At 46.2% G+C, this 288,358-nt stretch overlaps 1 protein-coding gene and 2 pseudogenes across 2 annotated transcripts; 1 reads left to right on the forward strand and 2 right to left on the reverse strand.

Moving 5' to 3' along the window:
- Nucleotides 1-41,576: 41,576 nt before the first annotated feature.
- ABTB1 (ankyrin repeat and BTB domain containing 1) lies at nt 41,577-231,727 on the reverse strand. Its single transcript, XM_085624404.1, has 12 exons — nt 231,386-231,727; nt 207,167-207,229; nt 203,404-203,459; nt 184,753-184,897; nt 175,199-175,358; nt 169,071-169,116; nt 167,258-167,374; nt 158,989-159,104; nt 152,439-152,537; nt 143,318-143,485; nt 94,992-95,192; nt 41,577-42,293 (listed from the first exon to the last, which is right to left on the reverse strand). The coding sequence occupies exons 1-12, from the start codon at nt 231,439-231,441 to the stop codon at nt 42,087-42,089; spliced, it is 1,434 nt and encodes a 477-aa protein (XP_085480530.1). The 5' UTR covers nt 231,442-231,727; the 3' UTR covers nt 41,577-42,086.
- Nucleotides 231,728-231,856: 129 nt separating this feature from the next.
- On the reverse strand, nt 231,857-236,850 carry LOC146797397 (nck-associated protein 1 pseudogene; annotated as a pseudogene). The gene has a single exon (XR_014968483.1). The product of XR_014968483.1 is annotated as a nck-associated protein 1 pseudogene (transcript).
- Nucleotides 236,851-286,205: 49,355 nt separating this feature from the next.
- On the forward strand, nt 286,206-287,490 carry LOC146797398 (COP9 signalosome complex subunit 4 pseudogene; annotated as a pseudogene).
- Nucleotides 287,491-288,358: the final 868 nt, after the last annotated feature.

The raw sequence follows: 288,358 nt of genomic DNA on the forward strand, positions 1-288,358 counted from the left end.
TACAAAACACAGAAACAACACACCAGAAACAAGCCAAAGCACGTAGCAACATGGATGCAACCTGACCCAGCGCAGAGGCCAACGCAAACCCCACAACCCCCACAGACCACCAGCAAAGAACAACGGGGTTGGGGAAGGCCAAGGAGAAGAGGGAGAGGAAGACGGGGTGCAGACCGCAGGAAAACAAGACCAGCATCACGGAGGCGACAGAACACTACCAGCAACTGACCCACAAGCAGACCACCTGGAATGCAGTCGGAGTGCCGAGGAGGCCAATCCAGGAGGCCAAGAGGCACCGGCATGACGTGACAACCGAAACCAGGCACAAACCCGCTGCCAACAGGAAGGCAGCAACGGCGACAGGAGGTGGCAGTCCTGCGCCACAGGAGGAGCTGGATGAAACTGAGGCCACAGTCATCAGTGTGGAGACGGTGCAAGGAGAAGGGAGTATGGACACAGCTCGAGAGGACCTGACACAACATCAACAGGGAGAGTAACCAACAGGGACTGGGGAGATGGGGGAGATGGGCACAATGGCACACATGCATAACGAGATGTAGCACACTGCACACCCCCAATTACCCAGGATCATGTCCCTGATCCCCTTGGCACACTTCAGCACACACACATAGCAAGAACAGCACACCCACATTGACGACAACGTGGTACAATGCGCATAGCCGACACTGCAGAACAGAGGACACAACTGGCTCCGCACAAGCACAGAAACATGCCTACTAAATCTGACAGAGCAGGAAACTGTGAAATGGAAATGTACCCGTACAACCTCACATCCGTCATGTAGTCCAAATGTACACTGTCCCGCAGCAGAATTCAGCACCTCATGAACAGTCACAATGTACATTGTCATACAGTCTGCATGAAGACCAGAACAATTCTCAAACATACATGTCAACACAATGTCAACATGCATCTCCCCTTCACATTGCAGAGGGGCACACAACATCCCCAGCAGAGCACACAAGACAACACATCTGTGATGCCGGAGAGGACCACCACACCTTCGACAACGACGCCCTACAACAGACCATGGACATCCCACGCAACTCACCACCAGGACCCGGGCAGCCAAGCTACTCAGAGGAGGACACATAGCCTACAACAGACCACGCAGCAGGAAGCACTCGCAAGCACAGCTGGCTCACGACACTTCACCCACCCACACATGGCACCCCGTTGCCATGTGTCAGCACACCAAAAGGAGGTGGCCGAACAGGCGTGGTTGGGGTCCAAACCAATGGAAGGCAAACTAGATCACACGCGTTGGTGTCCATTACACTTCAGGTACCACCCACACCCCACAAAGGAGACCCACACAGCCATAGAGATACATGCAGATGCACATTCACAGTACAGATCCACGCCCAGGGGTACGCAAATAGCAGTCACACACCCACGTCGGCTCTGCCTACGAAGGCCCAGCCCACTCCCCTTACAAATTGAGTGGGTGACGACAAAACTACATGTCCAAGCTCCAAACCGCTGCCTGCGGTGACATGTCTGCATCCGCTATACACAGCACAATGTAATGTCGTAGGGCTCAGGGCCCTCATGCATACAACAAGACCACAGGGACACATGCAGATATCATGTTGAACTGGCTACGGGCACGTGCACCCGGCCCCTTTATTGGCAGGGCCACATGTACAGTAACGCCTGTTCTGGATGTGTGTGGGGTGAGTGTAAGCCAGCACGCATGGAGTGCTTGGTGCTGGCAACCACTTGAACAGTGGACACCAGTGCAACGGGAACTGAAAACACCTGCATAACAGAGTCAACTGCTGAGCAACATGGAGGGATACAGAGAAAGTCCAAAGGGCACACAACATGCAAACAGAAGTATCCGTGAGTTTCAGCGCACTGCAGTTGGGGCACTAGAGATGAGCGCGCTCATGTGAAGAAAACGTCTTGGATTGTGTCCCTTCGAGATATTCCTGATGCAGATGCAGTGTGGTGTGTTAGACCTGCATCAGCTTCCTCGACAACATCCCAGGTCTCCCACATTGCTTGAGATGACATTGCTGCGCAGCCTCTCCACAGCACAAAACACAATCAGTAACGTATGATGGCTTGCGGGGCACTGATTCAGTGGCACCTGGAGTGCTGAGCAGGGTATCAGTCTGATGATGGCATCCACGACAGGTGTTTTGCAACTCCGTAGGTTTGTCAGGACCACCGTTGGAGGTTGTCCTGGCGGAGGTGGCGTGTGCCTCCTGCGGTGATGCGACGTTCGGGCCGGTCAGGACTCGATTTCATGTCTGAGCCCTGGTGGACCGCGGATGAGGCCGGAGGCAGCGGACAGCACAGAGGCCACAGACACATGACGTTGATGACACTAAGGCCATCGCCTCAGAGGCCATCCAATACCCCAGAAGAAGGGGTCCCGGACATGTCCAGAACAGAGTTAGTGGCTCCGGATGCACAGCGGCCGGCACAGGCATCCTGCCATGGGACGTTGACTTGCGGTGCAGTCAGATGGGTCATGCAACCTGAGCGGGTCCTCATCAATGTCCGAGGTGTATGTTGCGGAGTGTTGCAGAGGACAGTGGAAGGTGTCCTCCGAGGCATGAGACGAAAGGTCTGATGTTATCCGGAAGCAGCAAACGGTAGGGTGGAATGCCACGGCCTCGTTTTCGCCACAAAGTCACTATCACCGCCATGATGGCAACGAAAACCCCAAATCCATGGACTCAGTTGGCCCCAAAGTCTAACCAGAAAGTGACCATGGGTCTCGGGGAATAGACATCTTGGCACCGGGGCTGAAAGGGGATGCAGTCTGCGATAAGGCCTGTATAAAGACATGAAGTCTTCCATAAACAAATCGAGGCTGAATTCAAAGGTGTGTGACCTATTCGACCGCAGTGTAGGCCAGGGGCAGCGGTCAGCAAGGGCCCACAGCCACCTGTCGTTGGCTCGCGATGCACAGAGTTAGTGGCAACAGGGCAGTTGTCAGTAGGGTTCCATCACCTCCGTAACGATGATCCTATTCCTTCCTGGCTGCAACGCGTCATCCTCTCACGCCTCTCCTTGCATGTGAAGATATGTAATCTTCTGTTGCAAAATCGATGTTCAGTTCCAATTCTGTGACCTACTCGTGCACAGCGTAGGCCGAGGGCAATAGACCGCATAGGCCCAGAGACACGTGTGGTTGTGATGCTATGCACAAAATTGGTGGCACCACGTCGAAGGGAGTACACTGATGTAAACTCTGCAATGAACATATGTACTCTGCCATCGTGGAATCAAGACTCAGTTCCAAATGTGTGACCTACTTGACCGTAGTGTAGGCCGGAGGCGGCAGTAGAGTACGTCAACGAGAAAGGTCTAAAGCGGGCCTGTGTCGTGGAGGCCGTGATGGTCTGACAGGCTGCCAAAGATGTGGCCCTCGAGCTTGGAGCTTGCGCAGGCACGTGGTGGGCCCTCCTTGCCATACGCCGGTGTCGGAAGGTGATCAGTGTGGCCTGACTGCGCAGGAGCAGGCCTGACGGCTTCGGGGTCCAGCGGGCAGGGGTATGGCAGGCGCACAGGATCGCAGGCAACTCCGCTCACGAGGACGGCGTCAGCCTTGTGGTGTGGTGAGGGGTGCCGCCCTGGCAGAGACGTTGGGCTTTCCGGAAAAGGACCACGCCCAGGGCTACGTGCTTTTTATTCACACCCCTACTCTGGCCTGGCCGGGCCATCCCACTCCTTTCACGCTTACGGGGGGGACGTAACTGGCAACATTTCTGCGAACTCCCCACTGGCTGGGGTGACATGGTTGCGTCCACTGTCCACTACACTCCATACACCAGTGGTGTATGTCACCATGGATATGGGTGTGTTCTGCATGCTGCAGTCTGTCCAGCACATATCCGCCACTCTTGGCATTGTGTACTTTCCCATTCATGGGTCATTTGCCTCCTCCACACATGCCTGGTTGCCACCTCTCCCCACATTCGGCTATTTTGTGGCTGGGGTGCCGTGCCGTTGATGGCTCATGTTCACGGCTTGCCCAGGTTACCGTTGTGAGTTGTGTCGTGTGCATTGCCAGTGTTGTGAGTTGCATGGTTGTGGAGTTGAGGTGGGTGGGGTGTTCATTTTGTACTTGGCAAGGGATTGTGCATTTCCCTTGGTGCCATCCTGGTAATGCTGGGTGCTGATGGACCGTCGGAGGATGAAGGTATTATGCACACTTTGGGAGGAATTTGTAGGCGACATCGGTGGAGGTTTCCACGGTGTTCGGTTGTTGCCTGCACATTGATGTGAGAAGTGTGCTTTCTGTTTCGGTGATTGTGTGCTGTGCAGGGGGCACAGGTAGGGCATGAGTGCTGTGGATTGCCCCCAACACGTGTGTGCATCCAGCTATGGTGTATGGTCATGGCTTGGTCTCCAGCGGATCCTGCGCATTATGTTGGACGTATGGGGACCGGGGTACCAGGCTGATGGTGATGTCCAGGACAGGTGTGAGGGACTTGGATGTGGCTGGCTGTGTGACTCCTCCAACTCTGGCGGGTGTTGGTTGGGGGTTACCAGGAGCCAAGAGGTGCAGCACACATGAAAGATACAAAATGGCATTTTAAGATTGTTTATGTACAGGAAGGGACACCTTCCTGCACATAAACAATCCTCCACTGCACACAGACACCCTTGCACTCCAGTGCAAGGTTGACTGCGTTGGCTCTAAGTTGCTAAACTTAGCGCTACCGCAGGGGGAAAAGCAAGGCTGCACCACATTCTTGTAAATATGGTTCAGCCTTGCATTTCAGAAGTGGTGGAGCGTGTCTTTAAGCCAAGGAGGCTAGCAACACGCTCCGCCACTGCCTTGTACATATCCCCCTTAGTGTTGGGACGGCAAAGTCCTTTGCATTGTGATGGACGTGTACCCCTGCTCTGAGTGACCCAACTGTTCTGATGCTAGGAACCCTAATGCTGATGTTTATTGTCATGGGAGAACACGGATCATGCATCAGCGCCATGACATTGGGCTGTTTAACAGATTGCAATCTTTTGGATTGGAAGTGGTGCCCAAAGTTCTACCCTCATAGTGGTGGAAGGCTACTGTCTTGGCCAGGAGTTACACAGCATGAACGCAGTGGTGGCAGCATACCGTGTAGTGATCAGTAGTGAAAAGATCTTTTTTATCTCTGTCACTGGAGGGAGGACTAAAGGAGTACTCATTTAAAGTTCAATTGCTGTGTGCCTAACTCACTCTTGGCCTACATCAGTTTGGTGTTCAGTGCTGCGCAGTGTGTGTGGTATACATGTACTGGGTGTCTGTGTGCCTGTGAATGGTATAATACAGGTATAATGCAGTGCTGTGCTGTGCGTGTACATTAAATGCATGAGATGGGTGTATGTGTGCCTGTGAATGGTACAATACCGGTATATTGCAGTGCTGTGCTGTGCGTGTACATTAAATGGATGAGCTGGGTGTATGTGTGCCTGTGAATGGAATAATACAGGTATAATGCAGTGCTGTGCAGTGCGTGTATATTCTATGCATGTGCTGGGTGTATGTGTGTGTGCGAATGGTACAATTCATGGAAGACTATAAGTTCCATTTTGGGAGATGCAGGATGACTTGAGGAACATAAGGAGAGGAGGTAGAGGAGTCACTCCTGCTGTGACAGGCTGCTCTCTGGAGTAAAGAACAGAGAAGAGAGCACTTCAAAAGGAAGCAGACTCCCACCTAAACTTCAAAACTCAGCCTCTAAATTACACTTGGTGTCTGGAAAGGGACTATACGAAATGGTCTTCAGGGCACAAAAACTGTCAACTCTCAAGCAGCCAACCGGCCTGTGCGAGGAGGAGAAGCTCTGCAAAACGTCTGCCTGTGGCCAGGACTGGGGGCTTAGGCCTGCTAGTCTCCCAGGCAGGTCAGCGGATGCCACCCAGGGAATCTAACACCACCTGCCCTTGGAGACTGGATCACTTGCGCCTGCCTGCTTCCAAACCTAGTGCATTGCGAGGGAGAGAAGAATATTGGAGAGAGCAAGCTCCAGTGGACAGATCATGGTGAGTGGATCTTCGCAGCGAGGTGTGAGGAGACGGCTGCTACACCAATGGAGTAATTGCCACCGTGAAGTGAGCCATGACTTTTGCTACAATGAAAGTCGTGCCAATCGGGCTGTAGCCCATGTGCGAGTGACCCCATATGCCAGGTTGAGCCACCGTAAACTTTGCTGCTGTGGCAATCCCAACATAGCCCGTGTGCAGAGGAGGAACAGTGACCCTGTATGCCAGGGAAGGGGGGGGCACAGGGAAAAAGTAAGAAGCATGGTCTGGTCAAGACCGTCAATGGAGAAAGGAAGCTGCCTTGGTGACCCAAGTGTGCCCAAGCTGTGAATGAGGACCAGCACAAAGATCGTCGCACAACCCTCTATCCGTGGGAATGAACCCAAGGAATTTACCAAGCATAGGAGGTGCATCAAGAATCCATCCCCCACGGCCACTGCATGAAGGCGTGTGAGGACCTCAAAGACATCCCGACACAGCCTTCTTGGGCAGCTTGTGAAAAATTAACCAGAGGCAACCGCTGCAGCTTCAGTGCCCTCGAAGGAGGCGTGCTCAGAGACTCCGGTCGCTTGGATCCAGTTGATGCAGGTAAGACTGATTTTCTGGCCAGGCAGCCCCGGGGGAACTTGCTTGTCAGATAGCACTGCAGCGCTGGAACACTTTTGCCTTTAATTGAGAGTCAGAGTGGGACTCCTGAGACTTGGCCTGCTAGTAGGCCATAACCTTAATGTCGCCTATACTGAATAGGGTATAACCACTACTGCTTGCTAGAGGGGAGTGGGACTCAGGGTCCCGCTTATTAAACACTAGAGCCCTGACCTCAGGACACAATGTGTATTGTTTTGGAATGTCGTATTTTACTTTGTGGTCGTACATAAATAGTAATTTTTCATAAGAGCAAGTACTTGACTGGACAATCATTTTTTGTGTGGCAGTCGATATTTACAAGGCCACGTAAAGCCACCATGCATGGCTTTTCATGGCCTCGTAAATATGGAGTAACTCAATGCCCTACTCTGCATGTAAGGGTCATAGCATGGGTGTTGCTGTGGTTGTTCCCACGCAACACCCATGGTTTTTGACACTGAGACATATTTACAACATAGCGTAAATATGGGGCAGTACCAAAGCTAACGCCTTCCCAAAGCAGGCGTAACGAAGACAAATGTTTAAACTTCTCCTAGTTTTAACTCTTTCCGCATGTGCAGCACACATAGAACGAGGGAAATGCCTCCTTTGATTGCTTTTGTGCAGGAAGGTGTCCCTTCCTGCACAAAACCAATCATGCCAACAACACAGACACCCTTGCACCATGGTGCAAGAGTGCCTACATTGATGCTTGGCTGCAGTTTGTGCGCCGGCAGAAAGGACAGAAATGCGCCGTATGTTGTCGATACGGTGCATTCCTGCCCTTTTCTTTTGATGTAGGGCAGCGCAGCTAGAAGGCTTGCAGCTCTGCCCTACGCCAACATATTGTAAATATGACCCTCAGGTTTCGACATACCAGTGTTGTCAGATTTATTCACAACACCGGACACTTCCACCCTTGAGTACTAGGGCTTTCCAGTTGTTTTAGCTGTAGTGTAAGTAGATGGCCGCTTTCTCTCCCTCGTCATAGTATTTCATTTTGAGATGAATACAGGCTTTCTCTGCTTTGATAGTGAAAAGGGTATTAAGGACAAGGGTCTCCAACCTTTTCAGTAATAAGAGCTACTTATGTTCAAAGAAAAGCATCCCAAGCTACTAATATTTTTGTTGTAATACTGAGCACGTCAGACAAGATTACATTAGTGGACGCAATTTGCAAGATTACCAACTCTTATCACCTCAGTGCATCCGGCATGGATGACATCAATAATTTAAAAAAGACTTTGTAATGTGGAATTTTTCTACAAGGGTAATATATAACAACCATAGCTGCAATGCCCTTCATGCCCCATAATGCATCTTCCCTGGATGGATAGTTCACTGCTTTTCATGGATCATGCATTTAGATTTCGACCGTATTACATTGCCAGTCACTCCCTTTAGTTCTCTCCAACCAGGACCACTGTGCATGTCTCCCTTGCCTGCCGCTGGATTTTATCTATGGAGTTCCCGCAGGTGTACGTCGTACGGCTGGGCACCTTAAACTTGCATAGATCACAACCTCCATGGTCGACGGGCTTCGACAGAGGCGGGTCTGGCATACCAAATTAAACTCGTTTCCACAGCTTCACCCGTAATGTCGAAATTTAATATACGTACATATATATAATGGGATTATGGAAAAATCTGCCAACAATTTTGCCTCCAATCTAAGTAGTGGACCGAGGAAAGCCTTGATATCCCTATCAAAAGATCAGAGTATCATCTCCCATATGTACTCGCTTTACCTTCTTACTGCAGAGATAGCACTGATTTCATCACCAAAATCTCAGAGATACCTTGGCAACCTAGCTACATTTTTATCACTTTAGACGTGGTCTTGCTGTAGACCTGCATAGACCATGACTCAGTGATACAGGCATGCAAACACTTTTTCAGAGATAAGCCATTACACAGGTATGATCATTCCATGATACTGCTGGAGATGTTACGTTTTTGTATAGAAAACAACTATTTTGTATTTTGAGATGTGTGGTATCGCCAATTGGTTGGGACTGCAATGGGAAGTTGTTTCGCTCCAAGCTATGCCTGCATGTTTATGGGATGGTGGGAGGAGAAACATATCTGGACAGAGGAGAATGAGAGGTGGACAATTCAGATTGTCTTCTGGACCAGATACATAGATGATCTATTTATGGTGTGGGAGGGTCCACAGGCAGAACAGCGTGCTTTTCTGAAACACATCTCCCAAAACTCTCTAAATCTTGCCTTCGCACATAAAATTGATAAAACACAGATGGATTTCTGGGATGTTTCAGTAATAAAGGGCAATATACAGACTACTCTGTACCGTAAGGAGAAAGTAGGCAATAGCATCATTCAAGCCACAAATCACCACCCACAAAAGTTAAAATGAAGCATTCCATATGGCGAGCTCCTCAGAGCCAAACGAACCTGCAGCACACCACTGAGCTTTAGTCATGAGGAAGGTAGGATGATTTTGAGATATAGAGCAAGAGGGTACCCTTATAAAGTTCTCAATGCGACCAGTAGTAAAACAGCCATGACTTCAAGGCAACACCTACTAGTCCAAAAGAATAAAGAACAGAATGACCCCGCTGGGGTCAGATTCATAACCACATTTAATAGTGAATCGAGTACTTTGAGAAAGATCCTCAATAAACATTGGCATTTAGTCAAAACAGATCCTGTTATAGGGAAAACCATGCCTGCACTTCCTCCAGTGACCTATTGGAAATCAAAATCCCATAAAGACATTTTGGTTCAAAGTTACAGTAGTGTCTCTAGCAGCAGAAGAGGTTGGCTACAAGAGCAGAGAGGTTTCCACAAATGCGACCACTGTAAAGCTTGCCGTGGAAGTAAGAACAGGAGGGATTACACACTGCCGACTGGGCAAACCAGGGTTATCAACAAATACATCTCATGTGAAATGACTTTTGAGTGTATGTACTGGAATGTCCCTGTGGTTATCAATATGTGGGGAGCACCAATCTCCCGGTAAAAAATAGGGTGTTGGAGCATTATCGAGCTATCAAGAACTGTGATACAAGTTATCGAGTAGCTAGACACTGGGAGAAATTCCATGATGCTGATTTATTGTCATATTTTGGCATTGACAGGATCCCAAAGAATGTCCGTGGTGGAGAAGAGAGATCAAATTGAGACGCCTGGAGTCAGAGTATATAATCCTGCTTGGGAGCAAATCCCTGTGAGGCCTCAATGAGGATGAGGAACTTTATGTGCATATCGGCTGATATGACTTCTGATAAATGACCATTTCTCACACTTTCGTCCCTGAACCTCACCTACTGTTTTCTTTTGTAACATGGAAACTTTTTCTTTTACTTGTCTGAACTCTGTCATTTATATGTCTTCTATTTGCTTCATATCTATATATCTCTTCTTTGTCCCTATTGCGAAATGAATAATGGAGCCATTATGTTTTTTCTTAGGTTCTCTGGCTGTCTAGTGGACTTACGCATGCTTTCCTTTCATCTGTCTTCTAATCCGTTATACTTTTATGAGATGTCCAAGTAGTGGTGGCGATTTTGCTTCTCAAGTTTGATTGCATGGTGCTAGCCTTTGTAATATTTAGAATTTTCTTTTGGGTGGACACTTTGAACAACAGTGTTAGTACTTGACTCTGGCTCTTTCCAATCATCACAAGTTAACTATCTGATGCTCAAGAATGATTTTCTGATTTTTCATCAGGCAAGCGCGGAGTGTATAAAATCATGTGGGACATTTCATGCAATGTATTATATATTTAAGCCACTTGGCGGCTCCAGTTACGCGCTCCCAGATAAATAATGATAATATTTCCACATGGCATCACGTGGGGTATCTCATAAAATGTTAACATGCACTGAAGCCACTTGGTCCAGCTATTTTCATATATGTTTATTTTATACACATATATATATATATATATATACTGTGGCGTGTTTTAAGTTGGGGGATTAAGTCCCCTTGAATCCTGAGGGTCCCTGGGGGCCAACTAGCCCACCAGGTACCTCCAGTAAGCGGCACAGAGTTGCGTTGCAGAGAGGTGTAAAAAGGGGCATGGCCTCGGACCACCTCTCTGCAATGCAGCTCTGTGGCACTTACTGGAGGTACCTGGTGGGCTAGTTGGCCCCCAGGGACCCTCAGGATTCAAGGGGAATTAATCCCCCAAATTAAAACCCGCCAGGGGGCGCGTTTGCACAGTGGTGAAGGAAGGGGGCGGGCCTGATATGACATGTTTGTACTTATGCAATCACTCCGCCAAAACCCAAACACTTATAAATTCACCATGCACTCTCCTTGCAGCACTCTAATCATCCAGTCACTACCCATGCACTCATGCAATGACTCATGCACTGCTACAATACCCTGAGCAGTACCCATGGAGTACAGCCATCGCCCTGCCACTACCCATGCACTCCTCCAATCACCCAGCGAGCACCATGTACTTATCCAATTACCCCGCCAAAACCCAGGCACTTATAAATTCACCATGCTCTGTCCTTGCAGCACTCTAATCATCCAATCAGTATCCATGTACTTATGCAATGACCCAGGAACTAACACATGCACTGCTACAATCCTCTGAGCACTACCCATGCAGTCCAGCCATCACCCTGTCAGTACCCATGCACTCTTTCAATCACCCAGCGAGCACCATGTACTTATCCAATTACTCCGCCAAAACCCAGGCACTTATAAATTTACCATGCTCGGTCCTTGCAGTACTCTAACCATCCAATCAGTACCCATGTACTTATGCAATGGCCCAGGCACTAACACATGCACTGCTACAATCCTCTGAGCACTACCCATGCAGTCCAGCCATCGCCCTGTCAGTACCTATGCACTCTTTCAATCACCCAGCCAGCACCATGTACTTATCCAATCACTCCACCAAAACCCAAGCACTTATAAATTCACCATGCACTCTACTTGTAGTACTCTAATCTTCCAGTCAGTACCCATGTACTCATGGAATGACCCAGGCACTAACACATGCACTGCAACAATCCCCTGTGCACCACCCATGCAGACCTCTAACCACCGACACAGTAGCGATTCACTCCTTCAATTATCCAGGTTGTACCCATGCACTCCAGAAATCCCTCTGTCACTACCCATGCACTCCTCAAATCAGCCATCCAGCATCATGTACGTATCCAATCACTCTGCCAAAACCCAAGCAGTTATAAAATCACCATGCAATGTCCTTGCAGCACTCTAATCATCCAGTCACTACCCATGTACTCATGCAATGACCCAGGCACTAACTCAAAGCAAATACAGAGGAGGTCATGCTAATTACAGGGGTACACCAACACATAGTGTTCCCTAGTATATGTAGGTGTTTTTACTGTATTCTAAGTGTCTTTTAGCATAGCACTGGCTCCGGTCCTGGTTAGCCAGAGTCAGTTACCACCGGTACCCGTCACTAAAATGTTGGGGGCACAGGAGGACTTTCTGCTCCTCTGTTCGTTCTTTCTGCTCATCTCTTGCCTCTTCCTGCAGTTTTCTTCGTCTTTCTGGACTTCTTTTGCCTCTTTCTGCATTTGTCTTGCTTCTTTCTGCGCTTTTCTTCCTCTTTCTTCACATGTCCTAACTTTGTAGGCATAGTTAGAAATTAGCATTTAAAAAACATTGAAATTCACTGAAAAAAAGCATAGGTTTCAGGCACGTTATAGTTAGAAATTAGCATTTAAAAAACCATTGAAATTCACTGCAAAAAACCTATGTTTCAGGCACGTTATAGTTAGAAATTAGCCTTTAAAAAACCTTAGAAATTCACTGTCATTTGAGATGTCATCAGTGATGTCATCAGTGATGTCACTGACCATGTCATGAATGATGTAATATGTGACGTCATCAGCAGTGCATTGCGGGGGCGCGAGTTATAGTTAGCTGAACTAACTATAACAGGGGAATTTCTATGGTTTTGTACGAGTGAAATGTCCAACTAACTATAACGTCTCTGAAACCTATGGTTTTTTCAGTGAATTTCTAAGGTTTTTTAAATGCTAATTTCTAACTATAACGTGCCTGAAACCTATGGTTTTTTCAGTGAATTTCTATGGTTTTTTAAATGCAGATTTCTAACTATAATGTGCCTGAAACCTATGTTTTTTTAGTGAATTTCTATGGTTTTTTAAATGCTAATTTCTAACTATAAAGTGCCTGAAACCTATGGTTTTTTCAGTGAATTTCAAAGGTTTTTTAAATGAAAATTTGTAAGTCTAATGTACCTCAATCCTATGTTTTTTTTATTTTCTATACATATATAAATATTTTAAAAAATTGTGAATAATTTTTAGTTAGGAAAACTATATTCATTTTTTTTTTTTGTAATATTATACAGAAGTCGCACATCCTACACGATGGCTGCGCGCATTCCGGTAGCCATTTTGAAAAGTCGCGCTGGGGTCTTTGGCGTAATTTGTAAAGTATGAAATATCTTTAAATTAATTATAAGTAAAAGTTTTCCTTTAAGTGTTTGTCTAAATTTATCAATAAAAGTATTTTTAAAGTATTATTTTCAATATAATTTCGACAAAAGTAAAGTTACGAAATGCGCGGTGTAGCTGCTTAATGTGCGCAACATCTCCCCACGCGTATTTCCGGGGTCGTGCAGTGATCACTCTGAGATCGAGCCAAAGTCGAGACTTCGGCGTACTTTTAAAGTTGAAAAAATTACTATAGAAAGTTTGAATATGATATTAGACTGAACAGTTTTGTTAATATACTTATTAAAAGTTTATAGAAATTTTTATTTATAGTGTCTAATGATATACATGATTTTCGTGGGTGCGTGACGAGTGCGTGCACCCTACGCGACTTCATGTCAGCAAAAGAAAAATGGAATCTGATTGGTTGAAATCAATTTCATTGTGAAAGAGGGAGGATCCATCCTTCTGATAGTTCCCTTACTTTTTGTCCTTGATAGAGAGAAGACCTGTTTCTTGCTTCTCTTTATATTGATATACCTTTTTTGTGTGTTTGTTTATTTTTAATACAACTATGGCTTCTAGTTTTGCCGAAGTTGATCCACTTGCAGTAGAGGAGGAAGAACAGATGGTGCAGCAGATGAAGAAAATTACTATGTATTTTTTTAGAAAGCATGGTCATTTACCACGCATGCCTTTGCAACAAATTTCGTTGTAAAGGTATGTATGGTAAATGACCATGCATTCTAAAAAAATGTAGACGATCCACGTCGTTGTAAGGAAACATAGGCTGTTCCGTTTCCTCACAACTACATGCATCGCAACTCAGAGACGATGTGAAGCAGGAACCATGAGGAGTGACAGGTAAGGGGGATAGGGCATGGGGTGGGGGTTACTTTTCTAGGGTTTAGGGAAGTGCGGTGGTGTTTGGGTAGTGTAGGGGTCGTGGTGGGGGTAGTGTTTTAGGGTTTAGGATAGTGCAGTGGTGTTTGTGTACTGTAGGGGGTCGTGCTGGGGGTAGTGTTTTAGGGTTTAGGGTAGTGCAATGGTGTTTAGGTAGTGTAGGAGGTCATACTGGGGCTAGTGTTTAGGGTAGTGCAGTGGTGTTTTGGTAGTGAAGGGGGTCATGCTGGGGGTAGATTTAGGGTTCAGGGTAGCGCAGTGGAGTTTGTGTAGTGTAGGGGGTCGTGCTGGGGGTAGTGTTTTAGGGTTTAGGGTAGCGCAGTGGTGTTTGGGTAGCATAAGGGGTAGTGTTTTAGGGTTTGGTGTAGTGCAGTGGTGTTTGTATAGGGGGTCGTGTTTTAGGGTTTAGGGTAGTGCAGTTGTGTTTGGGTAGTGTAGGGGGTCATGCTGGGGGTAGTGTTTTAGGGTTTAGGGTAGTGCAGTGGTGTTTGGGTAGTGTAGGGGGTCGTGCTGGTGGTACTGTTTTAGGGTTTAGGGTAGTGCAGTGGTGTTTGGGTAGTGTAGGGGGTGTTTGGGTAGTGTAGGGGGTCGTGCTGGTAGTAGTGTTTTAGGATTTAGAGTAGTGCAGTGATGTTTGTGTAGTGTAGGGGTCATGCTGGGGGTAGATTTAGGGTTTATGGTAGCACAGTGGTGTTTGTGTAGTGTAGGGGGTCGTGCTGGGGTAGTGTTTTAAGGTGTAATGTAGCACAGTGGTGTTTGTGTAGTGTAGGGGGTCGTGCTGGGGGTAGTGTTTTAGGGTTTAGGGTTGTGCAGTGGTGTCTGTGTAGCATAGGGGGCCATGCTGGGGGTAGATTTAGGGTTTATGGTAGCACTGTGGTGTTTGTGTAGTGTAGGGGGTCGCGCTGGGGTAGTGTTTTAAGGTGTAGTGTAGCGCAGTGGTGGTTGTGGTAGTGTTTTAGGGGTTAGGGTAGTGCAGTGGTGTTTGTGTAGTGTAGGGGGTAGTGTTTTAGGGTTTGGTGTAGTGCAGTGGTGTTTGTATAGGGGGTCGTGTTTTAGGGTTTAGGGTAGTGCAGTGGTGTTTGGGTAGTGTAGGGGTCGTGCTGGAGGTACTGTTTTAGGGTTTAGGGTAGTGCAGTGGTGTTTGGGTAGTGTAGGGGGTCATGCTGGTGGTAGTGTTTTAGGATTTAGAGTAGTGCAGTGATGTTTGTGTAGTGTAGGCGTCATGCTGGGGGTAGATTTAGGGTTTATGGTAGCACAGTGGTGTTTGTGTAGTGTAGGGGGTCATGCTGGGGTAGTGTTTTAAGGTGTAGTGTAGCGCAGTGGTGTTTGTGTAGTGTAGGGGGTCGTGCTGGGGGTAGTGTTTTAGGGTTTAGGGTTGTGCAGTGGTGTTTGGGTAGCGTAGGGTGTCATGCTGGGGCTAGTGTTTTAGGGTTTAGAGTAGCGCAGTGGTGTTTGGATAGTGTAGGGGGTCGTGCGGGGGGTAGATTTAAGGTTTAGGGTAGCACAGTGGTGTTTGGGTACTGTAGGGGGTCGTGCTGGGGGTAGTGTTTTAGGGTTTAGGGTAGCGCAGTGGTGTTTGGGTAGTGTAGGGGGTCGTGCTGGGGGTAGTGTTTTAGGGTTTATGGTAGCACAGTGGTGTTAGGGTAGTGTAGGGGGTAGTACTGGAGGTAGTGTTTTAGGGTTTAGGGTAGCGCAGTGGTGTTTGTGTAGTGTAGGGGTAGTGCTGGGGGTAGTGTTTTAGGGTTTAGGGTAGCGCAGTGGTGTTTGTGTAGTTTAGGGGGGTCATACTGGGGAAAGATTTAGGGTTTAGGGTAGTGCAGTGGTGTTTGTGTAGTGTAGGGGGTCGTGCTGGTTGTAGTGTTTTAGGATTTAGGGTAGTGCAGTGGTGTTTGTGTAGTGTAGGGGTCATGCTGGGGGTAGTGTTTTAGATTTTAGGGTAGTGCAGTGGTGTTTTTGTAGTGTAGGGGGTCGTGTTTTAGCGTTTAGGTTAGTGCAGTTGTGTTTGGGTAGTGTAGGGGGTCGTGTTTTAGGGTTTAGGGTAGTGCAGTGGTGTTTGGGTAGTGTACGGGGTCGTGCTGGTGTTAGTGTTTTAGGGTTTAGGGTAGTGCAGTAGTGTTTGGGTAGTGTAGGGGGTCATGCTGGGGGTAGTGTTTTAGGGTTTGATGTAGTGCAGTGGTGTTTGTGTTGTGTAGGGGGTCGTGCTGGTGATAGTGTTTTAGGGTTTTGGGTAGTGCAGTGGTGTTTGTGTAGTGTAGGGGGTCATGCTGGGGGTAGATTTAGGGTTTAGCGTAGTGCAGTTGTGTTTGGGTAGTGTAGGGGGGTCATGCTGGGGTTAGTGTGTTAGGGTTTAGGGTAGTGCAGTGGTGCTTTGTTAGTGTAGGGGGTCATGCTGGGGGTAGTGTTTTAGGGTTTAGGATAGAGCAGTGGTGTTTGGGTAGTGTAGGGGATAGTCGTGCTGGGGGTAGTGTTTTAGGGTTTAGGGTAGTGCAGTGATGTTTGGGTAGTGTAGGGGGTCGTGCTGGGGTAGTGTTTTAGGGTTTAGGGTAGTACAGTAGTGTTTGGGTAGTGTAGGGGGTCATGCTGGGGTATTGTTTTAGTGTTTAGGGTAGTGCAGTGGTGTTTGTAAAGTGCGCAGGGCATGCGCTGTGTCGCTAGGCGAGACCTCAAAAGCATTGCACCAAGATGGCTGCCAACACTTCCTGGATTGAAGTGTTGGCAGCCAATTAGAGCTTGTGCTTGTGTAGTTAGGTCCTGCCCAGATGTGTAAAGATTTTTTTCCTTTAATATCTCAAAAACTACTGAACGGATTTACACATTTTTTTTTTTTTTTTTTTTTTAAACCTTTATTCATCAAAAAACATGGACACAGCTATTCAGCCGACAACCCGGAGGTTCGGCAGCTTCAAGAGAGCAGTACAAAGAAGCGTCCACAGTGCATAAAAGGAGAAGCAAAAAGGTTCTATTTTAAATAAACACAAACACACACCAAACCCAAGCAAGGCGAAAAACACTGAATACAACTGGTGATTGCCCCTCAGGGGAGACCGGACCCCCCTCGTCTATCAGTCACAGTGCTGTGATAAGAGGAAAAAGGGGAAAAGCAGAGACCCAAGAAGTCAATTAACAATCAGATATATGTACAGAGCTGGAAAGAATGCTAAGGAGAGAGCTGCTCCTCGGGGGGATCCAGATCAGGGGCAAGGCATATGCCCCCCCTATATTGGTTCCACCGCCCCCAAATGGCATGCCACTTCCGAGGGCGCCCTCTAGCGCAATATACCGTCTTTTCCCTGAGCATACTCCAGTCCATGTTTTCCTTCCACGCAGCCAATGTGGGGGGTCCCGCGGAGCCCCACAGGCGCGCGATGTCTCGCTTAGCCACCATGTTACCCAGTGTCACCCACTGGGTCTGTGCCTCATCGTGATCAGTAGGCCCCCAAACATTCAGGAGACAACACCGCGCCTCCGGCTGTATAACAATGCCCGTCACCTCCCCCATTACCGCATGGACTCTCCTCCAAAATTCCATGATGACGCCACATTCCCAAATGATATGCAGGAAGGTACCCACCATACCACAGCCCCTCCTACATAAGCCCTCCTCAGAAAATCCCATATGAACCAGCCTTGGCCCCGTAACATAGACTCTGTGGAGTATTTTGAGCTGCACCAGCCGCAGACGCGACGGGATCGCGACCTCCTTAGGAGAGGAAACCGCAGACTGCCAGTCCTCGTCATCCAGCTCAAGTCCGTCCCTAGTCCATTGGTCCCGCAGCCCCAATAGCAGGTCCGCCCGAACATTAATCAATTTCTTATAGATAAGAGAGATCGTACTCTCTGGCATATGGCCATCGAGGATCTGTTCCTCCAATGGAGAGGACTCAGGCACCTTCTCACCTTCTACGAGGACTGACCGCAGGGCATGACGCACCTGAACATAGCGGAAAAACTCGGATTTCCCCAACTCGTACTCCTTCTGCAGCTCTTCAAAGGACTTCACCCTCCCCTTAATCAGCAAATCTCCAACCCTGGAGATACCGATTAAGTCCCATTTCTCAAAACCTTTCGTATGCCAGAGCTTCCCCAATTTTTCAGAGTCAAACAACGGGGTAGCAAGGGTGAGCCTATCCTTCCAGCCCAGCGAGTCAGTCGCCAACTTCCACACCCGCACCGCCACCCCAGTGGGCCCTGTGAGGGACGAGTCCAGCGACCGCGAGTACAACGCTCTGTGATAATTACCGCCGCGCAACAACCATCGGTCCATGGCGTAGCCGGGGCTTAGAGCCGGACCATAGAAACCATGATTAATCGCGCTCAACTGGGTGGCCCAGTAATAGCGTCGAATGTCCGGAAGCGCAATACCCCCGTCGTACCACGGAAGCGTCAACTTAGCAATCGCTATGCGCGGCCGCCCATCCCACAACAACGATCGTTGGAGGCTTTCGACCTCCCGAAAGTAACTGGCCGGTACCCAATCAAGAGTATTCTGCAAGGCGTAGAGGAACCGGGGAAGAGACATCATTTTGAACAAGGCGGCGCGCCCGAGGAGGGAGAGCGGCATCCTCCGCCAGCCCGCAACATCCCGCCGCAAACGCGCCAGGGGAGGGAGCAGGTTCCTCTCATACCGCAAAGTGGAATCAGTGGAGATCAAAATCCCCAGGTACACGAAGCCCTGCTGGGCGATCTGGATCGAACAAGTTCGCGGGACAGGTGGAACATCGCCGCTCAGAACATACAGATATGATTTACTCCAGTTGATGACGAGTCCCGAGTTCTTACCAAAAGATGTCAGAACGTCACAAACCACTATAAGCGAGTTCTTGGGCGAGGCGAGATATAACAGGATGTCATCGGCATAGAGCGAAATACGGTCCTCGTGATCGGGCGACCATCTAAGTCCACGTATATCCGGGTGCCAGCGTATCCACGCCGCCAGCGGCTCGAGGGCGAGGGCGAACAACAAAGGCGACAGGGGGCAACCCTGCCGGGTGCCCCTCCCAAGCTGGAACGGAGTCGACGCCCGCCCGTTTACCACAACACTCGCAAGAGGACCCTCATAAAGCAACCTCACCCAGCTCACAAAACCAGGGCCAAAGCCGAACTTGGCAAGCACAGCCCACAGATATGCCCATTCCACCGTATCAAAAGCCATTGTGGCATCAAGAGACGCCACAATAGCTGGTTCTCGCAGCGTGCTCGCCCTGGCAATCACTCCATGAAGACGCCTAAGGTTTAACGCAGTGTTACGGTGCGGGATAAAACCCGATTGATCCGGGTGGATCAGGTCTCCAAGCACCCTGACCAAGCGGCCCGCCAGAATTTTAGCCAGAATTTTCGGCTCAGCATTAAGGAGTGATATTGGCCGATAGGAGGCACACTTGTCCCGGGGTTTACCATCCTTATGTATCACAACAATCGTCGCCAGTCGCTGGTCCAACGGAAGGGACCCACTCCCCCGCGCCTCCACGAACATGGCGCGCAGGTGAGGGGCAACCCTATCCGGGAACAGCTTATACAAGTCAATCGGCAAACCATTTGGGCCTGAGGCCTTACCCGAGTTCAGCGCGCGGATAGCACCCGCCACCTCATCAACCGTTATATCTCCATCGAGGTCAGGATTTACACATTTAAAAAAAAAAAAGGACGCTTTCTGAACCAAGCACTACGTTTTTGCCAAATTTGGTGTACTTCCATTCAGCAGTTCGAACTGTAGCCGTGTCTAAAGTTTCCTATGGGAAATCCATTTTCGACCTCTTTTTAAAAAATGTCTCAGGAACAACCGAACGGATTTACACCATTTAACAAAAAGGTCTCTTTCTGAACCAATGGCTACCTTTTTGCCAAGTTTGGTATAATTCCGTTCAGCAGTTCGAGCTGTAGTCGTGTCTAACGTTTCCTATGGAAAATAACATGGAAAAAACACGTTTTGGGACCCCCCTTATTTCTCGGCCCCTGCTCGGCAAATCACCCCGAAACTTTCAGGATAGGACCTGACCGGGGCGGGCCATAAGTGTTGAAAATTTCGCGAAGGTTCGTCAACCGGCGCCAAAGTTATTGGGAAAACAAAAAACGCTTTTCCTATGGAAACTAGGTCCTAACTATAACTATCTACTGGCGAACGCCAGTCGATAATACTGGAGACCGCCAGTAGATAATATATATAGTGTAGGAGGTCGTGCTGGGGGTAGTGTTTTAGGGTTTAGGGCAGTGCAGTGGTGTTTGGGTAGTGTAGGGTGTCGTGGTGGGTTGGTGTTTTAGGGTTTAGGGTAGCGCAGTGGTGTTTGGGTAGTGTAGGGGGTCGTGCTGGGGATAGTGTTTTAGGGTTTAGGATACCGCAGTGGTGATTAGGTAGTGTAGGGGGTCGTGCTAGGGGTAGTGTTTTAGGGTTTAGGATAGCGCAGTGGTGTTTGGGTAGTGTAGGGGGTCGTGCTAGGGATAGTGTTTTAGGGTTTAGGGTAGCGCAGCGGTGTTTGTGTAGTGTAGGCTGTCGTGCTGGGGGTAGTGTTTTAGGGTTTAGGGTAGCGCAGTGGTGTTTGGGTAGTGTAGGGGGCGTGCTGGGGGTAGTGTTTTAGGGGTTAGGGTAGCGTAGTGGTGTTTGGGTAGTGTAGAGGGTCATGCTGGGGTAGTGTTTTAGGGTTTAGGATAGCGCAGTGGTGTTTGTGTAGTGTAGGGGGTCGTGCTGGGGGTAGTGTTTTAGGGTTTAGGGTAGTGCAGTGGTGTTTGGGTAGTGTAGAGGGTCGTGCTGGGGTAGTATTTTAGGGTTTAGGGTAGCGCAGTGGTGTTTGGGTAGTGCAGGGGGTCGTGCTGGGGGTAGTGTTTTAGTGTATGGAGTAGCGCAGTTGTGTTTGTGTTGTGTAGGGGGTCGTGCTGAGTGTAGTGTTTTATGGTTTAGGGTAGCGCAATGGTGTTTGTGCAGTGTAGGGGGTCGTGCTGGGGTTAATGTTTTAGGGCTTAGGGTAGCGCAGTGGTGTTTGGGTAGCGTAGGGGGTCGTGCTGGGGTTAGTGTTTTAGGGTAGCACAGTGGTGTTTGGGTAGCGTAGGGGGTCGTGCTGGGGGTAGTGTTTTAGGGTTTAGGGTAGCGCAGTGGTGTGTGGGTAGCTTAGGGGTCATGCTGAGGGTAGCGTTTTAGCGTTTAGGGTAGCGCAGTGGTGTTTGGGTAGTGTAGGGGGTCGTGGGGGTGGTAGATTTAGGGTTTAGGGTAGCAGAGTGGTGTTTGGGTAGTGTAGGGGGCCGTGCTGGGGTAATGTTTTAGGGTTTATGGTAGCGTTGTGGTGTTTGGGTAGTGTAGGTGGTCGTGCTGTGGGTAGTGTTTTAGGGTTTAGGATAGCGCAGTGGTGTTTGGCTAGTGTAGGAGTAGTGCTGGGGATAGTGTTTTTAGGGTTTAAGGTAGCGCAGTGGTGTTTGTGTAGTGTAGGGTGTAGTGCTGGGGTAGTGTTTTAGGGATTAGGGTAGCGCAGTGGTGTTTGTGTAGTGTAGTGGGTCATACTGGGGTAGTGTTTTAGGGTTTAGCCTAGTGCAGTGCTGTTTGGGTAGTGTAGGGGGTCGTGCTGTGGGTATTGTTTTAGTGTTTAGGGTTGTGCAGTGGTGTTTGTGTAGTGTGCAGCGCATGTGCTGCGTCGCTAGGCGAGACCTAAAAAGCATTGCACCAAGATGGCTGCCAACACTTCCTGGATTGAAGTGTTGGCAGCCAATTAGAGCCAAGCTTGTGCTTGTGTAGTTAGGTTCCGCCCAGATATATAAAGATTTTTTTCCTTTAATATCTCAAAAACTACTGAACGGATTTACACCATTTAACAAAAAGGACGCTTTCTGAACCAAGGGCTACCTTTCTGCCAAATTTGGTGAAATTCCGTTCAGCAGTTCGAGCTGTAGCCCTGTCTAAAGTTTCCTATGGAAACTAGCATGGAAAAAACACGTTTTGGGACCCCCCTTTTTTTTCGGCCCCTGCTCGGCAAATCACCCCGAAACTTTCAGGATAGGAGCTGACCGGAGCGGGCCATAAGTTTTGAAAATTTCGCGAAGATTCGTCGACCGGCACCAAAGATATTGGGAAAACAAAAAAAGCTTTTCCTATGGAAACTAGGTCCTTACTATAACTATCTACTGGCGACCGCCATTAGATTATAGATATATAGATCTATATATATTTATTTGCGAACACTTCTGGTATTGCAGCAGCAATGCACGGAACACACACTCGTCTTTTGTTCCAGTAAAGAAAACGATCATAAGTTAAATTCACAAATGTTGCTTAATCTTGGTATTTAATCCATATAGCCGGACAAACCCAATGTGTTTTTGCGTAGGGCCCGCCTCATATCTATCTATCTATATATATAAATATATATATATATATAAAATTATAATTAATTAATCCATGCAAAAGCTTCTAATTTAGCAGGCTGTGCTACACAGAGGACAGCTACTTAAAGGTAGATGGTGAGCTAACAGTATCTCATGAGCTGCTCATTGGAGAAGCCTGATTTCGGGCATATTTAGCCTGAGTGAAAGAATATTGAAATTGGTGTGGTAGGGCATTGCCTTCTAAGAGAGTTAGGGGCATTTTTACAATGATGAGGCGGAGCGTGTCGTTAGCCTCCTTGGCTTAACGCCACGCTCTGCCACTTCTGAAACGCAGGGCTGCACCATATTTACAATATGGTTGAGTCCTGCGTATACCCCTGCACTGGCGCTAAATGTAGCAGCCTAGCACCAACACAGGCACCCTTGCACCATAGTGCAAGGGTGTCTACGATGAGGGGAAAATTGTTTATGTACAGGAAGGTCTCCCTTCCTGCACATAAACAATATTTAAATGCTGTTTTGTCACTTAGTTACAAAATTTCATTTTTTTAAAAAAAGATTGTTTATGTGCAGGAAGGTTCACCTTCCTGCACATAAACAATTAATGGTCTGTTGCTGTTTCTTTGTGTGCTGCACAAAGCATCACACATGGAAACCATCACACTGGTCTTAATTTTGGCGCTGCGTCCTATTTACGCTGCAGTTGTAATTAGGGGGCAGCGTCAAAATCTAGGGATGTTGCGGTGGAACGCACACAGCAACATCCCCTCCCCTTTCACACTGAGTACAGAGTGAAAGGTGGCCTTATTTACAAGGCAGCGTTAAGCCACTTAAGTGGCTTAATGCTGCCTTGTCAATAAGGCGAAGCACATATCGCCACAGGAACGTCTGGCGATAGGGGCTTGTAGATATGCCCCTGGATTTTCAGTTCCAGATGTACCTGTTGTTTTTCAGGCTCTTTTTTGGTCTCGCCTGACCCAGCGCATGCGCTGGTCTGGCGAGACTTATTGAGAGGGCTCCAAAAAGTGCTACCAGGCCAGCCTAGAGCTACAGTGCACGTGCGCGCGCGCCGCGATTTACAGCGAATACTTTCACTTTCGCGGCCGCTTGGATGTTTGATCGTGATCACTTTCACTTTCGTGGCCGCACGGCCGCATTGCATAGCCAATAGGTCTCGCTTTTGGGACCTTATAAGTATTTAGTTATGCAACTGCTGCATAGCTAAACACTTATAAGGTCCCAAAGGCGAGACCTATTGGCTATGCCAATGCTTGTTTGTCATTGCTCCTGTGCCTCTCATCACAGAACCTCTAATGTAGGCTTTAGCAGCGGCCCCTGCTGTTTGGTCGGAGGACACAGTGTTTGTTTGGTTCTACATGTTCTTTTAGGTGCCTGCAATGTTTCCACTGTTCTTCAAGAATGTAATATCTCAGAGTTTGTTTTCCATCTCCTGCATGCTGGTCTTTACCGGACTGAATCATGGAATGGCCAGATATGTTGTCAATTATTTCGCACGTGGACACTTTTGATAAGGCGCGGAGAGATCAGAAATTAGTGTATCCTAGATGGGGTTACGTGTCAATGGCTACAAAATGTATATTCACAGGCATTTGGGTTCAACAGTCTTCAGGACTCTTTGAGGGCATCAGTAGTCATCATGTCTTGGACAACCACTATTGTTGGGTTTGCCTCATTTCATTGGCATTGCTCTGATGGCGCGCCGAGTAGAAAGCATCTGCCTGTGAGCGAGGTTGCTGCTTCACCGGACCAGAGGGTGACACCCCTTTCCCCACCCAGTCTCTTTTTAGTTTTACCAACTCTATCTGCAAAGCTGAGTCTCTTGAAATAGGACAATATCTGGAATTGTTTGAGGCTAGGTACGAAATCACTTTCTTTCTTTTAACATATCGTGAGAAGCCATTGTCATTTAAAGACCCAGGGGCATATTTATCACGGTTTTGCATTGCACTTGCGCCACGCAAGGGGACGCAAGGGCGACGTAAACCCTAAGTGAGATTTATCAAGCAACACAAGGAAGGCCGGACTGGGAACCAAAACCGGCCCTGGCAAAGTGCTCGGCCAGTCCTCCACGAGGGGTTGGGGGTGCGGCCGAGCTCTTTGCCAGGGCCGGTTTTCGGACGATTTTGTTCCAGGGCCTATTTTGCAGCTATGCTGCAAAAACGGCCCTGTAACAAAAACGGCCCCCACCCTTGCAGCCCACCGGGGATTGCCCGGTGCCCGCTATGGTCAGTCCGGCCCCGAACACAAGGCCACCTTGCACAACCCTGCATTGCTTGATAAAACTAGAGTAACACAAGGCAGTACAAATCGTTGGATTACATTACTCTGCCCCAGGTAGGCGTTCCTTAGGTGGAGCGTGGGTGTTCCCAAGCTTCCACTCATGGACGTTGATGCATTCCCAGATTTACCATGCGTGGTAGACCTGGGAATGCGTCAAAATGGTACGCCTCCCCAGGTGAGGTGTGTCAAGAGAAACATCTTTATTTCCCCTCATCTTTTCCCCTTTCTCAGTGTGCTGCATTCTGCAGCACTCGTAGAGAAAGGAAAATGCCTCTCAGGATTGTTTTTGCGCAGGAGAACAATCCTGCCTACAACGCAGGCACCCTTACAGCATGATGCAAGGGTGTCTGCATTGGCAGTAAGCAGCCAAAAGGTTGCCAGCACTAGGAAAGGACAGGAATGTGATACATGTGCCCCAAATAACGAGATCCTTCTGGCTTGCGGTCATGGTATTATGAAGTCAGGTCTGGTAGTGTACTTGATATCTGCAAGCTGCTGCTCAACCTTCATTCAGTACCAATGTTCTGGGAGTCACTGCGGATAAAGCATTTCGCAATAAAGCAAGGATCAAGGTATTGGTGTAAATGATGAAGTGCAAAACAGAGAACAAAGAAATCAGAACAGAGACTTCTGAAGGGGGGAAACAATGCAAAAAGTTGACCAACCAATCAACATTTAACAACTGGCTTTACTCAGGCATGTTTTGCTGCAGAGGAGGGCTGTTGTATAAAAGGACGTTATCCCAGCAAGGCGCGCTCCCTTGCATATCATCACTGGTGTATTTCTGGGGCAAGGTTCTTATTAAGATGTTTAGTTGGCCAACTTGAGAGGAGACCTGGATATGTCCCCAATCTTGTGATGAGCTTCGTGTTGTGTGTCCCTTCTCGGCATGGGGTGCTGATGGAACTCTACTGTGCTTTTTTTTCCCATTGATTTATCAGCTGAACTAGTAACTAAGTCACTGGCATTAGGGCATAAAGACATGTCTACTTTCATCCCTTCTTCACCTAAGGAGTATAGGAATTGCACCAGGCCATGGAGTTTGGCCTTTGACAATCTCGAAAATTGTGGCAGGTTCAAGGAGCCTAAATTTAATGTTTCTTTGTCTTAGTGCTGGACGTGTCAATTTTTTTTTTATATGATATTGGTATCATTAGAAAAATCTGCTATAAATGATACTTTTTATTTCCTCTTTGTTAAGGGTCGTGGGTGAGTCCAGCTTACCACTGGCTCCGAATCACACCCTGTGTGCCCACTGGAAATCAAGGGGTGGTGTAAAGGATACAGCTAGATGTCTGGGATACACCTGCATAGGGAAGAGATCGGTCTCCCTCTTCCTTCTCAGAGACCAAAAATGTTCAATTCCCTTGTGCAAGGTCCATGTGTTATTCGAGTCCAGGATTGTCCTTACTTTCATCCAATCACAAACAATTAGCGCTGTCATCTAGCTGCTTCTGGAAGGTATTCAGATCAGTACCAATGGACTTGACCTCTGGATAGTTTTCACCTTTGTGTATTTAATTGTTCCCATGGACGAATGTATTGCCTGAAGCTCAGAGAAGAGCGGGTCTAGTGTAACGTTTGGTTCTGCCATTGACAAGGGTGTGCCATTGGTGTTTTTACGCTTAGTGGACAAGGCTTCTGAAAGAAAAACAGCTGTCAAGATGCTTTGGAACTGGACATTAGGAATAGTCTTAAATAAGTGCTTTGACGGCACTTGGAAATCCTATGTCATGGAGGTCATTCCGTAGTGTTCTTTAAACTTGTCTTCTTGAAGGGCGATCTGGTAGGGTATGTATGTGTCAAGTCACTGGTCCACAGAAGTCATTGCCTGGGAGAAACGGGCCCTAGGTGGACCTCTATACGGGTTTGGATCCGCCCCTGGGTACTGTTGTAATCACTATACAATGAAAGTAAATATGGGATAACACAGCTTCCTCCTCAATGCTCCAAGTCGACAGCAAGCAGTGCCAATTCCAATCCAAGGGTGCAGGAGCTTGGCTTCCCTCGCCGCAGAGCACCCATTGCAGGGCATTGCGTCCCTTCTAGCACATCTGTTCCATTCTTTTTTTTCACGGGTACAGACTACTTCCACAGTTGTCAATGGGGTGGCCTTTCGCATCTGCCTGGAGGCACACGACAGCAAAAGCACTCATTGTTTCCGGTTTCAACACTAGAGCACAGGTACTAGGTCCTTTGGTTGGTTGTCTGTCACCACCTCTGGGTTGGTGGTTCGCCAAATGCACGGTCAGATCTAGGACGCTGAGGCCTACATGTGACCCCCCCCTTTCAGTCATAGACATCTATAATCCTTTCCAATATCACCCCCAATGAATGCAACAGCTCCTCAGTGGTGTGTGGCCTTCAGTTATCACGATTCCTTCAGCCGAAAACGTGCCATATATAGTTTAACAGTTCTAGACGCGACAGAAAGCTGTTCTTCTCTCCTAGCAAAGCCCCATATCCCAAGCAAATACATCTTATGATGTGGGAACCTTGCAATAGCCCAGGGAGGACAAGCTCCCCATAGTAAATCCGGGATCCGCAGGTGGGAGCCTTTGCTCATAGCATCTGCAAAGCTCCTTTCCTGGAGCATTGGTACAAGTCTGTAGGTGGGATGGGGCAGAAGAACTGGAAAGCCCACCCCTGTCAACCTTACTATGAACCTGCTCTCTATCCCCCTAGGCTCACGCTTTCACTTCTCCAGAAAGGTAGAAGCCCACTGGTACCTTGTATCATCACAGGAGCTTTGCTGAGATCCACAGAGATCCCCAATCTGCGGCTGGTTACGGCAATTTCTATGGCATAATTTCGCACACGCTCCTCTGTGGAGTAGTTTATTGGCTTGACATTTCCTCTAGTGTTTTTAACCTTCACCTATCGCCTCCCAGGCTTGTTACAACATACTTAGGCTTTAAAGTGCAAAACTAAAGTGATAAGTAAATGTGTGACCTTGAACCATCTGAAGAGTTCCAAACTCTGATGCTCCTGGCATTCTCATGGCACTGGGCAGAATGGTGCATAAAAACAAACCAACATTACACTATAAAAAAAGTAGTGATTGTAACCATCACAAATCCTCAGAGCTGAATTCCTCTTTACTGCTTTTATGGTCTGAGTCCTTACTCCACCAACGTAAAGTGGCCATCACGTGTGAATTCTCAGACTCCAGACCTTCTCTGGAAGCAACAATCTCTTTACACAGCCTACATAAAGGATCTTTGCATACCCTGGCTACTCTCAGTGTAGCCCTGCTGTTGTGCCACCTGGATCACATCAGTGTGTCCACCTAGTGGAAGTGCATTTACTTAATTATTCTTTAATCAGCGTTAACATTTTGACCAAAATTGCATCACAAAAGTACAATTTCTACTGGTAAGACAACCTGTTGTGGTGGTCAACAATCACCAGACTGACCCATGAATAGCATTTGCTGTGCCAATAACAAAGAGCGCAAAGGTCGGTGGATCCTCTCCCGATGGCCCTCAGACACAATAATCAGGGTCTCATCAGTAAACTGCAGCTTTCAGTGGCTGATGATTAAAGAAAGGGTTGAGTTGAGCTCTCTCAGCATAGCTCAGACGTGTGTGAAGACCTGCCACATATATTACAGTTTTCATTAAACTTTGCAATGGTTTGAATTACACGCAAGGGCAGTTGTAGAGAACCTTTGCGGCAGTGAGAAATACACTCCTGCGGAGAGCAGTTGGTGGACTGCTGTCACGCAGCAGAAATCTGTCATAGCTCCCCCGCCCATACATCTCCTGCTCCACCCCCCAGAGTAGCCCTCCTCCACCTCCCTCCGTACAAATGTCCCCTTGTCTGCACCTCACTTCTACGCACCAGCCAAGGGGCAGCAAGCACCGAGGCATGACCCTGGACGCGCCTACCCACTTATCAGTCCCCGGAACACCATACTTTCAGTCACCATCTTCATCATTGCTGCATGGGTTCTTGACCATGCAGCAGGCTGACGTAACGGCCTACTTGGGCGAAACGGCTGGCAAACCACGCCACATCGCAGTTCTGGAATTTTCTGCTGACCCGACAAGAACCTTTGCAGTTTTACTGTGCATTACCCAACCAAACTTAGACTTAAAAAAAAAAAAAATCATAGTAATTTCCTGTTCAACCTCTACCCAGACCTCCACTCTCTGACTCATTCCAAACCAGTCCGACTACTAGTGACTCTCTAACACCCTTTCCAAATTTTTTCCCCCTTTATGCAATTCATACAAGTAACAGGTGAACGTCCACCACTCCCAATAACAGCTAAATTCTTTGGTTTACTAATCCACTTAAATTAAGACATCTGTTACAAAACAATTACGGCAAATGCAGTAGATCTCAATGAGCACTATCCTAACACATGACAACTAATCAACAAGATAAAATCACTTTTAGTAATGTGCTACCTTCTTACCTCGAACCTTGGGTTCAAGAGTAGCGTGCTACTCACCGTAAAGCTCTTCAACACCTCGTCAGGGGTAGTAAGTGCTATGTAAATACAATTAACAATTACCTGCCATTATGGTGGTGTGCTCCAGTTGGAGTCTGCTCATGATGCAATGAGACTTTGCTTCAAATTAGAATCCGTACCGGATGTGGTGACGGTTTCTAACAATCAGAGGTGGGGGTGGTAAATGCCATTACTCATCTCATTATCATGAAAATTGGCCTCATCATGCCTTGAAAATTGATCTTGACCTTCCCATTAGGTATAATCTTTGTTGGTTCTTAGTTTAATCCCTTCTCTTTACCAAAGCTACAAGTAAATAAAGTGGATTTATCTTACCCTTGAGGACTTTGTGCAAGCCTGGAGGTTTGTGAGTTCAGCTGTCAAGTGTCCTTGGTTTGACCTCTTTTTCTGTTTACTTCATCTGTGCTGTCTGTCAGTAGCGGGCAGGAACAGCCTGCAAAGGTAATGTCCACAATGGTGTGCTCTGTGCCAGTTTAGTAATCCATGGGTTGACCTTGGCAATAACTGTGTGTAAATACCAGAGTTTGTGTTGTGCTGGAAGTTGGACCTGCCCTTCCCAACCTGCCTTTCAAAAGCTGGTAAGGCTGCGGAGCAAGCTAGTCACAAAGCTGCCGAGAGGTGAAATGCAGCCCGCCAGCTACTCCTAGCCTCCCAGACAAAAGCGCCCACCACCCTGGGACCAGGGGGCTCATATTTGCAATGACAACAGCGAACATGTTCCAGAAGGCAGGGAGCGTCTGGCACAAAAAGGTCACACTACATGGGACAACCTGGCAGAACCTAAAACGGATGTCAGGATCATCTGCTAAAGGGAGGTGGGGTAGGAAAAGAGTCAGTCACCTGCGATCATCACCTTTGGCAGGACTGAGGAACATTCAGCCTCATGCGCAAATCCTTCAGATGTCAAGCAATTGACCCTCAGTGGTTCTCAGGGCTTGGTGCATCTATCACAGATCATCGCCCATGAAACGCGGGTGGAGAAGTGTCAGTCGCCTACTGGCGCCCTATCATAACTCAATCTGCCCCAGCCCCACTGCCAAACATGCTGAATATGAAGTATGTGATCATTTACTATCATTGTCCTCGTGGATCTAGTAACTTTGTGTAGATGAATTGTGAAGGCACTTGTTTGAATGGTGTAACCAGGGTATTTCTTCCCCTGCTTTGGTCTGTATGGATTTCAAAAGATTCTTGGTATTTGTACCGCAGGTCTAACTGTATCAAATGTTGTCCTTGTAAAAGGAAAAATGGACCATGAAGTGAGTTCACGGCCACATGTTTCTTCATCCAGTCTTATACAATGTTAGTGAGCTGATTGGCTACAGATCACAGATATTTTAGTGGCTCTGGCTATGCCGCACATAGTCTGTAGGCTTCTTGTGCTTGGCTGTATCGACTGCTTCAACCTTGGCCACAGTTCTATAGGAGTTCCAAAGTGTGTGTTAGAATAAAATTACTTTACAGTAAAAGTTGGTACACTCTTTAGGTGACCTCTTCATCTGTCCAGAAAGTACTCACTTCATGACGCTCCCCATAACTATAAGCATTCAGGATTAATGTATTAGAGAAAAGCCAAGCACCTTCGTTAGCTCCACTCTTTAATGTTTTTAGTGTGCACCAACCAACCTGCTTAAAGAGCCCATCCTATTAATTGTAGAGTCAGCTGCTGCCATGATCAGATCAGTAAAGCCTGGCGCCTTGACAAACACACCCGGCAAAAACTATGCACACTGATGTCATTTCATCCCACTTGTAACCCCGCACCCTCCCCCCAAAAAAGCACTAATGACACCAATTTTCTTAGCATTATTTTGGATTTACCTGCTACTGTTCATACCATCTCCCATGAGTCTCTATGGTGCTGTACTGGGTTGACATTAGAAGTAATGGGCTTTGATAGTTGGCTTCATCCCTGTAGAAGTGAGCTCAAGCCTAGACTCTTCTTTCTTTTCAATCTTCCTCTAAGTCTCTGATTTGCAGATACCTCAAGTCTCCCGCCTCCCCAACTCTTCCTTCTTTTCAGTCATCCTCTAAGTTTCTGAATGACAGGGTCCCCTCAAGGCTCCTGCCTCAGCCCGACCTTTCCTCCTTTTTTTCAGTCTTCCTCTAAGTCTCTGATTGGCCATGTCCCTCATTTCTCCTGATTCAGCCCAACTCTTCCTTCTTTTCAATCTTCTTCTAAGTCTCTGATTGGCAGGGTCCCTCAAAGCTCCCGCCTCAGCCCGACTCTTCCTTCTTTTCAATTTTCCTCTAAGTCTCTGATTGGCAGGGTCCTTCAAGGCTCCCGTCCCAGCCCGACTCTTCCTTCTTTTCAATCTTCATCTATGTCTCTGATTGGCAGGGTCCTTCAAGGCCCCCGCCTCAGCCCGACTCTCCCTTCTTTCAAATCTTCCTCTAAGTCTCTGATTGGCAGGGTCCTTCAAGGCTCCCGCCTCAGCCCGACTCTTCCTTCTTTTCAATCTTCCTCGAAGTCTCTGATTGGCAGGGTCCTTCAAGTCTCCGGCCTCAGCCTGACTCTTCCTTCCTTTAAATCTTCCTCTAAGTCTCTGATTGGCAGTGTCCCTCATTTCTCCCGATTCAGCCCAACTCTTCCTTCTTTTCAATCTTCTTCTAAGTCTCTGATTGGCAGGGTCCCTCAAAGCTCCCACCTCAGCCTGACTCTCTTCTTTTCAATCTTCCTCTCAGTCTCCGATTGGCAGGTCCCTCAAGTTTCCGCCTCAGCCAGATTCTTCCTTCTTTTCAATTTGTCTCCAAGTCTCTGATTGGCAGGGCCTCTCAAGGCTCCCACCTCAATCCGACTCTTCCTTCTTTTCAATCTTCTTCTAAGTCTCTTGCAGGTACTTCAAGTCTCCCGCCTCAGTTAGACTCTTCCTAGTTTACTTGATATCCCTCATGCACAGTTGACTAGATCCTTCTAGCTACCTTTTAGAATTACATTGATTGCACAAATTATTCTGTTTGGGTGAAGACTAACTTAGTTTAAAAACTTCCGTCTACGTAGCAGCAGGATGTGTGAGGTGCAATTGTTTGATACTGAATTTAGACAAGAGAGAGATTCTTGTTGTAGGTGGGGTAAACATACGCCTCGTCCTCTGAAATGTGGTCTCCTATCTTAGGCCAGTACCCACCATCAGTATCTCAGTATGCAACCTCGGGTTCACCTGATATTTAATTCCTGAAACCTAAAAAGGTTTCAGCTGTTTCTTCGAATTAAAACCGATTACGAAGATCTCTCCTTATCTCCCCAAACACTTCCACTTCACGGTGATTCATGCAGTGGTGGGCTCACGGCTTGGTTATTCACTCTAGGATGCACAAACTCAGTCACCTATCTTTTGCTAGGTGTCCCACCACGAGCTCCTGAAATGATCTAAAGAAACAATATCAGTTTCCCATAGGAAAACCAGCCAGGTGTAAAACCTTTTACATTTGCCACACATTTCTGCACAATCAAGACCTAAAATGTATTTGCAAGTCACTCGTCACCTTTATTTCTTACTCTTCCCATCATAAAACAAGCATTCCCAATGCCGGACGGTCTCGCTTGTATGTAAACGTAAAGAGTGGTTTCATAAAAATGACAATAGTCACAGGTCAAGCATGGATACGTCTCCAAGAAGGATGCATTTGAGATTAAAATTCACCTGTGGCTTTTATCACTGCTATTTTCCCAAATTGCAACCTACCTTTACATACAAGTAAGACAGACTGGCACTGTCAATGATTGTTTTCATTATCACTACTTTTAAAACAAGTATGTTTTTGTCAAACTATTTGTATACTATGTCCTGTTGATTATGTGATAACTATATTGTTCTTTAAGAGTGTCTACACCCATGTTGAATGTTTATTCAGGTTAACTTCTTTCTACTGATTAAAAAAAGCTGGGTTGTCCTCATCTCCAACATTGGTTAATGTATTGATCAAATACCTGTAGGCTGGGACACTGAAAATATGTGGCAGTAGAAGACTAAATTATGAGGCAGGATTGACTCAATTATGCGTCAAGAAGACGCAAATTTAGCAGCGTAATACCGGTTTTTTTTTGCAGTGGTTCTTCATTATTTTGTAATATTTGCACATGGTAACACTGTCCAGGCAAACGTTTCACCTTATTAGTATCAGTTTAACACCGAAATAAACAATTGAAAGATGACCAGTGCACCTTTGTGAAGGGCTTTCCACTTCCCTGGAACATCTGCAAATTATGCAGCAGATGATGGACTATGTGGCAAATTTATAATTATGTGGAATACGCCGCAGAATTACACAGTTCCAGAGGCCCTGCCCGTAAGTAACTTTTGACTGTTAATATCAGATTGCAGTCCAGCGTCTCACTTCTCTCCCCTCATCAGTACATAATCACAGACCTCTAACAAGAAATCATCAAGTATATGTAGCCAGTGATCAGATTTACCAAACAGCTGCCCACCTGTCATGTGCCCGAGCTAGGCCCCGTAGGAATTAATACCATTTCCACATGCATGCAGTCCTTTCCTAAAGTTGACTTCTCTTTGCCACATCAACCTTTCGCACACATTTTTGCATTCATGACTCAAACTAGTTTCTTGGAAACGCTGGCCTGGCTGACACGGAACACTTTGTGAGCATATTATCACACTGCCGTGACATTAGGGACATGGTTCTCATGTGTGTGACACAAATGTGTTTATTATTACGTTTATGTGGCGACGCAGCTATTTCTGAAATGCAAAAAATGGCAGGCCGATCACAATCTTGGCCCGAGGCAACAATACCATTTTCTATATATAACATTTTGTTTTGTTGTGACGTAATCAGAGGAGACACTTCTGCTGACTTCAAGGGGTCACTGCAAGCCGAAGCTTTCACCTAGCAGCTGACTGACATCTCCATGAGGGGTGTCCTGTTTGTGACAAAGATGGGGTCTTACACGCATGCCCATCAGGTAATCAGGAGAGGGCTTCTTGGCAAAACATACATCTGCACCCTAGACACATAGGTTAGGATTTCATATTGTAAGAGTGCACTACACAGTTGTACTATTGCATATGTATACAATATACAAGTTGTGTCAACAAAATGGTCGAGCTGTTCATTTTGTTCACCGTTCTGACATTCAGTATAACTGCTGTCTGCTACTGTCTATTAATCATCACAGCCCATATAGTCCATGCAAGAATCACTACGGTTCAATAAATATTAAAAATGCCCCTCTGTGTATTCTTTGTATATTTCTGTGAATGAAAAAGAGCACGAGCGACTGAGCAAAAAGTTGTAAGTCTGTCACCACGGTTCCTGACGGCACAGAGTTGTCATGTTCCGTGGTTGCCAGAACTGTTCGCCCCGGTTTAGGATTGGGGAATAACGGTGGCACTTTGAGCTAGCTGGTCCTAGGAACAACATTTCCTATGGGGGTGCAAGAAATCTTTCTGGCACCATCCTATATTTATGTTGCCCCCAAACGCGCAGTTCTTATTGATAGGTGGGAACTACATGACATGTGAGAGAAGTGTCTGTCTATGCTGAGACAAAGGAAAAATCAAAATGGTGGATTAAAAACCTTAACTTCTGATCAGACCTGTGGAAAGCTGCTCAGTTTTCAGAGGCTCGGTGCTTGGCCACATAATTATGATAATGCTGCAAGTAGTGCAAGACATGTCAGTACAAAGCTGAAGAGCCACGAGTGTGACATGGGCAGACAGAGAAAAGGAGGAGTCTTTCAACACGCATCAGGTCATTCGATGGACTCCAGCTTTCACTCACACTTGGCCGTTCACTCGACCGATGTAGAGAGACAACTCAGTCACTCAAAATGACAAGCACGTTTCCAAAACAAAACATTGCACCTGGAAACGCTAACATAGTAGACTGCTGGACCTAAGCTGAAATGCCTGTGACAGAACTAGAACATTCTATTAGGAGTGACAAGCATAGTAACATGATAACTCTCTCTTTCAACAATCTCTAATAGCATGTCACCTTTACATCTGTCTGCACCCTTCCAAAGGACCAATCAAATCAAAAATCTTTGGCTGGGGTGTCAATGCACCCACAACCTTTATCCATGTTCCAAGGTCGAAATTCAGAAACAGAGCGTTCTTAGTTTCTTTTAGGCCAAAACTATAGGTGATAGCAAACAAAATAATTATGTGGGCTCGTCATACACACACTACACATCTTTCAACACTTCGCTCAACTGTGTAATTTTACACTGCGTCACTTGTGCATCATGGCCACTATTCCCTATTTAACCTACATCATATGCACAGTCATTCTTTAGCATCCAGTTTGATCTTATGCTTTAAATTCCACCAACAACCAGAAATAGACTAGTAATTCTTCTGTAGATATAGACTAGCAAAATTGAAAGATCCGCAGGCTTTCTGGGAGGCTGAACGTGACGGCCTTTCCCAAGATTCCTCCTCCAATATTGTCACCTTCCATATAAGCCCAGAGAAATGTGTACATCACTTTAGCAGGATTTACCATGCCAATGATCCTACTCCGGAGAGACATTTTGATGAGTGTACGTTGCCCCCGACCATCCAATTCTCCCATGATAAGGTTTTCGATGCCACAAATAATAGTCTATCCAAAAACCTCCAGGCCCAGATGGGATTCCGATGGAATACATACAAAGAAAACCGAGGGCTATGGGCTCCTTTGCTCGCCAAAGTCATCAATTCCACCTGCAAGGCAGGGTTTCCATTCTCCTAGCACGCCTCTATTATCGTGACAGTTTTCAAAAAGGGTAACACTCCGGACCCAAAGTGCTATCGTTCAATCTCATTATTGGATTCTACTGTGAAAATAATTGGAAGGATAGCTTTGGACAGGTTGCTCCTATGGTCCACAGAAGAGAATATCCTTTCTCGGGTCCAACACGGCTTCAAAAAAGTCCTTGGAACTATAGAGCAAGGCTTAATTCGACATCTTTTTGCTTCGAAGTATAAATTTGCCAAATCTAGCCCCATTCACCTAGCATTTATGGATCTTTCATGCGCATTCGATTGTGCTAATAGATCCAAGCTTTGGGAGACATCAGTAATTTGAGGAGGGTTTGGTGACATTCGTGCAGTACCTTCACATGGACCGTGCTGCCTCTGTGAGGTATGGGGACGGAGGTGAATGTTCTGCCCCTTTCCCAGTCAAACGTGGGGTACGTCAGGGTTGTGTGATGGAACCTATCCTGTTTTTACTTTATATAAACGGATTGAAAGCAGCTATGATGAATTCAGGGGCCAATGTTCTGATGGTTAAGAAAAAATCCATACCTGAGCTCCTATACGCAGACGATGCTGTGCAGTTAGCCAGGACTACCAATAGTCTTAAGGTATTGATTTCTTCCTTTCTGCTGTTCACGAAGGATTTAGAGCAGGAAACCAATTTAACTGAAACCTCTACTATGGTTTGTGGCCCTAAAAATGCCAAAACTTGCTACATCGGCATTGGGGAAGGGTTATTGAGAGTGACCCAGTTTCGATATCTGGTATGATGTATGATAGCGCTTGTACTTGGACCCCAATAGGAAGAACCGCTTTTTGCATACGATTGGTACAATTTTTATTCTTGCCTCTTCCATTGGTAATGAGCCCATCCTTCCCCTGCTTGAAATATATAGGAGGAAATGTCTCCCTATACTGACTTATCGAGTAGGGGCTTGGGGTTATAGTTATGAAAGTAGCGCCCAATCTGAAGACAATGGGGTGTGCCGTCATCTCCTGGAGGTCCCGTTGTCAACATTGCACTTCGCTATTCATCAGGAACTGGGTATGGAGTATATGGAGGAGCAGATAAATCTTGCTCCCCTGTTGTGGTGGTGCTCTATTTGGTACAAGGAAGCAACTAGCCTGAATAGGGAAATTAACCTGGACTGCCTCTCATGCGACTATGAGAATAGGACACCCTGGCTTAAATACATTCAGGAGACAACTCGGACTCTAGGTTGCCCGTCAATGTATGAGAAATGCTCAGACATTAGTAAAGAGGTCAGAAAATGGGTCAATTAGTGTTTTCTCTCAAATAGAATTGCCGCGACAGTGTGTAAAGAATTACTGAACCCCCCAGTCAGGTATTATGGTCTCATACAAACCACGCTCTGGGTATCACCCTACTTGAGTTTGGTATCAGGTACTTGGTAACGTTCACTATTGTCCCATTTTAGGATAGGCTCAACTAGATGGCTACTTTGTTTTCCACAAGGTCAATTTGCTGCTTCTGATGTTTGCACTTGTCCTCGTGATGAGATGTCACCTCAGGCCCTTCTACATTTTGTCTATTTATCTTACTTTGACTAACCCTTACGTGTTCCCTATTTTAAGGAAGTACACTTTTAACAAGTGTAGAGTGGCACTGCTATATTAGATGCAACTAGGAGGTCTTGATGTTTGTTTGACAGTAGGTTCTTTTCTGAAAAATGCACTTTCTTTGTGCAGTTCACTGATGTTTTAATGCTTGTTTTTAGCCTTTCTTGTAATTTTATTTTTATGTTTTATTTATTCTGTATGTGGGTTTTTATATGTATTTTGTCTCTTTTATGATCAACTCTGAAATTGATTGAATGAAGTTATTGACTAGAAATTCTTATGGAGAAACAGACCAGTAATTCTTTAGTAGAAACAGACCAGCAATTCTTCTGTAGACACAGAGCAGTTATTCTTCTGTAGAAATAGACCAGTAATTATTCTGTAGAAATTGATTGATAACTCTTATGGAGAAACAGACCAGTAATTCAGTAGAAATAGGCCAGTAATTTCATTAGGGTTCCATCTATGGTTGGAATGAGGAAATAAAGTGAGTACACCCCATGTCTCTTGTATTGCTCTGGGACTGGCTCTAAGGCCCCCTATTGAAGCAGAGCTTGACCTTCCTTTTGTATGAGTAGTAAGCGTTCCCTTGACATTGTTTTGCATGGGGTGCGATATTGGGAGGAGAGGAGGTGAGTTTTAGGCAATATCCCCTTTTTACTATTCAAAGGGCACTCAGATCTGAGGTTATCTATTCTCATTGGGTGTGGAAATCCTGAAGCCTTTCCAATACTGGTATTAAGTTTCTTTTTGGGGGGTGGGGGGCGAGGTGGACAAAGTCACTGCTTATTGGAAGTGGTTTCCTTGGTAGTGGTTCCATGACCTCGACCTCTGTTGTTATTGCCTCTGTATTGTCCTTTGTGATAGGACCATCTGGTATTTTGGGGTTGAAAGGTACCGGTCTCTATGGAAGTTGTTCCTTTGGATGTCCCTCTGCACTGACCTTACGAAAGGACCCTTTGTGCTGGTATGTCTGAAGGGCACCCATGGCTTTGGCCATGTCCTTTTTTACCTTTTCTAACATTTTGTCCACTTGAGGGCCCAAGAGGTGTTCCCCCGTTAAAAGGTAGATTGAGGAGATATTGCTAGACGTCAGGTTTAAACCCCATGGCCCTTAACCATGCGTGGCATCTGATTATAATGCTAGTGTGGACTTCCCTAGCACTGGTTTCTGCAGTGTCTAATGCACCGTGGATTGTCGTGTTAGAGATGACCTTGTCTTCCTCAACTAGCTCTGTTCCTTTCTGCTTATACTGATCAGGAATTTGCTGTAAAAAAGAATCCCTGCATCTCGTACAAATGAGCATGATTGTACCTGGACTGGAGCCACACTGAGCTTGCGATTCGAAGGTTGTTTGCCGCCTGTACTGCAAGTCATTTTCCTACAGCATCACGTCTTACTCTCCTTGTGTGTAGGAGGTGCAACATCTGTCCCTTGAGAGTTGGCTCATTTTCTTGATTTATGTACTGCAAGAGAATTTGGGAGGACGGGTCACTTAACATATGTTGGGTCAGTCGGTGAGGGTTTGTATTTTATTCATCAACCCTGAGCATTAAGAACCGTGACTTGACAGGTAGCTTAAATAGGTCAGTAGTGGGCTTGAGCATGCCCTTTAGCATGGGTTAGAATTGGAGGGTTTGCGGCGTTCTTAAGATTGTCTCCACGAGAAAATCAAATCTTCGTCTTCCACTGTATACATATCGACTTTATGATATTCAGCAGCCCTGCTCGGTGGTGTCATCAGGTGGGGAAGGCTTAGCGGGGTATATGTTGGGGTCTGTATCCCCTTGCGTTCAGCCAGTGCATCAAGATCATCCTGTGGATCTGATAAATAAGGATTGTAGTGCGGGTCTATGTTTTCTACCAGTGCTGCGCTTCCCCTTGTGATGAGGTAGTGGGTGACGACTGTGGGTGAACATGAGGGGAGTACTGTAGTGAAGTTAGTTAAGGAGGAGGTGTGGATGGCATTGCTGAAAGAGACATAGTAGTAGGAAGAAGAAGAGGTAGTACTGAAGGAATAGATGGTGGAGTGTCTGATAGAAAATGAATGGGGCGGATGCCCTTGTCCTTATGTTTTTCATGTGGGTGTTTGTGTGGTCGAGGCTCCACAATCTCCTCCTCAAATGTTTTCTTCTTTTGGTTAGGCAATGTATGTGTAGGTGGGACTGGTGGCCTGGTCACCACCCTGCCTGTATCTGGGTCTGTAACTAATGTCTTCTGCCTGGCATCAAGCTGTTCTTGAAGTTTTGTAAGAAAGGGCTCCACAGGCTGTTCTTTGGTATCTGACTCGGCTTTTGCGGCACTAGGTGTCTTCGAAGCTGGTATGGTCTTCGGCGCCGACAAGGTCATTAATGCAGAGAGTGTTTTCGATGCAGACGGCTTTTTCGGAGCTGATGGCATCTTGGAGTCTGATGTTTTTTTTTTTTCCACAGAGTCTGGCTTCAGAGCCGAGGGTGTTTTCGGTACCAACAGCGGCATATGTTCCAAATGGTGATCTGGGTTTTTTGAGCCCTGCATTAGGCTCTGAATGATTCTTTGGCATTGGTGCATCATTTTTCCTCGCAGGCTATAAAACTAGCTTCAAATTCGAAGGAGTCAGTGCCTTAGTCTTTTCGGTTGCCTTGGAGGCTTGTTTGGGCAGAGGGACGATTGTCTGCTCCTTTGCCTTACACCAGACTCCTCCATGGTCCCAGGGCAGTGAGGTTCCGTGACCCTGTGTTTGCGCTTTAACTTTTGCTTGGTATGTGTGCGTGAGGCTTTTGCCACCGTACTCATGTGCCCCATTAAGGTAATATCTTGGACTTCTTCCATTTCTTGGTCAGAGTTGGACTCCTCTTCGCTGCTAGCAAGAAGGATAGGAAGTTTCACTGGGGCACTTTGGGCCTTCGCATCTTTGTCACTGTCATGTTGGGGCTTAGCATCGAGGCCTATTTCTCCTTGGAGTTGCGCTTGTTGACCGCCAAAGATATCACGGGCGTCTTCTGCTCACTGTGCCTGCATGATGGTGCGGGCACACCACCTCTCGCATCATTGTCGCAGTCTTTTTTGGCTGAATGGCCCGGCAGGCTTCACGCAATGTTTCGTCGTGGTCAAGAGACAGACCTAGGTAGCAGACTGGATGGTGACCTGGCCTGGAGTACTTCGGGTGGCACTTGGGGCAGAAGCTGAAAGGTGTTTCTTCCATCACTCCAAATGCGTTGGGTGAGGGAACTTGATGGAGAATTGTTGAACCCGAGGCTGAGCGGGGCCGGGGCCTGGGCGGTGAACATTCGAATTTCAGCAATCCTGTGTGTTTCCGTCCATGGGTGATGTATTGAAGCCACGGAAGGGTCAGCGAAACTACGCTGAACCTTTGATTCTGGAGCTCTGAAGAATATGTCCAAACCCAATGGAGGAGATAAACAATCTAACAAAGGAACTAATGGGCATGTGCAATACAGACTATAGGAGAATCCACTATACACCTTGTGATTCGAAAGCCCTTTCAAACAAAAACAACTTGCAACGTCTGAGCTCAATATTAGATGGCAGGAGTGTGCTAAGCATTTGTATCTACGGCCAACACATGCCACGAATAAGCTGGTTACAAGCCACCATAGGAACATGGCTTGTGTGTCAATGGCTGACATGTTCCAGTTGCATGCCAGTGTGCAGTAGAAGGCAGAGACTTTTGGAGACACAAAGAGACTATCTGCAGAAGAAAAGTCAAACTTGTACTCGTTTTTCAAAATACTCACAATAAAACGATGGTTGTGGTGAGGTTCGGGTTTAGGCCCAGAATCGAAGAGCCGGCGGTGTGAGGATACCCTGAATGGGCACCTTTTGCACTAGTTGCACCACCAACTTCTTAAAACTTCTGATTGTCTTTGGCACTGCCCAGCATACCTGTATTTTTATTTTTCAGTGCTTTACCAGATGTCTTTGGATATGTCAAAATATAGTCTGAAACTAAACTATTAACGCCTTGGCTTTTTCTCCGAGTTTCATCACGGGGTGCACTGACACCCCAAAGACTTGATTGACATATTAGCCCACAGACTGAATATAGTGGGGGGAAAAGTAGACATCCATGTCAATCCCCTTGGAGTAAATCTTCCTAGCAAAATTTCTGACACTAATAAGACTACAAGGCAAACAAACATTCGGTAGTGTAAGTGTTCACGTTTTACATTTGGTGTATTTGTCTGCTCTGTTTCTATATTTTGTACAGAGACCACTTCAATAATAGCAGGTACCATAAAATTGCTTTTGTTTAATTGTCTTTCTGAAGGTCTGGGTGAGTAATCAGCAGATTTACAAAGCATAGTCCATCCATACCACAATGCAGGCCCATGTATCAAATACAGTACTAGAATCCAGTAAACAGACATTCACAGGGCATTAAAAAGTGGCATACTGTGACCTCTTTGCTTCCCAAACAGCTGCTATACACGTTGTACAATCCAGAACTGGTTCTGGCCAGATGTCCATGTGGTAGGTAACAATTCAAACAAGTGCCTTAGATGGATGCTCAGTGCCTTGAAGAGAGAAAATTGTGCAAATTCCAAACACTGTATGACAGCATGTATGTGCAGGAGACCAGGGAGGCGGAGAAGGGAGAGAAAGAAAAAAATAACACAGGAAGAGCAGAATAAAACACAACAGCAAAAGACGACGCAAAGTACAACGCTCATGTTATAGGATGGGCTTATTGCAGCCAGGCGTGAGGCTGCACAGAGCAGGAAGAGCCGTGGATGCCGCCTCTAGCACTCTAGCCCGAGCCCCGCCAGGAGGCTCTCCAGGGCGGCCAGCTTCTGGTTGGCCTCTTCGATGGCGCTGTAGGTCTGCACGTTGCTGGTGATGTGGAAGCGGATGTCATCGATGAGGGGGATTGAATCGGTCTCCTGGCGCTCTGCCACGGCCTCGGCGTCCTCCTTCACAGCCTCAGCAAATTCCTCAGAATCCGCCAGCTTAGAAGACAGAAAGGCGAGAGACATCAATATCCCACCGCCCTGTTTTTATTATTGTTTTTTTTTTTTTTACCAAAAGACGAAATAGTGCGCTTATATATTTGCAGGAAAGAAACGTCCCATTATTAGATCTGCCTGAGATATCGTCTTGAAAATATATTTAAGATGTAATTATATTAATTGCAATTACTGCATAGTCATTCTGATGAATACGTCTAGAGCCACGCCAATGCATGTTAAATCAGATTAATTTACCTATGAATTCATCATAAAAGTGTCTGCATCCAGCCAATAATAGGATCACATGCAATCTGCAATTGGTGATGAGCAGAATAAGTCTGAAATACCAACATCCCCACCCCAAAAATATCAATAACATGAGACCATCTGGAGTAGACACTGGAAGGTCGATATCCAGCCACGCTCTAGCATCAAAGCGTTTCTTATATTGCTAAGTGAAGCTACTCTGGGCTGAGTCTGCTCTCCAACACAAAACAGCTATTAGCAATAAAGGAAGTGCATATTACCCATGCCAAATACATGTAATTCAAGTATGTTTTGGTAAGTGACAACATTTGCATTTTCACAAAAACTAAATTTATTTGTCTTTTTTTAAAATGTGCAAAATCTATGTTCTAGTTTAAAACTAAAAATAATCTACCTTGCAAACATCACACCTAAAATGAGAACGCATGTATTCAGTTTAAAAATACCACCACCATGAGAACAATTAAATCACATCTATTAGACTTCAAGCCTAGAAGGAAAATTGTATTTGCCCTGTAAGTATCGGTTAGTGGTAGGTAGTGCTGTAGATTCACATGCTCTGTATACTCCTGCCATCTAGCGTTGGGTTCAGACATTTGCAAGTTGTTTTTCTTCAAAGAAAGCTCTAGAGTCACAGGATTTGCTGTGGTAATTCCCTTAGAGGACAACTTGCACTCAACATAGACTTCTGTGGAGGAGGGTGGGCATATGTGAATCTACAGCATTACATGCCACTAACAGATGCTTACAGAGTAATATTCCCTTCATAGCATATGCACCTGTAGATACATATACTCTGCATAGACTGTAAGGCAGTACCCTATGCAAGTGGTGTATAGCATGTGGATTACATAAATATCTAAAACAAAGTTCAGAAGACTGTCTGGTCAACCATATCCTGCTAACGGGTTATGATGTCCACATAGTAGTGGTTAGTAAATGTGTATGTTCTCAACTCAGTGGCAGGTTTGCAGATGTCAGCTAGCGGGGTGTCACCCAAGAAAGCCATGGTTGGCCTCTTTGTTTGGGTGGAGGCGTGCCCTGCGTGGGACAGGTAGGACTCTTTAGCTTTGTGAGAACAGTTTTGAATGCACTTGACTAGTCCTCTAGCTATACCTGCTTTAGAGGTAGGATGACCTTTGCAAGGCTGTGCAAAGGCTACAAAGAGCTCGTTAAACTTGCCAAAAGGCATAGTTCTAGTGATGTACTGCATACAAGCTCTTTTGACATCTAAAGTGTGTAAAGCTCTCTCCACTACTGAATCACGCTGCAGAAAGAAGAATAGGAGATCTATGGAGTGATTAAGGTGAAGGGACGATTCTACCCTTGGAAGAAACTTGGGATTGGTTCTGAGAACAACCCTATCATTGTGAACCTGGCTAAAAGGTTCCTATAAAAAAAGAGCTTGCAGCTCGCTAATGCATCTGAGGAAAGTAATGGCCACCAGGAAAGACACCTTCCAGGAAAGGAACTGAAGGGTGCAAGAGTAAAAAGGTTTAAAGGGTGTCTCCATGAGCCTCATGAGGACTATACTCAGATCCAACATGGGACGGCAGGTATCCTGGGTGGTATGACCTTCTTAAGGCCCTTCATGAAAACCTTAACTACCGAGATCCTAAAGAGGGAACAATGTTCCCTGTTTTGCACATAGGCTACAATGGCACCTAGGTGTAGAAGTATTGATGTGTAGGCAAGATTAGTCTTCCACAGATGTAAATGATAGCAGATGTGCTGGACGCTAAGCTGGAGGGGTCCAGGCATTTGGAAGTCTAGTCGTGTACAAACCTCTTGCACTTTGCAGCATAGCAGGCCCAAGAAGTGGCCGTACGCAGTGTCCAAAGAAAGGCCAGGCATTATTGGGGAAGGTTCAGGTAGCCAATTCTAAGACCTCAGGTGCCAGATCGCTAGGGTGAGCTGTGTGCGGTCAAGGGCTTTTATCAGATTTTGCCAGACTAATCATCTATGTGGGTACTGGGAGGCAAAGTTTGGGCATTTTGCCTTCTAGGGCTGGTGAACAGGTCCATTTGCAAGGTGTCCAAAAGCTGGAAGTATCTGTGTAGGACTTGCGTGTGGAGTTCCCAATCGTTAATGTGGTCTGCTGAGCAGGTCTGCAAAGTCGTTGTCCAACCCTAGAAGAGGTCTGCTAAGAGTTGTATGTCGAGGAGGATCGCCTAATGCCAAATCCCCAGCACTAGTGTTGGCGGCAGGGAGTGTGCCTCCATGTTTATGCATGGTGGTCATATTTGTCTTGACGACCACTACCATGCCCCAAATGATCTGAAAGAAGGTTTCGAGAGCTAGTTGTATGACCAGCAGCTCCAGTTAATTAATTTGGCAGTCCTCATTTTGAAGAGTGGACATTTCCTGTACAGTCATGTTGGTGAGATGTGCATCCAGACTTTGATAGGGGCGTCTATGGTAAAGGTCACCTACAGAATGGGGTCTGATAAAGACCTGCCCTCCAATAGTTGCTGTTGTTCCACCAATGCAGAGTGCATTGAGCGCTAGCCTTTACCAACACTGGACTTGCCCAATGACCCTCTGCCTGTGTCCACTGCAAAGCACTCTTGTAGAGTTCAGAGGCGCAACTAGAGGCACATTTCGGGGCGGGGGGGGTTAATTCTTCCACCAATAGGCAGAGTGGCGATGCAAGGGCTCTTAGAAGATTAAAGAGCAATATTTCTCAAGGAATTTGGCTTAAATATAACATGAAAATGACACATTCCTCAAAGATCTTTAAAAACACAATACACAATGATCAAATATTGGAAGCTATTAAACAGCATGTATACTTGCCCATACAGTTTCTAGCCATCTACAAAGTTTATAACAGAGCAACTTTGCCAGTTTAATTTAGTTTTAACTGGGACAACAATACAAAACGATGATACAAGTCTTTGGCCTAAAAGGGTAAGTTGCCAAGAGTTATTTAAAAGGGCTAACAATGCAGAAGCAAATCTGCAGATGAAATACAGCTATTTTGTCCTAGTTAGTCTAGAGACTTGCCACTATACACTACCCTATACATGTGTATGTGGGTTGTATATGTAGCCGTTCTAGGCACTCTATACATGTGTATGTGGGTTGTATATGTAGCCGTTCTAGGCACTCTATACATGTGTGTGTGGGTTGTATGTGTAGCTGTTAAAGGCATGCCAGAGCTTGCTAGCGCCACGCCAGTGACTCAAATCATAATGGAAGCACCACATCTAACTAGACGCTGCGAGAACCAGAGATGTACGCTCTCGGTCTTCGGCTTTACTTGTAGATGAAAGTGGGTCACATTTAATTGGGTCATATTTTATTTTAACTTACTTGGAAGGTACTTTGAATCCTATTAAGGGTGAAATGTGTAATACTTGCACTGCAGCATGAACCATCACAAACCCCTCAGAAAATAATGAGGATGTTGGGTGCTGGGAAAGACCTCTGGTTTGCGGATATTCATCTCAATCTGAAAAGGAAGACCTCTGCATTCATGAGAAATGTGGGTCAGCTCCATAGGGCCAGCAGCCACGTCTGATGCCGCAAAATCCCGCTTACACTGCGGTCTCAAAAGGAGATTAGAGAGAGGAATAGCATGTTCATCTGCAAAAGCATCTCTGCTATTGAACGCTCCCCCGGCTTGCATTTGTTGGCTTCTACCTTCTCCCAAGCAAGAATTTGAGTGAATATAAAGATAAGCCTTTGTGAAATGGTCCTGCTTGATTAAAGCATGCAGTGGCTAGAATCCAGAGGTGTCCAAGACACAGTGTGCTGCAGCCTCATGGCCATTTTAAAATACTACTATATTGAAAACGTGCAAATATGTACCTTGATGGCACCAAATACTATCTATGCCTTTGCTGGAAAACAGCTAGATCTCCCTTGTAGCAAAGTTCAAAAAACTGAATTGGGATATTTCTTAAATCATTCTATACGTTTGGTGAAGTTTAAGCTGCATGAAGTGGAGGGCTTTTGGAAAAAACACATCAGAGCCAGGTCTGACCCTCTTCTAAGCTTCCCGAAGAGCCAGGAATTTGTCCGCTCTCAGTGGACCGAATTACTCTCTGCTGAGACAGGACAGATGCAACCATTTTTAGAGGTCAACTCCACCTTTCAAGCAAGGGCCCTCACTACGAATTGAGTGGAGCAGAACCTCCGTATGTAACATCACAAATATCCTGGGGTTCTGCATCCAGTTCTCCCAGGTGCAGGAACACCAGCCCTGATTTTACTGGCCAGTGACACAGTTCAGTAAAATCGCTTTAGACTTTGTCTGCATTAGCTGCCAGGCATTGTTCTCCAGCCCTGTCGGACCCCTTCTCTGGCAAGGGGAAGTATGCAAGGACACCACTTCTTCCCTTCCCACTATTCACAGAAGCCACTTCTCCCATTTACTACCTGCTCAAATGGGCAAATAGGAGTGTTAAACCCCAAGGAATTGGGTATTGCATGCTGTTTTATACTCAGTAAAACCTGGTTCAAAGTTATTCCTCAGTTCAGGGGTTTTAATTTGCAATCACACGGTACTAGGCAGTTAGCATCCCTCTAGGGTAATGCAACTAAACTCTGAGACCTCAGGTGCCAGATTGCTAGATTCAGCTGGCTGCGATTTGGATTTCTGAGCTGACCTTGATGCTGAGTGAGGAGATCTGCTCTCAGCAGTAGCTTCTCCTGAGGATGCACCAATACTTCTAGCATCAGGGAATACAAAGGCTGTCTTGCAGAAGTTGATGCCATGAGGATGAGGTTCATCAATACTTCCCTCATTCTCATTGCACGGTATGCACTACGATGCAGCAGAGAAAAATCATAGGCAAATATTCCTCATCAGTTAATTCTCAGTTCATTGCCCATGGATTTTGGGTACCTGGAGATGAAGCATAGGCATTCTGCCCGGTGGCGACAGATTGACTGTGGCCCAGTTGTTCAAGTGCTTGAGGATTCATCTCCTATTCGTGGGCTTGATGCGTCTTGCTTAACACGTCTGTAAAAGTGTTGTCCACCACTGCCAGGTGCTCTGCTAGAAGGAATATCTTCTCTGAATGTCCCAATGCCAATGTTTTGTGCCAGTGCTGATAGCTGGGAGGAGTGAGTCTACCTCTTGCTTTTGATGTAATACATCACTATCTTGTTGGCTGTCCTCATGAGAACTGTTATGATGTGACTACGTGAGTAAAACGCTGAGTGACAATTATATTGTAGTGAGCTACAAAAAATGGAACCTTCAAAGCTAGTACGTCAAAAAACAATCTGAGGTGAAGTCTTCCTGGTGCATTGTTGGCCGAAAAAGGGGCCACAGGACCTCTTGTGACCAAAGGTTCTTCAAACAAAAAAAACTTGCACACATTCACACCCACCACTAGATAGCAGGAGTATGCAAAGCATGTGCATCTGCAGCTACAAACATTTTGTGTCAGGGACGAGTCTCATTTTCTACTAACAGCAGCAAAAATAAATAAAGAGAATACCTCATTTCCCACAAAAACAAAGAGTTTAAAAACAGTCACAATGTGTGACCTACAATACAGTCTCTTGGTCATCCTATGAAAAAGCTCCATCCTTAGGCATTACTCTCTTTCTTTGTTACTGATGACAAGATATAGGCTTTCATTTTGTTTCCTTATAATGTTGTATGGAAGTGGCTGACAATATAGTGCTTTGTTTTCATGCAATCCTTGGGGGCCCTTCTTCGAAGCCTACACCACCCATACCCTGCCAGCACTGCCAATGACAGTACCAAAATAACACCTAACCATCGCACTCTACAAGTGTGACAGTTCAGACTATTCCAGGCCACACAAAAATATAATACTAGCATGAGAGGCTGGTATTATTCATTTTCAGTGTATGCGGACTTAATAAACACAGCTGTACCCTACCATGGGATTTCATCGGTACAGGCTCGCCTTCATGCAATACGACATGCACACTGCAGTTCTTGCGGTCCTTGGAGTTGGGGGTTAACTGCTGCACTAAACTGGCTCCCGCATTGAATCCGAGCCGGAGCAGTGGAGGCTCAGGCTTCTCCCTATTCAGAGGAGTGCGTAGCAGCATGCAGAAAGGCAGTGGTGGCTAGGAGAGACTGGCGGCCGAGCGCCACCGCTGTGGATAGCCACCATTAGGGAGGTAAGTCCTACTCTGTGGCACCGGCAAACTGTGTGTAAAAATCTCTAGTTCAGATGAAAAGAGTGTCCCCAAAATTCAGTGAACAAATGACTCACTGAATTTAAGGCAGTCATTTATTAAAGAAATACACTATTTGTCTAAGCAAGTGTATTTTGTATGTGTGCGAGTATTACCAAATCAGAGGAATATGAATAGAAAGAGGAAATGTATTGGTGACATCCCCATGGCTCAGCAGATTGACAATGGGTTCTGAGAATTACATACTAAGTGAAGCAGGGTACATTCCATACTAAGAAGATGAATCGGAAGGAAGGACTCAGGTTAGTATGTGTGTGTGGGTGTGTATATATATATATATATATATGTATATATATTCACTGAAAAAACCATAGGTTTCACACACGTTATAGTTAGGAATTAGCATTTAAAAAACCTTGCAAATTCACTTAAAAAACCATAGGTTTCACACATGTTATAGTTAGCTGGGCATTTCCCTCGTAAAAAACCAATGAAATTCCCCGTTATAGTTAGTGCAGGCACCTATAACTCACGCGACCGCAATCCGCTGCTGATGACGTCAGATATTACATCACTGTATTTAGACACTTATTTACCCATGTCTTCTTCCATTCATCTTTAGCTATACATATATTTCATTTTTTTTTCTTTCAGAAAGACACATATGTCATCAGTGATGTAATATCTGACGTCATCAGCAGCGGATTGCGGTCGCGTGAGTTATAGTTGCCTGCACTAACTATAACGGGGAATTTCATTGGTTTTTTACGAGGGAAATGCCCAGCTAACTATAACATGTGTGAAACCTATGGTTTTTTAAGTGAATTTGCAAGGTTTTTTAAATGCTAATTCCTAACTATAACGTGTGTGAAACCTATGGTTTTTTCAGTGAATTTGTACGTTTTTTTAAATGCTAAGTTATGTATTTATTAATATATTTTTTTAAACAAAACTTTTTCTCGGCGCGCGCACGGTGCGCCTCGCCCGCACCGCGCGCGGTGGGCACACGGTGCGCTACACGCACCGTGCGCCCACTTTATGCAGTTCGTGCCGGGATCTCGGTGCGCTTTGCGCACCTCGCGCCCACTTTTCGCAGTTAGTGCCGTGCACGCGCGGTGGGCACGGAGCGCTTCGCCCCCAAGGGCCAAATACATTTTTTTTTTATTTTGAAAAATCATGGAGTGCGCGCACGTTGCTCGAACTTCGCAGAATTTTTTCTGTTTGGGTGGTGCGCGCAAGGTGCGCGCACTCAGCGATTTTTCGAAAAAATTTTTTACAAAATTTTGCCCTTGGGGGTCCTTCTGGGACCCCCTGACCACGGCTAGGGGGTCAGGAACAGTCCACCCTGCCCCCTTTTCACGTTCTCCACATTTGTTTTTCACTCCCTCAGAGTGCGAGAGACAAAATGGCGGCCGACACTTCCTGGTTTCGACCGATTCGAATGTTTACTAAGATCTAACAACCAATCAGAATTGCGCTCGCGCACGGCAAGGTGCGCGCACCCAGCGCTCACGCTGCGCGCGTACAGATATATATATATTGATTTAAATGCTATTTTCTCTGGAAATACTGAGCAGATTTACACCAAACCTGCAAAAGGCACTTCATGGACCTTATGGCTACCTCTCTGCCAAATTTCACGTAATTCTGTTCAGCCGTTCGGGCTGTAGCTGCGACTAAAGTCCCTATGGAAAAATCCATGAGGAAAACGCGTTTTGGGACCCCCCTTTTTCTCGGCCCCCGCTTGACTAATCACCCCGAGACTTTCAGGGTAGGAGCGGAGCGCCCCATTAGTTTTGAAAATTTTGCGAGGATTCGTCAATCGGCGCCAAAGTTATTCAAAATAGAATTTTGAGATTTCCTATGGAAACTCGGTCCTAACTATAACTATCTACTGGCGACCGCCAGTAGATAATATATATATATATATATATGTATATATATATATATATAGATATTCAACAGTCCTGGATCACTTTGCAACGCTATACAAATTACTCAGGTACAGATCACAAAGTGCGCCGTAAAGAGTTTTCGTGCTTGATTTATTCCTCCATTGTCAGCATGACGCGTTTCGGCTGTGAACACACAGCCTTGATCACATGACCCCCCGGTGAAACACATGGTTTATATATAGTGACAGATTGGATATTCAAAGTTACGTTACGTGACGGTTGAGGCAAGGAGCTAAACAAAATACTCACAATTTATACAAGTATATGTTAAATTCATAAATATATAAATAACTTAATAAATACATTATTATCACAGTTAAATATATAAAAAAATGTAAAAATACAAAATGTATAAAACAAGTTTAGTATTTAAAAACATTTTTTTTAAATAAGCAGTTTTTAAGAAAGCCTGAATCCTGAGTCTATTTATAGTCAAGTGACTAAAATAATAGCTCCTTCATATGAATTTGTCCAATTGCACATTCCCGTTCACGTTTGTAATTGAAAACTAATAAAGTGCTAGTGCTAAAATCCAATGGTGTTGTAAAAAATAAATTGCCACTCAAAATGATATTAAATTCATATCATATCCAATATGCCAATTAAAAAAAAGAGATAATGGCAAGTAAAAAAACCTTACAGATTACATGAATGTAAACATTATAATCATCGATGCTTCAAATTTCCAGATCCTCGATTAAAATATGTGTACTAACTATTAAGATCCAGATGTACGACCATAATATTCTTAATACACAAAGTCATCACATAATAGTTCATCAAAAAATTCATCAAAAACTTGCAGAAAACTGAGCCCCATAAAATCAAAATACTTTGATAGATTAGAAATGCAGTGTAGAGATGCCTAAATGCATATTATGAATAACACTCATAACACATAATTCGTAGTTAAAACAACGAAGAATAATAACTTTATAGAAAGTTATGGAGGTCCTCTCCTGTATTGAGTCCCTTCGGAATTCTAGTATCTAATAAAAGAATGTATTTAGACTCCAATTGTCTTAACTGCTTTTCTCTGTTGCCGCCTCTTAAGTTCTTTTGTACAGAGTCAATAACAAAGTAGCATAAGTCATTCAGGTTTTTGTTGTGGACCAATTTGAAATGCTGTGCTACTGGGTAGCTATCGTCTGCATTGACTATTGCTCTAAGGTGTTGAAGGATGCGATTGAAAACCTGTAATTTTGTACTTCCCACATACTTCAATTTACAGGTGCATTCCAATACATATACTGCATAGTCTGTGCGGCATGTCAGAAGTTTATGAATTTTAATAGGTTTATTCTCAAATACACTGCAATATTCTGTAGTATTATTGGCAAATTTGCAGGCCCTGCATGAAATGCATTTGTGGAAACCTGTTTTCGTGGATAACCAATTGCTAGGGTTGATTACCTCAGGGTTAGATTTAACCAGAGCATCTCTCATTAAGGGAGCTCTTCTAAAGGTGATACGTGGTTTTTCAGGCAAGAGAGGGGCTAAAGTAATGTCTGTCTTTAATAATCAATCAATCAATCAAGACATTTATAGAGCGCACTACCTACCCGTAGGGTCTCAAGGCGCTGGGGGGGGGGGGGGGGGGGTGCCGCTACTGCTCGAACAGCCAGGTCTTGAGCTTCTTCCTGAAGGAGGGGTGGTCTTGGGTCAGGCGCAGGTCGGCCGGGAGGGAGTTCCAGGTCTTGGCGGCCAGGTAGAAGAAGGACCTTCCTCCTGTAGTGGCTCTGCGGATGCGTGGGACGGCGGCGAGGGCGTGGCTGGCAGATCGGAGGTGGCGTTTGGGAGCGTAGAAGTTGATGCGGTTGTTGAGGTAGCTCGGGCCTTGATCGTGGAGAGCTTTGTGTGCGTGGGCAAGGAGGCGGAAGGTGATTCTCTTGTTGACCGGCAGCCAGTGCAGGTCTCTTAGGTGTCCGGAGATGTGGCTGTGTCGTGGGATGTCGAGGATGAGTCTGGCTGACGCGTTCTGGATGCGCTGGAGTCTCTTCTGGATCTTGGCGGTGGTTCCGGCGTAGAGTGCGTTGCCGTAGTCCAGTCGGCTGGTGACGAGGGCCTGGGTGACGGTCTTCCTGGTCTCTGTGGGGATCCACCAGAAGATCTTCCGAAGCATGCGCAGGATGTTGAAGCACGACGAGGAGACGGCGTTGACTTGCCTGGTCATGGAGAGGGAGGAGTCCAGGATGAAACCCAGGTTGCGTGCGTGGTCCGTCGGCCAATGTTTAGCTAAAATGCCCCTTATTTTCTTTTCTTCTACATTAAACGTAGTTATAAGCCTAGTTCCACTTTGATCATCTTTAAGATCATCTTCTGGGTTTTTACTTTTAGATTGTGCAGTGGTATTTAAGCACTCCTCTCTGGTATGACTATTAGCCTTAGTTTTGGCCAATTCAAACTCCTTCAAACAATATCCACGGGCAAGAAATCTTTTTAGGGACTCTAGTTGACATTTTTCTAAATCAGAATTAGAACTACAGTTTCTGCGCATACGCAAAAATTCTCCATATGGTATGCTTTTGATAAGATGGCCAGGGTGGGCACTACTTGCGTGTAGAATAACATTACCAGCTGTTTTCTTTCTGGCAATTTAGTTTGAATTACATTGTTGTCAATATAAATTTCAACGTCTAAAAATTGGACAGAAGATTTACTAATGTCGGCAGTAAATTGTAAGTTAAGACTATTGATGTTAATAGTGTTGAGAAAAGTCTTAGCGGATTCTGGGGTACCCTTCCAAATCACACATATGTCATCTATGAACCTCCAAAACCTGACTATATTGGAGTCAAAGATCAGTTTGTGGGTGCCTTTGAGGACATGCTCCTCCCACCACCCAACATGCAAACAGGCATAGGTTGGGGAAAAGCATGCCCCCATCGTAACTCCTCTCTGCTGCCGATAAATCTCTTTGTTGAAAAGAAAATAGTTATTTTCTAGACAGATTTGTATCATTCGTAATATACCACTGTGTTGACTAAAAACAATATTACGCTTGTCTAAAAAATATTTTACAGCTGTTAATCCGTCAGCATGATGAATACTAGTATATAAGGTACATATATCCATAACCACCAGTACATAGTCCTCTTCCCACTGTACTTCCTTCAATTTGGATAGGAAGTGTCCTGTGTCCTTGATGAAGGAAGGAAGGTTTTCTACTGATTCCTGCAGAAAGTGGTCCACATATTTGGACATAGGTTCCAGGAGGCTTTTTTGGGCTGAGATGATAGGCCGTCCTGGTACTGGTATAGACTGTTTGTGAATTTTCGGAATGAAATAAAGGGTGGGTGTAACCGGAAAGTCATTCTTAAGAAAGCTGAATTCTTGCTTACTCAGTAGACCTTCCCTCTTCCATTGATTTAATTCTTTAAAAACAGTCTCTTTAAGGCATTTGATGTCATTGAATGATCCTTTTCTATAGCACAAAATGTCCTCCAAATGTCGATTCGCCTCTTCCATATAGAGTGTACGAGGCCAAATAACAATATTGCCTCCTTTGTCAGCTTTATTAATGATAAGGTTAGAGATGCTCCTTAATTTTTTCATCAACTTAGCATATTGATTTTCCATGTACTTGTGTCTTTTTTGTTTTCGAGATGATACAGTCTGCAATATTTTCAGTTCTTCAATTACTATATCATTAAAGGTGTCGATAGCATCTTTTGGCATAAGAGGTATGAACGTGGAGGATGGTTTAAAGTGACTATAGCAAGGAAGGTTATTGATTATACCCATTGATGCCAATTCATCCTGAGTTGATCCAGTAACACTTTCTTCATTTGTGGATAAGGCATGTACAGTTTTGAGCATGCTGGTGTCTGCTACTTGAAATATACTAGCGGGGCGTTCCATCATAGATATGGTTGATGCTTGATCCTGTACTTTATTTAATTTGAAATATTTTTTCAGTTTCAGCTTCCGTATAAATTTAAAAACATCCATTCGGGTTTGAACATAATTGAAACTGTTGCGTGGGCAGAACGACAAGCCCAGGGATAAAAGTTGAGATTCAGCTTTAGTGAGCACCATATCAGATAGATTGACCACAGTGTTGTCAGGGGATGTAGTCATTGAATTATTGATTACCATTTCTTTCCCCTGCCTCTCTTGGCGAAGCCTCGCCCTCTTGCATTTCCGCCTCTGTTTGCGGCGTTCGTTGTTCCTCCTGCGTCTTTGTTCTGTTGTTGTTGCTGCATTCGTGGCCGCAGCGTTTGGCGCCTGTCCTCTATTAAAAAACCCAACTCTTCAGAAGGTGAATATTTTGTTAATGGATGGGTTTGTGCCGAGTTGATGGGTTCCCCATCCTCCGAGTCAATACTACTGGTTGCTGGGCTGGAATCCACATCTGACACTTTGTCATTAGCGATATTTTGTGCAGGCAGTGCAGGGGTTTTTGTAACAAGAGCTTGTCTTTTTGCTGTGTCGTATTTGCGGGCAAACGTGAAGATTCTACCTGTTTCATAGTCCCGTTTGTCACGCGCAAATTTGAATTGTTTATGTGTTCTTATCGTTTCCTCATGTTTAGCCAGTCAACAGTAATTTCATCTCTGGTCTTCTTTATAAGCTCCTTGTTATCATGTTGGTCAAGTAACTGATTAAGTTGCTCAATTTCTTTTACTATTTCCTTACGGTCTATTTCTGCATATTTAATCAAGATGCATACCATATTCATAGATGCTTCTAAATTGTTTATGGCCCATTCTTTCAGCATTAGGGGGTTAGGGTTCTCAAATGATGGTGCTATGAGAACCCTTAACCCCCGTGGCACACGCCCCACTTCCTTATATTGTTCCAATGAGCGTTTTTCCCACCACTTGGTAATTTCGGTGCGCAGTAGTTTTTCCAATTTCTTAAACGATGACTTCAAATCATTATGGGCGCTAGTTTCCGCATTGGTGGCTTGAGTAATGTCAGTTACATTAGGCAAATCGAGGAACAAAGCATCCGCTATTGCCTCACGGCTCCGGAGCGTCTCCGCTGACGTTGACATATTGTATGGCGAATGAATCACTGAAGCACTCACGTTCCGCTCACTTGTTAAGCGTGTAACGCGTAAATTATACACATATATATATATATATATTCACTGAAAAAACCATAGGTTTCACACGTTATAGTTAGCTGGACATTTCACTCGTAAAAAACCAATGAAATTCCCCCGTTATAGTTAGTGCAGGCAACTATAACTCACGCGACCGCAATCCTCTGTTGATGCTAATACTGTATTTAGACACTTAATTACCCATGTCTTCTTCCATTAATCTTTAGCTATACATATATTACAAATATTTATTTTTCATAAAGACACATATGTCATCAGTGATGTAATATCTGACATCATCAGCAGAGGATTGCGGTCGCGTGAGTTATAGTTGCCTGCACTAACTATAACGGGGGAATTTCATTGGTTTTTTACGAGTGAAATGTCCAGCTAACTATAACATGTGTGAAACCTATGGTTTTTTCAGTGAATTTGCAAGGTTTTTTAAATGCTAATTCCTAACTATAACGTGTGTGAAACCTATGGTTTTTTCAGTGAATTTGTACGGTTTTTTAAATGCAAATTTTTTTTTGAGATTTTTGGTAAACCTATGTATAAAATAATATATGTACTATATCCTGCATTATGGAATGGTTAATTTTTTTTTTTTATGCATTTTTTTCCGTGCGCGTACGGTAAGCTGACGCTACGCGCTCCGTACGTCATAAGTACGGTGCGCTTACGTGATACGATGCGCGTACGGTAAGCTGACGCTACGCGCTCCGCACGTCATAAGTACAGCGCGCTTACGTGATACGTACGTGACGTACGCGTACACGCGGAAGCAACGTCGTGGTTACGCAGGGGCGTGTAATGCGCATGCGCGAGTGCGTCTTACGTACGCGCTCCGTAGCGTCACGTTCGCGCATGCGTACTTGTTTCCGAGCGCGTACCGTAAGCTTACGGAGCGCGCACGGTAGGTCATGTGATCCACAAAGAACACTTTTCATTGGTTGAAACTACTTTCAGTTCCAGAAACTTCCCACACCACACCCATTCCCCTCATTACTGCTTGAGATCCCCTAGGAGAAGGAGCTGAATTGACATTAAGATACAATGGCAGAACAGCAGACCTCTTCTGAGAGTGAGGCTAGCAGCACCACCATCATCCAGAGAAGGAGGAAACAAAAGAATTCTTTTGTATGGGAGTATTTTACTTTTCCAGAGGGGGAGAAAAAGGTCAATGCTCCATTGGTCACTTGCACACTTTGTGACCGTGTTTTATCTAGAGGAAATCCAAGGAAGAAGTATTCCTTTGGAAATCACTCTATGATGAGACACCTTAGGGATAGACATCCCAGGACCTTTGCTCGACATACTGGAGAAAACTCTTCAGTAAGTCACCAGAGCCCAACCTCAGGAGCTCAACCGAGTACATCATCGGCAGCTCAGCTGAGCCCTTCCTCTGAGGTGGGAGCATCACCTTCTTCTGCTCCTTTGGACGTTAACCCTCGAATTGGGAGGGTTGCAATGAGGTGTACAAGGTGTTGTGGTCTTATTGTTTTTGGGGAGACCAGTGTTTCCCTTATTAATAATAAGATAGACCAGCACATTTGTAGACGCTCATAATATTCCCATTCTTTCTTTCCTCCATCCCTGTATTAACCCAACGGCTCTTTTAAGAGCCAACCTTACCTCACAATTTTTTTTATTTTTTTTTAAGCTTTCCTTTTTGAAAATTTTTTTTTGCCGTGAGCGTACGGTACGCGTAATTGCAGAATAGTTACGCGAAGTTTGCGGAATTTTTCCTTGTGGAATTTCTCCGTTTACGCCGTGCGCGTACGCTGCGCGCATTCGGCGATTTTTTGAAAAAAAAATTAAAATTAATTTTTTGCCCTTGGGGGTCCTTCTGGGACCCCCTGACAAAGGCTAGGGGGTCAGGAACTGTCCAGCCTGCCCCCTTTTCACGTTATCCACCTTTGTTTTTCACCCCCTCAGACTGCGAGAGACAAAATGGCGGCCAACACTTCCTGGTTTCGACCGATTCGAATGTTTACTGAGATCTAACAACCAATCAGAATCGCGCTCGCGCACGGCAGCGTACGGTAAGCTTACGGTACGCGCTCGGAGCGCGCCCATAGATATATATATTGATTTAAATGCTATTTTCTCAGGAAATACTGAACAGATTTACACGAGACCTTCAAAAGGCACATCCCTGACCTGAGGGCTACCTCTCTGCCAAATTTCAAGTAATTCTGTTCAGCCGTTCGGGCTGTAGCTCGGACTAAAGGTCCTATGGAAAAATGCATGGGGAAAACGCGTTTTGGGACCCCCCCTTTTTCTCAGCCCCCGCTTGACGAATCCCCCCGAGACTTTCAGGGTAGGAGCGGAGCGCCCCACCTATTTTGAGAATTTCGCGAGGATTCGTCAATCGGCGCCAAAGTTATTCCAAATAGAATGTTGCGGATTTCCTATGGAAACACGGTCCTAACTATAACTATCTACTGGCGACCGCCAGTAGAATATATATATATATATATATATATATATATATATATATATATATATATATATATATATATTCAAAACAACTCGCAATATAACTCCCTTTAGGGAATCACGGGCGCAGACCTCTTGAAGTGCCAAACAGTTTTATTTATTTATTTCCCCATCGATGTCAAGACGTGTTTCGGCCGTCCAAGCGGCCTTGATCACCTGACCACGCGCTTGGGCAGACCCATTTTTAAAGTGCAAGTGCTTGTAAATTTTCACTAAACATAGAAGACATACTTAGTGTCAGTTAAATACAATGTAAATACATTACGCTAATACATAATCATTTTAGCAAATGCAAAGACTGTGTTACATTGTAAATAGAGATTCAAAGCCCAAATGCCAATAGTTATACCGAAAAAATATTTCGCATACATCTCTTTCCTAGGTGTCAATTGACAGTATGTCATATGTTATATTATTTTTAAAGTGCTCACCATGCTATGATAAAAAACATCATGTAAATAGATTTCATACTCCCACAGTAGTCCAACTCTAAGTTCAAATAAATAATCTACTAAAGTGCATTAATGCGACAGTACTAGATGGACATAAAGTGACTGGTGCTACTTGGTGCAAAAAAGGCAATCATACTACAACAGTAGTCCCACTCTAAGTTCAGATACATAGTCTATTAAAGTGCATTAATGCGACAGTAGTTGATGGACATAAAGTGACTGGTGCTACTGGTGCAAAAAAGGCAATCATTGGTGGAGACAAATGGTAAATGATACGGGCAGTCCAAATATGGTAGTATACAAAAAGAGAATAATCCGACATATATATATATATATATATTCACTGAAAAAACCATAGGTTTCAGGGGCGCTATAGTTAGCTGGACTTTTCACTCGTACAAAACCATTGAAATTCCCCCGTTATAGTTAGTTCAGCTAACTATAACTCGCACGCCCGCAATGCACTGCTGATGACGTCACATATTACATCACTCATTACATGGTCAGTGACATCACTCATGACATCTCAAATGACATCACTGATGACATCATCCAGTGAATGTATGTTTTTCTGAAAATTACATACGTTTTATATATGTATATCTCAAGGTTGATGGAAGAATAAATGGGTATATAAGTGTCTAAATGGATGATTTGTTTTTGAAAAATTGATTGTATAACTGACTGATTAAGTGCATCTTAGTGAATACATGGCTTAGTGAGTAATGTTTAAATATGTAAATATCTGTATCAGTCTCTCACTTTGTGGCTGCATGGGTTGGTGAGTAGCTACATGAGTGTCTATATAGGTTATTAGTTGGTTTTTTGAGTATCAGTATGAGTGTCTGAGCGTCTGTATGGTTCGGTGGGGGGTATTACGTAGTGCATAGGTGCATGAATGAGTGACTCACTGTTTGTATGTGTTGAAGGCAGCATGTGTGCAGGACTGTATGGGTGGATGAGTGTGTGCATGGGTGTGTTAGTGAGTGAATGACTGTCTCAATAGTGTCTTTATGAGAAACTACATATGTTTTAAACTAGTATATGTGACTATTGGTGTATATAAGTGAGCATATGTGAGAGATTGGAAGAGTTCCTGTATGAATAAGTATGTGTTTCTATAAATGATTGTTTTAAAGACTAAGTATGTGTAAGTTTCTGTAGAAGTAAGTGTGGTGGTGTGTGTATAACTGTATATACAAGTAAATGGATGTTTGATTCTTTATTAGCATGAGTGACTATGTGTGTGAGTAAAACTCTATGGATGAGTGGCGTTGTGTAACAGGATGTATAGGTGTATGAGTACATATGATGAGTGAGTACATGTATGAGTGACTGTATAGGACTGTTGGTGGATGTGTATGTGGATCTTAGAATCACTGAATACCTTGTTGTATCTGGTATTGGTATGTCCATTGTTTTGAAAATTTTAGTTTCTATTTTTGAATGTGTGTATCAAAGGTTATATTAGGGGGAAAGGAGGTCTGCCACTCTATCACAAGGATGATGTCATCAGTGATGTCATGAGTGATGTCACTGACTGTCACGGACTCTGCTTGAACTACACTCCCCATAATGCTCAGAGGAGCACGCCCCACGTGACCCGCGGTGCGCTCGGTTGAGCACGCCCCACGTGACCCGCGTTACGCTCGGCAGAGCGGATATAGCCCAACGCGTCCAGAGAGCGGTGCCGATGATTCCTGGTTGTCCTTCGACTCTCCGCAGAACCTTCGACCCTGTACTGCTGCCTCGGCCCTCTGCTGAATCCTCGCACAGACACCTTCGCTCCGGCGCCGACGTCCATTCCAGGATTTCTGGGCTCTGGAAGACGGCGTCTGAGAATCTCCGCCCACGACACTCCAGGCTCCCGGAAGCTGCTCCAGCGCTCCTCTGCCCACGGAGTTCCGGGTTCAGAGTCGCAGCGCGAACAGGCGCGCTCCTCTGCCCACGGAGTTCCGGGTTCAGAGTCGCAGCGCGAACAGGCGCGCTCCTCTGCCCACGGAGTTCCGGGTACAGAGTCGCAGCGCCCGCCTCCGTTCACCGCTCTTCGGAACCGTGAGTACTGGGTCGCCTTTCGCCTTCAGGGAGGCATCTTCTTTTGTTTACTCATATGACCCTGCTATTTGAGTGCGCTCTGGAGCATTAAGCACTGGTTGGAAGTGCTGTCCTTTGCTCCCAGAGGTACAGTGCACTATCTCCTGAGGGACCAGTGGCTAGGTCTCGCCCTAGCTTCACGACCGTCATCCAGTGCCCCCTCTTAACTGGATTGCGGGTATTCCCCTGGCCTAGGGCCTTTCACTACAAGGTGGTGGAGGAGGAGGTGGCAGGTGAGAGAGCTACAGGAGAGAGAATTGGGTATCAGGACAGGGGTGTAATCAGTTATCGTATCTCTTATGGTGTGTTTGTGTCTTTCCAGGTCCCTCTCCCAGCTGTTCCTCCCCTACCTTCCCTCGCTCACCTATCTCCCGAGTCCGTGTGTGTAATACGTTTTCTGGACTGGGGGCAGATGAGAGGTGGACCCCTATAGAACATCAGCGCCATCCTGAGGAGAGAACATCCCGGCCACCGTGACACTGACCATGTCATGAGTGATGTAATATGTGACGTCATCAGCAGTGCATTGCGGGCGCACGAGTTATAGTTAGCTGAACTAACTATAACGGGGGAATTTCAATGGTTTTGTAAGAGTGAAAAGTCCAGCTAACTATAACGCCCCTGAAACCTATGGTTTTTTCAGTGAATTTCTAAGGTTTTTTAAATGCTAATTCCTAACTATAACGTGCCTGAAACCTATGTTTTTTTCAGTGAATTTCAAAGATTTTTTAAATGCTAATTTCTAACTATGCCTACAGAGATAGGACATGTGAAGAGAGAAGAAAAAACGCACAGAAAGAAATGCAGAAAGAAGCAACAGAAGTCCTCAAAGACGAAGAAAAGTGCAGGAAGAAGGATAACGTGCAGAAAGAACAAACAGAAGAGCGGAAAGAAGCCTTGTTGCAAAATCATCCTGTACCCTCAACTTTTTCAGACGGATACTGGTGGTAACTGAGTCGGACTAACCAGTCCTAGATTTTTTTTTTTTTTAACCAGTCCTAGAGCCAGTGCTATGTTAAAAGACACTCAGAATACAGTAAAAACACCTACATACACCAGGGAACACTATGCGTTGGTGTCCCCCTGTGATTAGCATGACCTCCTCTGCAAGCCCCAAGTATATAATAGGGCAGGGGATTAAAACTACCTCTTAAAACATGCCACAGGGCGTGTTTGCACACGTCACCTCAGGCCCCGTCCCCTCCCTTCCCCACTGTGTAAACACGCCCTGTGGGCATTTTAAGTAGGGAGATTAAGTCCCCTTGAATCCTGAGGGTCCCTAGGGTCCAACTAGACCGCTAGGTACCTCCAGTAAGCGCCACAGAGCTGCGTTGCAGAGAGATGTTAAAAGTGGCACGGCCTGGACCACCTCTCTGCAACGCAGCTCAGTGGCGCTTACTGGAAGCACCTGGTGGGCTAGTTAGCCCCCAGGGGCCCTCAGGATTGAAAGGGAATTATTTCCCCAACTTAAAACGCGCCATAGGGCGTGTTTGCACACGTCACCTCAGGCCCCGTCCCCTCCCTTCCCCACTGTGTAAACACGCCCTGTGGCCGATTTAAGTTGGGAGATTAAGTCCCCTTGAATCCTGAGGGTCCCTAGGGGCAAAATAGCCCACTAGGTACGTCCAGTAAGCGCCATTGCAGAGAGGTGTAAAAAGGGATACGGCCTGCACCACCTCTCTGCAACGCAGAGCAGTGGCGCTTACTTGAAGCACCTGGTGGGCTAGTTGGCCCCCAGGATCCCTCAGGATTGAAAGGGAATTATTTCCCAAACTTAAAACGCTCCACAGGGCGTGTTTGCACACGTCACCTCAGGCCCCGTCCCCTCCCTTCACCACTGTGTAAACGCGCCCTGTGGCCGTTCTAAGTTGAGAGATTAAGTCCCCTTGAATCCTAAGGGTCCCTAGGGTCAAACTAACCCACTAGGTACCTCCAGTAAGCGCCACAGAGCTGCGTTGCATAGAGGTGTAAAAAGGGGCATGGCCTCAGGACACCTGTCTGCAACGCAGCTCCCTGGCGCATACTGGAGATACCTGTTGGGCTAGTTGGCCCTCAGGGACCCTCAGTATTGAAGGGGAATTAATTCCCCAACTTACAACTGGCCAGGGGGCGCGTTTGCAGAGTGCTGCATGGAGGGGGCGTGGCCTCCGGTGCGATGCCGGTCTTTTATTTATTTTATTAAGAAGGAGGGCTGTGTGGCCCCCCTTCTTTTTCTAATTTATTAGCCCTGGGGACCCCATCCCCCAGGGCCTGCACCCTAATTTTTTTTGTTGAAAAAAATAAATTTGGAAGGGGGCCGCGTGGCCCCCCTCCCAAGGCCTTAATCGGCCCCAGGGACCCCAACCCCCGGGTCATGGCCTTTTTTTTTTATTATTCTTTAGGAGGGGGGCTGCGTTGCCCCCCTCCTCAGGCCACTTATGGCCCCGGGGACCCCATCTCCCGGGGCCGGCCTTTGTTTTTTATTATTTTTTTTGTTAAATATATTTATAGAAACACCTAGGACAAACCGTATGTACCTATCACCATGACGATTTGCGTGATATTCATTAAAAGGCGACTATGCATACAATGAATCCACATGGAATGTATTTACACCGCTAGTGAAGCTCTGACGTGTCTGACGCCCTACCGTGCCTAATCCCGGCGCCCCCGCCGGTGGGTACTCTCCAAGTAGACACCCTTGTCGTTTATTTATACAAACATGGGTAACTATTGATGGGCACATTTAATACACACGCACACCAAGCCATTCAAAGGGGATTCGACAAAAATTCGACCAAACTATGCAAGAAACCTCCCTCGCGGTTAATAAAACACACATCCACCGCCGGATGTGTAATACTTTTTATTTTACTCTCTGGAAAGGAGACAAACCTCACTTGAGAGTCACAGCGTGCTCCTGGCTGAGCCCAATGCTGTGTTACACCCACCAGTGCCCGCCGAGTGCCACACACCTCTGTGTTGTATTCCACCAGCTAGTGCGTATGCTATGACACTCTCTAGCCCATGTGCACTGTAACACCACCCTGTGAATATGTCATGCCACACTTGCCTTCGCACAGGTTATATTGCCCCATCTAACGTGCCTTCCTCGATGTCTATGGTATAAAGCACAGCGCTATGCCATACATATTACAATCTGAGATCCATATCTTTGTCACAGTGCATATGCAATGTTACACTCCCCAGCACATATTTTATATTACAACTTTAGAGACTAGTTAGGTTACACATTACTGCCCTGTGCATATTACACTCCAAGGCGCATATCGCGCGCTAGTGCCTGTGTTATCTCGCGCTCTCCAATGAATCTGTCATTGCGCACAATGTATTGCATATTATATTTCACGCCCCGGTTCATCTTATATCACACTTTTTGGTGCATAGTTTATACCATATACTATATCTAGTTTTCATTTTCAATCGTGCTCTCAGGACTATGTTCTATATAACACTGCGTCCACCAACCCTTTTCACGAGCATTACATTTTGCGATGGGGGGGTGGAGGGTCAGGGGGTGTTTCTGCCAAGTGAGCCCGGAGTCACAGTCACAAACGTCCTCTTCTTCCTGAATAAAAGTGAGATTATGCTGCATACTTGTTCATATTTTAAGTAGTTCGCACAGACACACATTTTAAAAACAATAAAGTTCCTAATACCCACCATCTCTGAACAGTTACCTTGCTGCCCCATCCACCTCCTCCCTATCCTCTGTTGTCTGAATCCAAGGACTAGCCTCCTCCCTCCTGCCATGCATGGTCTGATGTGCTGCCACTGGCCTTCATTTAGCATGATGTACCAGTCCACTCCTCCTGCCCTCCATTGCCCAATTCTATGGCCCATCATTGACCTCCTGCTTAGCCTCTGTGCTTAGCTTGCTGCCCCTATTCTCCTTCCCCCTGCTCTCCGATGTCTTTGTGCATGCCCCTACTCCATCCTTTCTGCCCACCATGGTCCATGGACCTGCCACTCCTATCTACTCTGAGTGTTCTGTTGAGCTGCCACTCCCCTCCCACCTGCCTAGCATTGTCAGATATAAACAACAAAGATCTGGCACAAAAAGGCACTCTTTGATTGAGCTAGGATTAGAAAGAGAAAAGATAATTTTATCATAAACCTAAGTCACCTAATTAATATCTTGGTGTGACCTAATCCAGCGTGCCTAATCCTCTAAAAAATAAAAGAGACAGACAAAGTCAAGAAAGTGAGCAGTCAGTACTTAGAAAAAAATGTTTCTATTGTATTTAGTTAACACATACCACCAACTTCCAATGTATATGTGTGAGAAAAATGTGTAAGAAAAGAGAAAGTATCTCATGTGCGCACCACCAGAGGAGCTACTGGCAGGTTCTCACCAGCTTGCCCACGTTTGTTTCATCATTGATAACTTTCTCAAAACAAAAATGATATGTCCAGTGAAGAGGAAAGAAAAAATAAAGAAACTAGTGTCCCCCGTGAGAAAGATAACGACCAAAGAGGTCTCAAGAAGATAAAAAAGGGGGAAATAGACTAACAGGTACTATTCTCCTTTATTCCAGCCTGAGAGTCTATCCCAAGTATAAAAACACAGCATGTTGTAAACCTTTTTAACCCCTTCCCTGCTCATGACGGAACCACTCCGTCATGAGCCACGGTCGCGCTTTGCTCATGACGGAGCGGTTCCGTCATGCTGCGGCCGTTGGCGGCCGCTCTGTCCACGCGGCGCCTTTTCCCCGCCTGTTGCGGGCGTGTAACGTAAGTGGGCGGCGCCTTGACGGAACCACTCCGTCATGAGCACAGCTCGCCCGTGACTCATGACGGCGTGGTTCCGTCATGAGCACAGCGGCGCCGCGCTCACCGAAAAACCCCCCAGCGCCGCGGCGGAATTCGCGCCGCGGAAAAGGGGTTAATGACGACCAACATGTTTCATTGCCATAATCTTTTGTGGCAAATTCATCAGGGCTAACGAGGTCAACAATCACCTCCCTGGACAAACAACATCAAAAAAGGACTGACAGACACAAAGAAAACAGAGAGGTTCAGTTTAGAAGGGATATATCCATACACAGGCTCCCTTTAGTATAATTAGAATTCACTCATTAAGGTGTAGACGAAAATACTCATCATTAGTCCTATTCTATCATCATTCAATATTTACCTAGTGGGAGCCATGGGCCCACATACCAGCTCCCACCAAGTCAAGGGGAAATGTATTGTGTACAGTTTTCATCCCTTATAGAAGCACTTTCGTTGCTAATGTTTGCGTCTGTGGAAAAATCGTAAAATATAATTACCAACCCACCCCGGGTTTAGCACACTTACTATATTCCGTCTTGTATCAACAAGGTGAACCTACACAAGGACCACTCTCCAGTGTTCTAGATAATGTCCCAATGATATAATTTCACAAGCCCATGAATATCAAACATCACAGGAAATTATCATCTTCCACACTCTCAATACACGTGAAGTTAAAAACAATGCACTCCGCTTCAGTTCTAACACTTATGAAGCTCAGCCAATTTGTGCGTACAGCACTCATTTTATGCGTCTGATTACCCGACTGGTATTCAGACCAACCTAACATATTGAACAAAGTCCCACAAATGCCTTCTGAAAAGTTGATCCAAATAAAAAGGGAAGGACCCAACTCTGTAGCTTGCATCACATCTCTAGTGTTCGATATTTAGATATCGTGCCTCCTCGACACTCTGAGTTATACAAACTGAAGCTAACATTGTGCATAATTTCTCTAGTTATTATTCCCATTTTGATAGAAACGCTCTCGCCACACATACTCTTACCGCACTCTCGCAGTTCCGGGCGGCAACTCAACCCAGCAGCAACTCTGCCGGCCGACATGCACCTATTAAAAACATCCAAACTCTCTTCTCGCGATGTCTCCCGTCACGTGACCGGGACTCTTTACATCATCATGTATTGCCAAAGCGGGGGCCATCTTTGAATGGTGAATGAGTGCAACAGAGTACATAATATTTCGTAACTCCAATGCAGCTTTTCAACAATATATTTCAATATTAACAACGGAGTGCGGGCAGTTCATAGAAACACCTTTCTTGTTAAAAAGTAACAAATGCCACTTTTTATTTTCTACTCAAAACTTAAAAGTAGAAAACACCAATAAATCAGTGTCTCGCCATAATTGCAACGCAAACAAACTCCACGCAACCACTCACATTCTCTTTTTATTTTTCACAAACGAAAGAGTGGATACATTTGGTGGACAGTAAAAAGAGGCGCATCTATGCAACTTGATATCAATACTCAATATTATTCTGATCCTTAAGTCTGCCACACCCAAGTTCAGAATACCATACATACAACTCATCAGCATGACACATAGAACTATGATGACAAGGTTAAGCGCACTCCACATTACTACTAACCTGGGAAGGGAACAAAAAATCTCACCTGCCAATCTATGTCCAGGTCAGCACAGCCGAAATCATGCCGTGCAGGCCCATTAAGGCAGATATTATACCTGTCAATCGAGGTTCACCTACTGATCCTATTCCACTCGATCTGATCATTGAGGCCAAGCGTGCCCGCCTTTTCTGAAAAAATCCAGCGCGCTTCCTTTACAGCAAGTTTCTTCTCTATACTGCCTACATCACCCACTACCTTTTCCACAACCACCAGATGACTGTAACCTGTCCCTGCCACCTCCACCCTGCCTGTCCACATGCCATGCCCCTATACCCTTCCTCCTGTCCTCCATGGTCCATTTTACTGCCACACCCTTCTGCCCTCCCTGGTCTGTTGTGCTGCAACTGCTCCTCCTTCCTGCCCCGCGCGGTCTGTTGTGAGGCTCCTTCCCCTGAACTCTCTTGTCTGTGCCCAGGTCCTGACCCTCCCTTCTATCCTCCATGGTCCTTTGTGCATGCCCCTGCACCCTCCTTCTTGCCCATCATAGCCATTGTGCTGCCACTAACACTCCCGCTTGCCATGCATGGTCTTCTGTGCTGCCATGGCCCCTCCCACCTTCCCTGTGTGGTCAGCTAGCTGCCCCTGACCCCCTCCCACCTTCCCTCCATGGTCTGTGTGTATGCCATCATAGTCTCACTGTTGCTCTCCATGGTGTGTCTTGTTTCTAGTGCCCATCCTGCCTGACCTCCATGGTCATCTTGCTGCTCCTGCCCTGCCCCCTTGCCCCCAGCCCTCTGTTTCCATGTGCAGACCCCTATTCCCTCCCTCCTGGCTTGTCTGTTCCATTGTAATGCCCCTGATCCGTCCCTCCTGCCCTTTATGGTCTGTTATGCTGCAGCTTTCTCTCCTGTCTGTCCATTATGGTCAGCTAGCTACCATTGCCTCTTTCCCCTCTGTTCTCTGTTGTCCATGTGCATGGTCCTGTCCCCTCCCTATTGCTTTCTATGGATTGTTGTGCTGCACTCCCGTCCTGCATGCCCTGTGTGGTGTATTGTGCTGCTGCAAACCCTGATGCCTGCCCTGTAGGGTCAGTTTGGTGCACCTCTCCATGTCCCTCCTGTCCTCTGTTATCCGAGTCCATGTCCCTACCCCAATTCCTCCTGCCTACCATGATCCAATGTACCATACTTGCGAACATTTTGAACTTGGTAAGAGGGAGATTTTGAAAAAAGAACTGGGGTATTGATTTTCCCCCTTGAGTTACATTGAAAAAGAGGAGATTGTAGACAGGAGACAGATCAAATAAAGCCCATTTGAGCTTAAAAACATTGGACGTTTCCTGGCTGAAACGGGTCTGTTGGCATGTATGGTTGTACTACCACTGCCTCTTCCTTCTGCCCACAATGGTCTATTATATTGCCACAGCCTCTCTTGCCAGTCCTGTATTGTTGGTTTGTTGCCCCTGCCCCCCTTATCACTGCCCTCCATAGTCTGTTGTGCTGCCACTGCCCTTCCTGCCTGCCCAGTGTGGTCAAATTGTTACCTCTGCACTCTCCTACCTGCCTTCAATTTTCAGAGTCCGTGCCCCTGGCATCTGCCTCTCAACAGTATCCCAATGAACAACTAGGTTGCTAACATTCTATATTTATTACAAAAGTGTGGAACGCCTGACGTCATCTTGATGTAATCAAAACTGTAATACCTAGAGCATTTCCTTTAGAAATTACATATATGAGAGGGTCTTATTTGCATCAAAACTATGGTTAGTGCTCTAAAAAACTAAAATGAGGACATATTTTCTGAGTTTTCAAATAGCGACAAAGAACTTTTAAATTATTTGTAATCTTTGTTTTTTTATCCAGTTGACCACTTGATTAAATGTTGCACTTAGGAGGGAGGATGTGGTGTAACTTCCAGAGCTGCAGACTTTGCAACTGGGGAACCAGGTTGGAGTTTCTGCTTCAGCTCGACATTCTGTGATTCTGGTCAAATCACTTAATCTCCCCATGTCTACAACCAAAATGAATTTCATCTTGTGTGATGTAACCAATGCTCATGTAAAGCACTCCAATACCTGACAAGTCTGCACTATATAAAACTGCAAATACACAAAAAATAAGTGTTTTGCACACTTCTGTCATTGGGTTACATGTGGGCTACATCTGGGTGATATTTGTGCTGCATTTGGGCTCTTTTGTCTCTGGTGGCCATCTTGGGAGATTTATTTGTTATGAAGTTTCCTAATTTCCTCATTTCCTGCAGTCTCCTCAGTAGGAAATGCTTTCAGTTTTTTACTTTGATTCCATCAAGAAGGTATTCAGATATGTCACACATTTGCCATAAATTCTGAATGTTAGCACTGTAGTTGCTCATTAGATCACTGTAGTAAAGCTACCGCTCACCACGGAAGTCTGCTGCTGGTATTAAAAGTGCATGTTTCAGTCTGCATATCAGAATTTTGTAATGAAATAGAAGAGGATTTGAGAAGTCACTCAAAATGTGCCCTAATTGTTCTTTCTTCAGCACTAATCATAATTTCTATGGCAAAATGAACCCCCTCATTGTGTTCCTTTTTAAATTAAATGTTTTAAGTGTTACCAGTTTATTCCAATCAAGATGGCTTCAGGTGTGCCATACTTGTGTCATAAGTAAGACAGTAAGCGCTCTAGTTGTTCTTAAGAACACTCTGGGACATTCTGTCATTGGGCTATACTTGGGCTACATCTGGGTGATATTTGGGCTACATTTGGGCTCTTTTGTCTCTGGTGGCCATCTTGGTAGATTTATTTGTTATGAAGTTTCCTAATTTACTGCAGTCTCCTCAGTAGGAAATACTTTCAGTTTTTTACTTTGGTTCCATCAAGAAGGCATTCAGATGTGTCACACATTTGCCATAAATTCTGAATGTTAACACTCTAGTTGCTCATTAGATCACTGTAGTAAAGCTACTGCTCACCAGGGAAGTCTGCTGCTGGTATTCAAAGTGCATGTTTCAGTCTGCATGTCAGAATGTTTTTAAGAAATAGAAGAGGATTTGAGAAGTCAAAATGTGCCCAAATTTTTCTTTCTGCAGCACTAAACATAATTTCTATGGCAAAATGAACCCTCTCATTTTGTTCCTTTGTAAATTAAATGTTTTAAGAGTTCCCACTTTATTCCAATCAAGATGGCTTCAGGTGTGCCATACTTGTGTCATAAGTAAGACAGTAAGCGCTCTAGTTGTTCTTAAGAACACTCTGGGACATTCTGTCATTGGGCTATACTTGGGCTACATCTGGGTGATATTTGGGCTACATTTGGGCTCTTTTGTCTCTGGTGGCCATCTTGGTAGATTTATTTGTTATGAAGTTTCCTAATTTACTCATTTACTGCAGTCTCCTCAGTAGGAAATACTTTCAGTTTTTTACTTTGATTCCATCAAGAAGGTATTCAGATATGTCACACATTTGCCATAAATTCTGAATGTTAGCACTGTAGTTGCTCATTAGATCACTGTAGTAAAGCTACCGCTCACCACGGAAGTCTGCTGCTGGTATTAAAAGTGCATGTTTCAGTCTGCATATCAGAATTTTGTAATGAAATAGAAGAGGATTTGAGAAGTCACTCAAAATGTGCCCTAATTTTTCTTTCTTCAGCACTAATCATAATTTCTATGGCAAAATGAACCCCCTCATTGTGTTCCTTTTTAAATTAAATGTTTTAAGTGTTACCAGTTTATTCCAATCAAGATGGCTTCAGGTGTGCCATACTTGTGTCATAAGTAAGACAGTAAGCGCTCTAGTTGTTCTTAAGAACACTCTGGGACATTCTGTCATTGGGCTATACTTGGGCTACATCTGGGTGATATTTGGGCTACATTTGGGCTCTTTTGTCTCTGGTGGCCATCTTGGTAGATTTATTTGTTATGAAGTTTCCTAATTTACTCATTTACTGCAGTCTCCTCAGTAGGAAATACTTTCAGTTTTTTACTTTGGTTCCATCAAGAAGGCATTCAGATGTGTCACACATTTGCCATAAATTCTGAATGTTAACACTCTAGTTGCTCATTAGATCACTGTAGTAAAGCTACTGCTCACCAGGGAAGTCTGCTGCTGGTATTCAAAGTGCATGTTTCAGTCTGCATGTCAGAATGTTTTTAAGAAATAGAAGAGGATTTGAGAAGTCAAAATGTGCCCAAATTTTTCTTTCTGCAGCACTAAACATAATTTCTATGGCAAAATGAACCCTCTCATTTTGTTCCTTTGTAAATTAAATGTTTTAAGAGTTCCCACTTTATTCCAATCAAGATGGCTTCAGGTGTGCCATACTTGTGTCATAAGTAAGACAGTAAGCGCTCTAGTTGTTCTTAAGAACACTCTGGGACATTCTGTCATTGGGCTATACTTGGGCTACATCTGGGTGATATTTGGGCTACATTTGGGCTCTTTTGTCTCTGGTGGCCATCTTGGTAGATTTATTTGTTATGAAGTTTCCTAATTTACTCATTTACTGCAGTCTCCTCAGTAGGAAATACTTTCAGTTTTTTACTTTGATTCCATCAAGAAGGTATTCAGATATGTCACACATTTGCCATAAATTCTGAATGTTAGCACTGTAGTTGCTCATTAGATCACTGTAGTAAAGCTACCGCTCACCACGGAAGTCTGCTGCTGGTATTAAAAGTGCATGTTTCAGTCTGCATATCAGAATTTTGTAATGAAATAGAAGAGGATTTGAGAAGTCACTCAAAATGTGCCCTAATTTTTCTTTCTTCAGCACTAATCATAATTTCTATGGCAAAATGAACCCCCTCATTGTGTTCCTTTTTAAATTAAATGTTTTAAGTGTTACCAGTTTATTCCAATCAAGATGGCTTCAGGTGTGCCATACTTGTGTCATAAGTAAGACAGTAAGCGCTCTAGTTGTTCTTAAGAACACTCTGGGACATTCTGTCATTGGGCTATACTTGGGCTACATCTGGGTGATATTTGGGCTACATTTGGGCTCTTTTGTCTCTGGTGGCCATCTTGGTAGATTTATTTGTTATGAAGTTTCCTAATTTACTCATTTACTGCAGTCTCCTCAGTAGGAAATACTTTCAGTTTTTTACTTTGGTTCCATCAAGAAGGCATTCAGATGTGTCACACATTTGCCATAAATTCTGAATGTTAACACTCTAGTTGCTCATTAGATCACTGTAGTAAAGCTACTGCTCACCAGGGAAGTCTGCTGCTGGTATTCAAAGTGCATGTTTCAGTCTGCATGTCAGAATGTTTTTAAGAAATAGAAGAGGATTTGAGAAGTCAAAATGTGCCCAAATTTTTCTTTCTGCAGCACTAAACATAATTTCTATGGCAAAATGAACCCTCTCATTTTGTTCCTTTGTAAATTAAATGTTTTAAGAGTTCCCACTTTATTCCAATCAAGATGGCTTCAGGTGTGCCATACTTGTGTCATAAGTAAGACAGTAAGCGCTCTAGTTGTTCTTAAGAACACTCTGGGACATTCTGTCATTGGGCTATACTTGGGCTACATCTGGGTGATATTTGGGCTACATTTGGGCTCTTTTGTCTCTGGTGGCCATCTTGGTAGATTTATTTGTTATGAAGTTTCCTAATTTACTCATTTACTGCAGTCTCCTCAGTAGGAAATACTTTCAGTTTTTTACTTTGGTTCCATCAAGAAGGCATTCAGATGTGTCACACATTTGCCATAAATTCTGAATGTTAACACTAGTTGCTCATTAGATCACTGTAGTAAAGCTACTGCTCACCAGGGAAGTCTGCTGCTGGTATTCAAAGTGCATGTTTCAGTCTGCATGTCAGAATGTTTTTAAGAAATAGAAGAGGATTTGAGAAGTCAAAATGTGCCCAAATTTTTCTTTCTGCAGCACTAAACATAATTTCTATGGCAAAATGAACCCTCTCATTTTGTTCCTTTGTAAATTAAATGTTTTAAGAGTTCCCACTTTATTCCAATCAAGATGGCTTCAGGTGTGCAATACGTTTGTCATAAGTAGGACTGTTAGCGCTCTAGTTGTTCTTTAGAACACTCTAGGAAGCTGCAGTAGAACACAAAGGAATCAACTGACAGTCTCCGCCCTTGTTGGATGCACATGTTTTACTGAGAATGTCAGACTTCATTCTCACATGACTGAGAAAGATAATGTGAATTTACAGAAAATATGCTCTCAGTTTAGCTTATAGATCACCTTCCAAACCTCTGTGGGAAAAGCATGAGAAAATAGTTTTCTCTCTAACATGATATCACAGCAGAAGGCTTTTTCACATGGTAAAATCACCTTAGAACACACCATAATTCCTAAAATGAGTATGGTACCATCAACAAATGATTTATAATGTAACTAAAGTCTTAAAACCTTCTATTAACTGCAATGCTTTTTAATGAGGTGCTATGATGTATATTAGTCCCAAGATGGCTGCCAACACTTCTTGGATGAAGTACTGACAGCCAATCAGATCTCACGATGAGATGTGTGGTAAGGCTCCGCCCAGATATATCTATCTTTTTAACTCTAATTTTCTCAGGAACTACTGAACGGATTTACACCATTTAAGCAAAAGGCACGAGTCTGAACTGAGGACTACCTCTTTGCCAAATTTGGTGTAATTCCGTTCAGCAGTTCGGGCTTTAGCTGCGTCAACAGGTCCTATGGGAAAATGCATGGGGAAAAAGCGTTTTGGGACCCCCCTTTTGGAATCACCGGGACGGACGGACGGATGGATGGATATGACAGCATACTCGATTGAACCAAGCAAGCCACCATATACAAAAGCAACAACTCTGAAATGCTTTGGGCCAACAAAATCGACTACGATGATGAGCAGATCCTTGGCAACTACATCAGACCCAACCAAACACTGATGTGGTAACTTCAACAACACCATGGACCACTCAACGGGCATTCAGTGAAAGCCAAGCCATCCACTTCTTGGGAAAGTTAAAAGTCTGCCAACAGCAAATTAGCAATCCAATGCAAGGAGAAGAATTGGACACACACAGCTGCCATATGATCTCCCCGCTCTGAAATGACTCCACTCAGCACTAAAAGCAGACGACCCTACAATTCCATCAGACATTTCAATATTAATACCACAACACCCACACCCACCAATCAGATGAGGAATGTGCAGCCACAAAACAATTTCTTCAAGAACAGGAAAGTAAGGATTCAACACCACATTAAAAGGGCACCAACGCCGGTCCTGTGTACGCCCTACTGCGTCACTTGTCTACATTCCAAACCGTTTCCTCATAAGAAGTGAAGAATATGCGTTAGTCTCTTAAGGCCATCGCTTACAAAGCAAGACTGTCCCATCATTAATCATGAATGAGTTGTGGAGAAGCACTGACACCACTACTAACTAAACACAAGCACATCCCTTCTTCAAAGCACATTTTGAGAGGCCCCAGGACCGGTCACCCCGTATTGCTCCTCCAAAAATCAATAGTTGATAAGGAAGTTCTCATTATATCCCAATTGCGCATTGACCCGTACTCAGGAAAGAACAAAGAGAAGCCCATCACTAATCATATTCAATACGCTCCTAAGGAACTACCTGAATTGATTCAGGCTTCACTACACAGACACCGTTTAAGTGAATGGCAACCACCTCAAGGTTACAGACAATGGCAACTCTTGCTTGATGTCTTTCTCTATCTTTCGCAGCCTTCAACACTGTCAAGCCTGGATAAATTCTCTGGAATCTTGAATGATAAACACCGCAATACAGCAATGACTCAACTTGTACCTGACGAACATGCCCCAGCTGATCCAGAGAAGGTCATCCCAGTCCAGGTCTAGCCCCATCACATGCAGCACCACACAAAGTTCAATCCCCCCCCCCCCCACCCCATGATCTTCAATGTATACATGGAGGCATGGAGGCCACTGGGCACCACAGTGTCTTACAAGGATGTTTACATCTATCAATACATGACTGACACCAAGCTCTACTGGAGGATTACTTTGAAGCATTACCGTACTCAGCTGAAGAACAGCCTTGCCATTATATAAACTTGGATTTTTTTTAGCATATCTCAAGTTAAATATCACAAAGACGAAGTTTGGGCTCATTGAGCTTGGGGGGGCGCTAGAGAGCCCACGGCAAAATGGCCGCATTCTAGTGCAGCTCGGCCGGCCGTGAGCCAAAAACGTCACAAAATCCTGTTGCTGTGCCAGGCTGCAAGTGGTAACTTGTGGTGGAGACCTCCCAGAACACGGAGGGCACCAGAGGACCCCAAAACAACGACTTACTGGGGTGGAGGTGATCGGATGCTGTAGTGGGCCGGCCCGGAGGAAGCTGGCAACATGGCGGCCTCCCTGTAGCGTTCACCCTCGCGGCAGATAGGAGGCGTGGGCACAGCCTGTGGGACCCGGTGCAAACCCACCAGTGACTGCCCAGCGACAAACCGTCCGATAACGTCTGGCCTCGGGCTGTGGTGAGGGGCGGGAGCCACGGTTGCCGTGGTCGCAGCCCCGCCATGCAGCGGGAGACGGCGCCGGAGAACGCAGAAACCCAACGCTCGGCCCCAGAGGTACGGAATCATTGCGCCCGCGGCCCACCCCTGCTGTCGGCCTTGGCGTGGGGGGAGCGCGGCGGCGGAAGATCTTTCTGGATTCACTATGCTGTGCATTATTCCGCGACCTGGTGGTTGGGTCCGGATTCGTAGTCTTTCCTTTGTTTTTTTTTGTTTTTGTTTTTTGTTGGAGCCCAGGTGGGCGTCGACGTCCCACCATTTGGTGCACCTCTCGTGACGTCGTCGTGCTTCCTGCGGAAGTCCCACCTTTGGGGCGCCATCTTCGGGTTCTTTTTTCCTCTCGTTTTCTTTTTTTTTTTTTTTTTACCCTAGGCGAATAATTAAATTATATGTCCACTTTTCTGTAGTATTTCATTCCTTCTGTTCTTCTTTGTTTTCCCCCCTCTTCCTCCAGCCTCATCTTCCTGGCGGAGGTGGGTGGGTTCGCTAGTGAATCCAGAAAGATCTTCAAGCTGCAAAACTACACCGACAGGTATGAAACTATTCGTTTTGCAGCGTGAATCTTTCTGGATTCACTATGCTGTGCATAGACTTTGTAGCGGTTTGTTATCTTTGTGGCGGCTGGGTGGTAGATGAGCGTTGGTCGTTGAAAATGTGTTGAAGCACCTTCTGTCCTACTTGTGCTTCCTTGTTCATCTGTATGTCCACGCAGTAGTGCTTGGTGAACGTGTGCACCGAAGCCCATGTTGCCGCCAGGCATATGTCCTGAATGGGCGTGTTTGCCAGAAAGGCAATGGTTGCCCCCTTCTTCCTTGTGGAGTGAGCTTGAGGCCCCTCCGTTAGCTCCTGTCCTGCCTGTTTGTGGCAAAACTGTATAGTCAGTGCAATCCATCTCGCAATGGTGCCCTTGTCACTGGTCTACCCATGAAACTCGTTGCAAAGGACACAAAGAGCTGCTTAGTTTTTCTGTGCTCCTTGGTCCTCTCAATGTAGTGCATCACCGCTCTTCTAGCGTCTAGAGTGTGTAGAGCCTTTTCTGCGGTCGAAGTTGGGTTTTGAAAGAAACTCGGTATCTGAATGCTCTGGTTAATATGGAACGCCGACACAACTTTAGTCATGAAGTGCGGGTCCGTTCTCAGGACAACCCTATCCTTGTGTATCTGTATGTAGGGCTCTTGTAGCGTTAGTGCTTGCAGCTCGCTCACCCTGCGTAGCGAGGTTATGGCTACCAGAAATGCCGTTTTCATAGTCAACATTTGCATTGAGGCCTTGTGGATGGGTTCAAACGGTGCCTTCACGTTAGGACCACGTTGAGGTTCCATGCCGGCGGCGGCAACCTCTTAGGTGGCGCGATTCTTTTCGCTCCTTCCATGAATCTCTTTACTACCTGCGACGTAAAGAAACTTCCACCTTTCTCCCCTCTTGTGTAGGCTACTATCGCCGCTAGGTGTACCCTTAGGGAGGTCGAGCATAGGTTACTTTTCAGAAGGTGCGTGAGGTATCTCAGCACTGTTGAGTCCTTTGTCATTTTATTTTGCAGCCCATTTTTCCTGCACCATATTATAAATCTTTTCCATTTCGCACTATAGCATTTGCGTGTAGTTGGTCTCCTTGCCTCTCGCAGCACTCGCATAGTGCTTGGAGGCAATCTAAGGTCCGCAAACTCTAAGTCTTCAGGAGCCATGCCGCCAGGCTGAGGCTCTCTGGATCTGGATGTAGAACCTCTCCGTTCTGCATAGAGAGCAGGTCCTTTCTTCTCGTGAATCTGTGGGGATTGCCTTGAGCCATTTCTAGAATGTGGGAGAACCAAGTCTGCCTTGCCCACTGTGGTGCCACCAGGATCAGTGTCATGTTGCTGGTTCTGCATTTCTCGAGCACCCTGTGTAACAGTGGTATCGGCGGAAAAGCGTAGGCAAATGTCCTTGACCAGCTTATCCATAGGGCATTCCCTTGGGATTGCTGATCTGGTTGCCTGGACGCGAAGCTTTGGCATTTTGCATTCTGGCGTGTTGCAAACAGGTCTATTGTGGGAGTTCCCCATTTCTGGAAAAGCTTCTGCGTTTCGTGCCCATTGAGCTCCCACTCGTGTGAAGCCGAGGTCTGCCTGCTTAGCCAGTCTGCCTCCACATTGTCCTTCCCCGGTAGGTGAATTGCCAGCAGGTCTATCTTTAGAGGTATGGCCCATCTCCAAATCTCCTGTGCCAGAGTGGAAAGGGGGAACGACTGTGTCCCACCCTGTTTGTTGATATAAAACATGGTTGTGGTATTGTCCGTTTGAATCAACACTCTCTGGTTGTACAGGTGCTTCTGGAATGCCTTCAGGGCTAGCAGGACAGTCTTCAATTCCAGGTAATTGATATGTCTGACCGCATCTGCCGGAGCCCACAGACCCCGCACTCTGAGTTTGTCCATGTGTGCTCCCCATCCCCTTTGAGATGCGTCCGTGGTGATGGTCACAGTTGGGTTTGGTGGTGCCAGGCTTTTTCCTGTAGTTATGTTGTCCCTGTTCCACCAAGTTATCTCTTCCTGCACTGCGTGCGTAACAACCACTAGATCTTCCCAACTTCCGCTTGCTTGTGACCATTGCTGTTGTAGCCATTCTTAGAATGGTCTCATGTGAAGTCGTACATTTGGGACCAGGTGGATACATGACGCCATCATCCCCATGATCTTGCTCACTGTTCTCACTGTCAGAACTCGGCTTTTCTGGTAGAGGCGCGTCTCCTTCAGTAGGGCTGCTGCTCTCCTGTCGCTGGGCACGACCGTTCTGTTTATGGTGTTGATCTTTGCTCCCAGGAAAATCTTCACCTGTTCTGGCTTCATTGATGACTTCCCCCAGTGTATCGAGAACCCCAGGTTCGTCAGTGTCTTTGTCACCCGTGCTGCATGTTTCTCGCACTTCTCGTGGGTGTTTGCTTTGATTAGCCAGTCGTCTAGGTAAGGGTACACATGAATCCCCTTCCTTCGTAGGTATGCTGCGACAGCCGACAGGCATTTCGTGAATACCCTTGGTGCTGATTTCAGACCGAAGGCCAGGGTCGTGAATTGGTAATGATCCTGGTTGATGCTGAATCTTAAAAGACTTTTGTGCCTTCTGTTTATTGGGATGTGCAGGTAGGCATCTTTGAGATCCACGGTGGACATGAAGTCTCCGTCCCTTATTTGGGGCAGCACCTCCTGTAGTGATGTCATCTTGAACTTCTGTGTTCTGATGAATTTGTTTAGGTATCGCAGGTCCAGGATGGGTCTGAGATTTCCGTCTACTTTCGGTACCACGAAGTAGTTGGAGTAGACCCCTTTGTTCCTTTCCTTGTAAGGCACTGGCTCGATGGCTCTCTTTTCGAGCAGCTTCAGTGTTTCCTCTCTGAGTTGAGCAAGCTCTTGACCTGAGCGTTGCCTTCTTTTTGGTTTTCTGTTTGGAGGCGTTCCCTCCAAGTCCACGCAGTAACCGTGTTGCATGACGTTCAGTATCCACTTGTCTGTGGTTATACGTTGCCATTCCTGTAGGTAGAGTCCCAATCTTCCGCCTACCGGAGTTGGATGCTCGTAGGCGATCGGGTCTCGTCCCCCCCGTTGATTTTGCATTGCGCCTCACCCCTGGAGGTATGTTGGGGGTGAGCGTCCCCATGCGTGCCGAGTCACTTAGATGAGGGTTGGTCACCCCCTCGTCTCCTTTGGCCACGTCCGTTTCCCCTCCCGCGAAAGGACTGGCCCCGAGGCTGGTACTGCCAGTTTTGTTTTTGCTGACCTTGCTGGCTGTGACTGTCACCCTGCTGTCCTTGCTGGAACGTCTGGTGCGACGCTCCCTGCTGGTTACCTCCTCTACCGTAGGGTCTCCTAGTTGGAGTGCCTCTTCTCATCCCCCTGAACTGTAGGGCCCCCATGGACCTCGCCGTCTCGTTCTCTTTCTTCAGCTGGGTGAGCTTTTCATCCACTGTTGCCCCGAAAAGCGTTTCCCCGTTGAAAGGAGTGTTTAGTATGTTGCTCTGCACCTCCTGTTTGAATCCAGAGATTCTCAGGCAGGCCTGTCTTCGTTCGGTGATCCCTATGGCCATCAGTCTGCTTGAAGTTTCCGCCCTGACCAATGCAGTCTTAATGCATGAGTTGGCTATATTTTTACCTTCTTCCACAAGGTGGGAGGCTCTTTGGCGGTACTCTTCAGGGAGGTGTTTGACTAGTTCCCCCATCTCGTCCCAGTACTGGTACTGGTGTCGATTGAGAAGCGCATTGGAGTTCGCCATGCGCCAGTGCATTGCGGCGTTCCTTTCGACCTTCCTCCCAGTGAGGTCCATCCTCCTGCTTTCCTTATCGGGGGGTGGCCCCGAGGTCGCTGGTACGTTGGCCCTTCTCCTGGCCGTGGAAGCGATGATGGAGTCGGCCGTGACCGCTCCATTGATGTTAGGCGGGTCCAGGGAGGAGTGCTTGTACTTCTTCTCCGTCCTGGGCGTGATGGACCGGCATTGTTGCTGGTTCCTTAAAGGCCTCCTTCCCTTGGTTCATTACACTTTGGAGCATGGGAAGGAACTGGCTCCTCGTCTGAATGGGGAGCATAGTCTCGAGAAGGAAATCAGCTTTCGGTTTCTCCTCGTCCAGTTTTACCCCAAAGGCTGCTGCAGAACTCCTGACGACCATATTGTACACCCCGATGTCGTCGGGCGGCGAAGGCCTCGAAGGATACGTGTCCACAGGCTCTTCTGGATTTTCGGCGTCGATGTCTTGCCATTCCAGCTCGTGAGTGGTTGATGGCGCCGAGCCGTAGAACGACTGCTGGTCGTCTTCCTCGTCTTCGCCTTCATAGTAGGGGCCTTCTTCCTCCTCCTCAGGATCTCTCGGCAGCCCTTCGGCGTCGAATTCGTCCTGTTCCTCGATCTCGACGACGTCCGTCGACGGAGTCGTTGGAATTCTGAATTGTTTCATTTTGGCGTCGAACTCCTTCTTCCTCTGAAGGATGCTCTCCATCTCCGCCTCGAGCCTTCTCTTCTTTTTCTCCATCTCGGAGATGCTTTCGACGTTGACCGCAGGTCCTTTCGACGGAGCTTGCGTCGACGCTGGCTTGTCTTTCTGCGTCGAACGCCCCGTTTCGTGGGCTATCTTCGACGAACTCTGCCTTTCGGCGTCTTTCGGCACCAGGGAGTCCTTTTCGCAGGATCCGCTCGGCCTTTTGTCCATGGATCCACCCTTTGTCGTCGAAATTTTCGGCGCCGGTGCTCCTTTTGAGGACTTTGACTCAGATTTTCGAGAGTCACTCTCAGGCTTTCGAGGCCCTTTCAGGGGTTTTGAACTCGAGGATTCTCTTACCTCGTCAGGCGTTTTCTTGTCGGTCTCTACGACCGTGAAGCTATCAGGTCCCTCGGCGATGTTGTCCTCATCGTCGGTGGAGAGGCCCAGATCGTAAAGCGACGGGGCCTTACCCTTGCCTTCCATGCTGAAGTTGGCTCTTCTCTGGCGTTCTCTCACCCGGAGCGTCTTCGGCGCGAAAGCTGAACAGGCGTTGCAGTCCTTGCTCAGGTGGTCGATCGGTAGGCAAAGGTTGCAGACCGGATGCTGGTCCTTCTGCGCGAACTTGTGGTGGCAGTTAGGGCAGAATTTGAATGGTGTCTTGTCCATTGCGCTCAGAGCCTCTGAGTGCGCATTTTCCACGGGCGTCGAAGAAAAATCGTGAAAACTCTTCCTTCTTTGCGTCCCGGATGTAAGTTATTCCTCTCTGTGATCTTCAGTAGTTCTTTCCTCGACAAAACTCGCGTTTTCTCCTTCTTCCTTCGATTGAAATCCTGGAGCTTCTCGATGACGATCCAGACCCAACGGCGGAAAAAAGAATCTGAAGATGGCGCCCCAAAGGTGGGACTTCCGCAGGAAGCACGACAACGTCACGAGAGGTGCACCAAATGGTGGGACGTTGACGCCCACCTGGGCTACAAAAAAAAAAAAAAAAAAGGAAAGACTACGAATCCGGACCCAACCACCAGATCGCGGAATAATGCACAGCATAGTGAATCCAGAAAGATTCACGCTGAAAAACTACCCTCGCCAATCTACACACACACTCTGATGGGGAAGCCAGATAAAGCGCAGCCGAAACTGTCCTTTGAAGCACGGAAGGTCACCCGTGCAACTAGTGACGCCGCGTCCAGCATGGGGGAGCAGGGCGCAAGCCTGGATGCGATCGCGGCCTCACCGGAGGCGGTGCAGCAGAGTTTGACCACCATCGAAGGAAAGATCGACCACATGAATCTCCGCATCAACCACATATCCGCCAAACTGGACCAACAGGCAACCCGGATTACAGAAGTGGAGGCTCGCGTCTCAACGACCGAAGACACAGTGCACGAACTGCAGACCAAAAGCCTCAACATGGAGAAGGTCATGGTTGTCATCCAAGCCAAGAACGAAGAGCTTGAGGCGCGCTCCTGACACAATGTCCACATCACGGGAGTGCTGGAGTCAACGAACACGGGCGCATGGAGCACTATGTGGAAAGCCTCCTTAAGGAAGTCTTTGGCGAGACGGAACTGTCCAACGTGTTAATAGTTGAGAGAGCGCACCGAACGCTGGCACCGCCGCCCCCGCCAAGGCCGATCGTGGCCCGACTGCTCAACTACAAAGATCGCGATGTGATCCTCAGGCTGGCACGGGAGAAGGGCGCTATTAACCACCAAGGAAGTGACCTGCAATTCTTTCCGGATTTCACGGTGGCGGTGCAAACAGCGAGGCGAGAGTATCAACAAGGTAAATCCTGCTTTTAAAAAGCCAACATAAAATATGCAATGCTCTACCCGGCTTGCCTCAAAATAATGCACAAAGGCGGGGACAAGATCTTCACTACTCAGAAGGCGGCCATGACATACGCTAAGTCCTTGCTGAAAAACGATCGACAGAGTCCACACTCAGATACAAATGATTGAAGAGGTCGGCAACTGGAGTGCTGCATGGGGAGGCAAAGAGTGACCCATCTTTGACACCACGGACCCAGCACTATTGCCTCACATCAGACAGATGGGACCCTGTATGGAAACAGAACAGATCTGGCGCAACACTGACTGCGGCCCTCACGACCCTCCCCGGTACTACCAGGGTAGAATGTTGGGACTCTGGCGCACCCCCGATGGGTAAGCCCCAAACTATTTTATACAAAGTTGTACAATTTCTTGTGTGCGCGGTTGGCACTTCTTGGGGAGTTCAAGTTACAAAAGTTGTGGGGCCATTCTCCAGCATAGTTGGGATGCGGGAGTGGGTGGGGGAGGGAACTGGCAGGTTTGCACGTTCATGTCTGTTCGCTTATGGAACCATGTCGTCGTGTCAGTACAGTATTGCGAAAGCGGCTTTTTTAACATTCTCATTATTTACATATAACATACCAAGATGCATGACCCTGCTGGTAATTGGTCACTAAGATGTCTGACTTGGAATGTCCAGGGACTGAACAACCCCAGGAAGGTGCGCCAGGTGCTGGCTTATCTCAACAGACAACACATAGAGATAGCGATGTTACAGGAGACACACCTCACTGCTCACAATGACAAAGCATTAAGCAGAGGCTGGGCGGAACGGACTGCGGCCTCCTCATATTTTTCATACTCACGGGGAGTCATCACCCTCATTAAAAAGGGGACACAATTCCACCTAGAGCAAGTTCTAAGAGATGATCAGGGCCGTTGGGTGATACTAACAGGTATACTTCGCGGCACGCGGGTGGGACTGGTTAATTCCTACGGGCCAAACACAGATGATTCCACTTTCTACGCAGGCGTACGTAATCGACTCAGGGATCTGCATTGCACGGACATCGTCTGGGGGGGTGACTTTAACCTCACACTGGACGCCGAACTGGATAGGTCGAGAGACGCGACTGAATATCACAGACAGGCTGCCAAGGAGATGCGGGCCTGTATGGACGAGCTTGATTTAGTGGATGTGAGGAGGCTTAGATACTCAGACAACAGGGAGGGCACATATTCATCCACGGCACACGCCAGTTGGTTTCGGCTGGACTATTGGCTTACCACCATGCACGTTCATGGATGGGTAGTGGACATCCAGCACTTTCCCAGGACGCTCTCCGATCACAAGCCAGTACTGCTCACTATGAACATACCCACATTTGCACCACCACAGTTCAGTTGGCGATTTAATGCAAATTCTCTGCTTGACCCTCTCTATAACAAAACTATACGGGGGCGAAAGAGGAATACTACCAGCACAACGCGGGCTCGGTTGACGACCTGGGGACGGTGTGGGAGGCCTTTAAGGCCACCATACTTGGGGCGTGCATTAGCACCAGCGCAGGGATCCTGAAGGATATTCGCTCCAAACTACAGAGTATAGAAATGACCATTAAACAGTTAGACAGCAAATATGAAACCACACACCATCCAGAGGTCCTAGGGCGCATAAAAGAACAACTCACTCAATATAACGACTTTGTGGAGGATGAGGTTAAATACATCTCGAAAAGACAGACCGCTAGGGCCTACGGTGAGGGAGGCAGATCAGGACGCAGTCTGGCCCAGAAAATACAACAGCGGAATGCGATACATACAATAACGCACATCACTGATGATCACGGCGAAACCCACTACGACAATGCAGGCATCTCCTCCACCTTTGCAACAGCTTACACCCGCATGTACACGTCGGCAGGCCCCACAGACACGGCAGCACTGACGGCATACCTGGAGGACATAGCTCTGGTGTGGCTGTCAGACAGCCACAGGGACTACCTGATGCAACCAGTAACGGTCACAGAGATTCGGGAAGTGATCAGCTCCTTGCCAAACGGCAAAGCGCCAGGCCCTGACAGGCTCACAAATGAATTTTATAAGGCGTACGCTGATCTGATCAGCCCTCACCTCCTGGTGATGTACGCAGATGCGCATGAGAAGCAGATCCTCCCCCCCACACTCAGGGAGGCGCTCATAGTCACGCTTCTTAAGCCGGACAAGCCCCCAGATAGATGGGACTCTTACCGCCCGCTGTCATTAATAAACACGGACGCAAAAATCCTGGCTAAGGTGATAGCCACTAGGTTGACACCTTTGATGCCCACTATTGTGCTCCCAGATCAATCGGGATTTATACCGAACCGCTCGACCTCACACAACATTCGCACTATTTTTGCGCTACTGCACATTTTGAATCCAGAGATGGAGGCGGTCGCCGTTCTCCTGGACGCGGCCAAAGCCTTCGACACAGTGGAATGGGACTATTTATTTGCCATACTGTGTCGGATGGGATTGCCTGCTATGTTCCTCCAATGGATACAGCTGTTATACATGGATCCGATGGCCAGAATTAGGGTGAACGGACAGGTGTCTGAACCAGTCCCAATCAGACGCGGCACGCGACAAGGCTGCCCGCTATCTCCATTACTCTTCACTATCGCATTGGAACCGCTCACTTGCAAAGTCCGCCAAAAATATGCAGACACGGCACTTCGGTTTCAGCAACGCCAGATAGGCTTTTCATTATATGCCGATGACATGGTCCTCTATGTACGAGACACTCAGCACAACCTGTCGAGACTCCTGAGAGAATATATCAGATTCAGGGGATTTTCCGGACTCCAGATTAACTGGAATAAGTCCACCATAGTGCCCCTTACGGAGGGTTCGCACGCCTGTGCGCTGGATTACCCTCTGAAATGGCAATCCGACCCAGTCAAATATCTGGGCATCTGGATTCACAGGGACCCTGAGGAGGTACTCAGGCGGAACTATGGGAGGGCAATCGACATGCTTGAGGGGCAAGTGGACAGGTGGGCCAAGCTCCCATTATCACTGGCAGATAGGATAGCCATCATCAAAATGGTAGTGTTGCTCAAGTTTCTTTATCTATTCACCAATATCACGATCACATTGCCGAATCACTTTTTCAGAACCCTGCAAACTCATGTTACCAGAATGTTATGGGCGGGAAAACAAGCGAGAATCAGCTGGGACACTTTGTCGCTCCCCTACAATCAGGGTGGGTTTGCAGCCCCAAATTTCAAATTATATTACTTATGTGCACAGGCACATTATGCCAGATATTGTTATCATCCAGCACCATATCTGCCCCACTTAGCGGTCGAGGAGGGGGACACGCACCCTATTCCACTGCACCACATCTTGCCACACGACCGGAGGGAGATCCCGCACACTTAAATCAACCCTGTACAGGCAACCACTGAAGCCCGGCGGCGACTAGGAGACAGGGCAAATAAACTGCCTCTCTATGCCCCTGCAATGCCACTGGCTAATCATCCACAGCTATCAGCGACGCAGGACGCGGGCAACATTACCACACTGCGCGATCTATACGCTGCGGGCAATTTGTGGAGGCATCCGAGCTGCACTATATAACCCACCAAACACTATTGTTCAGATTTAACCCCTTCGACGCGCTTGACGGAACGGTTCCGTCATGCACGTCGGTTGGGCTGTGCTTATGACGGAACCGTTCCGTCATGGCCCCGCCCGCGCACGGAATCTTCAGCGTGGCGCGGAAATCCGCGCCGCGCTGAAGGGGTTAATTATCATAGATTGAAGGCGGCGCTACGAGTGCTGTTCCCTAGCCCAGCTACAAATGGCAATATCGGAGCCATCCCGACGACATCTAATGGCCCGGCTGTACCGCTCAATGCAGGCAGAATGTGCGCGCACTGGCACGAGAGCCCTAGAGAGGTGGAACCAGTCCATCGATACGCCTCTGTCAGAAGAGGACTGGATGACCTGCTGCGGTCTCACAGACATGTTGACACCAAACGGAAACCTCCGCATAATACACCTTAAATACCTGCACCAGGCTTACCACACACTAAGAAACTCCAGCGTCCGGGCCTGAGGGAACATGCCACATGCCGCAGGTGCGGGGCACAAAATGCAGATTTTGTCCACCTGGCGTGGAAATGCGGGAGGGTGCAGGAATATTGGGTACAGGTGGTGACTGTTATGAGAAGGGTTGCGCAGTGCGATTTAGAGGGCTCTCCGCAAGAGTGTCTCCTGGGTCTCTTTCGAAGGGTCCCAACAGCGAAGAGAAAGCTGCTGGCAATAGCGTTGCTCATAGCAAAGCGTAGAGTGTCAATGCACTGGGACAGTAAGAGCAGTCCAGCGATTTCGCAGTGGATGACAGATCTGATATATTGCAAAGACACCTTAAAGACTTATGAAGAAGAATTGCCAGCCAGGTCAAGGCCAAAAGACTTTTGGGCACCCTTAACAGCCTACCTGCTGGACCAGGCGGTTGAGCTGACCCCAGGATGTGATCGGACTGAGACCGATGCTGAACAAACTGTGTAACGAATGTTAAATTGATTTGACCAGCCATGTATAGAATGTCCACTCATGTTTAGAAAAGAGCCGTAACTCACTGTATAATGTATACTGAAATGGTTCAGTTTATTTGACATGGTATTTTGGAAAATCAATAAAAAAGAAAATTAAACAAAAAAGTTTGAGCTCATTGCTAAAGAGGGTAAGCCACCTGCAGGTACAAAACTGGCTAGGTGAGATGAACCTAGATAGCTTCACACCTCAACTCCTCAGCAGAGCCAAAAAACTCGGTATCCACATTGGCAGTGAACTCAGCTTCAAATTGCACAGCACACGCAAGGCCAAATGTGCCTGGAATGAAAATATCCTTGCTCTGCTGAGTAAAGACATTCCTCTCAGACAACAGCTTCAGAACAGCTGAGCAGGCCCTGTTGGTCCTACTGGCAAGGATCCTAGATAGCGTCCATAATACATCAGCATACCACATCAGATTTTGGGGGACATTTGACAGGAAAACCCCAATGCTCAGAGACTGCCATTGGTTTCCACTGAAATCACCTTCAATACCCGATACATACTGCACAACTACAAGGCTGTACAAAATGGCACCCCACGCTACAGGCGTCACAAGATCAAGACTTCTGCGGGACTATGCATGACATACAGCAGAAGCATGAAACGTCTTGAAACCAGGAAATGCAGGAAACAGAAGCCCAAACACAAAGTCTTCTCTTTCTAAGTATCAAAAGTCCTCTCGAAGAAGACTCAAGACTCCCAGCAACTAAAATGCTGGATAAGCTCCAGCACAACCCTTTATCTGCTGTTCTTGCTTCCCACCACTGCTCTTCTTCATCCTCAAAACTATTTATGTTCTTTACAGACCGTATGCACTCTCTCTCTCCCAAGGAGTACCTCCTTTGCAACCAACTCTGCATAGGCTTGAAATGTGAACACAAAAGAAATGTAAACATCAAGTTAAGGTCCTAGTGCGACATCACTAATGGTTTGGGAGGAAATGCAAGTCGAACCTTTAATGAACTGCATCGCGATTTGAACAAGGTTGACTGTTGAGGTACATGCGTGGATGCAACGACCCTCCTCTCGAAGAAGACTCAAGACTCCCAGCAACCACAATGCCAGATAAGCTCCAGCACAACCCGTTATCTGCTGTTCTTGCTTCCCACCACTGCTCTTCTTCATCCTCAAACCTATTTCTCCTCTTTACAGCCCATATTCATTCTCATTCTCTCTCTCTCTCCCCCTCCCTCCCCCCAAGGAGTACCTCCTTTGCAACACTATGTCCCATTCCTTCACGTGAAAAAGTTACTTAACCTTTGGCAACACTCCTTCTGGTGGAAACACTATTAAATGATAGATACCTCACCTTCTGACTATCAGCCAGGCGCCAGACTGGAACAGGAGATTTTATTTTTTTAAATCAGTGCTCTTACGTGCAAGTAGATATTGTGCAGCTCCGCTGTGGTTCGATACGAGGGAGCTGAGCTGCATATCAACATCACCCCTGCACGTTAACTGGAGTTTCTTGTCTCTTTACTTTCCATGCCCTCAGATGTGGAGAATAAAACAATTGTTGGCCAAAGCATGCTAATCTCAAGCTTGAGACCATGTCAGATTGTAAAAAAACACCCGGCAGAACATGGAAGTGCAAGGGCAGTTAGGAACTTACGTTTAGCTAGAATATCCATCAGAAAGAGTGCTACTGAAGGTACGTAACTTTACTTCTGATGGATACCTATAATTACAATTCCGCACCTTCTGAACAGATAACAAAGCAGTACTTCCCATCAGTGGAGGATCTGTGGAGTGGGCTGAAATCAAAAAGTCCTGCATACCAGAGCTGGTGACGTTTTTTTCCCACTGGACCTGGCTGTAAAGACAGTAATGCTTAGGGAATCTATGTATCAACGCACATGTTGCCATCTGGCATATATCAAGAACAAGCACCCCTCCCACCAACATCATCATAGTGGCCTTGGATCTGGTGGAATGGGTTCTCAGACCTTCAGAGGTTTGATTTTTGGCGGGTGAGTTGCAAATCTTGATGCAAAGGACTATCCAGCGTGACAGAGTACTCTTCTGTACAGCTTTCCCTTTCTTTGCTCCAGAAAATCCCATAAATAGTTGATTTTCCACCTTAGGATCCTTGGTATGATTGATACAAAAGAATCAAAGTCCTATTGTGGTCCAACTGATGGAGCATCTCCTCCTCTTCCTCCTCCTTTGAGGAGCAAAGAAGAGAAAAGACAGCTGGTAGAGAGATAGACTACGCAACGTGAAACAGAGTCATAATCTTTGGAAAAAGGACGCCCGAGTCCTAAGCCCGAGTCCTAAGCATAGATTTGTCCAGAAAGAAGATAGCATAGGACAATCGTACCGAAGAGCCTCGAGTTCACTCACATAATGAGCTGACAATCGAAATGAGGAAGGCAGTTTTGATGCTTAAGAGATGCAGCAACCGACTCTGCATAGGCTTGAAGGTTGAACACAAAAGTTAAGGTCCTAATGCGGCATCATTAAAGGTTTGGGAGGAAAAGAAGTCGAACCTTTATTGAACTGCATTGCGATTTGAACAAGGATGACTGTTCAGATAAATGCCATAAGGTCAACAGGACCGACAAATAACGTTTTATTGTGCCCAAAGTAAGGCCTTGATAACCTAAAGAGAGGACAAAAAACAGACTGCTTAAAAACTTAGGCTGTAAGGGGTCAGTGTTTGGGGTACCTATTACAAACTTGTCCTACCACCCTCCATAGACAAACTTTGTAGAAGGGCATCTATCAGTGAAGTGGACATCCACCACCTCAGACTAAAACTCAAATGCTGCCAATTGCCAACCCTCAATCTCCGCCCATGGAGTTGTAAGCTGCAATGGTTCAGATGAAGGATCCTGCCCTGTTGTTGAGACAGGTCTTCCCTGAGAAGTAGCCTGATCGGAGGACGGAAGCTCATGTTCAAGAGGCATTGGAACCACACTCTCCTGGCCCAATCCAGGTCAATTAGGATGACTTGGGCCTTGGTCATTCTTGATCTTCTTCAGAACTCCGAATGAGAGAGGTAGCAGCAAGAAGGGGTACAGGAGGCTCTCATTTCATTTGCCAGGCAAAACCGTTAGCACTGTGCATTATCGAAGTGGTGAACAGATCTAGCCTGGGGTCCCCCTACTGATCGAATATGTCCTGTGCCATTGCGGGATGCAGACTGTACTTGTGATCTGCCAGGTGACGTGTTCAATTCATCCACTCTGGCATTCAGGTACCCCAGCAGGTGATCGCTAACTAGAAAGATGTGCTGCTGCTCCAGCCACTTTCAGAGGCATAAAGACTCTTGACCTGTGATCCCACCCTGCACTGCTTGTTGCCGTACCACATGGCAGTAGTGTTGTCCAGGAGAACCTGCACCAGCCTCTCCTTGATACACGGCAGGAAAGCCTTCAGGGCAAAAGAAAACAGCCTCAAATCTCCATTAGGACCCCCACTTTCCCCCCTTCCCCAACGCAGTAGTGATTAACCGGCCACCAATGTCATCTCTGGGTGGAGAAGGGAGAACAAGCTAAACTGTTATCGGTCAGGCATTCAGGAGACGATGGTCCCGGAGAGGCCTGCGGCCCCTGTACTTTTTCTGACGTAATTAACCAACCATCACCTCTCTCTAATTGCAGTACCTGTTTGATGGCACCCTTGGAGAGCAAGAGATGCACATCAAGCATCGGGATGGGCAGATGTTCTCTGAAATTAATTCTGGTGTGGTGTGGATGAAATGAAAAGCAGGACGTAGCCCGTCAAATATGACGGATTGCCGACCTGTGAGGAAATAATGAATCCCGTCTCCCATCAGTTAGTTGTGAGATGTTGAGGACACACTAAAGCAGCTTAGTGGACATTGTAGAAGGGGATGAGGAGATGGGAGGACTGATACCCCTGCTGTCCTGTGCGATGTATGCTCATACAATGTCTGTAGCCCTAAAAGGACTATGTCTAATGCATCGCTGGTTGGGAAAGTTGCTGCGGTCTATACTCCAATCCCCTGGAATTGCCCCTACATTTGCACAACTGTTGGAGTAACATGCTCTACTCTCTTTAAACAGTTCCAGTGCAGAGACCGCCTTCTCTTTGAAGAGTCTAGACCAATTAAAATTTAAGTCCAAGAGCAATGCCAGCACATCGCCAAAAATCCCATCCAGCAAAGCACAAGCATTCAAGGTGGAATCTCCGAAAGCGTACAAATACTGCTCATACGTCCCTTTGTGAATACTGAATTCAGACTTCAGGTCTAAAGCTAGACTTCAGGTCTAAGTTGACCTTTGTGAATTGTGCCCTTGTTGAGGAAATCTGGACCACCAGGTGCAGGTCTGTGCCATCTGGCTACTTGCTGACTAACAGGCAGACAAGGACATGGTATTGACCACATAGCCATCAAGGCATCCGTGAGGGTATCACTGAATGTGAGCAAAGGCTCAGATGTTGCTGGTCCAGGTTGGAGAATCTACGTTGGGATATTTGCTTTAGTCTCAATGGAGGGCAACTGAAATTCTACCACCTCAGCGGCCCTCTGAACCACCAATGCAAATGAGGCACCCTTCTCTGTTAGTGACCCCTGTCGCGGATCAGTCCATATTTCAGGGGAGGGGTCAAACATACTGGCCATCTTCATCAGTATCTTGGATGTCCCCAGTTCTGGTATCAGATCAGAGTCAAAAAGTGAGTGAAGCCTCTGCTGATAGCAGTGAGTGGTAGCAACACCGGGATAGCATCAGAAAGCATGATAACCAGTTGCACTTTAGTTATTCTGTGATGTCACATCAGGTGAGCTGGGTTAGTTCAGGGTCGGATATGGACGTCGACATGAGGTGATCAATGGGCGTCAGTACAGCCAGCAATAGCGTCGGTGCAGTAGAGACAAGCGTGGACCAGCGGGCTGGAGTGGAAACTTGTACCAGTGTGGGTACGCTCACAGTAACGGGTCCTATTGGGGCCGGCAGCGCCTGCCGGTGGTAACCCGACTGGAGAACCCTGCAGGTCACTGGGGCCGCAAGGAGCACCATAGGACGTCAGAAGCACACGAACGATTTTCAACATGGAATGCTTGAAGGCCTTGATCTGCCACAGGTGGCATCGCTGACCCAGGGACCATCTGAGGTATCAGTTCAGTGGCCGGTGACCACAAAGGACAGAAGCTCAGATCTTGACGCTCTCACGCATTCTCTTTGGAGCGTGAGAGGTTAAATGGGATCAAGTCCCCCTTCACATTCTTGTGCTTGCAGCTGGAGTTTTGACTCATCTGAAGATTTTGAGAGGGAAGTGGAGCCGTCATGGGAAATGGTTTGGTGACCTGGACTGTGACTTGGAATGGGAGCAGTACTTGGCGATGTACAGATTTGCTTCCTGGCGTCAAATCAGTTTTGAGTACATTAGGGAACATTAGCAAGCCATGATCGGAGGCCAGGGGCAAGAGGCACATCTTGCATGGGTCTGTTCTCTAGCAGGCAGTCTGGGTAGAATTTCAAACCCAGCTGAAAAGACTAAGTTGTGAGTGGAGTTCCGGACCCGTGTAGGAAAGAGTACAATGATGAGACCTGACGTCAATGTGCAGGCTGACACTTTTATGCAACTCTGCTCCATCACTTCTAGGTATGGAACCAAAGCAAAACCACAGGATGCCACCTACTGGCTCACAAGAGCAATGCTAAAAAAAATAAAGAAAAATAGGAGGGGGTAGGGAGGGTGTGTGTAAGTAATGTGAACTGACATTAATGTTAGCTGTGGATGGAACACCATAATGTATTTGTAATAAACACTTTGTAAGTCACTTAAAACAGTTAAAGTGGACTCATGGTTGTGAACTAAATCCAATAACCCACTGAAATCCACCAGTGGGATGTCAGGGTCGGCAGCAGGTTGACCACCTGCTGAGGGTTGAGCCGAAGAAACTCTTGGATACGGTACATGATCAAATAATCCAAAGAATTCACTGAGAAACAGAGCGAAGGGTAAAGTTATTGTTAGATTTGGTTATAAAGCACACACCAGATACAATGTTTATGCCCTCACAATATTTATATCAATAAATAACACCACCATAAATGATGATGTTATATGTAATCTCATCTGTAAGATAAATGATACCATTTGTATCTGCATCAGTTTCACTAAGGGTGAGGTCATGAGCATCACATTTGGTGTCCGAGTGATGGTCTGTATGGCTGTTGTGCGAGTTACGGACTGTTTTCCTAACCATACGTTGCAAATTTCAGTGTTTTTTTGGTCTTAATTTGTAACAATAACTGAACTTTAACTATGGTTTTTTAAGTGATTTTTCTTAAATACATTTTGAAAATATGTTTATATAAATATATAACCTGCACTTTTCCTCATTATTTAGACATGTAGGCATCGGTTTGCACTTTAGGTGGTTTAATGTAGCTTTGAGAAAGTGTTTTTTGGAATTACAGACTGTCTAACTTTTGGAAAATATTGCCTACGTAATGGTGTGAGCCACCGATATTGATGTGAAAGCAGACACATTAAAATGTTAGCAATTTGTGGAGTCGGCATAGCTACAGGATAGGAATCTTGTGGAACCTCCCAATTGAGGCCAATCGTTGTGAGTTGGACTTTCAGCTAAGAATATTCTAAATGATCTAGTTTAAAGGCGAGCGTTACAGCACGTCACTGCAGCGTGCCGTTGCACAGCAATGGTGTTATCTAGTACACGGAGGCCTTGATTGTGAGTGGGTTACTGGTTCTGAATTGCTGCGCACATTCCTGTTTGCCCCCAGGATGGAATTCTGAACTGGGTGGTAATCGAAGCACATGGAAATTACAGGGTTGGTTAAATACCTAACCCCTTGTTAGATTTCGGCAGGTCAAACAGGAGAAAACAAGAGAGTATTTAGCATAACACGTAGATATTGGTGCATTAAATACCAAAATATGCAGATATTTACACACAAAAAACAGAATGTGTGCATTGTATCACATCCAATGCATTCCGAACCCCACGTTGCCGGATTCTATCGGGTGTAATACATAGCAGCTACTTCTAAGACACACCCTGAACCAGGAATCGCAGCCTGAATGTTACTGACCATGATGGTTCGAGTACAATCGATATTATGAAATCGTATGGCCTACTATAAGAAGTAGGTAACTTAACATCAACAACTGACTGGACTGTCTCACTTTTGTGCTGTCATCTAAAACCAAATGTGAGGGCCTAGGACAAAACTGAATACAGGAAATCACAAGTTCTTTGTAGTGTCTTCATTATTTTTTACTGTCATGGAATGACACCGCGGACAAGATGGCCCGACTTCTTGGAGGGATAAGGGTTTTGCTAGGGTAGGAAATAAGGGCTTAAGTAGAATTTCCAAGCAGGCCCTCTTAGCAGGAGGTGACACGATTCCTTCTTTGAAACTGACACTCGGATATAGACCAAGAAATGTGTTAACTCAATTGTTTTGCTCATCAGCGGGTTATCTGCCTTAATGGATTTAATCATTTTAAGATTGTTTAGGCTGCAAACTTTATAGATATAAATGCTATTTATATAACCATACTTATCAATAAATTGAACAGAAAAGTATTGTCCTGGATCTGATTAGGAAAAATGGATCGGATTGTAAAATTGGCCACTTAAGGAGAACAAGGAACTAATGGTAGTGACAAGCAGATTAGTTTACATATATTAATGAGTTTACATGTATTAAAATAGTTTTCAACAGGGTTTGCTTAAGTTAAGAAGGGAAAAGAGCTGCTTGCACGAGAGACTTTAAGGGAGTAGGAAGAAGGGGCGGTGAATATGACAGTAGCAAAGTCTGCAAATAAAAATACACACAAAAAAAACGAAATTCATAATTTTGGGTACTCCAGTTTGAAAGACGGCCAACGTGAACAGCTTGGCTGCAGCAAACGTAGCATGATAGGCAAACAATGAGCAGTGTGTAATGGCTGAAAAAATGCAAAAAGGAGATACAACATTTGATAGATATATATATATATTTTTTTTTTTAATGCATGCACAATGGGATCTCAAGTAAAGTGGTCCACATGTGTAAAATCTGTGTGCCTATAAATTGTGGGTGACAGGCAAGATCCCTCTTGAATACTTATTTAATTGAGCCTCAACATTTCAGTACCTTCTCGATTATTTTTGCCATGTATTCGGTGCACTGGTCTTCCAGTCTGGTCAGCTGTAAGAGCTTTGCTACTTTCCAGATGTGGACAATGCTGTCTTCATCCAGCATTTGAGCCAGGGTCTTCCCGCACAGTCGTTTCAGACCAGGCAACAGGTACATGTCTGCCACGCATAGGACTTCGTAGACGTTCTCTGGAGAGAGCTGTGAACAGCAAGAAAGTATGAGAGGTAGGAAGCTTCCTGACAACACCATCACACAATTCTGCTCACACTAGAAACAAGCTTAGACTTGGCCTTACCTGATTACTATTAAGATCCATTTAAGGACATGCAGCCTCCAACGTTTCACAGTGTAGCCATAGCTTCTAAGCACTATAGTTTCAAAGGTGCTAATACTTTAGAGAATTATCAGTACAACAAAGAACAATTGCATGGCTCTATGTATTAACATTGTTTTCCAAAAAATCTTTAGGAAAAATTACTTTTCAAAAACATCTTTTTTTTCTATGTAGTAGATTTTTGGCCAAAACATCTTTTCATAAATTCCAGCCTTCCTTGAACATTATTTGTTAATTTTATTTTAGTATTAAATCGGTTTCTATTAACATATATATTTCTCTTAACACACATAGATCTATATATAGTGACTGAAAAAAATAAAGGTTAAAGGGACGGTTTAGTTGGATAAAAATGTCAGCTAAAACATCATGTTTTTAAAGTAACAAATCCACTGAAAATCTGAAATAACTAAAACTCGTGCCCTAGAGGAACTATAACTCGTGTCCTGCATGCACAGTGACATCAATGATATCATTTCAGATGTCATTAGGGATGGTATCAATGCAGTCCTTGACAGTGGCGACCGGCACAGGTCGGGGGTGGTGAGGCGGGGGTAAGAGGGCGTAAAAAAGAGGAAAAATAACGTACCTACTTGCAGCGTCTGTCATCCATCATATCTCCTGGCCGGAATGAAACAGGAAGCACCCAGGATTCCCTGAGCCAATCACAAAGCTGCAATGCAGCATTGTGATTGGTCTGAGCGCCGTGGGTTGGCGAGTGCTGCCAGGCCCTGCACCCAACCCCCCACGGGTGGGCTACGTCCTGCCACGCACTGCGTTTGTGACATTATAATGCAGGGGTGGTGCCTTTATACGGGCTGTGGGCTGGAACTACTAGCGGTGGAGCAATCTCTCTGAGAAATTCAATGGCGCCGCATTGCAGCGCACAGGATGCATCGCTATGAAAAAGGTCCGGATTCAGTCTTGGGCCACAGGAAATTCAAAAAGGTGAGGAATCTGCAGTAAGAGTGTCCATCATAACTATTATTACAGCGCCACACTCCAAGTACAGATGCAACTGCTTAGTGTCATTTAAATCTCACCTTTCCCTCATGTACAAACGTTTTGAGTCTATGGTTTCTTGTGACTTGCATTTACTGACCTGGAAAATTGTTTTTCTACTCATAAGATAACATCAGCAGCATATCCTGATGGTCCCAGACTTGCTGTGGGGGTGGAAATGCCTTGAACGCCACAGTGTCCAGGATAGCCCCAATGAAGGAAATCCTCTGCACAGGACTCAGGAGGGACTTTGCCTGGCTGATGGAGAGCCTTCTGGAAGCTAGGAGACTGGCCGTTGACCGGAGGTGGCCTGCATGTGACTGCAGTGAGCCGGCCTTGAGCAGCCGGTCATCGAGTAGAGGAGTACATGTATCCCCAATGTTGGAACGGTGCTCAATGACCGATGCCATCTCTCTTATGAAAACCCAAGGGTTGAGATGAGGTCGAAAAGAAGCGCCACAAATTGGAAATGTTCCAATCCCACCATGAACCACAGATAACTGTGGTACTGCATGACTGGTATATGAAAATACACATCATGGAAGTCCAAGGACACCGTCCAGTCTCCTGGACTCAGCGCAGGGAGAATTTGCACCAAAGGGAGAAGCAGTTTGACTTCCTGCATTAAAATGGACGTATGATCTGAAAAGTCTGTCCAGGTGTGGGGGGTATATAAGGAGTGGATCAAAGCAAAGGCAGGGTAGGCCCATCAGAACAATTTGTACATCCTATCGTCTGGCGTGATGGGTTTCCAGCAAGGGAAGGAATAACAGATTCTGTCCCCTACTTGCAGGCTATGGGTCTGAGAGGGCAATCACTGAGAAATGGGGGCCGCTGCAGCAGGGGACTAAGAAGTAGAAGATTTCTCACCTTGTTGGTTTTAACAGTTTCAACCACCCTTGCGACATCTGCCTCGGAAAGTGTTGGTGCTGCTGCACTTGCATGCCAGTATGCGAAGCCTCTTAAGTAGCATATACACTTTCGATATTGTTGGTGGTATTGGCGGGCTGGCAACAACAATCCCAGGGTTCATGCAGTGGTGCAACTAAATTTAAATTGCTGCCTTCTCTCCTACAGCTTAGAGTCATCAAAGAGCATGTCCATGAAGGACAAGTAGATGTCCCCAGAGAATCACGTTGCTCACACCCAAATCTACCGTCTAAGCACTACACCGGTGCTAATATAGTGCCAATAAAGTTGATTCTGCAAACAGTGATGTCATGGCCAGCTTGCAGCACATATTTCGCTGCATCCTAACCATTCTAAATTGTTTGGACAAGTGATGCACTCAGGTCCTCTAGGACGGTCATCCTGCGTTGAGTCCTTACAGTGATGCACTCAGGTCCTCTAGGACGGTCATCCTGCGTTGAGTCCTTACAGTGATGCACTCAGGTCCTCTAGGACGGTCATCCTGCGTGGAGTCCTTACAGTGATGCACTCAGGTCCTCTAGGACGGTCATCCTGCGTTGAGTCCTTGCAGTGATGCACTCAGGTCCTCTAGGGTGGTCATCCTGCGTTGAGTCCTTGCAGTGATGCACTCAGGTCCTCTAGGACGGTCATCCTGCGTTGAGTCCTTACAGTGATGCACTCAGGTCCTCTAGGACGGTCATCCTGCGTGGAGTCCTTACAGTGATGCACTCAGGTCCTCTAGGACGGTCATCCTGCGTTGAGTCCTTACAGTGATGCACTCAGGTCCTCTAGGACGGTCATCCTGCGTGGAGTCCTTACAGTGATGCACTCAGGTCCTCTAGGACGGTCATCCTGCGTGGAGTCCTTACAGTGATGCACGCAGGTCCTCTAGGACAGTCATCCTGCGTTGAGTCCTTACAGTGATGGAAGTCTGAAAGATCCAGGGGAAGTGCTTGGTCAGTGGGTAAGAGGTAAAGAGATTACAGATGTTTTTGTGTCAAGAACTTTACAGGTTGCTGGAACTAAATACAGCACTAGAGTGCTACAGGGATTGGCATGTATGTGGGCTGTCCAAAAATGTAAAACCTTTGTTTGGGGAATCACTTTTGATGTTTATATAATCATCAACGTTTAGTATATCTTTTAAGTGGTTTGGGAAACGCTTCAGCATGATTAGTCAGACTCATGTCCAAATTACAGGAGTACGACATGCATGTAAAATGCATACAGAATGGCAGAAACTTTCAAACAGATTGTCTTTCACATTTACCCGTGTCAGATTTAATGTTGTAAGAGTCAGATAAGGAAAATCATGAATGTGCTGAAGCTGTTATTGATGACATTTCTAAGAGAAAGAGTTCAATGTCAGTGAACTTGGTGTCTGCGTCATCACGAGTATTACAGGATGTTTTCAGATGAGAAGGTTGACCTCGCTGAAGAAACTGTTCCTAATAAGTTAAGGGGTTGTGCTCATATTTCTAAATGTCTTCTGAATTGTCATGTGAAAATGGGATATGCATTAGAAACACGTTCCTCATACCACCAAAGGATTTACGTGAAAGCTTTATGAAGATTTCTCATGAAAGGCATCTAGTTATTTCAGCTACATGCAAGAAGTTAAGACAATACTACTGGTGGCCTGCCATGGAGAGCCAAACTATAGCTGTAATTAATGTTTGTCACAATCTATTGTGTCAGACAAACACTGGAAAACGTCCCAAAACCCTTTACATTCTGTACCGTTCCCAGATTGTCCGAGGGACAAGGTGTCACTTGATTTTTCAGGGCCATTTCATCTTTTATCCTCAAATAAAAAGATATTATTAGTCTCGGTAGACTATTTCTCAAAATGGCTGTATTTTGCTTTTGTCAATTCATCTTCTACTAAAAATGTTATTTGTTTCCTCAAGAACGTTTTCAATCTAGAGGGTTCTCCAAGAGAGATTGTGACAGAAGATTGCACTCATTATATGTCTACTGAAATGCATAATTTCTTGGAATTGCATTACATTAAACATCTCCAAGATGCTCTTTACAGTCCTTCTGCCAATGGTCCGGTAGAGAGAGCAAATCATCTTTTGAAAGAAGGTATTCAAACTGCTTTGTCAGCTGGGTACGGTAGTAAGAGCTTTCTTAAAGGAGAAAGTTCAGGCACTCTGTCACATTCAACTACAGGTCGATCACCTTTTAGATCACTTAGGGGAAGGTATCCTAAGTCAAATCTTGTTCAAAGCTGGTTAAATTCGAATTGTAACTCGAATGCATTGTCACATGATGCTGTAAATGAGGTATAGAGTTGTTTACAAACAAAATAAACAAATACAAATCTGAAAGAAGAAGAAATATCAAAATAGTGGACATGGGGGTTGGAAATTTGGTTTTGATTAAACATTCTTTTAAGGTAAAGAAAGGCGAGTCAAGATTTTCTCTGCCAAAAAAAAGTGAGTAAAGGTTATGTGTTTTTACATGGCAAAAAGATGGTGGAGCAAAGTAATCTTGTTCCCATTTCTGCACTCCGGGCTGAATTTAATTGTCACACTTGTAACAATGGGGGGTGTTGGTAATTTGGAAAAGTCAGATTCTAAGCTGACTTCTGATGTCTAGGTCCAATGAAATTGCTGCATCCTCCAATCTCAATCAGGTGTCTAGGTCCAATGAAATAGCTGCATCCTCCAATCGCAATCAGGTGTCTAGGTCCAATGAAATAGCTGCATCCTCCAATCTCAATCAGGTGTCTAGGTCCAATGAAGTAGCTGCATCCTCCAATCTCAATCAGGTGTCTAGGTCCAATGAAGTAGCTGCATCCTCCAATCTCAATCAGGTGTCTAGGTCCAATGAAGTAGCTGCATCCTCCAATCTCAATCAATCCGGTGTCTAGGTCCAATGAAGTAGCTGCATCCTCCAATCTCAATCAGGTGTCTAGGTCCAATGAAGTAGCGGCATCCTCCAATCTCAATCAGGTGTCTAGGTCCAATGAAGTAGCTGCATCCTCCAATCTCAATCAGGTGTCTAGGTCCAAGGAAATAGCTGCATCCTCCAATCTCAATCAGGTGTCTAGGTCCAATGAAGTAGCTGCATCCTCCAATCTCAATCAGGTGTCTAGGTCCAATGAAGTAGCTGCATCCTCCCATCTCAATCAGGTGTCTAGGTCCAATGAAATAGCTGCATCCTCCAATCTCAATCAGGTGTCTAGGTCCAATGAAATAACTGCATGAATCCGCAAAACACAATCAGGTGCCTGTATCTGAGGATATGTCTCTGATTCAGAAAATGATGGTGTGATTGATACTCAGACTTTGCAACTTTATTGATTTGGAGCTACAACATCCTTCGCTTTCAGTTAAGCCAGAACTACCAATGTGGCTCGGTGGACGCAAATTTTCCCGACAAGTCCCGGTGCTTACCCCTCGTGTTTTGTGTTCAGAGCCCTCCTCCTCAGACCATTCAGGAGGAGGTGTGGGAAAGACATCTGCTGGCATGGGTTGAAGTGGCACTGCATTGGGTTTACTCTTGGCAGGTGACGAGCATCGTCAACAGGGCAGCTTTTACAGGAGAACTCTCACATTCCCCTGGCAGAGTCACAAACACTTTATTTTGTTTGAGGTACTTGTGCAGCTCGGTTGCTTTGAAAAGGACTGCTGCTTAGTGTTAATGACCGAAGAGAGGGAAACGGAGGGAGGATAAATGTACTTGCTGCTGCAGGATTCCAAGTCTTTCGAATTCAGAAGAGACAGAGCGGCCTTGCTTCAAGTCACCATCAAATATTAAAAGCAGATGCTGTCAGTCTTTATAAATAGAAGCAGGAGCCACAAAATAAGCCACCTGTTCAAAGACATTATTTCTTTCTTTTTTTAGCTTCCATTTGGATGCCCTTACATTATTAGGAGCTGGTTCAGTGAATCAACCCCCCTTTCAATCAAACTAAATTAGTTTTGGCAAAAATCCACGGTGAATAAATTATTTTCTCTTGTTTGCGCAGGCGAAGTCTGCCAGGCAGTATTGAGCAGAAAGGGGCATGGTAAGGTTTTGTTTATGCAGAATATATCTGTCAGACAGGGCTGAGCGCAGAGGCATTCCAGAGCTTTTTTTCAATCTGGACATCTTGCCCTGTGTTCTCATTCAACCATGGTGCCTTCTAGGCTCAGGTGAGTGGAAGTTCTTTTGTCCCAAGGGGTTAGTAGGGAAAGTGTAGACGATTTTTATGTAGTTGTGTTTCCCTGCATATTAACAACGTGTAAAATGTAGTTTTACATGTGCACACTGATATTGGGCAGATTTTGTTTTATTGGAATTTTCTATGGTAGTCAGAAGTGTATGTTCCTGACCTTTGTTAACAAGGCCTCAATTAGAACAAGGCCTCAATTAGAAATGGATTTCTATGTGTCTTCACTTGCCTCCCCCGCCCATCTCTCTTCTTGTTATTTCTGCAGGCAAACAGGATATGATTTGTTTCCACCGTCACGGATTATGCTGTTTTCACTAAACCTTCCCTGGCTCAGTCCCATACTGTAACTACATTTCAACGTCCTTCCGCTGCTTCACTGTGCCCCATTCATTCATTCAACACGCTGTTTGTTGTTCCTGTATCCAATTTGTTCTACCATCTTCAGATGGCATTAGCATAGAGGGGGCAAAATAATTATTTGTGTAATGGGATAGTGCTTAGTGGCCGAGGCAATATGACATTGAATTAAGTTGTGCTCTGATTTGCTGAAGAAATGGCACTTTTGCTCACACTACATTGATTTGGCAGGTCTGTAAATTTAATATGCACAAATATGTAGGAAAACCCTCGATCAGTAAAGACTTTCCTGAAGACCTAGATTCTGTATGGATGCTCTCCGTCTTTCTCTTGATTTTGCTGTTCATTTGAGACTTAGACTCATTTCTTACTTTGTCTTTCTCTGCATTTACCCTATCCACTGAGAGCCTTTATGGCATTGACTCTGTAACACCATATTAGGTATCGCCTAGGAAGCGCTTGCGCTGTCTCTTCGAGACATGCTGTATTCAGGTATGGACTTTAATCTCCGCCCATTTTTCGCCCATATTTTCAATTGGCTCCTGTTACTGTCCTTTGTAAATGGTGGCTTTTGATATGTCAATAGGCTTCGTAGTCCCTCCTAAGTACGTCTTTTTCTCCTGTTGTGGCCTCCCGTGACGAATGCCCTGGTTATATGCATTGTTACTCTACATGTTTTAATTATAGCCTGTGAGCACTATTTTCTTACATCACTTTCTTCTGCATGCTGTTGCAGGCAGCACACGCTCTCCCGCAACGCTTTTTTGTTTTTTAACCCGTGCGGAACACCTTAGCTGCAATAATAGCGGCCCCGCCTTTCTTTTCTTATTTGCGGCTCGCCAAACTCAGCTGCATGCCTTTTTATTATATTTTTTTTAAACTTTTGTTGCAATCGAGGCACGCCCCGCTTTAGCTTTAAACATCTTAAGCTAAAGCGCAACTGCCGCGTTTGCTTCATAAGTAAATAGATAGACAAAAATGTGCTGCACACCTATTTTTCCTTATTTCTTTACTTTTGCTACAATCGCGGCACCCGCGCTTTAGCTTTAAACATCTTAAGCTAAAGCGCGGGTGCCCCGATTGCTTCAAGAGTCAATACATAGGAAAAAATGCAGCTGAATGTCTATTTTTAAATTTCTTTACTTTTGTTACGATCGCGGCACCCACGCTTTAGCTTTAAACATCTTAAGCTAAAGCGCTGGTGGCACAATTGCTTCAAAAGTAAATAAATAGAAAAAAAAGCATTTGCAATGCAATAGGTCTCGCATTATTGAAAGTTTGAGCTCTTGGCGTTGCATTATTAGTAGAAACTTCAATAGCTCAAACTTTCAGTAATACGAGACCTATTGCATTGCAAATGCTAGTTTTTTAATTTTGTAATAAAACCTTGAGTAGTCAACTGATCTAGAACTCAGTTATTGACTTTCGGCAATTTATTTAATTAACTATTTTTTATTTTTGAGATGTCTGGGAGGTGCCTTAACTTGGGGACACACTGCCTCACGAAATTGACGTTTAATACCTCTCAGAGTCACCGAATTGTGGGCGATTTGGATTAAAGTAAATTTTGGGGTGTCTAAATCTTGGGGTTCTCCACGCCCACAAAAGCAAGCACACATGCAATGCCTCTTCAAAAACTCACTACCTACTGTGTTAGCCACATCTTTTATACAACAGAATGACAATTCACTAGTTAGTTTTACCATGGTTCTTCGATTAACAGGGCTCATGCTGTATATTCTAACTGAATGCATGAGATGTGGGGGCACATATATGCTGTCAATGTAGCTACAAAGCAATGGAGTGCTGTATAGTGGCCTGTTGAACATGGGTACAGAACGCTGGTTTCAAATGTCAGTACAGAGACGGTACAGAAAAGGGCCGCAGGAACAGTACACACGGGTTCAGGAGGGAGAGGATGTATGCGAGGTACTCCTAGCCGTCCCGCTTTCAACAAAATACAGCTTAAAAAAGATAACATGGGCCTAAATGTTGCATTCTGAGAGCAATGCAGGCTTTGCAAAACTTGAAAAATGGAAAATCAGTAAGGATCAAAATGTAATAAAGATAAAAGCCTGCTTAGGAGTGAGCTGGCAAGGCTCTCCGATGTTATTGCTCCTTTCCAGCCACCCTTGAGAAGTAGGACAATGATCACCTTGAAGCAAGCAGATAGGCTACCTCTGGTGAGCTGGATGGCCTCATCTGCTATCTTACCAGAAGAGCACAAGGCAGCGGTCACAGCGTCTGCCTCTCCCCACATTACCCAAGCAGGCTGCTGGAAAGTGATGGCCTACTGTGGTAAACAGGTCAGGGTATCATGAGAGTGAGTAGTGCAAAGCCCTGCTTCAAGATGTTTTATTTAACAGCACCACCTAACAGCAAACCAATGAGTTAAGCAGACTATACTTAGGTTGAGATTGGTGTAGGAAATAAATTAGAGGAGCATGGATCTAATGAGAGATGATCTCCTAGAAGGGAGTTTGTACGCTCAACAAAAGCGGAAAAGGCTTACAGGAAGTCTGAGGTGGAGAGAATAGTCTAAAAGGCTGCAGAGGAGGTCTTAGGAGCTGATAAAGCTAAGATGAAAACAAGCAGAAGCAAAGAGTGAATTGATTCCTCTTTTTCTTCCTGTTCATCTTCTTCTGAGCCATGTAGTACCTCATCTAAAGGAAAAGGTGTTAAAAGATAAGGAAGTGGAAGAAATTCAGGGGCATGTGAAGAATAATTTGGATTTTCCATTTGTTAAATCCAAAGATCAGACTATCTCTAATCGGTTTCCTCTATGCGACAAGCAATCTGAGCCGGCTCTCCCTTTGCCTGCAGAGATGATATTCCTGATTTTACAAGAGTGAACACACCTGAACCACCTGACCATTTCTAGATTCATGCAGAAGTATTATCTCATTGAAGATGAAGATTTAGTTGTGCCTGCTACTGTCAAGGTGGATGCAACATTTGCAACAGGAAAGATGTAAGTAGGTCTGGAGACTCCTCATTCCGATATTGTGGACAAAAGGACAGAAGCAGCGCTCAAGAAGACATAGCCTTAAGGAAAATGCTACTTACCAGTATGCATCTGTTCTTGGCATGTAGAGCTGCAGGTCCACACACTTAGCATTAGATCGCCATCTGGTGTTGGGCTCGGATGCTTGCACCTTGTTGTTGTCTTGGAAGAAGTCTTTGGAGTCTCCTCCCTTGGACGATAGTGCGCATGGGCATCGACTCCATCCTCAGATTGTTTTTCGCCATGATGGGAAATGATGGAGTTAGTAGAAAAGAAAAGGATGTCCATGTGTATATATCTAAATAGGACAGTACTGGAACAGATACAGGTCCCGGGGAGGCGGGTGGGCGTGTGTGCATCTGCAGCTCTACATGCCAAGAACAAGTGCATACTGGTAAGTAGCATTTTCCGTTCGAGGCATATGAGCTGCAGATCACACACTTAGCATAGACTGTACAGCAGTGTCTCCCCTAGCGGTGGTCACCTGTATCGGTCGCAGTAGTTTGAAAGAGTGTTTTAAGAACAGCTTGACCTACAGAAGCTTGTTGTTTGGCCTGCACGTCAACACAATAGTGTTTAGTGAAGGTGTGTGTTGTAGACCATGTGGCTGCCTTACAAATGTCTTCTAGGGGAATGTTCCCTAAGAATGCCATGGAAGCCCCTAGTTTGCGTGTTGAATGCGCTCTAGGGGGATTTGTTAATGTGCGTTTAGCCCTTTGGTAGCATATTTGGATACATTTAACAACTCACCTTGCAATCCCAGCTTTGGAGATGTGATTACCCTTATGAGGTGGAGAGAAAGCTACAAACAATTGTTTTGTCTTTCGAAAGGATTTAGTCCTGTCAATGTAATAAAGTATAGCTCTTTTGACGTCTAGCGTGTGAAGAGCTCTCTCTGCTACGGAGTCTGGATTTAGAAAAAATACAGGCAACTCCACTGATTGGTTAAAATGGAATGCAGAGATGACTTTAGGAAGGAATTTTGGATTTGTTCTGAGAACCTCCTTGTTACGATGTATTTGTAAGAAAGGTTCTTGTATGGTTAAAGCCTGGATCTCACTAACTCTTTTGAGAAAGGTGATTGCAATAAGGAAAGCTACTTTCCAAGTGAGGAATTGAAGTTCACATTTATGGAGAGGTTCAAATGGGGGTCCCATGAGCCTAGTGAGTACAATGTTGAGATTCCACACCGGAGAGGGTGGTCTGGGAGGAATGATTCTTTTAAGGCCCTCCATGAAGGCTTTCATTGCTGGGACCCTAAAAAGTGTCAAGTGTTGTCTGTTTTGTAAGTAAGTGGCAAGTGCTGCTAGATGTAGACGTATGGATGAGTATGCTAAATTACATCTTTGCAAATGTAGTAAGTAGCATATGATGTTCTGGATGGACGCATCCAGTGGATCAATATTATTGTTAGTGCAGTAAATGGCAAATCTCTTCCATTTTGCCGCATAGCAGGCTCTAGTGGTAGGGCGCCTGGCTCCTTTAATGATGTTCATACAGTCTGGTGGAAGGTTAAGGTAACCGAACTCTAGGACTTCAGGAGCCAGATTGCCAGATTCAGTTGAGTTGGATTGGGGTGCCTTATCTCTCCATGGTTCTGCGTTAGTAGTGATGAGAAGAGGCGCAGTTTTTGGTGTGGGACTAGTGAGAGTTCCAACAGTGTTGAGAACCACGGTTGGCGTGCCCACGTGGGAGCCACTAGATCATTTTGAGAGACTGTTGGCGGAGCTTGCGTACCACTAGTGGAATCAGAGGGAGTGGCGGAAAAGCATACGCAAATCTGCCTGACAAGTGCATCCATATCGCATTGGCCTTGGATAGCGGGTGTGGAAACCTGGCGGCGAAGGTTGGGCATTTTGCGTTTTCGTGTGTGGCAAACAGATCTATGTCTGGTTGGCCCCACATTTGGAAGAATGGTAGAAGAACTTGCGGATGTAGCTCCCATTAGTGAATTTGTTGTGTCTGTCGACTCAACAGATCCGCAATCGGATTGTGAACTCCTGGAAGGTGTTCTGCAAGCAGGTATATGTTTTGTGGGATGGACCATCTCCAAATGTTCTGTGCGAGCTGGGACAGCTGCAGAGAATGTGTGCCTCCTTGTTTTTGTATAAAATACATGGCTGTCATGTTGTCCGTTCGGATCAGGACAACTTTGTTTTGTGCATGGAGTTGGAATGATTTGAGTGCTAGGAATATTGCTAGTAGTTCCAGATGATTGATATGGAGCCCTTTCTGTTGAGTGGTCCATTTGCCTTGAGTTGTGTGATTGAGGAGATGGGCTCCCCATCCTGAGAGTGATGCGTCTGTTGTTAGAACTATCTGTGGAACAGGCTCTAGGAACGGCCGCCCCTTGGATAAGTTCGTAGTGTTCCACCATTGCAGAGAGCGATGTGCGTGGCTGTCTACCAACACCAGATCTGTAAGTTGTCCTTGAGCCTGATTCCACTGATGTGCTAGACATTCCTGTAAGGGACGCATCTTAAGTCTTGCATAAGGTACAATAAATATGCAAGATGCCATCATGCCTATGAGTTGCATGAACACTCTGGCTGGGAGAGAGTGTTGGGTTTGAAATTTGGTAATGAGAGCTAATATACTGGCTATCCTGGCTGGACTGGGATACGCTAGAGCTGTGGAAGTGTTTATTGTGGCCCCTAGATATTGGTGTACCTGAGAGGGCTGGAGATGTGACTTGGTGTAGTTGATTGTGAATCCCAAGTTGTGCAGTGTTTGGACGGTTTGATGAGTGTGTTGAACACACTGGTTAAATCACTTGGCTTTTATTAGCCAGTCATCCAGATAGGGGAAGACATGGATTTGTTGTCTCCTTAAGTGTGCTGCTACTACTGCAAGGCACTTGGTAAATACTCTGGGTGCGGTGGTGACCCCGAATGGAAGGACATTGAACTGATAGTGTTGTCCGTCCACTACGAACCTTAGATACTTCCTGCCAGCAGGATGTATTGGAATGTGGAAGTAGGCGTCCTTGAGATCTAGTGTGGCAAGGAAGTCTCCTTGTTGGAGCAGTGGAAGCACTTGTTGGAGAGTGATCATGTGAAAATGATCCGAGTGTATATACAGATTGAGGGGTCTGAGGTCGAGTATTGGCCTTAGGGTCCCATCTTGTTTGGGGATTAGGAAATACAGTGAGTAAATCCCTGTTCCCTGATGTGGTAAGGGGACTGGCTCTATGGCTTGCTTTTGAAGCAGTGAGAGAACTTCTTGTTTTAAAAGTGTAAGATGGTCTGTGGACATTGGACGCTGCTTGGTTGGTATGTTTGGGGGGGGTGGCTGTAAGTTCCAGGCTGTAACCATATTGGATAATTTGTCTTACCCACTTGTCTGTTGTGATGGAGTTCCAGACAGGCAGGAACTGTGATAATCTTCCCCCGACTGGATTTGAATGGTCTGGGGGAGTGGAGGGAAGTCACTGTTTAGCAGCAGGGGAAGTACAAGTGTTATTGTTACCTTGGCCTCTCCCTTTGTTGTTGTTCCCTCTGTATCCTCCTCTAAAATATCCTCGGTTGGGGAATGTTTGGGTGGTGTTTTTAAATGAAGATGAGGAATCTGTACCCATGTTTTTGGACGCTCCTCTATAAAAGGAGCGACGAAAGGAGCCACGTGTGTGTGGAGATTACAGTGCTCCCATGGACTTTGCAGTCTCTGTGTCTTTTTTCATTTTCTCGAGTGCAGTGTCCACAGCCGGTCCAAAAAGTTGTTCTTCATTGAACGGCTGATTTAGAATGGTTGTCTGGACCTCTTGCTTAAAGCCTGAAATGCATAGCCAGGCATGCCGTCTGAGCAGAACACTAGTATTAATAGACCTGGAGGCAGTGTCTGCTGCATCAAGGGCGCATTTAATTGAGGCACTGGTTATTAATTTGCCCTCTTGAATTAGGTCATTTGCTTGAGTTTTGTATTGGTCAGGCAAATGCTGTAATAGGGTCTCCAGCTGGTCATAGTGGGCCTTATCATATCTAGCCAGCAGTGCTTGAGTGTTGGCTATGCGCCACTGATTGGCTGCCTGGCAGCTACCCTTTTAACTTGGATTCTTTATCCGGGGTTGGTGCATCCCCGGAGGTTTGGGAATTGGCATGCTTCCTAGCGGTGGAAACCACTAGTGACTCTAAAGGCAGCTGTCCTTTGATGTACGCCGGGACATCAGGGGCAGGTCTATATTTTTTATCTATTCTAGGATTAAGAATCATGGCTCGTACAGGGTCTTTGAATTTTTCAGGGGCATGTTTAATTACCCCTTTAATCATTGGTAGTTTTTGTACAGTTTTTTGGGACTGTTCAAATGTATCTAAAAGGAAATCCTCTTCTGTTGTGTCTGAGTGCATGTGCACACCGTGGAAAACAGCAGCCCTGTTAATGAGTTGTCCAAAACCAATATTGTCGTCTGGGGGAGATGGTTTTGTTGGGTAGGGTTGGGTGCTTGGGAGGTCTGTTGGATCTACTGGGTCGTTGAAATCCTAATCGTCTTGTGGTATGTCGTCAGGATCTGTGAACGGATCATTAGGGTCTCCCCTACCCCTAAGTCGTCATTATTATCATCTTGTGGTGGTGTATGTGGTGGAGAAGTTACAGGTAGAGGTGGTGTAACAGGTTTGGGGAGAGCAAGGAAATTAGAAGGAAGGACTGGAGAAGAAGGAGGCATAGGTGAAGTGGCACAGTCCTTCTTCTTGACAGGCACTGGAGGGGTATGTACTGTGTCTGACTTCCTCTTCTTGCATTGCACAGCTGTGACATGTCCTGTTTTGGGATGAATGTAGATCTTTTTCTGTTTAGGATCGACAGGATCTGGATGAAAAAGTTCCTCTTCCTCGATAACCGCTTTCGGCGCCGTTTTTTTCGGTTCCGAGCGGGGATGGGTTTTGTGCTCTTTGGCCTCAGGAGGCGTGGTAGAATCCTTTGGTTTGTTTTTCGGTTCCGAAGGCTTGGGTTTCGGAGCCGAAGTACAATCTTTAGGTTTGGAAGTGTTCGAAGCTGGTTAGGTCTCGCCTGAGCCAGCGCATGCGCTGCGAGACATTTAGAAAGCGTATTTTCAAAGTGCTACCACAGGCATTTTGGTGGCCTCAAGCTTGCGTGCACGCAAGCGTGCACGCGCGCAGCCACCATCTGTCTTTCCTTCTGTCACGGGTCATTAAGTGGATCGCGATGCACTTTCACTTTCGCGGCACTTGTGCAAATATACTCATTTGTGTTGTTTACATAATAGTTGCTAACCGATTGGAAGCAACAGCATGCTCGCTTTAATAATGCCACCTTCTAAAATACCACCAGGCACTCGCTACTCCTGCTCCGCGTCTAGTTTGGCATTGAGCGCACACTTTTGCCTATGCCTCTGTCTACCCACCTTGCCATTAGATGTAGTGACCTCACAAACGTCCCGCACGCTGCATTCCATCGCAGTGTGGCCGCGCAACGAGCAAGGAAGCTAGACGGAGCCGCGCGCGTGTGAAGCAGCAGAAGTGGTGCCTGGAACCTTCCAGAGGCCTAAGAACAACCGCAGACCCCATCTTACTTTGGCCTAGTGCTCCCGCTGGGGGCCAGGCAACAAACTCTTCGTCCGTCATGTATCCATCCTGGGGTAGGTATGGGGCGCCTCCCGCTGGTGCTCCCACCTATCCTCCTGCATCCGTCTCCACGTACCCAGCAGCTACTTACCCACCAGCCAGTGCGACCTCAACTTACCCGGCGGTTGCATACCCTGCGACTCCCACTTACCCAGCTGCCGCTGCCTACCCGGCAATTACAGTAGCCTCCACCTACCCAGCTGCTACCACTTATCCCACGGTTACAGCTGCCTCTACTTACCCAGCGGTTTCCACCTATCCTGCCACTACTGTGGCTTCCAACTACCCGGTAACTACTGCGGCCACAACCTACCCCACCGCTTCTACCTATCCGGCCGCTACTGCCTATCCGGTGTCCACCACGGCCACTACCTATCCCGGTGCTACCACATACCCAGCGGCGGCCTCAACCTACCCAGCAACTTCCACCTATCTGGCCACGACTGCGGCTCTTACCTATCCTATAGCTACTGCGGCTTCTTCGTTTCCACTGCCGCCTTCAATAGAAGCAACCGAAACCGCATCTGCCGCAACTCCTTCAACGACTGCCGCCCCCACGTTTACCAACACGTTTGACAGTATCCGTGAGCAACATTTAGCGCAGCTTCAGCAAATGCACCAAAAGCAACTGCAGACTGTGCTGCCGGCAGGAATCCCCGGTGGACCACCACCCACGCTGCCTCCGGCTCAACCACCACCCCCGCCGCTGCCAAGTACACTCAGACCAACTACTCACAGGCTTCTTATCCCCCTCCAGATTACCCGCCATCCCCAACTGACTACCCGCCGCCTCCACCGAGTACCCCCCTCCTCCCACCGAGTCAATTTATGCTTTTTCTCAACCTACCTGCACATCTTCCCAATCAAGTTACACATCTTCGAAATCAGATCTTACTTCGTCCCAACCTATTTACACTTCTGCTCAAACATATACTTAACCTCAAACGGCCTAGACCTCTTCTCAGTCAACATATACAGTTTCAACGTCTCCATATACATCTCAACCAACAGCTGCACCATCTCAGTCTGAGACTACATTGTCCCAACCAACCTTGACGTTATCCCAAACGACTTCAGCTTCATCGCAGCCAGTCTAGTCTCTACGTCATCCCAAGGTACTTATATGTCACATGAAGTGACCTCAGCGACGTCCCAGGCGGCAGTGGTAACATCCCAGCCTGAAACAGTTCAGTCCACAGCCGCACCAGGTTCTTCAGATCCTAAAGAGTTGCAGCAAAGTGGAGAGCAGGAAGCGCCCCTGAAGACTGATGCATAAGAAGCTCCACGGGTAAGGCTGACCTGAATTATTATTATTTTTTTTTTAAATCGGGAATGCTTCCGATCAGAGGATTTAGGCTCTTCAACTTAAATTTCTATGTTATTCGAATATACTATTACTTAGCCAGTTAATCTTGTTATATGGTCGTGCCCTTAAACTGTAGTTGAATTGCACATTTTATTAAGTAAATGTTTTCTACATGAAAATCCAGATTGCATTCTTTTACTCTGAAGTGTTTTTTGCGAATTTGTTTTGTTTTCTTTTTGAATATCGGTAAGTAATCATTTCATCGGTTTCTCATTTAAATGGTTTTGGGTTGTAGAGTCGATATTAGACGCCCGTCTGCATGCGAGTAGAAAACGGTGCTTTTAGAATTTGAGACAGGATCATTGTTGGTGTACTAGGGATGCAAATACATTTACCCCTTCTCCGCCTTGGGGTTCTCTCCAATATATAAAGATGGAATAGTGTAACAAGCTTATTCCGAATGTAGAAGCGCAAAGCTTGCATGCTGGGCATTGAAATCTGGCCCATATGGATATCCCTCTTTGAGTTTAGTTAGTGAATATAGCTGAGATATGGACTGGTGGAGTTCAGACAAGAGTGACATAGGACGCGCTAAATAACATGCGATGTGTATATTGCTCACTGGGTTTGTCTGGTAAGGTTGTTGGCTTTTTGGTATCTAATTATTTTGTAGGAAACGGCTCTTTAATTGTTGAATTGGAGCTTGGCTTTCCAGGTGTTTTTGGTTGTGTCACAAAAATTTTAAAACAAGTCTACATCTGGGCTTGCCGACAACATGCTTGAATTTACTATTGCATATTCTAATTGAACAGTACCCCTCCCACTTGTTTACTTCTTCAAGACTCGCGTGCACTCCCCCCACTTGTTTCCTTCTTCAAGCCTCAAGCCCGCCCAGCTGCAAGAGTTGTGCTTGTCAGGTCTGGCACCCGACCCTGAGCTGAACATAAAATGCACCCTTTATGTTCACGAGGTTTTTATGGTGGGTTCAGCTTGTGCGCTGGTACTTGAGGGCGCACAGACTCAGGCCACCCTGTGTGTCTGCCCGGCTCTGTTGGCCTTTGTGTGTAAATGAATATGTAGCTTGTGTATGTCTACTAATCCAGGGTTTTGGCCCGTTTAATGCTGTGTTGACTTTTGGCACGTAAGGCAAACGAGCCACTGGAAGACAGAGGTCATTTGCCCAGGATCACGCTGTTTGGACAAGTAGATATTCCGGCATTATAAGAACTCTATTTCCTTGTCGGCCACTAGACTCCCAGCAGTGAAACCACATAAGATATACATTTTCAGGTTGTTTAGATCTCTGTAAAGTTTGTTTTCCAGTTTTAAGTTTCTATCATGTAGGATTGTTTTTGCCTACCCTGTCATTAAAATCCTGCATTTGCAGGTGAAATCCTGGCTTTGTGGTGAGCCCACGAGGCTTACCGTAGCTCAGACGAGTCCACCTCGTTTAGACGTCAGTGCCTCGTGGTTTCCCTTCCCGTGACCCACAGAAGGCCATAGGAATTGTACGGCTCTGCAGCTCAGGTCTTTCCTGTTTAATGATGTCTTGACCATACTCGCCACATCATTTACAATTGTCTGCACAATGTGCAGATTTCAACAAAAATAGTTCAAATGGATCATACGTTTCTACAGAAAAGTGCTGCTTGATGTTCAAGCTCAGTGGCAGACCTTTTTCAAAGGTGACTGGCCGTCCTTCGGTTGCTGGCTGCTGTATACAAGTATTAAAAGGCAAATTGTGAAGTGAAACTTTTGTCCAGGTGATATGAATGCATGTTAACATAAATTAGTCTGAATATGCTACTTACCAGTATGCATCTGTTCTTGGCATGTAGGGCTGCTGACATTCATATCTGTGCATAGATCGCCGCCTAGTGTTGGGTCCGGATGTTTGCACGTTGTTGTCCTGGAAGAGTCTTCGAAGTATCCTGGGATAGGTGACTCCTCCCCTGGACTACAGTGCGCATGAGCATCCTCTCCATCCTCAGATTGTTTTTCGCCATTGTGGCAGTGATGGAGTAGATACAGAAAGTGATGACCATGCTTTACAGTAATTCTGAGAGCTGCAGCTGCTACAGGCGCCGGGGAGGAGGGAGGGCGATATGAAGGTCAGCAGCCCTACATGCCAAGAACAGATGCATACTGGTAAGTAGCATATTCAGTTCGAGGCATGTGGGCTGCTGAATTCATATCTGTGCATAGAATAGACAGCAGTGCCCTCTTATTAGCGGCGGCTACCAGTGCCAGCTGCAGCGGTCTGAAAAAGAGTTTTGAGAACAGCCTGTCCTACAGCTGCCTGCTGTTTTGATTGCACATCTACACAATAGTGTTTGGTAAATGTATGTGTAGTGGACCAGGTGGCTGCTCTACATATATCATGCAAAGGAATGTTTCCTAGGAAAGCCATGGAGGCCCCTAACTTACGTGTTGAGTGGGCTCGTGGGGGAATCGTTAATGTGCGTTTAGCCTTTTGATAGCAAATTTGAATACATTTAACGATCCATCTGGCTATACCTGCTTTGGAGATAGCGTTACCTTTGTGGTGTGGGGCAAAGGCAACGAAAAGTTGTTTTGTTTTCCTAAAGGGTTTGGTCCTGTCGATATAATACATGAGGGCCCTTTTCACATCTAGTGTATGGAGTGCCCTTTCTGCGACAGTTTGTGGGTTTTGAAAGAAAACAGGCAGTTCAATAGTTTGATTCATGTGGAACTGCGATATTACCTTAGGCATGAATTTGGGGTTGGTACGTAGTACGACCCTGTTGGCGTGAACCTGTATAAATGGCTCTTGAACAGTTAGTGCCTGGAGTTCACTAACTCTTCGTAAAGAAGTTATCGCTACTAGGAAAGCTACTTTCCAGGTAAGGAATTGAATCTCGCATGAGTGTAGAGGTTCAAAGGGTGGACCCATCAGGCGTGTGAGGACCAAGTTGAGGTTCCACATTGGAGCTGGTGGGTGGCTAGGTGGAATGACTCGTTTGAGTCCTTCCAAGAATGCTTTGATGGCAGGCACTCTGAATAGAGAGAGGTGCTGCCTGGTTTGTAGATAGGCTGATATTGCGGTCAAATGGACACGTATAGAGGTGTACGCCAGATTGCATCGGTATAGGTGTAATAGGTAACAAATAATGTTTTGGATGGATGCGTCTAGCGGGTTAATGTCATTATTATTGCAGTAAATGACGAACCTTTTCCATTTGGCTGCATAGCAAGCTCTGGTAGTGGGTCTCCTGGCCTCCTTAATGATGTCCATACAGTCAGGTGGCAGGTTTAGGTAGCCAAACTCTAGGACTTCAGGAGCCAGATTGCCAGGTTCAGCTGTTGCGGATCTGGGTGCTGAATCTCTCCATGGTTCTGCGTCAAATGCTCGGGTTTGACCCGCAGCCTTTGATGCGGCACCACGGAAAGTTCGAGAAAGGTGGTGTACCACGGCTGACGTGCCCACGTTGGAGCAACCAGGACGAGTGTTAGTGAGTGTTGTCTGAGTTTGCGTGCCACCAGCGGTATCAGTGGTGCTGGGGGAAAAGCGTACGCAAATCTGCCGGACCAGTTCATCCATATCGCATTGCCCTGCGACTGCGGATGTGGGAACCTGGCGGCAAAGCTTTGGCATTTTGCGTTTTCGCTTGTGGCGAATAGGTCTATGTCTGGATGACTCCACTGCTGGAAGTACGGCTGGAGTACTGATGGGTGTAACTCCCACTCGTGCATCTGGTGGCTGTGTCTGCTGAGCAGATCCGCCATCTGGTTGTCCTTGCCGGGGAGGTGTTCTGCCATGAGGAACATGTTCCTCTGAATGGCCCACTTCCACATGCTCTGAGCCAGATGAGACAACTGTGGAGAGTGTGTTCCTCCCTGCTTCTGTATGTAGTACATGGCAGTCATGTTGTCCGTCCGGATCAACACGACTTTGTTGCACAAGTGTACTTTGAATGCTTTCATAGCCAGGAAGATTGCCATCAGTTCTAGAAGGTTGATGTGCATCTTCTTTTGTTGTGTTGTCCATAGTCCCTGCACTGTGTAATGGAGTACATGAGCTCCCCATCCCTGGAGAGACGCGTCCGCCGTCAGTATTATCTGTGGGACAGGCTCTTGGAACGGTCGGCCCTTGCAAAGGTTTTGTGGATTCCACCAATGCAGAGAGTTGTATGCCCGACCGCTCACCAACACTAGGTCTTTCAACTGTCCTTGAGCCTGATTCCACTGACGTGCTAAGCACTCCTGAAGCGGGCGCATATGTAGTCTCGCGTGTGGGACTATGAAAATGCAGGAGGCCATCATGCCTATCAACTGCATGAACACTCGCGCGGGAAGGGAGTGTTGTGGTTTGAACTTGGAAATCAGCATTTGCATGCTGTTGATTCTCACTAAATTTGGCTGAGCTGTGGCCGCCAGAGTGTCTATAGTCGCACCTAGGTACTGTTGTACGTGTGCGGGCTGGAGATGGGATTTTGGGTAATTTAGTGAGAACCCCAGACTGTGAAGGAGGTGAATGGTGCGGGACATGTGGCTGGCACATTGCTGGGCTGACTTTGCTTGAACGAGCCAGTCGTCCAGGTAAGGGTAGACGTGTATGTGCTGCCTCCGTAGATGTGCCGCCACAGTAGCTAGGCACTTTGTGAAAACCCTGGGTGCTGTTGTCACGCCGAAGGGAAGGACTTTGAATTGGTAGTGCTGCCCCTGAATAGTGAACCCGAGGTATTTTTTGTGTGAGGGGTGAATGGGTATGTGGAAATACGCATCTTTGAGGTCCAGTGTGGCCAGGAAGTCTCCCTGCTTGAGCAGCGGGAGAACTTGCTGTAAAGTGAGCATGTGAAAATGCTCGGAGAGAATGTAGCGGTTCAGGGGTCTCAGGTCTAATATAGGTCTGAGTGACCCGTCCTTTTTCGGTATTAAAAAGTACAGGGAGTACACCCCCGTACCTTGCTCGTGGACGGGTACGACCTCTATTGCGCCTTTTAGTAGCATACTTTGCACCTCCTGCTGTAAGAGCGTTAAGTGCTCTGAGGATATAGGACGGTTTTTTGGAGGTATTGTGGGTGGAGTTGAGGTTAATTCTAGGCAGTAACCGTATTTGACAATATCTTTGACCCACCTGTCCGTGGTGATGGAGTTCCACGTGGACAGGAACCTTTGTAGCCTTCCCCCGACAGGTGTTATGTGGTCGGGAGGAAGGGAAAGGGCGTCACTGCTTGTTCTTGGGGGAGGACCTGGTGTTGCCGTAGCCGCGTCCTCTGCCCTTTGTGCTGGAGCCACGATATCCACCCCGGGTGTTTTTAATCGTAGGTGTTTTGTGTGTTGCCCTTGTTGTATGTTTGCTGTGACCCCTGTCCTCTACCTGCTCCTCTATTTCCGGGGCGACGAAAGGAGCCGTTCCGAAAGGACTGCGTTTGTAGGGCCCCCATGGACTTTGCAGTGTCTGTGTCCTTTTTTATTTTCTCTAGGGTGGTGTCAACCTCCGGCCCGAATAAGTAGTCGGGGTTGACAGGTTGGTTGAGGATGTTATTTTGTACCTCCGGTTTGAATCCGGAGATTCGCAACCAGGCGTGTCGTCGCAACATGACGCTAGTGTTTATGGCTCTGGCAGCTGTATCCGCGGCATCCAGTGCACACTTAATGGATGCATTTGTGAGCAGTTGTCCCTCCCTGATGAGGATCTCTGCACCTTCTTTGAATTGGTCAGGGAGATGTTGGAGTAGTTGCTCTAATGTGTTGTAGTGCGCTCGATCGTAGCGAGCGAGGAGCGTTTGAGTATTGGCAATGCGCCATATGTTAGCTGCCTGGGCGGCAACCCGTTTGCCAGAGGTCTCTAGCACCTTGGACTCTTTGTCCGGGGGAGGAGCATCACCTGTTGTTTGCGAGTGTGCCCTCTTGCGAGCATTCGCAACGACAATGGAATCCAGAGGTAACTGGCCTCTAATGTAAGTAGGGTCCCCAGGCGCTGATCTGTATTTCTTGTCGATCCTGGGGTTTATCACTATTGCCCTGGTGGGTTCCTTGAAGATGTCCTTTGCTGGTTTGAGGACCCCTTTTAACATGGGCAGAGTCTTTATATTCCTTTCTGAGGATGCTAAAGTATCCATGAGAAAGACGGTGTCAGAGTGAAGTTGCACCCCATGATTGGCCGCAGCACGTTCAATTAGAGCGTTGAACGCGGCAGTGTCCTCTGTGGGAGATGTTTTTGCTCCATAGAGTTGCGGGTCCTGTGCATCCATAGGTGCACCTGGGTCTACAGGGTCATCCCAAGCTTGATCAGGGTCCTGTTGGCCTTCAGGGTCCATCTCTCCGGGGTAGGGGACTTGGTCACCCATGTAGTCCTCCAACGCATCCGTGTCGGAGTGTGTGGGAGAGAAGGACTGTGGATCCTGGTAGGGTGAATGGAAAGGTTCGTAAAGAACTGGTTCCGAAGCCACTGGCAGCTTTCTCTTAAGCGGGATCCGGAAGGAGTCCAAAGCTGGCTCAGAAGTTATTCTCCTTTTGTGGATAATCATTCTGCCAGTGTCGGCGTCGATGAGATGTGATGGAGACGTCTCCGCAGAGCGTTCGGCAGGCGTGATCGTGGTGTGGGTGACCCGTGTCCTGATTTGGAACAGTTTCGGGGCCGTGGATGGTGGCAGGCCAAAAGTAATGTTGGCCGGTGCCGAAGAGGCTGTTGGAGCTTTTATCGGCTCGGAGCCCGACGTGTCCTGGAGGACCGTTTTGTTTTTGGTGCGTTGCGCAGCAACGGGTCGCACCTGGAGCGCCATCGATTCCTTTGCACCGACCGGTTCTGTAGAGGCGGGCGTGGACTTCTTCGGCGCCGGTGAGTCATCGAGTCGAGGGGCGGTAATGGCCGTCGACGTCTTCGATGAGTGTGGCTTTGGTGGTGCCGTCGAAGCGGTGGGAGACGCAGCAGGCAGTTTGACCTTTGGGGTCGAAGCCGATTGCGTCGGTGCCGGGAGCCGAGTAGGTTTGGTGGCACCGAAGGTCTTTTTCCGTATGTCGACTCCGACGTCGGCCGCTTCAAGCTCGGCACCGAAGTCTCGTTTGTTGCGCTCGGTGCCGACGGGTTTTGCTGGCATCGAAGGTGTGGTGGGCCTCGATCCGACCAGCGCCACTTTCGGTTTCGGTTTCAATTGAACCAATACAGCTTTTGGTTTCGGTTTCGAAGAAGGGAAACCAGCCGGTTTGGGCATTAATGGCTGCCGCTGAATGTCCGAGGCCGGGCCAGAGGGCGGGGCCGAAGAACTGCGGGATAGGTCTTGGGTAAGGCCCGAAGGCGATCCCTCGACCGGAGCCATAGACTGTCGCACTGGGATATCCTCAGTCTGTACGGGTAGGCCTTGCTCGTCACCGGAGCTACTCTCTTCGGCCCCTAAGGCCTCATTGTAGTCTCCTACCTCGGTGTCGTCTTCATCTCTGCGAAAGAGTCTTTCTTCGACGTCTTCCGATCCGGAGTCATGTTCGGAAGCGGGACTGGAGGGTAGGTTCTCCACTTCTTCGACATCTTCGGTCTCGGCGCTGAAGATGTCGGCCGGGGCCGGTGCCGCTTGCTGCGCCTCGAGTCTCGCTGCTCGTCGATTCCGGAGAGTCTTCTTGGATCGAAATCGGGCACAGGCCATACATGTAGATTCGTCGTGATCCGGTGAAAGGCATTTGTTGCACACCGGATGGACGTCGATGTGGGGATATTTCGCATTACATACAGGACACCGCTTGAATGGTGTCCTCGATTCCATCGTCGATGACGGGTCGATGGTCGGGTAAGATGCGAAAAAGTTGGTTCTGGAAGTTAGTAAACTAACAAGATACTATCGATACCGATCGGGAACAGTACCGACGCGAACTAAAGGCCTTTTGGCCTAGAAAAAGTTTTTCCTAACTTGAGTCAAGATAAGCACATCCGAACCCAATGGTGGAAAAAAACAATCTGAGGATGGAGAGGATGCCCATGCGCACTGTAGTCCAGGGGAGGAGTCACCTATCCCAGGATACTTCGAAGACTCTTCCAGGACAACAACGTGCAAACATCCGGACCCAACACTAGGCGGCGATCTATGCACAGATATGAATTCAGCAGCCCACATGCCTCGAACACATAATTCTGCCACAGAATGTCACATTAAGCCTCATTGTTTACCATTTCTTGCCACATAATCTAGAGTAGAATGACCCTGCTGCATAATTGGGTACTCCATTGCCGCATAATTCCATTGGCCCTGCTTATGAGGCACAGTGCCCGGCTTTGGTGAGCTGGTATTTCTTCGTTTTAACAAAATGCTTTTCTATCGTAGGCTGGTGGGTCATGCTTTGCCATCAGTAGTAAAACACAGGCTCTCCTTTGGCGGGCTGGCGTTTTGTTGGTTTCAGTGTGAGGTCTCGTGGGGACTACTGTGGCATATGTGGCTCTTCATTGGTGAATTGAGTTGTTGCGATTTGTGTGGATATTCTCCGATCCTCTGGTCCAACTCCACCCTGCTTTAGCTCTTCTCTGGCCGCATTTCTTTCTCCACCCTTCCCTTTCTTCTCCCCCTCATCTCTGCTCTCCGCTCCCCTTTAACGGGCTTCCTTTTCGTCCACCCCTTTCTTTCCCTCTTATCTTCGTTTACCTTTTCAATACCCATACCACTCCTCTTGCCTGCAGGGCCTTAATTAGGGCAGTTTAGGTGTTAGTGGTGTCTTCCGGGAGCTTGTGCCGTGGGCGTGACCGAGGAACAAACCAGTCCGGGGAGAGGAAGCAGACGAGGGGGGGGGCTTTTGGCAACTGCGAAACATTAAACTGTTGCATGGCTAATAGAATTTTGTTGAGCTACTTACAGTAAGCCTATTCTCTACATAGTCGCACATTCTTGATGCTCATTTGGCGTTTCTTCCTTCTCTGTGGCCCATATTTACGCGCATTGAGCTTGATATGGTGAATTTTAATTCTTCCTTCTTTATGGCCCATAATTAATGCGTATTGATTTCACTTCCTCAATCATTAGTGGACCTACTTATTGTGAAGCGATTATTACATGCAGTGATTCTCACATGGCGCTTCTTATACTTGTAGAATCCACTATCCCTTAGTGGGTCCTCCGAGCAACTACCTGGGTGGCTCATCCCTGGCACCCTTAATTTTTGCGTACTTCCTACCCCTGGGTGAGACCCTATGCCATTTCCTGGACCCGTACACACACGTGCTTCCTCCACCCTGTCTCTCTCTTCCTCCACCCTGTCTCTCTCTTCCTCCACCCTCTCTCTCTCTACCTCTCTCCATCTTCCTCCACCCTCTCTCTCTTTACCTCTCTCTCTACCTCTCTTCCTCTCTACACCTCTCTCTACACCTCTCTCTCTCTACACCTCTCTCTCTCTACATCTCTCTCTCTCACTTTCTCACTACATCTCTCTCTCTCTCTCTCTCTCTCTCTCTCTCTCTCTCTCTCTCTCTCTCTACACCTCTCTCTCTCTCTCTCTCTCTCTCTCTCCACACCTCTCTCTCTCTCTCCACACCTCTCTCTCTCTCTACACACCTCTCTCTCTCTCTCTCTCTACCTCTAATTGGCAGCCAGAGCCTGATAGCACTGCTTATCCTTTAAAAAAAAGAAAAAAAAGCTTTGGCATAGCCAATAGGTCTCGCCTTTGGGGCCTTATAAGTGTTTAACCATGCAACAGTTAATGTTGTTGCACCAAGGATATTGTGCTGCATAACTAAATACTTATAAGGTCCCAAAAGCGAGACCTATTGACTATGCCAATGCTTGTTTTTCTATTGGCCTCGAGGTGTTCGGGGCCGGTTTGTCTTTCGGTGTCGATTATGGAGCCGAATGTTCTTTTGGCTTCGGTATCGAAGGCACCGGTGGGACTATTACATGCGGTTTGCTCGGTCCTGAGCTACCGGAAGGCTGGTCTTTCTTCTTCGGAGCCGGGCCCAGAGGCGGGGCTTCTGAAGTGTGCTTTCGGTCGCGACTGGGGCCAACAGGCCAAGTCTTGACCAGTGCCTTCTGTTTTGGTGGGGTTGGGACAGGGGCAGTAGTACTCACTCGTTGACCTGGAGTGATGGGGTCGTCTGAGTCTTCTGCCTCTGACACGATTTGTAGATCTTCGGAATCTTCTTCTGGGACATCTGAGCCTTCGTCGAATATGTCCACTGGTTCCGGAGCTGATATCTGCGCCATTATGTGACGTCGAGCCCGACGATCTCGAATGGTCTTTTTCGATCGAAAAGAGGCGCAGGCTTGGCAGCTGGACTCGTCGTGTTCTGGCGAGAGGCACAGGTTACAGACCTTATTATGGTCACTGTGTGGGAATTTCGCTCCAAACTGGGGACATTTTTTCAACGGAGTCCTTTCCATGAGCCATAGGCCTTACGGCGTGGATAGGCCCAGCGGCGACGACTGGAATCGAGCCGATGAAAGGCACGTCGAAGAATTCGATGTTCGAAGTCAATTTGAAGAGTTAAAGAAAGTTTTGCGCGTCGAAAAAGTTTGAAAACAATGTTTCGAACCGGTGCGCAAAAGTTGCATCCGAACCCAATGGCGGAAAAAAACAATCTGAGGATGGAGTCGATGCCCATGCGCACTATCATCCAAGGGAGGAGTCACCTATCTCGTGACTACAAAGACTTCTTCCAAGACAACAACAAGGTGCAAGCATCCGAGCCCAACACCAGATGGCGATCTAATGCCAAGTGTGTGATCTGCAGCTCATATGCCTCGAACATTTTGTTATGAGGATGGTGTCTATTTGGTTTAGTAAGTATCAATGAGAATTAGCTAGTGGGTGGAAGCCTGATGTCCGGTGCCTGGGAGAAAAACCTTTTGTTTTTTATGAAGACCCTCACACACCAACCTAGTTGGTGGCATGCTTCATCATTGGGTCCACCCAAGGTGCCAAGTGCACCTCGGGTGTGCTTCGACGCCTGATTACAGCGGAGCAGGTTTTGTGTTTGTGAGAGTGCAGTGATGTGAATTAGTCTCAGTTTAAAAACTGAACAATGGGTACCATTTGACTAAAGGATTTAATGTTGGGCCCTTGGCAGTATTAAAAACAGCTAGGGGGCTATACAGGGAGATGTGATTAAGTCTCCAATATCCTGTAAAAATGATGAGGTCTACATGTTTCAGCCAGACTACTATGTATGCTGGCTTTCGTCGGGACCTATGTGTGGGGTGAATTAGTGATGGTCAGGTGTAGTTTGTATGACCAACAATGTGTCGCACTCACTAAGGTGCGTTTAGTGAGGTAGGTTTTATTCCTCCATTTGCTCAGAACAATGAAAATGTCATAGTGAGCTCCATAAATCCCTTGAGGGGGCAGGACCTGTAGTCCCACCCAAGGTCAAGATCTCTGGCCCGCTCCTCATAGCTACTGCGGCCTGCTACCGGGATTCCGTCACCGACGGAATCCCGGTAGCAGGCCGCAGTAGGAATGAGGAGTGGGCCAGAGATCTTGACCTTGGGTAGGACCCGATGATGAAGCATGCCACCAACTAGGTTGGTGGGTGAGAATCCTCATAAAAAAACACAAAAGGTTTTTCTCCCAGGCACAGACATCTAGCTTCCACCCACTAGCTAGTTCTCATTGATACTTACCAAGTATGACAGGGGAAGTGAACTAGAACACACTATTCCTCCCTCTCTCATTGAAAATAATAGTCTATTTGGTTAATACAGCCAAATCATTGGCTAACAACTTTGAAAGACAATGCAGGAAGGAGGGGATTGTTCAAACAGGTTAGATAGCATGGGTCAACAATCCAGATTTCTTCCGATGTTTCATGGGATGGTCCTCAAGGCATCCTCTAACTGCTGGAGGAGGGGTTGTAGCCAGGTATTGGATGTGGCGATAGAGGCTGGAAAGTGGAGAATTCTGAAAAGGCTGGAGTCTTGAAAGTTCCCTTTTCAGTAGTAAAATTGTTTGGAGAGTATCCAGATGGTATTGTGACCAAAGCCTTCAAAGACAGGAAACACACTTTTCCTTGTAAAGGGAGAAATAAACCATTTGTATCAAGTGTCTCTTCATATTATAAACAGAATCAGGGAAAGAGAAGAAAATGTTTTCAACCAGCCCTGAGGTCCTTCTGCTCTTGCAAGTTCCTTCTTCTGCATCAGATGGAAAAGGATCAGGATTGCATTCAACCTCTGTCTCGTCTCCCTTACCATCCTTGGTAATGAGCAGGTGAGTTATTTTTCATCTGAAATTGATGGCCGGAAAGTTGAGAGATTCGACCTATAGGGGAAAGGGTTATCCAGGGAACTAGCTTTCGCAGTTCATTTCTCAAGAAGATCTTTTACTCTTCAGCTCTATTTTCGGCATTGGTCTTCATCCAGAAACACGGTGCAAAGAATGACCGTGACCCTGTTATTTGTAGTGAGGATAAAATTCTAGATTTTCTAAAGAGGGGGGCTTTCATTGGGATTGGCAGTGGCAACCCTAAAAATGAAAGGCCCTGTGACGAGAGCCTTGAGGGAACCCTGCACTGGGGCATGAGACTTGTAATCTTATAGTTGCGGAATGCTGGGGGCGTTTATTTGGCAAGACAAATGTTGCAGAAACTGGTTTCAGATTGGGATGGATTTCTTTTAGATCCCATTCAGAAACATCCATTTGAACCAATGCACTTCTTAACCTGAAGCATTTTATTCTAGTAGCGATTAAGTCATCAAGGAGAGTGGGAGAGTTGGGGGCTTGGACCTGCAGACCTCCCTGTTCAATTTTTTCTAACAGACTGGTCCTTAAGATGGGTACTTCTTTCCTATCTAAGTCAATCCCAACTTTCAAATGTAGAAGGAAAGTGATTCTGCCAGATTTTATCCCAGAATCAGTTACAGAGAAGGAACCGTCTCTCCATGCTTTGAATGTAAAGAGAGCAATTCTTAAATACTTGGGTAGAGTTTCTCCCTTTAGCAAGGCAGATTTCTTATTTATATTTTTTGTTCAGCGAGGAAAGGTTTGATCCAATCCATTTCATCATGTAGTAGATGGATTAGATCTCTAATTAGGTTGTGCATATTTAGAAAACAGTTTACCTTATCCTGCTGTGGGGGAGGTGGGCGTTCAGGGTAGATCTACTAGAAGCATGTCCAATTCCTTGGCGAAAGTTCAGGAAGCTTCACTGGTAGAGATCTGTAAAGCATCAAAGTGGGCGCCACCTTTACATTTGAAAATCACTATAGAATTCATGGAGATACTGATGGTTCTGAAATTGTAGGGGCAAACGTATTCTCTGCAACAGTGAAGTTGTAACTGTTGCTATTAATTTGAATATAAATACATTTTCTCCTGAACATTTATTCTGGTTTTGATGTGTTATTGTTACTGGAAAAGGCAGGAGTTTGAGTATGCCTCAAAAGAAAGGTCTGGAGTGAAGAAGGAAACAAATAGGTAATGTTCACCCATCAGCAATGCAATCACTCTGAGTCTTTCTATCATTGCTTCCACAAGCATTAGGAGTGGTATTTTGAGTCCGGTACCTTGGATATTACAAGATTACTGAGAGAGAAGAGGGGCCTTTACCCACAGATTGTACTCTTCTTTCTCAAAAACAAAAAAAGAAATAGGACAAAAGGAAAGTAGTCTGGTGGAGGAGACAAGCTGGAGTGAGGAAGAAAGACTATGTGCAATAAACGTACTGGTTCGTAATTGTAACAACTCCAGTGTTCCTAACCGGTATCAACAAATGCCTGCAGACTTGGACCATTCTCAATTCAAACATGCTCTCAAGTTTTTTATGGTCTTTTTTCCTATATTTTATAGTTACTCCCTGCAAGTTTCCACAAGTAAGCCTAAGATGGTGCCAAGAAATAAGTATATAATTTAGAGAGAAAGATAAGCAGCTCTGTTTGGTTCTATATTTAATATCTACACCTTATATCAAACATTTAAACAAAGAAAAGGAAGATCTATTGGTGTACAAGGTCTAGAACACTGAAATGCCTTGAATTCCAGCCTGAGAGCAGAGTGCCACAACCTTGTATCCATAAAACCATAAAGCTCCAACAAACTGAACTTTTAAAACAGGCATTCAACTAATCTCTAGGGTCAATAACCGCAGCATTCTGATGATCTCCGGTTTCGATATGATAGACCAGCTGCCTCACATACAGGGCCATCAAGAATGAAACTCTGACACGCCTAGCCAAGCCTCTAACCACCTTTGGAAGACAAAGCCACACCTGGAGTCAGGACATCACTAGATCGAAGAAAAGAGGAACAAGAAGAAAAACCAGAAGATAGGCCTTCTACGCACCTAGAATAGGGAACAATACCCCAGATTACATCAGAACAGCTCTGTCCCTAAGGCAGTTTCAGGAAGAAACTGAAGATTCCTCTTCAGGGGCATTACCTCCAGCACATTAGCATGTAAACAGTGCCTGCCTTTTGTAAACAAGTGTACCCTACCCTGGGTTTGCATCATTGTTTAGCGCTTCACTGTTTCCCAGAGGAGTATACAATATACAAATAATGCTATCCTACATACTAGTGGATAGACGCTACCTCCTCTAACTAGACTGTGTTGGACTTGTTTTCCTTTGGTGCAAGGGTCCATGAATGGTGCTATGCAGTAGAGGAGGGTGAAATATCTGCACAGTAGTCGAAGCCTGAAACTTTTGACTCTTCTGTGTTATTATCCAAAGAGCGTAATGGGGGATGATCAGGTGCTGCGCAGAGGAAAAGCACAGTTGCTTCTAGATGCAGTGTGGGGGGGGGCGGGCAGCCTGTTTTCCTTAATGCTATCTGCATGAAGGTACATACACTGCCAGGACCCCCTACATTGCACTTCAAACAAACTTCCTCTGCAGGAATATCTCTTTGCTAATTCCGCCCGGCAGGCTCCACAGTCAGGCTCCCGTGTTGGGAAAGTTGTTCGCAAGAGACATGCCAAAGGTCGGCTTTTGTAAATAACTTAATGTAATAAGCATCATGTTAATTACAATGAGGAACCAAGCAGTGCTGGTGGCTCATCAGCTCCTTGTTCCGCGCACTCCTCACTGCGTAGAAGGAGGTATTCTTGCTTTGCGAGGCGTTTCACCTGCACTCCTCCCAGTCCGGGGCAGGTGGAAATTGAAGCACTGCCGCAGGGTCGTATCCCCTTACAGCAGATTGGAAAAAAAAGAATCTGCTCCGTCCTACTCTGTAGTAGCCACAGAGGTGGACCTTTGATGCTTCACAAAGCTCTTTTGTGCACCGTAGTACACACACAGGTGCAGGTTTGATGCTTCACAAAGCTCTTCTGTGCTCCGTAGTACTCACACAGGTGCACGTTTGATGCTTCACAAAGCTCTTCTGTGCTCTGTAGGAGCCACACAGGTGCACCTTTGATGCTTTCCAAAGCTCTTCTGTGCTCTGTAGGAGCCACACAGGTGCACATTTGATGCTTTCCAAAGCTCTTCTGTGCTCTGTAGGAGCCACACAGGTGCACCTTTGATGCTTCACAAAGCTCTTCTGTGCTCCGTAGTACTCACACAGGTGCACCTTTGATGCTTTCCAAAGCTCTTCTGTGCTCTGTAGGAGCCACACAGGTGCACATTTGATGCTTTCCAAAGCTTTTCTGTGCTCTGTAGGAGCCACACAGGTGCACCTTTGATGCTTCACAAAGCTCTTCTGTGCTCCGTAGTACTCACACAGGTGCACCTTTGATGCTTCAAAAAGCTCTTCTGTGCTCCGTAGTACTCACACAGGTGCACGTTTGATGCTTCACAAAGCTCTTCTGTGCTCTGTAGGAGCCACACAGGTGCACATTTGATGCTTCACAAAGCTCTTCTGTGCTCTGTAGGAGCCACACAGGTGCACCTTTGATGCTTTCCAAAGCTCTTCTGTGCTCTGTAGGAGCCACACAGGTGCACATTTGATGCTTTCCAAAGCTCTTCTGTGCTCTGTAGGAGCCACACAGGTGCACCTTTGATGCTTCACAAAGCTCTTCTGTGCTCCGTAGTACTCACACAGGTGCACCTTTGATGCTTCAAAAAGCTCTTCTGTGCTCCGTAGTACTCACACAGGTGCACGTTTGATGCTTCACAAAGCTCTTGTGTGCTCTGTAGGAGCCACACAGGTGCACCTTTGATGCTTCACAAAGCTCTTCTGTGCTCCGTAGTACTCACACAGGTGCACCTTTGATGCTTCAAAAAGCTCTTCTGTGCTCCGTAGTACTCACACAGGTGCACGTTTGATGCTTCACAAAGCTCTTCTGTGCTCTGTAGGAGCCACACAGGTGCACCTTGGATGCTTCACAAAGCTCTTCTGTGCTCCGTAGTACTCACACAGGTGCACCTTTGATGCTTCACAAAGCTCTTCTGTGCTCCGTAGTACTCACACAGGTGCACATTTGATGCTTCACAAAGCTCTTCTGTGCTCTGTAGGAGCCACACAGGTGCAGGTTTGATGCTTCACAAAGCTCTTCTGTGCTCTGTAGCAGCCACACAGGTGCACATCTGATGCCTAAAACTCTTCTGTCCTCTGTAATAGCAGAAAAGCTAACGTCTGGTCCTTTACAAAACCCTTAAATAAATACACAAATAAACATCAAGGGTCATGAACAATAACAAACATGTCTCTCCCCAAGCACACGTTGCCTGGTTTGGATGCAGAAATGCAGTAGTAACCACCAAAGTAATGCACTCCCTCACACTTTGACGCTTTGCATATTTCTTTACAGTTCCGAGCTCAAAGGGAGAGGGGCACTTGCCACAGTGACGAGGAAGGATGTGCAGGCAGAGCTGTATTTAATGGGGGAGGGAAGGGGGAGATTATGAAAGTTCACCATGAAAGGTTAGTTACGTCGTTGAGATCTTGTTAAATTGACATCCCCCAGTCTTAGACAGCCTCCGTAATCCTCAAGCCACCACATTTCTCAGTTTACCCTCTTTGAATACACCCTAGCCCCTACAAACTCAGAACCTCGCTATAAAGCAGACTCTCCTTACACTACTAACAAATCCCTCTCAAGCCACCAGCACAACTTTCTGCCTCCGACCACGCTTCATTCTAACTGTTTAATCTTCGGCCTCCCTCCGAAAGCAGATCAGAAGTGTGTGACTTCCACAATGATGTTAACCTTTTTTTATATCACGCGGTGACTTGCCATTCTAGCAGTGGAATCATTTGCACGCTTCCTCTAACAACCCCCCCCCCCCCCCCCCCCCGACACACACACACACCCTCCACGGACTTCCCTCCTCAACCCCGTGTTCTAAATCCAGAGATTCAAGAAACTATGGAATCGGCACATTCCCGGAGACTCGAATTTTTCAGCCACAGACGCGCTCCTCTCAAAATAGGTTGGTAAATGCTGCCACCTAGTGGTTTGACGGTTATTTGCATTGCACACTCTTCAGTAATATCTTTAAATGTGTGTAGAGGAACCTGTTTATCATCATTACGAGCATCCCCTTTAGTTGCTACCCTGAGCCGTACACTTAGTTACCAATGATGACGTGTCCAGTACAAACACCCACAGCTAAAGCTGAAACACATCAGGAGTTTTGGCAAGGAAACGCAGATTTCAGCTAAATTAACTGAAGGTTGGAGAGAGTTAACTAAATGTTGGTTAGACGTGGAGTTCACTTAAGGTGACAGGTGTTTTGGTAAGTGAAATTGGACTCTGCTGCAACTAGCTTAGCATAATTCCGCTCATTAGTTTCACATGCAACGGTGATCTTGCTGACAGATCATAGTGCGAGGTTTGAACAATTAACACATGCGCATGGGTGGGCTTTCAGCTCTGAGAAGTCCTCCTCTTCGCCAACAGAGCCAAACAAACTTTGGCTCAAACCTGGCCTGTCCACGCGAACCTGCACGGTTTCACCTCCTAGCTGACACCAAGTGCAAAATCACTTAATTCACACGCACCAGAAGCCTCTTTTCAAGAAACAACCGCTAAGAAACCAAGAGGGCATGGTGCCAGCCGTCCTGTCTGAATCTCTCCCTACCTGAAACCAGCTTCAGGTCCAGAGAGGAAGCCTCGTTTATCCTCTACCTGGATGGAGGCAACCCTCTGCTCAATGGCCTCCACGGCTCTACATTGGCACATATCAAAGGCATCCTACATGCTGCGGCTTGTTACGAGGGCCTGAAGAAATCAAACCAAAGAACCCTGTCGTCACCAAAAGCATGCATTATCTTCAAGATCAGAGGCTTCACCTACAAGACACTAAAAAACAACACTTCCATGTTCTGGCCCAGAAACTAGCTGTCTCAGGTGGACAAGACACAAAAAAACATCCAAGGCTTCGCTACACTGGGAAATAAAGAATTGCAAAAAAGAAAGCTCCAGAATGTACAGTACACCTTCTCGGACTACGCACCCAGGATCTGGAACAGCACCCACCTAGGATTCGGAACAGCACCCACCTAGGATTCGGAACAGCACCCACCTAGGATTCGGAACAGCACCCACTCAGGATCCGGAAAAGCAACCAGGATCCGGAGCAGCAACCAGGATCCGGAGCAGCAACCAGGATCCGGAGCAGCAACCAGGATCCGGAGCAGCAACCAGGATCCGGAGCAGCAACCAGGATCCGGAGCAGCAACCAGGATCCGGAGCAGCAACCAGGATCCGGAGCAGCAACCAGCATCCGGAGCAGCAACCAGGATCCGGAGCAGCAACCAGCATCCGGGGCAGCAACCAGGATCCGGAGCAGCAACCAGGATCCGGAGCAGCAACCAGCATCCGGAGCAGCAACCAGCATCCGGAGCAGCAACCAGCATCCGGAGCAGCAACCAGGATCCGGAGCAGCAACCAGGATCCGGAGCAGCAACCAGCATCCGGAGCAGCAACCAGCATCCGGAGCAGCAACCAGGATCCGGAGCAGCAACCAGGATCCGGAGCAGCAACCAGGATCCGGAGCAGCAACCAGGATCCGGAGCAGCAACCAGGATCCGCAGCAGGATCCAGGATCCGCAGCAGGATCCAGGATCCGCAGCAGGATCCAGGATCCGGAACAGGATCCAGGATCCGGAACAGGATCCAGAACAGCACCCAGGATCCGGAACAGGATCCAGAACAGCACCCACCTAGGATCTGGAACAGCACCCACCCAGGAACTGGAACAGCACCCACCCAGGATCCGGAACAGCACCCACCCAGGATCCAGAACAGCACCCACCCAGGATCCAGAACAGCACCCACCCAGGATCCGGAGCAGCAACCAGGATCCGGAGCAGCAACCAGGATCCGGAACAGGATCCAGAACTGCACCCAGGATCCAGAACTGCACCCAGGATCTGGAACAACGTTCCCAATGGCGTCAGAACTGCTCCCACAGTCCAGCAATTCAGAAAGAAAGGGAAGACCTCGCTTCACAGAAAGGTATCACCTCGCTAGTTTGTATTAACTTCCCATTAGGTATGTCTTTCACATACATAGAGTGTGCAAAGTGATCATCACATTTGCAAGAAAAAAGTGAAGCCTTTGAGTCAGCCTACTTAAACAGGTACCACTCAAGCTGCTTAAGAAGTTCAGAGTAGAAGAGCAGAATAAGTAAGTTAAAGATTAAGAAACAGTGAAAGATGGAAGCGGAAAAGGAATGACTGAGAAAACTAGACGGGATGAAAGGTATGAGTATGAGAGGTATGAGAAATTATCTAAGGAAGAGATAAAAAAAAGACAATAAGGGTTGCCGTTAAGTAAGAGGGAAGAGTTGTTGTTTTTAAAAAAAATGTAATAGTGCATACCACTGAGGCGTGCAGAGAAGAACAGAGAAAGGCATGATAGAGACAGTACAGCACATAACATGGCTGCATACATTGGGATCTCAGTAACCAGAGCTCTAACTCCTTGAGGAGGAGGTAGGGTGCTGAGAAAGCTGTGGGAAGATTACACGTCCACTAGAAATATTGTTAGTAAACACACCCCAGATGACGTCTGTGACCTCAACAGGAAGGCAAAAAAATTCTAGCACGCTTGCAGCCACAGTGCCTGGAGACTGCAGTGTAGCTCGTGACCGTTCTGCAGTGTGAGAAGGTCCGCTGAGGGAATGAAGAGACGTCCAAATGCTGAATGCCAACAGATCAGTATACCAGATCCTTCTTGTCCAATCTGGAGTGATCAGAATCTGCTAATCACAGTCCTTCTGCACTCTCAAGAGTACTCTAGACAAAGCGGGACTGGCGGGAACACATACCGCAGGCCCTGGAACCAGATGAACCAGTTGACGAACCAGCATGTGAGAAGTGGACTGCCCAAAACTGAGGACACTTCCTGTTCTGCACATTGCTCACTGAGATGGAAGGGAGAAAGGCTTTCAGGGAAAGATGGACCTCCCTCAGCAAAAGCACACGTATGTACATGCGCTGCTCAGGCACGGACTGAAAGCGCCCACGGTAAAGTCCTCCAGATGAGCAGCTCAGCGAGGAGGCATCCGGGTCCACAGTGGCCTGAGCTTGTAGAGGGTTGGTTGGGCGATCCTTCTGAAGATTGGAGAGGTTCATCCATCAATGCAGATCCTGATACACTGACTGGAAGAGCTACACCTGAATCCAGAGACTTTCTTGGTGTTGCAGCCATTGTCTGCTAAAACACTACTGGAGGGCTCTCATCCACTACCTTTTGTGAGTCACTCATAAAATGCACAACGCCGTGTGGCCCCCACAGACACAAGACCAGCAGGCTAGAATCCGAGCTTGAGTAAGACACAACTGAATATTCACTTGAATATCCACAAGGAAAGGCCCTTCATAAAGTCTGTGTCAAACACCTTTCCATTAAAACTCAGTATCCATATGGTAATGAGATGAGACTTTCAGAAATTGATGATAAAGAACAGGTGGTCTTTGTTCATTGGAAATGGACCTGGGCCAGTACCAGGGACTCCATCTTACCAGCCAGGCATCCAAGTACAGGGGTACCTCAACTCTCAAATAGCACAGCAAAGCTGCCAACAATATGAACGAATAGTTTCTTACCTGTCGGTGTAGTTTTGCAGCTTGAAGATTTTTCTGGATTCACTATGCTGTGCATTATTCCGCGATCTGGTGGTTGGGTCCGGATTCGTAGTCTTTCTTTTGTTTTTTTCTTTTTTTTTTTGTAGCCCAGGTGGGCGTCGACGTCCCACCATTTGGTGCACCTCTCGTGACGTCGTCGTGCTTCCTGCGGAAGTCCCACCTTTGGGGCGCCATCTTCGGGTTCTTTTTTCCTCTCGTTTTTTTTTTTTTTTTTAACCCTAGGCGAATGATTAAATTATATGTCCACTTCTCTGTAGTATTTCATTCCTTCTGTACTTCTCTGTTTTTCCCGCTCTTCCTCCAGCCTCATCTTCCTGGCGGAGGTGGGTGGGTTCGCTAGTGAATCCAGAAAGATCTTCAAGCTGCAAAACTACACCGACAGGTAAGAAACTATTCGTTTTGAAGCGTGAATCTTTCTGGATTCACTATGCTGTGCATAGACTTTGTAGCGGTTTGTTATCTTTGTGGCGGCTGGGTGGTAGATGAGCGTTGTCCGTTGAATATGTGTTGAAGCACCCTCTGTCCCACTTGTGCTTCCTTGTTCATCTGAATGTCAACGCAGTAGTGCTTGGTGAACGTGTGCACCGAAGCCCATGATGCCGCCAGGCATATGTCCTGAATGGGCGTGTTTGCCAGAAAGGCAATGGTTGCCCCTTTCTTCCTTGTGGAGTGAGCTTGAGGCCCCTCCGTTAGCTCCTGTCCTGCCTGTTTGTGGCAAAACTGTATAGTTAGTGCAATCCATCTAGCAATGGTGCCCTTTGTCAATGGTCTCCCCATGAAGCTTGATGCAAAGGACACAAAGAGCTGCTGAGTTTTTCTGTGCTCCTTGGTCCTCTCAATGTAGTGCATCACCGCTCTCCTAGCGTTTAGAGTTTGTAGAGCCTTTTCTGCGTTCGAAGTTGGGTTTTGAAAGAAACTCGGTATCTGGATACTCTGGTTCAAATGGATTGCCGACACGACTTTAGGCATGAAGTGCGGGTCCGTTCTCAGGACAACCCTGTCCTTGTGTATCTGTATGTAGGGCTCTTGTAGCGTTAGTGCTTGCAGTTCGCTCACCCTGCGTAGCGAGGTTATGGCTACCAGGAACGCCGTTTTCATAGTCAACATTTGCAATGATGCCTTGTGTATGGGTTCAAATGGTGCTTTCATAAGCTCCGTCAGGACCACGTTGAGGTTCCATGCCGGCGGCGGCAACCTTTTAGGTGGCGCGATTCGTTTAGCTCCTTCCATGAATCTCTTTACTACCTGCGACGTAAAGAAACTTCTGCCCTTCTCCCCTCTTGTGTAGGCTACTATCGCCGCTAGGTGTACCCTTAGGGAGGTGGAGCATAGGTTACTTTTCAGAAGGTGCGTGAGGTATCTCAGCACTGTTGAGTCCTTTGTCATTTTATTCTGCAGGCCTTTTTTGCCACACCATATTGTAAATCTTTTCCATTTTGCACTATAGCATTTGCGTGTAGTTGGACTCCTTGCCTCTCGCAGCACTCGCATAGTGCTTGGAGGCAATCTATGGTCCGCAAACTCTAACTCTTCAGGAGCCATGCCGCCAGGCTGAGGCTTTCTGGCTCTGGATGTAGAACCTCTCCGTTCTGCATGGAGAGCAGGTCCTTTCTCCTTGTGAATCTGTGGGGATTCCCTTGAGCCATTTCTAGAATTTGGGAGAACCAAGTCTGCCTTGCCCACTGTGGTGCCACCAGGATCAGTGTCATGTTGCTGTTTCTGCATTTCTCGAGCACCCTGTGTAACAGTGGTATCGGCGGAAAAGCGTAGGCAAATGTCCTTGACCAGCTTATCCATAGGGCATTCCCTTGGGATTGCTGATCTGGTTGCCTGGACGCGAAGCTTCGGCATTTTGCATTCTGGCGTGTTGCAAACAGGTCTATTGTGGGAGTTCCCCATTTCTGGAAAAGCTTCTGCGTTTCGTGCCCATTGAGCTCCCACTCGTGTGAAGCCGAGGTCTGCCTGCTTAGCCAGTCTGCCTCCACATTGTCCTTCCCTGGTAGGTGAATCGCTAGCAGGTCTATCTTGAGAGGTATGGCCCATCTCCAAATCTCCTGTGCCAGAGTGGAAAGGGGGAACGACTGTGTCCCACCCTGTTTGTTGATATAAAACATGGTTGTGGTGTTGTCCGTTTGAATCAACACTCTCTGGTTGTACAGGTGCTTCTGGAATGCCTTCAGGGCTAGCAGGACAGTCAGTCAGTCAGTCAGTCAAAAAAGTCTTTATTCGATTCACATCATAAAAGACATTCTACACATATTAAAAAATTTCAACTACAATACAATTCATATACAATACAGACTATAAAACCTTTAAAATGTTACATAAAATAATACACTAAAAATAATCGCTGCAAGTTAAAAAATACAATAAAATGCAAATAGGGACGCGCCTTTTAGCCCAAGGACCAAAGAGAATGCTAATTTATGACAGCTAACAACGCAGTTCACGATTTAAGTTTTGTAGAAGTTCAGGAACCCTGTACGAAAGTGGGGAGACAGTGCCCAGGTCTCCTGAAATGCCCATATTCCAAACTCATCAACAAAGTCAGCCCAATCAGGAATATCAAGCCTTGACCCCAGCCCTGCTATGTTCCAGGAGCCCATTTTTAGTAAAGACTTTTCAGCCCTGGTTCCAGCTGATTGACCTGGGACAGACTGGGGGACGATCGTTTCAACAGATGGTAGCAAGTTAAGACCAGATGAATTAATCAAACAGGAGCGATCTTTAGGGGAGGGTGTCATAATGATAATATCCTGGGACAGTCTTCAATTCCAGGAAATTGATATGTCTGACCGCATCTGCCGGAGCCCACAGACCCCTCACTCTGAGTTGGTCCATGTGTGCTCCCCATCCCCTTTGAGATGCGTCCGTGGTGATGGTCACAGTTGGGTTTGGTGGTGCCAGGCTTTTCCCTGTAGATATGTTGTCCCTGTTCCACCAAGTTATCTCTTCCTGCACTGCGTGCGTCACAACCACTAGATCTTCCCAACTTCCGCTTGCCTGTGACCATTGCTGTTGTAGCCATTCTTCGAATGGTCTCATGTGAAGTCGTACATTTGGGACCAGGTGGATACATGACGCCATCATCCCCATGATCTTGCTCACTGTTCTCACTGTCAGAACTCGCCCCTTCTGGTAGAGGCTCGTCTCCCTCAGTAGGGCTTCTGCTCTCCTGTCGCTGGGCACGACCGCCCCGTTTATGGTGTTGATTTTTGCTCCCAGGAAAATCTTCACCTGTTCTGGCTTCATTGATGACTTCCCCCAGTGTATGGAGAACACCAGGTTCGTCAGTGTCTTTGTCACCTGTGCTGCGTGTTTCTCGCACTTTTCTTGGGTGTTTGCTTTGATCAGCCAGTCGTCTAGGTAAGGGTACACATGAATCCCCTTCCTTCGTAGGTATGCTGCGACTGCCGACAGGCATTTCGTGAATACCCTTGGCGCTGATTTCAGCCCGAAGGCCAGGGTCGTGAATTGGTAATGGTCCTGGTTGATGCTGAATCTTAAAAGTCTTTTGTGCCTTCTGTTTATTGGGATGTGCAGGTAGGCATCCTTGAGGTCCACGGTGGACATGAAGTCTCCGTCCCTTATTTGGGGCAGCACCTCCTGTAGCGATGTCATTTTGAACTTTTGTGTTCTGATGTATTTGTTTAGGTATCGCAGATCTAGGATGGGTCTGAGATTTCCGTCTACTTTTGGTACCACGAAGTAGTTCGAGTAGACCCCTTTGTTCCTTTCCTTGTAAGGCACTGGCTCGATGGCTCTCTTTTCGAGCAGCTTCAGTGTTTCCTCTCTGAGTTGAGCAAGCTCCTGACCTGAGCGTGGCCTTCGTTTTGGTTTTCTGTTTGGAGGCGTCCCCTCCAAGTCCACGCAGTAACCGTGCTGTATGACGTTCAGTATCCACTTGTCCGTGGTTATACATTGCCATTCCTGTAGGAAGAGGCCTAGCCTTCCGCCTACGGGTGTTGGATGTTCGTAGGCGATTGGGTCTCTTCCCCCCCTCGTTGTTTTTGCATTGCGCCTCACCCCTGGGGGTATGTTGGGGGTGAGCGTCCCCATGTGTGCCGAGTCACTTCGATGAGGGTTGGTCACTCCCTCGTTTCCTTTGACCACGTCCGTTTCCCCTCCCGCGAAAGGACTGGCCCCTTGGCTGGTACTGCCAGTTTTGTTTTTGCTGACCTTGCTGGCCGTGACTTTCACCCTGCTGTACTTGCTGGAACGTCTGGTGCGACGCTCCCTGCTGGTTACCCCCTCTACCGTAGGGTCTTCTAGTTGGAGTGCCTCTTCTCATCCCCCTGAACTGTAGGGCCCCCATGGACCTTGCCGTCTCGTTCTCTTTCTTCAGCTGGGTGAGCTTTTCGTCCACTGTCGCCCCAAACAGTGTTTCCCCGTTGAAAGGGGTGTTTAATATGTTGCTCTGCACCTCCTGTTTGAATCCAGAGATTCTCAGCCAGGCCTGTCTTCGTTCGGTGATCCCTATGGCCATTAGTCTGCTGGAAGTTTCCGCCCCGTCCAATGCAGTTTTAATGCATGAATTGGCTATGTTTTTACCTTCTTCCACAAGGTGGGATGCTCTTTGGCGGTACTCTTCAGGGAGGTGTTTGACTAATTCCCCCATCTCGTCCCAGTGCTGGTACTGGTGTCGATTGAGAAGCGCATTGGAGCTCGCCCTGCGCCAGTGCATTGCAGCGTTCCTTTCGACCTTCCTTCCAGTGAGGTCCATTCTCCTGCTTTCCTTATCGGGGGGTGGCCCCGAGGTCGCTGGCACGTTGGCCCTTCTCCTGGCCGTGGAAGTGATGATGGAGTCGGGCGTGACCGCTCCCTTGATGTAAGGCGGGTCCAGGGAGGAGTGCTTGTATTTCTTCTCCGTCCTGGGCGTGATGAACCGGCATGTTGCTGACTCCTTAAAGGCTTCCTTCCCCTGGTTCATTACGCTTTGGAGCATGGGAAGGAACTGGCTCCTCGTCTGAATGGGGAGCAGGGTCTCGAGAAGGAAATCAGCTTTCGGCTTCGCCTCGTCCAGTTTTACCCCAAAGGCTGCTGCAGCACTCCTGACGACCATACTGTACACCCCGATGTCGTCTGGCCTCGAAGGATACGTGTCCACGGGCTCTTCGGGATTTTCGGCGTCGATATCTTGCCAATCCAGTTCGTGAGTGGTTGATGGCACCGAGCCGTAGAACGACTGCTGGTCGGCCTCCTCGTCTTCGCCTTCATAGTAGGTGCCTTCTTCCTCCTCCTCAGGATATCTCGGCAGCCCTTCGGCGTAGAATTCGTCCTGTTCCTCGATCTCGACGACGTCCGTCGACGGAGTCGTTGGAATTCTGAACTGTTTCAATTTGGCGTCGAACTCCTTCTTCCTCTGAAGGATGCTCTCCATCTCCGCCTCGAGCCTTCTCTTCTTCTTCTCCATTTTGGAGATGCTTTCGACGTCGACCGCGGCTCTTTTCGACGGAGCTTGCGTCGACGCTGGCTTGTCTTTCTGCGTCGAACGCCCCGCTTCGTGGGCTGCTTTCGACGAACTCAGCCTTTCGGCGTCCTTCGGCACCAGGGAGTCCTTCTCGCAGGATCCGCTCGACCTTTTGTCCATGGATCCACCCTTGGTCGTCGAAATTTTCGGCGCCGGTGCTCCTTTTGAGGACTTTGACTCAGATTTTCGAGAGTCTGTCTCGGGTTTTCGAGGCCCTTTCGGGGGTTTTGAACTCGACGATTCTCTTACCTCATCAGGCGTTTTCGTATCGGTCTCTGCGACCGTGAAGACGTCGGGTCCTTCGGCGATGTTGTCCTCATCGTCGGTGGAGAGGCCCAGATCGTAAAGCGACGGGGCCTTACCCTTGCCTTCCATGCTGAAGTTAGCTCTTCTCTGGCGTTCTCTCACTCGGAGCGTCTTCGGCGCGAAAGCTGAACAGGCGTTGCAGTCCTTGCTCGGGTGGTCGATCGGTAGGCAAAGGTTGCAGACCGGATGCTGGTCCTTCTGCGCGAACTTGTGGTGGCAGTTAGGGCAGAATTTGAATGGTGTCTTGTCCATTGCGCTCAGAGCCTCTGAGTGCGCATCCTCGAAGGGCGTCGAAGAAAATTCAAGGGAATTATTCCTTCTTCGCGTCCCGGATGTAATTAATTCCTCTCTGTTATCTCAGCTGTTCTTTCTCGACGAAACTCGTGTTTTCTCCTTCTTCCTTCGATTGAAATCCTGGAGCTTCTCGATGACGATCCAGACCCAACGGCGGAAAAAAGAATCTGAAGATGGCGCCCCAAAGGTGGGACTTCCGCAGGAAGCACTACGACGTCACAAGAGGTGCACCAAATGGTGGGACGTCGACGCCCACCTGGGCTACAAAAAAAAAAAAAAAAAAACAACAAAAGAAAGACTACGAATCCGGACCCAACCACCAGATCGCGGAATAATGCACAGCATAGTGAATCCAGAAAGATTCACGCTGCAAAACAGGGGGATCTCAATATGAACCTAAAGTGGAGGCTGCACGTGGTGAGGATCAGAAGAGAATAGTAGGCATCTGGGTGGTCCAAGGACACCAACCAATCTCACGCGTTCACAGTCAACAGGTGCCGGCACAGGGACAGCATACTGAATTTGTCCCAATAGAGGAACATGCTGAAGGTGGAGATCCTCGATAGGCCTCAGGTTCCCTTCCTTCTTGGGGATGATGAAGCAAAGGGAATAAAATCCTTAGCCTGTCTCTTCCAGCTGCACCAGCTCTATGGCGCCCTTTGTCCAGAAAAGCAACAACTTCTGCCTAAAGCAGTGGTTCTTAACCTTCTGATTTCTGTGGATCCCACTTAATTACTTGCTTCCAGTGACCCCTACTGAATCATTATGAAATCTGGGAACCTCCATCAAGTCATTACTGGAAACAGGGGACCCCGGCGTAAGCAATTTCAATTATTTAAACTGCAAAACAATTCACAAAAATATGGAAATAAGCATTTATCAAGTGCACAATTGGCTAAATATTTTATTTAATTCACAGACAAATATAAAAAAAAATCTAAATTCTAAATTAAATGGGAAGGTTGTTGCTTTTCTAAATTAAATTGAGGTCACCAATCGTTCATACTATATTCAGTTTGATAATTCCTTCAAATTTCCAGAACGTTTAAACATTTTTAATCTTGCTTTTCTCTTGATATACACTTTATTAATAAGTTAATATTATTTAATTTTCTAAGTAGTCGAGGATCCCCCGAGTAGGTGTTGCGTACCCATAGAGGTCGCCAGACCACAGGTTAAGAACCGCTGGGCTACAGGATCGAGGAGTGAGCTGGCAAGCATGCTCTGAATGAAGGGGGTTGGTGGATTGGAGGGGAATATAGGAAAGGAATGGCCGATCCCTGGTGGATCAGCTCAGTGACATTGTTCGTTATTATTTGCTCACAACAGATGGCAAAATGGGAGAAAGAACCCTCTTTCCTAACAGATGTGATGTTGTGCAGGGAGGAGTCAAAGGCGTTTGGAAGTAGCAGAACATGTGAGGGTCGTTGAGACGATCAGCTGTCGCTGGTGAGGTCCCCTATATCTATCCCTGAACCGAAAAGAGCACAATAGGTTGTGTGGTATCTGAAAAGGCTAAAACAACTGCCTTTGTCAAGCCTGAAAAGTCTTAGAATAACCACAGAACCTGTGATATTGCTGGGGATTTACCATACCGAAGAGGTCAGGTCTAAGTAATGAGCTGTACCGCTGCGGTTCTGAAAGCGTTCCAAGGATTTGGCCAATCAAATAACCATTTACCATTAAGGCACATGTCTGAGTGTAGTCTGTTTTGATCCATGCAGACTATCAGTCAACAGGTCAGAGAATTACTTTTTCATATGGCTTTAAAAGGCTGATAACTACGTTTTGACATCGGCCTAAAAGGCATATGTCGCTTGCTGTACGGAGCGCCAAACTACTGAAGGCAAACACGGTGTGACCCAAGGTGTCAAGGTTTCTGGATTCCCCGTCCTGCAGGGAAAAAAGGAAAGGGACTGGGATTCTGATTTGAGGACGATGTTTGAACAATCAAACTCTCCAATTGCAGACAAGAGCACAAACAGTGCGTGTCATCTGGGGTGTTTCTATGGAGTGTGGCAGTGTGGACTTCCGGACTCAAAAACGGTTTCTCCCATGCAGCCACGATTGGGACAAAGAGGGTCTCGCTAAACAGAAGCTTGCAGGCAGCTGTAGATGTCTGTCAGGATGTTAGATTTTTCTTCCACAGAATGAAAAGTCAATTCCAAAACATCCGTCACCTTCTGGATTACTGTCGTAAAAGAGGAACCTCCTCTTAATTAGGTCAAGAGAGATAGGATTTGTCATTTTGTGAAGTATTGAGGCCACAGGCATTTTAGAAGTCCAGATAGAGGCCAGCATTAGTTTTAAAAGGTGGCAGAAGACGATCAGCCTCATAACCATCATCCAGCCATACTCCTTTTCCTCTATTGCTCAGGAATCTGAGCCAGAAATCTCCATCACGCAGGTGAACCACTGGGCCCTGGGAGGTGTTCACAATAGGGTTCATATCTGAAAATAGGCTTGACCATCTCCTTTGCGATATGCATGATACATTCCCTATCAACTCCTTTGCTGCTACCGGAATAAGCTCTGCGGGCGACCGCACCTTTGGAATTGGCACAGAAGATGTGTTTGAACAAATGGACGCCCTAGTTGGTATTCACTTCAATATATGTGTTGTGACTGAAGCCTGTGGAGGTGCTGTGTCTTAGTCACCGCAGGGGCCAAGCCCGTAGGACTGGATTCTCATCTCCTTGGTGTAGGAAGCTGGCTCTGTATATACTATATACACCAGAAGGAGTAGGGAGTAATAACATGTTTAGATCTCGTGATGGCATGTGCTGTGTGTGCTAATACTGCCCTCACTCACACAAATGTGTGACATGCTTCATCATAGGGCTGCTTACAATACACCCCGGCGTAGCCAAGTGCGGTGTGGAGCAATAGGGTGGCGGAAGACAATACAACACAGAGAAAAACAATTTATTTCACAGTGGCTGGGAACGACGGTAGTGAAAGTGCAGTGATATGTGAGTTAAAACTAGCTCGGAAGTGTCGCTGTGCCTCAGACTTTATTCCTGGACCCTCCAGCCAGGGTTAAAAACGTGAAGGATGGTGGTGACTGGGAGATGCTATGAGCTCCTAACACCCCTCCTTTACTGCCAGGTGGTTGACATGTTTCGGCCGTATGTGTGTGCCCCACGTGTAGGGTCACGCCGGCCTTCCTCAGGACTCTACCTGTCCCAGTATATTGCTCCTCTCACCTCCAGTTGTGATAAGAGTGTGTCTGAAAAAACAGTTCTTCCGTGTCGAGGAATTTCCTCTATCAAGTAGTAGAATTACGAGTTTACCCCTGTTTCAAGTTAGAACTGGCAGCGGGCAAGGAGAGACCCCCTATAGTCACACTTACTCCAAGGGTGGTGCTCCCCCAGAACTGTTCGCCATCATCTGCCGTGCCGGGGTAAACTCGAGCTACTCGACACCTGTTGCACCACTTCCCTGGATTCACATAAGTACCACCCCTTGGATATGTGCTGCTACTAGACACAGTGAGGGTAACAGAAGCCAAATACTCTCAAGTTTGGTCACGGCAGTAAGAATCCAACCTTAAAAAGTGATCCACGGAAGGTCCACAGTCCACAGTTATATAAAACAGATGCACCCCTCGAGAGGACGAGCCCAAAGTTCACACCGGAGCCATATCTTAAAGGACTCTATAATCAGATCCAGCTCCTTCTCATGATCCAGACAGGGAATGCTCTACACTCTATTTTTCCAGAGGAATGTCTAAGCTTGGAAAACCAGGACTACATGTCGCTACAGGAATCCAATGTAATTCCCATTTCAATGAATGTACGAGTTAACATGGATCAAAGCACTGATAAACATTGCGTAGTACACCAGGCATTTGAGTTTATTCTAAAGAAAGTATCACAGTTTGAGACGTTAAGCTAAATAGCCAAACTGTATACTGCAGCCGTGGGTGACATCATTTAGCATATTTAACCTTAGCCCATGAACCTAGAAGACATTTTGCACATGGTGAGAAAAGGAAGACAAGAGGGAAACCATTAAATATAGTCAAACCTACCATCAGAACATATGTACACACTTGTGACCACATTCCAGAGTCCTGACACTAGGCACGGTTAAGGGAAGTGAAGGGGTTAAGTGGAGTACAACATTTATGTACTTGATGTCTTCACAATTAATTGGAGTCAAACTATCCAAGTTTGGCCCCCACAACATAAACAGGACCACCCAGCACCAAGAAACTGTGTAAAAGATTTCCGGGTGCCGGCCAGTGACTGGGGCATTTTCTGAAAGATAAATTATCTGCAGAGGAAATGGCATCCATGAGAAATAACATTTAAAAAATGAACCTATAGTTGTATTTGGGTGTTAGGCTGATCGAATATCTCAAAGGTATACGTGTACACGTTTACTCATATCTCAAACATTTATAAGAAAACGTAACTTGGGTCCCAAACACAGCAAAACATTTCAATGAGCAGTCAAGAGGGTCCAACATTAGACCCCTTATTCTAAAGGTTATGACAAGGATTATTCTAATAACCTTCTCAATAAAGACACATTTTTCTCCATGATTTTATACCCTTTAGATTTCATGTCATTTGGCCTTTCTCTTTACTGTATGAACTAAGGAACAACATTTGGTCTCCTAAGAATTTGTGGTGAAACAGTCCAGTGTACTGAAAAAGGCCAGTGCATAAAGTGAAGTTCCTCTTACCTCTGTGTCATCGCTGTAAATATAGTAGAGGACCCGGATGAAGATTTCTTCTGAGATGTTGTGCAGGGTCACCACAGGAACACTGGGCTTTGCCTGCAGCTCACCACTTTCACAGAAATGGTCCTCTAGGAGTGCCTTAAAATAATCACTTCGGCCACAGAAAAAGGACTGTGAAGTAATGAAAGGGGGAAAATTAGCAATGATTTTGCCTTTTCAGAAAAGCAGAAACTACGCCCCCGCAAAAATTATTTATCATCAATATATGACAAGAATATCATATAACCAATAGGAGTGAACAAAGCATACAGGACGAAAACAATATGTACCCAAGACCTAGTCGATGAACATCATCCATGAACTTAACACAGTGCAGTGCAAGCCAAAAGAAGCATTTAGTTACCTTCCATAGTGTTCTTTCTGGTGGATACTCTAGCTGACAGCAGATTTCATACTTTTAGAATATTCTCCACCAACCAGACAGGATTCTGAAACTTTTCAGCAATGCTCCTAAGCGCCGTGCAGCTACGCACGGGCACCATACCACTCCGGAAATGACAGACACACGAGTACCACCCTTGTACACTGACGCTAGTTTCTTGATTGATTCTTTTATAGCCCTTGGATGTGGAGAGTGACACAATCCTCTGTCTGTCCCACTCTGCAGATTCCTAACTTGAGATCCTTTTAGATATTAAAAAGAGGCCACTCCACAGAACAGGGAGATGGAGAGTGGAGAGGAATCTGCGGTTAGAGAGTTTCCAGCATAAAGAGGGTTACTAAAGGGTAGTAACTTGTTCTCATGACAGATACTACTGTTATGAATAGTATGTCTTTTCTCTCCTGGCCACTCCCTTGCTTCAGTTACATATGTCAATTCATTATAAGTGAATAACTAGGATTAATAGAAAGCACATTTAGCTTATAATATGTCCCGACACGTGATAATGAAGTATTGCTTGAATATATTGGAAGCATTTAATCCAAGTGCTGCCTGTTGCCTTGAATTATTTGCTACTGATTTCTGATGAGCTTAAAGGAGGTTGATACCTACGCGCCCCATTTACTGTTGTTGTTTAAAAGAACACAGTCTCACAGAATAAAAATAAGTGAAAGGGCATCATGCCACTCTCTGCTAATTGTTATTCTGAGAGTTTCTGTAACTGTGAAATAATGATATAAGAGCCAAGCACAAAGATAGATGGGCTGGAAAGAAGACCGTCATGCCAGGCGACAAGGGGACAGCCCTTGCAGAATCATTTCACCGATTCTTTACTGGGGAGGCACTTAGCCTTTACCTCTTTGCTGACTGAGTTTATCAGTGCAGCAGGCCCTACACGACAAGAACAGCAGACTTTACTATTGAAGTGAACACAAGTCTTATTGTTCAAAAAGATATGAGGGTGTGAACAATCTCAGAAACTTGAAATAGGTGTTTATTTTCTGCAGTGCTAGAATGAGCTTAGGGTTTATAAGTAGCAGAATGGGGGTAGAATTGCTATGAACATATAACAGCAATCATGTGGAGCATTTACTCTTGTTCATGTTTGGTAAACGCTGCTGCCATTTTATTTGTTCTTATTGTAGCTACAATTCATATTGTGTGCACAAGACCTGGTTTATGATTTTAAAGTAAACTTTATAATGCATTCCTCTTTTGCTAGTGTTCTTGAGTGTGTTATTTCCTTTTGAAAAGGGGTTTGCCCTCCCTCCAAGCATCCCAGTATTGTCCGTGGGATTGACTGTTGCCTGAAACACATCACACACAAATATTGCTTAGTTGGTTGTGGAGTGGGCACAGTCCTACTGGTTTTCTGTCTCAGGTTGGCACAATGATAGAGCAAGAAAACGTATTATTTTTAACTTAAGATTCCTCACCTTTCGAATAGATACCTAAGCAGTACCTTACCATGTGTAGGGTCTGTGGAGGGTACTCTGACCAAAATGTCCTGTATGACTGGAAGGGTGAAATGTCTTTCCCGTTAGACCCGTCAAGGCACTATATCTTCATATACATGCGCATGACTCCCATGTCCCAGCCTCGTAGATGTCAAGAATAGGCCCTCAACGGGCCAACACAGTTGTGGCAACCTTAACCCTGGTGGAGTGGGCTCTCGCTCCTTCTGGAGGCTGCTTATTAGCCAGTGTGCTGCAGATGTTAATGCAGAGGAGTAACCACCTTGACAGTGTAATCTTCAACACAGCCTTCCCTTTCTTTACCCAGGAGAACACCACAGAGAGTTGATCGTATTTGATATCATCCGTGTAAAAGCTTTAAGCTCTTGGGGGGGAGGGGGGTCCAAACGATGGATCCTCTCCTCCACTTTTGAGGGGTGAAGAACTCTGGGGGAATTGTGGACTACCCAATATGGAAAGAATTCACAACTTTAGGTAAGAAGGCCGCCTTAGTCCTCAGCGCCAGCCTGTCCTGGAAGAAGGTTGTGTAGGGCAGATGGACGGACAGTGCCTGAAGTTCACTCATGTGGCGAGCCGAGGCGATCACATTAAGGAAGACAGACTTTAATTTCAGAAGACACAACGAGCAGCTGTCCATCTGCTTGAAAAACGTATACATGAGAAACGTGAAGTCTAAGTTAAGTTCCCACAGTTTGGGAGGGAACATGTGTGTCACAATGGTTGGTCTGGTAGAAGCAAAACAGCAGAAAGGGCTTGGTTAGGAAGGCTGGCACTGCCGGTAAGATAGGCCTCTATAATAGTCCCTAAGCTGTCCATACGCTGGCGGAATTGTCTGGCTAGACACAATAACCCCAAGGAGAGAGTATAGCACATATATATTTGAATCACTCCACTGCCAAGTCAACCTTCTCTAGGAACAGTCGAGATCCATGAAAGAGCATACCCATAAAGAATATCTGGACTGCTCTATATCAAGTCGTTAAATGTATTTCACTTAATGTGTCTAAGCCTAGAGACCCTAAGTTACGTAGCGAAGGAATTGTACTGAAAAACTCTCAATAGTCTATTTAAGAACTCTCAGCAGTTATTTTTGTTTTTCTGTCACTGATACACATGTTGGTGTTTTTGTTCAGTCTGATCACTTTACTGCGAGTGCAGTATTTGTTGTTGGTGATATACGAATTTTGCTGCAGTGATGTCTTCGTTTTTTTTTCTTTTTCCGTACACCCTTTAATGTTGGTTGTGGATTTCCTTTGTTCATTTCATGATTTATGAACAATATTGTTTCTTTTGTAATCAAATTATAGCATATAGAATGATAAATAGAATTAAAATATATATTATAGATTGATGATGAGACAAATATTGGTTTGCTAATGGTACTCAAAGAAAAATTATAAATGCGATTCAAATATCTATTACATGTTGATGATTAAACAAACATTGGTTTCCTATTGAGATTAATATAATGTAATCAATAAAAATGAATTTTGAGGATATGGAATTGCAGTCTCTATTTTGAATGTTTCGACATCATCTAAAAATCTAGTCAATTGCAACCATGTGGGCCTTCTAACCACTACCCTGGTGCAAATAGCAGGCCGTGTGCAGTCATTGGTTTGCAAGCCAGCAAACAACACATACTTTGCAGCATCCTGTCCATCTTGGATCATTTAGCTCAGTAAGTTCCTGGGGTTTTGTGAAACAGCGTGCAAGATCTTGCTAGCCATGTCCCATAAGGCATGGGTGTATCTGCTCAGAAGGGAAACCACATTCAAACAATGTAAAGCCAGGCCAGCTGAAAAACACATTTTCTTTCCAAAGACATTGATACTTTTAAACTCCCTATCCTGGTCATTCAAAGGAAAAGCATTCAGACTGACTTTACTTGTGAATGCCTGCACCACAAGACTGTCAGCTTTCGATGTCTCGACAAAAAATCATGGTTGCCATAGGCTTGTTTGTGCCATCTGGCCACAGTTTAGCTGATCAAAAGGCCGGAGCATGGCTTAGACCAAGTGACCACGAGAGTGTGCGCACAGTAAGGTCTTTTATACATGGTAACAGAGGCGCAGGTGAAGTTGGACTTGGCTGAAGTTTTCAGTCAATAAACTGGTTTTAGGTTTTATAGTAGGCAACTGCAATTCTAGCAAGTCTGCTACTCTTCACAATACTACAGCAGAAAAGGTACCTGATCCCATTGGTGGACAAGATGGTGATATATCCCTTCATTAGTGCTATGATAAGGGATCAGATTATCCACATCCTTTTCATAATCAGGGTCATGAGGGACATTACGCTTGCCCTGAACCACATCTGATTCGATGACAAGAGATCCTCCATCCTCTGAAAGAACTGGCATTGAGGGAGAGGTTGACGGTCTGGCTGTACTACCACTAATTGCACTTTAGTTATTTCATACTACGCCTTAGGCCTGGCACGAACCGATGTCAGAAAGTGGTGCTGTGGTTGGATCAAACACCAGCACGGATGGAACTGGTGTGGATAATGGGGGCAAGCGTGGATGTTAAGGTGAGATGTGGACTGGGCTCAGGAACAGGTCCCATGAGGGCAGAGAGCATCAAGGGAGAGCCTACCAGTGGTAGTTCAAATGAGGGCTCCTGCAGCCCCATGAGTCCAGAATGTGCACCAGAGGGAGCCGGTAAAATCTGGAAAATTTGCAGTACGAGCTTCCTAAATTCAGCTAACTGGGTGCAGACGAAGGCCCGGGGAATTTGGAACCCACCCAGACCAAATTCAGAACCGGCTCAGAGTTAGAACAGACTGGAACTTTGAGTAATGCCCTTGCACATTCTCAACAGACTTTGAGTGGTGGGATTGGGGCAAGCCTTGCTTGGCTTATTTAGCTAGATTTTCAACTTACCGGAATACATGGAGCGGGAATAGAATTAGCTGGGAACCAACATATTGACTATGGCCGAGAACCCACCAGACTTTAAGTAGGACCTCTTATGCTCACTGAAGTAAAGCTTTGTCTCCCTTCTCCCTGACTGCCATCGGGAGCATAAGGGAGCACTTACTGCATGACTTCCAGTCAGAAATGGAAACCAAGCGCTATAGGCATACGTGCTGATTTGTGACCAATTTCTGTTTCCTGCAATTGTGACATGGCTGGAATCCTGCCGCTTTCTAGGACACATCTTCCCTGAAACACTGTCTGCGGCAAAGTGTGAAGTCGTCATAAAACCAAAAAAGTTGGGATTGGAGCTCAAAATCAGTGTGGAAGGGTGCAGAACCAAAGGAACGGACGTCAGTGTGCAGGGGTGGTGCTTAAATGCGGTATGACGTTACCTGCTGAAAAGAGTTCCAGCAACCACCACGCCGGGAGCATTACTGAAAAAATTCCAAGATCCAGTCTGCGCTTGCGATTATTCTAACGGTGAGGAATCTGTAGTTCGACGTATCCAACAGAATTACACATTTTATAAATTAATGGAGTTGCACTTTTGCATGTGAAACATATATACTAAAATGTATTTATTGTACTGAGTAAGTTGCTCTTGACTCAAGATGCATAGTCAAATGCATCCTTATGTCAAAATAAAATTCACAATTTACATAAATTAATCTGCCAGCACATATTTTCCCATACACTTTGGAACGACTTCTGGAGATACATTTGTGTTTTTGGAGAAGATATATTGAATACACTGCAATAAAACTACATCCAAACGAAGTGTTAACCTTTATTATTATACAAGACAAGCAATCTTATTGATATCTGTTTTAGAGTGGGAAATCAGTATTGGTAAAAACTGCATACATAACTTCTGAACTGGGTTCTGGTAAGCCTCCTTAGGGTAATGAACATGTGTATTTGGTGTTCAACAAACTGAAGTGTTCCACAGATTGAGTTATTCGGATGTATTTGCTTTTCTGCTGTAATGCTAGATGACGGGGAACACTGCAAGAGACAAGTGAGTTGTCAAGTATGCCATCAAATAAAGCTTGAAACACTTCACTGTTTATATAAGGGATCAAGGTACAGAGTGATATTAGGAGGGGGTTTCATTTAAAATCCAGGGCCCTCTATTACTGCTGACATTTTAGTTTTGGTTCAGTATAACGCTTTTGCGCCACTAGAGTGAAACTATGGTATATGTATCACACAAGTATCACAGACGTGGCACAGGAAGATGCAGCAAAGTTCACACTTTCTGCTTCCAAAAAAGGGCATGCCCATAGCAACCAATCATGCTGCAGGAAATACTGGAGTAAGCAGGGTGCACTGTTTTTGGCAAATAAAGCCTTCACCCAATAAAAAATGTATTGTTTCAACTTGTAACGTAAATAATATTTAATGAAAAGGACAGAGTGCATATATCTAACAAATAAATGCACAAGAAATCTGCATTTGTGAATATAAAACTAGAAAACCTACACATAAAACTAACTTCAACTTGCCTCTAAAATGAATTAGAATTGTGGATATAACCTTTGGCTTCTTTACATATTTTTTAGCTTATTGTGGAATTTATTGGTCTAACAATGTCCTGCTTATGGTCTTTGACTTGTTTTGCTTATCTGTACAGGTTTGAGCAGTAGACGTTCATATTGTGTTTGCATTTGCACGGCGCACGGCCAGTGTAAACTTTAGAAATGTAATGGAAAAGCTTGCATACACATTCAGGCTAGATAGAAACAATACAAGCAAGCCTGGCCATTAACAGTCCCAAATGGGAAGCGGCGTTTACTTTGCATGCGTTTCTTCGCATGCCGTTAGTACGCGGTCGTTAGTACGACCGCGTTGTTAGTTAGCATACCGTTTGTACGCAATTCGGAAATACGAATTGCAGTAAGGGGGAGAAGGTGTTGGATTTAAAATCTAACACCTTCCCTAGTGTCCGCATAGACTGGAGTCGGAATAGTAAATTATACTATTCCAACATCCAGCACCCCCTTACTGCAATTCGTAGTTCCGAATTGCGTACAAACGGTATGCTAACTAACAACGCGGTCGTACTAACGACCGCGTAGAAACGGCATGCGAAGTAAACGCATGCGAAAAAAAGTTATATATTCGTCCCAAATATATAGTGAATGTGTATTTATGGGTGAGACTGCATTTCCAATGAAAAGGAGCTTTTAGGTTTGCTTTTAACTTTGTGCCATTTGGCAAATTTTGATGAAACTTTCCACTGAGATTGCATAGGTGCCTAAGGCCTGATTTATTATTTGGCAGGAGGCCCGCTCTCTGCCAGGACGATGGAGTATATTACTCTGTTACCCCGATGAAGGTGCTGCTGGCTAAAGTTAGAAATGTCCGCAGGCCCAGCGGACATTTCTAGCATTGGCAGGAACCACCGTCAAGGCGGTTCACGTTTAGGCATTGTAAGTTTTCTGTACAGCTCCATCAACGTGATGGGGTCGTATGGCAAACGTACCAAGTTTTTTTCTTTTCAAAAAGAAAAATGCCAAAGTGGAATATTCTTTTTGAAAATAATTCACCCTGTCGTGGGAGTTTAATCTCATGGTGGGGCAAGCATTGAGCAAATTTCAATACCCCTTTCTGCCAGAAAGTTCTTGTTGGTGACGGACATTGAAAAACAACTGTATGTCTGGCCATCTAAATTAGGTGGGCAGACAGATAACCAAACCTCAGACGGCCCTTACTCCATATGGACTTTGGAGGGGTTTGACCACAGCAGAAACAGATTAGCCTCCACCTCCATCAAACCATGACACATCTGCTTCTAGATCGGGTGGGCGGGCCGTAATGTTATGGGGAGGGAACTCTTTTGCCGTTGCAACGGACTTCTCTTTCTGCCAACATATAAACCAGACCGTAAGTATAAGCATGTCAAGTTTGATTCAGGTCCATCTGTGGGTGATTAAGGGAATGGGTCCAAAAAATGGTGTTATGTATTTTAACTCCCACAGGAAACTTTGCTCTCAAGTGCTAAGTCCATAGCTGGCACTCCCACTATGCAAGTTATCCCAAATGAAACACTCATGACCTCAAAATAATTATGTTAATTAATGGCAGGACATAAAAACATCATTAAATAGCACATTTCCAAACAAAGGAATAACACCATATGATATTTGACACATCATGGGTGAGATCATGAATACTGAATTGGGGGTTTGAGTTCTGATTTACGTGGTACATGTATAAGCTATGGTTTGCTCAACTAACAACAAGTCGCAAACTTGGGGCTTTCTGCTTCGTTTAAATACTCTAACTTCACTTAAGCTTTTTTTTTTTTAATTAAAAAAAAAGAATATGTAATGTGCCCCGTCTGATGCATTGATTTACTCTGGAAATGAGGATTCATGCTGCAGAAAAAATGGTAAACTTAAAAATATGGCCAAGGACACAATGAGCCATTGTGAGAAGCCATCAACTGCTCCATTATTTAATCTTACAGTGAACCAGCCCTTATGAATGCCTTCCCACACCTCAGGAATGAGTACACCAGTGAGCAGTGAAATATCACAGTAATGTTTGCAGTGAGTGAAGGAAATAGGATTTTATGAGACGTGGACCCTCTAAACAGTGATAATTAAAGTAATTCCACACACATTAACGACTCTTGTCTATGATGTCTGTGTGATCCGCTGACCTAGTTCTCTGTGAATTCATCTTGCATTGCTGTTCCTCCAGAAATAAGCAAGCCTCTTTAAGTGAAGGGATTTGTATGCCATGTTGCAGTTCCTGAATTATATTTTGTCGTAACTGCGAGTCATATTCTTTGTGGATGATAGGATTCTGGCAGTGGAGTGGATAACTATATTCAGGGAGGAATGTGGAAACCCAGCTAGTGGAGATTTTATGCAGTGGAGCCAGAGATGATCAAAGCATGAGTTGCAGTTCTCAGGTGGAGAGTAGCTGTTTAAATTGGTAAAATGATAATTTGCAGTTTTTGCACACAAGTTGCACAACAGCTTGCAGTCAAGAGTAAAGCCAATTTATTATACTGATGGAGAAACAGAGCGGAAGAAACATTCACCTTTAGTTTGTAGTTGAGTAAGGATTCACATTTGTTTGTGTGCTTGGCTTGACTGGTCGAGTTTGTGAACTTAGTATTAAGTGGAGTTTGCTATCCAAGTTTGAACAATTGTCCAGCAACAGCAACGGATGAGTCTGTTTTCTGGATGAGACATTTGAACAATCTTTTGTTTCTGCTTTATGACTGCTACAGTAGAAATGAACATTATCAATTACAAGTGAAGGTTTCTGTACCTTGTGACAAAGGAAATGGTAATCCGCCACATTGAAGCAGACATCTGGAAAACTGACAAAGGTGTCAATGCTGTCAAATGGGAGCTCTCCAAAGCCAACCTGTATAAACAAAGAAGGAAATAAAAAAGGGACAACCAGTACGACACACAAATAAGTATGCAATTTTACCATTAGCACAGAAATATATTGAAGAGCTTCACAGCAGACCTAGTTTTCTGGATGTTTATCATTGTAGCATCAACAGAAACAAAACTAAAGCAAGAGGCAATGTTCTCCGTGTCCTATTTTGAAGGGGAGCGCATCCTGCTATAGGAAAATGTTAATATAGTTTTCATATTTATAAATAATAACATTATAAGAACGTGGAAAACTTAATTAAGTTCTAAAAGTTTGAAATAGAAACAAGTTCACACACAATAAAAAAAATCCTACAAGAGACTGAGTGATGCTTGTCACAATCACTGATGAGGGTTTTTAGGTTGCTAAACTCTTCTAGTCTGTTCATAAGCCCCACTTACTATACTCTTGGTTTGATTGTAGGCTAGAAATATTAAGTTGTAGGATCTACAAATACTGAGGTACCTTTTATAGGTGGCATCCTTCGTGGCTAACCTTCCCATACTCCACTTTGAATGACCAGCCATTTTAATGTAGTAAAACATAGGGAAATGTTAATTTTAAGAAAGTAGCAAAACCACTCCTAACTACATTAGGCTGTACAAGAATAACGGAAAGTCACATGTATGTGCAAGACATACAATATTAGAGAGGCCATACTATACGAAAGGCATTTGGTTTTGGGTACAGGTCACACTTCAAGCCATCCACTTCCCATGACCAACCGAAGTTTGGAATGACATAACTAGGTTGTCTTTTCTCACTCACTCACACACAATAAAAAACGGCCACACTCAGTCAACTGCATGGTAAAAACTGTAGGGTATTCTCCCTTTCCAGAGGAAACAAGACTCGAGTGCCTGATTGGCTAGGACTAGATATGCAGTTGTAAACATACGGGTAGCAAGCCTACAACTCAACCAAGCATCAATGCATTAAATTAGCACCTCAGTCAATGTGGTCAGTGACTCTAGTCTGTGCTGATAGTTCCAGCTGCTACCCCTCGACCGGCATGGCACACCTATCCTTACCGATACCTCTCCATAGCTGCATGAGCGCTGTAGAACTACCCGATATGAAACCTTCAAATACACTGATAGAATGCTTTGGTGCTACTCAAGAATGACCTTTTTCTGCAGAGCAACCTCAGCTTGATATTGTCTCTGACGTGCTCTTAGCATATCCTACAGCAAAATACAAGTCAGTCAAATGGGTTTTAAACCTTTGCAGGTCTGCAACGTATACACTGTATTATACTGTTAATTAGATCTAATAAATACAGTGGCCATTCAGAAAAATGTGTCTTTATCAACAATAGGTTATTTTCTTACGCGAAAGTAGGGCAGCAAGGCACAACATAATGTACTTTCTTAGTCCAAGAAACAACTCCTAAACATAATTTAAGCACCTACACAGGATGGCTCAAAAAAGAAATCACAGGGTGAACAGCTATATGGGAAAGGATAGAGGCATCAACTTCAGGAACTCTCTGGGGTTGCATGTTTTATACTATGGGATAGGTTTACCAGCTCCCATAAACAGGTTGCAAGTGGCAGACAGATGCTAGACCTTCCCCCCACAACAATGCAAGCACTAGTTCCCTCCCTCCCCAAACCCAGCAGGGACCCCAAAGCCATCTTAGGCGACCATTATCGCTTTTAAACATCAAATACAAAATACTAAGCGAGATACTGGCCCGTCGATTACTCCCCTTCCTACCACAACTTATACACACGAACCAATGCGATTTTGTGCCTGGCCGCAGTACCTCCCTGAATATACGGCGTCTCTATCAGATCATTTACACTACTTCGGAGGACCAAACCGGAGCAGGTTGCATCTCCCTAGAACTGCGACAGGCCTTTGACAGTCTTAACTGGGAATACATGCAGACAGTGCTTACCAGGTTCGGTATGCCCCCTGCATACTTACGATAGGTTAAACTGCTTATTCAATGCCAACTGCAAGAACCTGCACTGGGTCACATGTATCACAATCCTACCCGTATGCAGAGGCACACATCAAGGCTTCCCATTAGCTGCACTCCTATTTGTGCTAGCACTTGAACCCCTGCGATAAAGCTCCGCAAAGAGACAGTAGAAAAGAGCATCGGCATTGGTCAGACCACACACATACTATCACTATATGCACTACCTGCATATTTACACATTTCGAACAAATTTCAGGACTCGACATAAACAAGACCAAATTGTGCGCCGCCTTCTTTTATAAAAATGAACAGTATCCACCAACAATACCATTCAGACTTTATAATTTTCAAGTCGCACCAACCACCTTTAAATATCAAGGCATCCAAATATAAAGGACACCACAAGACCTGCTTGATGGTAGTCTTCAGAAAGCAATCTCTGCCCTCCGCAACCAAATAGCATTCTGGACATCCCTCCCTATACTGGTGGAGTGCCGAATAGCAATTTCTAAAATGGTCATGCTTCCGCGGTTGCTTTACTACTTCACCAACCTTCCAATAGTGATCCCAGCTTCCGTTTTTGCAGTCTTGAACACTCTACTATCTGATTTAATATGGGGAAAGGGCCGCAGAAGGGTGGGGCTTCCCAAGTTGCAGTTGGGGACAGATAAAGGGGGTATGGGTGCTCCAGACTTCCGAGCATATCTCTTCGCCAGCCAGCTTCAATGGGTTGCATACTGGCTTGATGGATGCAACTTACACGAAATAGGACTTGCACCTCTAGTATTATCCCAGGGAAAGCTGCACACCTTATTACTGCCCCAAAACAAAATTCCACCAACAGCCCCACTATTACTGAAAATAGCTCTCAACTACTTGAGGAGAGCACTGCAATACACTAACCGAATAGTCCCATACGCCCCGAACATCCCACTGCTGGGTCGCCCCACCACCACAGGATTAGTCACTAAACGCCGCATATACAAGTGGGAAAGTGAAGGGGTGACAACAATAGGGACACTGTTCGCTGATGGAATGCTGCTGAACCACGAGGACTTTACTCACAGACAAGGAGTCCCTGGATCCCTGTTCCTCCTGCACGTAAACATAACTAGATACATCAGACAACACTGGACACCTAACACTGAACCCCCTACACACAAACTTGTTCATGCCCTATATCTACTGGACAATGGCCGCCATCTGATCAGGTGGCTCTACTGCAGCATTCAAACACATGCAACAATACTCCTTGCACGACTAAGGGAGAAATGGGCTGAAGTTTTAGGTAGGGAGATGCAGGATAAGGAGTGGGACTTATGCTGGAATACCCCAAAAAAGTTTCACGCAACATCAAATTCATTCAATATATGATACTACATGGGGCTTACCTCACGCCACACCCACTAAATAAATAAAATGCAGCCTGAAGGACAAGCAAAATGTCCTAGATGCCACACTCGAGACGCCGAGTTAACACACGGTATGGGCATGCCCACGCCTCGCCGCTTTCTGGGCTCAAGTGGCGGTCATAATAGGGACGATAGCGGGGACTACTAATTGGGACACAGCAGAGAGCTGCATAGTAGGCTTACATCGCCATACTAAGACCCAGAAGGTGCAAATGATATTTGCCAATTTGGTCATAATCATTGCAAAGAGATCTATTACCATGCAGTGGAAATCAGCTTTGCCACCTAACATACCAAGCTGGCATGAGGAGGTTGCCCGATGGGGGAGGGCGGAGAGTGCAATTATACACAGGGAGGAATATAGAGGCCTGAGGAAAACGCCAATTTCCATGGAATGGGACATGATGTTGGAATCCTTTAAAAATAGGGACCCTCCCATACAGTAAAGTGATATATGCCACCCATATCCCCTTACGGTTAATGGAATCGGATAACAAAGTATAAGCCTGGACAAATGCAGCCGAAAATACACAACCCCAAGTTGTGCCAATCTGGATGTAACATCGCAATGGAGTTTACGGTAATCACAATCATGTAACTAGCCAAGTGGTGAGCCAAACCGGGGGGGGGAGGGGGGGGGGGGAGTTGTTGGGCACGGTCACGCAAGACACCAATTTATTCTTGTTGTATAATACATGCACTGGTCAACATAAGTATGCACAATCGTGGAGCACAATCTATTGCATTTATGTATTGCCACAGGATGTAGCATTATGTATACAGGTATAATTGTGCAATGGATGTGGATATACATGTCCAAAACGTAATAAACTTTGTTTAAAAAAAAATAACTTAAAAATTAATTATTACCAAAAATACATCAGAACCAGCAAAAGGGTGAAGTTAAAAACACCTCTTATTCCTTGGATCTTAGAAGATAAAAAAAAGGAAATATCTAACAAAAGTTACAGTTAAAAGGAGATGACCAACTCAGATAAACCTCACACAGAACAAAGAGCTCTAAGGAAGGAATATAAGAAAAGCATTTGGGATGCAAAAAGATCACATGAAAAACAATAATGGATTTGTCTACAGAATGTTTTTCTAAAAACAATAAAAACTTTTGGTCTTACATAAACAAAGTTTCATGAAATAATCTACAAACAGGCAGCAACAACGGCACTTTCCGAGAAATGGGTAAAATTTGTTAAAACTTTATATATGTATAAAAAATCTTGAGGCAGTGAAAGGAATAACACCACAAGCGTCGAGGACGATTTAAGACCAAAGAACCTGATTTTTTTACAAACACAATAAAAATCACAATATAAGTAGTCCTCTTCATCTCAGATGCTCAAAATTAAAACAAAAACATAAAAAATAAACGGTCCAGCTCCAGGGACAATCTAATCTTGAAGAATGGTCAAAACGTATAAAAGATCTTTAATGCTTGTTACAAGGAGGGCCATGTTCCCGCCTGTTGGCATGGGTGTGCACTTGTACCCACTTAAAAAAAATATGAAGTCATCATGTTCCGACCAACTACAGACTGATCATAATTGTAGATGTTTTAACCAAATATTATGCAAGCCCAATTTTGGAAGATTTAAAAATGTCGGCTGATGAGAAATCAATAATCCCTTGGCTTCAGACTGGTTTTAGGAACAAATGCAGTACCCTCAATAACATCATGACACTAAGGCCCTGATTAAGTGTATAGGTGGTATTTATCGTATATGATAAATAACAATACCACGGGTATGGTATTTATTGTATTTATTGAGTGCAACAAACAGCACCTATTATGAGCTGATGGGAAATAACATGCCAAATGTGGTGTTTAATGCACCAAAATCCACATGATACCATAAATACCGTATGGTTTTCCCCCGTTAAATTTCCGAAATTTAACGAAGTTTGAGATAGTTAACTCATCAATAATTATCGGATGCGTTAAATACTTACCAACTTGTAATTCCAACCTGTGCGTAAACAAGGGCTCCTGTACAGGTGGGAATTAACAACCCAACTCATAATCAGGCCCCAAGTTTATTAATACACATAGCAATCCAGACAAACACTACCTTACATGCTTGCTTTCTTGACTTAAAAAAACCCGCTCCATTCCATCAACATTTTGCCAGCTTTTGGGCAAAGCTGGCAAAATCAGGCTTTCCAAACAGAATTCTGAATGAGATCATAAACCTATCACTCTGGTTTGACAGCTGATCCCAATACCCACTGAGGCATCCTTAGCCATAAGTTCAATAGACTAAGCATACAATCAATTTCTCTATGGTACAAACATCTTGCAAATTTTTATTTATCCTACCAGTTGTCCAGGAGCATGAGCCACCATGTCAAGGATGCATCTAGAACAGGTAAATTAGGAATTAATTGGTCTGGCGTTTCACAGCAAAGCCTGTGCTCTCGGAGCTTATGCTAACGTTATTTTAGGAAAGAATAAATACCAGTGACGGTCAGTAGGATCAAAAGACTATCAACTACACTACATACTGGTATTGTCAGATTAGAGTACACTTGGCAGGTTTGCATCTCTGTGAATATAATTTGTAGAGTGGTCTTAATCGGCACAACTACAATGTGGAGTAAAAAAAAGATGCTAAATCAACATGTCTCCACCTCTCCTTTTCTGCTTCTTGACACTAAAAAGAGATTTGGTATGGTTCAGCAGCCCTCCAAAAGATCCTTGCTGTCTACAGCAGTCTCAAGGCAGTCCATTTTCAGTGCTAAGCTGGCCAAAGCATATAGTAAGGGAGGCCATTTCATCAAAGGAGGATTTAAAAAACTAATTTCACATGCAGGCTTTTCCAAGTGGGTCCTAAAATAAGTGTCCCAAGTCATCAGCACAAGAAAGAGTAAAAAATAAGAATGTGATAAAGGAACAGTTACACAAACATATGTTTAATGAAAAAGACATGGTGTGAAAGAAATCAAGGAATAAGGTCGGGGAATCGGATAATATCCTTTTATATAAAACGCACCAGGTTTGGACAGTGAATCCTTCCAGACTTTGAACTAGTAGTTTGATGAAAAGGACCAGCAGAAAGAGGGAAGGCAAAACCCCTACCCTGAGTTCAGCTGGCAGCGCGCAGTCTGCTAAGATAGCCAGGTCTTCCTGCAGCCGACCATTATCCAGAGGTTCAACTGTCAGAACTTTCACACATGTTCCAGGCTTGGAAGACACTGCAAGGAAAGCATTAAAATAAGCTAAAACACTCTGAAAGACCCCAGTTAACTCAAATTCAAACAGCATCAATAAATAACATCACAATTAAATATTAGAAAAAGAATGGTTACAATATGTTGCGTGGATGTTATTTTGTATTAGCAGGGGTAGATAGATACCTCCCTTTCATAATGTCCACAGACGAGAGGTATCTCTGGCAGCAAGCCACTATGAGCTCCCCGGCCTGTGTCACAAGCCCAACATTGAGGGAACAAAGAGGATCAGGGAGAGGCAGCCGGGAGGGGAGGACAAATCAGAAAGGCGGGTGAGCAACACGAAGGCGGGTGAGCAACACAAAGGCGGGCGGAGAAAGGAATGGTACAAACCATTAAGGAACACAACTTGGCAGGTTTCAACAGAGTGTTGGAGAACAGGACAGATTATTGATGGTGCCTTACAAAAAGACTTGGAGGAGTCTCCTTCTTGCTTCCTTTTCATGGTCCAATCAGCACCAGAATATTATCCACCAGGAAAACAGATGTCCAAAATGTTGCTACTACCACATGCAAAGTGGGATGTCACGTTTACAAAGGGAAACAATGATCAATCAATCAATCAGGGATTTATAAAGCACGCTACTCACCTGTGAGGGTCTCAACACAAAAGATAACGATGCACCCCAATCAAATGTTTTATGGCACTGTCTTGATTAAGTGCAAGTGTTTAGAAATAAGTGCGGGTGCTAAGCACCAGCAAATACTGGCACAAATTCAGCACTGCACCTAACCGACGAGGTACGACAACAATGGTGAAATGGCCTGGGCCCTTGAGATAAGATTGCCTGTTTCTCTGTAGGGGAGAGTGCCTATCAGTGGGTCGCCTGTAAAATCTGTGTAGTAACCCATAACTGGGGGTCCTTTGGCTCTCTCTTTCCACTGTGCACACATGGTTGATCTGAGCAAGCTGATTGATTTAATTGGAGGACAAAATTAGTCTGCGCAAAATTGTGATTCCCATGTTGTCTTCATCCTTTCTTCTAAGAGAAACAGCCTGCATGCACATTATTGCTGGATCCATCTAGCTATCAGGTGGACTCAGGAAATCTACATGCTTCCCTGAGAGGCAGTCACTACCTGCCATAATCCCTCAGTTTTCTTTCGCCTTTGTGTTGTGCTGGGTGTCCCCTAGCAACCAAACGTCATTGTATGAGGGAATACGGGTGTAATCAATATTACTCTGCACGGCTATTTGCAGGCATTGTTTGAATTCTTTATTGCTTACAAGAACATAAAATTTCTTGATTGGGCAAGGGTTTATTTTGAAAAACTCTTTTCCATGCTGGTCTCTTGCTTCCTGTCAGTAACCTCAATGCTGTGTAGAGACTAGCCACCTCCATCCAGTAGAAGCATCTGGAATTCTTATTTAACAGTCCAGAGATACTTTCCCTCTTTGGGGATCTTGTTGATGTCCATGTAGCAAGAAAGGATTGCAGTGATAAATGTTATCTGCATCTTTTCTGGAGTACTTCTGATGAAGGCCCAAAGTAGTATCTAAAAGCACAGAAATGGAAACAGCAGCTCAACTGGCCTTTTCCATGTTCTGAGATCCTAGTGCACAGGCTCTGAATGTCCTGGACATTTCAGACAATTACACAGTGCAGCGATAAGGAAGGCACAAGATAAACAATCAATGAGGGTCATTTTCAAAGGCATAATGTCTGTAGAATAAAAATTCCAAAAGAACTTGCTCCCAAAAATGAGGGGTTAGAAGAAAAGATGTTAGACACTTCAAGTGTTCCAAAAAAAGGCCAGCATTCTGTATTCAGGGACCCTAACTTTATAGGAAAATGAACTACCAGTCAACTGCCAAATCTGTGCATTTTGAGGTAGAAGGTTCAGACCTTAGATTTCAAATCAGGTTTTTCACTATGTAAGCTCTATTGTCTATCAGACCACATTCTGTCGGCACCGGTGGATCCAATAGAGGGGTCACAGGTGGGAACCCGGAGGGGCTGTGCACCGGAGCGGAGAAGGAGTCGATCACAGATTTGAAGGGCTCTGCTGACACTGAAGGAGGTCCCGCTGGTCTGTAGTCGGTCGAGGCCTCACTGACCTTCCCAGGGCCGAGAAGCACACCAGAGGGAGATTGAGAGCCATAAATGGCATGGAGGGAGAGATAGTGCTCCCTCATCTGAGCCAGTCGCCTTGGCGCTGGAAAACACCAGAAGGCGTGTCCCAGATTCTTGCTCCAACTCCAAAATCGGGATCTGGCCCTCGAGCGTTCCCCGGAGGAAGAAGAGACCGCGACCAACGAGGGGCCATCGACCACCGCGTTGTCAACAGCATCACGTGGTGCACCTGCCACGTTGATGACTGAAGCTCAAGACATAAGCTGCACGGTTCGGAGTCAGGGTGTGTGCCTAGTCACCACATGCAAATAGGATGCAGGTGCGGGGTTGACATTGTAGACCTCGAAGATCTCTAGAAAAAGCACACTGTTTCGTCATGGTAGGCCAAAATGGCCAAAGGGACCGTGTAGGAAGGTTGGCTCCTTCTGCATGGTCACCCCCACTGTTTGCCTGGTGCTAAGCTGTACTTTGACAAGTCTGACTGGGATCCTGCTAATCAGGACCCCGTCTATCTGCTTTCTCCCTAAACTGTTTTGTTGAGTACCTAGGTACATACCAGATTGGATACTGGGGTACCCTTATAAGTCCCTAGTATATGGTACCCATGTACCCAGGGCATAGATACCTAAGAGGTCTCCCATGGACTGAAGCATGTATTTTGCCACCCATGAGAGGCCATTCAAAATGGATCTACAGGCCTGCCATTGCAGCCTGTGTAAGTTTGTACATGCACCACTTACTTAAGATATAGGTTTACTATATCGAAGGGTCACTGCACTTAAAACCTATAAGTCACCCCTATAGCAGGCCTTTGCAATCCGGAAGGCAGGGAGCTTGGTTCTAAGTGAGAGGGTGCCCCTACATGAGAAGGGCACCCCTGCAGCCTACGGAGTCCATTCTCACGAGTTGTCAGTGAAGTAGCCATACACTATAAAGAGGGGCACCGCGTAATTATGCGATGACCATCTCGAAAATGGCTGCAACGAATCCTATCATGTTTGGTATCACTGGCAGAGCCCTCCGTAGGCTCTCAGTGTTCCCTGTGCCAATCTTCTAGTCCCGGACAGCACAAAATGGTTGCTGCCGACCAGAGACACATTTCTACCCTCCTGCTGCTGAGCCAAGCACGAACAGAGGAAGGTGGAACAATAGGCATCCTGTCACAGGGAGGTGTGGCCACCTCTCAGACAGGATTTAGTGTATTGGGACCAGGTGGGTGCGCTTGCCAACACCTGGAAGTCTGCATGAGGGGCACATTTGGTGTCCCTGTGCATAGCCCAGTAAAAAACCAGTTCTGGGAGTCGTTGGCTCCCGCTCTGGCGTGAAACTGGACAAAGGACATGGGAGTAATCTACCCCCTGTCCAGACCCTCCCCTGGAAGGGCCCCCTGAATCTTCCCAACCCTTTCCCTAGGGTACTTAAGGGCTTACCTGGGTGTAGGTCCCTAGATTTGTCATGGGATAAGATTCAGAACTGAAACCAATGCACTTCTACCATCTGGGCACGCTGGACTTCGTTTGGGCCTGACTTCATCTCCCTTTCAGTCTGCTGCATCGTCTGTGCCTGTGCACCATACAGGATCCGTGCAGGACCTGTGGAGCATCAAAGACACTTGAAGGAATCTTCCTTGGAGTGAAGGAGGCACTTCCCTCCATTCGCAGGCACCTCAACACTATTGACCAGTCTGCTGATCCTGAGCTCCTGCGGACTACAAAGGGTTCAACAACACAGGTGGTGGGTTTCTACGTCCCTCGAGGCCCGAGCTGTCGTCTCACCAAGTTTAAGGTCAGAATCCCTCGTGGGGGCCGCATTACCCAAATCCCTGTCCACCGCGTACTTTTGCAAGTGCATATGCTTGTTGGCAACTTTGCGACAAGTGCATTGGGGTTCAAGTAGCCCCAACCTCCGGCAACTTCTTCCACCAAGATCTTCAGCCACATCGCCTCGTGGGCACCGTGGCCTCCTCTTTTGGTGAGCTGCTCGAGGTCTTCTTGCGACTCCTGTATCTCTGGCCTTTGGGTCCATTTGAGGGTCATCTTTTTTTTTCTTGGACTTCCCTGATTGCTCGGGGCCTGCCCTGACTCCCGTGCTGTTGCGAGTCCCCGGGACCTTGCTGGTCCCAACTGTGCACCTTTTTGACTTCCTGTGTGGGTTCCCCCAGACACTTTCTCCTCGTCCAGCAGCGGTACTTTCCTGAAGTCCTCCTTTGGGCTCGACTGCGGTTTCCAAAACCATTTCACACGTATGCACCCGGCTTCCCTGGTGTAGGTAGCGTGGGTACTAGGGTATCCACAGGTGGGGTGGCTCTCCAACCTTCTAGCTCCCAAGGGGTTTCTTCAAGGTTCGTTGGGAAGGGTCCCTAATCTTTAAAAATCCAACCGCGACTTGCACATTGAATTGTACGGAGCATGCAGTTGTGTACTCACACTGTGCACGCTCTCTGTGGGGTCCCTATCCCTTACCTTGGGTGGTTCTGTGGGTCCCCAGCGATTCTACGTTCTCTCGAAATCATCCTGATTCGACTTATGGTTCTTATACCACTTTCTTAGTATATGGTTTGGATCCCCCTGGGGCCACTGTGTATTTCACATTATTTACTGTGTTTCTTTGCTAAAGTATTATGTACATTGTGTTTATCTCTGTGTTGGAGATACTTGAACATTCTAGACAGTATTGTAGAATAAATACATATTTTTTTATAAATACTTGGTGTGGTTCTTTTTCACTTAATCTATACTATAAGATTGCATTCTAGTTAAACAAGCTGCTCTACACTCCTTCTGGACTAAGCCTGAAGGCTGCTCTCCACAGCTACCACTTAGAGAGCTTTCTAAGGTTGTCTAAGACCTCTTAAATCACCATAAGGGTTGTCTTGACTGGTGCAAGGTGCCCACTTACATTAGTAGACATCATATACCAGGCCAGCTTCTCACAGACCGCTTCCCAGATCCACATGGAAGCGAAGAAAGGAAGAAACTGAAGTCAGCGCATTAGGGGAGGGTTTATATGGACTCTAATGATGTCACATCTAGTGGACGATGTAGTTTCGGAGTCGCTCGACGCCCTCTTCTGACATGCAGAGGTACTGCTGTAGAAAAATGTCTGGAACCAGTCTGCCACTTGGGGATAATTCTAAGGAATCTGCAGCTAGACGTCTCTATCAAATATTTAAAAAAACAAAAGAATGAATAGAAGAGGTCAAAATGTATAAATATTGAGGTGTGATTTTGGCATTAGTGAGATTCAATAGGAAATATGGAGGTTACTCATTAGCAGCCCTTTTGACTGCAGTATTTTTAAAAACTCCAACTATGGTGCCTTATGGATCAGAAGTTTTATTACTGAATCCCAATACTTGCTGGGAAAGTTTGGACAGTACCACTTTAAACAGAGTATGAAATTAGCACAAAGAGTTCGTGATTCAGGCCATTAGGTACGATTTTAGCCAGACCTCATAGCATGACATGGCTGAAATACGTCAACTGCGATTTTTTAATAAATTGACCCAGGATGAAAACCCAGATAATGTTTCATACCTTTGTTGGTTTGAAGCTTAAAACTACGAGAGAATTCGCCTTTTTGTTAATTAAGCTAATAAAGCAGTGTAAAGAAAAAATCCAAATCATTGGTAATATAAAATCATGGGATCCGTTTCCCAGTGAAACGGAATTAAAATATATTACTGCTATATTATCAAAGAATTGTGACATGGAATACCTATGGAAGAACCAGTCAATAACGTTAACACTAAAAACATTCCCATAAGCTTATCGACTACAATTTAAGGCACTGCATCGTAAAATTTTGATTAACATGCAACCCTTTTTACTTTAGCAAGGACTGTTCTCAATCAGAAAACACAAGGGAATAATTTAAAAAGCCTCAATTTTCACAATGGTAAATGCACCTTATTATACATTTTAATGACCTTACTTTTTATTCATTGATATTTGCAAAACGTTTCTTAAACCTGTTTATTAAAAATATGGTACTTGGGAACGGATAGTGGCGATTGGCCCATTAGTTTGTATGTGTCACCTGGATGTGACCATAGCCTTCGGTCGATTTATGAATGCCATTACAATTATGACAAACTGATCAGCTATTATTAGGCAATTGTTTAAACTGTCTTATGGTGTCTTAAGTGTGTTTATTCATGTGGTTTTAGGGAATAATTTGTCTCAGTAAACCTACTTTTGACTTGACTGTCAATCTGGGCAAACCATGAAGCTAATACAAATGGCAAGGACTCTGTTGATTAACAGCTCATGTATTCATTTATTTAACTAACTTTCAGAGGAGTGCTATAAACAGTGAGAATAGCTATTTCAGAACAGCAATACCATTCTCCCATCACATCTTCAGACCCTTCCCACCTTCCTTCACTTACACAAGAATTTAGAAATATTTATCTTAAAGAAATATATCAATACAACAGAGACCTCTATGTCTCCATGCCCTTTCTCTGCCAGTCTCTCCCTACAATTCCTCTGACAATTGGTGTGAGTCCACAAGGCATTCAGTCAACATATGTAATTTTTGCCTTCAATCCAGGGCCACCCATTAAAATGGCAAATACATTCATTGGTATTAAAAGAATTGTGTTACAACTCGAGCCACTGCAGGGCTAAAAGTGCTGGAGATATGGCAATGTGATTTTTTTTGGTTTTTTATACAGCGCAAACTATACCCGAAGATATCAGGTATCAGATCGCTTTACATGAGCACCAGTTTCATTACATATGGACACATTCATTTTTGCTAGGCACGGGGAGATTAAGTGATTTGCCCAGAAGGGAGTTGAGCGTCGTTGCCGAAACTCGAACCCGGGTCCCCAGCTTCGAGGTCGACAGCTCTAGCCGTAAGCTACATCCTCTCCCCTGAGTGATTACTCTCCTGATACAACAAATCATGTAAATAAATGAAATTTAAAAACAGACTCTATTTTGGTTGCTTAGGCCAGAGAAGCTCGACTAAACTCTACTGTACTCTATTTATGACCTTATTTATTTTGTAGTTTTGGCAGAGCCCTGCATGTCACCTTGTGTTATTTCAAGTACTCGGAAGTTTAATGCAAGAGTCTACTTCAAGCATGGATGGGGACGGTTAGAGTTCAATAGGATCATTTGGAATCTTATAAGAATTTCTTTGATTCAGATTAGTGATTAGAAGAAAGTTCAGCTGAAAGCGAGTTTGAAAAGTTCCATTATCAAACGCTTCATGAACCGTGAGGTTTGTTCTGCTTCTAAGGTTTCTTAACGTCTATTTATATGTACAGCTGACAGGTTTAACTGGTTTTTTTTTCACCAAAGACCATGAAACAAGCCCTTTAAAGGAGGGACATTAAAGATGAATTTATGCTCTTGTAAACGAAAGAAAGAAAAATGTAGAGTTGAACCGTGTGCAGTTTCCTGTCCTTTATACACCTGGCTTGGAATTTTCATGATGAAAAGATTACAAGACATAATTGTGTACATAATCCACCATAGATGGTAAAGAAAAGAAGTCCATTTGGTTAAGGTGCTGGTGCTCAATCATTGGCAAAACTGCCCTCCATCTTTCGAATGCAAAATATGCAATGCTATATTTTCACAAGATAAATACCTAGTTTATATCTCCTACCTGAAACAGATATTCAATATCATGACTTACAAAGAGACGCCTCTGCCAGCTTGCTTAACATTAGTGATGGAAAAAAGAATTTTGAAGTGCTAAAAGTGCTAATATTCAAACATCCTGAGGTTTATTTTCAAATCTAGTTTATCACAAATGAAGCTAGACTCGGGACTGATGTAGAGTGGGGTGGTTATAAAAAATGCTCACATTTGTGGATGAGATGCTTAAGTCATTGAAACATCTGTCAGGCACTCTTGCTCCACTATACTTTGCTACTGTGGGGCACATATCACTAGCTGGTACTTCTCTGGATTAAGCACTTTCTGCACATATCAGACTATGCCCAACCGGCACTCAACTCTAAATCAGGCCAAGGGTTCTTATATTACAGTGGGAATCCCAGCATAATAAATATGAAAACCTTACCGAATTCATAGACTTTTTGACATTTGTCTTCCAGGTCATCAATGAGATCTTGTAGCCTGCATTGCTTGGCCAGCCGCTTACAGTCTTCTACATGCTCAACATCAATATCTAAACGACCTGAGGAAGTAACATGAAATCTTATGCCATTTGACCACTTACATCACACCTGCATTGTACATTCAACACAATATTTCATCAGAAAGCAAAACTACTAAGTCATAGAGGCAGGCAGGCCCCATCCATTCAAGTCCTCTGTTGACCATGCATTAGCACTGCTTCCTCCTTACTACTGTTAGGTTTAACAACTCTCGATACTTGGATGTGATGTTCACAATGGTTGCTTTTTTCTTTTACACATTTCAAGCCCCACCAAGATCTAGTACACTTCTACTCAATCACTATGAGTCAACAAGTTCAGACAAACACAAATCTACTAATTTCTGCAACACATTTTGGAAAATATAGAACCCTAACTAACCTATGAATATTCAAACATTGCCCAAACTCCTAACTGCAAACCTATGAGTATTCACAGGTAACTACTTAGAACATTGGCCAGGACTAGTAATCATCTCTACCAAACAATTTATTTAGCTTCTGAATCACAGATTAAGAAATGGTATTCTGCACGAATATGCCTCCTTTTCACGCATGCCTTCACTCCACATGCAACCGTGTTGTAACAACGCATACCATTACCCTGCAAGTCGGAACAACGACTTACAGACGGGGGCGCTGGATGTTGGAATAGTTTAATTTACTATTCCAACTCCAGTCTGTGCGGACAATAGGGAAGGTGTTGGATTTAAAATCCAACACCTTCTCCCCCCTCCGCTTGTCATTGTTTCGACTTGCAGAGTATTGGTATGCGTTGTTACAACGCGGTAGTTGTAACGACCGCGTTGTAATTGCATGCGGGGTGATGGCTTCGTTGTGAGGGCTGTTTACCATTCTGCACCTTAATGTCACCCAACTAGGATCACATCTGTCGCAACTCGCATGTAACAAATACCTCATTATCCCCCACAAAATAAGTGGCTACACTTTACACGATTACAATGACTTTTAATCAATACATTAAAATTAAGCCTCCTCTAAACACTTTTAAAAATGCATCCAAGGGTTAAATAATAAACAATAAGTGGGGCTGGTGGGTTCGAAGATTGATTTTTTTTCTCCCAAAAGTACTGCTGTCCTTAATCCTTCACCCAACCTCTGGCCTCACCACGGCTGTCCATGTATTTTTTTATGCCCACATGAAGAAAAGTAATTCCAATGTGAATATGTGTTATTAGAGTTACTTCTTCTGATGTTGTCTCTCAAAACACCTGCCAAGTTCCTATTTGGGTAATTCCACTGTTACATAAAGTTCAAGGTGTACTGCACAGCTAGCATGGGCTTTCAGAACATCAATGGTTCTGTAAAATAAAAACAACAAGCCACTCTGGTGAGAATTTAGGGCCAGAATTAGAGTTTAAAAGATGTGTTACTTTATCAAAAACATTAAGGATGTCCAGTCTACTCCGTGCTTAATTTGAGCCAGTGGTTTCCGGTGCTCAGCCCCGGCAATTAATCATTAACACCGGCACTTTTCAAGAGCACCAGTTTAGGACACATTCATTTTCGGGGAGATTAGGTGATTTGCCAAGAATCACAGGAAGTTGAGCTGATGCCGAGACTCGAACCTGGTTCCCCAGTGCCAAAGTCGGCAGCTCTGGCCATTACACCACATCCTCTCCCCAATGTCATGGTTAGTAGTTGGTTCTGCTTTAGGCAGCACTAACAGGAGTATTTTAAAAGAGTTCTTTCTTACCTGTGTACAAATACTGCAAAATTGAGCCAAAGGCTGCAGGGTTAATCTGCAATAAACCATAAAACACTAATTCAGAATCTGTTAATCAGTTTCTACAATACAAGGGCATACTCGCAGCATTAATATAACCAGAAATAGCCTTCTTATGGAAGATTCTGTGAGCCCTTAAGCCAACAGCCTACATTGCAGCAAAACTGTTGTTATACATCTATATATTCAAGGTATGTCTTTATTTTTTTAATCTTAGGCGTTATTTTTGTCTAATTTGATGTACATTATTTAAAGTAGCAAAACAATAGCATAAATACAAAATTAAGAAATTACAACTTAAGTTGTGCCTATTTAACATGTGAAATTATTAGTTTCTGAAAAATGAGAAGAGGCTTAGGTCGTCCAAAATGACAACAAAGTCATGCAGGCAAGATGTCTTGTGAATGTGCGAGGGCTGCCTCTGCAGTGAGCTGGCAGAAGCCAATGGCATTACCTCACCTTACAATCATTAAACTAAAAGCCTGGCTGTAGACAGAACTTTATTGAGCAATTCTAATTCTAGAAATACCAAAAAAAGCACAGGGCACCTCCAAGATTCACAGAAATATAAAAGTTGGAGAGAACAACAGCAGGAAGGTAGAAGTAAAAAGAGAAGAGAAAATTCGCACGTTGAGCATTCCACAGAGGCAGTGGATTTTTCAGTGTGGTGCATCATCTGTACACTAGTGGGTGTGAAGATTAATCAAACCTCTGATGTTAAGCGACTACAGGGCAAAGTAGCAGACTGCAGCAATGCATAACCTGTGGCGAAGCCCACAGAACTAGAAATTACAAATAAGAGCGTCCTTACCCTTTATTGGGGCTATGGAAGGATATCTCATCAGATTTATGAATGCAGAACAAGTCATGTGTAGCTGGGTAGTTGTAAGATGCAGGATTTCTCGGTGGGGCAAATTATTTCCTACTGTGCAAATCTATCTCGAAGCCAAACAACTACTGTTTCTCCAAGAGAGCCCTGTCTACCACTTTGAAGTGCGAGATGAAAGGAAACATCAGAGAATATGCATTAAGGATCAGAAGTATCCATACAAAAGGTTAATCAAGAATCCACTTAGTAAAGCTACCAAAACAATTTAGTAAAATAAAAAAATATTTTAACATTAAAATAACAGCAAAATGACAAACTCTGGATCAGTTACTTTAAAGATAGAGTTTCGAATGTAGTTCCAGCTCCACTCTTCATCTTTTCTCTGCACTGCCTGGCCAGTCAGTGAATATTCCTACACAATACTCACTAGTGTCCACTGCAGGATTCCTCCTGCTCTCAAAACATAGCATGACTCCCAGCTGTTTCTTTCCTTCTGTCAAGCCGAAGATGCTGGAAACGAGTCAGTGGCCTTGTGCAGACAGGCCCAGTTCACAGCTTCAGAACCTCAAAGTCTGTGAGGTTGTCTCTGACTTGTGTCTTCATACCAAGAAGTCTCTTCCAATCCTTCAGAGTCTGCCTAAGTCAGTGGACGGTGCTCCCACCTTCAAAGTTGCAAATTCAGTCTTTAGTGCTGACAACAAAGTCCTCACATTTCACTGGAGAGTTTCATTCTAGACACTTGCTCACTCTGTTTGAGAGTTTGCTTTGACACGGACGTCCAAGTTCCAACAAAGAATCTTCAGAAAGACCAATGCCAAACCAGGTACAACTGGTCAACTACACAAGAGGTTTTTCTGGCACTGTTTTTGTGTCCCTGAGGCCAGCAGGAGATCAGATGACTCTGGGCCTCTTTCAAACATACAGTTCTTGGCATGGGTGGTTAGAGCCCTTTCTCAATGTTCAAGCAGTCTCTTCCCTGCTTTCTATTTCTGCACCATGTAACGTATGGTCTACTGTCATCCCAATGTGTGGAGACTTCCAGCCGTGTTCTGTTTTTTCAGAGGACCCCCATGTTTTGGCTCTGGTGGCCCAGACCCCACAAAACATGCTTCCTACTTGTTGGGAGTCTGGGTCCAGTTCTTGTACTACTCTGAGCAGGCCAACAGTCTTCAAGGCAAGAAGACGGCAAGTAAACTTCAAAGCTCAACCTCAGACACCAAAGCATATCATATACATAGAAGAGATGTCCTCAGCTGGTATCTTCACCCCTCAGACACTCCCTAATTTATTACATGTTAATCCCTTTTGAAATACCAGCCCTAACGAAACACCTTCTCTCCTCTCTTCGATCGCTTATCTGCCCAGGTCAAAGTAGAGCTGCTCAACAACATTGCAATAAATAGGCAGATTGGGTGTCTGCAGCTAAGCAACTAAGTGATGTGCATTTACATGCAACTATGGGCACTCATATGATGAAAGTTTCAGCCTCTCCATGTTTCAAGGAAAACAAAATCAATAGGAATCAGAGTAGTGGCTTCTCAATGTAAAGACCAGAAGAATCTAGCAGAGAAATCTGAAGGTAACTGTGAAAAACAGATTTTCCATGCAGTGGTAAAATGTATCTAAAATTGAAAGGTTCCCCATTTAACGATTAAACGCAGTAAACCAAGAACACTAACAGGTTTTATCCTAGCTGACACCATGGGTGGATGAAATAGCTAAATTAAGCTGGTACCTCCTATATCAGTGTTACCCAGTCAGGGTTCCTCAGAACCCAAGGGTTCTCCAGACTTTCAGCAGGGTAGTAGTGCAGCTATCTCCATCACACTTAATACAGGCTCCTGTGAAAAAGTACTCTGCAGAGAGGAGTGCTGCAAATGCTCAATAATATTTACAGCAGTTCTGCTAAAGCCAGCATGAACATGGAGGAGCCTCAAGAAGACAAGGTTCAACACTCGTCAGGAGTAGGTTGATGGTGTCCAACCATTGGCACAGCTACAGTCACGGCAGTCTTGGGTTTGCCTTTATATATTATTGCCTTGTGGCAATCTACTCTCATGGGACTGCGAAGACAGACGGTTTTATCAAGGGTGAGATGAGAGGGAGGGATGTGCTCCCTCAGAAAGAGTCAAATCTCCCCCCCCTCCTTCTCTTCCCTTCCTCGGTTAGTCCTGTTCTTTCTTCTCCTTGCCCTTTTACTTCTATGGTCTTTCTAAATTTCCATTTCCATTTTCTGCTGTAAATCTGTGGTTATATTTGACTCCCATCCACCCACCCCACAATATGCAAGTGGGATTAACACAATTCTGAAGTGACCGCAACGTAACTATATCCCTGGGAACAGGGAATTTTTTGGAGGTCAAGTGAGAAAACAGTAAATATCAGAATTGTGGTTTCAAAACCTTGCATTTACACTTTTTCAAATGAAATGTATACTATGGTGTCTACTGATGACACAGAAACAAGAAGCACAGGCAAAGAAAGTTTTAGATTGTGTATAGCATAAAGTTGTTTTGTGTTCTGATGTGGGGCAGAGATGGGTTAAGAAGGTGAACATCTCAGGGGCAGAGTGGAGTATACTGCATGCTGGGTGCACACGAGGAATAAAGTAACGTACACTATGGAAAGTTGTAGGTAGCTTCTTATTCAAATGAATATGTTTATTTACGTAAAGATACAAAATGGACGTTATTGTTAATTAGCACTTCACAAATTTGTGAGCTGTGGTAAAACATTCATGTTTTTTATTTCAATCCTTTATATTATATACTAATATAAAAGGTAAACCTACTTTGTATGCAGAAAGGTCACATGCCTGTCACTACCCTTTTCCAGCATTGGTATATTTCAGATTCAAATGCTTCATCTACTGCATGCCATTAGGCTGAGAACCTAAAAACACATAGGGCCTGATTTAGAGTAGAGTGGGATCAGAACAATCTCATGCTTTTGGAGAACCTGCTAAATCGGAAAGAGAATCCAACCAATCAAAATTCCTCCACCATTCTATCACAAAGCTAGAGCAAATAGCACAGATGTGTTCTCCCCATCACCATTAACTGTAGTACTATGTGGCCCATTCATCTCTGTGTTAGGCCTGCACTGCAGCCAATGAGGTGGAAGTGTACTAAGCTCCTTACCTCTAAAGGACAAAAGACTTTTCAAATGTGCAAGTAATAAAAAGTTTCATAAAAAGAGCAAGGATCACATTTACACTTAGAAAGTGATATTTGCTTTCCAGCACTCGATCGTTCATAGATTAAGTCTTGAATTAAAACTAGAAAAGTGTAACTAGTGTATACTAGTTTTCAATCACAGGAATCTTCATTACTAGTAATAAATATTTAACAGTCACAATAAATGACTCTCTCAAGATCACTCCGAGGCCTGGAGCAGTCATTAGAAGAAACATACTCTGGACTCCTTTTGTGCCACTGAATTACCAGGGGCCCCTGCCCTCTCTCCATCTTGACGTCTTACATGCTGGCCACGGAGAAGACAAAAGAAAGACTTGGCACTGCATTCTGTCATGCGCCCACCAACGTTCCCTTCGATACTAGACGGTGTTCTTGTTTCTGGCCACCTCTTGACGCTTTACCTTCTGGCCAGAGTGGATGGCTCAAGAGAGCCTTGATACTCCATTCTGTAATGAGCCCACCACCGTTCCATTCAATACTGGATGGATTTCTTGTTTCAGTTCGATTTCATGTGATCCTTAGAAGACAGAGGTTGCCAGACCCTAGAATGATCTGACGATGGGAACCAGTTGTTACACTTAGGATGGAGTTGCAAGGATGAATTCTTCATAATCTCCATCCCCAGCCCCCAAGTCATTTTCATAAGACCGCTCAGTTACATCTACTAGAGGGTTAGCAGGATCCTTTCCTCTCTCAGCAGGCAGGTTGGCTTCCACATGCTTTGGGTCAGAGGAACAGCTTCCTCCTTCCAGGCAAGACTCCAGGTGATGTTGTCTGACTTTTAAGAAGCTGACTGTCAGCCAGACACCAGCTCTGGTGCATTCCTATTGGTACTCTGTAGAGCACTCCCTTCCTAGGGCAACCAGAACTTGGAAGTGGAACAATAAGTGTACAGTGAGAGCATATAGGGGATGTGGATTCTCAGTCTGCACTTTTAGAACCAGTTTGGGGTGGTTCTTCTTTCAAATGTTTTCTCCAAGCTGTTTTCCAGACACAGACTTCTTAGAGAGGGATGTTCCTCACAGCATGGTAGTCTCCATCTGGAGAACTCAAAACAGAGGCGCAAAATGTTGCACCTGGGTATCAAAAGCCACATTGAACAGCAATCAGGAAAGAGACAACAGGCTGACCTCACCTAAAGGACTGTCACTCAAAACAACAGACTCTGCAGTCCCACCCTTCCTCCCCACCATCTACCAAAAGGTAGACCTCGAGAAGAGCTCCTCCCAGTTAAGGGACATATCAAATTTCTAAAGACGCACTGTCTCCTCTTTCCCCGCTTCAGTGTCTAGGTCACCTCCTACCAGCTCCCGGGAAGTCAGCAATGCACTTCCAATGTCTGGGAAAACAATCTTACCTCTGTATTGTGCACAGGAACAGGCCTGGGGCGTCAACAATGGAACCTTCAGGCCTCTATTACGTTGTTTCACTCATTTACACAAGGCATGTTCTACTTAGGCCACATAGACACACAAACACGCAAAACTTACACTTGCAATGCTTGCACTAGGATCTGGGTTAGTGCACAGATGCAGAACTTTACAAGAGTAAACCAGTAGGCCTAACGCAAGTGACACAGATAAAAGAAAAAGGTCTGGGCGCAACTACTCATTCACTAAACATAGTATACTGCACCACCGCTCAACATGCCAAAGAAATAAGCAAATGTTTGCTGCACCCCTCCTGGATCAGGACAGGTCCAAGACTTCACTCATGAAGGGACAGGCCTAAGCCTTTTCGCACATACTAGATAATCTGAAGGCCGGAACCAAAACAATAACAATGGAAAGGAGAGGAGAGGTGTTACTAGCTATGACAAATATGGTATACAAAGTGATTTAAACACAATTTATGTTATACAAAAAACCCATTACTTCGCCTCACTTATTTTGTAAGATCTGTTTGATATCATAAGTTCCTAATTTGGCAATTTACCATCGGGGTGTTGCAGGTGTTCTGCTTTCATGATTAGAGCTACATGAGCTAACATTGCTTCAGAAAGGCTCTCCACTCTTACCATTGCCAACACACAAGTGGCTAACCTGCTAAAGGCCCAGTCTCACACATCTTACCAGGGGGTGCTTTAGTGCTACAAGGTTTTTTCCTTTCCATTTGGTGTCAAACATTTCAGCAAAGTAAGCACTGCGTGCACTGAGGATGCAACGATGGGCACAGAAAGTTTCATCGTGTACGATGAAGCCAATGTCACTCTGGTAACCCTGTTCAAGCAACCTAGAAAGGAGACAATAAGTTCTATTAAAAGAGCAGGAAAAAATGAAATTGTATAGATTACTATCCTCATAAGTACAATTGTCCCTTCAAATCGTTCAGGGACAAATTCCTAAACTTCATACATGTTTCTTGGGTGTTCAGTTGCTCGATTATTTAGCAGCATACTTACATTTTCAAACTAGTATAGTATATAGAAGTATTCCATGCTCTAATTCTTTTTATTTTTTACTTTTCAGCCACCAAACTGTGCTCTGTCATTCTTGGTGGGCTTTCCATAGTTTGTTGCACATTTTGCCACTCTCACTTCCTTCAATTAACGTTCATTACAGATTTTGTCATACAGTCTGAAACAAGCATTCTTTGTATGGGTTCTCTTGATCAGGTGGTAAAAAAGTGCGAAAGATGATGACTTTTGCTTAGACTAGTGAAGGTGAAATGTGGAGCTATCCCTTCGCACCACATGTGATTCTGGACATGAGTGAATAGGAGGATAAGCTCACATACCAGGTGTCCACTCCCATGCAATTACTCCGCTAGTCACCGTGGAGAATAGGCAAGCTGTGGCATAGCAGCTCTCTACATTTGGAACATGTTGCACATGTGATTGCTGCACCAGATTGCACACATGTTGCATTACCTACCAAACATATTTTGGCAATCACCAACACTGGCACTCTCAATTCACAACTGGCATACAATGCCAGAGTATGCCAACTTCTCTGATGAAATTCATAGAGTAACTTCTTTGGGTAAATAGCGAATGCTGAATAGTGTCAGACTGAAGACTACAACAATATGTGGCAGCTCGGAAAATAACATCAAACAGCACTTGCTGGTGCACATGTTGCAGGAACAATGAAATATGAGTTGAAATGTTGGAATGTATGTTCAAACAAGCAGGCAGACATATGCATGTGAACTGCAACTATTATACACAGCTGCGGTGGTGCATAAGACCATTTAGGCCCACACAGTACTGCACTATGTGACGCCATACTCACTGACATAAATCCAAGCCAAGATTCCGGGCATACACAAGATCTGCTGCCTTGGGACGAGAAAAGAGACGAGGAGGTGGTTGCAAACAACCATTTGGTGGTATAAATGTTCTACTCAAATTCACCAGGTGGGGTCAGCCAATGGCAATGCCAATGACAACTGTCTGTTAATAACGTGAAAGATTTTCTGACGCAGGGCTATTTATGACATCCTGAGATGCATCTATCAGCATGAAACTGCACAGTACACCTTGTGCTAGATGTAGCTGAACACAACATACAAAGATGCTATGTGAGCAATGCTGCCACCCACCTAACCATTCACACACTATTCATCACAACAGCAACATATCTGCCAAATGATATTAAGCAAGTCTTTGCGGTCATCACTTCAATGATTGCCAACACCACAAATATTTGGAAAACATAGGTGCTGACTAGCTGCACTATATGATCTCAAAAGCGTAGCTCACAGCACTCTGTAGAGATGCAATACTAGTTCAACTAATGTATGTGAATAATTAAAGTCTGTAGCTTATACATCTACCACACAGGAAGTTCTAGGGAAGGAGGTCCAAGTACATTTGTAAAGGGAAAGACATCTTGCGGCTGCAAATATGCCCACCGTTCAGGCCAGGACTGTGCCAAGCATTGCTTCTCCCAATTTAGTAACTTTCCTTATGCCGAGGTGCAATTTCCTTACTTTGAAGGCAATGAGAAAACCATTGCCTGGTCATAAAAAGAAGCGCCCCTCCCTGACCCCATTTTACATTTATTACAGATTTACAAATCCACCGCTGTTAAATGAAATGGGACCCCACCCTCTATATACATTTGTTTCTGGTCTGTGGCTGATCATTTATCCAAGCAAGGATTTATGCAAATTTCTGACCTAAGTATGAGGAAACTGGTGGCAAACACTTAGTTAAACAGCAGGTTTTGATCTTCGACCAGATGAAAGGTTCCTCCATGACGATAAACCACAAAAAGACAATGGTTCAAGTATCTAGGAATGCTCACATAGACCCCTTATTATGCTTTGAAAACATATGGAGTCTGCTGATTGAATGTTTGAAGACAAACCACAAACATTGCTGTTAGGAAAGATTGCAAGTGGATTAATTTACCAAGTGTTCTTTAAATCCATAATTCGGCTCATGCAGCAAACTTCTTTTGTACCAGGATACAGTTTGACTAAGCTGTAATCAGTGATGTCAGTGATGTATGTAATGTCGAAGGGGAGGGTATGAAGGAAACTGCGCGTATTAGCATCGTGGCCCTAGATCGTGATTGCTAATGTAGATTACAGTCAACTCCCAACATCACAGCATAGGGTACTCCAAATTCTGATCCTCTAGGAAGTGACATCAGCTGAGGACAGCAGGTACCACTCTGAGGTGGAATAAGACTTTGCACCAAAAAGTGCTCTAAGGAAATTCTTTGCGGTAATCCACCGGAGTGTGACTTGGGATCTAGAGCTTTTGGGAAAGCCGCACATAGGCATGAGGCTTTCTAGGCCCAACAGTACTTCCTGCTAAGCCACGCTCATCACTTTTCCGTCCTTGGTCTATGTGAGAATCCCGACACGTCCCACCAAAAGGGCAGCACTGGATCTTTTGCCACTAGAAGGCCATTGCTGTCTAATGATGTCCAATGGGACAATTTGAAAAAAAGATAAAAACCACACAAAACTCTAGATCTTCATCGTTCCGAGGGTCAGCCTGTGGATAGCCAAGGCATTGGAGAGGCTGGTTTAAACATACAAAAGCCTTCACTGGAAGTGACTTCATCATACACCGGTAATAACCTGTCTGTTGAGGCCACGATGGGGGTTGTACTATCAAAGAGGTTTTCTACCATTTCCTTCACCTTCTCAGGAGGCAGGTTGGAGAACTTTAGGAGTATCAACACATGCCCCAAATCAGGGTCATATATCAATAGGAAAATAGCTGTCGATACACTTTTTATAACCATGTCCACAGTCATGTGGCTGAATGTACGTGCAACTGTAAGACAATGTTATACAATTTGTCTGGGCAATCAGTGGCAGTTCTGAGAAAAAGCCCAAGATCTATGATGACATTTCTTTGAGTTCTAGAGCAGTCAGTGGTTACACAGTGGCATATATATGGGGGAGGGGGAGTGGGGAGCAGTCATTTACCACTTGTGTCCCTCCTATTACTGATCTTCTGTACGATACCGAAATTACTGAATTATACACTTGACTGCTCATATTAGCTCCACATGGAAAGCAGAGTATTTTCAAAGACTTGACAGTAGGCTTAGATGTCAAACCGGAAGAAACAGAAACTACAAATGATTAAGTCAATGTCTAGTTAGGTCTACTGGTTTTAAAAAAAGATGTCTTCATTTCAATAAAGGAAAAACAAAGATCAAGAAAACAAACCAAATAATACATTCCCAAACACTTTAAATAGCAATTACATGGTTCTGCAAATTAAATAAAGTTGAGGTGCCTAAAGGAGAAGATTGGAAGTGCGTATTTGTCTTCAGAAACCTTTGGATCTAGGGGCCAGATGTAGATAATCCATAAATACCGAATTCATAAAACCGAATTTTACCGATTCGGTATTAAGAAATCGGTATTTCTTATGTAGCTAATGAATCGGTAAAAAATTCTGATTCCTTAATACTCCTTATTACCGAATCGGTAATACCGATTCGGTAATAAGGAATACCTACCCATTCATTCCTATGGGCTTGGAGGCCCATAGGAATGAATGTAAAGCCATTCTGTATTAGCGATTCGGTATTACCGAATCGGTAATACCGGGAGGTATTTCAAGGGTGCCAGGGTGTCCAAAGGACACCCTGTTGCACCCCTGAAATGTGCCTGTGTGCACATGTGATGCACATACATGCCCTAAGGGCATGGAAGTGTGCCACGTGGCACTTAAAAAAAAATTCAAAAGTGAATTTTTAAAGGAATTCGTTAATTACCAACTTAAAGTTGGTGGTAATTAACGAATTATTAAAGCACATAAGCACTCTTATGTGCTTTCTAGATTGCATTTACCGAATCGGTAAGTACAGATTCGGTAAATATCGATTCGGTATTTACCGAATCATCACCTACGTTAGGAATGGCTAAATACCGGTCGGTAACCCTGAAATCTACCGAATTTCGGGGTTATCGACCGGTATTTAGCCACCTACATCTGGCCCTAGGTTCTTTAATTACTACAATGTCTCTCTCAACGTATTACAATGTTTCTCACTTAACTGAAGTGATAGGCAGAATGTTACAAATATATCAAGTATGATATTACAGCTTTTGCTCTAGGCTCTAAGCAGACACTGGGTGCAAGCATGAAGGGTTTCTCTCTGGGTTGCTAAAAAAAGTGCATTAAGGCTATAAAACCCTAAACTCTACCATACTGATGTGAACTGGAACTTCCAACTAACAATAATGCTTATTGTGGGTAATAATTGAGTTTTTAATTTAAATGTTCCAGTGTCTAGCTAATGGTGTCAGAAGCAGTCATGGCATTGGAGAGAGGCGGATTGGCGCAGCCCAGAGGCAGAGTGTTTACTGCTCCGAATGGACTTCAAAGTCAGTGTTCTAAAAGGGGAACTACTGGTCCTAGGAATATTTTAGCATTTACTGTTAGTTCCACAACGGGTCAGGCAGGTTCCCACGAAATCTTCACTTCTCTTCAATTGTTCAACCAGGTGTTTGACCTTCAGATGATGCATTTGTTTTGGGCAGGTTAAAATCAGGATAGATGGAGTTGCACAGAAGCGGCTTGTGTCAGGGAAAGGAGACTGGGGGAGGGAGGTTTTTAAGGAGAGGGGCTGGATGGGGTAAGTAACAATGGAGAAAAATAAAACAATAAAAAAGAACTTACCTACCGCCCTCCAGCGTTGTGCTCTTCTGCTTCTCTTTTCACAGGCACAGGCTCCCAGACTGCCCTGCAGCCAATCCTGAAGCTACTCTCATGCATAAGAGAAGCTTCAGGAGTGGCCTGAGCACTGTGAATTTGTGCTCCTAGACAGACTGGGAGCCTATGCATGCTCTCTCCAACCCAGCAACGCAGCTCGTGTTGGTGAGAGCTTCAGTGAGACGCCCGGCCAAATCGTCATGCGCACTGATAGCAGTGCCCACCCTCCCCCACCAGTACTGTCAGCCCCCCTAACACCGCCCCCAACACTCGGCACACAGTCACAAGAAGAAAAAGAAAACCATAATAAAACGAGTTTTAAACCTGTTTTATTATCCTTTTATTTTTCATGTTTTTGAGGGTGCTGACTGGGGGGCGGGAGCAACGCTCCTCTGCCATAGCGGTGGAGCCACTGCTGGAGTGGCATGGAGGACACCCAGTAAGTTAACATTCCTCTCGCTCTCTTTTTTGCATGTCCCTTAAGGCACCATGAATCTGAACCTTCACTTTCTATTGCATAGACCATATCCTCAACAAGGACATGATTAACATAGCACACATTATACACATACGCAACATGCACCACACATCGGACACTAAATACCACACATATAGCCGTGGAGTGAACAGATTTTACACCAGGTGGGTAGGTAGATGACATGTAAAACAGCCTTTGCCTCTAACTAGAGCCTAGTAGAAGCAAGTATCAATCACCCTATATATAGTCTTTGAGCCCACACTAAGGATGCAAGTACAATTTGGCAACACCTCATCTATCAGAGCATTGCATCCTACTGCTGGATCAGTATAAAAACATGAAATATTTCCAGTGGGCTCACAGATGCAGAGTCCACTAGGGTCAGTCCAAAAGTTGAACAAATGGGAAGGATGGCACAGCTGTCCATACAGCTCAAGAACATTCCTACAGCCCGAAAGAGAAATTTACATTGGAAGAGAAAGGAGTAACATTACAGACCTGAACTAGAAGCAATAAGAATGAACCATCACCTACACAGGACTAATTTACCCCCAGATTCTAAGGATCACTAAATAACCCTTTACTCAGCTTCTCGATCTCCTAAATAAGATGCCCGAGTTCCCGATCCCTTAAGTATATAAATGCCCACACAACTTCAGAGCGCTAGGGAGCCTATGACTCGCTATCAGGAATTGTTGGGAAATGTATTTCACATTAATGTAGCTCAATCCATCCATCAATCCAACTTCAGAATTTTCAAACAATGGTTTACATGAGATTTCAAATCTGCAATTGCATAAATTACTTCAGCAACTTCTTTCCAATTGCCACTGAAAGGCAACAAACATAAACAGAAGATCTGCATCCATTAAGCTACACTTACGATATTTTCACTCTTCCAACAAACATATACTCAATTTACTTTGTGATAAACTAAAAATTCATACAATAGAAAATATTGATACAGTTTAAGTGTCACAGGTATTGACAACACTTAAAGCTACATATAGTAGTCTATGACTTCATTTTGTGCTTCCCATCAAATTTTGGCAGAATGAAAAGGCACTACTACTGATTAGGACAAAAGAATCCAATATTTTAAAGACCTCCAGAAAGGTAGGGTTGACAGGGAAATTATCTTCTTTCTAATCTCAATCTGGATCAATCTCTGTACTTGGGTATGTCTGAGAAGTTGTCTGAAATCATCACTAATAAAATTAGATTCGAACAGGGAAAACAAGTGGGAAAATTATGTATTCTACACTGCTATTCAGAGGTTGTAAACGAATGGTATTGTTTTGCTTCTAACTTCACCTATCAATGAAAGGCGAGAAAACCAGCAAACACATCCTCCGTGGAGAGTTGCAAAGCCCTAAGTCTTAAAGGGATTAATTAGGTTGTGAGTAGCAGTTTTACCATCAGGAAGAGTTGCATATGTTAGAACACTGTGGTCTAATAATGAATTTGAGGTCCGTGGAGAGATAGGCGACCAATAATGTTCGACTGGGCTAACATCTTCCTCTTTCTGTAGGACGTTCCCCCCCACATATAAGAGAAGATTAAATCCAGTTTTTGAAGAAAAGATTTTGTAAGAAGATATGGGACATTTTTGTAGAATCGTGGGATGTGCATGAATTAGACCTCTTTTTCAAACCTTTTTTATTGATTTTTTTTATATTAATTTAGTAAATCCATTTCCACTTGTAATTGGGTCACATTCTCACCACTCCACCAATACTTTGGATCATTGTTAGTTACAAAACTTAGTATTTGTTTTCTATCTGTACGATCCAAGTTTCTGTGATTTTACAAAAGCATATTCACTGTGCCAATGGACAGCTGCTACTGTGGCACTTTCTCACTCAAGTCTCAACTCTATATTGCTACCACCCACCCCAAACTTTGCCATGTGTGCGTATGCTCTCGTGACCAAGCTCATACATACTCCATATAACTGTCAAAGGGCCGCTGGACATCTAGTGCTGTCGTCCCTTAAAAAGAAATTCAAATTGCCAAAACTAAATATAGTATTTACACTTGATGACAAGCTTGCTGTTAATCGAACCACTCGACTTTGAATGCATGTTTTATAATGGATCAAAGCTGGTACGGAACAATTTTATTTCATCATTTGAAACTGGGTCCTTTTATCCTGTATCCAGAGACCATACCAAAGTCTGTCACCACAAACCCCTTAGTGCGTTTCCAATTTCCAACTTAAAGTCACCCACTTGAAAAAGGGCAACTGTGAGTTGTGAAATTGCAACAAAAAAAGAAAACACAGGGCAAAGAATGGGTGGAGGTGTAGAACAACCCAGCTTGGAATGACAAGAGATAACAAAAGAAGAGGAAAGCCAGCCATTTACAACTAAAGTTGTCCTTTTTATTTAACAGATAAATCCTTTAGAAATACTGAGCCTAGACCAGCAAATGACAGGGTAGCCCAAAATATACCTACCATACCCCACGGAATCCCATATCTGCACCAATTGCCAATGCAGCCATAGGTATCCCTTTAATGAGGCCTAATGAACTTGTTCCTTGGAGAGAAAAAGATCTACCAGGCAAAAATCACCATAGAAAAGCCTGAAAACCACGAAAATACCATTCAACTCTACTGCCAGAGTTATTTTTAATCACAGATCTTTCTCACAGCCTCTTTGGTCTCATGGGATAGGACAACTACGTCTCACTCTTTTCGGAACCCTAAAAAAATCAAAGTACTAGCTGGCTGCAATATCTGATGCAGTCTCACTAAAGGCACCTCTTAATTCTTCGCACTTCTGGATTGTATCCTTCTACTTCACTGGCCCACCCACTATTCTGCACTACAAATGTGGGATGTGGTCCATAAATGATTGTAAACATTGCCTGCTAGAGTGCTGAAAATGTATGTCTGCGATTTAAATTTAAGATAATGATATCTAGACTTGTTCTTCCACATCCTTATGATGCAGGTAATTATCTTTAGATTGGCCTGATCAAAGTGATAGGTTATATTCTAAATTTGATATTGACTTTCTTAGAGAATGTAGTACAAAAACAATAGCTCCCATTTTGGGCACATCCTCCGGTATCGGGAACGACAGCTTCACGCTAGCATCGCTAAGTGGTACAGGGACTAGGACCCACTTCAACTGTATTTCTAAAAGGACCAGTATTATTCATTATGACAAAGGAGCAACATAGGGTAAAAAGGTTTTTAGAAAAGAAATGCAGGTCAATGTCTGAGAAGATGTTGGAAATTTAAATTTACCTGCGTAATTTTGCAGAGATGAATAACTTTGCAAACATTGTGTAATTTGGCATGCTCTCAAAACTTCATACCGGGTGAAAATGCTAGCAAAAAGGTTTTGGGAGAACATTTTTGGCAGAAAATGTTTTCCTGAGAAAATGCTCTAGCTATAGTTTTTGAAGAGATGTGTTCCCTGTATATGTAAATATTTGCAGCCTTCAGTGGAAATGTGTCCACATCTTCTACTTAAGTAAATATCATAAAGGTAGAGTAATTCCCTAAGGGGTGAGAAATGTTGTATTTGAAATAAATGTCACACAATCAATTTCCACCTTTTGCTTCCACAGTGTCATACGGCAGCGGAGTGAAAACCGATCAATGGCTCTTTGTAAGTGGTGGGAATATTTCTAGATTGCACTGAGATACCCGGCAGGAAACAAGCAGTACAAGGAGCTGACACTTTCTACTTGAACTGCTTTGCTTCCCTCAATAATATACATTTGCAATCCTCTCTGCCTTTCGGAAACTAGATTATGAATGTTAGCAACTATACTAAAACAATTATAACAATGTACTCTCTATTATAACCTGGAACAACTTTCCCTGAAAGAATCTCAAATTTAAATCTATAATCTAGCATTATTAAATTTAGATTTCACACATAAGAGGTATTTGTCCTCAAGACCACTGCCTTGGCAGCTACGAAATACACTCTACTTGTATGTTATGCATAACTGGACAGTGCTGCTGCTTCCATACTGTACTTGCAATATCCCCTCACCTCTGAAGGAAGTCATCATAGTAATCTCTCTGCATGCACTTGGCAGTGATCTGCTTATACTCCTTAAGTAGCCTCCGAATGGCGTCACTGAGGGCTCCGTATAAACATCGTTCGCCATCGAACGTGTTCGCCTCACATTTTGCACCTGATAGGAAAAAGGCAGATATGAGTCCAAAGCATCATAAATAGCCGCAAACAGAACCAATGTAATAGTCATGGTCCCCCATGACTTCACTGCAAAAATCATACACTCTCTCAAACGCCAAAACAGACACCGCTGCTTCGATGAAGAAAGGGTGGGATGGACAGGTTGACACTCCTATGAGTATTCTGCTATATTTAAAATTACTAAAATTGAGCCAAGGCCCCAGGGACCTCAAAATGCTTTGACCGAATATATAATGGGTTGGTGGATGAATTTGAGAAATGTGTGGTTTTGGAGACAAAACATAATAATAAACTTACTAATACATGTATGAAGAGATTATGCTAAGCATGTCATGGTTTACATTTCTACCTATTTTTCTTTTGATATTCCCAACTTTGTTGCCCATTTTCTCAAATGTGTATTTTTCCATTTCCTCTGCAAAACCATATATTTCTCCACTGAACCTCAGTACCGGATTAAGGAACCACGATAACAAACATAGGGGCAGGTCTCATAAGAGTCCATAATTTCATCTAAACTACCCCTATATCAACATACATCCAACCTGCTGCAAGGGGCCAAACCCCTCATGTCATGGATTAGGTAGTGCACAGCAAGGCCGGATGCGAGGCCTGGCCGGTCCAGGCCCATCGCCCACACCTTCGCCATCAGACAACCCCTGCAGTGCACACCTTTGGCCAGGCACAGGAGGGGTTTGGCAGCCTGACCCAATGCCCTACACTCACTGTCAATTATCCCTCCCTGTGCATGACCTTCGGCCATGATCAGCAGGGACTGGTTGGAGAACCCACTGCCATCTGCATACCCCTCCGAGGTGCACCACCTTCAACCATGCATTGAAGCCAGTCACTCCACAGAACCCTCCACTGTCAGTCAACAACTGTAGCACAGAGCCTTTGCCGCGAGCTGTGGACATTTTGGTGCGGGCCTCGCCTGTTGCCAGGTCATTTGTCCTATCCCCTGTCATCAAATGACCTCAGCTGCGCACAGCCTTCAGGACTTGCTTGAGGTCAGGTCCTATGAGTTCTCCCTGCGTATATACCCCCACATTGCACAGTCTTCGAGCATGCAAAGGATTGATTGACTGATGTTTAAAAAAGCACTCGAGTACCCCAAGAGGAGGCTTGGCACCAGATGGCTTGGGCTCAAGGATGTAGTCTTCACTTGTTGTTAGACACTTGTTAAAGTCCTTGCCTTTGTTTTTTAGGTCTCACCTAGGCAGCGCATGCAGTTTCAAATTGCACTTGATTACCCCAGAAAGGGGAGGCTTGGCGCCAGATGGCTTGGGCTCAAGGATTTAGTCTTTGCTTTTTGTTAGACATTTGTTAAATTCCTTGCCTTTCTTTTTTAGGTCTCGCCTAGGCAGTGCATGAACAGCATGCGCTGTCTCGAAGAGACATGTAGTATCTAGATACGGGCTTCAAAAAAACACCCACTTTTTCGATTGGCTCCTGCTACTGTCCTTTGAAAATGATGTCTATTGATTGGTGAATAGGCTTAGTAGTCCCTCCTTAGTACCGCCTTTCCTCCTGTTGTAACCTCCCATGAGGACTGGCCAGCTTAAGTGAGTTGTTACTCTGGATGTTTTAATTAAAGTCTGTGAACTACTTTCTAACAAGCATTGGAAATGCAATAGGTCTTGCATTTGTTTATGTTAGAGCGATTTGATTTGCTAATGGTATTGCATTTTAGATATGTGTTATTGAGTGTATGTATGTGATATGTTGTGGATGTATGTTGTTTGTATTGTAATTGTTAGCTGTGTAGCAGTTTAAAGAATAGCGTTAGGAGGAGAAGAGCAGTGTTTAAGATTTGGGAAGGGGAATGAGGAGTCGTCGAACAGCATGAGGGACAATGAAGTAAAGTGAGGAGGAGAGTAGCATGAGGCAGAAGAAAGGGGAGTGTGGAGAGCAGTATGAGGGAGAAGGAAGAAAGTGAGGAGGAGATTAGCATGAGCTAGAAGGAAGGAGAGTGTGGAGAGCAGTATGAGACATAAGGAAGGAGAGAGGAGAAGAGTAGCATGAGGGTCATGAAAGGAGGGTGAGGAGTTGAAGAGTAGTGTGAGGTAGAAGGAAGGAAAGTGAGTAGATCAGCATTAGGCATAAAGAAGTAGATAGGTGTAGAAGCAGTGTGAGGGAGATGGTAGGAAACTTGAAGAGCAGTGTGATGCAGAAGGACAGAGTTTTGAGAAGAAGAGCAGTGTGAGGCACAAAGATGGAGAGGGAGGAGGAGAAGATCAATGTGTGGCAGAAGGATCGTGAGTGTGGAGGAGAGTAGTATGAGGCATAAGGATGGAGAGTAAGGAGGAAAAGAGCATATTGAGTTATAAAAAAGGAGTGTGAGAAGATCAGCATAAGGCACAAGTATGCTGGTAGTGGGACTGGTGGTGGTAGTTTGTGGTGGTGGTACTGCGCCTGGTGTTGACAATGTTGCTAATGGTGGTTGTTGAGTTGTTGTCAACAACTTTGAAGTGTGTGACCGTCTGTCAATGGAAATTGGAACTCCCACTATAAGCAATAAAAGGCTCAAGGCGCCCAGCACCTACTGCACCACCCTTGACATGAACATGACTTATCCGCACATTTTCTGCTGGCCTAGCTTACACTGCATACCAAGCCATTTTCGATTACTGTGCCTCCTGGCCGTGTTCTTAGGCGCCACCTGTGACCTCGTATATTTATTTTTTTACTCAACATCACTATTGTCCCCTGCAACTAAACATCCTTCAGCCAACGACCCATCACGGCCCCCGGCTGTCCTCCCCTGGATACAAATGCAACTCCACTCAGTGCCCCTTCTCTACTCACCAGGATTGGCACAATAAACTAACCAGGCTTTGAGTGTAACACTAAAAACGCATAATTACTGTTGTATACCTTCCAATCCCGGAACCCAGCTCAGGGAAAGGGGGTGGTTCGACCATCCAAAAATTGCTGCCCGTCATTCCAACCAAGCCTGCAGCAATTATATATACCTCGTATTGTGTCGAATAGGGCGGCGCGTGGAATTCCGGGACCGGCAACAAAACCGCATTTCTGCTGGTAAGGCGTTACGACCTTGCACGCCAGAGGACATTGGAATCGTCAGGACAGTGCACAGATGAGTCCCCTGATGTTCCGTGAAGGGTGGGGTCCACAACTGACAGCAAATATAAATGCGTCTTTTGTTCCTGGCTCGTCCACTAAAGGGGCGCATCACCCATTCAGAAATGTGCATTTACCATCCTACCTCGTGACTTTTGATGCATAGCCAAAACTAGCTACCCGTCAACATGGTCCGGCTTAATCCGCCCCCAACTATTTTTTTTTTTTTTTAAACTCGGAGGTACAGGGTGGCCACTTCCCCACATCAACTGCGCAATAGATCCCTCAGTATTAACCATCCGACAACAAATTGCTGCCAAGTGGCCAAAACCACATGTGGTTTTGGCCACTGCTCTATTACATGCGCATGACCAAACCAGCAGCCGTCCTTCTGAGCCTGGGAGCTCTCTCTGCCATGTGGGGGGAGACGAAGAACCGACACCTGTAGCTTGGGACAGTGCCGCCATGGCATTTGCATCTGGCGGCAAAACCAATACTTAGAGCATTTATGGGCCAGCCCCAAGCCAGGCCTTTATGGGCTAGTCCATCTACGCTGGGCCGCCCCGCACGCTACTGAAGAGAGCCCGGCTTATGCCTTCTTCCCAGTCTGGCCAACTAGCTGCACGACTTCGAAAGACCAAGCTACTTTGCTGACCCACTCTATCCCATCGTGCCAGGGCCCGCTTTTTCCATGCATGTGCTGCAGGCTCTAGGACAGTGGTATGCACGGCCTTTAGGCTGCCTTTAAAGCTAGATTTGTTGCTGCAACTCTAGGGTTACACACACGCAAAACTTCCGCCGTTTACCATATTTCGGGTGCCTTGTGCTACATACAGGAAGTCAGATATAAGCAGCAAAGTCTACAACACTACAGGCAGGCCAAAGGTATTTAATTAAGTGTGCTTACCTGTTCCTTGCACTGCCCGGTTAACCTGGGCCTCACGCTCGTAGTTCCCTCATGTATCGCGCCAAGAACTAGAACCCAGTGCTGAAGTTAAGGAATGGCCCAGTAGCTGTGGAGTTAATATACGTGTCTGAGTCTGTTTGGACTGAGGGGGCATAATAACATTATTTTAGTAACTGGCGAATCCAGTTTACTGCAATTGTAGGAGAAATGTATCTGAATAAACTCCCGTATTTATAAGTATTAGTGACAAATTCTGAATTGCATGGCCCCTCCAGTTGTCAGCATAACTCGTGTTGGACCCGCTGATAACGGATACAAAATGCCAGTGACGCATCACCGTGCGCTCCTAGAAATCCTCCTGAGCAGCGAGAAGAACCTGCCTTTAAACAGCACTTATTGCCCTGGTGTTCCCCCCAGTTATCCAAGAGGGCCTGTCTTCTAACACACAGTTACAACAACCTGATGTAACATCGTCTGCCAAAGGACATTTGGCGCAATGGCGGCCTCTCTCCAAATGCTCCTGTTTGCAATTAAAATAGAGCTCGACGGGGAGGGCTGCGGAGTCTGCGAGGCTGCTTTAGTAGCAAAGATTAAATCGGAAGCAGTAATATCTCCCGCTCTCGTTTGTGTTTGAACTTTTAACTTTGTTGGTATTTTCGTAAACCATCAATTGCATGTTGCACTCCCACCATGACAAGATGTATATAGTGCCTATAGTGCCTACCCGAAAAAGACAACAGACCATGTGGCACCCCTAAGCATTAAACTGATACTAACATATATGCACGGTTTCAAGGCCCATACGGGCCTGTGTTTTTTCTTATTCTTGCACATTTTTTTTTTGTCTTCACGCTAGCAACTGCAAAATGAATTAACACCCGATGGCAGCTCATAACTCCCAACAAAACCGCGTTTTACCTCATTGTAGTATCGAACCTGCGACTTCTACAGCCATGTGTTCCAGGCACCGCCATTCAGCTGCCCCTCTCTTCTACCCCGGACGTCGATGCTCCACCCCGCGAGGCTTGCATGCAGCGCTCCTTCTCCTCGCCGTGACTCGGGACCGACCAAAACTGGCTAACCAGGAAAGGAGACCGTGAAGGCAGCTGGTCGCGCGCGGTGCCCGGGCTCGCTCACACCAGTCCCGTTGTCTCTCGAACACCGGGCAGCAGCACAAGTGGGGGAATGCTCGAGGTTTACCTTACGCTTTATCTCGGAGGAGCCTGGGGAGAGCTGTGCCGCACCGAAACCGGTAAGGCTGCCCCCCCCCCCCAAACTTCGATAATGGGTGAATAGCAGGGCAGAGGGTCAACATGATCTAACGGCTTCAGTGTTTGATCTGACAGATTTTGTGTCATCTGATGGACAAAGAATTAAAAGTCTAAGATTTGTGCATTGTATGTAGCGTGGCACTAGGCTCTCAGGTATTTGGGGCCTTTATTCACGATGCACAGGACGATTGTGACGCTTTCTAAAGTGGGACAAAATGCAACCCCTTCAGGTAAATGTCATGTGAATAAACGTTGGCATATGAAAACAGACCACCAGCGCTCAACTCTGCGTACGCTGTGGTTATAGTTCAGTTTTCTTGGGGAGGTCAATGTAAATCAAGCTGCAATAATGTGATTTTGATAGAAAAAAGGAACTAGTTAGCTCTACAGGTCTTTCCATGTGCACTAGTATTAGCCCTGGCCTACTTGGCGCATTTCCCCCCCTAACTTTTTGCATTCAGACATCCTGTGTTAGGACTCTGCGCACTTGAATACTGCTTACCAGTGCCAACATGATTATGCTCTCTCCTTAAATCATGTCAGATTGGCTTATACCACATTGGCATATTGAATTCACTTGTAAGTCCCTAGTAAAGTGGTGCTGTGTGTTCCCAGGGCCTGTAAATGAAATGCTACTAGTGGGCCTGCAGCACTCATTGTGCCACCAACTTAATAAGAACTTTAAAAATGTCTCAGGCCTGCCAGTGCAGCCTGTGTATGTGTAGTTTTAAACAGCAATTTCGACCAGGCAAGTCCCAAACCTTCCGTTGTAATACATATACGTCTCTCCTAGGATAGGCCCTGGACAGCCCAGAGGACAGGGTGCAGTGTATTTAAAAAAAGATGGTCAAGTACCTTTGAGCTTTCCATTTCCTGGTATTGGAAAACTCTTACATTCGTTTTTCACAACTGCAAGACCTACCTCACCCATAGGATAATATTGGAATTAACTTATTAAATCTTAGAAGTGTCATTTCCAAATGGGAACAGGTAACAGGTAACTGGTTTATGTTTGGAGTCTCTGGAACTGTAATGAAAAATCCTAACTTACAGTGAAGCTGGATTTCTACTTACAATCTTGAAAATGCTACTTCTAGAAAGTTGGCATTTTCTTGCCTTAGCCATTAGCGACTGCAGTTTGCCTCTGGGTCACATGACTTGATGTATCAGCCAATCAATCATTTATATAACGCTGCAACTCACCCGTTAGGGTCTCGGGCGCTTGTCGCTGCTGCTGGTCAAATCTTATTCGAACAACCAAGTCTTGCACTTGCACCTGAATAGACGGTGTCCTGCCTCCACACAAAAAGCAGCATCCCCCCTGTACTTAGTCTGGAGCTAGGAAAGCAAGGCACCAGTGCTTCAAAGGCATGCCTCCAGAAGCTTCTCCCCACTTTATAGGCACAACTGGGTATAAATACTGGATCTCAGACACCAACTCTTAAGTTCACTTCTAGACCTGTGGATACTCTGCCACTCAGTTGGACTACTGCCCTGCTGTGCTGACCTCATGCTTGCTGCCCTCTTACCTGGATGAGAAGGACTGGACCAGAATCTCTTGAACCCAAAATTCAGAGTGACTATAAGGGCTAATTGGCTGGCCTCCTGATCTGAAGCCTCAGAGATATAACAGGCTTCCAACAAGCTTGTACCTTACTCTTCCATAAGTGAGTCTACTCTGCCAAGTGGTGCCACCCTAATACTGGACCCCTGAAATTGGGCTCAAGGGGCTCTTCCAACCTCTGTGGATCCAGTGTACCGGACGCATCGCCTCTGCTGTGTGGTGCAAACCCAAACAGAACAGCTGCACCACCACTGCTGCATGGATTGGACCCATCGGAAAGACCTGCATCGCTTCCGCAGCCCCATTGGAACTGCCACCACACAACACATCCTTGGTGCAGGCCCTCGCATATCTCATCGATGGCAGCCTCGATAAAGACACCAGAATCTGCATAGCAGCCTCGCAGCTCCCCGGAACCGACTGGGCACCACAACTTCGATGCCGGACTTTGCATTGCAAGTCCCATAGACGGGATTCTCAATGGCGACTCAGGCCCTCGCATCACAGCCTCACCGCATCTTAGAGCTGAAGCATCGCAAACCAGGTTTGGCGGGCCTAACTGGGGTCCGAGCTGCACTCCATCATGGTTAGCCTGAACTTGTGACTTTGTGCCGGTGCGGCGCAACCAGATAGCCGCACTTTTGGCGCTATTTTAACAGAAATATATAAATTTGAATATCTCCGGTTCTAATTATTGGATTTTTGCTGTTTTGGTCTCGTTATTTATTTTAAAACTTTTCATTTTTCTAACCTGGTGTGTGCTGTTTTCACTGGCTTACTGTTTGAAGTGTTGCACAAATACTTTAAACATCGCCTCTAAGCTAAGCCTAACTGCTCTGCGCTAAGCTACCAGAGGGCTGAGCAGAGGTTAATTTATAGTTGGCTTGTGCCTCACCCTGACAAGGATTGTGGTTGCTGCTTGACCAGGGCTCATAGTCCAGTTAACCAACACCCCAATTTCTTACAAGTATTACAAGCACATTTCTCAGTAAATAGATTTGGAAAGCTGGGTCGCTGTCTAAAGAGTTTATCTGGGAGTCAAACTAGAGGACCAAGTAAAATTTGATACCGCGAGTTGTTACTTTGGGGCAACATCTGGGATTCTGGTCATCCAAAAGGTAGTCCATTTCAGGGTGGTCCACTTGGGATCAGCTCCTGGGCTTTAGATCCATTTAGGCAAATAGAGCTGCCCTTTTGCCAACAGAAGCCACAGGACACTGTATTGAGGCACAGAGCACCACATAGATTTGTCACTGTGTGTCCTCTGCTTCTTTATCCAACTTCAAGTAGAACAGATCATTTAACATTGATCCTTAAGGCACCACAAAAGCAACTTTCCTGGTGCCTGAGAGGATGCATCACATAAAGTATAGTCAACCAAGGAGAAAGAAGTAGATCTATTCCAAAGTCACTGCTGAAATCTCTAAAAGCTCACATGATTTCACGGTCTACCATGATGCATGCAGCTGAGAGACTCAGAATATTCAGGGCTATGGATTCCTCGTCTTTTATAGACATAAGGCCCTCGCTTATGGCAACCTTTGCAGCTGAACTATAGAGTAGCTTTGAGTCTGGTCTGTAATTGTCAAACAAACCTACCTTCTGGTAATGTCTTTTACAGCAGCAGGGTGTCCAAGCTGTCCTCTAAGCGCTGGGAAGCCCAATGGGTAGCTACGCGCTATACAAGAACTTAAGAATAAGAATAACAACGGTGTGTTTGGCGTCTGTGAGTCAGGAATCCTGGGCTAGAGATAAATATACAGCCTTGGTCTGGTCTGCTACAATTGTTATGATGATTTCTGTGAGACCGGTGCCAGGAGTTTGGTGACAGTCTTGAACGTTGGGTTCAAAATACAGTAAGGAGTCTGATTATGGTGCTATTAATCTGGCACGATCATTTTGGTTTAAAAGCAGTCAGGGGCTTTGTAAAGTTGCTTGGTAATACATGGACTGCACTTATACACCTGTGGGTCAGTGATTATGATGAAGAATGTATTCGTTTGTGTAGATACCTTGTACAAACATATGGGGTAATGGTATTTTTTTATCTTGAATTTCATTATGCAGTAGCCTCTCCTAAAGATGTTATGAGTTGTTGAATGAAAGTCACTAATGAACTGTGGTGAGTCTTATAGTCCTGTCTAGTTCCTATCAATTTGACATTTTGCACATGTGTTTATGCACTATGAAGGCAAGTTGTGACTCACAAGCGAGGACTATCAAGCTCTTACAGGAAACCTAAAAGACCAGAGCAGATGGGGTGGTAAGATATTTGGGGGCACAATGTTCTCGAGAGCTTTACTCCCAATGTACTTGTACTTGCGGTTTATCTAAACATTAAGGTGCACACACACATAACATAGATGTAGTCTGCATGCCATTTTTCGGTTACACTGCTTTGTGGGCACAGAGTCAGCCCATCGATTTCCCTGGTGCCATTAATGCAAGCTGTCCCCCTCAAAACACCACCAGGTCAGCCAATACACTTCAGTGACCGTGACCACCATTTACCGTGACCACCATTTTTTAAAATTTGGATTACAAGTTGTTATGTGATGAAACTGACCACAAACCCCAGGAAGTCCCAGTTACCTTTATTTTTTTTTTAACTTAAAGCTATGCTTAACGAACAAGTTACTTACCTTCGGTAACTATATATCTGTAAGAAACATAGGTTAGTTATAGATTCCTCACCTTAAAATTACCCCCAGTCGTCAGACTGGCTCCGGAAAGCTTTTTGTAAGCAGTACCCCTGCGCGTCAGAAGGGGGCGTCCGTCGACTCCGCGTTCGTCGTAGTGTTTGTCGGGATGAAGTCGCGGTAGCTACATAGATGCCGCCCTTGCGCGCTGATGTCAGTTCTGTACTCGACTTTCTACGCCAGAAGCGCAGAGCCATACAAGACACTGACTACTGGTGCACAAAACTAGGGCCCTGAAAGGATGACCCTAGAAGTCAGTTCGCAGAACGGAGAGGATGGGTGGGGCGGTACGGAATCTATAACTAACCTATGTTTCTTACATATATATTGTTACCGAAGGTAAGTAACTTGTTCATCTGAAAGAAACAGTTAGTTATAGATTCCTCACCTTAGAATAGATACCCCAGCAATACCAACCCCGGAAGTGGGTCTGCGAACCAAATTCACACCAGAAAGTCCTGGAGAACAGAACGGCCAAAGAAGCCGTCTCTCTGGACTTGGCTGTCTAGGCAGTAGTGTTTGGTGAATATGTGCAGCGATGCCCACGAAGCTGCCTGACAGATGTCATTCAGGGGGACTCCTTGTCCAAAAGCAGTAGTAGCTGCCGTCGCCCTGGTGAAATGGGCGCGCAGCCCCACGGGAGGCTCCTTCTTTGGCAAAGAGTAGCAGGCTTTGATGCACAGAACAACCCACCTGGAGATGGTTTGTTTGTTCACAGCCCAACCTTTCTTAGCGCCCACGTAACCAACCAAGAGCTGGTCGTCCACCCGGAATTGTTTGGTGCGATCCAAGTAGATGGAAAGCGCACGTTTTGGATCCAGACGGTGGAGCCTTATAGTCCTGTCTAGTTCCTATCAATTTGACATTTTGCACATGTGTTTATGCACTATGAAGGCAAGTTGTGACTCACAAGCGAGGACTATCAAGCTCTTACAGGAAACCAAAAAGACCAGAGCAGATGGGGTGGTAAGATATTTGGGGGCACAATGTTCTCGAGAGCTTTACTCCCAATGTACTTGTACTTGCGGTTTATCTAAACAGTAAGGTGCACACACACATAACATAGATGTAGTCTGCATGCCATTTTTCGGTTACACTGCTTTGTGGGCACAGAGTCAGCCCATCGATTTCCCTGGTGCCATTAATGCAAGCTGTCCCCCTCAAAACACCACCAGGTCAGCCAATACACTTCAGTGACCGGGACCACCATTTACCGTGACCACCATTTTTTAAAATTTGGATTACAAGTTGTTATGTGATGAAACTGACCACAAACCCCAGGAAGTCCCAGTTACCTTTATTTTTTTTTTAACTTAAAGCTATGCTTAACGAACAAGTTACTTACCTTCGGTAACTATATATCTGTAAGAAACATAGGTTAGTTATAGATTCCTCACCTTAAAATTACCCCCAGTCGTCAGACTGGCTCCGGAAAGCTTTTTGTAAGCAGTACCCCTGCGCGTCAGAAGGGGGCGTCCGTCGACTCCGCGTTCGTCGTAGTGTTTGTCGGGATGAAGTCGCGGTAGCTACATAGATGCCGCCCTCGCGCGCTGATGTCAGTTCTGTACTCGACTTTCTACGCCAGAAGCGCAGAGCCATACAAGACACTGACTACTGGTGCACAAAACTAGGGCCCTGAAAGGATGACCTTAACCCTAGAAGTCAGTTCGCAGAACGGGGAGGATGGGTGGGGCGGTAAGGAATCTATAACTAACCTATGTTTCTTACATATATATTGTTACCGAAGGTAAGTAACTTGTTCATCTGAAAGAAACAGTTAGTTATAGATTCCTCACCTTAGAATAGATACCCCAGCAATACCAACCCCGGAAGTGGGTCTGCGAACCAAATTCACACCGGAAAGTCCTGGAGAACAGAATGGCCAAAGAAGCCGTCTCTCTGGACTTGGCTGTCTAGGCAGTAGTGTTTGGTGAATATGTGCAGCGATGCCCACGAAGCTGCCTGACAGATGTCATTCAGGGGGACTCCTTGTCCAAAAGCAGTAGTAGCTGCCGTCGCCCTGGTGAAATGGGCGCGCAGCCCCACGGGAGGCTCCTTCTTTGGCAAAGAGTAGCAGGCTTTGATGCACAGAACAACCCACCTGGAGATGGTTTGTTTGTTCACAGCCCAACCTTTCTTAGCGCCCACGTAACCAACCAAGAGCTGGTCGTCCACCCGGAATTGTTTGGTGCGATCCAAGTAGATGGAAAGCGCACGTTTTGGATCCAGACGGTGGAGCCTACCTTCCTCTTTTGAAGGATGCGGAGGCGGAAAGAAGGTGTGCAAAGTGATGGTTTGGCCAATGCGGAAAGAAGTAAAAACCTAGAGAAGAAAGTACGGTCTAGTTCTCAGGATGACCTTGTCCGGATGGACAGCCAGAAAGGGAGGCTTGGAAAAAAGAGCTTGTAGCTCACTCACCCTGGGTGCGAAGGTGATGGCCACCAGAAAGGCAGTTTTCAAAGTGAGCAGTCTGAGAGGACAGTGATATAGCAGCTCAAAGGGAGCGCACATGAGGTAGGTAAAAACCAAGGTCAAGTCCCACTGAGGCATTATGAAGGGAACAGGAGGAAAAAGATGAGTAATGCCCTTATGGAATCTATTTACAACAGGGGACTTGAAAAGAGAAGGCTGATCAGGAAGCCTAAGGAAGTCTGAAATGGCCAAGAAGTAACCCTTTGAGTGCCCTGCTGGGCCAAAGAAAGTAGGAACAGGAGAACCTCAGAAAGAGGGGCGGAAAGGGGATCCACAGTCTTTGCTGCGCGCCATGCCACAAGTTTGTTCCATCTGCAGGCGTATACCGTCTTAGTGGAAGGACGACTGGCTGCCAAGATAACATCGCAGACTTCGGGAGGCAGGTCAAACGACGTCAACTGCCGCCGCTCAATCTCCACGCAAGGAGGTGGAGGCTGGACAGGTTCGGGTGGAGGACCGTCCCCTGCTGCTGTGACAGAAGATCCTCCCGAAGAGGCAGTCTGATCGGAGGATTAATGGCCATGTTGAGCAGCTTGGGAAACCAGACTCTTTGTGCCCAATCCAAAGCCACAAGAATGACTTGGGCCCAGTCATGCTTGATCTCCTTCAGCACTCTTGGCAAAAGTGGTATAGGCGGAAAGTCGTATAGAAGATCGGAACTCCACTCGCGACGAAAAGCGTCGCCTAGCGAGTGCCGTCTTGGAAATTCCAACGCGCAGAACTGCTGACATTGCGCGTTCTCTTCGGTGGTGAATAGATCTAACCAAGGCTCGCCCTACTGCTGAAAGAGACTTTGCGCCACCTCCGAGTGAAGACGCCATTCGTGATCCATCATGCACCTGCCGCTGAGTTCGTCCACCCTGGCGTTCAGAGAACCTGCCAGGTGTTGAACAACTAGAGATATGCCATGATATTCCAGCCATGTCCAGAGGAGGAGGGGCCCCCTGACATAGGGTCCACGACCCTACCCCGCCTTGTTTGTTGCATTACCACATGGCGGTGGTGTTGTCCGTGAACACCTGCACTACTCTTCCCCAGACAGAGGGAAGGAATGCCATGAGTGCAAAATGAATAGCCGGAAGCTCCAGAAGGTTGATGTGGAGCCCGGACTCCGCCGGAGACCAGAGGCCTCTGATCTCCGCCGCCCCCATGTGGCCGCCCCATCCCAGAAGTGATGCATCAGTCACCACTGTGAACTTTGGTTGAGGAAGGGAGAGGTATCTGCCTTCGACCCAATCCTGGTTCGTAAGCCACCACTGCAATTGGTGTGCAGTGCCATCCAAGATCAGGATGCAATTGGACAGATTCCCTTGATGTTGGGCCCACTGGAACTTCAGGTCCCACTGCAGAGCCTGCATATGCCATCTGACATGATCCACCAGCAGGATGCAGGAGGCCATGAGACCCAGAAGCCTGAGAGTCATCCTGACGAAACCCGGGATAGAGGCTGAAAGGTCGGAATCCTAGCCCGAATATCCCAGACTCGCTGTTCAAGAGGATAAACCCGAAATGCGTCATGTCCAGAACCGCTCAGATGAAGAGGAGCTTCTGGGAGGGGGTAAGGTGTGACTTCGGCACGTTGATGGAGAACCCCAGCGAATGCAGGTCGGCCATAGTCTGGAGGTGGGAGACGACAGCCTGGCGCGAGCCAGCCTTCAACAACCAGTCATCAAGATAGGGGGAAGAGTGGAACCCCTGATCTGTGCAGATGAGCTTGCGACCAAAGCCATCACTTTGGTGAACATTCGAGGGGGGTTGGTAAGGCCAAAAGGGAGCGCGGTAAACTGAAAATGCTCATGGCCTACCGTGAACCGTAGGTAACGCCTATGGGCCGGCAAGACGGGGATGTGGAAATAGGGGTACTGTAAGTCCAATGTTACCATCCAGTCTCCAGGGTTGAGGGCAGACAAGACCTGAACGAGCGTCAACATTTTTAACTTCTCCTTCCGGAGGAAGTGGTTGGCGTTCCTGAGATCCAAGATAGGACGCAGGCCTTTGTCCTTCTTGGGCACCAGAAAGTAGTGGGAATAGCAACCACGACCTACTTACGGGGCAGGAACGCGCTCGATGGCTTCCTTGGCCAAGAGTGCCGAAACTTCCTGTTGAAGAAGGGCCACGTGATCCTCCGACATGCGATGGTACTGAGGTGGCATGGATGGAGGGGTAGTCTCGAAGGGGAGGGAGTAGCCCCTTCGGACTATTTACAAAGCCCACCTGTCCGACATGATGGTACGCCAGTGGGGGAGGTGATGGCGGATCCTGCCGCCCACTGGCGTTTGGTGGCCCTGAAAGGTCGGACTAGAAGGGTTTGGAGGCTGCTGCAGAGGGGGCTGAGGTGGACTGGCCCGCCCGCTGGCCCCCAGAAACACGGCGGCGGTTCCCACATCCCCGGCTGTGCTGGGGCTGAACAACCTGCGCTGGCCTGTGGCTCTGGGTGGGACGTAGCGGGGCACCCCTTCCGTAGTGAAAGGCAGACTGCGCTGGGTGGGTGGTGGAGAGGCCCAAGGAACTAGCCGTAGCCTGTGAGTCCTTAAAGCGCTCTAGCACGTTGTCTGCCTTGTCGCCGAAAAGGCGACGGCCATTACAGGGCATGTCCATAAGCGTGGATTGGACATCCCTGAAAAAACAGTCGAACTCAACCAGGCGTAGCGACAAAGGGCTACTGACGTGGAAATCGTCCTTCCAAGTGCGTTGGCAGTATCCTGCCCACAGCGGATGGTAAACTTCGCTGCGTCTCTCCCTTCGGCAACCGTTCGAGAGATCACGGCCCGGGCCTCCTACGGGCACTGAGGCAGCACTTGCGTAACCACACGGAGTGGGAATAACGGCCCAATAGACATGCAGTGTTTACTGACCGCAGTCCCAAGCTGGAGGAAGAAAACATCTTCTTCCCAAGATGATCCAGCTTTTTGGATTCCGTGTCCAGGGGAGCGGTAGGGCCCTTGGACATGGAGGCTTGGACTACCAAGCTCTCAGGGGTGGAGTGTTGGGAGAGGAAAGTGGGGTCGCACGGGGCCAGGCGGAGAAGTCGGGCAATCATCCTGTCTTGTCTTGGGCTTGGACCAGGTGCCCAAAGGATGTCCGTGAGGGCTTCATTAACGGCAGCAGGGGCTCCCAAGAGCTTGCTGCCGGCTGAAGCACCTCTGTCAGGAGGTTAGTCCTGACTGCCACAGTCGGTAGATCAAGGTGGAGAGCCTCGGCCGCCCTACGCAACACCACTGCGTATGACGCTCCCTCCTATGTAGCCACGGTAGGAGGACACAACATGCCACGGTCTGGTGAGGTATCCAAACCACTGGCTTCCCCCAGTTCCTCTCTCCAGTCCTGCTCATACACCAACTGGTCTGTTAAAGGGTCCCCAGACTCCTCCCAGTCCTCCCCTCACCCTCCTCTGGTTGCCAATCTGGTCTCAAAGAGCGGGGATAGAACAGGGGCACAAAAGGACCCGTCGGCGCCAGTCCGACTCTGTGTCTACCTCGAGGTGGAGGCCGGGGTCGACGTCGGCTGAGGACACATCCGAAGCCGGTGGCGGACGTGGTGCCGGTGGAATCGGCGCCGGGGGAGGCATAACAAGGTCGACCGGCGCAGATCCGGAACCAGGCCAGGATCCAAGGGGACCCTGCGGCGCCGAGGCCGAAGCTGCTGACGCCATGGCCTAGGGCCCGAAGGCACGCCGGCAGAGTCGGGCTGCCCAAAGATGGCATGCATCGCTTTGTAAAAACTCCGAAGTTGGGCAGGGGTCGCGGGAGAAGCACCACCCGCATCCCTAGTCGCGTCGGCCGAAGGACGGGGAGAAGTTGAAGAGCGACGATGCTTCTTCAACTTCTTTTTGTTCTTCGACTTACCTGACCCCGAATGCGAAGACTTAGAGGAAGAATGGTGTTGGCTCCGTTACCGGTCCCTTGACCTCCTACACGACCGGGACCTCGAGCGACACAGAGCCAACTGCCGGGCCGCGAGTAGCTTTCGGGACCTCTCCCGCAAAGACTTCGGGGCCATGGTCCGGCAGTCGAAGCACGACTTGGGGTCGTGGTCGCGCTCTAGGCAGTAGAGGCACACGCGATGCGGATCAGTCACCGACATGAGTCGGTTACAGGAACTGCAAGCCTTAAAGCCTAACTAACTGTTTCTTTCTGATATCTGCAATATACATGGAAGTCAATACCCTGTCTCCGGTCCTGTCCCGTTCACAGACATTTTTTTTAAAGGATCAGCCCTTGTAGAAAAGACAAATGATAGCACCATGTGTTTAGCACCAAACATTATTACATTGCCTCAGAAAAAAACATTCAATATTAGTTTTCTTGAAGTGTTCTACCATTTGAAAAACAGCAATATACATTAACCTGAAATGAAATATTTGTAAATTAGCCATGAATTGCCATACATGATTGATGCATTATTCATTCATTTGCAAAGATTACAAAGTGGCAATGTCTACCTTCAAGTCAAGTTCTCCTTACCACTGCTCATATCACTTCATTTTGCTGGTCAGCTGACCTTTCAATCTCCCCTTTAATGTTATTTCTTCTGTATTTTATTTTTTTATATAGATCAGGGGAAGAGTCAGCCACTTCAAGATATCTGGCACTCTTGGAGGCTTTGCATGGGCCGCCTCCAGGGTTTGGGCCATGTGCTGAGGCATATTATGGTACATGGGGAAGTGACAGAGGTGGCAGTTAGTCCCACTGCTGCACTGCACTCTCAAGCAAATCAGAGGCAGGCATATCAAAGGCCAGAAAGCATGCAACATAGGAGGAGGAAGCTTTCCTTACTTGGCGATGATCGGTGTGCATTCCAAAGAGCAATTCTTTAGAGATCTGGAGGCACATTGGCGGGTCGTGCACAAATGGGATTGTGGAGCTGCAGAGAGAGGGAGAGTGGCCAGTTTCAGTGGGAGGGGGAGGGTGGTGTAATAGGTGTGGGTGCCTACTTCCCCATGAAGTGAAGCCTGTTTTGTTACTGAAAAAAGGAGGTGGTAAAGGCCCATCCTGCATTTCCCTGAGGCCACCAAAGAGGACAAGTCAAAACCCACAAAGCGGAAGGATAACATTTGTGCCCAGAGGTCTGGTGTAGTGAAGCAGTTAGCACAGATAAGTGACTGTTAGACAGGGTGAATCTCTGGTTGCGCCAACCATGAAGGCACTACAAAACAAGTTGCAATGCAGAGTATCACTAGAAGGGTCTTTTGATGAGATCAAGAACTGCCGGTCACGGACTACGAGGTCAAAAGGATTGAAGGTGAACTGGTGAAGATAAATCAGGCGGCGTGGAAGCATGATGAAATGGTTGAATGCAGCCACAGTTTAGAGAACAGTACCTATTTAGCGAGATGTCAGCTGGAGGTAGAGAATGAGTTCAGAGCCAATAAAATCAGAATTTCGGGAATGCCTGCACTTGCAAACAGTGTAGCTTTGGAAACAGCGGTGCTTTATCTGGTGAAACCCGCAGTTCAGGATAGGGCTAGCATCTGGTGCTGATTAGCGGGTGGTCCACTGACCAACAGTGCAAAGGGCTAAGCAGGGACAAATACTGGGACTCTTTTATCCCAAATGAGGAACTCAAGACAGTGAGATCTGGTCTCCAGGAAAGCAGCATGGAAGACGACCTTAGAGATGGATCCAAAATCCACATGGCTTCTGATCTGCCGTAGCCTACTCTAACACATCACCAAGAGCTCCAAAATTTGAAAAGCGACATGTTATTCATGGCATCAAAGCCTCCCCTTGGTTCCTCACAAGACTACAAATATGGCTGCAACTGTTACATGCCAATGAGCTTCATTAGCCTTTGTAGTTGTGAGATAAAATAAAAATAGGTAAACCAGAAAACAGATAGATGACCTTGCCCAAAAATATATTTGCCGATTTCAAAGGTGCAATGCTGATTACAAAGCTGCAATGTTTATAAAAGAAACTAAAATTAAAAAGGAACCTGATTCAACAAGCAATGCAGAGTAATAGGTTTGGCTTTAACGTGACAATGTATTATCAAATACTGTCCAAGCAATACTCTCAAACTCAATAAAGTAAGCCCTGCTGGCTTTGCTGTTGCTGAGGAGGGGGGGGCAAGGTGGCAAAAATGTGAGTAGAAAATAAACAAGTAAATGTGGAAAACAGTGTGATGATCGAGTACTTTTCATATGTAAAATAGTGCCTCTGGCTTCCAATAGAAGCACTTCTTGGAAGGCAGAATAATACACTTAAGAGTGCATAGCATGAGGCAAGACAGTAATACTCCTCTGGCTGTAGCCAAAGCCAATTCGTTTTATATTTTAAAGAATTGGTAACAATAGGTCACCAAGATAACTGTGATATCTCGCCACATCTAAAAACAAGCCTTCCTTACGGACCTCTAGCAAGACACATATGTATGTTTCGTTTTCTGATCTGAGTAGGGTCACTTGCACTCTCAATATTGTAAAATACCTACAATCTACAAGTCAGCCTGGATGTTTAGCATGGGTGGACCTTTTACTTTTCTTACCATTGGCCAAAAGGTAACGGACAAGTTCTTCATGTCCACAGAGACAAGCATAGTACCTGTAAGAGAAATTAAAATACAATTAAAAATATGTTAGCTTGCTCTGATTCCCACAAAGTATATTAGTCGCTACGTAGTCAATAAAGCGCAAACAAACATTACATTAAGAGTTCTCTTACAAACAAGGCTGATATAATTTCCACAAGTCACCAACACCGAGGACACTAGGAAAGCGGCATAATTGTCATTTAAACCAGTGGTTTGAGGACCCCTGGGGGTCACAGACCCGCAACCGTTTTACAAAATTAAATAATATTGAAATGAATCAATTAAAATGAATGAAGTATATACAAACAAGATTGCAACATAAAACATGTGAAAGCTATGTGTGATTCTGAATTACACAAAATATTTCAATATTTGAGCATCCATTTGGTGTATATTTTTGGAGGATTTTTGTGTATTGTTTTGAGGTCTAAATCCTGGAAAGTGCTTAGGTCAAGGGTCCACGGTTTCTAATGATGACTCGATAGGGGTCCCAGGATTCCAGTAATGATTCAGAGGGAGCCCGCTGAAGTCAAAAGCTTAAGAATCACTGATTTAGACAACTTTTCAAAAGCATAAGATCCTTTCTTTTTAACATCTATGATGTGGCACCAAACCTAACTTCATGGAATAAAAGTATCACAAATGTTCAACACTTTGGGGCATCAATATACTAGTTATGGCCATTTTCCCCATTATGTTGCTCATCCTTACCTGTGTAATAATAGAAATGCAAGCAGTTATGGCACATTATCATTAACTTAGTTCTCAAAGCTCACTTCCTGCAGAAAACAGAGCCCAACATGCATTTGGTGAAATTTGTAAAGAGCAGTAGGTTTTAATGCCTTAGCGCCTACATGTTTGGTGTTCATCCCTGGCCATGCACACTCTGTAGCCCCTTTTAAGATACAGTTAAATTACCTAAAAAAAAAAAATAAAAAAAAAAAAGGAGGAAAAGGTACACTTTAGGAATTTATTATGGGTCTGGGAAAAGGGGAAGAAAACAAGAAAATTGTACAAAGATTCCCACTTGACCTGTAAACCTTAAAGACTGGCTCTTAGTGCCTAATGTCTCGACCACCATTCACTCCAATATACAATAGGTATAATAGAGATTCAATCGAAGGTGTCTGTGAGATCAGGCTGGGGTATGAATGAGGGATTGTAGTGTGAATGTGTTAGTGTGATGTATGAAGCAGAGAGTGAATATAGATATGGGCCAACATATGGTAAAATTGGGTGTCATTTTTTTAAATAATACAATGTGTTATTGTCATGTATATATTTTGATAAAATTGTAAACTTTGTATTGAATTTTGCTTGGATAAAACAAATGAGTTCGGAAAACAAGCTTTAGACAAAAAAATTATCATAAATGGTAATAAACAAAATACAAACTATTGTATATTGGAGTAATTGGTGGTTGAGAAGTTAGGCACTAAGAGCCAGTCTTTAAGGTATACAGGTCAAGTAGGAATCTTTGTACTATTTTCACAGTTAAATTACCTTGCTAGTCTCCCGCTTTTTCTCTACTTATGAATGCAACAGGATGGTATAGGAACTAGAATGTACAAGCACATATTAGAAATTCTAAACAAGGTTTAAATTTAAAACATATTTAAATCTATGCTTTTAAAAATGTGCAGGAAAAATCATACATTGTCATAGTATGAAGCCTTGAGTTTTTCCCATTTCTAAATTGGAAAAAGCAACTCAATTCTGATATGGTACTGCCCTGGGATAGAAGATCAAATGCCCACAGAAGACCCATTATAATAATGCTCTCAAACTATAATCAATCACTAAGGAGCCATTACGTTTTTTCTAATGCAAGTTTTCCAACACACAGAGGTAATGCTTTTTAACTTGGTAACTTCTTATATACTTTAAGGTCATAGGCACCTATGCAATTAAGCAAATCCTAGAAAATCATGAAATTGCACCTGCTTTCACTCTTTTTCTGAAAATCACAAAACAGACGACTCGGATCCCAGCAACGATGATGTACCCAATTAAGTCACAACTGTAAACATACTGTTAGACATCAGTTCCAACCCATATCCCATAATGCAGAGATTTTTAACCTTTGACTTCTGTGGACCCCCCACCCAATCACAGTTGAAGCCAAATGGAAGCTGAAGACTTCAGCCAAAGCAGTTTTGCCTACTAGAAAAACAAGTACACATTAAAAAATGCACACATTATAAGACATCTTATTACATCCACAAATAAAAGAATATACAAAAATCGAAATTTTAAAGGGAAGATTGGAGGTTTTCAAAACGTGGTTTTATTGCTAAAAGACAAATGTGATTTGCTAGATTCTAGCATACCCCTTTGTCTTTTTAATGTATCCTCCTTTCTTGTCTGTGAAAACCAGTGCTTCAATTGAGGTCACCAATCCTCCATACCACTGTTTGACTTACTTGTACTACTCCCATAGATCAAGATAAGGATCCAACTTAATTTCCAACCTCCAATTTCAAATTCATTCACATTTACAGAGCATTTTATCATTTTAATTTTTTATTTTGCTTTTTATATGCATTTACTTTATAAATCTGCCAATATATCTTCTACTTAACAGTCGCAGACCCCCATGAGTAGACGTCGCGGTTCACAACACAGATTAAGAACCCTGCCCTAGTCTCACTGGTAAACAGTCCCTATATACCTAGTTAATAGACCTTTCTCTTTTCATTTTCTCCATGTAGACCATACTAAATACTAAACTGTAGACATCTCAGCCTTAACAATGCTCTTATCCCCATCTTTATTCTCAACAGCTAAGAATACTCGAAAACAGGGAGGCTCTTTCTTACAATGGAAAAATACTCACTGCTGTCTGGCCTTCAATCCCAATAAATCTCAAAAAGCCCAAGTCTATGATCAGAATCCTCTAGCAGCTAGTGCATTTAGAGCGCAGTTTTTAGCTATACATCGGAGGGATTTAGAATAACAACTCACAGTGACTAGGTACGTGGTCTCAAATTGAGCAATGAATGGTTGCAAAATGACCTGCCTAATTAATATTCATTAGGCAGGTCGCAATGCGCTATCCCTATGACTGACTGGTAGACAACTTCATGGGGAGCAGGCAGTGGTCCCATGAACTTCTGCCTGCTTTCTCCAAGGCTGTCTAAACGATTCCCATAGGGGATGGGGTCGGGGTCTTAAGTCAATCCCTCCGCCACTGCGAATCAGTTCCACCCAACTTGAGCGGTCAGTAAATCATCAATGGACTGACATAGCAACAGTGTTTGTAAACCATTGATACATTATATCTTGAATCGAAAATAAGAGGGGGAATGCCCCTTTTACACCCCCCTCCTATTTGAGAGTCGGAAAGGATTTCCAACATCTTTTTACAAGTCAGAAATTATTTTCTGACAGGCATTTGTACACAAACAAAAGCCCGTCAGCGGTTGTAAATCCTATGAATCTGTAAATCGCAGGGCCGGTGATTGCAAAAGGGTTTTGTACATGAGGCCCTTATGCTCCAGAAATGGTAAAACTCAAATATCTGATGTCAGTAACTAGTATGATGGAAAGATGTGCTATGTGTACCTGGACCAATGGTTACCAATAGTTACACAAAGGAATGTTCCTTACACAGCCTGAGGCATATATGGAGCAATTCCTGCAAGGTTTCAGAAAACGTGGAAAATGGCCCTGCATAGATCTCTGGTTCTGTAGATCTAAGCATGTTAGCAGAACTTACAAAGGAGTACTGTCCCATTTATCCCGGACATTCAGTTCCACGTCTCTCTGCTCAACAAGATATCTGCAAGAAACAAAACAAATAACACCATATTTAGTGACAAACAGAATTTCACAATGAAAAATGTGTGCAGATCACTGTGCCTGTAAAAATGTTCCTGGTGAAACTTTTCCTTCAAGAAGAGGATACTGCCACAGCAGTCGCCACAAAAAAAGATCGCTGGATGGCAGCCCTCCAAGTAAAGGCCAATGGAACAAACAACACAACTGAAGCCCCTTTCTGCAGGACCTTTTCCGCTACCCCTTTTACACAAGTGCAATAATTACCATCTCCAAGCCAGACCCCACTTTAATTTACACTTTGCCACTTGTATGATCACTATCGACAATCAAACTACTCTAACTCTACAAAGTTTCGCCCAAGAGCTCTACCAAACTACACTCACTATTACTTCATGATGCACTTCATGGTTGAAACGCAGTAGCCGACACAAGATAACTAACCTGTCCATTTCAGAAGCACTTCATGCATGCAAAACACATGGTGCATGCAATGCTAACAACAAAAAGTGCCTCTTTGACATAGTAAGCCCCCCACCTTTTGCCTGGAACATGACGTGGTTTCAATTGAAAGTACACAAGGTCGCTGCCAACCAAGGACCCTGTGCCAAAGCACCTTCCCTAAAACTGTACCAAGTTTGGCAACTTCAGACCCCCCTGTAAGTCCCCAGTAAATGGTACACCTGTTACCTAAGGCATAGCAACTGAAGAGGGTCCCTTAGGCACACCTCACCAAGGACATGTAAACTTCCACTGCAGCCTGCATGCCTTGGTGCAGACAAAAACGACAAAGTTGACATGGCACATTGCTTGTGTGCCATATAAAAGCAGCACTACCTAAGGAATGGGTAAGTCACACCTCTAGCAGGCATTAGAAGCCCTAAGGCAGGGTGCACTATATCTCAGGTGTGGGCATATCTGCATGGGCAGATATTCTCCTACAATATTCAAGGTTATTATTAACATTGTAAGTGCCAGGGAAGCCATTAAGAGTATACGGACTGGAAACTCGACAACTCTAGTTCCCCAGCACGATGACGGCTTCACTGAACCCAGGAGTGTTTGGCACCAAACAACTCCTCTTAATATACACACACTGATGCCAGTGTTGGAGTTATTAAAACATGTACTTAGAGGGCACCTCAGAGACACCCTCTAAAAACCTACCAACCCTGGTGTGGTCTCTGATTGGCTTTAGTTAGCCTGCCACCACCAGAAATGTTTTTGGAACCCTGGGTCAAGAGTCTCTGCGGCCAGAAACTAAGCAAATCCTGGGCAGAGGTGTCACACTTCCTCCCCCAGGAAGGGCACATTGCTTGAGAGCAAATCTTCAAATCCTGCCGCTTTTGTAATGCAACCCCAGCCACTGCTGGGAAAACCTAGTGAGAATAGTAGGTGTTCCCCCCTTCCTCAGCTCCACTCCTCTGGTGCTGGAGGCAAAGTGAAGCACATTTTTCTGTGCCCACCATCTTGAAGATGGTGGTACTTATTCAATCAAGGCTAGGGCTATGCCCCCCTCCCACAGGACAGGAGTGTGGCACAATGGAGGTGTGGACACCCCAGGTAAAGAACCCAACTGAAATGTTTTCTTTTTACTTCAAAGGGAAGATATTTTCTCCATGAAAATCCGCTGGCCTTAAACTACTATCCTTCTCCATGCTCACCCTGAAAATCATGTACTGCCATCCTTTCGAGCAGCAGATTCATGAGCTTGCATGGGAAACTGCCATTTTATTTTGCATCCAATGTGTCTCCCACAAAACCAGATATTCTGAACTAACTGATGAAGTGTATTTGTAGGTCTCGCCTGACCCAGCGCATGCGCTGGTCTGGCGAGACTTATTGAGAGGGCTCCAAAAAGTTCTACCAGGCCAGCCTCGAGCTACAGTGCATGTGCGCGCGCTCCACTTTTACCGCGATTACTTTCACTTTAGCGGCCGCGCGGCCGCTTTGATGTTTGATCGCGATCACTTTCACTTTTGCGACCGCACGGCCACTTGGCATAGCCAATAGGTCTCGCTTTTGGGACCTTATAAGTGTTTAGTTATGCAACTGTTGCATGGCTAAACACTTATAAGGTCCCAAAGGCGAGACCTATTGGCTATGCCAATGCTTGTTTAAATTTGTGTCCGTTTATAGTTTTCCAGTTTTCAGAGTAAGAGGCTAATTCTGTGGCTTTCCAGCAATGCTCACCCTTTTCTTACTTGTTATGTCATATAGCACCTTAGTGCCCCTTGTTAGAGTCATGTGGAACCTTAAGGCCTCTTGTTATTGTAACAGTTGAGCACATGCCGAGACTCGAAGCTGGTTCCCCAGCCCCGAAGAGGGCAGCCCTGACCATTACACCGCACCCTCTCCCCACTGGGGAGTAGTTGGTTCAGTTTTAGGCAGCGCTAACAGGAGAAATGGCCTGGTGCAAGCTGCATCCCGACGAGAGCCCCGGTACTAATCTTTTTTATAAATTAACCACTGGGCAAGAAAAAGTGCACCTTCCCACAACATAGCCCAGGTCCGCCAAAATCTTTTTTTTCTTTTTAAAGTCACTATTATTCGGCAACTTCAGACACTATGTAACTCAACATAAGCTCTGGTCGCTCTCAATTTAGAAAGCCTCATACCTGTTGTGGAATGAAAGATAGGATCAGCAGATGTGGTTTTAACTCGCAACAAACCGAATGACTTATGTTCATGAAAGATGCTGCCGAATACCAAATTTCTTAAATTGAAGGACATGTGCATATTTGTCTCACCGATTCTGTCAAGGTAACCTCAAATTCTGCTGAGACAGCCATGCAACAACATGGCTGCAGCCCTGCGTATATTTTTTAGGTCGACCCGGTGTAGCACATGCATTGCTCTGCGAGGCATACTGTATTTGAGTATTGACTTGAAGCTCCGCCTACTATCTGCCCACATTTTTCATCGCCTTGTGTCATTGTCCGATGGAAATGCTGGCTTTTGATTCGTTAATAGGCTTGTTAGGTTCTCGTTAGTACTGCCTTGTCTTCATTTGTAACCTCCCATGAGAACTGGCCCTTTTACTTCGGTTGTTACACGGTATGTCTTATTTAGTCTGTAAGCACTATTTTCTTTAATGAGTTTCTCCTACTGCAGGAACGACATGCTTTCCTGCAACATTCACCACACCATGCCCGCTTTCACTTTTCAAGCAGCCCGGGAAAATGGCGGCCACTTCTTTGAAATGGAATGGCTGAAAAAGCTATTCTCTCGGACCAATTTTTAAGAGACAGTGTGTTGTAATGACTTTCACATGATACTTTGAGATATGCCATCTTTGACATCTCACTGTGAGATGTTGGTATTCTTGAATGTCAACCTACCATGAGCTGATTGTAAGAATGTAGAGGGCAGCCTGGAAATGAGCCTGCTGACAGTTGGGTGGCTGAGCTGTTCTTACCTACGACTATGAATAAACCTCACTAGAAATCCACACCTTGAATCTGCATCTTCATTCATCACAAGAAGCAAACTTTTAACACAGTGGTCTTTAGAAATCTCTCTATCACTTCTTGCTCTTGGTTGTTCGGTGCAGCATCCCGTCTACTATGGAGTGCCTGCACTGCAATGCATGAGGGACTATTTTACATATCTCTGAATTATCACAATATAAAGTCACCTCTACGACAACTTTGACGATCAGAACCAAGGCACCAACACTACACTTTAACACCGGCAACGCCATCCAGCCTACCATCACCGCCTAGACCCCTATCACCACAGAACACACCGCAAAGACCATGAGGAGCTTACACTCAGGAGCCCCCACCGACCCCTTCCCGCTGCACATCTTCCACAGAGCTGCCTCCACCATAGCACCCACACGACGACGTACAATCAACTTCACCCTCGAAAAAGGCATATTTCCAGCCGACTGGAAACGCGCAGAAGTCCAACCCCTCCTCAAGAAGCCCTCCACAGACCCGACGGACCTCAAGAACTACAGACCCATCTATCTCCTCCCCTTCGCAGCTAAAGTCACTGAGAAGATCGTCAACAACCAGCTCATGAACTTCATAGAATCCAACTCGATCCTCGTCACTTCCCAATCCGGATTCCGCAGCAACCACAGCACCGAGACCACCCTCCTAGCCTCCACAGACTACATCTGCACTCTCCTCTACCTAGGCCACACAGCAGGCCTCATTCTACTATACTTTCAGCATCCTTCGACACAGTCTCCCACCGCACACTGGCCGCCAGACTCCATGACGCCGGTGTAGGAAGGTGGAATCTGACTATATGGTTGCCCCCAACTTTTTGCCTGGTATTTGAATGGTTTTTGACTAGTCTGGCTGGGATCTTGCTATCCAGGACCCCAGCCTATCTGCTTCCTCTCTAAACTGATGTGAGTACCCTAGGTACATACCCATAGGATACTGAGGACACCCTATCAGCCCCTTGTAGATGGTACACTAGGTACCAAGGGCATGGGTCCCTCAGAGGCCTACCAGGGGCTGCAGCACTTATTGTGCCACCCCTGGGACAGCCATACAAACTGACACCACCAGACCACTACTGTAGTCTGGGTATGGTGGTGCTTGCACCCCTTACAGGGATATAGGTATCCTGTATCCCACTTAATACAACACATATATCCTCATAGGTCACCCCCTAAGGCAGGCCTTGCTAATCCTACACGGCAGGGTGCTGAGATATGTGTGAGGGGGAACCCCTACCTGAGTAGGACCCCTCTGCAACCTTCGTAAAACTATTGCTGGGTTGTTTGTAGTGCAGCCATACCATATACTCTTAACCGCATTATAAGTAATCGCGATAGCGTGATAACTTGAGAGTGGCGGCACAGAACCATGTCATGTTTGGTGTCAAACATGTAGGAATCACACCCCGAATCCAACCATGTGAGTGAGGGCATGATTCCCCCCTGCTAGAGGGGCGATATGGTAAAAGCGGCAGATTTTAGACACCAATTTAAAAGTGCACACGTAGTACAAAATGGATGCTACCCGCCACCCACACGACTCTGGCTGCCTGTTGCTGGGCAGAACTCCAGCCACGGCAGCTGGACAATAGGGATATTGTTGCAGGGAGGTGCTCCCACCTCCCCAGACAGACTATGTGGATTGGAACCGGGTGGGTGCACCATAGGATGTCTTTCAGACTTGCACGTAGGCTTCTCCAGTGCCTACTTCTGCATAAACCGCCTCAAACCGGTTCAGGGGCATCCTGTCCCCTGCCCAGGCGGGAAAACACACAAAGGGGAGAGGGTGTAGCCACCCTTTCCCGCCTGAACTTCCATTGGTGGGCTCTGATTTAGACACTCCCCTAATCCTTGGATAAAGGTGAATGCAGGGTCCCCAGAGCCTCAGATTAATCTTGGACTTCACAGACTTGAACCTTCGACTTGCTGCCGCACAGCTGAATGAATAAATCTCCCTTGGGGTAAAGGAGTTACCCCCCCTGCTTGGCAGGCACCTGAAACACTGCAAGTGACCCGGTTGGAACTCCGCTGCTCCTACGGACAACGAAGACTTCTGCCTACCTTGAGGCGGGTTTCCAAGCATCCCAGAGGCCAGTGAGTGTGCACAGCAAAGCTCAGCACCGTGGACCCCGTGGGTGCAGAGAACCCCAATACACCGGCCACCTCTTGCACAGCACACGACCCCGACCAGTGGGGAAGTTGTGCTTTGGCCCATTATTGAGCCAACCTCTCAGCATCATCTGTGCCAAAGATCAACGCCCTAGCCCGCTCCGGCGACCCGTGGGCGCATCTTTACGCACGCCAAATTGCTGCCTCCCGCAATCCCTTGTCTCTCGACTGGTGGGCCCTAGCGGAGGTCAATCTTCACTTTAAACGGCTCCCCTGGTTGCTCCAGGCCTGCTCTAGTCTCCTCACTGGAGACCTTGCTCAGACCTCGTGGGTCTGCACCGTAGCTGTTTTGTTATCCTTGCGTGGGTTGCGGTTGCCAAGGCTTAGTGGATCCAATCCAGACACTAACACCGCAGCGGCCTTCATCCTTCGTGGGACAGTCGCCCTCCAGAAGCTGGCCTTCCTTGAAGCCTCCTGGACCCCGTGGCTGACGATCCAAGCTACCCATCTTCCACCTGGAAGCACCCGACATTGAAGGGCTTTTTCTCCTGAGCCCCCTGGTCACTGTGCCGTGACCCAGACTCTGTCCCCTCTGCTTTCAGGTCTCTACCTTCAAGATCTACATCTTCAATCTGCACGACATCGACGACGCTTCACGCCAGCAGCAGTTCTTCACCTTTTCCCATTGAAAACGAGATCGCGACCCGACCTCGAAAACGACCTATGCACCTGGCTTCCCTGGGGCAGGTAACAGTGGTACCTCGGTACTGTTGTGGGGGTGGGCCCTCCAAGAGCTTAACTCTAAGCTGCTGAACTTGAACTCCTGCTAGAAGTGTTTTAATTCTTGCAATTTCCAACCGCGACATTCTCCATAGGATTTAATAGAGATCCCGGCAGTAGTTTATACCGCTGCACGCGTCTCCCGTGGGCCCCCTTCCTCACTACCTTGGGTGGTTTCTTAAGGGGCTAGCGACCCTAAGTGCCCTAGGCACTGTCTGTAGAATTGTCGTGGTTCTTATACCACTTTTTTAATATATGGTTTGGTCCCCCCCCCCTGGGGCCCTATGATTCCAGTGCTATTTATTGTAACTATCAATGCTTGTTTGAATTGTATCTTTACCTCCAGTTTCATAAAGAGACTAGTGGGATTATTCTTAGAATAAATACACATATTTTATATATATATATATATATACACACCTGTGTGGTCTACTCTTTCATTTGGTTATTCAAGAGGTTATCTATGGTAAAACAATAAGCTTAACATTCCTTCAAGATCGGAGGAGCCTAGCGCGCAACCAAGATGGCCGCGTAGGTGCGAGGCTCCCGAGGACCTCCGCAACCTCCTACATTTATCCTGAATTCATCCTGCCTCGATTGAGGGGACTGTGTTGGTGCGCCTGAGCTGCGGTGGTACCCGTTTTCCATTCTCGAATCGGACCTCGGGTGCCGGAGTGAGCACCGATTGAAGTTTGCGGCCTTCTTCTCGCCGAACCCCGGATTTGCGTTGGGGGGTGACCCAGTGGCAAAGTGAACAACAACGGCGGGCCGGGCCTGGCGAGTCGCGTACCCCGCACTTTCGCTTTCTCACCGTCTCTGCAAGTGGGATCGCGGAGCCTTTTGTGTTGGTGTGGCCTCGCTTGGGGACCCTGCCTGCCTGCCTGCTGTGGCCCACCCCGCCGATCTGGGGTGGCCCCCCCGGAGCTCGTGGCCCTGATTGCCTGCCCTTTACGGCGTTGCTGGTGCGATTGTGGGATCAGCGGCGATGGCCACGAAACAAGATGGGGATCGGTCAAAGACCAAGTCGACCCGGCGTGGCACCGTCCATCAGGCCAACAGCATGGACCGCTACACCCTCCAGAGGGGATCTCCCGGCGGACCGCACAAGTCCCCTGAGGGCCCTTCTGATGCCCCGGACTTGCCCACGGATCTGACTCTCCACGACATCATGGGCGCCATTTCCGAGATGAAGGCCTCGGTGGGCCAGCGGTTCGACACCCTGGCACAGAAGATCGACGCGGTCCTTGTGGATGTTGGCCTGGTGAGGGCCGATCTTTCCAAGACCAACGATCGAGTTGATTCTTTGGCCCAAACCGCATCGGGCCTTACGACTGAGGTGGCGGCACTACAACTGGAGGTACGCCGGCTAAGTCAGGCGAGCGCACTTATGGATCGGCGCCTCGAGGATTCCGAGAGTCGGGCCCGGCGGAATAACATCCGAATCATCGGAGTACCCGAGGGACGGGAGGAAGCGGCGGCGGATCTATTTGTGGAGGACCTGATCGCTACCCATCTCCAGCCTCGGGGACTGAGTACATTTTTTGCTGTGGAGAGGGCCCACAGGGTTCCCGGGGGAAGGCCGAAGGTCGGAGCCCCTCCGCGACCTCTCATTGCCCGGATTTTTAACTTTCGGGACAGAGACGCTATCCTGCAAGCTTCCAGATTACATGGGCCGGTTAAGCTGGAAAATATGGAGGTGAACTTCTACCCTGATTTCACCCAAGCGGTCCAGAAGCAAAGACTGAGCTTCCTGGGCGTCAAACGCCGACTCCGGGACCTGAACTTAAAGTACGCCATGCTCTTCCCGGCCAATGTGCGAGTGGAGGTGGATGGTCGCACGCACTTTTTTGATCGTCCCGAAGCGGCCGGGGACTGGCTGGACACTCTGTCTGGGGATCGTGATCGTGATGGCGGGGGGGGGGGCGGCGGGAGGAGACGGCCCACTGGATCGGGACTGAGGGGTCAATATTGGGCCTCACTCTGGACGAATACGATGCTACTTTCGATCGAGCGTCTGTCTTTGTACATTCCCCTCCCATGGAGGTTGTGTGGGGTCTAGAAGGGGTACTCTTTCCTCCTCTAGGGGGTCTAGCTAGTTTCATTCTACAGGGGCGACAGGCACACTGCAAGTTGGGGGGGCTGTCCGGGCTCATGCAGGGGTGCAGGGAGGGGGGAGTTTTGTTGGAGTGGGTGGGTTGGGGTGGGGTGTTGTTCGTTTACACCACAAGGCAAACGTATCATTGTATTACCTCTACAGTGCTCCCTGGGGGACGAGTGATGACTTCTGTTTATGATGGGGGGTAGGGGACTGAGTTTGTTGTCCTGGAATGTTAATGGACTGGGGGACAGGATAAAACGAGGTGTGGTCCTGCAGTTCTTGAAGCGAATTTCGCCAGATATAGTTTTTCTGCAGGAGACGCACCTCATTGGCAACTCCTTTTGCGCTCTGAATCGACGGGGCTACCGCCTTGTGGCCCATTCGGGCTTCACGTCTGGTTCAAGGGATGTGGGCATTATGGTTAAAAACTCGCTCCCGTTGGAGATTGATGAGGTGCGCCATGACGATAGGGGACGTTACACGGTTGTGGTGGGCAGAATGGAGGGCAGAGTGGTCGTTTTTGTGTCAGTATATGTCCCACCGGGGCTGCAGACGACCACCTTTGCAGACCTGGGGCGCCTCCTCCTTGGCCTTCCGGAGGGGATTCTGGTGGTGGGGGGGGATTTTAATGCTGTAGTTTCCGGAACTGTGGATCGTCACCCCCCTAGGGATCTCCCCCGGGCCCAAGCGTGGTTATCTGGCCTCTTGGATACCCTGGGGCTGGTGGATTGTTGGCGTTTAAAGCATCCCACGCAGCTACAGTACACCTTCCATTCAGGGGCTCATGGTAGTCTCTCACGGCTAGATTATATCCTGGTCCCAGCGGCTTATGTGGGGAGGGTGGGAGAGGTGCGCCATTTGGCACGGGGTATTTCGGACCACTCCCCGCTCTTGTTGCACTTTGATATTTTGCCGAGGGGAGAGGGTAGAGTGGCCCCGATCAATCCCTGGTACCTGCGTGACCCCACCATTCGCGCAGAGCTGATTAAATCCCTTAAGCGCTATTTTGACGAGAATGTGGGGTCTGTGTCATCGGCGGTCTCACTGTGGGAGGCGTTCAAGACAGTACTCCGAGGAGAGGCCCTGTCCCTTATTTCCCACTCCCGGAGGCGCGAGCGGGAGGAGGTGACCCGTGTTGAAGCTGAGATAACCGAGTTGGAGGGTGATCTAGAATGTGGGGTGACGGATGACAAATTACATGTTCTCCAACTCAAGCAAGCGGCCTATAAGGCCCTCGTCACGGAGGCGGCCAGGGGCCTCAGTAGAGAGCAACAGGGGAGATTGTATGATGTGGGTGATAAGGCTGGTAAATTGATTGCGTGGCTGGATAAAAAAGAGAGAGCGAGTCGAGTTGTCCCGTTGATTGAGAAAACGAATGGTGTGTGTGTCACTGAACCGGAGGAAATTGTCTCCTGCTTCGCGGACTATTTCCGTGGGGTGTATTCCCCCGTGTCTTCCCGCTCTGAAGAGGATTCCCATGCCCTGCTCAGAGATATCGCGCTGCCTTCCCTTTCGGAGGAGGACAGAGTGTTGTTGGACGCCGCTCCAACCTCCGAAGAAATTGCCCTCGCTATACGCTCGGTCGCTTCCGGCAAGGCCATGGGTCCTAATGGTCTTCCCATCGAGTTGTATAAGCTGCGACCGGATACGCTGGCGCCGCATCTCCGTGCTATGTTCCTGGCGGCCCACTCGGTGGGTTCCCTCCCGCTAGACCAGCGTCTGGCTACCATCGTGGTTATCCACAAGGAGGGGAGGCCACGGGACCGGGTCACATCCTATCGACCCATTTCGTTATTGAATGCGGAGCCCAAAATTCTCGCCAAGGTTTTGGCCAATCGGCTGGTCGGCGTGGTGTGTGACTTGGTCCACCAGGACCAGTCCGGCTTCATTCCCCATCGTAACACAGCCCTCAACCTGCGGCGTTTGCATGGGGTGCTCGCACGTGTCCCGTTCATACGGGAGCCGGCCATCTTGGCATCCTTGGACGCCACTATGGCGTTTGACACACTTGAATGGCCATATATTTGGGCGACGCTCGCGAAATTTGGGTTTGGCCCAGGGTTTATCAGCTGGGTTAAATTGTTGTACTCTGGCCCACTGGCGCAGGTGGTTGTGAACGGTAGAGTGTCGGCTCCGTTTGAGTTGGGCAGGGGCACGCGGCAGGGCTGCCCGTTATCGCCGCTCCTTTTTGCGCTTGCCTTGGAGCCCCTGGCGGAGTGGCTGCGGTGGGAACCTTCTATTCGTGGTCTCCGCTGGACCCCCGAGTATGAGGACCGCGTGTCTCTATATGCTGACGATATTCTCCTGTACCTGGCTTCCCCACGTAAATCACTGATAGTACTGGTTGATGTATTGCAATCATTTGGTCGTAACTCCGGCCTTGTCATCAACTGGGCTAAATCGTGCGTGTATGTTCTCTCTGGGGAGGCTCCTATTCTTCCGCGGGGCTGTCCTATCCAGATCGCCCCGCGGGGATTTAGGTACCTGGGTATCTTCATCACCCTGGACGCGGAGGCCCGGTATGATCGAAACCTGCTCCCCCCCCTCCAGCGCCTGAAGGAGGATGTCGCGCGTTGGCGGCGTTTGCCGCTCTCGCCGCTCGGCCGGGCGGCATTGTTTAAGATGATGTCGCTGCCGCGTTTCCTGTACGCTCTGCAGAATACAATGGACCTCGTCCCGGCGCGCTACTTCCGTGAGGTGGAGAGTTTGCAACGCCGCCTGTTCTGGGACGGGAGACCGCGTATCGCCCTGGCGAAGCTGACGCTCCCGTGGTATGACGGGGGGATTGCCCTCCCGGATATTAAACGGTATTATTGGGCCTCCCAGCTGGCTGCGATTAATCACGGCCTCTACGGGCCCGCCCTAAACCCGGCCTTTGAAATGGATAAGATGCTACTGCCGGGTGGTGACTATAATCGAGCGCTCTACTCCAGCTCGCTCGACTCACGTCTGACGGGCCCCACGCGTGTCATGGTACGAGTGTGGCACGCGGCTAATGTAGCGATGGGGTGGAAGGATCGTTTGACCCGGGCGTCACCACTGTACGCATCTGAGCAGTTGGGCTCCCTGTGGACCTCGAAGGGCTTCGAGAAGTGGGACATGATAGGCATCAGCAGGGTGGGGGATCTCTGGACGAGGGGGGGATTCAAAACGTTCGGGATGCTGCAGACGGAATTCCAGTTGCAAGACAGGGAGTACTTTCGGTATATGCAGATCCGTCATGCACTATGCTCCGCCTTCCCGGACGTCGCCTCCATCCCAGAGTACTCCCCTCTGGAGGATAGAGTGCTGGATGGACATGTACCGGAAAGCACGATCTCGTTAATCTATAAAAAACTGATCAATGACCGCGCGGGATTGCTGCTTGATCTTCGCGAGGCTTGGGTTGCCGATGGCTTGGAACTGGACGACGAGGACTGGGTCTCTGCGGTGGCCTCCCCGAAAGAGGTGGCCATACCGGCCCGCCTTCGCTTCGTCCAGCTCAAGATACTCCATAGGGTCTATATAACGGGGCCAAGGCTATTGCGTATGGGCTATGCTGTGGACGGGTTGTGTAAGCGTGGGTGTGGTTCTTTGGGGACCTTTCTTCATATTTGGTGGGAATGCCCAGAGGTGGAGCGATTCTGGCGTGGTGTGCATGAGGTCCTGCGGGTGGTTACGCGTGTGCCGCTGCTGCCCGAAGCGAGGAGATGCCTGTTGAACGTGTGGGAACCAACTGACTATTCGGCGCCACAGACGTGGTGGGTGACTCTGGGATATATGGTGGCTAAGCGTGATATTGCTCAACTGTGGGGTTCCCAGAGGTCCCCGACTGTTTCGGCCTGGAAGGAAAATATGGACTGGTGCATGTTTCGGGAAAAGGTGGTGTATGTAGCGAGAGGTAAGCCTGGGTCATGGGTGAAAGTATGGGGCCCCTGGAACGCCTACCGCGGGGGACTCTGTGCCCCGCCGTTATTGCCCGATCCATCGCCTGCCCCGTCCCCTTAGCCGGTTTAGCTCTCCGGTACCGGGCACTGAGTCCACCCAGTCCCTGTTCTGACCTTCTCCCCCCCCTTGATACTCCTATGGATTGGTAGGGTCCCCCTTCTAGGGGAGCACATGCTGCTGTTTTCGATCGTGGGTTGCCTTGTGGTTTGATTTTGTTTGTTGTTATTTATGTTCAAAAGAAACCGTCATGTGGGGTCCGGATGGTGTGGCCATCAACGCGGCTAACTCCTGTACGTTTCCCTTTGCCGCAGCCTGCGGTCTACTGTGTGTATCTTATGCTCCTCTTGTTTGCTAGCGGCCGGCCTGAAGGTTGTAGGCCCATCTTTGTATATTCTCTGAACTTTGTAATAAACGGTTTCAAAAAAAAAAAAAAAACATTCCTTCAAGACTTAGCCTGAAGGCTGCTCTCCACAGCTACCATTAGGATAGCTTTCTTTAAAGGTTGTCTTTTAACCTATCACCATAAGAGTCGAATTGGACTGGTGCAAGGTGTCCCCTATAACTAGTGAACAGCATATGCCAGGCCAACTTCTCACAGCCGGCATACAGGAAACCGCCCTAGACTGGATCCGCTCCTTCCTCACTGGCCGAACTCGAATCAGACTCCCGTCCTTCCTCTCCGAGCCCACAGAGATCAGCTCCGGAGTACCCCAAGGATCCTCCCTCAGCCCCACGCTCTTCAACATCTACATGCCCCCCCCCTTGCTGCCATCGTCAGAAAACACAGGCTCAGCATAGTATCCTACGTCGACGACACCCAGCTCATCCTCTCCCTCGCCAAGGAACCAGACATCACCAGACACAGTTCCCAGGAAGGAATGAAGGACATTGCTTCCTAGATGAGCAGCTGCTGCCTGAAGCTCAACTCGGAAAAAACGGAAGTCCTCGTCCTCCAATCCACCCCCTCCGCATGGGACAACACCTGGTGCCCCACTACCCTTTGCAACCCTCCCACACTCATGGACCACGCCCGGAACCTCGGCATCATACTCGACTCCTCCCTCACCATGAACCGACAGATCAACACTGTATCTTCCATGTGCTTCAATACCCTCTGCATTCTCCAGAAGACCTTCAAATTGATCCCCCCTGAATCCAGAAAGACCTTCACCCATGCACTCATAAGCAGCAGACTGGACTACGGGAACGCCCTCTACGCCAGAATCAACAAATCTGCAAACTCCAGACAATCCAGAACGCCGCAGCCAGACTCGTCATCGGCATCCCGCGACAAGACCACCATCACCCAGCACCTACGAGACCTCCACTGGCTCCACGCCGAAAAGAGTGAATTTTGAGCTGCTCACTCACGCCTACAAATCCCTCCACAACACCAAGCCTCGATACCTTAACGAAAGAATCTTCTTCTATGCACCCAAGAGAATCCTCCACTCTGCTGACCTTGCCCTGGACGAAATCCCTCGCATCCGCAGAGCCAGAATGGAAGGAAGAGACTTCTCCTACATCTCGGCCAAGACCTGGAACGAACTCCCCCTCAGCATCAGACAAACCCCCACACTGCGAGCGGTCAGGAAGACCCTCAAGACCTGGCTCTTCGGAGGAGACTGAGCTGCTCGAACCCACACTCCCCCCAGCGCCTTATAACCCTCACGGGTGAGTAGTGCACTTCACAAATCTCTGATTGATTGACTGAGATGCATTATAGACAGAAGCAATCGTGTATTTGTATTCACTGCAGCGGGTTGTTTTTATGCTTTGACTAGTGAAATATACACTAGGCACAATTGTAGTGTTAGTTTGGCTTTGGCACAGCAATCTTGAATGCACATGACCATCGATCTATCAGGGTTCGTTTTGGAAATGGATTTGCCTAGGTGAGGCTTGCCAAACGCAATGAAGAGTTGATTTGTCTATCTAAAAGATTTGGTGCAGTCTATGTAGTATGAGGGCTCTTTCGGCATTTAAAGAATATAAGGCACGTATTGCATTCAGCCATGGATGGACGGCAAAATTATGCTAATCAATAGGTTGACTGATGAGTAATTAGATCACAGTAGGCTGAAAATAAGTCCTTGTTCTAGGGACAAACCAAACTTTGTGCAATTGTTTACATGGCACCTCCGCTGTCAGAGGTTTTAGTTCACTAACTCTACCAAGGGGAGTAATAGCAGTGAGGAAGGCTTCCTTACATGTAATGAACTGCATTGGGCAAGAGTGTAAAATGTCAAATGGTGGCCCTTCATTCTGGCGAGTACAAAGTTGAGGTCCTGGGAGGTAACTGTTGGGACTCTTGAAGGAATTTCTCTTTTAAGGCCTTCCACAAAAGCTCTTTATATTAGTATTTTGAATATTAGCTGCCATAGTTTCTAAAAGTACCTTGATTCAAGTGTACTCTAAGCCTGCCTTTTGTGGGTGCAACAAGTATATTGGATACATCTTTTCCATTTAGAGGATCAACAAACCATTGTTGTGGGATTATGGGCATCCTTTAGAATTAGTAACAAAGAAAGGAGTATGCAGTTCCTAAAGAGGCTAAAAGTGGCTAGGGAATAAGTACAAGTGACTGGCTACCAAGGAGGATGGGGAATTCCTCCTTTCGGATCGAGGGCCCTCACACACCCAACCCTGATCCTCCCTCTCTCTGTTTTAACTCACTTTTTTAGAAACCACAACACTACACTTCTACACTTTAAGGCCCCTTACACACACACCATACGGCACGGATAAAAGATCTCCGCTAAAGAGCCCCCACTGAGGGTGCCCGTCGGGTATTTCAGCGCCGACCCGACGAGAAGCATGCCCAATGATGAAGCATGACACCCAGCGGGCTGGGGGTGTGATGGCCCTCGATCCGAAAGGAGGAATTCCCCATCCTCCTTCTTGGTAGCCAGTCACTTGTACTTATTCCCTAGTCACTTTTAGCCTCTTTAGGAACTGCATACTCTTTTCTTTGTTACTAACATCAGGGCACGTATGCTGGACCTTCGAAGCCCCTTTTGTCTCTCCTTGTTGTTTTGCATCCTTTAGAATTACCATGCACTCTTCTGGGATCTGAAGATATCTAAATATGGCTGCCGACTTGGATCTTGCTTGTGCTTGCTGCCTCCTAAAAAGCTGACTTGGAAGGCTGTGTTTGGAGTATTCCAATAGATTTAGCTGTGTCAGTAGTTTTTGTTTTCGTTTTTAAACACCAGTGTCAGATGCATATAGGACACACATCAAATTACAATTTATATGATTTTTCCCTTCTGGATGATCTCTTGCCCATGTTTCGTGAAAGATGCTTTACCGGCTCTTCAATATCCTCCCAGTGACCCCTATTGCACTGTGAACGTAGCTCAACCAAGTTGGATATTCTCCACTAAGGAGTGCCGACCACAACTACTCTTTTTTCAGCAGCATCTACATGCTTGCTCTTTGTCAGGTGGGGGGCACAAGGGATTTGGGAGGCATGTGGCCCTAATGTGTTTGGAGTCCTTTTGCTCTGCTATATATTTTTTTCATCTCTTGGTATGACCATCCTAAGACTTTCCAAGGTAATATCTCACTTGTAGACCTATGTAAAGCTGAAACAGTGTCTACCATTCGCGCTTTCACCAAACTTTATTGCATGGACATTTAAGCCGCACAAGTCGGGCAAAGTGTCCTTGAAAACATAGTTTCAAATATTTTCTGCTACAGCTCCAACACAAATTCATTTTTGATAAGGACACTGCTTTTAATTATATTCAGAGCACATGATATACATGATATACAGCAGAACACACGCTGGAAACGGAAAAATACGGCAGCATTGGCTTGTCGCCATAACCAATTCAGGACTACTTAATTAAGCATCAGCTCTTCAACAGGGCACCAATTGTAATACAATCACACACCTTCTGCCAATCAAATTATGTAGTTAAGCAAATTACATTTAGAAGAAGCCAAAGCCCCTTTCGAGTGGTGCTCTTTACAGTTCTTTTTTTGTTGATCACATTTGGTAAGCGGCATCTGCGATGTCAAGACTGGAATCTAAATGGCACCAAAATAAATGCCCCATTCTAGAATGAAAATATAGAAAAGGAGCTGTTGGTTGTAAAGAAAGCTTACTGGGATGCAGTCATCTTCACCAATTCCAACAGCTCGCCTTTGTAAGTTTGAGTGTTATGCTTTGGAACTAGCCAAATTCTTCCCTTAAGTTCTCCCTTGGGAGTCCTTTAAACAGTTTGTTTGGAATCTGCACTCACAAGAACCAGAATATGAGGGCGCAATTAAAACTTTATTTGCAAAATTCTAATATTCCCATGCTTGACATTGACCAATCCTTTGAGACGCCAGAGGTTAAGGAAGCAGTAAAGGAGGACAGTAGGCATGTCAACTGAGCTGAATTGATTCAATGTGTTGTTTTACACTACCTATATTTCGTACTTTGTGGATCTAATAACTACACTTTTTAATTCCATTGACAATCAGGCAACAGCCTTACGATGCAAAGAACAGACATCTTTGATATGTCCAGGAAGGACACAAAATTATGTTCAGCGTAAAGGCTGCTAGCACCTGCTAAGGTTGACAAACATTTTACAAAGATCCTAGCAAACCGACAGACCTAATCAATTCCAGACCTAGTAGACACGGACGACATAGGATTAGTTAAGAACTAACAGGGGAGTGACCATGTTCAAAGTATTACCCACTTGGCTGCAAAAGCCACATGCAAGAAAATACCTGCAGTTTTCTTAAAGCAGAATTCCTATAAAGGCTTTTTACTGGATCAATTGGAAATACATTAAGCTATACCTACGTCACATAAGATTTGGTCTGAACATAGCTGGCTGGACATTGGCCAACTACAGAAATCCAGATGCAAGAATCTGAATTTACAGTATTTCTTCAAGCTAATTTATGTTACGGTGTGTTACAAGGCAAGGGTGTGCCCTTTCGCCTCCAATTTTTAACCTAGCAGTCTACTCCTTTGAAATGAAATTAAGCGATAGGTTCTGGGTAAAATATTGGGAAGAAGTGCCTCATAAAGTTTGCCTACATACAGATTCTGCCCTACTATTTTAAATCCTAGGAAATATTTACCAGCAGTGCTTGTTATACAAAGTGAATATGAGATACTTCCTGGGTTTAGCATAAATCAGAACTACTAAATCTCAATCTATCAAAATAAGAAATCAACAGACAACAAATGCCCCTTTTAGATGGGTTGCTAAATCACCTATTTAGATCTGAGTATCACTAGATGTGTAGAAACTTGGCACAGAGCAAATTTGCTGAGTTACAGAAACAGATCAAAAAGGATCTGAACAAGGATCTCTATAGCTTGGATTGCCAGGATCAATGTTCTCAAAATGAATGGCTAGCCCTCAGTTTTGCACTCGTTTCAGACCTTTCTCGTCGCTAAAGTGTGCTTAGATTTCACCAAAAAGACATAACATCCTTTATCTGGACAGGGAAAGAGCTAGAGTGGATGCAAAGCTACTAAGAACCCAACAAGAGCAATATTGAGTGGGCTGCCCTGACATTGTAACCTATTAAAATTCGACCACCTAAGAGTGATTGTAGGAGGAGGACAATAGAAACAGAAACAAAAAATAGCCGTTGATGGATAGGGCAGTGGTGAGCAGACACCTTTGCAAATTCACCTTCGCAGGTGAAGTCCAAGAAGCCTTGAAAAGCATATGTACCCCTCCCAGAAAAGAAGGTGGTTGAGATATGGGATAGAGTCAAGTGGCTGTTAGACAGTTAACACTCATCTTGGAACTCAAGAGATGGTCTCAGTCCTATATAAGATTCAAGGACACCCAAAAGGAATCCCCTTAGAAATTTCAGAGTAGAAGGGCAAACAAACTAAATAGACTCCTTAAGAGAACATGGTCAAATATTTGTAGAATTCTCAAGAGTGTGCCCTTGGAGAATCTTGTGATAAGGTAGTATATCAATGGTACATGACACCTGAGCAGCTCCACCACATCTATCCAAATGTGCTGCACCCTTGCTGGAATTGTTATACTGTAAAAGGAACCAGGACTCACATTTGGTGGGGATGCTCAGGAATTACCAACTTTTGGACAGAAGCTCTAAGTCGCATGAAGGGGTTTTTGGGTTATGAGATTCCAGTAGACACAGGGCTGATTTTGCTGGGCTTATCAAGTGATCACTCCGTTGTACCTGGTAACCTGGGAATAACTTTGTTATAGAATGTATTGGGGTAGCCAAGAACTTGATTGTAGCATATGGAAGAAGACAGAACCGCCTAGCACTGCACAGTGGTCTAGGAAACTCCAGCAGCTGATGGTCTTTGAGAAACCAAAGCATGACCTTAATCACAGCGAGTAGAAATTTATGAGAATAGGGTCACCCCTACTGAAATATGTCTAAATGGCAGTTGCAAAGTTTGGAGACACCTAGGCTGAGCGCTCTGAAACTGTTAACTAGTATAATCAAACACAAACTGTTAGAGTCAATCATGTTGGTGGCGGTCTGTCTTCAAATAAGCCCTTATTATGACACTGAGTACTGTGTTTGTAAAATATTTTTTTTTAATGTGCACTTTAAAAATCAGAATTCATTTTTTAGATCTCAAAAAGGGCGAATCACACCACTACAGAAACACTGTCCAATTGTTAGGAGGCTGGATTTGGACCACTACTTTATGGTATTATTTCTAAGAACAAGTGGTTTAAACACCAGTGAACAACCATTTATATATAGGATAAAGTACCCCCTGCTGTACAATATAAAAATATTGCAAACTTGATGGTTTCCAAGAAAAAAAAGGTCAAAAATTGCAAACTGGAACATGTCTTTTTGTAAACGTTTTACATAGTTTCCAAGTAGGCTATTTTTTTTGTGGGACACATTCAGCCAAATCTGGCTCTTCAGGTACTAAAATGCTGCAATCTGGAGCTTTTCGGTTTTTTTAACATTTTAAGTAGGGGTTGAATGTCAGATCAAGAGTGTTTTGGGATGGCCCGGATTCGCCCATTTTTATTAAGCGGTCTGCTCCATTTCCAATGGTGTTGCTGTTTGATCCACATGTAAACTCAAACACGACCCAGTTGACTGCTTTTATAAAAGTCCATTATTTCTTCCACTTGATGCATGAAAACTAGCATTGACAATGCCTAATGTTTTGGCATTTGAATAGCGCATGCACACAATGTTTTTTCGAAGCATCTCCTACAGGCAATGCAGATATTGCATAGGTAGTAGCAGTGTAGGTTTTTCTAACACAACACAAGTGTACTGGAAAAATGGGAGTGTGAGTGACAGCGTGTGAGCGTATAAGAAAGTGTGTTTGACAGAGTGAGTGCATTTATAGGTGCGTGTTAGGTTAACGACTTAGCAAAGTGAAGAGATTGAATATTATGTGGAGATGTTAGAATTTCAGTGCTAATGGATAATCACACTGATCCAGAACAATGGATCTGCCAAAAAACAGAAAAAAGGAATAATTAAGCGCACGGACCATCATTAACAAGAACCGCCATGAGGTGTGGGTCCTTTGTTATCACCACTCGCCACCTGCACCTATAGCAACTGAAACCGTCTAAATTTAGAAGATGAAAAGAAGGCCTCGTGCTGGTGCCTCTGTCCCAGTGCAAAGCCCGTCTGTGGTTCATTGTCAAAAGCTCTCAGCTGATATATTGTTGGGGCTCGAACATCACAGAAATTAGCCCCTTGGTTATGGATGTATCGAGTACCCTTTTTAGAATAAATGGATCCGAACTGGCTTCAGACAGTAGACACATCTCTTCGGATTGCACCGGATTTTCGGTTTGCGCAGCAGCATTCAAAGAATATATCAGAGTTCCCCTCGTGTCACTTAAGGACCCTTACATGTAGGCATGGACTAGCCTCGATATTGGGGTTGTTTTCCCATGCTTGATTACCGCGCGCCTAATATAGGACCTATCATATTCCTACCTCCAGAGACACAGAGAAAGCAGCACGCTGCCGCATCCGAGAGAGTCATTGGTTACACGTAATCACCGCGTCGATTACATAGGACCTATCAAAATCCTATTGTTGGAGGGACTTAAAAAGCAGCACGCTGTCGTTTTCGCAGGTCTACGAACGTATTTGTTCTGGAAATCCTTTCGACATGACTAAGATGTCTGTTAATGACAAGACGAATAAGCCTTGAGGAAGTTACGTTTAGTAATGAAACACGTGTCGGCTGCCTGCATCAGTTCTTTGGGATCAAAGCGAAGAAGAACATGCAACAATACTGCTTACACATTGCATTATGTTTTGTTGACAAGAATTGTATTGAGAGGAACTTTATTCAATGAGACATTAAATCACCAAATTAATGCAATATGCTGATGTTCTCTTTCTATATAAAGACCTAAGCAGTGTTCATTTCATAAATCAGTAGTCAGGACTCTTTAAACAGGTCAGGACTGGGAATCTACTCCCTTAATAGCACATGCTGTTATAATACTAAATATTGGAGTGCCGGGGTACAAGTAGTTTTGAAAAAAACGTATCAAATGTACATGGTGTGCAGGACATACCGACCATATGTTTGACAAATGTAGGAACAGTAGGAAAAGTTTAGCAAAGTTGTTGGGCGAGCAGGGGACACTACACATAATTTATCCTGAATATTGTACAAGTGTAGGACTGTGCTCAGTTTCTCTGACATGTGGGAACAGTTCATAAAAGCCGCTGAAGTAGAATGGGCATTTGGCGCAGCTTATTATATTTAGAATAAGCATGTAATGTCAGGTAACATTTATAAGCAGTGGCGTGAATATGCGACATAAGACACAGTTATCGCAGTGGGTAAGGAAGAGGAATCAGGGGCCGTTCATAAATTATGCTGTGAGAAACTACGATAGATATTAGAGAGGGTGTCCGTTTGGACAGTTAGAGGGGGTGAGTTGGGGACATAGGCCATGGCATGTAAGACACGACATCAGACCAAGTATCAGAGGGGGCGTTTACAAGAGAAGCTGAGTGAGAAACATTAGAAGCAGTTATCAACGTTGGGCGTCACCAGCTATCATTTATTTGATCTGCTCTGTAAATTGCAAGTGTGCGATGTCATAGCTGCAATTTGAGTAAAAGGCACCTGTTTATCAGAACTCTTAAGTATGGGACATCTTGTGCTGCTTATTTGAACTAAAGAAATATCAATGACATATTAAGTGGACTAACGAGAGCAAACAAAAAGAAACTATGACCGTAAAGTTTTTAACACTTTTTGGAACAATATTTACACCCTAAGGAGTTTTGGCTTCCTTTTACAATAAATGTTTTATTTTCCCATTCCGTTTTTTTTTTTTTAACGCAAAACAGATTGTCGTTTTTGGCCTTTTATTTCGCCATTTGGAGAGGTTGGGAGAGAACTTTTTTCATGCAAATGGGTGGTCGGCATGAAAAAACAACTACCAACGTCACCACATAAGACGGTTGCTTAAGTCCCTTACCAGTTCCATGTAGTTTATCTAGCTTGTTAGCTTAAGTGACTAAGGCAATGGCAACCAGGTACTACAAAAAAGCTTCTCTGGTATCTCTTCTCCCAGCTATCAGATGCTGATCTTCAAACTACCCTCTCTTCAGCTTTCCCTCCCATAAAATACTTTGGAGAGTACGTCCAAAATTAGTTTTTATCACAACTAAAATTTGTATTGTCAGGAAGATTGAAAAACAAATGACGATGCGACCTTGTGACACTGTGTAGGACGAGTAATACTTGTCAATAGACACAACATGTTGTGCAGCAGACAAAACAATGCAAGCCACCAAGCAATTTGAAAGTCCAAAACTATGTCTTGAGTTGGTTTTCCCTGTCACACCTTAAATAACAACTAAATTACAGAAGGGGTCAAATCACCTAAAAGGCTTCGGTGGCAGACCTCGGGTAGAAATTATCGAAGAAATGTTTAAAATAATTTAAGATCAAACTTAAATAACATTTGAAGTATTGACTTTAGCACATTTTCCATACACATCAGCAAAATTATACTGGTTTTCGAGCACACTCGTTTTCATGAAGGCCACTCTAGCCCCTTCCCTGGAGCCAGGGCATGAGTCGGGGGTACATGCGGGTACACGGCGTCCACCCACTCTTTTCACAGGGTGGACGCTGCCTCCCTGGTAAGAAGTTGGGCCCCACAGAAATATGTTGAACTTGTCCCAGTGTAATTTTGAAACACCGGGACACGTTCTTCAGCTCCTGCACTTGGTCTGCTTTCGATTCTCAGCAGCAACGGGCAGGCAGGGCGGGGGCCTTTTTTCCACCACCAGCTGGGCTGAACTTAAGGGGCCATCAGCCCCCCCTTTGATCCAGTGTGGGACTGGAGGCTTGCTGAAATCTCACAAATTCAAATACACCTGGGCGAAAACAAAAGCACACAGCTTGTTATCTCTTCACAGGTACTTAAGAGATGCATGCTTTTTACTTTGCTGTATACAAGTGCATGCACTGTAAGAATGTCAGATGGGTTGGTCCGTCTCAGTATTTACACAAATACCAAATTAAATAGCACTTTAATTCTTTTATAGTGCTACTAATCCAAATGCAAAGTGTAAGAGCACTTTACATAACATACATATTATCCATTTCAAATAAATCATGTAAGTGTGCAAATCAATGTACAAGATGTGTTGCATGAGACAGCCAGGGTTAAAAGGTGAAGAAGTCAAATACACTTCATAGCTCACTGTGGTCTACTAGAAGGATTACTATTTATTAACTGCAAGTAACAAAAGGATCTCTGTGTTTAGCAGTAATCCACTCACCCATCTACATAAAATACAAATCTGTGATCTGCATGTTACATGATATGCTTTGCAGGAGACTACTTAAAAAAAAAGTATTGCATTTTCAATTGGCGTATGTTATAACACACATATCAGAGCATCACTTCCAGTCAGGTCACTTCCTGTGATGCCACGTGGAATGTCACGCGCCGTGATGTCATGTGCTTTGATAGCACGCGTCATGTCACTTGCATACTGCCTGACTTGGTCAGTCCCCCTACTTCTTTTTTAACGACTTTTGCCCTTCCTGGCGCAATGTTAAGCAGTACTGAACGATCCACTGAAAGCTCGAGACTGAGCTTTCGAGTGGTGTCTGCCGGTAAACCCACACTCTAACCTCAAGCACCACCAATTGAAGAAAAAAAACATTATCTTTGATAAAGGGAGGGGGGCAAGAAACGAAACCACCTGCTCAATGTGAAATAATAAAACGTGATCAATCAGGCAGGCCTGCTCGCAAATGTATGAACCTAGACAAATATTTTATTTCACCCAAACTTCTATTTATTTTATCATTATCACATATAAGTGTAGAAAAACCACGTTTGTGTTTGATGTAATACACAATAATGATGCTCCATCTATAATAAAAGTTTAGGCCACATTTCGGTTACACTTGACAACGGATAGTTGCTTAGTCCTCTAATGGCCCGGAAAAGGGGGTTCGTTAAGTTAAGGAATGTTCAATGTTTCAGTTTTGACAAGTATCGGTGCTAATACGGTGCTCTAAAAGTGGTTATGTATTTGATGTACTTGGGTGAAACGCTTCAGCGTGTTGAATAGTTTGAATTTCGAAGAGATGTCATATTTTTACATGGGTGTTGCATAATTTACATGACAAATATTTTCAGAGTTGGGCTCGTGCACGGGCTCTTATTCAAGCCGGGCCCTCTGCTCCCTCTGTAAATGTATTGGCTGGTCCATCTCTAAGGTGAAGACCAGTTGTAAACAAGAACTTGCATCGCAGCCGTCCCCTTCCCCACAGTTCAAGCCCCGCTCACCGCACTCGAAAGACGTCGCCCCTCTTGCAGCTCGTAAACAGGTCGCTGGTGTCCATGGCCCGAGGGTCGGGTCTCCGCTGAGGGGCATCGAACCAGCGGTCGGGTGCAGGGCGGAGGAGCTGGCAAGGTGCACCAGGTCGCGATGACAGAGCTCGGGTGGGCAGTGGCGACCCCTCTACAGCTGCAGCTTCGTAAACAGTGACAGCGCCCGCCCCCTGTTCCAGAAACCCAGCACAAAATGGAGGCGAGCTGCAGAGGGCGCCCGGGAGGAGATCATGGAGTCCGGGACAGTCTAGCAGCCAAGCCCACCGAGAACGGAGGTCCAGCCTCGCCACTCTATTGGTGAAGCTGAAAACCATCGAGTGGCAGGAATGTCTAGCGGAGAGGCCATAGAGTAGTAGAAAGTAAGGCACAACAAAACACAGCGACGTATACCGGCGGCTGAACACAAGTAAAAACCACAGCGCCATAGAAAAGTTAAAAGGCTACAGTTTTATTTAGTGTTTTATTTATGGGCCTCCTTATCATTCCATAACATAAACTGAAGATAATGGTATTTCCATATCTGGCAATACCAAGTGGTTAAGTCTATCAAATATGTACACAAGCAGCAATCACAATGCCACAGAAAGGCTAGTTTTATTTAGTGTTTTTTTTTTTAGTTCACTATTGTTTACATTACACTATGAAAAGAGAAATAGCACTTCGAAATCCGACAATATAAAGTGAATCATGACAATGTTAGTCAGCAATTGAAAATATATATGTAGAGAAGCAGAAACCACGACAATGTCATTTCGTTTTTTGTCTCCTATTGATGCAATCCACCGTGAACAGTACACTACGGAAAGATCAAGAAATCCAACAATATAAAGTGGTTAACCATTACATTGTATCGAACAATTTAGTATTGATCACTAGGTTAATACATCATATAGCAGGCTACTATGTAGTGTCAATGGCAACCAGGTACTACAAAAAGTAAACAGTATCACAACTTCATACGTACAGTACATAAGGATGCCATGAAGCGCATTATCAGATGTGACTGCTGTAGTCACTCCTGACTTTTTCACCTACAGCAATTTTTACGGTGTGACTTGCAATCCTTAACTGCAACAGGAAAGGCAAAATTACAAATCCCATCACGTATGTGCTCTTGGTAAAAAGGCCAGCAGTAGCTAATAGCATTAAATATGACATGGGTCATTTGGCATCTTGTAATTGAGGCAATGAATAAATACAGTTTGTCTCCTTGAGGTTACACCTTCATAAAATAGGTCCGTTATTCATTTTTACTACATACTTCAAATAGATTCCAATTACTAAAAGGTGCTATTTCCTAAATGCACAAATATCCGTTCAATGTTCCCCATAAGAGCTATAATATATCTTTACAAAAATAATTTACAAAGTGATTAAAAACAGGAAACCACCCAAAATAACGAAATTCATGTCAACGAAAACGGACGAACAGTTGTGTTTCCATTACTTGATATCAAACACAACACTTTAAATGCATATTAATATTCAAACTTGAATTTAGTCAATGTGTGAAGTGAACGAAGCATGCCATACAAACATAACGACAACACACGTCAATACAGTACTGAAAATACAGTATAGTTTCTTTTTAAATCAAAAAGGAAAATTGGTCAGGCCCTAAAATAAACTGCTTCTGCATTTTTAGGGAAAGCTGAACCGTCATATCTGGTGTCTTGGGTGACTACTTGTTAGGCAGACGATGGGACGCTTTGTTTGTAGACTGCATGGTATGCATTTCTCAGCAAGACATAAGGAAAACAAGACTCCAGAAGATCCATGGTCAGGAAAGGTGATTCCTGCACAATCATGTCTAGAAGCAAATAGACAGATTCTCGGTTCCTCGTAGTGGTTTTATCTGTTTCCTGACCAATTTTTAGTAAACTGGAGGTGGCGAGAGCCAGGAATTCTTTAAGACGGTCCTCAATGCTACCTTTGTGAATGGTAAACAAGGCTGCTGCAATCTGGTTAATAGCTTTTGCAAGGCAGTGTATGTTGTTGCAGTGCCCTTCAATTGCAGGGCTGTACTGAGACATTGCATTACTGGCAAGCGTTGGCAGTGAAACGGCCACAAACACGGTGAGCAAGCAGGCAATCTTATAATCTTCTTCTGGGCTGATATTTTCTGACTTTTGAGAGGACAGCGCTACAACCAAAGCTGGATCAATCTCACAGGGCAACCCTGCTGCAGAAGACAGTTCATAGACATTCATTGCAACCTTCATATCAGTCTCTCTTGGGATATGATCCTTAAAATCTTCCACTGAACTTACAAGGAATGGGATGTGGTGGGACAGAACATCTCGGAGGGCTTCTTGAGCCAGAGAGCGGAATGATAGGATGACACCAATGATAGTCATTCTCTTCAAGACACTGTCCACCGAGGTCAACTTCTTAAAAAGTGCTGCCATCTGCTCAGGTTTGTCAAAGCTGGTCCTCATCTGAGTAAGCACGTCGACATTCTCCACTACGAGTTTCTTAAGCTCGGTTACCTGCGATGAAATATGCCACATTATGCTCTCGCTCAGAAATTTCATTCCATATGGGCCCAGGAGTTCAGAGAGCGCCCTCATTTCAGAAATGTCAGAATACTCCTCTGCGTTAAATGTCAGTTCGTTTTCTGTAGGTAAATTGACAAATGCCTTCATTGCTGGAAAATATGCTATGTGACCATTACTGACTTGCCTTAACAATGTCTCCAAATACCAATTAGTGTACAGACTGGTGATGGTTGGCTCACCGTGGCTATCTAAATGCTGAGTTTGCTGAAGAAGAACGTTATTAAACACTCTTGTGATATCAATCGGAACATGGTTTTCTATTGACTGCAGCACAGTCATGTAAGCCCTCACACTCGTCAACAACTCTGAAGGCTTTGCAATTTCTTGTGTAGCTTGGTTATACATGGTCATGCCAACAATCGCCTTGGTAAAGCGGATTTCCAAGTGGGATGTCAGGTACTCCCTTGGAGTAAAAGTGTGTTCCCAAACCACCATGTTTGGCACATAGCTGATAGAGAAGCAGAGTTCAGAAAGTGCAGTGTGCAGCTTGTCCAAGTTGGTCACCAGCAATCTATTTTTTCTCATGCTTTCTACACCTGGCTTTTCCCGTTCTGGTTCCCCTTTCTTACCAGTCTGTTTCTTAGACTTTTTATTCACTGCTTGACTAATAGTTTTGGCGCAATGCTTTGGCAACAACTGGTCACTAAGCGTGCACTGTTCTGTGCAAATATCTGTGATCAGATTCCTGGCCTGCTTCGCCATTTCATCCAAGAACATATTACACAAGGAAAGGCTCCGATCTCCAATGTGATGACGCTCTTCGGGGCAGAGCTCATGGGTGCAGTTCATGAAGTGCGTGCAGATCAGTGGGAATGAGATTGAATGCCTCGATTGGGAAGGCAGTTCCAAACACTGCTGAAACATTTTCTCAAATGCACGACTATAAAAACAAAATATAGAAAGATCAGAGGTCTCCACCAACATCTCGACCAAGGAATCCACCATTTTGGTGTGAAAAATGATGGTGTTCATCATTTTGCCAAGTTCTGGGTGGTCCGCCAGGCCCAGAGAAGCTTTGGACACGCTGGTGTAGGCCTGCAATCGAAACCAATCCAATCTCATTCCCCTGAAATCAAACACCTCCCCATCTTCCACCTGCTTTACACGCAATGAGGTCATGGTGTTTACAAAGGATGACATGATGATGGACTCGTCTTCAGGACACACAGACAAATTCTGCACCAACTCATTCAAGACCACTGCATCAAAGCCTGACAGGTATTGCACATAATACCTCTGCATCACTGGCCCATATTTTCGCACCTGTGCTCTCAGCTCCTCCATGTAAAAGATCAGTTCAGCTACATGTTTGTCTATAAAGTCCCCAGCCATCTTTTTAGGGATGTTGTCTGCATGGCGAAGGAGCCATATGATTTCATCACGGGCAAAGGATAAGGCCATGAACACAAACAACGCTTTGGGGCCCAGCAGACCAGGTTGATCTGAGAGAACAGTTGCCAACTCTTTCAGGGCAGATCTCAGAAACCTGCGCCTTTCTCGGTGTGTAGCCCCTGCATGGGACACAGCTGCTTCCTTGCACTCCCTGATGTCGCTGACACGCTTGTTGTAGCCTTTGAGGTTTGCAAACAGATCTTCTGCTGCTTTGTGTATGTGAAACACTTCATCTCTGAAGAGGGAGAGGCAAGAAGTACTTTGTAGTGCAAGCTTCCAGAGATTCAAAGCGGTTGGCTCACTGTTCAGGGCTCCATGGCAAAGAATGAAGCCCAAGATAATCCATTTCTCCATGGTGTCCAGGGACAGGTACTCGCAGGGCATGGAGTCGGACTGGGCAGGGTTGAGCATTGTACTGGGGGCGCTGATCAGACTGAGCAGCTGGGCGTTCCTCCACTGTTCTGCCGAGAGATTCCTGCGTGGGTACACCATCTGCAGAGAGATGAGCGCATCAGACAGCAGCTTGCTGTGGGGCACAAACTCCTCCATCATCTTCTTCAAGGGGTTATCGTAGTCCACGATCATCTGCGCGAGCCGAGGGTACTCGGGGTCGCTGGACCCGTGGGTGATCTCGTGGGCATGGTTGTAAAGGCCGATGATGGCCTTCCTTTCCTCGGTACGGGACAGCATCACCATCAGCGCCGTGTAGGTGATTATGAGGTCCAGGTAGTTCTTGGTCAGATCGAAGTTCACGGTGATGTCGAAGTACACCTGGCAGGCGTCGATTGTGCTCAGCAGCTCGCAGGCGTGTTGCTTGAAGTCCAGCACGTCCACGAAGGTGAAGTAGTAGAGGGCCAGGTTCTTGATCAGGATGGGCGAGTCCTGCTGTAGCTGGGTCAGCTGCTGCTGGTTGCTGCTGCTGCGGGTCTCTACGGCGGGGAACCTGCGCACGATCGTCTTCACGTTGGCCTCCAGGAGTTTGTCGCTGGGGCCCGGCGCCTTGGCTTTGGCCGCCCCGCAGGCCTTCCACACCTGGCCCTGCTTCTTGATGTTGTATAGGCGGCTCAGCATGCCCAGGCCGCGCTCGTTCAGGCTGGTGAGCTTCTCAGCCAGCTTCGGCTGGTTGGGCTGCATGGTTGGGGCGAGAGAGGGCCTGGCTCGGCTGGGAGAAGGCGGCAGAGATTACTTGGTCCACCTGTGGGCGTGTGGCAGGGCGCGCCTGGTCTTGGTGCAGGGTTATGTCTGATCTTGAAGGCAGAGCCGCTTCCCCTGCAGCGGCGATCGCCTCCAAGCTGCTCCCGCAGCGCCCCCGCACGAGAGTAAGCCTGACAGACTGCACTAGGCAGCGGCCGCCTCCGTTTGGCCTCGCTCCGTAGCCGCCCCGCCTGCCCGCTTCTTCTCTCCTGCTCCACACCTACGCCTCCCTGTCAGAAACCAGGAAAGGCTGCAGGCGTCAATAACACAGACCATAGAGTCAGAGGAATGTCTGTTGCGCAGACCATAGAGTGAGAAGGAAGTTACTGTACTGCTCAGACCATAGAGTCTGAGGAATGTCTGCAGCGCAGATCATAGAGTGAGAACTAGAGAGTTTACTGATTACAGACCATAGAGCTTGAGGAAAGAAAGTAGAGTTACAGTGAAAAACTAGAGTGCTAACCTCCAGTATAGAGCGTGAAGGCTGTTGCAGCTCAGACCATAGAGCCAGAGGAAAGAAAGTAGAAATCAAATAAAAAATGTCCTAGATAACATGTAGGAAAGTTTCAATTTTATTTCAGGATTTCAAGCTCCGATTACGCTTCTCTTGCTTTTACTGCAAAACACAGCAGCCAATGAAACAAGCATTGGCATAGCCAATAGGTCTCGCTTTTGGTCCTTATAAGTGTTTAGCCATGCAACAGTTGATGTTGTTGCACCAAGGATATTGTGCTGCATAACTAAATACTTATAAGGTCCCAAAAGCGAGACCTATTGGCTATGCCAATGCTTGTTTTATATGGAGCACATTGGAACTGAAGGTATTGGAGCACTTTACCTTAGCACCAGTTACATTACATAGGATCGCATTTTTTTAGGCACAGGAAGATAAAGTTATTAGCCCAGAATCAAAGGATGTTGAGCAAAACTGGAACGTGGTTCCCCAGTTCCAAAGTCAGCAGCTCTGGCTGTTCGCCACATCACTTTCCAAGTACTTAAGAGAAACTACGATTTGGAGGTAAGCATTTGACTTTGTTCAATCCCTGTGTGTAAGAGACATGCATGCCTTGTAAGAATATCAGATGTATCTGTCTGTAGGCCCTAAATCAGATTGACCGGAAAGCGCCCTGGTTGTTGTGATCCAGCGGTAGTTACCTGGTATTTTCCCTATTCAAAACCACATCACCTATGGTTTACCGCTGTAAAGGGTGAAAAATGATGAATCTTTTGATGACTGTGTTTCACCAAACAGGAGACTTTACATATATATAAAAATTAAATGCAAACAATATTTGAGGCAATAATGAGAGTGGTGAGTTATTTTAAAGGGTTTTACTTAAGTCAAAAGTTAAGGTTCTCTGACTCTTTATTCATTAGTCAAATATCAATCAGGTTACAGAATTGAAAAATAGGAAAAATAGCATTAATACAGAACATATTACAGTCCGCATATAAGCATCATATATAGGAAGGGAAATGTGGCGCAAATTGTCAGTCAAAACTCTTAAAGAGTTTCTAAGAAAAAGAGTAAGTCTTACAAGGTTAATCAATAATTAATAATGGCAAAAATATCCCATAAAGATAAATAAATGCAGTTTAGCACCTAAAATCTAAATCTGTTCTTTCAGCTCTTTCCCTCTGCTTCGCTGTGCTAGTCTGTGTCTCTGTCTCAAGCTGCACCACAGCCCCCACAGAATGCAGCCCCTCCCTGTCTCTGTGTCCAGCACAGAAACTGGGCCTGGAGAGAGGCAAATAGCACGGCAAAAAAGGAGCACTCCTCCCACTTGTAAGCCATATTTCAAGTAAAAGTTCACGTGCTCAGTCCTAATAGCTGGTCCAATCAGAACTTCAAGACATATCATCTCCCCATGGTCTGACTGGATACGTCATTAATCAGGCTTGTTCCTGTTCTAATTTCAGTCTTGTGATTTATGAAAAAAAAGTGTGTTCTTCTCTCCACGTTTAAACAGGCTACAAAAATATGCAACATTTTGAAGGTCGGAGGAAGCTCAGAGCCCGTTCATTGAAAGTTGCTAGGGAAAAAGTAGCACATTGCAAACTGTTTCAGTTTAGTCCACTAAAGCAAACTAAAATCACGTGGTTTTCTACACTGTGAAACACAATTCAGCACATTTCTACTCTTGCAAAAAATACATGATGCCATTTTAAAAGTACAAATACATTTTCAAATTAATGTGCATTCTATAGTGAGATTACATATGGATTAATCACATATAAGCATGGCTGTTCAACTAATTAAGCATGTTTTCACATAAAAGCACCTCCAAACTGAAGCCCTATGTTTTCAATCTTGCTTTTCCACAATCTGCGTGCCATTATAAAACTCATGTCTGCAGCTTTTTGTCATATAATAATGCATACATTTTATAGGTGAAATCTAAGCTCCTTCAGTTGCAGTGTGACGGCAGGAGGTGTAAGGAAGATGAGAGGAGGGCAGGGGTTGATGGGGCACTAACAATTATGCTGAGGTACGTTAAGGGTGGATTGCAAGGTCTTTAAAGGGACCTGATTGACACCAAGTGGGGTATACTAGTTGCTGTTTGCATAACATTAAGTCAGACAGTTTCCAGATGCACCCCTTTGAGAATTGGCACCCCGGTCTTAGGCCCAGCTCATCCATGCCCAAAGCCGGTCCTGTCTGTAGGAGTATGTACATGAATAACAATTTAAATAGCTCTTACTAATCGTTGTATTTATTTCTTTAAAAACGTTGCTCAGTTCCATGTAGGGTGTTTGAGGGCTTTACATTACAGGCACACATTGTACATTGACAATAAATCAGACAGGGGAGTAAATAAATGTACAGAATGTTCGATATGGCAATGATGTTTCAAGGTGTAGGATTCACACATCTCTTTGTAGGTAGGGGATATATGTTAAGATTGCATGCCCGAAAGAAACACAAAGTCAGGATTTAAAACGTATCAGTGCTTGGGGTAGTCTGTACTAATAAAAGGATCATTGTGTCAAAAGGAGCAACCTATTTACCTACCTGCATAAAAGAAAAATCTGTTATCTGCATGTTACACGTTGTGCTTTGCCGGAGACACATTAAACCGGTATGCTACTTAATTAGCCAAAGCTGAGAATAGAAGAAAAACAGATCTCTCCAGTAAGTGGGTTGCCCACCAGAGTTATCTTGAATGCACTTTTAAAACTCGCTGCTTATTTATTTCACAATAAGATCCCGATGTTAATGGTTTGTTGAAACGCCATATTAGGTCAACTTTGCAACGTTGTAAACAAAAAGAAAACCTCAATGTTGCACATTGTATTGCTACTCGCCTCATTGGCAAAAAGGCAAACCTTTTGCTCCGGCACAATAATAAATGCAACAAACTGCTGTGACATCATAATTAGCCCCCTCACAAGTAAAGTAACATGCACTTTTTCATTTCTTATTACATAAACTCTGGAAAATATTTTCACGTTAGTTTATTCCTTTTACTTGGACTAAGCGTTTGAAGTTTTTGTTTGGAACATGCAAATCACAATGTAGCTTATTTGGTTATAGCTAAAGTCTAAATAATATGTGCAAGCTGCATCCCGGCGCCAACCTACAGCCGTACTGGCCTTCATATTTCACGCCTAGTGCTGGTGGTCACATGCTCGTCGTGTGCAGAATAAATGCCTTTAATGCACACATACACAGGTCCACGTGTTTGCTGAATATTAGTTGACAGAACCGTGCTCATTTCTCCAAGTGTGACGAAAATTGGCACCTTTAGACAATATAGTCTATGAGTTTAAGAAAAATATAATTCCATCACTGAACTTCTCTTGGTCTGCAGGGATGTGTACACCTGGCCTTCCGATGCTCTCTTCGTCTGCCCGATGCTTGTCCTAGGCCTTCTGCTGTCCTTATGTGCCCAGGTGTGTGCACTAGGTCTTCCTGTGCGCTATCTGTCGGCCCGGGCTGCGTAGCAGGAAGTTGAAGAATAAATAAATAGAAGTTTATTTGGTTTGTCAAAACTATAAAATGTTATAGCGCAATATTAATACAAACAACATTGCAAATTGCATGCACGAGTGCAAATTAGATAAGACAGGTCTTAAAAAAATACTAACGACGTTTCTATAGACATTTGTGACGTACACAAAAAGTGGATACTTTCACAATACGTCCTCCTGACCAAGCTTCAGTACAACACATCCAGGTTCACACTCCTCACTGTCAATAGATCAGTTTTCAAATAATTGGCATACAATAGTTTCGTTTCTCTATATATCGCCCGGAATCACGGTTAGTATGACTACCTACTGGTTCTATTTGACGATCCTTCATGTAATGAAGTACTAGAAAATGTGGCAGGCTTAATTTATGCAGGTGGTTGGGCTGCAGGTGGCGGGCGCTCATTGTTGGGGACCGGTGCTTGTTCTTCATCGTCCGAATTTGACCAAGTGCAAGAGAGAGAAAGACATAAAAGGAGGAAGGCGGAGAGAAATATATGAAAACAATAAAAAAGCAAGAATGATAAAAAGAGCAAAACTGAGATACAGCGGGGCTGTGGACGAATGAGGCAAAAGGTGGAATTAGCGCGAGGCAGCCTTGGTATTCAGCACCAACAGTATTCAGGGGTGCCCAAAGGGGGTTCCAAAAACTTTGGGCCCCAACATTTTTCTAAAAAAAAAGGACGGACTGGGTGGATGTGCGCGGTGATGAGGGTGCCAGAGCAGAAAGCTGTTTTCTTCTACTTCTCCCCGGAATCAGTCATCAGCACACCTCATGCGCACTCCCAGTCCTTTCACCCCCTCCAATTGAGCACCTACTCGAGCCGATGACGCTGGCAATGATGCAGACGCACAGGGTGCATATCTTAAACTAAGCCGAAATAAACACGTTATTCATGAATCGATGGATATCATAATATGCAATGGGCTACCATGACAAAGCGCGTTGGCACCAATGTATACATTTATTTGAGAAACGGTGTAATGGTACTTAGAGCAATACGTTAGTGCATAGATATGAAACATTGCAAGAGTTGGGGTCGAGGGATTTGTGTGCTATGAAGCACTTCCATACTATTACTCATCTACGCACTTAACGGGACTCCGCGGCGTGGATTATTTTTGCACGTTCGGGTAAGCACGTCAGTATTTCACTGTGCCCAGGGTGGCACGGACTGAGCATAGTACAGTGCAACGATTCTTCACTGTCCAGATGCATGCACTGAAAGTGCTGCCAGGTGTTTACAGTGGATCTTCGGTGGTACACGCGTCTCTGATGATGTCGCAGGCTGACAAGCTCCACGCGGTCTTTTCTGTAGATCCGCGTACTCTGGGCACTCGGTCACTATAATCCAAACAGGTCTCATTAAACAGGTTCAAGTGGCTTGAACAAGACATTTACATTTTTTATTTTAAAAAAGCGTATTTAAAGTGCTTTAATCTTGGCTAGAGTGCATAAAGTATTAGAATGTACACTGCTTAGGGAGAAGGGAGGGGGTAGGGGAGGGGATTCACGCACACGCTTAAGGCTTAATAAGCCATTACAGCAAGCCAGATGGCAGCTGAGCACGTCGCGCGCGCTTGTGCGCGTAATAGCAAGCTGGTGGCCGGCAAAAGCCTGTGGGTAGCACTTTTAAAACCAGCTACTAAATTTCTCGCCATAGCAGCGCATGCACTGGCTCTAGCGAGACCTAAAAACGTTTTAACATAAACTACATTTCCCATGAAACCCTGCTCACAACCACCAATCATGGTCCAGCAGTCCATATCAGAGTAGCTACCATCATACCCATCTTAAGAGCCTTTATAGGTCTCGCCTAGCGACGCAGCGCATGCGCTGCTCCCCTTGGCGAGATCTAATGTTGTCGGTTTTTCGGCCGAAGGGGGACAGGAGATGTGCACGCGTGGACAGAAGATGTGCACACGTACGGCTTGCAGCGTTACCCTCTTGGCTCGCTCCCTCCCTGTCTCCATCAGGATGTGCACGCGTGGACAGCAGATGTCCTCGCGTACAACTTGCAGCGTTACCCTCTTGCTCGCTCCCTCCCTGTCTCCATCAGGATGTGCACGTGTGGATAGCAGATGTGCACGCGTGGGGCTTGTTATAGACTCCGCCAACCTGCACGTCCCGCTGGCGAAAGGCGGCATTGTGGCCTTGCTCAAACTTAGGGCAAGTGGGTCGCGCGCATCTCTTAACGGGGCGTACAGTAAACACGGAAACTATATGGGTCAGGTACAATAAATATGAAATTGGAGCAACACTGATCTCCACACCTTAACCAACAAGGAGGTCGCCCAGCCATTTTAAACAGACTCACTGCGTTTGTGTTTTCTCTCCCTCCCCCGAAACCTTGGTGCCCCACCCCCACAGGTGTTGCAGGGGGGCATCCCTGACGATAAAAAAAATATACCTACACAAGAGGTCGGGCTGTTAGGGCCGCTCCGGCTGCAGTTGTCCTGGAGACCACGGGCCCACTTGTGTCTCGGTTTAATTTTCTCGGCTATGATTGTTGCGGATCATAAGTGGAAGAATCCGTCGAAATAGTGAACACAAAGGAAGGACGTTTCCCTGTAAACTGACAATCAAGAGGATGCCGCAAAGCTATTGCTGCAGCAATCTTAAAAACAGAATTACATGTTGTGTGAGATTGCCTCCCTGGGGGAAAACAAAATTGTCTTTTTCTTTCAGAAATAAAAGAAAATATTTTACCTACACAAAAAGTGGTACTAGGAGATTTCCTTTATTTAAAACTGTACTTGTAGGAATTTATTTTTTGAATTATCATTAGAGCATATGCAAGTGCACAGCACATTGGAATATCAGTTATCCCCAATTAAATACTCTCTTAAACATGAATCAATATATTTATAAGGGTTACACCTGCAGCTGGTATAGGATCACCAAACATGGCTAATCCAAGATGGTCCATTGAATACTGTTTTTGTTCAGGCCGTCAGCTTCACGCGTTCATGCCATTTGTCAATGCCTTTACAAAACCCGGCCCCGGAAGTAAAAGGTGATATCTCGATTCTCTCACACTGCAGTTTTCTTTTTTTCACGTTTTAACCTAAGCGATACTGTTGGCTTCTGAATCGAGTTTCTTAGGGGGGTGTCTCCAATGTAGGTGCGGGGAGCACTATTCCTGTGCAATCAGTCAAGTGAGCTTCACAAATGGTACCAGCTCGCCCCGACTTATGTTTTGTGTTTTTGTTCGAAGCCCACAGACAGCACAGCAGCCTGGTTTGCAAAGATATCTTGGGAATATTATAAAAGCTTCCCCGGCAATGCTCAGTTGTTTACCATTGGCTTTGTGGTTTGGAACACATTTGCTTGCTATCTATTTGCTGGCTTTAAAAAAATTTTTTTATAGAGTGTCCAGCATGTCTTTGTTCCTCCCATGGTTCTTGTATTCTCCCACGAGTGTTCGCTTTCTGTAAACAGGCCTTTACATTTGGTTCTTATCTTGTCACATCTGCTGTGCATTCAAAGACGGAGGTCAAATGTCAGGCTCTGTCCTCCAGGGAGCATGGTGTTTATTTTTGTTGCTCTGACTTCAAAGTGAGAAAACCAGGTCAGCAGTGCTGCTATAGAGCCAGAGAACCGCATCAGCAGAGCTGCTGTAGAGCCAAAGAACCAGGTCAGCAGAGGTGCTGTAGAGCCAGAGAACAAGGTCAGCAGAGCTGCTCTAGAGCCATAGAACCAGGTCAGCAGAGCCACTCTAGAGCCAGAGAATCAGGTCAGCAGAGCTGCTCTAGAGCCAGAGAACCAGGTCAGCAGAGCCGTCGTAGAGCCATAGAACCAGGTCAGCAGCACTGCTGTAGAGCCATAGAACCAGGTCAGCAGACACGCTCAAAAGCCAGAGAACGAGGTCAACAGAGCTGCTCTACAGCCAGAGAACCGGGTCAGTAAAGCCGCTCTAGAGCCAGAGAACCAGGTCAGCAGAGCCGCTCTAGAGCCAGAGAACCAGGTCAGCAGAGCTGCATTAGAGCCATAGAACCAGGTCAGCAGAGCTGCTCCTGAGCCAGAGAACCGGGAGAGCAGAGCTGTTGTAAAGCCTGATAACCAGGTCAGCAGAGCTGCTGTAGAGTCAGAGAACCAGGTCAGCGGAGCTGCTGTAGAGCCAGAGAACCAGGTCAGCAGAGCTGTTGTAGAGCCTGAGACCAAGGTTAGAACAGGTGCTGCAGGGACTGGAGAGGTACAAACTTAATCTGACACAGAAGACGTGTAATGACGCAGCGTAATATATCACATTCTGTTGCAATATTTTGCTACTTTGTCATTTTTCAACACAGTAGTACTGTCTGGGAAAACGTTTCTCCTCATTAGCAGCATTCTAACACCCAAATACAGCCGTCAGCAACAAAATGGTGACAGTTAATCTTTGCAAAGGGTCTGTCCCCCCAAAACTATGGCTGATGCTTTGTAAAGCCTCTTTTGATCCATCTGAGCTAGAATCAATGTTTGCAACTGAGACAGAAATACTCCGAGATCACGGCGGTCACAATATTGCGTTATTCCAGTGGTCCTGCCTATGAGCAAAGACTTGTAGTGTAATGGCCTTGATTTACTGGCTGTGTTGTAAATCCATGGGACTGTCCCCTCGAAGAATATTTGGGCAAAAAATAACCTTGAAGTACTGATTCTGTGGTACTGATAAAGTAAGGGTAAAAGTGGAGGCCATGCAAGGTCACTGAAGTCAGGAAGGAATGGGCAGTTCTGGACAACATTGTCATTCTCCAGGTATGAATTCCCATGCAGGGCAGCGCCAAGTACCTGGGATGAAACAAGCATTTGCAATACAATAGGTCTCTCATTTACTCAAGTTGAAGCTATTGGCATTGTAAATGACAATGTATTTTATTTATCTTTAAAAAACCAAAACATAAATAAATGTCAATGTCATTTACAATGCCAATAGCTCAAACTTGTGTAAATGCGAGACCTATTGCATTGAAAATGCTTGTTCTTTGCTGCTCACAGCTGAGGCAGAGCTGAGAAGCCCCATTTAATTTCCCCACTTACTTTGATCTTTTCGCGCTCCGGCGCCGAGGCTCTACTCGCACCCTCCCTTAGAGGGTATTTAGCAATGGACACTTCACGTCCGCACAGCTCCTCCTGAGCATGCTAGAGCGCGGACGCGACTACTCTTCTACTTTCCTTTTACTTCCTGTTTGGGAGGTGCCTGGCTCCCGATAGGGTGGTCACCATTACTGCATGGGACCACCAACCTGATTTTATTGATTCTATGCGTTTTTTCACAATTTTAATTTGTTTACTTTTAAGTTACCAGTAGTCGCATCCCACAGCGGAACCTGTGGGCGCTACAGGGGTTGCTGGGCCCCTGCTAGAAGCCTCATTTAATTTCCCCACTTACTTTGATCTTTTCGCACTCCGGTGTAAAGGCTGGACACGCCCCCCTCCCTTAGAGAGTATTTAGCACTGGAAACTTCGCGTCCGTGCCGCTGGCGCACCGAAGGCGCACCAAAGGCAAGCCTGACTGCGCCTGTCCGCACCTTGATCTTTTTCAGGAGAAGAAGAGGCCCTCATGAAATATTCTGGTAAGGCTCTTTATGCCTTTTGTCCCCCATGCACCCGTGACTGTATAAAACTTTGCTTTTACTCGGCAGTTCCTTCAAGCAGGCTTTCTTGCCCGCACTGTAAGGCAACTGTTCTGAGACCACCGCTTATGGCATCCCCCTCTAATACAGGTTCTCCCCCTCTTAGTAAAAATGCCACGCTAAAGCTCGCTCTTATTAATGCACAAGTTTTACCAAAACACAAATACGAAATAACTGATCTCATTGATGCTGCTAAACTTGATGCTCTTTTCATAACGGAATCGTGGGGTGATGTGGCAACCGACCCTGATTTTGCGGTAGCAGTTCCCCCGGGTTTCGAATTATTCAGACTGGATAGACCGGTAAGAAGAGGTGGTGACCTCGCTTTGATTTGCCGCAGTTGGATAAATGCCCTCTGCATTGCCATTCCCTTCACTGACTGCAAGTCTTTTCTCTTCAAGTTAGGTTTCTATAATCAGGAGATGTACGATGGCATGCTTATCCAGCGGCCCCCAGGGCCTAAAAGTATATTTTTGCATAATTTTCATTCCTTGATGGAGCTTGATCTCCAATCTTATAACTCTACTATACTTAGAGATGTTAATTTCCAATTAGAAACCATCAATGATAATGACACCCAAGCTCTTTTAGAGATAGCGTCAGAGCTAAGACTTACACAACTGGTTAGTGATCCTACAAAGTCGGCTGGTCACACCCTGGACGGACTTTTCTCTAATAATAATAACGCCATCACAATTCTTAAGACGCTTCCGCTTAGCTGGTCTGATCACCGAGTCATAATCTTTGAATATAAGCTGCCATTTACAGAACAGGCTTTCTCTAAGCCAACCAAAACCGTCACCTGCAAAGCATGGCATAAAATAGACACGGTGATACTAACCCATTGTCTAGCGCAGTGTCGACCTGACATCCCTCTTGATATTAACTCCTCAGCTTCTGCCTATACTTCCTGGTTTAATTCTGCCTTTTCTAAACTAGCTCCACCAACTACGTCGCATAAACACAGAGGAAATCCTTCGGCTCCCTGGTTCTGCAAAGCTCTGAGACGGGAAAAACAAGCCTGCAAAAGGCAAGAAAGACTCTGGCGCAAACATTATGATGACAAAGGTAAACAGCTATACAAATTGGCATTACCTAAATATAAAACCCTCCTTATTAATGAAAAAAGTCTTTACTATATCCAAATGATAGAGAACGCTTCCAACTCCAACAAGGAATTATTTCAGGTGGTCACAAGACTCACTTCGGTCCTGAAAAATAACTCGACCATTCATAGTCAACAATTTTGTGACACTCTTTTAAAGATAAGGTCGACCAAATCTTTAATATATTTGACAACTCAAAATCCAAGAATACTATCGATTTGAGTCATCAGGAAGTTCCTGGCCATTGCCCGCTTTTGGAATTTACATCCACTTCTCCTAATCAAGTAGCTGCTCTCCTACTAGGTGCTAAATCAGGATCACTGGACAACCCATGTCCCCTCAGGATATTAAAACTTGTGGTACAACCTATCTCTACCTACTTATCTTCCACTTTTAATCAAATGTTCTCAGAAAGGGTGTTTCCCACTATGTGGAAACAAGCTTGTATCCTCCCTCTAATAAAAAAAGCCAACTCTTGATTTTAACGACCCTACCAACTATTGTCCCATCTCTAGGCTTCCTCTGCCAGCGAAAATCGCTGAAGAGATTATTAATGCAGAACTATAAAAATTCCTCCTTGACAACCATCAGTTAGGCCCTAGTCAGTTCGGGTTCAGAGCAGACCATAGCACTGAAACTGCCTTTATAAAAACTACAGAAGAAATAAGAGCCTCACTGGACAGTGGTGGATCAGCAGCCCTCATTTTGTTATGTTAAAGAGGCTTGTAAAGCGCACTGTTACCGTTAGGTGTCCTGGCGCTGAAATGCATTGCCTACTGGTTAAAGAGGTTGAGATGGTGAAGTGAAGGGAGCTATTAGCAGAAAAGCCAGGTCTTAAGACCCCTCCTAAACTCCAGGAGGTCAGGAGTCTTTCTCAGCTGCAAGGGGAGATTATTCCAAAGTTTAGCGGCACAATAAAAGAAGCTTCTGCCTCCCCAACTGGCTGTTTTAACACGTTGAACTTGTACCTGCCTAGCTGAGATTGAACGGAGTGCCCTGGAAGGGGTATACCAGAGTAGATGTTTCCTCATAAACTCTGGCCCGCATCCCACCAGGGTTTTGAAAACAATGCAAAGGGCCTTGAATTCAATCCGCTGTCGCATGGGCAGCCAATGAAGGTCCCTAAGTCCCTTTCTTATGGATACAAACTTAGGGATACCCAGAAGAAGTCTGGCAGCAGCATTTTGAACTGTCTGTAATCGACTAAGCTGCCTTTTATGGATATTTATGTACAGAGCATTACAATAGTCTAGGCGGGACATAACCAATGCTGTGACTACTGTTCTGAGGCAGTCGTCAGGGAGAAAACGTTTGATTTTCCTCATAATCCTGAGTATAAAAAAGCAGGATGAGACCACCTTGCTTATTTGATCAACAAAGGACAGTCTGGAGTCTATCACAACTCCCAGATTTTTTGCTTTTTTCGTGGGAATTGGAAGTGAGCTTAGGGATTGAGGCCACCAACTAGGTGACCAAAGATTTGAGGGTTTACCAAGAATGACCACCTCAGTTTTTCCAGCATTAAGCTTTAGACAGTTGGCTGACATCCAACCGGCAATGGATTGCATACAATTGTAACAATCAAGGCCGGCCTCATCCTCTTTGCCTTTTTGAATGGACATCACTATTTGGGTGTCGTCGGCATAAGAGGTAGGTTGGAAACCAAAAGAGCGGATGATAGCTGCCAGAGAAGACACGTACACATTAAAAAGTGTGGGGCTAAGCGCCGAGCCCTGGGGAACCCCACAGGGCAAGGAAAAAGGATTAGAGCAGTCTGTACCAATATCTACAGTTTGATGTCTGTCAGAAAGAAAGGATTTTAAAAGAGCGAGAGCCTTGCCAGTGACCCCTTTCCTGTTTAATCGGTCGATCAACACCTCGTGGTGTACCGTGTCGAAGGCCGCCGACAGATCCAACATGATCAAGATAGCCGAACCACCTTGGTCCAGTGTTTCTCTGATTTCTTCCATAGACTTGATTAGCGCGAGCTCCGTACTGTGTTCGGTGCGGAAACCAAACTGAGTGGAATCAAGAAGTTCATTATTTTTAATGAACTCACTCAGCTGGCTGTTCATCTCTCTTTCAATTAACTTAGCTGGTAATGGAAGTCGAGAGATGGGCCTGTAATTATTTGGTACTTTGGGGTCCAAGTTTGCCTTTTTGAGAAGGGGAAGGATGGAGGCTTTTTTCCAAATTTTAGGGAACAGTGTGCACTTAAAAATGTTATTAAAAACAGAGGTAAGGGAGGAGGAACTTAGGGGGTTGGAGGGCAGACATAAAGATAAACCCACTCGCGACCTGCAACGACAACTCACGGCGGTGAGGGGTAAATTGCGGGCGATTTATAGCGCCAGGGCGGAATATACCTTGCTGAGGCTGCGCCGCGCGGGGTATGAACAGGGGGACAAGGTGGGTTCTCAGTTGGCTCGAAAGCTTCGCATTCAGCGGGCAAAATCCTATGTGGAAGGCATTCGGGTAGGGCCAGACCGAGTCACACATGAGGAGGCAGCGAAGACCAGAGCCTTTAGGGATTTCTATGGTGAGCTGTATGGGGGGAGCACGCTGGCGCACGACGCGCAAACGGCATATCTCGATGGGGTGGAGTGCCCCCAGCTATCAGCGCTGGACCGGGAACGGCTGGACGAACCTATTTCCGTGGAGGAAGTGCGGAATGCCATAAAGCGTCTCAAGCTCCACAAGGCACCTGGGCCCGACGGCTATACCGCCCACTTTTATAAACACTTTGTAGACGAGCTCGCCCCGCATCTGACGGCTCTGTTTCGGGCGGTGGCGAAGGAGGCGAGAGTGTCCAAGTCAATGGCAGAGGCGGTGATTACGGTCCTGCCTAAACCGGGCAAGGACCCGCTGGTGTGTGCATCATACCGCCCCATAGCACTTCTGAACCCAGATGCCAAGCTCTACTCCATGATCCTAGCTAGCCGCCTGGATGACCTGCTGCCTCGATTGATCCACCCGGACCAATCGGGCTTCATTAAAGGGCGCCAGACGCACGATAATATACGGCGTACCATCCACCTTATCGAGAAATCATCCAGATTTAAGATTCCAGCGGTGCTAGTAGGATTGGACGCTGAAAAAGCGTTCGACCGCATGGATTGGCCCTTCCTCTTCTTGACCTTGCAAAAATTTGGGTTCGGGGACGCTTTCATGGAGATGGTGCGAGCTAACTACAGCCATCCCTCCGCGAGAGTGGTGGTCAACGGGACACCTTCCGAGCCCTTCCAGCTGACTAGAGGTACTAGACAGGGGTGCCCGCTGTCCCCTCTGCTTTTCGCCCTCAGCATTGAGCCACTAGCCATTCGGGCGAGGGAGAATGCTTCCATTAAAGGGATCCGATTTGGAGGGGAAGACCACAAAATCTCCCTCTTTGCGGATGATATTCTGCTGACTCTGGGGGAGCCACATGTCTCTCTGCCCGCGGTGCAGGGGGAATTGAGGGACTTTGAGAGAGTGGCAGGGTTCAAGGTCAACATGACCAAATCCTACGTACTCAATCTCACACTCTCGAGAGCGGAGGTGGCCTTGCTCAAATCCCAGACGACGCTCTCATGGGCCCAACACTCGCTACAATATCTAGGGGTGCAGCTGACACCGACGGTTTCGGGACTGTATGGGGACAACTACACCACAGTTTTGCCACACTTGTGGCAGGAGTTGCAGCGGTGGACGCCCTTGTACATATCTTGGTTGGGGCGAATCAATGCGGTGAAGATGATGGTGCTGCCCCGGGTCCTTTACTTGTTTCAGGCCTTGCCGATCCCGCTGGAGAAGGCATTTCTTCCGCAGCTGAAGACGTTGATCACTCAGTTTGTATGGCAAGGAGGGAGGGCCCGGCTCCCTTTCACGGTGCTTCGGAAACACAGGGCGGATGGAGGGATGGGGCTGCCGGACTTTGAGCTTTACTATCAAGCGGCCCAATTGCGGGTCGTGTTGGAATGGACGGTACGGGAATCAGAGAAGCATTGGCTTCATATGGACCGCGCGATAGCCGGCAGATCCATCTGGGATCTGCTGTGGAAACCGAGGAGAGATAGACCGCCGAATGCATATCTTAGCACGCCAACGCGCACTACATTGGAGGTTTGGGATAGGGTCACGCGGAGGGAGGGGTGGACGACATTCCCTTCACCATACACCCCGATACACTTTAATCCGGCCTTCGCCCCAGCCAGAGAGGAGGGTCCCTTTGATGGGTGGCGAGAGGGAGGGTGTCTAAAGCTGGCGGACCTATTCGACAAGGGGGCGTTCCGCTCGTTTCAGAACTGTAAGAGTGAATTTGGGGTCCCCAACAGTGAGCAGTTCCATTATTTGCAGCTCAAACACTGGGCCACGGCGCCACCGTTCAGGGAGGCGGGCTGCCGGAGCCTTACGGATATGGAGAAACTGGTTTTGTCACGGGCGGGCTCGATGAAGGGGGCAATCTCGTCTCTCTATGGGATGCTGCTGACTACACTACACACACCCAGGGCCAGACATATGGAATTCTGGGAGCAACTCCTGGGGAGAGAGATAACTGAAGCTGAGTGGAGGGGCTTGTGGCGGGACATTCCCAGGCATAACTTGTCGGTAGGCTTACGGGAGGCTCACTACAAGACCATCTTTGATTGGTACTTATACCCCACAAAATTGGCTAGGATCTTCCCGGGGACTTCTGCACTCTGCTGGCGGGGATGTGGTCTCCTCGGGGATTTCAAACATATCTGGTGGGACTGCCCTAGTATTCAACCTTTCTGGGCAGAAATTTTAGCGCAGATTAAAGAGATTTTGGGCTTTGAACCCCCGGGGACCTTGCTCATGTCATCCTGGGTCTTCGGGGAGAGGACTGGGGGGGGTGTCCAGAGGAGATAAAGCTATATGGTGGCTCTGCGTGGGGGCAGCTAAGCTCACGGTGGCAGCGGCGTGGAAGAAACAGGCTGCTCCCGCTATGTCACTGTGGCATGCCCGCCTGTGGCGCCTGCTCTCGATGGAGCGCTTGGCGATGTGCTTTAGGGATGATCCCACAGCCTTTGAGGAGTCTTGGGGCTCGCTGCTGACCTACTTATCTAGGGGCCTCCCGGCAGCCGTCTTCCCGCCCGCGTGGAGGACGATGCGTATCTTCCGGACCTGGCACTCCACAGACTGAAACTGTTTCCCCTTTTTTTCGGACGCTTTGCAGCAGCCTCTGGGGGGGGGGGTGGCGGGAGGGGGGTAGTGGGGGGGGTGGGGGGTGGGACGGGGTACCAGAGGAGTCTGAGGAGGGGTTCCCCTGGGCCGCACATGGAGCATCTGAACCACCTATGGGGCATTCTGTAGATACCTATGGCCGGGGGACACCCAGCAGTTACTTGTTATTGTATGACTACACATGTGCAATGATACTGTTGTTCTGAAAATCAATAAAAATGATTGCTATAAAAAAAAACAGAGGTAAGGGCAGCTCCAATGGTGTTCGATACCAGTTTGGCTATATGTGCAGGACAGGGGTCTAAGGGAGAGCCGGATTTGATTACCTGCAGGTGCTTTATAGTGTCATTGACACTCATATTCTCAAAATGGTTCATCAAAGGTACTGTCTCTTTGCCAGCAAGATAGTCACCGGTATCTTTTATTGACTCTTCTGCCTGTGAGATACTAAAAGAGGAAAAGATAGAGTCCACTTTATCCTGAAAGGCAGAGGCCAGATTTTCACAAAATTCCGGGTCGCCATTAGGTTTGGCCGAAACTGGGGTGGTGAGTTTTTGAACTGTACTAAATAATTCTTTTATGGAGGATTTTGCATTTTGCATTGTTGGACCTATCTGCAGCTTTTGACACAGTGGGCCATGAGCTTCTGCTCAACTGCTTGAATGCCAAAGGAGTCAAAGATAAGGCCTTTCAGTACTCTCATCCTTTCTTTCAGAAAGGGCTCAAATTCTAATATTGGACCAATATAACTCCCTACCTTTCACACTGCCTTGCGGGGTTCCTCCGGGCTCTTCACTGAGCCCAACCCTGTTTAATATATATGTTTCGGAACTAGCACAGATGAAAACTTTCAAGTCACCAGGCGCGGACGGCTGAATTCTATAAACAATTTCCGGAAATACTTGCAGAAAGATTACTCGAGACCATAACTGAGGCACAAGAGAAGAAGGAACTACCGAAGTCGTTAAGGGGAACTCTTATTGTGCTCGTTCCCAAGCCAAGAAAAGACCCAACGCTACCGAACTCTTATAGAGCCATTTCCATGTTAAATGTAAATCTGAAGCTCATCAGTCACGACTTGGCGTCCAGATTGCTACCATATATGCCCCAGATTATACATGAAGACCAATTGGGTTTCCTACCCCGCAGGAATACCCTGAGAAACATCCGCCGCCTGGCACATGTCATGCAGATATTGGAAGGGAGACCGGGAAATCGCGCCTTTGCCTTCCTTGATATAGAACAAGCGTTTGATTCGGTCAAATGGGACTATATGTGGCAAGTACTGGGAAAAATAGGTCTAGGACAGAAGTAAATCGAATGGACTAAACTTTTATATACAGTCCCAATGGCAAGGGTCCGCACCGGCCGTTACGTGTCAGACAGTATAGAGCTCCAAAGAGGGACACAACAGGGATGTCCGCTGTCCCCGTTGTTATTTACAATATCAATGGAGCAGCTAGCCTGCCGCGTAAGAGTAACACTAAGGGGGCATGGGATACAAATTGGACCAACAGAACATATAGTTTCCCTGTACGCGGATGACGCTTTGGTGTACCTCAACCACCCGGGGTAGTCTATGACACTATTGCTTACAGCGTTGGAGAACTTTGCATCAGCGTCGGGATTAAAAATTAACAAGTCAAAATCTCAACTACACCCGATTGTCCGACCAGCAGGAGACGAAGAATCACAAACAACTCCCGCAGTTGGAGCTCCCATGGGAGTTGGATTCAGTCCGGTACCTGGGAATTCATATTGCCAGAGATAGAGACCGGTTCTATGATCTGAATATGGGTCGAATCATACGGGGACTACACGGCAGCGTCAATTTCTGGAATACCCTAAAACTATCCCTGATGGGTAAATTTACCTTAATAAAAATGGTGGTGCTGCCGAGTTGCCTGCATGTCATGCAGGGGTCCTACTATGAAATCCTCCGCAGAGTCTTCAAAGAACTAGATGTGCTGTTCACATCCCTGTTTTTTAAAATATATTTTTATTAATTTCAAAACAAAAATATTTCAACATTTTCAGGATACAAATTTTTGCAGGTTCCCATCTGTTAACAATATGCTCTGAACACTCCTATAACAAGCGAGATATCCGTGGACTACATTAAATGGCACTGCAGTTCACCGAATCAGATCTCCGTAGCAGCCCCCGGGTGATTGTGAGTCAAACACAATAATAGCTAACCATAATCCATGAGGACCATAAGAAAGGCGACTGAGCCCCGAATTTTAAAGAAACAAAACAAAACGGAAACACCTCCCCACCCTTTTACCACCCCGCCCCCCCACCCCCTCCCCGGCATGGCACATAGAACAGGATACTATAAAAATAGAAGGGTGTAGTGCATCAGCTCGCTATACAGATATCATGCAGTACAGACCAGGAAATTCTACAACCATAAAGCAAAATGCAGTCGGGGATACATCACGTTCAGTTAGGCAGGTACGGGACCTATCTCCATCAAGGCAAGACAGCCAGATCATTAGTCGAAGATTCCACCTCCGAGTCAGCCTCCGAAGCTTTTAATAAGACCACCAACGCTTCCCAAGCCCTTGCAGCCTCCAAAGCTTTCTCGCTGCGCGCGCGGCTAGCAGTTTGCAGTCTAATAGTGCCCTCACATTCCGCCCATTTAATGAAAACAGTTCTCCACCTCCGAACTCTCTGACCCTTCTTGGCCTTCCAGTGTGCTGAAATATCTCTTTTAGCCAACGAGGCCTAGATCCAAGAACTTGCTAGTTATCTTGTTGTTGGAGGTGTGGGGGAACTAGTGCAGTAAGCAAGCGCCTATAGTGGGCTCTATCTCTCTCTCTCAGTAACATCACATAACAGCGCCACTACCTCCTCCCAATATGTTCCAGGCTGAGGACAATCCCACATCATGTGGCGGAAGTCTGCACACTCCATGCGGCATCGCAGGCAAAGAGCTGTGGTCGTCTTAAAATATTGGTTAATCTTTGCTGGGGTAAGATACGCCCTATGCAAAATAAAAAAATGCACCAGCTGAAAATGAGCATTCCTAGTGCTTTTCCACGCCTGTTCAACCAGCTCGGCCCACACCTTCTCAGGAAGCTCAACGCCCAAGTCCTCCTCCCATTTCTGCTTTAGCTCCAACGACGGAGTCAGCTTCTCATGCGTCATTCGCCGGTATGAACAAGTAACTGCCTTAATGGCTCCCGCCGTTAATACTACATATTGGCAATCCATGGAGGTCTGCGGCTCAGAGAGCCCCTCTCTCCAGTGTTTCTGAATGGCCGAGACAAGGGCCGAATGAAGTAGATAGTCCCCACGAGGCAGATCGTACCGATCCCGCAATGCATCAAAAGGCAACAGGGCAATATCTTCATATAGGTCCCCTATTGCAATCAGGCCCCTCTCTCCCCAATCCGTCAACGCCGTCCAGTTGCCCCCTTGTGGTAAAGCCATACACATGGTCAAAGGGATCTCAGGCGCGTAGGGACGTGCAATCTGAGCTCTCCGCTGACTCCTATTCCAACAAAGCTGGGACGTTCTTAATTCAGTAGCAAGTGTCTTGAGCCGCAGTGGCAGCTGTAAAATATTGCAAGCCAATTTCTGCCCAGGTACTCGGCCACCGTCCCGCGCACCCACTCCTCGATATTCCAGAACCACTGCTTGGGTAAGCCATTGCAATCTGAGCCGCCAAATAGTAGGTCTACAAATCAGGAACCACCAGCCCCACTTCCGCTCTCGTGCGCATAAGAGTCTTCAAGGCCCCCTGTCGCCTTCCAGCAGCCCAGAGAAAACCCGTGACCATCATCTGTAGCTGTTTAAAAATCGATGCAGGGATCCAAATGGGGAGAGTTCGGAAATAATTACAAGAGCCTAGGAAGTACTACCATTTTAAGAAGGGCCACTCGGCCCGCTACTGAGAGCGGCAAGGTCCCCCAAAACCCCATGCTGCCCTGAAGGCCTCGAATGGCTCTGCCCACATTGCCCTCTATCAAATCAGCCTGTGTATGATAAATACAGGTCCCCAGGTACGTCAAGCAACTATACTCCCATTGCACTCCAGCAATGTTTAAGGGTCCCCCATCTATTGGGGTTGTGGGGAACAGACACGACTTCGCCCAGTTCACCCTGAGTCCCGCCACAACTTCAATATCTTGGAGTAAGCGCTGTGCTCCAGCGAGGACAGCATCCGTGTCTGCTAGAAACATAAGGTCATCAGCATACAACGCGATATAATGATTAATACCGCGCACACAAAGACCCGAGTACCGCCGCCCCGACCGGGCCTGGGCCGCTAGAGGTTCTATGGCCAGGGCAAATAACAGAGAGGAGTGTGGGCACCCCTGCTGTGTCCCTCGGCTCGCCTCACACGTGTCCGAAATCAGGCCACCTGTTTTGACCCGAGCCGTGGAATATCAGTATAACAGTGCCGTTCAAGCCACAAAATAATCGCCCAAACCAAAATTGCGCATGACCTGAAACAAGTAAGGCCATTCTAAAATGTCGAAAGCTTTTTCGATGTCCACCGAAAAAATGGCAGCGGACGCCTTCGGATACGTATCAGCTTCTAATATGCTAAGCAAACGCTGCACATTAATGGTAGTGTTTCGCTTCGGGATAAATAGATCCGACTTACAATCTTATAGTCAGTGGTCAGCATAGACAACGGGTGATAAGCGGTCCTATCAATGGGTGACTTCTCTGGTTTCAGCAATGGGATAATGATAGCCTCGCGAGTAGTGACTGGGAGTTGCCCCACACTCTTTGCCTCATTGTAAAGAGCCACTAATTTTGGAGCCAAGAGATCAATGTAGGTCAGATAAAACTCGATCAGCAGGCCATCCACTCCGGGGGTCTTTTTGCGCGCCATATGTTTAATCGCTCCCCTAGCTTCCCCTAGTGTAATATCCTGGCCTAACAATTCTGCCCACGTCCTATCAAGCTTTGGAAGATCAGCTGTTGCCAAAAACTCCTCAAGAGCATCCCTGTTCAAATGTCACCTTGCTCTGATAAAGCTCCTTGTGGTAGGAGTGGAATTGATCATTAATCCCCTGCTGCGTATGTCAAAGTTCCCCTGTTGGGCTATGCAATTCCAGGATGACCATCCCCCTCCTCGCTGGGTTGGCTAACCAAGCCAACAACATGCCAGATTTGTCGCGCTCAGCATGAGCACGCACTATATACTGTTTACAATCGAAACAACGCAGCCTCTCAACCCCCACAGCTACTTCTTCTCTTGCTTCTAACAGATCCCGTTGTCTATGACGCTGCTCAGGGCGGTCTCTTTCTCGTTGACGCTGGTCCGCATTCTCCATATCCCGCAATAGTGTCTTACGCACCCCCAGCATGTTGGTAATGCAGAGACCTCTCACCACTATTTTAAATGCATCCCACTCCACAGCGGTTGAGGACGCCGTACCCGTGTGTTTCTAGGAAATATTGAGTTACCCCAGTTCCCACCGCATCCTGAAAGACTTGATCCTCTAAGAGCTCGGGGTTTAACCGCCAAGTTGGGATTGCGGGAGCACCTGGGACCACGGTGCACCTAAAAGCAGTGGGTTATGATCTGAAAGTGTCCTGGTGAGGTATTCGCTATGTTTAACTGCAGCGTGTAAGTCTGGGGAGCACAGCATAGCATCTAACCGAACATGAAGCTCATGCAGGCCAGATCCAATCCCGAACGTGACTGCCAATCCCTCCTGGCACTAGAGATCTTATGAATTGGTGCAGCAAGGAGAGGCGGCTGTGACCTATCTAGAAGGACGTCAGTGACAGAGTTAAAGCCCCCACCGAGCATCACAGTACCAGTCAGAAAGGGCGCCAATTTCCCAGACAGTAGATTAAAGAAAGCCGGTTGGTCCACATTGGGCGCATAGACACTGCCCAACGTAACATCTCTGCCATTGAGCATGCCCGCAACCATCACATACCTCCCCTCTGAGTCTATGATCTGACACACAGGTTGGAAAGGGACCCCCGCCCAAATCCATATCAATACGCCTCGCGCAAAAGCAGAATAAGCTGTATAGAAAACCTGTCCCCTCCATCTACGCTGCAGGGCGTGGCCCTCGCAGCCTGTGACATGCGTCTCCTGAAGGAAGGCAATTCGGATCCCCCTGCGCACTAAGTAAGCATGTACCTTGTGATGGCACTCCATAGTATGCCTGTCCATGACATTCCACTACATGCACTTCAACTCAATCAGCGATCCCATGGCAAAAACTGTGCCCAGTACCCTAATGAACTTCTAGAAGTGCCATGCCAAGGGCCCAATATAACATTCCAACCCCCCAAATTCCCCTCCCAAGGACAGTTACTATCAAACGAGCTCCCATCCAAACTATATTAAACTACAGATGAGCCTCCGACTAGTTCGGAGGTACAAGTGAGCGCAGCTGTCTAGGGATGCATGCCCAGGTTTCAGCGCATCAGCCGTACTAAAGCAAAGTTAGCTCAGGGCCCTCATAAACAATGTGTTAGTAATTTCCCTCAGATTGTCGAAGTCATTTCAGTCTAACATTACAAATCACACAATGTCATCAACACTCTGGGGTATTACCACAGGCATCTTCACACTGCCACTGTGAGACGTGTCCGAGTCATTAGCGGCCGACTCTTTGGTGGACCCAGCATCGTTATCCGATGGGAGTGGACTCCGGTTCTGCAATAGTGACGCCACCGCTTGTAGCGCTGCAGCTCGCTCCTTCTCAGCTTACATTGAGGAAGGCTTCCTCAGGGCCCGCCTTTGTGATCTGCGAGGGAGACGTACCCCGGGGGTCTTGGACTTTGGCCCATCCCCTCCCGGTCCACACCACCCATCAACCCGCCTTTATAGCCTTCCAGCCAGTCCCATGCATCCACAGGAGAGTCAAAATAATGGGTTGCGTCCTCAAGGGAAATGCGCAGACGGGCCGGGAACATCAGAGAGTACTGTAGTCCCTCGTCTCTCAGAGCTTTCTTAACCTCCAGATAGGAAGCCTGCCTCCTCTGTACTTCCAAAGTATAATCTGGGAACAGGGTGACTCTACTATTGTCCACTATAAAAGGACCATCAGCTCTTGCTTTCTGCAGCAGCAAGTCTCTGTCCCGGAAATGAAGTAGACGGGCCACCACCAGCCTCGGAGGCCTTCCCGGGGCCAATGGCCTAGCTGGTACTTTATGGGCCTGTTCCAATGTGTAGGAGGTGGACAGCCCCTCCGGGGCCACTACGGACTTAAACCAATTCTCAAGATAGGACACCATGCCGCTCCGTTCCGTTCTCTCCGGCAAAACAACCACTCTAACTTTGTTCCTCCAATTGCACCCTTCCGCATCTTCTGCTCTGTGTTCCAACACATTCACTCTGTCCGCAAGGGCACTCAACTGTTGATCTGTTGCCTTCTGCGCTGGCATCATTTCTGCAAGGCTGGTCTCGGTGTCCATAATCCTCTCAGAGAGTTTCTTGTGCTCTTCGCGTAGCAGACCCAAGCCAACTGCCACCGTGCTAATGTCCTGATGGAGGGTAGCTTTAGTGTCGGCAATAGCGTCAAGTATTTGTTTCAACTTTTGTCGTACTGGGTCTTCTGGGCCTGGCTGCGATTGTTCAGTCGCACTCTCTTCAGGATCCAGCATGGCTCTGGTGGTCTTGGTTCGAGATTCGTGTCCGTGCCGCTGGCGCACCAAAGGCGCACCAAAGGCAAGCCTGCCTGCGCCTGTCCGCACCTTGATCTTTTTCAGGAGAAGAAGAGGCCCTCATGAAATATTCTGGTAAGGCTCTTTATGCCTTTTGTCCCCCATGCACCCGTGACTGTATAAAACTTTGCTTTTACTCGGCAGTTCCTTCAAGCAGGCTTTCTTGCCCGCACTGTAAGGCAACTGTTCTGAGACCACCGCTTATGGCATCCCCCTCTAATACAGGTTCTCCCCCTCTTAGTAAAAATGCCACGCTAAAGCTCGCTCTTATTAATGCACAAGTTTTACCAAAACACAAATACGAAATAACTGATCTCATTGATGCTGCTAAACTTGATGCTCTTTTCATAACGGAATCGTGGGGTGATGTGGCAACCGACCCTGATTTTGCGGTAGCAGTTCCCCCGGGTTTCGAATTATTCAGACTGGATAGACCGGTAAAAAGAGGTGGTGGCCCCGCTTTGATTTGCCGCAGTTGGATAAATGCCCTCTGCATTGCCATTCCCTCCACTGACTGCAAGTCTTTTCTCTTCAAGTTAGGTTTCTATAATCAGGAGATGTACGATGGCATGCTTATCCAGCGGCCCCCAGGGCCTAAAAGTATATTTTTGCATAATTTTCATTCCTTGATGGAGCTTGATCTCCAATCTTATAACTCTACTATACTTAGAGATGTTAATTTCCAATTAGAAACCATCAATGATAATGACACCCAAGCTCTTTTAGAGATAGCGTCAGAGCTAAGACTTACACAACTGGTTAGTGATCCTACAAAGTCGGCTGGTCACACCCTGGACGGACTTTTCTCTAATAATAATAACGCCATCACAATTCTTAAGACGCTTCCGCTTAGCTGGTCTGATCACCGAGTCATAATCTTTGAATATAAGCTGCCATTTACAGAACAGGCTTTCTCTAAGCCAACCAAAACCGTCACCTGCAAAGCATGGCATAAAATAGACACGGTGATACTAACCCATTGTCTAGCGCAGTGTCGACCTGACATCCCTCTTGATATTAACTCCTCAGCTTCTGCCTAGACTTCCTGGTTTAATTCTGCCTTTTCTAAACTAGCTCCACCAACTACGTCGCATAAACACAGAGGAAATCCTTCGGCTCCCTGGTTCTGCAAAGCTCTGAGACGGGAAAAACAAGCCTGCAAAAGGCAAGAAAGACTCTGGCGCAAACATTATGATGACAAAGGTAAACAGCTATACAAATTGGCATTACCTAAATATAAAACCCTCCTTATTAATGAAAAAAGTCTTTACTATATCCAAATGATAGAGAACGCTTCCAACTCCAACAAGGAATTATTTCAGGTGGTCACAAGGCTCACTTCGGTCCTGAAAAATAACTCAACCATTCATAGTCAACAATTTTGTGACACTCTTTTAAAGATAAGGTCGACCAAATCTTTAATATATTTGACAACTCAAAATCCAAGAATACTATCGATTTGAGTCATCAGGAAGTTCCTGGCCATTGCCCGCTTTTGGAATTTACATCCACTTCTCCTAATCAAGTAGCTGCTCTCCTACTAGGTGCTAAATCAGGATCACTGGACAACCCATGTCCCCTCAGGATATTAAAACTTGTGGTACAACCTATCTCTACCTACTTATCTTCCACTTTTAATCAAATGTTCTCAGAAAGGGTGTTTCCCACTATGTGGAAACAAGCCTGTATCCTCCCTCTAATAAAAAAAGCCAACTCTTGATTTTAACGACCCTACCAACTATTGTCCCATCTCTAGGCTTCCTCTGCCAGCGAAAATCGCTGAAGCGATTATTAATGCAGAACTATAAAAATTCCTCCTTGACAACCATCAGTTAGGCCCTAGTCAGTTCGGGTTCAGAGCAGACCATAGCACTGAAACTGCCTTTATAAAAACTACAGAAGAAATAAGAGCCTCACTGGACAGTGGTGGATCAGCGGCCCTCATTTTGTTATGTTAAAGAGGCTTGTAAAGCGCACTGTTACCGTTAGGTGTCCTGGCGCTGAAATGCATTGCCTACTGGTTAAAGAGGTTGAGATGGTGAAGTGAAGGGAGCTATTAGCAGAAAAGCCAGGTCTTAAGACCCCTCCTAAACTCCAGGAGGTCAGGAGGAGTCTTTCTCAGCTGCAAGGGGAGATTATTCCAAAGTTTAGCGGCACAATAAAAGAAGCTTCTGCCTCCCCAACTGGCTGTTTTAACACGTTGAACTTGTACCTGCCTAGCTGAGATTGAACGGAGTGCCCTGGAAGGGGTATACCAGAGTAGATGTTTCCTCATAAACTCTGGCCCGCATCCCACCAGGGTTTTGAAAACAATGCAAAGGGCCTTGAATTCAATCCGCTGTCGCATGGGCAGCCAATGAAGGTCCCTAAGTCCCTTTCTTATGGATACAAACTTAGGGATACCCAGAAGAAGTCTGGCAGCAGCATTTTGAACTGTCTGTAATCGACTAAGCTGCCTTTTATGGATATTTATGTACAGAGCATTACAATAGTCTAGGCGGGACATAACCAATGCTGTGACTACTGTTCTGAGGCAGTCGTCAGGGAGAAAACGTTTGATTTTCCTCATAATCCTGAGTATAAAAAAGCAGGATGAGACCACCTTGCTTATTTGATCAACAAAGGACAGTCTGGAGTCTATCACAACTCCCAGATTTTTTGCTTTTTTCGTGGGAATTGGAAGTGAGCTTAGGGATTGAGGCCACCAACTAGGTGACCAAAGATTTGAGGGTTTACCAAGAATGACCACCTCAGTTTTTCCAGCATTAAGCTTTAGACAGTTGGCTGACATCCAACCGGCAATGGATTGCATACAATTGTAACAATCAAGGCCGGCCTCATCCTCTTTGCCTTTTTGAATGGACATCACTATTTGGGTGTCGTCGGCATAAGAGGTAGGTTGGAAACCAAAAGAGCGGATGATAGCTGCCAGAGAAGACACGTACACATTAAAAAGTGTGGGGCTAAGCGCCGAGCCCTGGAGAACCCCACAGGGCAAGGAAAAAGGATTAGAGCAGTCTGTACCAATATCTACAGTTTGATGTCTGTCAGAAAGAAAGGATTTTAAAAGAGCGAGAGCCTTGCCAGTGACCCCTTTCCTGTTTAATCGGTCGATCAACACCTCGTGGTGTACCGTGTCGAAGGCCGCCGACAGATCCAACATGATCAAGATAGCCGAACCACCTTGGTCCAGTGTTTCTCTGATTTCTTCCATAGACTTGATTAGCGCGAGCTCCGTACTGTGTTCGGTGCAGAAACCAAACTGAGTGGAATCAAGAAGTTCATTATTTTTAATGAACTCACTCAGCTGGCTGTTCATCTCTCTTTCAATTAACTTAGCTGGTAATGGAAGTCGAGAGATGGGCCTGTAATTATTTGGTACTTTGGGGTCCAAGTTTGCCTTTTTGAGAAGGGGAAGGATGGAGGCTTTTTTCCAAATTTTAGGGAACAGTGTGCACTTAAAAATGTTATTAAAAACAGAGGTAAGGGCAGCTCCAATGGTGTTCGATACCAGTTTGGCTATATGTGCAGGACAGGGGTCTAAGGGAGAGCCGGATTTGATTACCTGCAGGTGCTTTATAGTGTCATTGACACTCATATTCTCAAAATGGTTCATCAAAGGTACTGTCTCTTTGCCAGCAAGATAGTCACCGGTATCTTTTATTGACTCTTCTACCTGTGAGATACTAAAAGAGGAAAAGATAGAGTCCACTTTATCCTGAAAGGCAGAGGCCAGATTTTCACAAAATTCCGGGTCGCCATTAGGTTTGGCCGAAACTGGGGTGGTGAATTTTTGAACTGTACTAAATATTTTCTTTTATGGAGGATTTTGCATTTTGCATTGTTGGACCTATCTGCAGCTTTTGACACAGTGGGCCATGAGCTTCTGCTCAACTGCTTGAATGCCAAAGGAGTCAAAGATAAGGCCTTTCAGTACTCTCATCCTTTCTTTCAGAAAGGGCTCAAATTCTAACATTGGACCAATATAACTCCCTACCTTTCACACTGCCTTGCGGGGTTCCTCCGGGCTCTTCACTGAGCCCAACCCTGTTTAATATATATGTTTCGGAACTAGCACAGATGAAAACTTTCAAGTCACCAGGCGCGGACGGCTGAATTCTATAAACAATTTCCGGAAATACTTGCAGAGAGAATACTCGAGACCATAACTGAGGCACAAGAGAAGAAGGAACTACCGAAGTCGTTAAGGGGAACTCTTATTGTGCTCGTTCCCAAGCCAAGAAAAGACCCAACGCTACCGAACTCTCATAGAGCCATTTCCATGTTAAATGTAAATCTGAAGCTCATCAGTCACGACTTGGCGTCCAGATTGCTACCATATATGCCCCAGATTATACATGAAGACCAATTGGGTTTCCTACCCCGCAGGAATACCCTGAGAAACATCCGCCGCCTGGCACATGTCATGCAGATATTGGAAGGGAGACCGGGAAATCGCGCCTTTGCCTTCCTAGATATAGAACAAGCGTTTGATTCGGTCAAATGGGACTATATGTGGCAAGTACTGGGAAAAATAGGTCTAGGACAGAAGTAAATCGAATGGACTAAACTTTTATATACAGTCCCAATGGCAAGGGTCCGCACCGGCCGTTACGTGTCAGACAGTATAGAGCTCCAAAGAGGGACACAACAGGGATGTCCGCTGTCCCCGTTGTTATTTACAATATCAATGGAGCAGCTAGCCTGCCGCGTAAGAGTGACACTAAGGGGGCATGGGATACAAATTGGACCAACAGAACATATAGTTTCCCTGTACGCGGATGACGCTTTGGTGTACCTCAACCACCCGGGGTAGTCTATGACACTATTGCTTACAGCGTTGGAGAACTTTGCATCAGCGTCGGGATTAAAAATTAACAAGTCAAAATCTCAACTACACCCGATTGTCCGACCAGCAGGAGACGAAGAATCACAAACAACTCCCGCAGTTGGAGCTCCCATGGGAGTTGGATTCAGTCCGGTACCTGGGAATTCATATTGCCAGAGATAGAGACCGGTTCTATGATCTGAATATGGGTCGAATCATACGGGGACTACACGGCAGCGTCAATTTCTGGAATACCCTAAAACTATCCCTGATGGGTAAATTTACCTTAATAAAAATGGTGGTGCTGCCGAGTTGCCTGCATGTCATGCAGGGGTCCTACTATGAAATCCTCCGCAGAGTCTTCAAAGAACTAGATGTGCTGTTCACATCCCTGTTTTTTTAAATATATTTTTATTAATTTCAAAACAAAAATATTTCAACATTTTCAGGATACAAATTTTTGCAGGTTCCCATCTGTTAACAATATGCTCTGAACACTCCTATAACAAGTGAGATATCCGTGGACTACATTAAATGGCACTGCAGTTCACCAAATCAGATCTCCGTAGCAGCCCCCGGGTGATTGTGAGTCAAACACAATAATAGCTAACCATAATCCATGAGGACCATAAGAAAGGCGACTGAGCCCCGAATTTTAAAGAAACAAAACAAAACGGAAACACCTCCCCACCCTTTTACCACCCCCCCACCCCCTACCCGGCATGGCACATAGAACAGGATACTATAAAAATAGAAGGGTGTAGTGCATCAGCTCGCTATACAGATATCATACAGTACAGACCAGGAAATTCTACAACCATAAAGCAAAATGCAGTCGGGGATACATCACGTTCAGTTAGGCAGGTACGGGACCTATCTCCATCAAGGCAAGACAGCCAGATCATTAGTCGAAGATTCCACCTCCGAGTCAGCCTCCAAAGCTTTTAATAAGACCACCAATGCTTCCCAAGCCCTTGCAGCCTCCAAAGCTTTCTCGCTGCGCGCGCGGCTAGCAGTTTGCAGTCTAATAGTGCCCTCACATTCCGCCCATTTAATGAAAACAGTTCTCCACCTCCGAACTCTCTGACCCTTCTTGGCCTTCCAGTGTGCTGAAATATCTCTTTTAGCCAACGAGGCCTAGATCCAAGAACTTGCTAGTTATCTTGTTGTTGGAGGTGTGGGGGAACTAGTGCAGTAAGCAAGGGCCTATAGTGGGCTCTATCTCTCTCTCTCAGTAACATCACATAACAGCGCCACTACCTCCTCCCAATATGTTCCAGGCTGAGGACAATCCCACATCATGTGGCGGAAGTCTGCACACTCCATGCGGCATCGCAGGCAAAGAGCTGTGGTCGTCTTAAAATATTGGTTAATCTTTGCTGGGGTAAGATACGCCCTATGCAAAATAAAAAAATGCACCAGCTGAAAATGAGCATTCCTAGTGCTTTTCCACGCCTGTTCAACCAGCTCGGCCCACACCTTCTCAGGGAGCTCAACGCCCAAGTCCTCCTCCCATTTCTGCTTTAGCTCCAACGACGGAGTCAGCTTCTCATGCGTCATTCGCCGGTATGAACAAGTAACTGCCTTAATGGCTCCCGCCGTTAATACTACATATTGGCAATCCATGGAGGTCTGCGGCTCAGAGAGCCCCTCTCTCCAGTGTTTCTGAATGGCCGAGACAAGGGGCGAATGAAGTAGATAGTCTCCACGAAGCAGATCGTACCGATCCCGCAATGCATCAAAAGGCAACAGGGCAATATCTTCATATAGGTCCCCTATTGCAATCAGGCCCCTCTCTCCCCAATCCGTCAACGCCGTCCAGTTGCCCCCTTGTGGTAAAGCCATACACATGGTCAAAGGGATCTCAGGCGCGTAGGGACGTGCAATCTGAGCTCTCCGCTGACTCCTATTCCAACAAAGCTGGGACGTTCTTAATTCAGTAGCAAGTGTCTTGAGCCGCAGTGGCAGCTGTAAAATATTGCAAGCCAATTTCTGCCCAGGTACTCGGCCACCGTCCCGCGCACCCACTCCTCGATATTCCAGAACCACTGCTTGGGTAAGCCATTGCAATCTGAGCCGCCAAATAGTAGGTCTACAAATCAGGAACCACCAGCCCCACTTCCGCTCTCGTGCGCATAAGAGTCTTCAAGGCCCCCTGTCGCCTTCCAGCAGCCCAGAGAAAACCCGTGACCATCATCTGTAGCTGTTTAAAAATCGATGCAGGGATCCAAATGGGGAGAGTTCGGAAATAATTACAAGAGCTTAGGAAGTACTACCATTTTAAGAAGGGCCACTCGGCCCGCTACTGAGAGCGGCAAGGTCCCCCAAAACCCCATGCTGCCCTGAAGGCCTCGAATGGCTCTGCCCACATTGCCCTCTATCAAATCAGCCTGTGTATGATAAATACAGGTCCCCAGGTACATCAAGCAACTATACTCCCATTGCACTCCAGCAATGTTTAAGGGTCCCCCATCTATTGGGGTTGTGGGGAACAGACACGACTTCGCCCAGTTCACCCTGAGTCCCGCCACAACTTCAATATCTTGGAGTAAGCGCTGTGCTCCAGCGAGGACAGCATCCGTGTCTGCTAGAAACATAAGGTCATCAGCATACAACGCGATATAATGATTAATACCGCGCACACAAAGACTCGAGTACCGCCGCCCTGACCGGGCCTGGGCCGCTAGAGGTTCTATGGCCAGGGCAAATAACAGAGAGGAGTGTGGGCACCCCTGCTGTGTCCCTCGGCTTGCCTCACACGTGTCCGAAATCAGGCCACCTGTTTTGACCCGAGCCGTGGAATATCAGTATAACAGTGCCGTTCAAGCCACAAAATCATCGCCCAAACCAAAATTGCGCATGACCTGAAACAAGTAAGGCCATTCTAAAATGTCGAAAGCTTTTTCGATGTCCACCGAAAAAATGGCAGCGGACGCCTTCAGATACGTATCAGCTTCTAATATGCTAAGCAAACGCTGCACATTAATGGTAGTGTTTCGCTTCGGGATAAATAGATCCGACTTACAATCTTATAGTCAGTGGTCAGCATAGACAACGGGTGATAAGCGGTCCTATCAATGGGTGACTTCTCTGGTTTCAGCAATGGGATAATGATAGCCTCGCGAGTAGTGACTGGGAGTTGCCCCACACTCTTTGCCTCATTGTAAAGAGCCACTAATTTTGGAGCCAAGAGATCAATGTAGGTCAGATAAAACTCGATCAGCAGGCCATCCACTCCGGGGGTCTTTTTGCGCGCCATATGTTTAATCGCTCCCCTAGCTTCCCCTAGTGTAATATCCTGGCCTAACAATTCTGCCCACGTCCTATCAAGCTTTGGAAGATCAGCTGTTGCCAAAAACTCCTCAAGAGCATCCCCGTTCAATGTCACCTTGCTCTGATAAAGCTCCTTGTGGTAGGAGTGGAATTGATCATTAATCCCCTGCTGCGTATGTCAAAGTTCCCCTGTTGGGCTATGCAATTCCAGGATGACCATCCCCCTCCTCGCTGGGTTGGCTAACCAAGCCAACAACATGCCAGATTTGTCGCGCTCAGCATGAGCACGCACTATATACTGTTTACAATCGAAACAACGCAGCCTCTCAACCCCCACAGCTACTTCTTCTCTTGCTTCTAACAGATCCCGTTGTCTATGAGGCTGCTCAGGGCGGTCTCTTTCTCGTTGACGCTGGTCCGCATTCTCCATATCCCGCAATAGTGTCTTACGCACCCCCAGCATGTTGGTAATGCAGAGACCTCTCACCACTATTTTAAATGCATCCCACTCCACAGCGGTCGAGGACGCCGTACCCATGTGTTTCTAGGAAATATTGAGTTACCCCAGTTCCCACCGCATCCTGAAAGACTTGATCCTCTAAGAGCTCGGGGTTTAACCGCCAAGTTGGGATTGCGGGAGCACCTGGGACCACGGTGCACCTAAAAGCAGTGGGTTATGATCTGAAAGTGTCCTGGTGAGGTATTCGCTATGTTTAACTGCAGCGTGTAAGTCTGGGGAGCACAGCATAGCATCTAACCGAACATGAAGCTCATGCAGGCCAGATCCAATCCCGAACGTGACTGCCAATCCCTCCTGGCACTAGAGATCTTATGAATTGGTGCAGCAAGGAGAGGCGGGTGTGACCTATCTAGAAGGACGTCAGTGACAGAGTTAAAGCCCCCACCGAGCATCACAGTACCAGTCAGAAAGGGCGCCAATTTCCCAGACAGTAGATTAAAGAAAGCCGGTTGGTCCACATTGGGCGCATAGACACTGCCCAACGTAACATCTCTGCCATTGAGCATGCCCGCAACCATCACATACCTCCCCTCTGAATCTATGATCTGACACACAGGTTGGAAAGGGACCCCCGCCCAAATCCATATCAATACGCCTCGCGCAAAAGCAGAATAAGCTGTATAGAAAACCTGTCCCCTCCATCTACGCTGCAGGGCATGGCCCTCGCAGCCTGTGACATGCGTCTCCTGAAGGAAGGCAATTCGGATTCCCCTGCGCACTAAGTAAGCATGTACCTTGTGATGGCACTCCATAGTATGCCTGCCCATGACATTCCACTACATGCACTTCAACTCAATCAGCGATCCCATGGCAAAAACTGTGCCAAGTACCCTAATGAACTTCTAGAAGTGCCATGCCAAGGGCCCAATATAACATTCCAACCCCCCAAATTCCCCTCCCAAGGACAGTTACTATCAAACGAGCTCCCATCCAAACTATATTAAACTACAGATGAGCCTCCGACTAGTTCGGAGGTACAAGTGAGCGCAGCTGTCTAGGGATGCATGCCCAGGTTTCAGCGCATCAGCCGTACTAAAGCAAAGTTAGCTCAGGGCCCTCATAAACAATGTGTTAGTAATTTCCCTCAGATTGTCGAAGTCATTTCAGTCTAACATTACAAATCACACAATGTCATCAACACTCTGGGGTATTACCACAGGCATCTTCACACTGCCACTGTGAGACGTGTCCGAGTCATTAGCGGCCGACTCTTTGGTGGACCCAGCATCGTTATCCGATGGGAGTGGACTCCGGTTCTGCAATAGTGACGCCACCGCTTGTAGCGCTGCAGCTCGCTCCTTCTCAGCTTACATTGAGGAAGGCTTCCTCAGGGCCCGCCTTTGTGATCTGCGAGGGAGACGTACCCCGGGGGTCTTGGACTTTGGCCCCATCCCCTCCCGGTCCACACCACCCATCAACCCGCCTTTATAGCCTTCCAGCCAGTCCCATGCATCCACAGGAGAGTCAAAATAATGGGTTGCGTCCTCAAGGGAAATGCGCAGACGGGCCGGGAACATCAGAGAGTACTGTAGTCCCTCGTCTCTCAGAGCTTTCTTAACCTCCAGATAGGAAGCCTGCCTCCTCTGTACTTCCAAAGTATAATCTGGGAACAGGGTGACTCTACTATTGTCCACTATAAAAGGACCATCAGCTCTTGCTTTCTGCAGCAGCAAGTCTCTGTCCCGGAAATGAAGTAGACGGGCCACCACCAGCCTCGGAGGCCTTCCCGGGGCCAATGGCCTAGCTGGTACTTTATGGGCCTGTTCCAATGTGTAGGAGGTGGACAGCCCCTCCGGGGCCACTACGGACTTAAACCAATTCTCAAGATAGGACACCATGCTGCTCCGTTCCGTTCCCTCCGGCAAAACAACCACTCTAACTTTGTTCCTCCAATTGCGCCCTTCCGCATCTTCTGCTCTGTGTTCCAACACATTCACTCTGTCCGCAAGGGCCCTCAACTGTTGATCTGTTGCCTTCTGCGCTGGCATCATTTCTGCAAGGCTGGTCTCGGTGTCCATAATCCTCTCAGAGAGTTTCTTGTGCTCTTCGCGTAGCAGACCCAAGCCAACTGCCACCGTGCTAATGTCCTGATGGAGGGTAGCTTTAGTGTCGGCAATAGCGTCAAGTATTTGTTTCAACTTTTGTCGTACTGGGTCTTCTGGGCCTGGCTGCAATTGTTCCATCTCACTCTCTTCAGGATCCAGCATGGCTCCGGTGGTCTTGGTTCGAGATTTACCCATGCTATCATTCCAGTATGCTGCAGGGGCAATTCCGGTCTCGCCATGGTTGGGCCCAATCTCAGCGCGATGCACTGCGGGCCGCCTCGATTCGTGTACTGGCAGCAGCTCACCCGCTAGGACCAACGTCTCTTTGGCCACTCGCCCGCACACTCGGCGCGCACCAGCAATGAGGAATCCAGTCAGGTGCTATGTCGTGTAATGGATACGGGCACTGTGCAGTATAAAGCCTGCCCCTCACGTGGGCAGCCCCCCAGCACGTGGGTCAGCTCAAGACAGCCGGGCACAGTTCAATTGCGGGCACCCTGGCCGCCAAGCAGCTAATCACCTCTTTTCAAACCACCACTAGTTCCAGGCACATGGCTCCGATCTGGCCCCTGCGAATATTGCCTCCTCCAATGCCCCAGCCAGTCTCAGTATTGGCCCCACAGGCCCGAATCCAAGATGGTGGCCGCGCCTCCCGGTACCAGGCTGCGCTACGCACTTTTTTCCCCCGATGTCCTCCAACAGTCCCTGTGATCAGACTTCCCTCCGGAGCCCCAGGGGTCACTCCTCCGTCCCGGCAGTCCCCCCAATCCTCGGCGCTGTTGCACAGGCACTGGTGTCTCGAGGCGCCCTCCAGAGTGGCTCCGGCGCCCTCAGGGTGGCCCCCTCGTGGGAATGGCGCTCATCCACTTCACTCTCCCAAGTCAGCACCTACGTTGTGGTCGGCTGTGGCACAGTGACGTTGGGTACAACCGAACGCAGTGCGTCTGCTCCTCGGTCTCCAAAGACCCCGGGGACCCACCTCAGCCAAGTCGCAGGCCTCTCCTGGGCTCTCCAGCCAGGGTGTGGATTGTCGTCGGGCCGCCCCAGTCATTCAGACGTGCGGCCACTGTTCCCCAGATCACACCGGGTAACACTATTCCCAGATCTCGGAACCGTTAGCCTTCAGAATCGGCCCGACTTCTCTCCACCGTTCCGCAAGCGATCAAGCGGCAGCAAAGCATCTGAAACCGGACCCAGCCGTCGTATTTACCAGGAGAATTGATCGGCTGATGCAGAGCTCCACGCTCACGCGTCCACCATACTCCTCAGGCATGGCACGCCACGCCACGCCCCCCCCCACTGTTTACATCCCTGTTATGGAATGGGAAGCGATGTAGAGTGAGCCTTGGGTGTTGAAACTACAATAGGAAAGAGGGGGTATGGAAATCCCAGATCTGGAACTCTACTATTTGGCATCGCAGTTACAACACACAATACAGTGGCTTGACTCAGAATCCTCTTGGGAGAGGAAGCTGATGGCCGGCACATATGAGAACCAACAATTGGCGGCCCTTTCTATGAGGGGAAAAGGCAGGCTGGGCATGACTCCCCCTGATACGATTAATGGCAAGTATATGGGACAGAACGGTTAAAACGGTAATCAAGAGGAAGCCTTTTGCTCTGTAAGCAGATGTTTGGGCCATACCACAGTTTGCCAAAATAGAGCAAGCAATGACCGTTAAAAAGTGGAAAGAGGGAGGCTGCCTGATGTTGGCGGACCTATACCCAGAAGGCAGGTTTATATCCTATCAAGATGTGGTTGAAACATTTGATCTGGGCACTGGGCAGTTCTTGCAATATGTGAAAATAGCAGCCACGGCTAGAGAGCTCTGGCCGACCTTCCCAGAAGCCCCGGAACATTCACAAATATTAGTTACCATGATTACTATGGCGGGTGGACGTAAGTTTGTAACCCACCTATACTGAGCATTGAGGGAAGATAAGCATGGTATGCCCCTCAAAATAGAAGAAAGATGGCAGGAGGTGGTAGAGCATCCGTTGACGCCGCCTTCTGATTGGAAGAAAATAAACGAGGGAGTACCTAGGGTGTCTATAAGTGCCATATTTAAACTAATACAGTATAACATAATACACATGACGTATCTTTCCCCCAGACGGCTACACACGATCAATGCAACACGGAACCCACAGTGCCCTAGATGTAGACATGCGCATGCCGACTTTGTACACATGGTTTGGCAGTGCCCACAAATACAAGTGTTTTGGTCGGCAATACTCAACCAACTTAATAAGGTGACGGGGTTGGAGATAGCGCTAGAAATCAGAACGTGCATTCTGGAATCGATACTTAGTAATCCTAACCACAAAACAACCAGACATTTTTTGATATTGGGACTCACAATAGCAAAGAGACGAACAGCAATACATTGGCTGACCCCACAGGGCCCATCCATTGACAAATAGCAGACAGACGTTAAGGAGTGGGCGACGGCAGAACAAGACCATAGGAGAAAAACCAGATGGGATGAGAAACTACCGGAGGTATTATTGGCCTGGGGAGTGATGGTACAGGATTTGACAGCCACATCCCAGACATCGCAAATAGAACCGGGGGGGGGAGAACAACGAGACGCACAGGTCACCCATAGTCAGGGAGGACATGCTACTGGTACTCAATTGGACCCCTAAATATTGAACCTTATCTTTTAGCGGGGAATAATTTTCCGCAGATAGCAACATAACTTATCTAATATGGTCTGATGGAAGCTGGTGGGGGGTAGGAGGGTTGTAGGGTGTTTGTCAAGTTATTATCTCTAAGTTTGGGATTCAACAAAAAGTGGAATTGTTATTGTGAGAAGTCTAAAGGGTATGATGTTGTAGACTAAATTATGTATACACCACTGTCAAACAATGATTGATAAGCAATGTATAGTATGATGAAACAATAAAGAAATACCCACCCAAATTTTTTTTTCCGGAACTAGCATCTTTGATTAGAAGCTTCAACCTAAATCTTACCGCCTATGCTGATGACTCTCAGCTGGTAGTTTCAGCAGTTGATAAAGACTCTTCAGGTCCATCAAGACTCCATGATTGCATGGTTGCCATTAGCTTATGGATGAGCTAAGCTTTGTCTAAAACTCAACTCAGGTAAAACCGAGGTAATACTTTTCGGCAACCTTCTCCCTGCATGGTCCCCAGCATGGTGGCCTGATACCCTAGGTCCATCTCCTGTACCCGAGACGAAAGCCAAAAACTTGGGCTTTATTATTGAAGATATGCTCAAATTTGGAGCTCAAGTATCCAAGGTAGTTTCGTTTTCTTTCCACACTATTAGAAAGATAAGAAAAATCTTCCCTTTTATTCCCAGCAATAGCAGTAAAACTGTGGTGTCAGCATTAGTCCTCTGAAAATTGGACTACTGCAATGGATTGTACATGAACCTACAGGAAAAACTGATTAGGAAGCTTCAATCAGTCCAAAATGCAGCAGCCAGAATCATTCTGAATATTCCTAAATTTCATTCGATTTCTCTAGGTATTCGAAAACTGCATTGGCTCCAGAAGCAAATCAAATTTAAAGCACTCTGTGTGGCTCATAACGCCCTGCATCAGGCAGGACCTGGATTTCTATGGGAACATCTCAAGTGGTACTCTCCCAACCAGCATCTCTGTTCGGCTACTGCCAGAATGATTGCCCTACTAAATTCAGGAAAGTGAACTGGGGAGGAAGGAGCTTTGTCAATAGCACAGCTAGGCTCTGGAACAACCTCACTCCACATCTTGGAGCCACCCCCTCCCTGCTCGCCTTCAGGAAGGAGCTTAAAACGTGGCTGTTTAACAACGAACAGATTCCACCTCTGCATGTTCAAGCTCAGCAAGCGCCAAGACACCCAGGGGTAGACGCGTGCTATATAAATCTTTTTAATATAACATAAAATAAGTGGCTCTTTACTATTGTTCTTATGGCTTATTGAGCATTTATTATTGGTGTCATTTATGATATATGCTGTATGTGATTATTCATTCTTAAAGGTATATTGCAGCTTTCCTTTCCCGTGCCGTCCGCGTCACGGTAAAACAAGCTATTCTTGATTGCCCCATCTTGAGTTTCGGGACCGCATATTCATTTTCCCCGGTCTTGCTCTCCAAGCGGACCGCCTCATGGGTTGCACCCATGTTTAATTTCTACAGTGTCAGCACTTTTCCTAATCGGGCTGATTGCACCTCTTTGAGCTTGGGGCGCGCGTAGCCCAATTGAGTGGTATGTTTGCGCTCCTTTGGGCAACGTGTCGTCCCCTTTCTATTTTTACCCCTCCTTGCTGTAGCGTTCTTTTAAAGCTTGGCTTAATGCTGCTCTGTTAAGTATCCTCGCAGCGTGGAGGTGACGCCTGCCCCTGCTCCAATAATTCGAGTTGCCCTTGTGAGCGGTGTGCACTCTCAAAGAATAATTAGGCTCTGGACACCCTGCTTTCCCTGGGGCTGTGATAATCCTGACTACAGCTTTGCTGAGGAGCCAGTAACCTTTCTTGTTGGTGAATTTGGGGTTGGCTCCACCCTGACTGATCCCTTGGGATTGACTTGGCACAGTGGAAAATACTTAGTATTATTATTTCTTTAATAAAGGAACATTGAGCCGCCTTTGAGGAGGAAGAATATGAGTCCTACTATGAGGAACAACCACAGGGCCCTATTTGGTAGACAATTTGGTTGACGCTTTGGATGCCTCTGTCAATAGGGTAATTAAGACTGCTCTTCCTATCACAGTTAACAGGCCCTGGCGGCTGCTCTTAAACCCATTATTGCTCAACTAGAGAGCTTTGCTAAACTACATGGTTTTCACAATCCTATGACACCTGATCTTCAGGCCTGTTTTTTGGACGTGCCCCGTAAAGCAAAAGCTAAGTCATCTGAGCAGCATCATGCTGACGTCTTGGCCAGTCTTCCAGTAGGTCCCTTGAGTGATCATGGCTACTCGGCCCCTTCGACCTCCTCAAGTGCACAATCTAAGCGCAAGGATGATAATGACACCAACTCTGACTCCATGCATACAGATTCCTCTGATCACAATAATTCCCCTAAACGCTAAAAAGCTAAAAAATCCGCTTCAGCCAAACCATGGGCATCTGCTGTAACTCTCTCAAATCCCTTTACTTTTAATCCCCAAGATATTGTTCACCCAAGATTGTCTGATTGTGGGCACCCACTCCAGCGGTATCTGATTATCTACATAAGAATTTATGTAAGGGGTTCAACAAGGAAGTCTGCAACTAACTCCTGGCAGAATGCCCCAGGTCTGATATCGCTGACAAGGTTGCTGAGATCGAACCTAGCATGTTGACATTTCTGAAGAAATTTGCCAAGGATCCAAAAAAGGGAATCGATTATGCTTGACACAGATGCCAAGACAAGATGCTGGACCTTTCAGGATCCCTAGCGAAGATTCTAGAAATGGCCTTTGTTGCGAAATAAACTGTCTCTCCTGTTAATCCCTATATTTTGGCAGTCTAGCTCCAGCAAGCATTATGCTTGTTGGGGAATGCAAACTGTGCTGTGTCAATGGAAAGGCGCAAGTCCCTCCTCATGCACATGGATTCAAATCTGACTGAGCTCGCTTCGGCTAAAGCCGGCCCATTGGCTGAGGGTAACCTCTTTGGTGATACATTTGTGAAAGACATTTCCAAGTACGTGGGTACATTCACATCGCTGCATAAAGCCCAATCGAATATCAAGAGGGTATTTCAAGCTGGCCTTTTTAATAGGGCTTGGAGGGGCAGGGGCCGTTCGCCAGGCCACTACTATTACCAAGGGCCTCCCAGAGGTGCATACGGCCGTGGTAGAGAAGAATGGCAAGACTCCGCTAGGGCGGCATATTTGATCCGACCAGACAATGGTTCTCCCGATGACGTTTTACTAGAGGCAGTCCCAGAGCAAGATTCCAGTCCCAAAATTCTGCAGGTAAGAATTCTCGATGACTTCTTAATACCATTGTGGGGTCGTGTTCAATTCTTTCTCCTCATTTGGAGGGCTCTTGCTCAGGATGCATGGGTATTGCAAACCGTTCAAGGTTTTCATCTACAGTTTTATCAAGCTTCTCGACAAATGCCCCTCCCTCAACAGTTATATTTTTCCCTACAAGAGTCCGCTTTTATAGACGTGGAAATAGGAGACCTGCTGCAGAAGCGTGTGGAGGCTTATTGTGACATTAGCACCGTGGGTTTCTGCAGCAGCGTCTTTTTGGTACAGAAGAGAGGAGGTGGACAGAGGTTGGTGATGAATTTATGAGATTTGAACTATTACATCACTTACAGACATTTCATGATGGATTGCATCCATCTTTTTGCGGATCTCTTGCTGAAGGGAGATTGGATGGTCCGTCTGGACCTCAAGGATGCATATCTGACCATTCCCATCGCCCTTCCTCATCAGCAATTTCTTCAGTTCTGGTGGAGGGACAGGTGGCTGGAATATTTGGTCCTTCCATTCGGGCTTTCTTCTGCGCCGTGATGTTTCACCAAGGTGATGAAGCCAGTGATAGCCCATCTTAGAGAACAGGGAATCTGCATGATTGTTTACTTGGGCGACATTCTCATCATGGCTCAGTCTCAAACATCAGCCACTCTTCACTTGCAGATGATAACGTCTCCCTTTCAGGATTTAGGGTTTGTCATAAATGAAACCAAGTCAGTACTCTTCCCTTCTCAGACGATAGAATTTTTGGGGTTTGTGATCGATTCTCAGTCAGCACAGTTGAAGCTCCCCAAAACCAAATTGCGAGACATGAAAAAGAACTGAAATCAGTCCTTTCCCACCAGGTAGTTTCCCTGAAAGCGATCACTCACCTGGTCGGTCTGATGGCATCTTCAATTCAGGCAATTTTTTTGGGTCTCCTTCATTACAGGGCACTCCGGAGACTGAACAGTCAACACCTACAGAAGGGCTTGTCTTACACGGAACGCATTCCCTTTACAGATTAAGTTAGAGAAGAGCTCCGTTGATGGTGGGGACACGTGGATGCCTGGAACGGCAGAGCCATCTTCCTGTCCCAACCAGAAGTAATAATAGAGTTGGATGCCAGCTGTTGAGGCTCGGGAGCACATTATGGAGACATCTCCACTGGCGGCAGGTGGTTTCTCCAAGAGTTATTCCTTCATATCAACTGCCTGGAACCGTTGGCGGGGTCATTTGCGATCAGGACCCTCTCCCCCAAGAAGATTTCATGTTGCAACCTTCTCAGGCTGGACAACATGTCAGTAGTCAGGTTTATATACAAATTGGGGGGTGTACAAGGTCGTCCCTGTTAGTGGAGATAGCCAAGGATTTTTGGCATTATTGCCTAAGTCACCAAATATCGGTGATAGCTGATTACATTCCGACACAGTTCAACGCTGTGACAGATTGTAACTCCAGGTATCTGACAGTTTACAGCGATTGGCTGCTCCATCCGCACCTGTTTCAGAAGATACAATTGATTTGGGGTCCTTGCACGATAGATCTTTTCGCCTCCAGGCTAAACTTGCAGGTAGAGACCTTCTTCATCTGGAGGCCGGACCCGTTAGCAAAGGCGATGGATGCCTTTTCTCAGGATTGGTCAATGATGCTGAATTATGCCTTCCCCATTTGCACTAATACCCAGGGTGGCAACTCAGATCACCCGCCAAGCAGTAGAAATGGTACATGTCACCCCTCACTGGAAGACACTGCCTTGGTTTCCGATTCTTTTGGAAATGTCGTGCAATTGCCCTCTCCTTGTGCCGTGGTCTCAGACGATGCTCCAGGGCACTCATGGAGAACTGCTAATGTCGGGCAGTTGTCGCTGATGGTCTGGAGGCTTTCCAGCAACAGTGGAATCTGGCAGGCATTTTGGAGGCGGCTTCAGAGTTCATCAAATGAGCCTGTGCCCCCTCCACTAGGAAGAGGTATTCTTGAGTATGGTGATGCTCGATGGGTTGGTGCCTGGACCGGTACGTGGATACCGCAGTGGCAGAATTACCCCACATTGTAAATTTCTTGTCCCAAAAAGCTTCTGATGGTTTGTCTTAAAGGTCTGTGAATAATTTTTGTTCTGCTATTTCAGCAGGGCATACATAGGTTGAAGGTGAACAGGTAGGAATGCACGCTGTCATTTGTAAACTTCTTAAAGGTATCAGGATGGCTAATCCTCCTAAATCTAAGCATTCTTTCCTAGGGGATGTATCCTTGGTTCTGGCTCTTCTTGATAGATAGCCAGTTAATGCTCATCTATATAGAAAACTGTTTTTGGCTAAGTTGGCTATGCTCTTATGCTTATCCACCTGTAGAAGAACTTCGGATATGAGGGTTCTGGATTTAGCAGGTAGAGTATTTACTCCAGAAGGGGTTTCTTTTAACATTACTGGCAGAACAAAACCTTTTTCTCACTGTATTGAGTATAATGCTTTTCCTAATAATGACAAGTTGTGTGTGGTTCAATGCTTGAAAGCTTATGAAGACTTTACTCGTACATTGCAACTTGATGGTTCTACACAATTGCTGATTGCTTTGCAGAAGCCGTTTAAATTGGTATTGTGTGCCACAATGCTAGATGGCTGAAATCGATCATGACAGAAGCTGGTATTGACACTAACGCCTTTGGGGCTCACTCTTGTGGAATGGGCCGCAAAAAGGTGCATATCAGTCCCAGCCTCCGCCACAATCCATATTATCCACCTTGCTATGGAAGGGGAGGAAACCGCCTTGAACGGTTACTTGATGAATTTCAATAGCTGTTTCTCAGCTTGCGGCCTCATATGTCTTAAGGCATCTTACTACACAAAGTTTGGGAGAACCATCAGAAGATGGATAAGTTACTGACCTGGTATTAGTTTTGGTCCTTCTCAATATGGTGAAGGTAACCCATTCCAGAGTGAAAACTCTCACCATAATGTCTAGAGCTCTGACATCCGAAATTCTCTTACAAGAAGTAATACGGCCAATTTTTGTGAAATATCTTTCCTAGAAAGGTATTGATTATCTTGCCAATTGAAAAGAAGGCGTAGAACAAGATTAACATCCCATAACCCAGAATATCTGGGTTCCGGGGGGTGTGACATTATGATACCTTTGAGCAGCTTATACACCCACAGGTGTTCCCCCACCGGAAAGTCATTAATGGGATGATGGTCCGCTGAGATGGCTGACCTCCAGAAATTCATTATGCAGTAAGCAACCCCACGCTGGGCAGTTCTGCCAGGAAATTCAGGACACCTGTAATGTTCGTCCCCACGGGATCCAGGTGTCTCCACACACCAACTAACCCATCTTCTCCATGCAGATTTATATCTCTTGACTGTCCCCGGGGCCCACACCTGCTGGATAAACTTCTCAGCTTCATCTTAAAGTCTTCCGTCTTTCCATCGTCACCTGAAATCCTCCAAGCTATGAGGGTAATTTTCTGTAATTATTGTGCCGTGGTAACAGTTTCCTTCCTGTTTGCCCGCCTACCTCGCCGCCCTCCGCTCTCCCTCCCCGCTTCCCGCCACCGCCATTTACCCCGCCCCTTTCTCTTCTGTACCCTCCCCGCTCCCGCCTCCCAGCTGCTCCGCCCACCCGCGCACTTGGCCTTATATGGCGTCCGTGCGACACAGGTGAGTGTGACCCACTTGTGGGACACCCCCGCGCCGCACGGCCACCAGCTGCTGCGTGTGCCCCTTTGCCTTGCCTAACTGCCTCGCCGCCGGCCTCGCTGCCATCTTGGTTTCTCCCCATTTGTTTTCGCCATTTGTTTTGCCCCCCATTTGTGCTTGTTTTTCTGTAATCATTGTGCCGTGTTAACGTTTTTCTGCCTGTTTTCGCCATTTGTTTTTGCCCTCCATTTGTGCTTGTTTTTCTGTAATTATTGTGCCGTGGTAACAGTTTCCTTCCTGTTTGCCCGCCTACCTCGCCGCCCTCCGCTCTCCCTCCCCGCTTCCCGCCACCGCCATTTACCCCGCCCCTTTCTCTTCTGTACCCTCCCCGCTCCCGCCTCCCAGCTGCTCCGCCCACCCGCGCACTTGGCCTTATATGGCGACCGTGCGACACAGGTGAGTGTGACCCACTTGTGGGACACCCCCGCGCCGCACGGCCACCAGCTGCTGCGTGTGCCCCTTTGCCTTGCCTAACTGCCTCGCCGCCGGCCTCGCTGCCGTCTTGGTTTCTCCCCATTTGTTTTCGCCATTTGTTTTGCCCCCCATTTGTGCTTGTTTTTCTGTAATCATTGTGCCGTGTTAACGTTTTTCTGCCTGTTTTCGCCATTTGTTTTTGCCCTCCATTTGTGCTTGTTTTACTGTAATTATTGTGCCGTGGTAACAGTTTCCTTCCTGTTTGCCCGCCTACCTCGCCGCCCTCCGCTCTCCCTCCCCGCTTCCCGCCACCGCCATTTACACCGCCCCTTTCTCTTCTGCACCCTCCCCGCTCCCGCCTCCCAGCTGCTCCGCCCACCCGCGCACTTCGCCTTATATGGCGACCGTGCGAACGCGCAGCGGCCCCGCGCAGCGGGTGCGCCGATTGTGCGCCGAAGGCGCGCCAAAGGTAAGCCCGTCTGCGCCCGTCCGCGACCGGATCGCGACCAGCACCAGGACCCCTGGCCCACGAAGACCCCGACCAACCCGCCTGACGTACTCCGCCGCCACCCTCATCGCACTCAACACCGGCCGACTCCCAGGATGCCACCAAGCCACACCACGACGCACCCACGGACCCTTCAGCTGCCACGCCTGCAAATTCTCCTGCATCCGGACCTGCCTCGCACCAGCACCCGCCAAGTCGAACACCAGCAGCACCCACCTCAAGTGCATCCTGCTCAACACCCGCTCCGTCCACAGACACGCCATCGAACTCTGGAACCTCCTAGACGCCACAGCCCCTGACGTTGCCTTCCTCACAGAGACCTGGATGAACGCCTCTTCAGCTCCCGACATCGCCATCGCTATCCCAGAGGGCTACAAGATCGTCCGGAGGGACCGCACCGCCAACCAGATGGGAGGAGGCATCGCCATCATCCACAGGAACACCATCCGTCTCACGACCAGCACCGACAACACCCTGACCACCGCCGAACACCTGCATTTCCAGATCCACACCGACCCGAACACCACCCTCAGAGGCACCCTGATCTACCGACCTCCGGGACCACGCACCCAATTCAGCGAGGACATCGCCGACTTCGTCAGCCCGCATGCCCTCCCCTCCGCTGACTACATCCTCCTGGGGGACCTCAACTTCCACCTGGAGAACAACAACGACCGCAACACCAGCACCCTGCTTGACAACCTCGCCAATCTTGGACTCAAGCAGCTGGTGTCCACCCCCACCCACCTCGCCGGACACACACTCGACGCAGTCTTCTCTTCCTGCACAGACATCGACTTCAGCCACGCCACAGAGCTTCAATGGACGGACCACAGCTGCGTCCACTTCACCTTCAAGAGAACGACGACCCACCACCACCAGCAACAGGCCGCCCGCAGAAGCTGGAACAAGATCACAGCAGACCAGCTCGCCACCTCCCTGAGCCAGCACCCTCCTGCCAGCTCAGCAAACCCCAGCCAGGCCGCCGACAACCTCACGAAGTGGATCAGCATCTGCGCGGACGAACTCGCCCCGCTGAGGACCCCGCCCAGCAGACCCGGCAGCAAGAAAGCCCCGTGGTTCACCGACGAACTCAAGAGCTCCAAGAAGAACTGCCGAGCCCTCGAGAAAGTCTGGAGAAGGGAACCTACACCGGACAACAGGACCACCCTCAAGCTGGCCACCCGGAAGCACCACCAGCTGATCCGCGCCGCCAAGAAAACTGCATTCAAGGACCGGCTGGACAACAACGCACACAACTGCAAGGAACTCTTCAACATCGTGAAAGAGCTATCCAACCCCAGCGCAGGAAACAACGACATCACCCCATCGCAAGACCTCTGCAACTCCCTCGCTTCATACTTCCACAACAAGATCGCGGACATACACAACAGCTTCAACAACCAACCAACGCACACCAAGACCGAACAACCACCCCCCACCACCACCCTCCACGCCTGGACCCCGATCAGCACCGAAGACACCATCCGCACGATGAACTCCATCCACTCCGGATCACCGACCGACCCCTGCCCTCACTACGTCTTCAACAAGGCCGACGCTGTCATCGCACCCCACCTGCGAGACATCATCAACACATCCTTCGACACCGCCACCTTCCCTGAGAGCTGGAAGCACGCCGAACTCAGCGCTCTACTCAAGAAACCCACTGCGGACCCTACCGAACTCAAGAATTACCGCCCCATCTCGCTCCTCCCATTTCCTGCCAAAGTCATCGAGAAGACCGTCAACAAGCAGATGGCCGCCTTCCTCGAGACGAATGGATCCCTCGACCCCTCACAGTCCGGCTTCCGAGCCAATCACAGCACCGAGACCGCCCTCATCGCCGCCACCGATGACATCCGAGCCCTGATGGACAACGGAGAAACAGCGGCCCTCATCCTCCTAGACCTCTCCGCGGCATTCGACACTGTCTGCCACCGCACCCTAGTACAGCGCCTCAGCAACGTCGGAATCCTGGACAAGGCGCTGGAATGGATCATCTCCTTCCTCGACGGAAGAACACAGAGAGTCCGCCTACCACCGTACAAGTCAGAGGCCACCGGCGTCCCTCAAGGATCCTCACTGAGCCCCACCCTCTTCAACGTCTACATGAGCCCCCTCGCGGCCATCGCACGCCAACACAACCTCAACATAATCTCCTACGCCGACGACATCCTCTCCCTGACCAACGACCCCGCCGCCGCCAGAGCTAACCTGCACGAAGGGATGAAAGAGGTAGCCGAGTGGATGACGACCAGCCGCCTGAAACTGAACTCGGACAAGACGGAGGTCCTCATCCTGGGCTCTTCACCCTCCGCCTGGGACGACTCCTGGTGGCCTCCCGCCCTGGGCACCGCACCCAAACCGACAGACCATGCACGCAACCTGGGCTTCATCTTGGACTCCTCCCTCTCCATGACCAGGCAAGTCAACAACGTCTCCTCGGCGTGCTTCAACATCCTACGCATGCTACGGAAGATCTTCTGGTGGATCCCCACCGAGACCAGGAAGACCGTCACCCAGGCCCTCGTCACTAGCCGACTGGACTACGGCAACGCCCTCTACGCCGGTACCACCGCCAAGCTCCAGAAGAGACTCCAGCGGATCCAGAACGCCTCAGCCAGACTCATCCTCGACATCCCACGAACCAGCCACATCTCCGGACATCTGAGAGACCTTCACTGGCTCCCCGTCAACAAAAGAATCACCTTCCGCCTCCTCATCCACGCACACAAAGCCCTACACGACCAAGGCCCGAGCTACCTCAACAGCCGAATCAACTTCTACGCTCCCAAACGCAACCTCCGATCAGCCAACCACGCCCTCGCCGCCGTCCCCCGCATCCGAAGAGCGACTACAGGAGGAAGATCCTTCTCCTACCTGGCCGCCAAGACCTGGAACTCCCTCCCGACCGACCTGCGCCTGACCCAAGACCACCTATCCTTCAGGAAGAAGCTGAAGACCTGGCTGTTCGAGCAGTAGCGGCACCCCCCCCACCCCCAGCGCCTTGAGACCCTACGGGTATGTAGTGCGCTCTATAAATGTCATTGATTGATTGATTGATAGGGTGAGGTGACCTTGTAGGATCATAGGATTTGGATGGCCATGGGTATCCGGAAGGATCTTGGGGAATGATGGAAGTTGCACTGGTGCGACCCATGACCGTTCAACAGTCTGGGGTACCATGCCTGCGACCTCCAGATCAGTGTTACATTTGGAGTGTTACACAAACATTGACATCAGAAACTTGTTAAGCGATGAAATGACCCTCTCGCATGCCATTCACTGTCACATCTTCCGACGTACACTACAATCACCATGGACCTATAGGTTTGTGTTATTTTCTTACAGCACCAATACCAATGCATGAAAGAACAGCATCACTATATGGGTTCCGTATCCCCCAATGAGGCACTGGTACCGATATAACACCTCTGTCAAGGCACACTTCACATTATTTTTTAAGGCTAACCCACGGTGAGCTCACTGCCCACACGTTTTACTGTAGTTTCTCGCACAGATCACACAACTGTAACAGGCACACAACCCTTTGGGTCACTAAACACAATGCTATCTCATTACCATACTGTGACCCGCGTTTTTCTTGCTTCTTTTCCTCAGATGTTAAATGCCCCCCTGACGAAGGGCTTCACTCAGCCTGAAATACATTGGGACTAATAACTCAATAACAATTTGGGAGCGAAAACCCTTGTTAATACAAACAGAAATATGTGAAGCAAACACAGCTGATCAGTATTATAATGAAGAAGAACTTATGATGATACATTAAATTCTATACAGTGAGAATAGATTAACTTGTTTTACTTTCGACCAATGTTGGATTACTCCATTTATTAGCTCCCTTGCAGTGCATTCAGGGGACGCCGCCCCTCGGTCGGTGCGTTATCAGTATTTTCACAGACACTCATGGATCAGAGAGCGATACCTTGTCTGCACGCATCACCTTGCTAAACTCACATGAACAGTCGAGGTACTGGATTACTTTTTAGTGTGCATGAACTGCTCTGTCTTGCATAACTTCTTCTTATCTTGACTCATAGCACCCAACCACAAACATGTCATATGAAGACAACTCGAATCTCACGGATAAGCGAGCGAATACATTTGCATATTCTAAGGACGAAGCTCAAAGAATCTACGCCCTAATCAATGAAGTGCAAACCGCTAGTTTCAGTACTGGCAACATTCAGAGCAACATCAAGCAACTTTTATATCTAACCAAGAGAGAAATCAGCCAACGACTCCACGCCAGCACTCTTATCAAATACCATCAATCAAAACGTATTCCAAGGGGATTAAGAATCTCACTTAAACCCTCGCTGTCCAAAAACAACACCAGACTCATCGAAAGATGGTATGCTATCCTCAACAGATGCTCACTAGATTTAATTTTATTCATCGCCGAAGAGCTCCCTAAACTCATTGAGGGCCTCAACGTTGAAGTCAACCAACTAAAACAAGAATTATCCACCAAGATGGACCCTGAGGACTGGTCCAAAACCTTTAGCAAAATCAACAAACAACTGGAGAGACACACTCAAGAAATCAATGAACGTAAAATACGGAAATATAAATGGGACATTATTGATTACAAATTAGGGGAAGTGTACACGTGGGCCAAGGTATATGCAGAACAGCAGCAAAACAATCAATTGTATAAAATGTTGGACACGGAAACAACATCAACTGACAATGATTCCATGACCAGAAGAACCACCAAACATAATGGTCCTAACATGACAGTGACCTGAGATGTTCCACCACCACCAACTGGACAACAAAGTGGTTCCACCTTTCAGGTGCCTATTTTAGGACAAAGCCCGTTGCAAAACGACAAACCAGTCGCTGCTTGTGACCTCACGAGCAGCCGACATTGGCAACATGGCGGCGACTGTGCGGCAGGACCTTGCTCAACTGATGAACTCCAGTGGCTCCCACAAGTATTTAGCCGGCAAGTATCGTCAGATTCTTGAAAAGGCTCTTCAGCTGCCTGGGAATGAACAAATGGAGGCTTTAAAAGCCTTTGTTGAAGCAATGGTCAACGAGAATGTCAGCCTGGTGATCTCATACCAATTGCTGACAGACTTCTGTTCGCACCTTCCAACTCTGCCCGTCGGCACAGCCAAAGACATCTATCATTTCACCTTGGAAAAGATCCAGCCTCGTGTTATCTCATTTGAGGAGCAGGTTGCTTCCATAAGGCAGCATCTTGCCACAATCTATGAAAAGGAAGAGGACTGGCGGAATGCAGCACAAGTGTTGGTGGGAATACCATTGGAAACAGGACAAAAGCAGTACAATGTTGACTATAAGCTTGAAACCTATTTAAAAATTGCTCGTCTCTACCTGGAAGATGATGATCCTGTTCAAGCAGAAGCTTACATCAATCGAGCTTCATTACTCCAGAATGGGTCAACCAATTAACAGCTACAAATACATTATAAGTTCTGCTATGCTCGAGTTCGCGATTACAGAAGGAAGTTTATCGAAGCTGCCCAACGATATAATAAACTATCCTATAAAAGCATCGTCCATGAAATAGAAAGGCTGGAAGCTTTGAAGCATGCATTGCACTGCACCATACTTGCATCAGTAGGATAGCAGCTCCCTCGTATGCTTGCCACCCTATTCAAGGATGAGAGATGCCAGCAGCTAGCGGCCTATGGGATCCTAGAGAAGATGTACCTAGACAGAATAATTAGAGGAATCCAACTGTAAGAGTTTACTGCCATGCTGATGCCTCATCAGAATGCCACAACTTCAGACGGCATGGGGTCAAGTATCTTGGATCGAGCAGTGATCGAGCATAACTTGCTGTCTGCTAGCAAGCTGTATAACAACATAACCTTTGAAGAACTTGGTGCACTATTGGAGATCCCGGCAGCTAAGGCGGAAAAAATAGCCTCTCAAATGATCACAGAAGGACGTATGAATGGGATTATTGATCAAATTGATGGAATAGTTCATTTTGAAACTTGTGAAGCTTTACCAACGTGGGACAAACAGATCCAGTCACTTTGTTTTCAAGTTAACAATTTGCTGGAGAAGATCAGCCAGACAGCACCTGAATGGACTGCACAAACTATGGAGGCTCAGATGTCTCAGTGAATCTCAATGTCCATTGTTGTCAGGCTTCCTATAAGTTGGATATTTCATCCCTTCACCAGTCAACGGAAAGGGAAACATTTTGTTTGTCTTCAAAACAATCACTTAGTGTTTAGCTCTTATTTCAGTGTGGCCTGTCTTGTTTTAAAAAGGTCTTGGTCTGCCTTTATGCGTCTGATGGATGCACTTTGTTTTTACCCTGCACCTTGCACACAGCTCATTGTGGGAATCCAGCAGGTAAGGAAGAACCCTGCATGTTTTTCCATACTTTTACCTGTTGGGTGGACAGGAAGGGAAAGCAAAAATAAATGTATTCTGACAAACCAAGTGGGGCAAGGAACAAGCTCAGAAACAACCACCGACCTGGCCACTCCGAAGAGGGTAACCAGGAGTCACAAAACCTGACCAAACATGAATTGGTAATCAATATTTCTTCACAGCAATTGAGCAAAATTGAAATGGATATTTTACGAAAGGGGACATCCTTCGTTCCAATTTACCATTCTAATCCATTAGAATTAGAGGTGAGTTTGTTTAAGTTCATGCGCACACTCTGCCTCAAACACTTTTTTTTAACATAGTTAACTACTAACAACCAGAAGAAAAAAGGCACTTTGAAAGAATTGAGAAATAAAAGCACATGTATGGCTCCCGTCAGCCACAAAAGTTTGAATTCCTTCAAAACTATCATCAAACTAAATATGCAGAATCTGTACAAACAGAACCAAGCATTCTAATTTTACCATCAAAGAACGTGGGATTCTAGTTAACATTGCCAACAACGCAAAAATTAAATGCACTGTGGCAGATAAGGGAGGAGCAATGGTAGTCATGGACTCTTCATTTTACACCCAGAGTGTCAACGAACATGTATTTGATTCCTCAACTTACTCAAAACTTGAAAAAAATCCAACTAATGAATTTGTTCA

Source organism: Triturus cristatus, chromosome 9, assembly GCF_964204655.1.
Source record: "Triturus cristatus chromosome 9, aTriCri1.1, whole genome shotgun sequence".
Lineage (NCBI taxonomy): Eukaryota > Metazoa > Chordata > Amphibia > Caudata > Salamandridae > Triturus > Triturus cristatus.

Bases quoted from the DNA above. Each gene is read 5' to 3' on its own strand.
- ABTB1 (XM_085624404.1), bottom strand. From the start codon at position 231,441: ATGGACACCAGCGACCTGTTTACGAGCTGCAAGAGGGGCGACGTCTTT. The intron at 184,898-203,403 runs GTAAGAAAAGTA...TTTTCCTATCAG, and splicing joins CCGTTACCTTTTGGCCAATG to GTGCAAAATGTGAGGCGAAC. The intron at 95,193-143,317 runs GTAAGAGGAACT...TGCTGTTCACAG, and splicing joins TTTACAGCGATGACACAGAG to CTCTCTCCAGAGAACGTCTA.